General features: G+C 41.4%; 10 protein-coding genes across 20 annotated transcripts; 6 read left to right on the top strand and 4 right to left on the bottom strand.

The window, feature by feature from the left end:
- Positions 1-26,260: 26,260 nt before the first annotated feature.
- Positions 26,261-116,755, top strand: ptprfa (protein tyrosine phosphatase receptor type Fa). 8 transcript variants are annotated; one of them, XM_030792061.1, is made up of 35 exons: positions 26,261-26,404; positions 27,957-28,098; positions 48,202-48,390; positions 50,347-50,355; positions 51,475-51,492; positions 54,272-54,382; positions 57,825-57,836; positions 63,380-63,649; positions 66,550-67,131; positions 67,487-67,620; positions 67,799-67,943; positions 70,160-70,465; positions 73,406-73,599; positions 79,524-79,550; positions 83,784-83,901; positions 85,913-86,494; positions 87,343-87,440; positions 88,017-88,273; positions 90,012-90,093; positions 91,429-91,644; positions 92,731-92,751; positions 94,531-94,691; positions 97,316-97,428; positions 100,530-100,627; positions 106,136-106,259; positions 106,619-106,794; positions 109,474-109,593; positions 110,080-110,234; positions 110,615-110,900; positions 112,686-112,864; positions 115,271-115,397; positions 115,598-115,723; positions 115,905-116,059; positions 116,259-116,394; positions 116,672-116,755. In XM_030792061.1, exons 1-35 carry the CDS (start codon positions 26,261-26,263, stop codon positions 116,738-116,740), a joined length of 5,682 nt encoding a protein of 1,893 aa, XP_030647921.1. In that variant the 3' UTR covers positions 116,741-116,755. The 8 variants fall into 8 exon arrangements, with proteins under 8 accessions (XP_030647921.1, XP_030647925.1, XP_030647920.1 ...); XM_030792065.1 differs by lacking the exons at positions 50,347-50,355; positions 70,160-70,465; positions 85,913-86,494; positions 92,731-92,751 and adding exons at positions 96,581-96,592; positions 99,390-99,422; XM_030792060.1 differs by lacking the exons at positions 50,347-50,355; positions 51,475-51,492; positions 57,825-57,836; positions 92,731-92,751.
- Positions 116,756-120,643: 3,888 nt separating this feature from the next.
- kdm4aa (lysine (K)-specific demethylase 4A, genome duplicate a) lies at positions 120,644-135,029 on the top strand. Its single transcript, XM_030791872.1, has 22 exons — positions 120,644-120,731; positions 122,023-122,175; positions 122,310-122,485; positions 122,744-122,858; positions 123,210-123,403; positions 123,582-123,631; positions 123,748-123,851; positions 124,026-124,163; positions 124,671-124,903; positions 125,413-125,597; positions 125,901-128,332; positions 128,446-128,542; positions 128,733-128,914; positions 129,212-129,404; positions 129,771-129,847; positions 130,237-130,292; positions 130,453-130,561; positions 131,633-131,821; positions 132,239-132,409; positions 132,709-132,828; positions 132,986-133,078; positions 133,369-135,029. Exons 2-22 carry the CDS (start codon positions 122,038-122,040, stop codon positions 133,507-133,509), a joined length of 5,193 nt encoding a protein of 1,730 aa, XP_030647732.1. The 5' UTR covers positions 120,644-120,731; positions 122,023-122,037; the 3' UTR covers positions 133,510-135,029.
- A 2,364-nt stretch (positions 135,030-137,393) lies between these two features.
- st3gal3a (ST3 beta-galactoside alpha-2,3-sialyltransferase 3a) lies at positions 137,394-164,172 on the top strand. The gene is made up of 12 exons (XM_030791452.1): positions 137,394-137,527; positions 138,624-138,772; positions 142,565-142,612; positions 144,587-144,629; positions 145,480-145,572; positions 149,284-149,378; positions 152,365-152,428; positions 152,840-152,935; positions 153,127-153,313; positions 159,109-159,255; positions 161,152-161,298; positions 163,867-164,172. Exons 2-12 carry the CDS (start codon positions 138,655-138,657, stop codon positions 163,978-163,980), a joined length of 1,152 nt encoding a protein of 383 aa, XP_030647312.1. The 5' UTR covers positions 137,394-137,527; positions 138,624-138,654; the 3' UTR covers positions 163,981-164,172.
- A 27,142-nt stretch (positions 164,173-191,314) lies between these two features.
- Positions 191,315-195,658, top strand: LOC115828032 (leucine-rich repeat-containing protein 41-like). The gene is made up of 10 exons (XM_030791944.1): positions 191,315-191,482; positions 191,571-191,657; positions 191,737-191,807; positions 192,057-192,909; positions 193,311-193,544; positions 193,911-194,060; positions 194,778-194,876; positions 194,998-195,126; positions 195,212-195,284; positions 195,410-195,658. The coding sequence occupies exons 1-10, from the start codon at positions 191,395-191,397 to the stop codon at positions 195,627-195,629; spliced, it is 2,004 nt and encodes a 667-aa protein (XP_030647804.1). The 5' UTR covers positions 191,315-191,394; the 3' UTR covers positions 195,630-195,658.
- A 686-nt stretch (positions 195,659-196,344) lies between these two features.
- On the bottom strand, positions 196,345-203,502 carry rad54l (RAD54 like). Its single transcript, XM_030791870.1, has 18 exons — positions 203,479-203,502; positions 202,211-202,294; positions 201,989-202,102; positions 201,291-201,351; positions 200,892-201,027; positions 200,656-200,725; positions 200,175-200,463; positions 199,458-199,582; positions 199,216-199,366; positions 198,977-199,103; positions 198,797-198,871; positions 198,467-198,597; positions 198,223-198,333; positions 197,784-197,907; positions 197,612-197,690; positions 197,340-197,519; positions 196,824-196,987; positions 196,345-196,546 (listed from the first exon to the last, which is right to left on the bottom strand). Exons 1-18 carry the CDS (start codon positions 203,500-203,502, stop codon positions 196,345-196,347), a joined length of 2,247 nt encoding a protein of 748 aa, XP_030647730.1.
- Positions 203,503-204,108: 606 nt separating this feature from the next.
- LOC115827977 (DNA repair and recombination protein RAD54-like) lies at positions 204,109-208,332 on the top strand. Its single transcript, XM_030791869.1, has 14 exons — positions 204,109-204,163; positions 204,427-204,562; positions 204,731-204,800; positions 204,995-205,283; positions 205,876-206,000; positions 206,091-206,241; positions 206,344-206,470; positions 206,576-206,650; positions 206,841-206,971; positions 207,097-207,207; positions 207,523-207,646; positions 207,739-207,817; positions 207,910-208,089; positions 208,234-208,332. The coding sequence occupies exons 4-14, from the start codon at positions 205,058-205,060 to the stop codon at positions 208,330-208,332; spliced, it is 1,428 nt and encodes a 475-aa protein (XP_030647729.1). The 5' UTR covers positions 204,109-204,163; positions 204,427-204,562; positions 204,731-204,800; positions 204,995-205,057.
- A 723-nt stretch (positions 208,333-209,055) lies between these two features.
- On the bottom strand, positions 209,056-213,266 carry LOC115827975 (leucine-rich repeat-containing protein 41-like). Its single transcript, XM_030791867.1, has 10 exons — positions 213,179-213,266; positions 213,004-213,090; positions 212,854-212,924; positions 211,765-212,614; positions 211,136-211,369; positions 210,633-210,782; positions 209,817-209,915; positions 209,567-209,695; positions 209,407-209,479; positions 209,056-209,284 (listed from the first exon to the last, which is right to left on the bottom strand). Exons 1-10 carry the CDS (start codon positions 213,264-213,266, stop codon positions 209,107-209,109), a joined length of 1,959 nt encoding a protein of 652 aa, XP_030647727.1. The 3' UTR covers positions 209,056-209,106.
- Positions 213,267-213,840: 574 nt separating this feature from the next.
- uqcrh (ubiquinol-cytochrome c reductase hinge protein) lies at positions 213,841-215,951 on the bottom strand. 3 transcript variants are annotated; one of them, XM_030791568.1, is made up of 4 exons: positions 215,837-215,951; positions 215,336-215,371; positions 214,998-215,159; positions 213,841-214,057 (listed from the first exon to the last, which is right to left on the bottom strand). In XM_030791568.1, exons 1-4 carry the CDS (start codon positions 215,879-215,881, stop codon positions 214,025-214,027), a joined length of 276 nt encoding a protein of 91 aa, XP_030647428.1. In that variant the 5' UTR covers positions 215,882-215,951; the 3' UTR covers positions 213,841-214,024. The 3 variants fall into 3 exon arrangements, with proteins under 3 accessions (XP_030647428.1, XP_030647429.1, XP_030647430.1); XM_030791569.1 differs by having other exon boundaries at positions 215,336-215,362; XM_030791570.1 differs by lacking the exon at positions 215,336-215,371.
- A 477-nt stretch (positions 215,952-216,428) lies between these two features.
- On the top strand, positions 216,429-224,520 carry faah (fatty acid amide hydrolase). Its single transcript, XM_030791465.1, has 15 exons — positions 216,429-216,738; positions 217,247-217,360; positions 217,718-217,858; positions 218,113-218,246; positions 218,428-218,634; positions 219,394-219,434; positions 219,579-219,703; positions 219,988-220,113; positions 220,295-220,392; positions 222,139-222,238; positions 222,356-222,399; positions 222,679-222,718; positions 222,909-223,017; positions 223,514-223,659; positions 224,182-224,520. Exons 1-15 carry the CDS (start codon positions 216,526-216,528, stop codon positions 224,308-224,310), a joined length of 1,767 nt encoding a protein of 588 aa, XP_030647325.1. The 5' UTR covers positions 216,429-216,525; the 3' UTR covers positions 224,311-224,520.
- Positions 224,521-232,153: 7,633 nt separating this feature from the next.
- dmbx1b (diencephalon/mesencephalon homeobox 1b) lies at positions 232,154-234,494 on the bottom strand. Of its 2 annotated transcripts, none has more exons than XM_030791969.1 (4): positions 234,341-234,494; positions 233,682-233,860; positions 232,880-233,255; positions 232,154-232,569 (listed from the first exon to the last, which is right to left on the bottom strand). In XM_030791969.1, the coding sequence occupies exons 1-4, from the start codon at positions 234,492-234,494 to the stop codon at positions 232,154-232,156; spliced, it is 1,125 nt and encodes a 374-aa protein (XP_030647829.1). The 2 variants fall into 2 exon arrangements, with proteins under 2 accessions (XP_030647829.1, XP_030647828.1); XM_030791968.1 differs by having other exon boundaries at positions 233,682-233,877; positions 234,343-234,494.
- Positions 234,495-262,448: the final 27,954 nt, after the last annotated feature.

Below are 262,448 nucleotides of genomic sequence, written 5' to 3'. Positions count from 1 at the left end.
TATTACGTGGAAAATCTCTGCATTGGCTCTCATTTCTGTTTTAATGAGCACCAAGGAACCAAGACACAAGACTCAGTTCTCCACGCTGTGTTTTTTTTTTTTTTTTTGTTTTGTTTTTTTTTTTTTTTATATATATTTGTCTATCTGGAGAAACCAATCTACACAGAATACACACATATGCCTCATAATGACAAGAGGATAGGAATAAAGCACTCTTATTGTCTCAGACCCATAGGGACAAGGCCACGATGAGACACATGCACGCACAGAGAAAAAAAAAAAGAAGACACTTTTAGCTTTACAGCGTGGTAGATTTGGAGAAACTTTGCTTTGATCTTGTTCTACTTTATTGTGCTTTGTTGTGTTGTTCATCTGATACTCTTTTCGTGTTATGTGACCAAAATGGCGAGATGAATTTCACAAACAGCGCTTTACATTGTCTGTATGTTTTCGACGGCCGGTAAAGTTCCATGAGTGTTTTGTTTTGTTATTTATGTTTATTATCCAAACGCCCTGTGCTTCATATCCAGGCTTTCCCATGTTGCTCTGCAGCTCTTCTGCAATGAGCTCATGTCATTAGTGTTATACGTGCAGAAAGAAAATTTCGTAATTGCCCCGAACTGATCAAATGATGAATCGTCTTGCAGCTGAAATGGAAGGGAAAAAAAAAAATTGCATTAAGGAACACGCTGATGGCGGCAATCATTAAAACGTTACCGATCAAATGTTGGATTGTTTGAGAAATTAGTCTTGAGTGTGCAGAAAACTGTCATTGCAGATATCAGATTAGTTCCTGCAGATCTGAATATTTGTATGAGCTTAATTTCGTTCTTGACACAAGTCATTTTTCTGTACGACATTAATGAAGTCATTTTTCAACATAGTTGATTAGGATGTCAATGTCAGGTTTGCGCCTCTAATCGGATGATTCATATGATTGGTGATCAGTGATGAAGTTGGTACTAAAACCACGGACTGAGAATGAGTCAGAGGTTTTGAAGGACGTTTCCAGTCTTTGTTTGAAGAGTCGCTTTTTTTTTTTTCTTTTTTTTTTTTTTTTTAAATCCTGCCTGCAAGCTACTAATGTGCAAATGAACACAGACTGGTCTGACAGCCTGCGTCGGATATCCTGAGTGCTGATTAGCTGGTGTAGTGCCAGTCACGCTCTCCTCTCACGCCTCTGCAGTCCCAATGCTGATAGATTTTTAACTTGAAAGGTGTTACCCATTTATGTGTACGTTGTGTGTGTGTGTGTGTGTGTGTGTGTGTGTGTGTGTGTGTGTGTGTCTGTATGTAAATCTATGCTCTCCCATGGAGAAGAGAACATAGAGGAGAAGAGAGAGCTGGAGAGAATTTTCTGGTTGTTTGTTTGTTGGAGGTTACTTATAGTCTGGGAGTGTTTTAGCTTTTTAGTTGTAGATAAAGCTTGTCTGTATGAAATTGTGTGTGTGCGTGTGCGTGTGCGTGTGCGTGTGCGTGCGCGTGTCTGTTGGGGGGGTCAAAAGGAGAGAACACATAGAATGTGAGACAGAAGCTAATGGAAAGCAGACCAGAGTATGAGTGGTTATAATGAATTCAAACCACACCGGTTAAACCTCAGTGTACTGAGATTGTTATAAAATCTACTATGAAAGGAATAACGCAAACCTTAGGACTTTTTCAATTGCAAAATGTTCTCAGTGAAAAATGGACAACAGAATACATCTTGATTGTCCTTGCTCTTAGTCCTAATTTGTCCTCTTGACTCAGTATCTATTCATTCATTTTATTTTTGTATGTAAAACAGCCCTCCCCAATCAATGACTTTCATTCGCTTACTGAAATAAAAGGCTACATTAAGTGCCGGCACTGTCCTTGACAGTATTGTGGGTATTCAGAGACATTAGTTTGAAATCTCAGAGCTGTCAGTAGGATAAGCCTGTAACTGCTGTGCTGTACTTACTTGGTCCAGTTCCACCAATTTTATCTATCTGGACTTTGGCCTCTGGCCGGGGCCCTCTGTCTCTCTTTCTCTCTCTCTCTCTTTTCTGCACTAATAAAGCCTGGTTCTGTGCAGTACACTAAGTCAGGAGGATTACTGATGGACTGGGGTCAGTAAGAAAGCTTTTACACCAGGACTGGCTGAGAGACTCATCAGTGACGCTTTGAATCACTCTTCAGTCAAAGGATCGATTAGGTCCAACCTCCCTCTCCTTCGCAATCCCCCATTGCACTAATCCACCTGCTGGACAATCGAGTGGACCTGCGCTCCAGCTGAGTGGATGACGTACTCAGGCAGCGGGAAAAACTCCCAGTCCTTGTGGTTTTAATGGGAAATCATGTGATTGGCTGCTCCTTTTGGCATGCTTCCAAAGGTCTGAAACAGCATTAGTACTAGGTGTGGAAGATTGTAAGCAAGGAGCCTACACATATGTTTGTTTGCCGGCTAAAATCTTTTTGTAAGCTGCTTTGGATAAGAATATCTACTAAATGAGGAAATACATTCAAACTCACATTCAAATGACCCCTTCTTGTTTTCAGGTATCCTAACCCCAGCAAGATCTTTCCAGAACATTATCTGACTTTTTGTTGTTCTTGTGAAAAGAGTTTGGTCATGTCATATAAAACAGCACATTAAAAAAGCGAAATAAATATCAGTTTAATATTCCCTCCACATCGAAACTGAACGCATGGCTGGCATAGAATCACCATTACAAAAGAACAACCTGTCAAAAGTCAGTGTGTGCATTAGCATTGTCTTTTCTTTGATGAAAAAAATGTAATTATTCAAATTGTCAGTGAAGGTCTGGTATTTATGGAGACATTTTGTTCTGGGGAGAAAGAGAGATAGAGAGTAAGGGATGCCATTGGCTCTGATCGCAGTAGCATGCCGTTGTCTTCAAAGCACAGTTCTTGGAGTTTCTCGTGTTGTCAGAAGCGAGTCTCTGATACGGCCAGTCTTTAAGGGACCCGGCAGTAATTAATTGTGATTGTGAGGCAAAGTGCTTTCCAGAATGAGAGATACCTGGTAGGCATGATTGACTCTGAAAATATAACTGTAGCAAAGTATCAGAGTGAGAAGGTCATTTCTCTGCCCCATCGTACTTGCATTTAAATAGCTGATACATTACCCCCAATAACGCTGTCTCGCTCTAACACAGCTAACCAAAAGGGAGAAAGAAGGGGAAAGTAAGAGAGAGAGAGAGAGATTGAGAGAAAAATAGAGAGAGAGATGGTCTCTCTATTTCTTCTCTGAAAGTCCCTCAGAGCCCCTGCTCTGCGTTGCTCCCTCCTGTAACAGAGAGGTCAAATTATAAGTGTACACCTCCTAGGGGTGTCACCAGGACCCTGACCACATTGTTACAAATGATCTAATTTAGTGCTCCTGCAGCTCGTAAAAGCGATTCCCCTCAACCTCTCTCCCCTCTGGGGTGCGTCTCCTCTCCTCCACCCACGGAGGAAACATCGTGTAATAACACAACACGACTCAATAGGAGAACACTCATGTAAAATGGAGCTGTCAGCACAAGCTGGAAGTGTAATGCAATGTAGCTGCTAAGGCATAAGATTTATTAACGGAAGGTGAGCCTGTTGTTGAGGTGCTGGGTAAGTTTTGCTCTAGGCATTTTGCTGTTCGGCGGTGTGAGAGAACTCTGGAAAGGTTGGGGTGCGTGCGTTGATTGGGGAAGGGGTATGGGTGGGGTGGGATGTTTGAACGACGGACACAGTTGCCCATAGCAACAGAAGCTTAGAGAAGCTGCTATCACTCCTCTTCATGTTTACTGACAGCTCTAATATTGATATGCCACTCTCCCTCTTTTTCTGCTCCTTTCTCTCTCTCTCTCTCTCTCTCTCTCTCTCTCTCTCTCGGTCTGATTGAGTGAGGCCCTGTGGAGCATCCGATCCAGATCACTCCCTAAACAAAAGCACTGATTGATTGGCAGGGCTGCCACTGAAAAGCTCTCCAAATGTCTGCATACATGTGTGTGTGTGTATGTGTATGTGTATGTGTGCACATGCATATGAGTGTGTGTGTGTGTGTGTGTGTGTGTGTCATAGCTGTCTCTGTACAGATTGGCAGGCTGGAGTTTTGTGTCACAGGGGCTTTGTGGGATTGTCTAATGGACAGATAGGTCGAGGGTCCGGGTCTTAATGGAGTAAGAGACTCGATTCTGGCTGGAGATGTGACATACCTGGACCTATAATGCAGTCCATTACAGCATAACCCTTGGCCCTGTCTACTCTCGGTACTGTGTAATTTCATATGAAAAGCTCTCCAAAGTCTGCTTAGTAGAAACCTATCACGCACAGTTTGGGCCATGGAAGCATTTACATATTAAGACTAAAACATATACTGTTTTGTGCTTATATGTGTGTTTCCTCTTACCCCTAAATATTTTTCTCTATTGCCAATGATGCAGTCCCTGTAGAGATAATCCATAGTAGTATGGAGGTAAATGATGTTGATCTTGTTTGACATATTTATCCTGTGAAAAAAAAACCCCATCACAACCTTGTGGCGGTTGATCCTCAGTAAAAACATATAGAGGCTGATACTGTAGATTGGCATTTTAATTTCTCAAACACTGATCGTTGACTCTAACTCAATCAGAGTGTCACATCAGATCTGTGAATGCAAAGAAAATGTGATTAAGATCCAAGGGCTATCAGAAGTGCTGTCATTATGATGAAATACTTCTGCCACTCAGTAATTGATATAATGACCCTTACGTTTAAGAAAAAAAGACCATTAATGATTGATAGTGACTATTTATTCCTTTGCTTATTAATTTATTTTTAGTTCATTTTTCTGTTTTATTACTGAATTTTTGGACTGTGTTGCCATCCTCCTCCCTGGTCTTACTCAAACGTCAACACTTGGATATGAGGCCTAAGTGATTATTTCCCCTGTTTCCTACTGGTTGTAATTTTGCATCATTGTCATCTTGTATTCAAAATAAATTTCAGTAAAAAAAAAAAAAAAGAATCGGGTGTGTCACAAAGGTCAGTGGAACTGTGAGTGAGAAAACATAACCCTAGGACCATTTTGGATTCATGTCCAGTTCAAAGACATAACAGTTGTGAGAACCACCTGGGATTTGACCCCACAACATTCTGATCAATTACTCATCTGCCAAGCCTCCAGGCTATGAAACTAGTATTTAAAGGGGATGTACAGATGCTGTAGCTTTTTCAGCTTGGTTTAACGTTGAATGGCAGCGTGGCATGGTTCATTATTACATTGTAATTTTTAGTACCTGGAGATGTCATTTTGAATGTGGTTTTTTTTTTGAGTAGAATCAATTCACTGCCGGTCTCACACTTGACACATTCTCTGTGCATTCGTCTTGATTTTTACACCGAGAAAAGAGTGGAATTTCCAATCTTCTGCCAATATTTCATACTGCAGCTAATATCATAAATGGACATGGATAGTTGGTGTCTGATTTGTGGACCTTAACAGGAGAAATCAGTTTGACTCAGTGCAGTTATCCCCAGAGATGATTATAAATCTAGTTGTTGCATGTAATTTATGCTGCTTCTGGAATTTTGGAGCATCCAACTGTAGTAGAGCTATGTGAACTGGCAACACTTCATCATACCACATTTTCTATGCAGCTTTGACAGGGATGTAGGAAACGACAGGTCACACTCGACGAATCATTTACTCATTATTGTGTATCATGTCGTATATCAGTCTTAACTCCACCGCCTATTGAGCCCACCAGACAAGTTTATGAGGGCTTTTGATACATTTGTATTTGGGCAATAAAACTCCCAGGCAGTCCAATGGGAAACTGTCATGGGAATTTTCAAGAGCTGGTGTGAATTGTCAGTGGTCTTGTTGGAAGAGCCATTCAGATCAAATGAATATACAAAGCTGTTACTTCACTTTCCAGTGAGATTTTTTTTGTGTGTGTAGACCATAGATGGTAATAAAGGTTACCATCAAACCTTAGTATCTCAGTTCTTGAGGCCTTAGCTTTTCTGACTCTGGGATAAAGATTTTTTTTTTCTGATAGCTTTTTCCCCCCTTGTCTGAGTAAGGAAACTACAGTGCAGGATGACTAAGAGTTGTAGAAGTTTCATTTGATTAGTGAAGCCTTTTCGTCTGAAACCCAGTGCTATTTTGGATGAGCTTCAACAACCGACTCTTAAGTCGGAGGATTTCCTGAAATGTACTCTGTACTTGTGTTGAATTTGTCTTTTTTCTTTTCTTTTCTTTTTTTTTTTTTTTTTGCTTTCCTCACACCTAATGTATATCCTCTCTAACCTTGTTTTATTCTGCCTTCCCTGATCAGTTCTTCAACACTTTCAATTTCTATTTTGGTTCTTAAAAAAAGAATGATTGTGATTTTTTTTTACATACATACACAATGTTCCTCTTTTATGGTGGAAATATACTGCATTCAAATGACAGCTGCTGAAAACTAAACCCTGCTGAAATTCTTGTGGGTGAAAAAGTACTGATATTTCTACATTCAAACCAGGCCACACCGTAAGCTAACCAGTGAGACAACAGTTGCTGAAGTTTTGTTGATGAGCCTAATTAAACAAATATTCACACTTTAAATTGAGTATCCAGTCTGGTTTAAACAGAGTTTATTAATAACATATTCTTTCCCTGGCTTTCCAGAGGGCAGATTACAATGTGACTAGAGCGTGCTTGGAGCTTTGCCCAAACCACACTCACAGTCCTACTCCTCTGTGCTTGCATGTCATCTGAGGGAGTTTCAAGTATAGCTGCAGGAATACCATTGTGTTTACTGTACCTCCCAAAGCAATATTTCACATTCTTGTGTATCCCCTGAGTGTGACTCCTGTCCGCTTATTAACATGCGGACGAGGTGAAAACACTGTTAAAGGAAATGCTAATCCGTTTTGGCACCTCTCAGCTGGGTGTCAAGAGAGCATGGCATCAAAAAGCGCAAAGCATTTGACCATAACAGAACCGATAACATAGCACCGCTGGAAGGCGGCGTGATGGGAACACCTGTAAATTGTAATGCCACCCCACTCTGCTCTCTGCTGGTGATCTCTCTTCACTTTCTCCCATTCTTATTTAGTGTCATTCTGTCCTGCTTGGTTCCCCTCACCTTACCCTCTCTTATTAGTGTAATTGCACCATTAACTTAAGTGTTGATACTTTGCACAGGGGGCAAAGTTATTTCGTAAATCTTTTATGGCAAGTCTGCAGCAAAGAATTACAATAACAGATCTCGAGAGGGCTTGTCCTCTTTCTCCCATAATGCTTTTAGGTCGCTTTTGGTGCCTCCCTCGGCCGTTTATCGTCTTCTACGATAATTAGCTACGGAAATGAGGAAGTGCTCAAGTGAGCTTCATAAGCATACATCCCCAAAGAATCTCAGCAGTGCACCAACATACCTCAAAGGCTTTCTTTCTTCACCAAAAGATTCGAAGATACACTTAGATTTGAGCGTCTAACTTCATGTGTGGTTGCAATCGTTGTTTAATTTTCACTAGTCGGTTCAAATAAATCGGTCTGAATGTTGCTGTCCATCTGACAGTCATAGACATGCAGCTTTTAGCTCTTAGTTAGAAGTCAGAGCACTAAAAACAGACACCGTGTCAGTTTCTTTCACTGAATAACAATTGCTTTATGGGCCATAGACTTCCTTTCAAACCTCTTTTCTAGATGTGGACAAAGGCTAAAGGAGGATGACCTGGTTGAAAACAACCCATTGTAGTTCCTCTTTAGGTGTTGTTTCCTGCATGCCTTTTTTTTTTTGCTTAGTGTAGACTACTTTATATATGGGTGGGATTATAAAGCTTGTTCAGGAACAAATAAATTTACAATGATTTATAACTGAGATTCTACACATGAGTGGCAAATATTAGTTAGTATAAATCTTTTACAGAAAAAATCTATACTTTTTTTTCTGAATCTAAACTCTGCTATAAAAGTGTCAGGACGGGAATACGCAAATATTTCATGTGAAATTTATACAACTACAGTGAATGAAGCCTTTTTGTGAACAGTTTAATCTGTCCTCCCAGGAAAGAGTTCCTCTTTTACTACTTTCTGCATGCTTGAGATGTTGGAGGGAAAGGTGACACCAGCTGTGCTCCGAAACATGCTTTTTGCTCTCATGAGCTGAGAGACGACTGACTGACAGACACCATCCACGCATGTTAACACCGTCTGCTATGGGCTGCATACGTTCATGCCACAGCCGTCGAAATGGAAAACAAACAGAAAACACAAATTCCATGAGGATCTTCACTGAAAGACATTTCTAGCTGACTAAGGATTTAGCTGGTCCTAGCCTGTCAACCGCCTCTTTGTGGAATTTAAGTGGTGGGGTGCACTCCGGAGAACACATTACAGGATTATTCTAGAACATTTAAAAAAAAAAAAAAAACTGATGGGGACGGCATAGCCTGAGTCTTGTGGAAATAGCCACAGCTCACCACTTTGGAAGCTTAAGCAGCTGAACGGTCTTCGTTGAGGAGGAGAAGTTTCGTAGTTTCTTTAACGATGCTTCAGGCTTCTCTGTTCTTTGATAGTCCCGTCATGTCGATGTTAGGGGATTTCTTTCCATGTAGGCCTCCTACGTCTCATTGTTCTGCGATGGAGGGCGTTATTGAGTAGGGAAGCTGGGAAAATAGATAAATAACGGTGGATGGCACCCCTGGGACGTAACTTTTTCCTCTAGGATGAAAAGTTAAATCAAATCTGACATTCTATGGAGATCATTTTTCTATACTCTTCCAATACTAGATAAAGGTTTCAATCAATTTACTTTAAATATTTTATTCGGTTTGCCCATTGTCAGGGATTTGAACAAAGGGAATGAAAAATAACAGTAGTCCATAAAACAATATTGACAGGGTTAAAGAAACTCGACACTGAAAAAGAATTGTACTGGCTATAGAAAATGTGAGTATGTAATGAATTTGTGAAAAGGTTCTGAACAGCATCCGAGCTAGTGCTGACACGTGTGTATCCAATAAAAGCAATACGGCAGGTCTGGACCCCTTTGTCTTAATGCTCAAATAGTATTGCCCTTCTAAATACAATTGACGTATCCTTTCAAAATATGACCTACATTGCACAGCTTTGCAAAGTGCTACAAAAAAAAAAAAAAAACAGTTAAATCAGGAAATTTTATAATCAATTTCCCTTTTCAGGATTATGTAGGATTATACATCAATCGCCCCTTATTAAAACAATTGGTTGGCTTAATGTTTTATTGACTTAGAGAGTCGAAGCTGCAGGACTAGGAAGGTGGATGAAGATGAGTGTGTGTGTGTGTGTACGGTGTGTGTTTGCTGGGAAGGGAAACTATCATTTCTCTGAGAGCCTTTCATAATCCAACGACATATTAGCAGGGGATTACGGGCCATTCATCAGAAGAATACAGGTCATTCTCACAGACAACTGTCTGGTACAATGAAGGTAAATCCCTGTGACCTCATATTGACCTCTATTTTCAATCACATTTTGTCATAGACAGAAAACTATTCAATTTTTCCCATGTGTAACATTGAGGAACGGCTTCATCTGTTGACTGTGATCCTGATTTTGAACAAACATTTTCTGTAAACATGAATTTAATCTTGTTTATCGTGAAAGCCTTAGCGTAGTCCTCCCTGGAACGGGGATTTGTTGACGTCCTTTTTAGGAGGAGGGATACGTCTGAGTACAACACAGTTGTACCGTATTGTCGCTGATCATTTAAAGCTTTATGTGGAGAATGCACTGCTTTCGAGTAAAAGGTAGTTTTTATAACCGGATGAGCAAAGGATTTTCACTGATCATGAATATTCATGAAGTTCTCAGTGGCCAGCTGTGTATTGCTGTCTCTCTCTCTCTCTTCTTTAAGGTTAGGCAGTGCAACATAGTGTAGCCACTGCTCTTGGTCTCCAACCCTCTTGGAATGACATTGTTGAACTCAATAAGGCTATGGGGTTTTTCTTGTCATTTTTTCTCAAAACAACACCCTCAAAAGCTCACAAAACACCTTACATATATTATCCCTGCCCTCTCTGCCAGCTTTTAGGAATTCATCTTAATGTCAGAAATTTGTCAGATGTAAGGATTTTTGTGGTATTTTTTGTTTTGATGTAAAGTACATGTTATAAAATGTTGTGTTTGTTTAATATTGCATCAAAGAACATAGGTTATATAATTAGTCCCTCAGTGGATCTGGCATAGACTCCCTCTCTTTTCCTCATTACAGTTAACTGTCCTCACATATTCCCTTTGTTGTTAGTGTTTCTTCTCTTCAGATGAATGACTTGAAAGAATCTCTAAGCTAAGCATCCTCTCCATATATTGTACTGCTGCTGCCTTAATTACAGCCACCCAGGCAATGCTACTGATGATCTGATTCCTGCCTTTTAAAAATTCTGATTTCTGCCTTTCATAATTCCGATTTCTACCTTTTATATGTGTAGGCAGTCATTCCCTCTCGAGGCGGAAGCTGAAAGCCTTTTACTCTAAAACATCATAAACACACCTGATTCAGCTGTTCTATATTCTGAGGATTGCCAGATTGCCTGAATAATAGATTCAGATGTGTTATACTACTACTTGAATCATCTCTTATAGGTATGAAGCTCCCACACTTAGTGTTTCCTTTTCTGACCTTAGAGAACCTCACACAGTATGGTCGTCCTATACCTGGAACGTATCAGCTGAGGAAAACTGGGCAAATGATCAATATTATCTGGTCCCGAGCCGCAGGTTCCTGTAGTAATAAGAGAACTGCCCTCTGGGAGTTGTAATCCCAGCACATGGTCGTGTTGTTATGCCCAAGGGCAGACTAGACTGAGAGGTAGCAGTGTGGGTTTTAGCAGCTTTCTAGTCTCTAAGTGCTCTCCTCACACAGGTCCATCTCCTCAAATGGCGGATGACAGTCAGTTGACAGATGCCTGTGTTGGCAAAGTATGATTAATTAGATGCGGTTGTGTTTAGGCATTTATGCGACGAGCAATCTCGGCTAATAGGTATGAGAGTCATCTTAATCATCAGTGCTGGGCCTGTGTTTCTTCTTTAATGATTTGACAGTCTGGACCGATCTCTTGGCATACTTTACCACACCAACTATTAGCACATCAGAGTCCCTAGAGACGTAGAGCCACCTTGAACGTCTGTTGACTGTCTGGCTTCTCAGGAATTAGAGGTGATGTGAAAGGGCATTAACTTATTGAGACATCCCTTAGGGACACCTGATGTGTGTCACATTATGTTTCATTTTTATTCAACAAAGCACTTTAGTTAATCAATTCAGTGACATCATGTAGGCATGCGATCACCCTGAACAGTGACTAAGTTGTACAATGATGTAATGCTCTGGAAAATTTTTTGGGTAAATATTTGAGGTAAATATTTATTCTGATGTTATTCTCATGTCTCTTCTCTCTCTCTCTCTCTCTTGTGTTTTTCAGGTGTCACTCAATGATAGCGTGACCTCATAGTCATTGAGCAGGAGCGCTGATAACCAAGGAGACCAACGCCAAACATGGTGCCACATTGTAAACCGATGGCTCCTCTAAACAGTGTAGCATTACTATTAATGCTTTTCTGCCTCCCCGTGCCATCCCACGCAGACAGTAAGTATTGAGCTTCAAAAAACCAAAGCTTCCATCCACGATTTGAAAAACAGTGACTTCCGTCTCTAATGACACCAGGAATGCATCATATCAACTCTTTAAGTACATCCCACGAGCACAAAACACAATAATTATTCCAAGTATCAGTAAATCTCTCACTGTCTCACTATCACATCTCTCACAGGGTCAGAACACACTCCTCCACAAAGCTAATTATGAGTAGTAGCCTGCCACAAAATATGTCAAATAACAGTTGTTTGGTTATTTCTGTGTTTACGTTGCAATCAGAAAGAAGATGTGATCTGTCTTGTGCGTTTTAATTTTAAAATGATCCAGTTTGTGTGTTTTCAACTTTCCAAACACCAGCGAACATTTGCTAACTTTGACCACAGAATCATGAAAGAATTACCTATACCACGTGTATACTAAATTAATATAGAACCTCTGTGACCTTGAATGGACTCTAGTCTCTGTTGACTTGTACCACAAAGATTCACTGATGGTAACTGGCATGAGAGGCAGTATTTGGCAAACATACTGGCTAAAAGTAATTGAATAAAGAGGTCCTCAGTAGTTCTTGTTATTGCTATGTTGCTAGGTCAGTTAACATCAACTGCTGGTCGACTTAAAAACCACTTCTGGGAACAGTAACTGGGCCAGCTAGCTGTACAAGCCACATGCTTCCATTAGTCATATAAAATTAGTGCTATCTCTAAAATTAGCATGTCGTAGGCTCTGTGTGAATTCTTGCATTACATATTGTTTACTACTGAATAATGGAAGTGTATAGTGTTTGCATACTGAATAGAAAATAGCATCCCACTTAAGCAGAGGTGACCAACACTGCATAGAGGTGCTAGGGCTATTGACACATAGGTATCACATGTCTCCTCAGAAAAACAGCAGCTGGTAAAGTGTGCTAACAAACACAAATCTTTTCTTTTTTTCCCAAATGGATGTTCTGTTTAAGGCAACAGCTCTCATATGAGACAGATTTATTATCTTTTCCCCTGCAGATAAAAAACATTTGAAGTGTAACTCAAACATTCATGGACCACAAATAAGTCATTGAAGTCAGGCTTGTAATAGTGAGTGAGATGATTCAAGTGCATGTTAAAGGCAGAGTGTTAGACGCTGAATTATATTAACGAGTTATATGTTCTCAGGGCTTTACTATGCTGGCTGCATTTACTGCTACTGGCAGAGCAGTCATTACTCAGGGTTGCCCAACAGAGACTGGTGCCTTGCTGTAATGAGCGTGACATGCTTAACATAAAATTGAGTGGGATTTTTCTTTTTTAATAGAGAAAGTTAATAATTCGTAAAATTCAAGCGCTGCTTGTGTTAATTTAGCTTATTTGTTTATATGGTTTATTTGTTTATTTATTTGCTTATTCAGATGGAAGGTTGTCCGTTTCAGACCCGTTGACTCAAACAGTCATGATGAGAAATCTGCATTACTAAAACTGATCTGTTAAAATTGTACATCAAAAACGGTAACAAAAAAAAATGTGTACTGTAAACCCAGAAAGAAAAAAGGATAAGAAAGAAAAACACATGCTGAAATAAGATTGCAGTTTCTTGAAAAGTAAAAGCCATTTTCCCCCTGAATTTGTCCAACTTCTTTTTAAAATCAAATTCAGAGCACACTGTTTAACTCCCATAGCTCTTCACTAAACCCGGGGCCAGTGAACTTAGAGTGTGGAGTGTCTATGCAGCAGGTAAATAATTACCGAAAATTGCCTATTTCTTTATGGGAGACAATAAAGCTTATCACTTAAATGATTTACTCAGCTCATTCTAACATAGGTCAGGACTTACAATGGATTACAGTGGGAATACAATGCACAATGGACTGTATCTATTTGCTAAAGCTCCATTAAGCATGTTGTATAAAAAAGACATTTGTGGCTTTAGGGCTATGCTGTGCTATAATGAGTAAGAGGTGGGAAAAGGGGGAAAAGTGGTGTTTGCTGTTGATTGTGTTGTTGTGTTGACACTGTGTGTTGGCTGTATGCGGTCTCTGTAAACAATCACATCGTAACTTTGCGCTTCCCGCCCTCTTTTCTTTTTATTTCTTCCTCTCTTTCTTTATGTGTGAATAAGTGTGTGTGTGTGCGTGTGTGTGCATGCCAGCGTGGCTGTTTTTGTTCATTAGAAGCTCTGTACACCACAACAGTCAAACACTGGCCGGCCAGTGCCACTCTCAGAAGTGAGAGACAGTGCTTTTCATTTCTAACAAGACAACAAAACAGGTCCCTAAGGAAATAGCAGTACTGACACAATTCTCTCTCTTTCTCTCTCGCTCTCTTCCTCTCTCTCATAGATTTAAATCATTAGATTTTGTAACTCAGCAAACGCTAGCCATTGGTTAACTCAACAAGCTTTCGCCACTGGTTACCACTGAACATGCTGCAGTCAGATACAGAGATTTGCTTATATGTGAGAACAGAGAAGGTATTTGTGACTCTTTTTTTTTTTCAAACTCCCCTCTTCTTAGGGGCAAAGACTTATGAATGCAGTGCTTGGTCTCTGCAAACAGAAGGGTGTGAAAAGGCTTTGGGCTTGAATCTTTTTCCAACACTGTATCCCCTCAAGATGTATTCTGTGTCACCGTCCCCAAAGTGTGAATCTCTGTGAATTTTTCCTCCTCTTTTTCTTTTTCCCCTCTATCCTGACTCTGCAGTCAAATAGTATGAAGTCTGTACTGGTGGTTCCCTGGGGTTGCATTTGCATGATGATCTCAAAAAAAAAAAAAAATTCTCTATCTCTCTCTCTCTCCCTCTCTCTCCTTTTCTTTCCTTTCAAGTTGGCTCTCAGACTTGCGTAGGAGGCGATTTCCAGTGTTACAAACACCAAGCGAAAAGGAACAATATATTATTTATAAGAGCAAATATGACCGCTGGCATTCCTTAAACATGTGGTCCTTCCAGACAGCGCCTGCGCTTATCAGCCTTTCCCACGTGCTGATAGATACATTGCTGTATCTATTTTTTTATTTTTTTTTCCTTTCCAAGCTGGAGGAAGAGAGTGTTTGGGGATTAAACCAAGCACTGCTGCTCCTGCCCATAGTCAAGGGCTTTGCAAGGATTTTTTTGGCCTCGCTGCACTGCGTCTGCGGCAAGTTGAGACCAAGCTTATTGTGCTGAAGCTGGTGCAAATCCAGAAGTATCTAATTAGAGAAGTGATCTCACAACCTCTTCTCTCCTCCTTCTACTTCTCTTCTTCTGCTAATCCACCAATGCTTCCCTTCCTTTCCTATCCTGAAGTGCACAAAGAGCGTTCCCTCCCAGCGAGCGGTGGACCGCAGGATGTATTGTGGAAGGTGGTCCGTTCTCACTCCTGCGTGAGCTGTCTCGAGTGCTGCTCACTCATGCTCCATCTAAGCAGCACATGACCCTGCTAAGAGCTCTGAGACCCAGAACATTCCACCAGCTGTGGACAAGGTCACATCCTTGCCTTGAGGGGCGATTCATAGTAATAAAGACAGCCATCCGCTACGTAGGCTCTTCTTCCGTTCGCCGTTTTAGGGATGACTGATTGATTATTTTAAATCCTATGCCATTTGATTATGAAGCTCTTTGTTTGATCAAACGGATTTGTATTGATGCACTGGTCCAAGGGGTTAAATGTGTTATGGTTACAAAGTTAGAGAGAGCTAATGAGGTTTTTGAGACATCATTCATTCACTAAAGCATGAAGAAGCGCGTGTGGAGGAAACGCATTCCGTGATTAGTGCTTGAGGGTTGGATATTTGATTGTGGTGAGGTGTCTACAGAGTATCGACGTGGATTCTAAGGGACACAGATGTGAACTGATTGTCTTAATGAAATGCAGTTGTGTGGTTTGCGGTGAAAGGCAGACATTGACGGGGCATGTTGTCTTAAAATTACAGCTGACAAGCTAGTGCTGGCATAATTCCTCAATGCTTTATTTAAGTCCTCTTGACAAAAAAGAAATAAACAAACACATAAATAAATAAATAAATAAATAAATAAATAAATAAATAAATAACGGTGACGGAAATCGAGATTTGTCGAGGTGAAACACATGTTAGCCATCCAAAACAACATCAAATGCCACAACAAAAACATTATTCCTCTCAAAGGTAAACTCAACCTGCGATTTGTTTCTGGTATAAATGTAAATATTTTACGAATTTGTAAATATGTAACAAAATTGTACATGTGCTTGGCTGTTGTCACAGATATGGCTAATATAGCTGTTCCATTGTTTCCTGTTTTACAGCCTGCCAATTTGTATGTTACCCAGTACACTTTGTGAATATGTGCAACTTAACATCGAGTGGATCTTCATGTTACTAATAAATGCTTGTTTTTAACAAGTTCTGTTAGCTTGAACTGAATCTCTTGTGATATATATTTTATGGCAATTTTGACACTGCTGCTAGCAGAAGCTAGATTAGGCCCATGTCTGCAGAGGTTTTGAAATATTTTTCATGTTCTGTATTCCACATATTTGATATTATTCAGACTTAATAAAGAGCGTGGAGATTCTACGTGGATTCAAGACACATGTATTTTGGTAGTAAATTTCTCAGGAGATTCTAATGGACCCTCAGGAGTTTTCAGATCAGTAACAGAACCACTGGTCCACTTGGGGATTCTTCTACTGCATCACCGTGCACCTCTTGTCGTGATTCAGTTCCGTCTGGATCACTGGCCAGGTCTGAGATGCTTTGATTCGTTTAAAGAGAGAAATAATGAAAGCATATTGATTAGCAAGTCATAGTTTACATGTTGTTTGGCTCCTAGAATCTGAAGGTAACACAGCTGTTTTAGTATCATGCTCTGTATTGTCCAGAGTCTATTGATGCTCAGGCGCAGAGAGAGAGAGAAAGAAAGAGAGATATGGAGAGATTCGCCGAAGGGCGAGAAGTGGATGGGGTGAGAAATAGAGTCCCTTCTGCTTTGTTTGTGTTTAGAACCAAATTAGCATTTCAGAGTTTTGTGTTTAGAGGCATTAGCATATCTGAGGCTTTTAGAGCAAGGAAGAGATTTTCATTTCATGAACAACATTTGAATGTGCTAATGCAATGCATTGGATGAATATCCTCTGTTACGCAGGTAAGTCATTTAACTGTCTAATTATCTTTGAAAAACAGTTGCCTGCTACCAAGCAAATGGTGTGACATTCCTTTAAGCTAAGTTTTTTAATTTAAGAGGTTATGTCAGTGCAAGAATCATAGCACTTGCATCGCACATACAAATGCATGGCCACACAAACATACATACAAACACAGACACACACACGTACACAAACACACACACACACACATACACACACACACACACACACACACACATACTCACGTGTAGGTACCAGTGCCAAAGCACAGGAGAAATGGGAATGACAGACAGAATCCAATAGAGAGTATATGCTATATACATACATACATACTGTATATATACATACATACATGTGTAGGTGCGTGTGTGCATGTGCAAAAATATGAGAGAGTATTGTTTATGAAACACAAGTAGGCTGCACCCTCTAGACGGCCACTCCCTGGTCACCCATTGACTTTGCCTCCCTGTGGTTGTGTATGAATCAGCCTTGCCTGCCATAGCTAAGGGCTTGGTTGTGTCCCTTCTACTGATTCCACTGAGACGTAGAGGAGCATACCTGCTGATCCCTGCCTCCTGTGTGCTGTCAGGCACCTCACACAGGAAAACTTCCAGAGATGGCAGCTTTTTTACGGATTAGAGAGCTCAGGTCTGTGCTCAGAAACCAAATGAGCCTCTCTCTCTTTTTTTTTCCCTTCGCTGTCTTTCTCTTTCATTCTCTCTCTCTCTGACTCTCTCTTCTTTGTCCCTTTCTTTCTCTCTCTCTCTCTCTCTCTCTCTCTCTCTCTCTCTTCCCTTTGGCACTGTCCCCCAGATAGTCACCTACACACCATGACAATCTTAAGACACACTCGTAGGGTTATTCAGTCACATCACACACACACACACACACACACACACACACACACATACAGACACAAGCACATCAGAGCCAGTGATTGAGAGAGAGGGTGCCTTTTCCAGCAGAATGTACATCTGGTAATTATTTGTGGCAGATTTGGTCGTGCAGAATGGCAGGGCTTGACAGAACAAGCCTGAAAGACTTCAGACAGTTTCACCCACAGTGCCTTGGATTTACAGTAATGTCCAGAATAGAGTGTGGCCAGTCCTGTGTGCTGTGCTCTTGTACTTATATCTGAATTCATAGATTAAAAGAGGATGGACAATTTGACAATTTACTAAATTGGTAGCACATTTTTACCAAACTTATTACGTCATGTACCCTACTTTGGTCTTAAGTAGCTTTGGAAAAGAATATACTTTTTCTGCTTTTTCTCAAGCAGTTGTACAAAACATTCATAGCTCTAATAATATATATGCTTTTCTGTATTTCTGTCACTGACTAATAAATTGTTCTACTTTACGCAACTGGTGAAATTGATATCTTTTTTATTATTTTTTTTTAAATGGACCTGTACAAAACATGAATGAGCATACTTAATAAAGGCTCATTGTGGTTGTCTGCGTAATTATGAGTAGGACAGTGACTGTGTGTGTATATATGTATATATATATATATATATGCGTGTGTGTATGTGAACATTTTGTTTTCATCTGACTTAATACATATGCCACAATGGCTTTTACCTGAACTGACAGGGAAGAAGAGCCATGCTTGTGTGTCTGTGTGTGTGTGTGAACGTACAGATATGCATGAGCGAGCTAGTTGAGACTCGTTTGCTAAACAGAAATTTTCCAAATAGAGGAAGATATTCTCTGTTTGAAGCTGTTTTTGCCATTTGTCATTGCAAGGTGGCTTTTCAACAATGATCCATTTTGACTTGTGTGGCATTTGCACTAACTGGCTGTCTGCCTGGGTGTCATTAAATCCTATTTATTCCAGCATGGAGGAGGTTTTAGGAAAATTCGATGGGGCAGAATGAGATTGAGAGTGTGGTAACAGCTAAACGTGTGCCGTCTTGGGGTCTAGAGGGTTGGCAGAGAGGGTTTTAGAGTCGGAGGTGACCTGATCCTAACATAGAGGTGACACTTCTGTCCCAACAAGTCAACTCATTTTCCACCGGGTATGTGATGATGTTCATGATTTGTGTGTGTGTGTGTGTGTGTGTGTGTGTGTGTGTGTGTGTGTGTGTGTGTGTGTATGTGTGCATACGTGTGTGTGTATGTGTGTATATGTGTATGTGTGTGTGTATATGTGTATGCGTGTGTGTGTGTGTGTGTGCGTGCGTGTGTGTGTGTGTGTGTGTGTGTGTGTGAGTACAAGGGTACGTGCACACATGCATGTGTGTGCTTGGATGTATACATGTGTGTTTGATGCTTCGGGCGCGCTGGTGCGTGGAAGTGTGTCTTGGCATATCAATAAATGTCAAGGTAACGTGTGTGCAGTAAGGTCTGTTTGTAAGTCCCCTGTGACAGACCAGTCCATTAATGGAGTCTCACAGTCCGTCAGGGCCCACTCAATGTTCCACTCTTTTATAACACAACCCTGGATGCTGAGAGTTTCCAAGCATGCTACGGTTATAGGAGACATTTATAGTCTAAATGCTAAAGCCTGTTTTTTTTGTGACCGTACTCCTCTTTTGGGAAAAGCTAGAGAAGAAAATGGTCAGTGAGAGAGAGGAAGAGAGAATGTGACTTGGATTCTCTGTCTTGCAAGTTTGCGATGGGAGAAGTCCTGAGACATATGCGAAGGGACGGGAGGTTTTTTGAGGGTTTGTCCGAACGGTATGGCTCGTCAGTAAATCACTTTGGAGCAATATGACAGCTCTTTTAGTTTGCTTGTGTCCCTAGGCATTTTCTCCGCATATCAGCTGCTTATGCAACACCAATGTACTGTACTTTTTCCTTGTCTGCAGACATTAAGGAGCACTTAAAATTCCTCCTAGACAAGTGCATCTGCATCTCAACTTCTGTGTGTGCGTGCGTGTGTGTGTGTGTGTGTGTGTGTGTGTGTGCGCGTACGTGTGCGCACATGCAATCGCGCAATCATGCATGTGTGTATCCATTTATGATCCTCTATGTGCAATTACCCTGTCATTAAAATATGCAGTCAGTATAAATCATGAGTCGCAGACAAGTGGATCCATGTGTTATCCACAAAGATAACATCCATAACTCAAGACCAGTGTAGTAATATTATACTAAATACTTCTAAACGTAAGTCACTTATTTTATATAATAACTTTTAGCCCCTTTGTGAGAAAGCCCTTTTTTTTCCCCCCTGCTCGCCAAGCATCATCTGACTCGTTTAGTGAACAATCTCTCCAGTGATCCGTAAGAATCCCTGCAAAGTCTCTGGATTGAACGTCAACAAGACGGTAAATGTTACATAAGTGTCGTTTCATAGAGGGAGCGAGAGCCAGAGAGAGAAAGAGAGAGCATCAGAGATTGTGGAAATATAGGCTCAACGATGCCATTTTCCCGTATATTTAGATTGGACCGTTAGCGAAATGCACTTTACGGTGGGAAATAAGGGGGAAGGCTGTTCCACTGAGGCTTCATCACAGACTTGCTGTCTCTCATGAATTGTGCAGCAGGGCGGTCACTAAATGAGAAAATACGTTTCACCATAACACTGCTGTGGTATGTAGAGTGGTCGGTAGACTGCCTTTCTCACAGCAACTTTCACGTTGCATCACAACACTTCGAGTTATTTAATTGAGTTTCTCGACCTGGACCGCCACTTTTGCTGTGGCACACGGTCCTCAGGATTTCATAAAGCCAGAGGTCATCATGTCTCTGGTTTAGAGGTGAACCCTGCCACATTTGTGGTCATAGTGCCAGTGCTACGGTTTGATGCGAGCTACAAACATAGCGATGACCTTGCTGTTGAAGATCGTCATAGCAACAGTCTTTAATTGCAAAGTGGTTGCAGCAGCTGCCCTCGAAAGGGCAGCACAAGCATGAATGTCGTCCTTTGGTGTTAGTGTGTGCCCTGAAATGGAAACAGATGGGTACTGTATGATTTTAGTAACAGAGATAAGTTATTTAGATGTTCAAGAAAGTCAGATAACCTTGTGTACACGCTTGTCCTTCACCGTATGTACACAGTTCTTTTTCTTTTCTTTTCTTTTCTTTTTTTTCTTCCCAGACCGACCCTCATTTCTAATGAGCGTCTGTCACAGTGAACTGATGTTTGTTTATTTCCTGTTCTCAGAATAGCAGTTGTTATTCTGAGAGCGGGAAATAAACACTACTATTGTTATCAGAATAAGACTGATAACAATAGTAGTGGAACATTTCTCAGTCAATTTTTTGAGAGAGAGTCTCTCTATATTCTCATTTGGTTTCATGAATGTGTCTTAAATGTCGTTTTCTTGTTTTCTATAGATAATATAATGAATCAAATTAACCAACAATTATCAGTTAAAATTGAAATTAGATTTACTTTTACCAAACAAAGAGTACCTCAGGTTTACTCAACAATGGAAATATTTAAATTGGAAACAAATTGAAACTGATAAACTTGGATTGTAAGTGAACTACTCATGAATTTGGTTGTATTATTTCTTTGTATAAATTTGGTTGTATTATTTCTTTGTTAATGATGCAAAACATGGTCATTTTTGCTCTGCATACAATCACAGCCGCACTGTCAGAAAAATGGTATTTTAATGGCCCAAATGAATGAAAGTGGCCATCCATTTTTAATGTGGAAAATCACTCATACCCCCAGTGCATTTGTCAGTGTTTGTTCTGAATGGTTTCGTAATAGGATTCTGTGGAACAGGGAACTGGTGACAGGCCTGTGTCCTGATTCCTAACCTCTCTGTCCTTGTCCATTCACACATGTGGGTTGTGACTACAGAGAGATGTTAGCACTTACTGGAGGATATCTTGCTTCTGTTCAGGATGCATTCAACTGAAAGCATGCCACAGTATACAGCATCTCCTTCTCTAACTCACTATCTGTCTCTTTCTTCCTGACTAACTCTTTGCCTGTAATTTCACGAAAAAACTACATAGTGTGTGTATGTGTGTGTGTGAGTGTGTGTGTGTGTGTGTGTGTCTGTGAGTGTGTGTGTGTGTGTGTGTCTGTGTTTGTGTGTGTGTGTGTGTGTGTGTGTATTTATGTGTTGAGGTGTGTGTGTACCTGCCTGTTTCACATAAATTGCTACACTTGCATTAGTGCTCTGTCTCTGTCTCTGCCCCCCCCTCTCTCTCTCCCTCTCTCTCTCTCTCTATCCATCGCTCTGTCTATCTATTTATTTATCTCTCTGGTTACTGTGATCCAGGGATGAAACCATTCCACACTGAGCACTCCGCTCTCATGTGTTCTACTGAACAGTGTCTGTGCTCTGTCTCTTTCGGCCCTGCTACAAGCAATCTGCTCTTCCTCTCATCCCCAAAATCTTTTCTTCTGTCTGGGAAATGGCAGGGCTAGCCTCTGTGAATATGTCTAACTTCACTTTTTCACTCTGTGTTTTTCTGCTGCTACATATTAATTCCCTAATCTTCAGTACATAATCAGATTATCTCTTGACTTTTGCATCCTTCTCAGGTGGAGGGTTTTGATGGGATTTGGTGTCCTTTTTTGGCACTTGGTTGCGACATCCCACATAGTCACACAGAAATACATGTGTATACTGTCCTACAGACATATGCTATCCTCATATCCCTTTTCTAGAGAAGAGAAATGGTCTTTGTCTGTCCCATAGACCTCTCACATTTTATGAAGATGCCTCCAGAATGACGTGATTGTCATGTTACATTCTATAGGAATATTGTCATCTCCAGAGACATGCAAAAAGCCATTACTGCGTGGCTCTGATCCAGTACCAGACAAAAGAGCCAGATTATGCCCAAACAGCTCTATGGCGTCTCTCACTAGAGACAGACTCCACTTACTGATCCATTGGAGAACTTTATGAAGTAGGTGAATTATGATAAAGCTTGGTTTCATCTGGTAATGATTAAATTATGACCTTCTGATAAAGTATTTATACATTAAGAAACACACACACACCCTCGTGGTCATGGGCTTTTAACGTGAGCAAATGGTTCTCCAGCCTCAGGGTCAAACATACACGCCGACTGCATGTTATAGGACTTTTACGCGAGGTGTATGATCGCCCCCCCCCCCCCCTGAAACGTATGGTTAAAGGCCCCCGAGCGGCGGCGTCAAACCATGCGGAAGTGCGTCATACATCGGGGACTCACGGTTGGAATCCTACCCGCGTCGCACATGCCGACTGTGGGAATGCAGTTTTCTGCGTTCTCTGAGGTGGGTGTGTGGCTGGAGTCACCCTCTCTCTCTCTCCCATGCAGTACTGCCCCTGAAGGTGTGGTACCTACAGATACATTCACATATGGGTTAGGGTGGGGGCAGGTCGGGGGGCTGGCCTTGTGAGAGACCATGGGAAATTGGAAATAACGAATTGGGAAAAAAATTGCATGAGGGATTATTGTCCACTGTAAGCACATATGTATATGCGGCAACGCTGTATATATGTATGCATTTGCATATTTTTACGCTTGTGTATGTGTATGTGTATATATATATATATATATATATATATATATATATATATATATATATATATATATATATATATGATATGTGTATGGGTTAAGGGTTAAGGGTTTTGGTGGGCATATGGAACATGAATCATGAATAAAACATTTTAGCAGTCAGATAGTTCAGCTAACAGCCGGACTGGGCTTTTTTATCGTGAAATGTCACTAGCTGACCAAGCAATGTCAGAGGGGTGAAGTAACTATGGATATGTTGACAGTTTGGAAAAAAATCAATAATGGGCCAAACTCCAAAGCCCCTTACACATTGTGTCTATCAGGAGAGAAGTGTGATAAGATCACTGGAAGGTTTTGCCCTAGTTTTCTTTTCTTTTTTTTTTTTTTCTTTTTTTAAATTCTGTAAGGGTCACTGAGAAGTCAGTTGTAGTTAGTAACCTAAATCTTATGCCTGTGTTATTCCAAATTACCTCTGCAGACAAGAAAACTCTTCAGTGTTGTTTTCCTGATATTGTTGGTATTGTCCAAAATTGTTTTTCTCCTACATACAGCATGATAGTACCAATATTTTACAAGTATTTCACTAATCTCTTTCATATCTCCAAAGCGAAGTAGTTGTTAGGTGATTGTAAGATCACTTTGCCAGCATAATCAGAATATCATTGTCGTCCTGAAGACATAACTACAAGTTTTCATATGAATAGCCACAATTAATACACCACATACTAACATCCTCCCACTGCCATATATTCTGCCTTCTGCCTCGTCATGTGAGGGTTTGAATCTCTTTATGAACAATAACTCATTTTCCATAACAATATAAGCTAGTTATACTGTCTCCTTTATGACATTTTATTTCGAAAAGTTAAGATGATGTGTTCATATATGTTTAATTACATGCTTGTTTTGTTTTGTTTTGTTTTGTTTTGTTTTGTTTTGTTTTGTTTTGTTTTGTTTTGTTTTGTTTTGTTTTGTTTTGTTTTGTTTCAGATGTCACTGTGTGACAGATCTCTTTAAGAGACATTGTGAATGCAATGTCCAGAGGAATAGGATGAAGAGAGAGAGAGATATGATCTCTGTGCTTTAGAGCAGGGCTTTTTTCTTTTACAGTGTCTTATTTCTCTCAGCTGTGTGGGACATGTCTCTGAGTCACGGTGGCCATTTTAAGGTTGTCATTTTGCTGTTCTAATTCAGTATTGATTTTCACCCTACATAGCTTTATCAGGCAACACAGGCACACGGCAATACTGTGACGGCCCCTATTTAGGCAGTTTCACGCAGAGACACTGTGTGTGTGTGTGGTGGTGGTGTGTGTGCATGCATACAAGTTAGTTCATACAGTTTTTTCTCTTCATGTACTCTCTAGGATGAACTAATATATTTGAGAGACCCCTTCGTGCGCATTCAGGGGACTAAAGTGACAACAAATAAATTCAGTTGTTTATTCTTGGTTTTAAGACGTTATAGAATGTTCTGAGGTACTTACCATAGTTTGAAGATTGAAACGCTGTAATGAAAGACTCCAAAATTACAAGACAGAGAGCTGTATATTTTTCAGTAAGTTGTCTTTTCTCACATAATGTGTGGAGCAGAGGTTTGTTGTGAATTATCTCAAAGCAGTGTTTCATCTGTCATTCCAGTATGTCAGTGTGTGTGTATATGTGTGTGTGTGTGTGTGTGTGTGTGTGGTGATGATGATGTATGTCTGTGTGCGGGCCTTGCTCTGAATACTTTCACAGTATACATTTAATGAGGTATTATGTGTGGAATGTGGCAACAGACCACAAAACTACATAAAGGAACAAAGAGGGTTGGCAACAGTCGACTCAGGATATTACACACATGGAGGTGTAAGGCCATCTCATCACTCAAACATGGCACTGCCATTTCTGGAACAGTCCTCAACATGTTACAGTGTCCAAAGAATACAGCAACTGAAAGGGGAAAAAGAATTATTGTCCCTGTTTCATTCTCTATTCTCTCTCTCTCTCTCTCTCTCTCTCTCTCTCTCTCTCCCCCTCTCTCTCTCTCTCTCTCTCTCTCTCTCCCCCTCTCTCTCTCTCTCTCTCTCTCTCTCTCTCTTCATTTTTCATGGTAGTCTTGCTTAAGGTTAACTTTTTATCAGAAACTCTCTTTCTCTGCTACTCTCTCTCTCTCTCTCTCTCTTTCTCTCTCTCTATCTCCCTCCTCTCTTCATTTTTCATGGTAGTCTTGTTTAAGGTTGACTTTTTACCAGAAAACTCTCTGCCACTCTCTCTCTCTCTCTCTCTCTCTCTCTCTCTCTGTCTATTCTCCTTACTTTCTCTCTCTCTTCTATCTGTTGCTCCTCCCCCAATGAAACACCCACAGAGCCCATCCAGTTTCAGGAAAACAAAACACTCCATCCCCCTGAGGGCTTCCCTTTTTGCATTATGCATCCTCAGACGGAGACGCAGGTAAACAAGCCAAGCGGAACGCATTATGATATATTTGTTCTAGCCTGCAGTGAACTGGATGGGTGCATGATTTAATTACACGTCGCCTGGCCATTCCGCTACAGTCGAGGGAGGGTGAAGGTGGATTTGTTTGGGTTGCCATGGCACCTTTGTGCTAGGCCATGTTGTTAATTGCGTTTTTGATTTTTTTTTTTTTCCTTTTATCTTTGAGATACAAGCAACATGGCCTCAAGGCAGTTCAACCTTGAGTATTTGCTGAACTGCCCATTTGTGTGAAAAGCAGTTAAGGGCTGAGACAAGTCTGAAAAATAGATATGATTTGTCTTCGACCAAATGAGGTGAAAAAATGTGGAGGGCAGTTTTGTTTAGTGTACTCTTGTAGCAGGTAGGCTGTAAGTAAGCAGTGAATTGTTTTCCCAGGAAATCAAATGTCACTCGCAGACGAGTTCTCGGAGTGACAATACAGAGTTAATTCTCTCTCCATCTCTCTGTTTCTCTCTCTCTCTCTCTCTCGCTCTCTCCCTGTCTCTCTTTGTGTGTGTTTGTGTGTGTGTGTGTGTGTTTGTGTATCTCTGTCTCTTTCTGCTCACTCTCACTCTGTTTAGCTCAATTCAGTTCAATTTGATACAATTCAATCAGTTCAGTTCCTTTCCAGTCCAAACCAGCCCAGTCTTGTTCAGTTCAATTCAGTTCAGTCTGACTCAGTCTGTTCTCTCTCTCTCTCTCTCTCTTTCTGTCTTTTCAGGCATGCCCAGTTTCATCAAGTCTCCAGATGACCAGACGGGCATTTCTGGGGGTGTGGCCTCCTTCGTGTGCCAGGCAGTGGGCGAACCGAAACCGCGCATTACCTGGATGAAGAAAGGCAAGAAAGTCAGCTCTCAGCGATTTGAGGTGCGTCCAGCCCTCCTCTCTCCACTCTCTCACTCACTCTCACTCACTCTTTCTCAAGGTCTCTCTCACTTTCTCTCACTCACTCTTTCTCAAGGTCTCTCTCTGACCTGGATGGAATGTGTGGTTCACAGTTTCACATATTTCAGTGACTGTCCATGTTGCATTACTCTTAAGTTACTTCTTTCCATTCACTCTTGACCACAAGTTTAGCACTTACTACATATAAGATATTTAAAAAAGAATCCAAATACCTCCAAGCGAGGTGTTTCTTTGACTTTTTTTAGACATGTACCAACTTATTTGAAATACAGTAAATGAATTAGTCCAACTGAGTCATGGAAAAGTACCTGAGCAGCATCCGTCCATCAATTATATCAAACCCTTTTTTACCTCAAGCTAGGCCTATCCATCGACCAAACCATTTCTCAACGCACGCTGCACTCACACCGGGTGTGTTTTCCTCGTGTTGATTGTCATAAAACTGACAGACAGCTGAGTTAGAACCTCAGCTCTCCATGTGTCTGTTTCTGCTGCATTCATCGCAGTAGGAACAGAGCATTGGCTGCCAGAGCTCGGACTCTGGCTGTAAAGGAGGTTTTGATGTGAATCCCAGCACAGGGGTAGAAGCAGAGACCTTTTTGCTCATGTCTGGTCTGATGAATAGTGAATGTCCTCCATCTGTTACCTAAAAGCCTATCATCTATGTGACGACAGTAGACTCGAACCAAGTTTGAATTACGGGACTGTGTAAGGGGTGTGTGTGTGTGCATGTGTGTGTGTGTGTAAAGAGAGACAGAGAGAGATAAGAAGGAGGAGAGAGAAATAGACAAACAGAGAGAGAGAGAGAGAGACTCCCTCTGAGAGTTGGCATTTGTGAAGATAAATGAGACCCATCTCCCACATGTTTGCATCCTCAGACTCTTTGCCACTCAGAAACATTAAATGTCAGGCTGTTTTTTAACTGGTTAATAAAGTTGACCTGTCACTGGCTGAAACTGCTCTAGCTCTAGTGTCAGTTTTGGTGGACATAACTGCCTTGTGTTGCTAGCCAGTCTTACTCAATACTGCTGATCTCAGCTTGTTTTGAGCTTAACTCTTGAATGCACACATTCAGTATAAACACTGGGCTTCATGACAGCAGTGAGAACCTCACACGCAGCCATACTTACACACGCACACACATATACACACACAAACAGACACACATGCGCGCACACACACATGCAAGCGCACACACATACACACACACGCACACTCCTTCAAAACCAGTGGAGAGCAACAGAGCTTTGCGTGTATTAGTCTCTTCATCAGTAATGAAACTGCAGCTCTCTCAATGGCAGATGTCCCAGCATGCAAAACAGTGATCAAAGCCAATCATGGCTGTAGGCTCCATTCCACGTAAAGGCAACCAATGAATGTCGGTTTGATTTGTGGTCGGACTTTTTCAGTGATGGTATTGGCGTTTGATTGGCCATGCTGGATCTCGATGCTGTTTGATCGGCTGTCTCAGACGGTAATCCTGCTCGATCCACTCTGTCTTATCTCCTGCCAGGTGATTGAGTTTGACGACGGTTCGGGATCAGTGCTGCGGATCCAGCCCCTGCGGACGCACCGAGACGAGGCCATCTACGAATGTACCGCGACCAACAGCGTGGGAGAGATCAACACCAGCGCTAAGCTAACCGTCCTGGAAGGTACATTTTCACTCACTTCTCTACCACACATACATATATGTGTTTGTTTGGGGGTTTTTTTTTCCTGGTTCTGTTGTTATTCGACTGGTCTCAGTTCAGTCCGTGTGAGTTTTGGTGGATCACACACGCAAGATTCTGGCTCACCATTCCTCTGTTCTCCCTCTCTTTTTCTTTCGTACTCTCGCCCATTATAGAGTCCATTTAGGAAAAAAAAGAAAAAAAAAAAAAAACGGGGGCTGGGATTTTTGTGTTTTGCTAGTAGCTGTTAGATGTTTTCTGAGATTAAGAGCCAGAATGTGGCTTGACACCTATTTGATTATGCTTGTCAAGCACGAATCTTCAATAATTGATTTTTACTGTTCTCTCTCTGTAGGTGGGCTTTTTTTTTTCCCCCCCCAAAAATATATTTTTCTTTTTCTTTGGCAGCTGGAAGATTAAAGTTGATGTGCAGCGGCAATTATTTCATACACGTTCAAAACTGTTACAGATTCGGACGTCTCCCTCAGAAGCATCTCCCTTTTTTCCTTTTCTCATTTATTTATTTATTTATTTATTTATTTATTGGCTGGGGAGGGTGGGGTGGGATAGTTTTTTTTTTTTTTTCCCATGTCACCCAGGAATGCATTCTCTGGAGTTGTAGATGAGAAAGGAGATAGCTGAGAAAACTTGGCTCTGGAAACATAGCTTGAGGCTGTCACGCGAGGGAACAGCAATTCATTCTTTCTCTCTCTCTCTCTCTCTCTCTCTCTCTCTCAGATCTACAGAGTTTTGTGTACGATGTGTGTTCTCGTGCTTAGATAATTGTCGTCACTCCTGTTTGATGAGCAGGAATTCGATTGCAGTCAGAACTGGCCGGCTGTATTTGTGTCCATGCAAAGAGTCCTTTGTTAAAAAGGCCTGCAAACAACAAACATATTTTGTTTTCAATTTGTAAATCAGTTTTTTAAAATTTGAGTTACTTTTTTTTTTTTTTATCTTACCAGGCAAGTCCATTTGAAACATTCTCCCATTTTCTGTTTGATGGAGAAGTTTACTTTTTGTTACATTTTTTAGTTGTTAATATTATCATCCGCTAGTTTTTTAACTGTCTCCATTTCTATGTCTCTCGCCAATCTCTAAATTATTCAGTAGGCCTATCTTATTATTATTATTTTTTTAACTTTCCAGGGAGCGAATAGCACCAGCCATCAGAACAGAGACATAAAAAATTCTACCTGCATATGAAACCAAGAGAGTATATGTAGTTATATCTATGGTCTAGGCCTGAGATCTGTAGGACCAATGTTCTGCAGTCATAGCAGTCAGCCTGAGAGAAGCACCGTAGAATTACATCAGTGTGAGTCATAGTGAGAGACACAGAACGGAGGCATGCTCTAGCCAGTTGATATCTTTTTTTTACTACCCTTTGAATAATGCAGTATCTCGCATATTTTTGGCACCATCTCATTGAATCAGTAATTCTCATTGATTGTTCTGTTTTGCATAAAGCCATATCAATGTGTCTGATATGAGAACAGAAGATTGATACTCTTATCGCACAACTGACCCCCCCCCCCAACCATTTCACTGTCTCTCAAACTGAGGTGAAAGGAAATGCTTGTAGTTAGGTTAGCCAAATGTTCAAAAATGGTACTGCTGAATTATTTAAATTAGATGTTTCTGCCATTTTCTTTGCCCTCAAAAACAATAACATGGATTAGACTCCAGTCACTAGAGGTGTTCCGCATGGAGCTGCATTAGTCGACTGTTTTTCTTCATTTATCTTCTTCCTCTAAGACAGAGACTGGGCTGCTGGGACCTGATGTTTCACAGCTAAGTAGATTTTACACCCAATCTCGCGTAAGCTCAAACCAAACTCTCCATTTCTCCCCTCTCCCTCTCTTTCCATAGCTGTGTTCATCATATTAAAACCTGGATGACTCAAAATGTCCTCAAACTGAACCTACAGTAAAACTGAAATCGGTCTTTTTCGAGTTATTCATCTGCTCTGTCTATGTTAGTTTCAGTCTCTCGTTAGATGGTTTTTCTGTTTCTCCCGACGCACAAGCGTAGAGTCTTGACTGTCATTTGAGACTGCACTCTCTCTGTTGATGTTGCAAACATCACAAAAGAAAAAGAAAAAAAAACTTGCTTAATACTATCTCTGTAGCTTTGCCAAACTCAGAGCTTTGCTTAGATACTCAAAAACACAGAAATTCATGTATGATGGGATATGCTATTTTTTTTTTTTTTTTAATCTTAACGGGATTATTATTTTAACTCCACTCTCACTGGTATCCCCAGCAGAGCACTTTACAAGCTTCAGCAAATAGTTCAACTCGCAAGTCTGCTGTCTTACACAAAACATTATGAACTGAGTCTAATTTATGACTTATTCTCTGTGAGTCTGAGAAAAGTCATATGAGGTAAAAGTCTGAGTTGAGCCCCCTAAGCAGTTGAATATAGTCATATAGTTATAAGTCCCCGTCTCAGAAAGAACACCAAGCCCCACTCTTGAAGCGCCACTGTATACCAATCAAATATCATATTCAATTCACGAAACCTCCTCTTGACATATAACGCCATCAGCGGCCTCCCCACTGATCCTCTCAAGAACACACTTCATCCCTCATACAATGCTCATCTTCAGCTCATCTTTTTTCATTTCTCCATGTTGCTCCTATTTATCTGGTAACTAGGCTATTTATATGCTGCGTATTTTCTTACATCCTTATTCTGTGTTAATGCCATCTTGTCCCTTGAGATAGTGGACACAATGAGTTACAGTTTACACACATGCACATGCATGCGCACACGCACACACACACACACACACACACACACACACACACGTGCACATGAACGCGCGCACACACACACACGCACACACACACACACACACAGGGAGAGAGAGAGAGCAGATATATCACCTTGTCTGTGTGTTATGGAAGCAGGTGCAGGCTAGAACTTGTGGAATATGTCGGTACTGATACTACATGCTGATAAGCTTCGGTTTGAATTCTACTGCCAAGTTCTGTTCCTCAGCACAGAGCACACCTCTACTGAGTTTATCCACCGGCATCTCTGGCTGCTACCCAGGCCTCCTTTACTCAATACCCCTCAGATATCTCTTTGTTTAAAGTATGTTTTTTAGCCACTGCTTTGTTGTTTTGACACCAGCAGAAATTTATGGGGAAAAGCTCACCAGAAGCTAATACAAAACAATTCCACAATCCAGCAATGCACTTCGTCCAGTAATACATCTGTAATGATCAGAGATGATCTGTATTACAGCTGGTATGTTGATGATAATGGTAATGTTGGACTGACGCTAACTCATAATCTGCCATTTATGAGAATTAAGCCCAAAATAATGTGTGTGTAGCCTCTCTCTCTCTCTCCCTCCCTCCCTCTTTCTCTATGTGTGTGTGTGTGTGTGTGTGTGTGTGTGTGTGTGTGTGTGATGGTACTGATAGTGGTGATAACAGGCAGCCATCAGAGAGCTGTTTTCTACACTGGTTTTTATGTTTATTCTTCTCTCTTCTCTCTACTGAATGGAAAGATCAGCCCTTTTTGTATTATCAAAACTGTCACAAAACTGTAGTTTGGTAATGCCATTTCCCTGAATACCTTCCATCTCTCATATTCAGCCTTGAAGATTATACTTCTATTTATCTACCTAGCACTGTGCAGTCAGAGTAAAAACACGCATAGAAGTTGAAACTCTTCACACTGGGATGTTGTAGGTGACAGTAAACAGACAAATGAGACCTTGGATAGGATATAGTGTGTATAATGACATCAGTATGCAGTTGTCCAACCAGTACACAACCTAACTGACACCAAACATCAGAAAATGTCAGCAATCACACCATGGTACATAGGGCCTATTTGTGTAATTGCATTGCACAGGTGGGAGAAATAAGTAGGAGTTAGGGAAAAAGAACACAAAGTCTGTGGAAAATGACAAACATACATTATGTAGTGAGTCAGAGGGTTTGAACCAGCCTTCACATTGTCATTAAAGAATTCTAATACATAAATGAATACAAGGTGAGGATCTTGGCTCGCTTTACTAGTACGGAGCAGTGAATCTCTCTCTCTCTTCTGCTCTCTCTCTCTCTCTCTCTCTCTGTGGCTCTCTCCTTCTCTCTTTCCTTCTCTCTTTCTCTCTCTCTCCACCAACCTCTCCTTCTCATTCTCTCTTCCTCTCTCTCTCTCTCTCTCTCTCTCTCTCTCCATCTTTCTCTCCCCATCTCTCTCTCTCTCTTCCCCCCCCCCACCTCTCTGTCTGTCTGTCTGTCTCTCTCTCTCTCTCTCTCTCTTTCTGTTGCTCACACACATGCACCAAACTTGAACCCAGTCGCTGATCCATGTCAGAGGGTTTAATTTGTGTGTGTGTTGGCAGAGCTCTTGGCACCCTGCTGCGTGGAGAAGAGTGGCAGAGGAAAGAGGTTAGGAAAATAGCAATTATTCAACTAAGAGTCTGCAGGGCACTGTCATAGCCTTACCCAATTACTCCCCTAATCTGCCTGGTCAGAAACACACTCCTCCCAACTACAAACCTACCCCACGGTCTCCAGGGTGGCCCTGCCCTATCTGTCTGTCCGTGAAACATGCCGCATCTAGTTCGCTTCCATTTGGATGGCGCGCGAGGTAGCAGCCCAAAATACTTGCTGTCATTTCTACTCTATGTATGGATTTATCATTTAAAGTGCAGGAATGCAGACGCAAAAAAAAAAAAAAAAAGGAATTTAGAAAGGGTAACAGCTACGGAGAGAAAGGGTTAGAAACGAAGGTTTGGGATGAAGAGAGGGGCAGGAGAGAGCGAGGGAGGAATCAAGGTAAAGAGGAAAGGACAAAAGAATCACAAGAGGAAGAGAGAAAAGAAAAATAATGGGGTTGGAATGAGAGAGAGCGAGAAAGAGAGACCACAGAAGAGGGAGAGAGAGACCAAAGAAGAAGGAGAGAGAAAGAGAGGGGGGGGGGGGGACAGGCCCAGAGGGCAGTGTTGCCTTGGCTATAATAAATGACTGTGGCATAATTAAATATGAATGATGGGAAGTGTTGAGCAGGTGCGTCATTGCTTCGTGGAGCACATTTACGACAGTCAGAACATCACGTGGACTCCACAGTGAACCATCACAGTGACTGTCACGCCAAAAGAGCGCCCCTCCTCCCTCCAGCGGGTGAGAGCGTCAGCACTTCTCAGACACAGAAATGCACACACACGGGAAAGTATCCAGGGAGCACTTCACTCGGAATAAAGTTGGCCCGCTCGTACATGCGAAAGCGCTAAGCATCTAACTTATTAATTTTGATGAAGCTACAGAATTCAGCGCCATTTTAGTGAACTGCAGCATGCAAATATTTGGAGAGAGGTGAGAGAAAGAGAGAGAGACGGAGAGAGAAAGTCAAAGAAAGAGAAAGGAGGGGGGGGGGCGAGTGGAAAGAGGGATGCTCAGAAGATCAGAACCATGGATAAGGAGGACGTGCCGAAACCAGCAGAGCTTAAAAGAGGGGGTGGGGGGGGGGGTTCCTCTCATAGATACCCATAAAAGCAAAACTGTGATGAAGGGGTGGAGTGTTCATGACTTGTCTGGACATGCTGATACCCAGAACACACACACACACACACACACACACACACACATACACATGCAAACACACACACACACACACACACACACACATCGATCTAAACTCAATTCAGCGTGTACGTCGTCTTCTGCTGTAGATTTAAGAAAATGCTGTGAAAGTTCTGACGGATCTGATATTGTCTAAAATAACTAGATATTTCACTTTAGAGGGTCATGCTTTGTTCTAATTTGCATTAATGAGCACGGTCTCTGTTGAAAAAGGACAGGAATTGTCTTAATTAGAAGTTGTCTTGGAGTCTGAGGATGTAGACAGGTCCTACAGGAATATTCTCTGTTGACTTAAGAGTCTTTAAAAAAAAAACAAAACTCTTTAATCCATTTCTTGCCTACTCATTGTCCTTATAATAATTCACCACCCTGGAACTAAATTTACCTCAGAACAATCACAACTGGATTCCTTTATTTGCTGAACATGCGGTTATGGCACAAATTTATAGAGACTCTTCAGTTAATTGATTTCATTATCAAAATGATGGGTAACAGAATGGAAGGAATTTACTCAGTGTTTCAAAATGCTCCTTTTAAATATTGAATTCGATGCATTTTTATGGCTCTAATGAACATATCAGGCTTTTGGAGATAATAAACCATTTTAATGAGACTCGTCCTTTGCTTGGAGAATCCATATAAATGCAATCTTTCTTTCTTTTTTTTTTATTGCTTTGACACTTTGAAATAACGTTGTCAGGGTTCAGATCTCTTGGTGCATTAAAGCAAGCTGACTTTTAAAATGCAAGCATCCAAAAGCCGAAATGCATTTTCAGCGTTGAGTAGAATCGACCAGATGAAAATATTCCAACCGCTTTCCTGCTCTCATTTTTACCGCTCTCAGTCTGAAATACAGCCCTCCTTAACCGAAGTACACCATCAATTGTATGAATTCAGACAAGGTACTGGGAGATGTAGATGTACTGGAAACTAGATCTAAGTGAATATCACCGAACCTAAATTCATTCTTCTCTCAGCTCTGACTTTTGGATGCATGTTTCTTTAATAGGACATGGAATAGTGCATAATTATGTTAATGTGTGGGGTTAGGAATGTTCCCCTGCTAGCTGGACTCAAACCGGGACCGTGAAGGAACACACCGACACTAGTGAGAGCACAGAAGGTTTTAATGTAGTGTGCAAAGGGAGATTCCCATGGTTCAACACAGTGCAGCCAGTCCAGCAGAGTCTGCCACAGACGACTCTCCAAGCAACTTTTTGAGCACAGCTTTTTAAATATGTAGCAGATAAGAAACATGATGCAGTGTGACAGTACAAAAGATTATTTAACTTCTTGTCCTGACAACCATTCTGTCAACGAAGTATAATATATACAGAACCCATGAGTCACGCACTCTGAGGGATTCATATGTAAGTTGTGTGTTTACAGTATACCTGGAATGACTGATATGTGTGTCACATAAGGGACCAAATATACAGAGAGAGAGAGTGAATGGGTATGTAAGTGTGAGAGCAAATGTATGTGTGTGTGTGTGTGTGTGTGTGTGTGTGTGTGTGTGTGTGCGTGCGCTCCTTGAGATGGGAGTATATATGATTTCCAAGCTGAATAGAGCAGAGTAAGGTATTTGTTAAACTAGGCATAATAGCAAAATAACAAAATAAAAAAATCTATATCGAGAAACATTCCAGTTTTATCAGGATGTGAGTGGAGACAGTGCTGGCAAACTGAGTGGGCCATTAAATGTATTGAAAATCATGCCAGTGGTTTTATAAATCTGGTCCAAATGATCCAAACCAGTGTCATAATACAGTAAAACAGTCTGTCTTACTGACTAATACAGCAGGTTTCCTCTTAGCCTTTTCCCCTCTAATTTCAAAATGGGGAAGAATTCTGTACGACTGCTCTTTTCTTTTAATTTACTGCTGTACGACTAAAAATAGCTGCATTCGTTTAATTTCCTTCAAAGTGCAGAGAGTATGACTAATACCAGAGAAAGAGCTGTCTTGTAACCAAAGGTAATTTTCTCACACATGTATTCAGTGACATAGGATCCCTGAAATCCTTCATAATCTGGAGACAGAGACTCTGCCTAATGCTTCAGGCCAAGGTCAGTTATGTCTGCTATGCCAGTCTGGCTTAAACGTTTTGAATTAAAGAGGGTGGGGGGTGGGTGGGACGGGGGGCAGTTACAGACACAGTCACATGCGCATGCAAAATTATGACAAAAAATTACATGATAATTGATCAGGCCCTTTAAATACTTTCACCAGTAATTGACAATTATACTACTTCTGCTTGTTGTGGACTGAATAATATTTCATATTCAGATGGACAGATAGATAGATAGATAGATAGATAGATAGATAGATAGATAGATAGATAGATAGACAGACAGACAGATAGACAGATAATACATAATTACATAAATATTAGAAACACTTAATGTGAAATATTTCATACAGTGCTGTCTTATATTTCCTGCTGTCCTTTATAAATGAGAAGATACTAGCCACACTTTATGAACTCTGTCCTCGTCAAGCTAACCCTCTGCTGTAATAATAACTTTTACATTTGTACCTCAACACAAAATTCATCAGTTCAGGACATGGCGTTACGTAAATGTTTCTTTGAATATTTCAGCAGTGCGTTATGCAGGGACAGCTTAACAAAACAAGCATAAGAAATATGAGAGTTAATATTTTCCCTAATAATTGCTAACTGTATGTTTCATTACAGGCTCTAGGTTTTCTAAGACGCCGGCCTTACTTCTTTTGTTGCTTTTTTTTTTTGCCCATGAAAACTTTGTTAGATCATTCTTCTTTTTTTAAAGTCATATTCAGTCATTTTTATTTCATTCATTTCATCCTCTTCTGCCTTTTGTTGTTACTGAATGCTGCTGGCATGAAGAAAAGTTTAAAGGAAAGAAAACTTCAAAGAATGTGTGATGTAAAAGAAAAGAGGCATACTCCAAACTGTAAGGTCTGATTCTGCTGCTAGCTAGCTTCCTCATCCACCGTTAGCCGTAGCAACAGAAATCTCCACCTGTAAGGCAACAGGAGGAGAGTCAAATGGATAATCCACCCTGCAGGAAGTTGGACTGGTCTGGCATAAAGCTATCAAGTGATTCTAGTGCTTAACTGTTCAATTGTGGTACTAAATATTTTTTAGTCAGACTACTCCACGATATTCCACTTCCCCTTGGAAGGATTTTAGTGCCCTATATTACGTACAAATTGCTGAAAAGTCATGAAACCATTGTAAATTTCTTTACACCCAAGCAACTTTGAGTAAACAGTTTTTTTTTTTTTCTATTTTTTCATGCAAAAAAAAAAAAAAAGCTTGCCGAACTAAATTTAATTGAGCTTGCTTGAGAATGAAAACAAACACTGAATTGGGAGACACTGAATTTTTGAAGTGAAACACATTTGACTCAAAGACTTACATTAGCATCTTTATGTGTCAGCTCTATAAACTGCTGTAGAGGAAGTTGTGAAACACAGGGAATGTAACTGAGTCGATGTGTGAGAGTTTTAAGGACAGTAATGCCAGAGGCTAACCGTAAATGCTACATGTGTGTTTCCCACCCACATGTCAGTCTGCATGGAGCCACTGTGGGAGACCTGGGTCAGAGGCCACTGACACGATTTGGCAAACGTGTCATGAGCTGCTCTTCACGCACCTGTTAATGTCAGAGCAGGAGTACATCACAAAGGTGTGAAAGATATTCTGTGTGTGTGTGTGTGCGTGTGTGTGTTTGTGTGTATGTGTGTGCATGAGTGTGTCTTTTTGACTCTGTGTCTCTGTGTGTGAGTGTACGTTAGAGAGAGAGAGAGAAGAGAAGAGAACTATAAAAGTCAAAACATGACCTGTCTATTTTAAAACAGCACATTGCTTTGGGGTGAATTTGCCTTGCTTGTATGCATGTATACATTAGTGTCAGTATCTCCTTACAGTTCTTGTTTGTTGAAAACCTGCATTGTGAGGTCTTACAAGTCAGTTCCACTGGCATCCAGAAGCTTGGAATGCGTGCTGGTTTAATGAGGGGAGAATGAGTGACCTAAGCTTGCTCATGTAATCACGTCCTGCTTCGTCTGAGGCGTCGGGTTTCCCAGCCAAGAGAGTGATATTTTCTTACAGGAGAGATTGCATAAACATCATCATCACACAAAAGTACTGGAGTTCTCCTTCACACGCACAGTGTGGATGGAATTCTATCTGCTGCCTTTCAAATTCCACAGCATGTTTCTCTCTCTCTCTTTCTCTCTCTCTCTTTCTCACGTCGTGATTGTGTCCTCCACCAGATTAACCTGGGAGAGTGAAATGGAGGGAAAGATAGCAGGCCCTAAGACCGAAATGAGGGAGGTAGGGTGAAAGTGAGAGACAATGAGGACAGCTCTGAGTGAATGTGGACCAGCTCGGCTTTGTTATGTAAAAAGAGAAAGAAAAGACAGAGCGCTGCGCTTTCGTGCGTTCACGGTACCTGCTGTTCCACTCTTCCCTTTTCTTTCTTTCTTCTCTCTCAATTCCTCTGAAAGAGAGAGAGAGAGAGAGAGGCCCCCACTAATGGGTCTTATCATAAGATGCCATCAACCCCACAAAGAAAAGAATGGCATGGGGTAGAGGAGAGAGATTATGCAAGACAGTATGGAGAGTTGATAAAGTTCATTGGATTTTGGAATCACATCATGGAAAGAAAAACAGTTGTTGCTCTGTGTGCAATGTGTTACACTTCTCATGAATAAGGAAATTCTGTGTTTATGAATAATGTAGATATCAGAATCAAACTGACACATTGCTTCCAAGAATGTTCAAATGCTCCTAAAGAGCTTTGTTTGTTTAGTCAGAATAGGCCTTTGGATGTGATATTTGTTTGTAAACAGGGTAATACCCATAATAATGCATGTATACTGCTCTAACAGTGCTCTAACAGTGAGGCTGTTTGGCTGTGACAGACGCGAATGCCACCCTTTCTCCCTCTCTCTCTCTCTCTCTCTCTCTCTCTCTCTCTCTTTCTCTCACTCTCTCTCTCTTTCTCTCTCTCTCTCTCTCTCTCACTCATAGCCTGAGGGCAAAACAGAGAGAACACACGTTCACACAGACACACATGCGCGTGCACGCGCGCGCACACACACACACACACACACCTAAAGGAATACTGTGTACAAGCATGCACACAAATACACACACAAACACACTCGTGCACCCACACACACGCACCCTTGACATCGTTACACCCCATTTAAGTGAGTGCTTCCGCTCATTAATAATTCATGTTACATAACACATCAAGCATGAGAGAAAAAAGCATCACTTTTGACAAAATATTTTACTTTTGTCAGGATTCTGGAATCGCTGTTTTACAACATTTATGCTACTGAGAAAATGCCAAAACACTGACATCAGGGTCGTGAGTCAATACAAAGGGTAGGGTTGTTTTGACCTTATGTTACCAGACCAGCATTTTGTTTTCTACACAGGAGAATGATGTTTTGTTTTTTGTTTTTTTTGTTTTGATTTGTTTTGTTTTGTTTTGTTTTGTCATGTCAATGCAGCTGTGACTTGCTAAGGGTCAGTGTGATGGAGTGTTTGTATGCTTCCTAGTGTACAGACGTGTTTTACGGTTATAATATTAGAGGAGAGGAAGGATCTGCCCCCCCCCCCCCCTCACCCCCCACCCTCTCTCCCCTCGCCATGGAAACGAACGTTCTGTATAATTATCCTCATCCATCACCAACACATGAAGCACACAGACAGGCCAACAGCCACCGTCTTCTCAATACACACACACACACACACACACACACACACACATAGCTGAGATGGACTCTCTCTCCCTCTATCAGGGCAGTCTACCGGGACTGTAAGTTAATGGGGTTGACTGGACCCTCGGTAACCTGTATTAGTCCCTGAGTGCCTATTTTGCCTTATATAAACAAAACACAGCAAACATGTGTTAAATTATCTCCAATACTGAATAAACATGTGATCCACTTCATGGTGGTAATGATATGCATCATCTGTACCTGTGGACATATTATATGCTGCTCTGTGTGTGTGTGTGTGTGTGTGTGTGTGTGGTGTGTGTGTGTGGTGTGCGTGTGTGCGTGTATGAGTATGTGTGTGAGTATGCATGACAAATGGCAGTCTGGTTGATTTGGAGAATGGAAACACAGACCTGCATAGCTTGATTAAGAACTTATTGGATGTGCCAGGATCCCCTCTCTGGTAATTAGCAAGCAGGAGGAACACACACACACACACACACACGCACGCACACGCGCACACAACCTTGTCTATCCAACTTCCAAATCCACTGCCTAGTACACGACTTTACCAATCAGTTAGAGACATTTTTCAGCATTAGTGTGCATAGGCTCAAAACGCTTAAGCTCACCAGATCTATAATACTAGATTTTTTCCTTTGTGGTGTCAGGTCTCTCTTCATTCTGTACCATAACTGGATTAAAACTTGTTAAACATGTCAGCCACACACAGAAAAGAGTGACAGATTACACTGTTGTAAGGTGTGTAATGCACCGTTGAGAGGAGATGTCTTACTCAGCGTTTTAAAAAATAAAGAAGAAACAAGGCAATTTCACTTACTACACAGTACTACCTGCAATGGATTAAAATATGGCATGATGAAAGTCAAAAAATGCAGATCAGAATAAGTTGGGAATAAATAGAGTTTACTGGTAGTTTTATGTCTTGTAGGGATGACTGTATTTGTATAGAGTTGTGTGAGAATGTATGTATTTGTGTGTCTTGGTGTGTATGTGTATGTGTTTTTCCTCTGTAAACCTTTTCTCTGTGTGTGTGTGTGTGCGTGTGTGTGTGTGGAGGTGTGTGGGGGGGTATGTTTCTTAACTTTTCAGTCACTTTTTTAGGCACTTCTGTTTTGAAGGGATTCCAGGCAGAGTCCAACTTTCAGAAGCTGGAATTTATCTCACATTAAACAGGCTTCAGACACACATACACACACGGCGTGCACACACACACACACACACACACACGGCACACACACACACACAAAACCCCACGGGATTGCTGAGGTCTGATAAAGAAGTAATTAAAACTGCTGGATTTTCTTTTTGTAAAAATAATTTATTTTCCAAATTTCCCCTTTCCTCCATGCAGTACTCCTGTGACATTGAGAAGTTTGTATTCATTAAGTATTTCTGTCTTTGTGTTCTGGAAACTTCCTTTTTTGCATATAGCATTTTTTAAGTTTACGTAGATTTCCCCAGACAGTTTTCGGAGCATGAGAACTAAAAGAGTGCAGAGACTCCTAAGATTTTCAAGAAGGTAGCAACTATAACCCAAGGACTTTTGAAGTCTGGGGGAATGATGTTTACCACACTCAAACTCGGCTTTACTGTATCAGCCCCGACCTGACCTCATAGCAACCGCATGACTCATGGACACCAGGACATGTATGAGTTTCAGAACAACAGTGTGACAGGTCATCACGATCCAGGTCCCATCACTTACACGTTACAAACTACACCTCTGATCTAACTAGACCTACAAATCACAGACCACTTTTGGCTGTGATCGGTGCCTTCACCTGTACACATTGTAAATGGAGCCCACAGATTCATCTGGTTTCAGGGAAACTCAACATCTCCTTGTAAGATTCCATTGCTTCTTTTATGATATCATTACCACATCCTTCGTTTTATTTTAATGACAGAATAGAGAACTACAGGGGCTCTCTGCTAAACTTATTCTCTATGCCCTAACGAACACAGACAAGTCTTTACCAGTCTTCAGCATCCATCCATCCCAAATGTACTGGGGCAAATGCAAAGAAATCCGACTCTCTGAGGAAAAAAAAACATGGGTTATAAAAAAATATAGTTTATTTTAGTGATCAGTTCTGTCCTGGTCATCTGTCTCCTAAGAGAAATACATTTATGTGCTTGTTTTTAATTTCATAAATGCTGTAGATTTTTTAGATTGAGATATTTCATGCAGAATAGCACCCATTTTCTCTTTTATACTTACAGGCATCGGTTTTTCAGAGAGGATTAAGACTAGGTTCTGAAACTGGATCATCTCTATTAAAAATTCAAAATAATTCAGGACCAATCTAAATTCTTGTCCAGGAATCCCATCCATATAACTTGATTAACGTTAGCTTGTGCAAAGCAAACTAGCAACCTTCAGTCATTGGCCAATGTATTTTTAATGCACCTATCATTTGGGTTATTAGTCTCCACATGTAAATGATGTTAACATATGGAAATGGTGCTAGTAATTCTGTCACAGCTGAAAAGTACAGCAATATTAAAGCTGAGTAATGATTCAAAAATGAAAACTTGAGTTCATACAGTCCTGCAAGTAAACTGACATTTCCTGCATCATTCTCATCTGTGACATAATGCGACAGAACACGAACTCACAGAGACTCACAGAGACTCACAGAGTCACAAATAGACAATGCGAATGAAAGCGTGTTCACTAAGCGTCGCCTCTAAAGCTTTAAACGCTAGCCGAAAAGCAAACCCTACTGACTTCTGGGAGACCTACAGGGAGACTTCTTCAAAGCATCGAGTTCAAACGGCAGCCATTAAAGGCTCATTAGCAACTGAGATGCTGTGTGGGAATGAGTGTGTGTGTGTGTGTGTGTGTGTGTGTGTGTATGTGTGTTTGTTTATGTGTGAGAAATAGAGACAGGGAGAGAGAAATTAACTATGCAAATAAATTCCTCCAACAAATGATCTTGGTTTAAAAAAAAAAAAAAAACCCAAAGAAACATGAAGGTTGAGAACATGGTTGCGACTGGAGCTTTGACGGGCGTGATTTTTTCGGTGAGGAGAGGGGGTCATCTCGACCTCTGCCTTCACTTTCTCTTCAACACGTGGTCATTATGATTGCCCAAGCTATATTCCCCTTTGCAATGCCCCCAATTACTGAGATCCCATTAGACACGCTGTGTCATGTCTCTTCTCCGTAAAAATTCACTCCTAAGAGTTCCGCTTCGAGCCAAAGACACACTAACACAAATACAAGTTGGCCTGACCCGCACTGTCTGATGTCTGGTAACATGTATATTGATCTTGCCCACGCCACTTATTACTTCGAAACTGTCTGAATCCATGTTTTTTCCTGGTGGTATGATGTTGTGTAGTGTCAGTTGATTGTTCATTGTTGCAAAACATCAGTGGAAAAATTGAATGGCAAGCTGTTTAAAAAAAGACAAGTGACCTTGCTAATCGGAGAAAAAAACAGAAAGAGAGAGACACACACAAAGAGAGAGGGAAAGAGAGAAGAATTCAGTAATCTGTCTATCCTTAGGACTTAAAAATGGCTTTATCAAAGAGTATCTTGCAGAATGTGAGAGATAATCAATGTGACTGACAGAATCGTTGTGTTGAACAAGTGTTACTGTATTCCCACACTTCGCCCGAGGTTTAGGACCACTATGTGGTCCATGCTCTTTTCAGTCTGTCTCTATTTTCTCCAAGTCTGTCCTAGACTATTATAGAAAGGTGTGAGCTACGGTGGGCTCCTCTCACTTTAATTGGTGACCCTGCTGTTTGCATTTTTCTCTCACTCTCTGGAAAAGTATTTTAGAGAAGTTCTTTGCCTGAGCTGAGGGGTTTTTTTTCGTGGCGGCTCTTTTGTCTCATCCGCGTGGACACTTTTCTCCTCGCCCGCGCCGCACAGACTCCTCGATGCAAAGCACAGCTGTAACTTCTTTTAATTTGGTATAGAAGATCTTATTAAGACCAAACTATTTCCCCAGCAGGAGTTTTGGCATCTTCTTGATTAAAGAAAAGCGGAGGGGGTTCCGGGTACGTGTGCGCGGCTGAAGGCGTAAAAAAAACGTATCCAGAGGAAAAAAAAGAGAAAAAAAACAAAGTGAGATAGAGAGACTGAGAGAGGAAAAAGAGAGTTCTTCTTGAAGTGATCACTTTGCTATGGTGCCTAAGCATTTTGCTTTCTCCTGTACTGCCAGTGGAAATGGAAGACGAGACCTTTGGCAGTAATTAAAATAGCGGCAGCCCGAGGCAGAGGATGAGTCCTGCTGTACTGAAGCCAACAGTAAAGCCGGGCTTTCGTGTGAGGTGATACAAGGGATGACCTGACTGGGAAAGCAGTCAGAGAACCTGGATTCTCCTGTGAGATGGCACACAGGTGACCTGACTGGAAATGCCTCATTTAGTGTCAGTGTAAATACCATTACACAGGGTCCAGGAGGGGGTACACGCTGTTCCACCAGAGAAATAGGTCCAATCTATCTCGAATGTGCATGCCCACGCTGAACAACATTTCCTACATTTAACAAACATGAATGGTGAAAGCTAGTTTCAGTAATAACTTTTTTAACGAGATTTTGCGTATATAGATCAGGGTAAGATGTACTGTTTGTTGATTAAGATGTCTACATGACAGGGCTTTCAGGCTACCCTGTAGGGCTCTCTTTAAAGAAACCTAAAGCATTGGAGCAAAAGAACTGCAGATACACTTACTCCCAGGCACAACCATTTCAAATTTACGTTTTTAGGATCCTTTCCACAGGTGTGCATTAATATAAGGCATAGTATACCTGAGAAAAAAAAAAATGGTCGAAATATTTCTGTTTACGAGCTTTGTTTTCACGTATCGTTTTGTAACTGAGCTGCCACTTTCTTTTAACAGTGAGTAACTAATAAAGAGGTAATCCCAGCCTTGAAAAGTAGCATGAGAATTTCCCTGTCATTTAAACCATCAGCATCTTTTCATGTTCTAGGTATTTGCTTTCAGACAAAAATCCTGTGGGAAAATCCTGCATTGTAATTGATAGCCTCCTGGAACCCTTAGGACCACCTGTCAACTCCATATGCTATGGAAAGTTTAGATGTGTGAATTTTGCAAGGAGCGAGTACCTTGGCCCCTCTCAGAAGATTGAAGAGTACCAGAATGCTTTTAAAACAACTCCTTGAGTCTCTTCCCAAATGGAAAATAACCTTGATGCTCCTAACAATAGACACTGTTACTGCTTTAAAGCGTCTCAGCAGAAACCTTGTTAGCTTGTATGAATCCACCTTTTCTATTTGATTCGCCTGTCTGGCTGTTCATGTCCAGCGACAACAATAAGAAGGGACATGCCCAAGCCTGTTAAATTGCTTGGAACATGTTTTCAAAGATTTTTTTGGAATTAGCATTAAACTAGATTTTAATCTGTGAGTCCTCGGGACGCGTGTCATCAACTTTCATGTCTAAATTTTTATCCTCGAACTTCAAGTCTAATGAGCCAGGCGCCGGGCTACCCGGCTAACACCCCCCCCCCCCCCACCACCACCACCTCCAAACTGGTTTTCTGTCTCTGCCGATTATGTTTCACTGTGCTCTCACAAGTCTCGTGTTGAGTTCTAGTAGGAATATTCGACTAAGGCTTTGCCAAACACCTTGTGACAAAACAATAGAGTCACTGTGGGGATCTCCCTCATGTTCACTGAGCTTCAAGATGCGACACTGAGGTCACAGACAGAATGAGAATGAAGACTGTGTTTTCTTCATTATATGTAAGGTAGGGCAAGAGATGCTGCCTTGAGTGGTCAAAAGTTGAGGGAGAAATTCTTGTAATCAAATTGAAGACCGGTCCAAGAGAGGCAGTTGAACTCTACCACAAGGCCAGACGACTGGAATTTTAACACTCGTATCCAAAGGTTTCAGGTTGCAATGCTTTATTCAGTTGTTTTTTTGTTGTTGTTTTTTTCGCCGGTTTCTGTGACAACAGGCTACCATAAGGCAAATTAATAGGAGAAGTCAGGAGGCGACGTGTTGGTACACCGTCATTTCTGATGCGAATTCCTCTCGACTGACCGCCTGTCAGCTTTGTTACAATGCCAGTGCTCTTTGTGTGAAGGGATTAGACGTGTGGGAAGTGTAATCCCCAGTGTCAGAAATTCCATTTAGAGTTAGGCAAAAAAAAAACAAAAAAAAAAACGGGTGGATTCCTCTTTTGTTTTCCTCTGAAGGTACCATAATTGACAAGTACATTTAAAGCTAGCTATTACAGGAGCAAGCTGTTACCTCAGATCTGTAGCACATAGATCCAGTGACAAGGGGCAAATAAAACCACATATGGGTAAAACTGTCATTACTCCTTTGTTGTTAAATATGCTACTAATGCAATCATTGTCATTTAGCCTTCACGGTGCTACCCGAGACTAGATGGGGGATATTGGATTTCATAGCAGACTGGGGAGTTCTTTTCTTCTTTTTTTTTCTTTTTCTTTTTCTTTTTTTTTTTTCTCTCCTAGAATTCCCCCCCAAGTGGTATGACATGTTTTCTTCTTCTTTGGGCTGCCTCTGAAAGCCCCTAGGGAAAGTGATACTTAGCTGCCTCATTGCATGAGTGTTACGCAGCCTGGGAGACTCTTCTTTGCAGGTAAAATGAAAAGGAGGTGTTTTTGTCTGATTTCTTTTTCTTCACACAAACTCCTTTCAAGGTTTTTTTTTTTATTTTTTTTTACTTTTTTTTTTTTAACGCACTCCCATTTAAACCTCAGGGCCTGCTGTTAAAAGAGCCGGAGAGGCTTTGCTGGAAATATTGCAGTTTTGTGTTGCACTTTGGAATATCGAATGGCATAAGTGGCTTTAAACATAAGCACCTATTTTGATTCTTCATTTCAAAATGAAAATGATTTGAAGCATTGACGGTATGATACACGATGAGGTGTGAACTGTGCTTAGAAGACTCCAGTTACTCAAAATCATCCAAACTGCCTCCCAACAATAACTCCTAACAGAGGTTGTTAAAATTTTTCACAGAAATCGGGTTTTCTGTTTTCTCAGTGTGTAACTCACAGTATAGCAAATCTCTCAGTTTTGTTTTGTTTTGTTTTTTTACCGCCTTGTCTGGTACTATGAAGGTTTAGTCCTTGTAGCCTTTATAAGAACTTTCCTAAAATGTGTGGAGTTGAGTCATCCAGCAGCAGGGTTAGTATGCTCTGTTGTTGTTGTTTGGGTGTGTTCTCAGTGGATGCCATTACCAAATCTCAGCCTTGTCTTCTCCAAGCACAAAGACCTTAGCTACCTCTTCACGGGTCTTCCCTCCACACAAAAGCCTTCCACCATAACAGCTCGAAACAACAACAAAAGGAGAACTGTACACACTGTTCCTGCATGATGAGAATCTCCATACCAGTCTTTTCAGACATTCCAGTGTTTTCCATTGAGAGACTGACCTGACCCGCTCTGCAATGCCACAACCCCCCCCCCCCCCCCCCCCCCCCCCGACACACACACACACACGCTGCCACCCCTTTGTGAAAGCCGAGTCTAAACTCTTCAGTGCAGGGTTTCCCAACTCTTGGCTATACTGTTGAGAGTATTTTAGTCATTGTGTGTCTGACTGTAGAACACGTACCACTGAACAGAAGGTACAAATGGATTGAATACTGGTTCTGATGTACAGAAGCATGTCAGTCTGTAGGTCCTCACAGAAAATGACTGTAGGAAACAATCAGCTGTGAAGAGTTTCAACCCCTGAAACAGGAAGATATAGTTAATGCTTATGTTGATCCTCTGAGGCTGAAAGTTTGCTACTAATTTACCATGCCTATTTAAGAGATCTTTATCTTTATTATTTATTTTTTACAATCCTTAATTTGGTATGCATTCAATAGATTCTCCCTCTGTTTGTGTACAGTGAAAGACAGATAATATGTCTCACCTTGCTACACTCCCTGCTTTTCTCATTGACTAGGCTTGACCACTGCCCAACTCCTAACAGAAACTCAGGTCCACTTCTGAGTACCACAGTGATGAGGCCTCACTCTTTTCAATAGACTGGGAGTGAGTTCAAGAAAGGAAAGCTCTTTCCATCTGATCAGTTCCTGCAGCAGTTGTCTTTACTTTTTCTTTCTTCTCATGTGCTGTATGTCTGATCTCTTAGAGTGGTTTTCGATCTGTACAGCCTGAGTAATACTGTTACCGAGAAAGAGAGAGAGAGAGAGAGAGAAAGAGAGAGAGAGAGAGAGAAAGAGAGAGAGAGAGAAAGAGACAGAGGGGGAGAAGGAGAGAGAGAAAGAGCATGAAATGGAATTCTTTAGTGTTGGATTTATTATGTTTCATTCTTAATTTGGAATGGGCTGGTATTTGACCACACTTAGCCTTTCAGATTATGTGAGCAGGAGAAAGGTTTCTGGCTGTATCAGAGGCCCAATATAGCAGGAGTGAAATCGACCGGTCTCACCCTCGCGCCTGCCACACATCCGTGACGAGGAACACCGTGGACGGATTAGTCATGCTTTAGCATTGGTGATATTTACACTAGCACAGGATTTCACACAGTTAAAAGCGGACCACCCCTCGGTCTTAAGACGTGCAGCTTTGGGCACGAATAATCAAATCACACAGGCGAGACCTTGAGGATGGTCTCACATGTCAAGATTTGCGATTGGAGTGTGGTTCTCGTGAAAGCCTTCATCACGTATCTTATTCTCTGTTTAATCTACTCTGATGTGTATGTGAATTTTCCAATGTATTTCTCTTGTCTTTTTTTTTTTTTTTTTTCCAGAGGACCAGCTTCCACATGGGTTCCCCAGTATAGACATGGGTCCACAGCTGAAGGTGGTGGAACGGACCCGAACAGCGACCATGCTTTGCGCCGCCAGTGGGAACCCCGACCCAGAAATCTTCTGGTTCAAAGACTTTCTGCCCGTTGACATCAACAGCAGCAATGGCCGCATTAAACAGCTACGATCAGGTACATGAGTCCACCCCTTAACACTCACAAATCTCTGAATGAAAGGTACCTTAGTATCTACAGACAACTGCTTTTTTCTGAGAACATCTGAGAACAACACGGAGGATAACTGACAGTCCTGTTATTTTTTCAAGTGTATCGTAGGGAGTGAAACAGGCGGGTAAGGATGCGATATAAAATCAAATTTTTGCCTCTCATTTTATAGGCCATTAAATGATAAAAATATAAAAAATAAGCCTATGCATGTTCTATTTTTAACTCTGAGCATTGCTCGTTTTCTGATAGAGCTCCCCTCACAAATACAGAGGGTTTCGTTTTAAGGGAGCGTAGTGAATACAGAGAACCAGGCCCATCAGCGGAAGGGAAGTCAAGCGGAAAGAAAGAGAGAGATAGTGAGAGAACCCCTGAGCCTGAGATCTGTAGTTTAGGAGACGTCACAAATACACGAGCTGCTCGGCCCTTCGTCCATAAACACAATCTGCTTTTTCATTTATAGAAATAAGTTTTGAAACCTGAACCTAGAGGAAATCTCAATGTGACGCATTTGTAAATGGATCGATAGTCCACATGGCTCTCCACTGGACGGATGTATTTCAGCCATCACCACGGAATTACCATTCTCATGTGGCTTGTTCTTACTCTAATTTGGAGAAGGAGCAGGAGAGAGAGCACGAGAGAGAGCACGAGAGAGAGAGGACAGTCATTCTTTGGATAAGTCAGGGCTTGACATTTACTCCAAAGGTTTCTCCCATTTATAACCAAGCCCCTAGGTAAAGACAGACACGCTTGCTATGGTGACACATGACAGCAGAGCAATTTGTTTCAATTAGGTCCATATCCCCATGTCAGTTCTTCGTTCTTCCTTGTTATCAAGCCCAAAATGAACACATTCCTATTTAAACAATTCATCTCTGAAATGTAAACCGAATGGATTTCCTTTCATCGCTGGACGTTTATGTAAATGATTTGTTTTGATATAATCCATTATTCCATTCTGATATGAGGGGAATTGCTTTTAAATAAGCAATACGAGTCAAGCACCGTCATTCTATCAAGAAATGCTAATAGAAACTATTTTCAATTTATGACCTCTGCACTCCCAGCACAAAGTGACAGAAAGAAAAAAAAAAGAAGAAAAAAAAATATAGTTCTAAATCCTTTGCACACAGCGTGACCTAATCCACCCTAGAACATGTCATTGCGGTACTGTAATTACTGTCAGGCCAGTCAAACCAGGGATTCATCATTGGCCATCGTTGTTCATCGATCAGCCGTGCGTTTTTAATGCGGGCCACATGATAAGCAAACAGAGACGATTCACACCAGGATCTGATAAGCAGGTTGGGAGTTGGAGGGGGAGCGGATTAATGTCTCTAGCAGTGGCTTAATCCTTCAGCCTCTTTCTGGGAAACTCAGCCAGACAAACCGAACACTACATGAAATGAGTTGAGTAACATCTAGAGCCAAGAAACTCAAGCTAACGCCCTCCGGCCATTTTGTACATCAGCAAGGAGCTATTAGTGTCCAAGGCTGTAGTCTCTCAACTCTCCACGGCACACGAGCCGAAAAATAGGTTCAGCGTTATGCTCTACGCAAGTCAGATGATTAAAATTTTGTGTAATGCCCAAAGAGGACACATAAAAACCAAATTGATTTATTCAAGAGAAATTTTTCATTTATCTCATGGCTACCATTATAGATAGTTTTACCTTTAACTATCTGTACACAGAATAAAGGTCAGGAAAAACTTCTCAAATTTATCGCTGTTGGAGAAGTGAGCAGTAACACCGTTTGGGGAAAAAGAAAAAAATAAACAGATGGTTTTTGGGGGAAAATAACTCACCTCAGGTCATGGTGAAAACATAGTAAAAAAAAAAAAAAATCATTACTATTTTTCACGATGACTACGCTACACTGCAGACCTACTCAAAAGACTTCGAGACCGACCCTGAACAGAGAGCTCCGGTGAAACGTGGAAGGTAGTCTGTCTCTCTTTGCAGGGAAGAGTCATCATTTTCTGGGTGGTCTCAGTGTAACTCAGGCCCTCTGTAAAGCTGCTGATGCCCTAATGAACCAGGCCACACAGCTTCCCAAAGGTTTCCTCCCAGCTCTCAGACCTCACCTTAATATCTGCTTCTCCTGGTTTTTTTTTTTCTACAGTGACTAATGGTTGGATCATTATCCAGATCTTTGTCATCTGCATAATATCCAACAGAATGCACTGTATGTAACCTATGACTCAGTGTTCCCCAAAAATCCCTCTCTACTAACAGCCAGGAAAGCATTTTTGTCCGAGTACAAGGAAAATGTTTTGAACTTTATGAGTTCTGTTCAGTTTTTTTTTTTTTTAAAGATGATTTTAACATGGAGCCTGTTTTTTTTTCCCTGATGAGAGCACATCCACTAATGGATGGTCTAACAAGTCAGGAATTTTTTTTTTCACTTCAAATTTGCCCGTTAGATCTGAACAATACAGTGCAGCTCTCCAAATTTGCCCTTGTCAGAGTTGAGGAGTGTTAGATTTCTTTGTATTGCATCAGTTTTTGTTTTTTTTTTTCATTCTGAATGTGTTAGAAAGTTAGAGAACATAGTAGAGCAGTGGAGAGTGGATGTCTAATGAATGATATACAGAATATTAGCCTACAGGGAGAAGAAAGAAGCAGCCACATATGATAGCCAGTAATATATGCCAGACAAGCACTAAGAAACTCAGCTCATCTCTGGTGGATATAGCCACGTACAGGCAGAGCCCTAGTCCAGCTGTCCTGTAGTCACTAATAATGCCAGCTACTTGTCCAAAGTTGCCTTCCTTTTATTTTATTTCATTTTATTTTTGTCAGCAGTCGGACACTGTGTTGTTTATTATTTAATTTACAGAGTACCCCTTCTGATCTGAGTAAAGTGCACAATGACACTTCTCAAAACAAAATTCCTTCCTTCTGTTGTTTCTTTCTTTCTTTCTTTCTTTCTTTCTTTCTCTCTTTCTTTCTTTCTTTCTTTCTCTTTTTCTCTCTTTTTCCAGCTCTTAGACCTTGGTACTAATGCTTCTCTTTAATTTTATTTGCATTCAAATTACCTCACCAGGTGGTACACCAATCAGAGGTAAGAATGCTGAGGCGAGAAAATGTCCAGTTATGTCATCCCTCTATCCCTTCTCCTTTCACCTCACAATGTCCCCATTGCCTCTCTCTCTCTCTCTCTCTCTCTCTCTCTCTCTGTCATCTCTGACTGATATCTTTTCAACTTCAATGCATGATCGTCTGTCAGTCTGTCTCATTTTCCCACTTTCAAAACTGATTAAACATGACAATGAAAAATCAAAATCAATCAATAAATCCCTTTTAAACCACACTGAGTAGTTAAAAAAAAAAAAGAAGATAAACAACATGACATATGGTCAATATGCGATTTGGTCTACATGCAATCTTTAAAAAAAAAAAAAAAGAGGATTAAATGAGACTTGAGAATTTTTAAAAAGATAAATGGAAAGCAGAATTGAATCTTTGAAGCTGGGTAGTGTTGCTTTCTATGGTTTATTTTAGGGATGTCTATTGCTATGGAAACATTTTGTTCAATGTGAAAAGACCTTTGCATTTGCCTTTGAAGATTGACAGGCAGTGTGATAAGAGACAGTGAGGTGTCGTATGAAGAGTGACCTCTGTCACAGCTCAGAAAGTCGATTCCGCAGAAAAAGAGAAAGATCATCTTCGTAATTTGGATCAATAAAAGATCTTGAGGTTGTAAAAATTGTTTAAAAAGAACTTAACCAAGCTCTAAAATGCAAAAAAAAAAAAAAAAAAGTAATTCTTTGGACAGAGGTTAAGCAGCTTCTCATACAATGAAGCGTCAGAGAAACTGAATATGGGCAGAAGAAAATTGTTACTTTTCCCAAGATCACAGAGAATGTTTAAGTTAGGTGTCCAATCAAAAAGACACCAGAGAAAAAAAAAAAAAGACGTGAAACACAAAAATGATTCCATGAATTTAAGCTCGCCAAGAGACAACCCTGAGAATCTCCTCATCCCCTCCCGGAAAACAGTGCCGGAGCGTAGCATTGTGTGGGGCAGTGGATATTCATGTGCAAGCCTGAAGGGATGAAAACTGAAACTGAGGGAAAGGGCTTAATATGGGTCACCTGTTCAAATTCTGACATACTGACTGCTGCTAATATTAAAAGACATATACACATATGATGGGAAAGAAGCTCACCTGTGGTTGTGTGTGTGCGTGTGTGCGTGTGTGCGTGCGTGCGTGCGTGCGTGTGTGTGTGTATGTGTGTGGTGTCCGACTATGCGTGTAGTAATATGTGTCTGTATAATTGACACATGGGGATTTACTGATGCAGGTTAAAGCACTTTCCCTAGCATCCCATGCACCCATGGTCTTTTAATTCTATGTTCGATTAACCAGCACTGTACATTCTATTAAGCCACATTTCATAATGCATTTCAGGAATAATTCTGAAATATATTTCAACATCTTTTGATATTTTTTTTTTAAATAAGTGCTTTCACAGCTCACAAAATGCATGAAATGTCATATTAAGGAGGCTATCATATTACAATAACACTTTTTTTGTTGTTGTTAATGTTAACTTGCTACCCTTCTGTTCAAAATTTGGTGTCCATGGTTTATTCGATTCTGTGATCACATCGTTTAGAGAAAAAATAAAAAGGTCTTTCAAATGAACCAGCTGAAGAATCAGGTAAGGGATGGTTTGGACTGGACAAGCCTGGCGGCCTGGTTCTGCCATGTCTGTTCGTTTAGTCCAAACATATTTGTTATGCTCGTCCATTCAAAAAAACGTTTTTTTTTGTTTGTTTGTTTGTTTCTGACCCCACGCCAAGGCCCAATAATGTAAACGATCAATGTTTGGGAAAAATCTCAAAGTCCCAAGGAGTGTTGAAAACCATCAGCGCTGAAGAATGAAGGAATTGATTAGTTATCTGTGAATGATTGATTTGTGAGTCTGTGGCTTTAGAGAAGACAATGACTCGGGTCATGACACCTGTAGAAGACTTATTGAAACGTCAGGTTTATTGACCTGTCAGTCTGGCCTTGTTTATGGGTCACATTCCCCACTAATGGAACACAAAATGACTTTAAGGGACTTAAAAGGTCCCTGACCATTGAAAAACCATTTGCGTGTCTTCAGCGGTTTGGACAGAAATCCACAATCTGATGTTCTGTTATGACTGTGATTATTGAGAATGACACAGAGATTTTAAACCTATTACAAGACAAAACCCAGGCCTCTAACCCTGTCTCAGATACTAGTAAATGATCCAGTTATGAACTTTGAATAGACCTGTTGACAGCCCCAATACTGAACTGTTTTAAAAATATTAGCACATCTAAAGCCAAGAGCAGATATGATGTAGCTGTTTCAGATTTTGCATTTAAACCCTGTTTCTCTATCTGCTACTTTTTGCCAAGGATAGGAGTAGTTTCAGCTGGTGCTAATTTGCTTTTGGAGATGAGACACATGTTTGAATTTGCCATTAGATTTTGCAATATCAGCAAAAAGCATTAAAATACATCATTTTACTGTTGCAGTATGTGCATCTGCAGACAGCGGTGTGTGTGGGTGTGTGTGTGTGTGTGTGTGTGCGTGTGTGGCCTATTTGGTGTTCGCCTTTAATTTTCTTTTCTGTTGACACTCTTGATCTTGTTTTGGCTGAAGATCAAGTCAGGGCTCGTAAGTCAGTCGAGGTACTGCTTTTACTGCTGTCTGAGGCCATGCAGTTTGGTGTGGGGTTAGGCGTGTATGTTTGTGTGTGTTTGCGTGTGTTTGCGTGTGTGTGTGTGTGTGTGTGTGTGTGTGTGTGTGTGTGTGTGCGCGCGCGCCTTACATGTCTGACGGAACGTCCTCTGTCTCCAGGTGCACTGCAGATAGAGAACAGCGAGGAATCGGATCAGGGGAAGTACGAGTGTGTGGCGGTGAATAGCGCGGGCACACGCTACTCCGCACCAGCAAACCTCTACGTGCGAGGTAAGCTCTCCACTGCCGAACCTGCTCACTGCTGGGCACCTCCGTGCAAGAGCGTGGGGGAGGTGGATGCATTGCTATCATCCTTCATTGTTCTCCTTTCAAATTTAAGTCCTGCCCACAGCTAGTGTTCCAGTCAAGACAAGATCTTGACAACTGTTTGTCAACAGTATTCAACATCGAATGATTCACACAGTTTGTTTGGGTTCTGTGTTCCAAAAATGATTTTTTTTTTTTTTTTTTTTTTTATGGATTTATGGTTTTGTTTGTGTATATTTTGTCTCTTCTTCATTTGTTTGTCGAGATTGCTTCATAAACTAGATTTAGAGGCGAATTCTTTTCAGATATAATAAATAGTTTATATGACTTCCCCTGCCCTTTTTGAAATACACATATTGTCAACAGAGGTTAAACCAAGGTCAGTTTATGTGCCACACCGTCTAGGTTATATTGAGGGAGCAGGCAACAAGTGGAGGCTTGTGGGTAAAAGGAAGGAGACACCTGGACTACTGGTGTCTTTAAAAGGGGAGCGGAGAAAACACCACCCCCAAGCACAAAACACACACACACACACACACACAAAGAGAGAGAAAGGTTAGGGGCTTTTAGAGCACACACCATTTCTTCCTCTAATAAAGCCATCAGTTTTGTTTCGTTAGGGAGGTCCAGACCTGACTTAGCTACTGACTCTTTGTCAGAGTTCTTAAAGGCAACCTTTGGCATATTTTCCTTTGACTAGAATGATTAACACAGATGGTTCCTTGACAACGAAATGTTAAATATAAAGTAAACAACAAAGCCTTTGAGTGTATCATAAATAACAAACAAAGTCTGACATTAATATAATTCAAAGTTGTGGAGCAAGAAGACGTACCTTTTGATTTAGTTTTGATTTATGGATTTGGCTATAAGGCAGGAATTATAAAATCATTTTCCTGTTCGTTTTCCATCACTGTCCTGTTCAGCCTTGAGTGGGCCCATGTGCAAGTGTGTGAGGCGTAAGGAGGAGGTTGTTTTGTGTGTATGTATGTGTGTGTGTGTGTGTGTGTGTGTGTGTGTGTGTGTGAGAGAGAGAGAGAGAGAGAGAGATACCCATGTCCAATGGAAAAAAACTGCACACAGTTTTTGTTGTCTAAAGCATTTAAAGCAACAGCAGAGGTTGCAGGCAGGCACGTGTGGTACCTAGGCTGTGGTGTATATATATATGTGTATGTGTGTTGGTGCGTTTGTGTGTGTGTGTGTGTGTGTGTGTGTGTGTGGTGTAAAAACAAGAGAAAATCTCAGAGAAAGGCCAGTCTTCTCTCATAAATTGGCCTCACCTCCAACCATGACTCATTGTCTGATAAAGGCATCTTCGGAAAAACTCATATAAAAGAAGATACGTATGAAAAATCACATCCGTTCAATCCTCACCAGAGTCTCTCTTCCCCTTTGATCTGAGCTCAGACCACACACACACACACACACACACACACACACACCTACACTCTCACAAAATCTCCACAATCAGAATCTTGCATTTGATGAATGACATTTAATATATATGTATGAGTGCTTGTAATCAGCCTCTCTAACTTTTGTTTGTGAAAGGTGTGTGTGTGTGTGTGTGTGTGTGTGTGTGTGTGTGTGTGTGCACGCACGCACGTGCACTTGGTGTGCTCTTTCACATAGCGTGTGAGGAGCTTTTTAGATACAGCTGATTGTTGAAGGAAGAAATTCTCTTTTTCTTTTTGTTTTTCAAAATAAAATTGTTCCTCGTCTTTTTAACCGATGTCATTACCCATTTGTACACAATATTACCGATAAACATCATGCCTCAGCCTTCGCAACCGAGTTGGTGGTACCAACTTTTATGAGACTTTCTGTGATCTTCTAGAGTTTCTGTTGAATGCTTGTTTGAACTAACCTTTAATTTTCCTACAGGAATATGGAACTTATTTCATTTTATATGTTCTAACCTACAAAAGGTCTCTTCTGGTCATTGTTTGTGGGCTTTGGGTGTGTGTGTGTGTGTGTGTTTGTGGGGGGGGGGGTGTAATCTTCTCTCCACTGTGGAATTTGTGTCTCTTTTCTTTTTTTGGTCTTTATTTTGAACATGTGTTTTGGTGTCATCTCAACATTTATTTTAAGGGTGTATACGTGTGGATGCGTGTATTTTGTTGCACTGATTCTGTGGTCACTGGAGAATTAGTCATATACACAGACTGTATATGGGAGTGTTCATTCCGCAAATGCTTATCCTGGTTTCAAAAAGAAGTCAGTCATTCTCACATGCTCTGTATTTTTTCGTGTGCTTTATTGCTTTATCATAAGGTGACCCACAAGGACTATTCTTGGGGGCTCAGTTACAATGATTATGTTAATGTTCTGTCATTTTGTTTGTGTGTGTGTGTGTGTGTGTGTGTGTGTGTGTGTGTGTGTGTGTGTGTGTGTGTGCATATGTGTAATTGTTTGTGTGTCCTCATGTGTACGTCTGTGTTTGTGTGTGTGTGTACGTGTGTGTGCACGCGTGTGTCTGTGTGTATGTGTGAACACACATGTGTACCTGTCTCTGAGGGAGGAAGAGATAATGATTCAGTGAAAAAGTGAGAGAGAAAAGGAAAGCGAGGGGAGACATAAAGAGGTTATGCGTACCTATATGTTGTCAAATGATTTCGTATGCATGAGCGCGAGGGGCACGCGTATGTCTCGCATAGCGCGTTAGCATATAGCGGAGCACAAAATGTCCAGCGTCAAAACCGTCCTTCATTTGGTTTACACCCATCGCGAAGGGTCGAAAAACCAGTCTAGTGTGTGATGCAACGACAATAACTTATTCAGAGGCCGCACAGCTATTTGTATTCAGATCCCTCTCTCTCTCTCTCTCTCTCTCCCTGCCCTCTAAAGGATTCAACGGACAGAATAAATGTGTCCATCCAACCTGCTGGACACTGCTTCCTTTGTGTGTTTAATGAAGTTCATTTGCCAGCGGGCCCCCAGTCGCTTGTGCCATCTTATTTCTCCAGCCACGGCTCATGTGTCTGAGAAGCTTATGGGCTGAAGAGAAGTGTGTTAGCGAGGGAATGGGTTTCTGTGTGTTTGTGCTTGTGGATGTATGTACTGTCTTATTCAAGAGAGTGAGTGCTCTGTGGGTGTTTTGTGTGTGTGTGTGTGTGTCTGTGTGTGTGTGTGTTTTGTGCGTGCATTTTGTATGATTTTTTTTTTTTTGTATTTTCACATGCGTATCGATGCTCAATGTCATTGTTGTCTACATGTTGTCTTCGTCATTCTCTCTTTTATGGATAAGCAGAATATTTGCCTGTTTTACTCTCTCTGTTTCTCCTTGTTTTCTTCCTCCTCCCTTTTTTTCTTCTGTTGTATTGTTTTCTCTCCTTTGTCTTTTCTTACCTCCCTCCATCACCATTGCACTCTGCCATCCAAAATCAATCCACTCTTCATCTCTCAGACCAGCGGGAAGGTGCGTTCTTTTCTCTCTCTCCCTCTCTCTCTCTCTCTCTCTCTCTCTCTCTCTTTTTCTCTTTATCGTCCCACGCGGAGGGCCAGTGGACCAGAGCTGTGACCACGCCCTCGGCCCCGCCCCAAAACCAGAATCTGTCTCTCAGAGGCTCCATGCATAGAAGAATTTTCTAAAACTGCAGTCCCTAACCCACCCACCACTTACCCTCATGGCTGTACTGCTTGCCTGTGAAACCCCAATCACTGTCGCATTCTTTAAGAATGACTCTCTCTCTGCATGTGTGACCTGTAGCCAGATTAGTCATCTTACTTATTTCATTTTTTTAAGCGTTGCATGTCTAATGCTTTGTCAATTGCATCTCATTTTTTTTTTGCCCGAACCTTTGTTCGTCTTCAATTTTGGGGTTGGGGTTTTTGATTTTCATTTCATGGTTCTTATGTTTTAGATGCTCCAAGCTAAATTCCTTATTGTTGTCTGTCTCCCGAAAACATCTGTTTAGTACAGACGTGCCTCAGGAGATGGAAATTAGATGGTTTAATTGTTTTTTATCTCCGTTGCTTGTTTTGTGGAGTTATTGCATCAGGGGTCCCAAAAAAAAAAAACATAACCTCATAGAAAGCAAGTTTGTGTGGTGTCACACTTTATGAGGGGCTGGGAAGGAGAAGACATGGCTTTTGAATGTATTGTAGCAGCATCAGCAGAGTGTTTTTATATTGTAGAGTCCAGCATTAGCCTTAAGAATCAGTCCTGTTTACATTTGAGTTCAAATTTCATTAAGTATTCCCCCCACCCTCGTGCGCTTAGCCTGTTTAGGAAGGGGGGGGGGGCGGGGGCAGGGGGGTGTCTTATCCTGGTTAGCAGCAGAAAAGCCCTTGGCATTTTTGAGTATTTAAGCTAGCTAAAGCAGCTTTGATTGTTTATTTTGGAATCAAGCTCTCACTGTTGGCTTCAGATTTAGGCCCGTGAACAATAGAAGCCAAGGACGGAACGGACTAGCATGAAAAAAAAAAAAGGCTTTTTTCAAATGTTGTTTTGTTTGTTTATAGAACTTTGTTAGTTTTCCATAGTCCCCTCTTAGCGGTAAATGGTTGAGGAAACTCCTACTTGTGAAAGGGATTTGGTATTCGTTTAATTAAGCCAGAACTGAAACCAACCTCTCAAAGAGGAAACTGCTGTTTAAATAAGAATGGTGCTACTTCTGTTTTTATTATTATTATCATTATTATTATTATTATTATTAACTTGAGGAAGAAAATAATTTGTTCATTTGGTTAGCTAATAATTCAGTTTAGTAAAGAAAGAAAGAAAGATAGTCTATGATTATTCCTTGTTCGCTCTCATTAACTGCATACCTGAAGGTTTGTAGACTATACTGAGAAACGCATTCAGTAAAGTCAGTCTACTCTGGTTTCCCTTTCAAGATGTCATTGGTCTAAGCTGTTGCTATCCTCATACACAATGTTGTATGTGTATATGTTGCGGTTCAAGGCTGTTAATAGCTTATTGTCTTCAGCAAAACATTGCATGTGTGAGATGTACAGTAAACTGTATATCAACTGTCGTGTTTACGAAAGCATCCATCTCATTGGCTGCTTGTAAAATGGCTTCTGTGTGCTCTTTTGTTAAACGGTTTTTACCTGCTTTTCGGTTGACTAGTGCTTAAAGGTTCCTTGTTTGTTTATCTTGGGGGAGTTCATTATAGACCAGCAGTCCAGCTTTTATGAAGAGTCATGGGTAAACAGAGCAGGAGACGCTCCTTGCTCTGGTGGCAGCATTGAGTCTAGTTTTGTTCAGCTGGTGTGGATTCACTTTTTGATCAATGCTAGTTTTAGAGAGAACACCAATGGAATACTTTCAGTTGTATCGATCAGATAAAAATTACATTCTCTGGACTGCTTTGTAAATTAATGGAGGGTTTCTCTTTTGTTCTTTCTTTCTTTCTTTCTTTCTTTCTTTCTGGTTGTTTTAGTCCATCGGGTGGGGTCACACAAGCATGCTCTCCTGACTTCAGTTCCTGTGGCTGCTTGCTTGTCTGTTGATGCTTGTCTTGTGTCTGTGGGGTTGCATGAATGGCTTAAGGTTGTCTGTGCTTCCAATGCACCCCTCTCTCTCTGTCTCCTGCCTTCCTTCCCTGTCACAGACCTTGTCACCCCCCCCCAAATCTTCTCCCCACTTACCCCTTGGCCACTTCTCCCACAGCATGCCAGTAAGGCCAAAATTACTATATGCCTGTGTTTTACCAGCCAGTCTCACAATTATGTTTCCAACACACCCAGATTGCTTCCAGTGAGATCAGTGATTGAAATCAGTGTCCTAACTAATGGGGATCTTACTGCTTTACGTTTCATAGATCTATACTCACCATTAACCAGTTAGCAGATAACTCCACCTCAATGTACATTTTTCTGATAAAAACAAATCCATCCTGCTGTGACCATTCTCCATGTTCATGAGAAATATCATCCTCTTTATGTACACAGTGACTAACTCACACGCTGGTGTCTCCTGCACTGTTGGGCACGTTCAATTTCCCGCCGATTTACTAAATCTAACACACTTACTTGTGTTCTGTGAGTCTTTGATGCCAGATGCCACCTCCTGATTTAAGAGTAGAAAGACAGAGAATCTATAAACCTCAGTGTTCATTTGACTTGAGTCGAATAATGCAACATCAACGAGAAATGTGCATTCACATGCACAGACACACATAGATGCAGACAGTTCAGTGTCTGAATTTTTATAAGAATAGTCATCTTCAGGGAGTTTGCAGTATTGCAATATAAGTCATGGTATATTTGAAGTATAAGTCATGGAGCTTTACTCCAGGTAAAACTCTAAAATTAGGTACCATTCTGCAAAAAAAAAAAAGAAAACGAAAAAAAAAAGATTAGATTCACATGGTTATGAGCTCAGCAGAAGTCTACATATAAGCAAGTAGTGGCTAAATTTTGTTACCAAGTAAAATTAAATTCCAGTTTTCCCTCTATTAATGCAAATGTCCTTTATTTCTATTACTGTGCAGCCAGGTGCTGTAGATAAAGTCCCTTGCTTAGCCCTGACTGGGCCTTATCTAATGATTTTCTTTCTCTCTTTCTTTTTTTTTTTCTGCGGGTGACTCTACCCGGAGGAGAAGGAGGGAGAGGCCGGCAGCTCTCATATCTCATCTCGTATTCAAGTCACATAAATACTGAGAAATAACATTTTGGTTCTCTGCCTGTTTCCAAACCCAAGCCTGACAAAATGATATAGATGTTAGTCAACTTTCACTGAGGTGGCCGTGTAAATGAACATTTTTTTAGCCTTTTTTAGCCACACCCTCCTCCTATGGTAAGCTAAAAAAAAAAAAAAATAATAATAATAACAATGAAAGTCATTTTAATAGCTTTGGCTATTAAGAGACGTGATTTAAATGTTTCATATTAAAATGCACTTAGGTCTGCAGCACATCCCCCAAATGAAATCGCCTGTATCTGAGTCTCGAGCATTTCTCCATGCTGAGACAGTTGAGAAAAGAGCTGGTATTTATAGCTCTTTCTCTCGCTCTCTTTAGGCGCTATCAGACTGCTGCTTACTGATGATTAAGAATCACAGCTCTGCCTGTGAAGGAGTCATTTTGCAGTGGAATAATGCAAGTGCTGCAGACCATCTCTGTGTGTCAAGAAATCAATAAGCAAACAGAAAATGAAGGTCTGGCTCTAGCTGTTTACACATATAAACCATTTGGGGTCCACAGTCACACAAAAGTGTCATAATTAATGTTTAACTCCTAGAAAATCTACTAAACTATGATCTATAACAAAACATATATCTGTAGAATGAAACATATAAACTTCCAACCATGGTGTTGTTTCATTTAAGTTTCATTCAGGTGTTGTCCCAATGGTTTTGTGAGGCAGATGCAACACTGGGTCAAGTTTTGAGGTCACTTCCTGTATACCTGATTGGACAGCACTCTGTGATATCACACTTGTTTTTGAGTCTGTCTCCTTGGAGCCCAGGACAACCAGCAGTATATTTTCATCTCACTTATGCTCTCTGTACATAAGACATCCTGCTTCTGTGCAGAGCATGGCTTAGGCACTGCTAGCCAAAAATCTCAGTGTTTCAGTATTCTTGACTACTGTTACATTCAAAGATTCTGACACTTATTTTTAATGGTCGTCTTTTTTCCCCATTTATGAAAAAATGCAGTTAGCTACAATGATACTAATTCATATTCTTCCCCTGCCACACACACACACACACACAAACAAAAACTTAGTGATTCAAAGGCACACTCTGTGCTTTGAGAATCCTCCATTTAATTGGCTGCCACAAAAAAAAAAAAGAAAAGAAAAGAAAAGAAAAGAAAAAAAAACGTTCCTCTCAAACAACAAGTGAGAAGAATGAAGAAAGTTTCGGATGAGATCCAGACATCATACCTGTAACACACAAAAAGACACTCAGAATGAGCACAACCGTAGCCCAGTTCTGTCAGCCACTGGGTACCTGACTGCAAAAGGATTTTGTTTTGCCCGTCACTGTCTTAAGGCTCAGAAATGATGCAGGGAGAAGAAAAAATAGAAGCTTCTAATCTAAAAAAGGGTGTCCTGTGAATAAGCTCCTAGCGGGAGAGTAATGACTGAATATGTTGGGAGACTGCACTTTGTGCTTAAATTGCTCTTTAGGATTCTCACTTCTCACTTCTTGAGCATCTTTGGATAAGGGAAGGGGGGAGGGGGGGTTGGGTTGGTGACTGTAGTGTGAACCATGTATATTTAATGCAAAGAGAGTACCAAGGCTTTCATTTGAGTATAATGTGGAAAACTTGGCAGCACTTTAGATGAATAGCAATAGGGTGAGTCCACTGGACTGCAGACACAAAGTCAAATGTTCTAGGAGTTACCGCAAAGAGCTACTTTAATGCTTCACAAAGCCAAATATTAAATCCTCCAAACTGAAAGAAGAGTTGGAGATTAATGCACACTTTATAAATGTTACAATACGTTGTAAAAACCTTGAAAATGTTACATTGACTTTTGTGTTCTTTTTATTTGGTGACTGTGTTTATCAAAAGGCTTAATATCCCTTTAAAGATTCAAAGAAATGTTAGAATTGAGGAGCAACAGGTCAGTACAATATTAGAGTTGGTAAATGTACACCCTGTGAGAGAAAGTTCATAAAGCGACTTGGTACTGAAAGCTGCAGTGCCAAATCTAATTCCATCCAAGATATAGGAACTGGAGGCAAAAATAAAGATGCACTGACTTTCTGTCTTATCATTTTCAATGTGCAACACAGGTCATCCAGGCTTTTTGGTATGCTCTTGTGTGGCCTAAAAAAAGAAAAGAAAAAAAAAAGAAAAGAAAAGAAAAAAAAAACACCCAGAAGGCTGGTGATTGGTCGATGAGAGGTTCCTGGATATAGTAGTGTACAGCCAGAGCCATGCCTTACTGGCCTATATTGTGGTTGTTTTCCTTGTCCTTTTCAGTCTCTACAGTGTCTCAATAATCTCCTTAGTACAATTGTGCCATGTCTCTACAACATTTGCTCTCGCCCCGCAGTCCGGCGTGTTCCACCTCGCTTCTCCATTCCCCCAACCAATCAGGAGGTGATGCCAGGAGGCAGTGTTAACCTCACCTGCGTGGCAGTAGGTGCACCAATGCCTTATGTAAAGTGGATGGCAGGTGACGTAGAGCTTACCAAGGAGGAGGAGATGCCCATTGGCCGAAACGTGCTGGAGCTCACCAACATCCGCCAGTCAGCAAATTACACCTGCGTGGCCATGTCTTCACTTGGCATGATTGAGACCACTGCTCAGATCTCTGTCAAAGGTGAGAGGATTTGGTGTGTGTGTGTGTGTGTGTGTGTGAGATTGGTAGATTTATTTCCAAATCTTTCAGAGCTATGCACACAACACTGTCAATGACCATGTATAACTTTTACTGTATACCTCACTTGTTTTCTGTATGAACGAATTGTGTTTAACCATGCTTTCATAGTTTCTAATTGTCATATTAGCAGGCCTTATATTGGATTTTTTTTTCTAAAACAGTCTTACCATCATGATTCTGTCTGTATTAGGAAACGAAGAGCAAGAGTTATGCACAGTCTTGATGTATTCAGTCATGTTTACTCTGAGGACTAGTGAATGGTCCTCGCCATGGCTGAAAGCTTTGTCAGAGCAGCTGTTCATTCACTCCTTACAATTGTACTGAATGTAACCGTGACTAGGAATAACACAAAGTGCTGTTTTCATCAGACGCTATCCTGAGATTAGAACTGTGAAAGAAGAGGCCTGATTAAAAATGAAAAAACCTGGGTATTCCCAGTTACCACCAGATAGTGCATGTAATCACCCTCATCAAAGTTTCATCAGCTGAAATTTGATGACTAACTTTCTCCCCTCCTCCTCCTCTTCCCGGGAACAGCTGCCGCTGAGAATGTTCACCATAACCAAACATTATGGCAACAGTCTAATCACTGCTTTTAACTTTGCGGCTGAAATTAAACTCTGGTTAGAAATATGTCGGTTAACTCAATTTGAGCTTGTAAATATAATGCACGGGTATGTCACAAATGTGTTAACTCAAGAGAGAGTTTTATATACACAGTTCAGCATACCCTGTTCTATAAAAGGAATGTACGATTAGGTTAAAATTAGGTTATATAAATATATTCCATCCCATCATTCTCCATGGAATTTTTTTACTACCGACTGAAACACCGCAGATCTGAGGTATTTGAATATCAACTTTACAGATCTCTTTTCCTCACAAGGATAATCACATGGATCTCCTTTAAGTGGAGTCTTATTAATTAGGAATTTAAAATGAAGCTTTTATTATGATTTTTAGATTATTTCTTGAGAGGTAAAACATGTTGCATTGCGCTCACAGAAAAATGATACAGAAAATGTCCTTTTTATATACCAAGACATTCTGAAAGACAATAATGCTATGCCATTACAGTTCTGTGCGGTAATGTAATGTTGGTTAGCATACTTCTAATCCATTATGCATACCCTGGTATGAAGAACGTCTCTCTCTGTTTCTCAGCTCCACCTTCATACGTTTTAGTGTTAGATTCACTTACAGCTTAGGGAAATGGGACGAGTCTCAGATTCCATGGATACACCAGATGTTTTTTGTTTTTTTTTCTACAGCAGATGTTGGGCTTTAAGTTCCATATGGTGAATCTATGGCCATCGCGTCGTGTTCCTACCGAACCGGCGACCAAGCTTTTTTTTTTTTTTTTCCCAGTCTTTCCCATTCTGTTTTCCTGCTCCCTGTGCCACCTTCAGTCGGATTATGACGAGCGCGTGACAGGAAAAGTCATTTAGAGTCATTTCCTGGTGCAATTTGATTACAAGGGAGGCACTTTTCCATTTGGTTGTGAAAATAGAGAGACCTGAGAGTAACAGACCATTAAAGCTGGGCACAGTGGTGATAATGGAAATGTTTACCGCGCGAGACATACGTTTTAAAGAAATCTTTCCGCTTTCTGCTAGCTTCATAAAATTCAAGGCTCTGTCATTTACTTCGTCTTTTCAAACCAGAGTCTCTCACGCTGCTCTTGTACCTGCTCTCAAAGGTAACCATATATGTCAAAAAAGATGACGGTAAAACGCCGAGTTAAGTGCTGTGACGTGACATAAAAGCCACATTACGTTAGAGGGCAAATTATAGTCGGTGAAATAGCCAGTGTGAAAGTAGGTAAAAAGTGTTTCTCCAAAAACTACCTTGTAAGCTGCCAAAGCAATGTGATAAATGATGATATCTGTGCTTTTTAGCTGTTTTTTAAAAAAAGCACATCATTCTTGTCTTTCTAAAATAGGTATCGGGGTAAAATCTTACTCATTGTATGCATCCTCATATGTTTCTGTTTCGTACTAAGTGGATTTTAATACTTGCTTCAAGAAAAGTCGAGACCAGTTTTGTTGCCTAAATGCTATTCTGGATTTGATCTTTGACCTTTCTGACAATGACACAGAAAGTAGTTTTTGATATTGCAGTTATGAAGGAGAAATATTTATGTGCCCGTACGGTAAGATTGAATACATGTCAGTCAGTAATATTCTGCTGGCTTAGTCTTCTGACTTTTTGGCACAGGGAGAGAAACTTAAAAGGCCGTGAAGCTAAGATATAAGACACACTTAAAGGCTTAGATGGAAATAGCTATATTTAATTCAGTGACTCTGTAATTGACTGAAATGGCTCATTGACAGTATTCAGGTGGTAAAATGATATAACTCTTTCACTGTCATTGGGGTTTTTATGCTTTTAAAAGTGTATTTAAATGAGTAGAAAATTAAATATAATTTGGATTGGGCATTTCCTCAGGAATTAGGTTGTTAGAATCCTGTACCTGCTGAACCTCTTTCTTTCTGCTGAGCTGCTTGGGTTGTGATGAAATCATTTTAAGTGGAAAACCTAATTGATGGAAAGAAAAAAAAAATTAAACAAGAACCATTAAAAACCACCGCATAGATTTGTGGTGAATCTTTAATTTAGGACAGAGAAAGAAACAGGATGGGTTAAAGTTCGGGGTTTTTGTGTTAAACCTTTTGGCCAGTTTGCCCACAGAACAACTTTGATTCCATAAAATATTAATGTTATACTGAAAGAATAATGACCTTGTACTCAAGAACTCAGGAGAAGTCAGTCATCGTCTCAGTGGTGGTACAGCTGTGGACATCTGTGTGCACACTTTTGCGTTTATGTGTTTTTTTCAGCCCTACCTCGGCCTCCCACTTCTCTCATTGTCACCGAGACAACCGCCACCAGTGTCACTCTCACGTGGGACTCAGGGAACCCTGAACCCGTGTCTTACTACGTCATCCAGTACCGGTCCAAAGTCAGCGAGAACGGTTTTCAGGAGGTCGACGGAGTGGCTTCTACACGCTACAGTATCGGCGGGCTGAGTCCCTACTCAGAATATGAGTTCAGGGTCATAGCCGTAAACAACATCGGACGCGGGCCTTCCAGCAGCACCGTAGTGACCCGAACGAGTGAACAGGCGCCCTCTTCGCCGCCTCTGCAGGTCCAGGCCCGGATGCTAAGTGCCACCACCATGCTGGTCCAGTGGGAACCGCCGGAGGAGCCCAATGGGCAGATCAGAGGGTACCGTGTCTACTACAGCCCCAATTTGGAAGCTCCCCTCAGCACGTGGAGTAAACACAATACGGACGACAGCAGGCTGACCACCATCTCCGGACTGGTGCCAGATATAACCTACAGCCTACGTGTGCTGGGCTTTACTTCAGTGGGTGATGGACCACCTTCTGACGTGCTGCAGGTCAAGACCCAGCAAGGAGGTGTGTGTGTGTGTGTGTGTGCCTGTCTGTCTGTCTTTCTGTCTGTCTGACTGTCTATGTGTCAGAGTCTCAGTTGTGGAGTGTGTGTGTGTGTGTGTGTGTGTGTGTTGTGTCTGTCTGTCTGTCTGCCTGTCTGTTTATATGTAGTAAAACACAAACAGAAGAGGAGAAAAACTCCATTTCAGTTCACTATCTCATAAGTATGCCCACCTACACATGATGAGAATAAATCCTTTCAGATGTGTCCTTTTCAAAACTGAGAGCTCATCAGCACTCCAGTCAGCCTAATGCCTTTAGACAGCATTTCTCAGATGAGAAGCATGAAGTAAGACAGGATTGTGTATCTGTCTGTCAGTCCCTGCCCAGCCCACCAGCTTTGAGGCAGAAGCTGAGCTGGATACGAGGATAATGCTGACCTGGCTGTGGCCCGTTCAAGACCAGATCACCAAATATGAACTCACCTACTGGGAGGTCGAGACTGGCCAGGAGGTAAAATGCAATAACAGTTTCACTATGCAATTATAAGGGAAAATATTGGAAATTTACGTTGTTTATTGGGTTACGCTGTGCATTGTTCATAATGAATAAATGTATTTTAACAACATTGTGTGTGTGTGTGTGTGTGTGTGTGTGTGTGTGTGTGTGTGTGTGTGTGTCTCCATGACAGCACCATGTCTCTTTTAACCCTGCCGGTTCCTATGCTGTTGAGGGCCTGAAGCCAGACACACTCTACAGGTTTTCCTTGGCTGCTCGTTCAGAGATGGGTCTTGGTGTCTACACTCAACCCATTGAAGCCAGGACTGCCCAGTCCAGTGAGTACTGCCTCTGCTGTCCCTTTAAATCTAATCCAAAGTCCCTTAATCACATAGCAGGAACCGCAAGAGCTCCTCCAGATAAATGATTCCAGAAGGTTCTTCCTCCTAAAATGCAATCAGTTTTGAAGTGTCTTTAGTGTCATTTTGGAACGTGGATGTCTTGGGCTGCTGCATTTGTATAGAAAAGGTATGTGTTCTGTCTTCAGTTCCTTTTACACTGGTTATTTTTTCTCTAATTACTTTATTGTTCAAGCATCCACCCATTGATTTCACGACTGCAAGATGTGAAACCCTCTGTTTACCGAGGCAAGCGGTGCGGATAGTAATCTTTAAATCTTTTCCGAGGATTTTTTCTTAAAAAAGGGCCAAACTTTTAAATATTTTAAATGTCCCCTTAAACTTATTCCACACACACACACACACACAGACACAGAGAGAGAGAGAGAGCTGACTTGACTTTCTTAATGACCCTGCAGTGTTTATCGATTCTTAGACTTCTCCTGTCGTCACGCTGACGCAGACGGCTCTATGTAATCTCTCTCCTGATCTCCTACAGTCTCTGGGCCCTCAGACGCTGTTTTTGTCTGTGCATCCGTCACTCACTCGGAGGTGCTGAATCAAGACCTGAAATATTTATGATGGCTCCCGAAAGAAATCTCTCCTTATTCAAAGCTATTTGTTATGGTTGTCAGCTGTAAAGAGCCATAGTGAAACCAGGGTTTAGTTCCCATAGGAACGGTGGCCTCTAAAAACCCCTTTCTCCCCACGATTCCGTCCTCTTAACTCACAGACTACCCGGAGACTGAGTCGCGCTCCCCTGAGAGAGCCTCGATTGTCGTAGTTCTCTTAGCTGTTTTGTCGGCTTGCCTATTTTTCTCTTTCTCTTTTCTTTGTCTTTCTTTCCCTCCTCTCATACCACACATTACCATACCTCATCTCAGTTCTCTCTGTTTCACTCTGTTCACCCTGTTAGTCTCTCTCTCTCTCTCTCTCTCTCTCTCTCTCTCTCCTCTTTCACGTCTGTCACTCACTCATCTCATCTCTCTGTGCCTTAGATGACCTCACTGTCTTTCTCTTGCTCTCTTTCTCTCTGTGTTTCAATCTTTCACTTTGACACACACCATCTCTCTTTGTCATCCACTTCACTGTCAGCCATCCCCCGTATTTGCATGGGTCTCACTCTTCTTTACCCTGCATCTGATAGCCTTTATCTGTTTCTCAAATTGTCGACTCTCCACTTTTCAATCTTATTCCTTCTCTGTCTTTTTCTCTTATCAGTTTTCCTTTGCTATTCTCTGCTTTTTAGAGTAGGCTACCAACACACACACACACACACCTGATGGAAGCTGCCTCAAGGAAAAACTTTACTTTGCCAGTGTCAGTGTACATAAACCACACCAACAGACGATTAGGTAGTTGCTGCCAAGATATTAGACAAGGTTAGTTATTACAGAAATGTTCCAAAGATGTTCCAAAAAGATTTCATTTTTAAACAGTCATGCGGTAAGTTTTGTATTTAATATGATAGGAAAGCGCTGTACTGTTTACAATAAACACAGACATTATGATTGTTCCACATTTGTTCCTTCCCAAGTCCGTACCATGCTGTGTTTGTTACAGAAAATGCCTTTTTGATGTTTTTTCCTTATTTGTTTGCCTTCTTTTCCTTTTCTAAAGACATCATTTGCATGTTTTTGTTTTTAACTCTGGACTAGGAAGAATGGTTAGAAAGAGGATAAAATTCTGTATAATTTTGTATAAACTCACTTTGGGAGTACAGTAATCACAAAGATACATTGTTTTGAACAAAAGGGAGAAAAGCATCGAATGAATCGCATTTTGTTACACACAGACCCTGCTGATGTCAAAACACAAAACTCAACCATTCATCTCAGCTAAATTTTCATCACATTAACATTTTTCAGAATGAACTGCATAATTTCTCTCTAAAGTGTGTATGCATTCATTAGCATATTGAACTTCAAATATTCTGTGAAAGGCACAAACAAAATATACTGTTCATTTTTGTCATTATTTTATTATTCTTACATCATGTATTCTACTACACTTTCAAGATCAGAAGAAGTACTAACAGTAGTATTAATTTTAGGGTGCTATAAGCCCAGTAATAGTAACAATCAAAGTTCCCCTAGTCTGGCGAACTCATCCATCATTCATTCTTGCCTGACTCCTCCCCCTGCCTGTGCCTCCAGCCCCCTCCGCCCCCCCACAGAAAGTGCAACTGCTCAGCCTCACCTCCACCACCATCAAGGTGAGTTGGGTGGCGCCACCCGCCAGCAGTCGTCATGGCAACATCGTGTCCTACACCGTGGCCTACCAGGCCGTGGCAGGAGAGGACTTACAACGACATGAAATCAGCAGTATTGGTGCTGACCAGTCCAGCTTAGTTCTGGAGGGTCTGGAGAAGTGGACTGAGTACCAGGTGTGGGTGAGGGCTCACACGGATGTGGGGCCCGGCCCAGAGAGCAGCGCGAGACGGATCAGAACCAAAGAGGACGGTATGTCCAAATGGGTAGTGGTCCGGCAGATCTGATCCAGTCTTCCCAGCTTTCTAAGCTTCCTGACACTAACCTTCTCAGATGCCTTGCCCTGTTTCCTCTCCTGATGCTGCTTGTTCCTAACAAACAGCCTGGGTCAATCATTATCTCTCTCTCTCTCTTTCTCTCTCTCTCTCTCTCTCTCTCTCTCTCTCACTCTCTTTCTATCTCTTACGATCTCTGTCAGTGGTCTATCTGCCTGCTGTTCTCTCAGCATGATGTGGTCTGTCTGACTGACCGGGCGACTGGAGGTGTCCGTTTAGGTGCTTGAGTGAATCTTTGACAGGCAGTGTGTCCTGATAACGGCACAAACTTCTTTCACTCTACTGAGCCTGCTCAATTACTGACACTCTCTCTCTCTCTCTCTCTCTCTCTCACACACACACACACACACACACACACACACACACACACACAGAGGCCTCACAAGGTAGAGGAGTTAGAATCTAAAGCCTTATAAGGACACTTGCTGAGTGGGAGTGGTGACACATCTGTCTGAGAGGAGCGGGCTGATGTCCTGAAGTGCCGATGAAAATGGAAGTGTGATGGGATAAGTGTTGGAGCATTTTCCGGAAGGGGCTTATGTACACAGCGGTATGATGTGGTGAACCCATTCCAGCTGATAATAACTGTTCTTCACTATCAGCTTAACAGTAATCTGCTCTGCCTTACTGTGGAGTGATTTTTGTAGAGGAGACACCCCCCAACCATGACTGCCAACCTATGAAATATAGCATCATTCAACAGACTTCCCCTCATTTACATCACAGTTCTAGCGTTGTTTGAGTTGAACTGATATCTCTCCTAGTTAACTGTGACACAGGTATTTTTGCTTCTGCCTCTTGGATGCATTTGATAGATGTGTGTGGCTTCCTCTTCTACTTCTCTACATCCTTTTGGGGAGGGGGGCAACTAGAGCCTATCCCAGCGCACATTGGGCGATAGGCGAGGTTCTCTGTATGGAGAAGAATGAAATGAGTTTTTGAAGCCTTGGAAAGGTCACCAAATGTAGATACTCACTACCATTTAGAGAGCTGTCTTGCTGATATCCTCTATTTTCCCTCACTATAAATTACACAAAAAAACATGTCTTGTACTAAGAAGTCTGTATCCAGTTTAGCCTTTGGGTTCTAAAGCTTTCCCTGAGTTCATTGTTCATTCATACATTCATTACAGCTTGATTTTGTGTTATGCGACTCCAAGCCTTAAGTTTGTGATTATGGCCTGAGATACTTACTTTTAATATGAACTATGAAGTTACTAAAACATGAAGCCAAGATGTTAGCCTTAAATTATTGAAACTTGGCATCTTGGCTCGACAGATTGCCTTCTCCCTTACCACCACATGCTGAACAAGGAAGACTTTAAAAGAGCAGACATTTCCCTCCCAGACCTCCCAGACTTCTCACCTAGACCTTGATCACATTAATTCCTGATCACGACCAAACAACACGTCGACTGGGAGCACAGTGGCCATCAAGCCGTCTGACTGTGGGGAAAACGCTTGGACCTTCACCGAACTGCACATTGAATGCTGAAAGAATTGAGAAAAGGCCCCGAAAATCTGGTTTGCAAACCCCTCTTCGTTAACTTCACTGCGGTTTCCATGGAGACCCCAGAGGAGAGAGAGGCCGTTACTGTAGGGCTGGACAGCTGGAGGGGATGAGGAATGGGAGTATATGGGGAGGGGAGAAGGACAGGGGCTGATTGAGAAAAAAAAAGAGGTCCTCAGTAGTTTTAACTCAACCCTTTAACCCTTTACGTAAATGACAGGAAATCAATCCGTCAGAGACAACGAAAAAACCTTGGACGCATTAACCGCGGAAGCGCTCCCTCATGGTATCGTCACAAGTGTAATGCAATGGAGCGGTTGTTTAGGCGATTCACTGCAGTGTACGTAAACACTGCTTTCTGTCTTCTATTCCTCAATGTGGCCAAGAGTTTGCATTTATCTGTTTTCCACAAAGGCCGTATCGACTTTCTTCCGCTGAAGGTCAAGGCCGGATTCCAGAGGCAAGTGGATTTATAGAGTTAAACAATTCCAATTAAGGAAGGCACATATTGCTGATGCGCAGCATTTGAACCTACATAGATCTTTGACTTTAGCGTTTGGTGTAACATCTGGGGACTGTTCTAACACTCTGCTATCAAACTATTAATCTCCTAATGGCAAGCTTTTTAACCTTTTTCATTTCCTTCCTCCAGTCTCATTTTCCCTCTTTACTTTCCTGCCTTTCCGTTCCTGCCGACTGGCATTAACACTCATGCTTATTCTTTTTTTTTTTTTTTTATCAATATCAAATTTGTATTCATCTGGAAATTCCTTAGGGAGCTGAGCAAGCATTACAGACAGTGTGTGTGTGTGTGTGTGTGTGTGTGTGTGTGGAGCCTGTCTCCAAAACACTGCTGGGAAGCATTATGCATGGGAAGCCAAGCCTGCACCCAGTGTCCTCACAGGAACACACGTGAATCCTAATGGTGTTTGGGCTCCACCAATGTGGATTGCAGCCGTACACACACTCATGACTTTCCAGGCCAGACAGAGCAGGAAGGATACATGCCACCAATATAGCTCAGGCTTGTTTGGACCAGGCTCGGTGTCATCCCCAATTTCTTACTCTATTCACACTATGTGTGTGTGTGTGTGTGTGTGTGTGTGTGTGTGTGTGAGAGACAGAGAGAGAGAGAAAGAGAGAAAGAAAGAAAGAGCGTAGATAGATAGATAGATAGAGAGAGAGAGAGAGATAGATCCATGTGCTTGGAAAGTGCTTTGTCATGTACATTTATACAAAAACCCCTGGATTCCACAGTGTTTCAATGACTCGAAACCAACGAAACATCTTTGAACCAAAGTGTTCTCACGTTACCTGACGCTCCATCTCTCTCATTTGTTCTCCATAGTGCCGGGTGCCCCTCCAAGGAAGGTGGAGGCAGAGGCGGTGAACTCCACCGCCCTGCGGGTGTCATGGAAACCTCCACTGGCAGTGAAGCAACACGGTCAGGTCCGCGGATACCAGGTGGTGTACTCACGACTGGAGAACGGCGAACCCCGAGGACAGCCCGTTATTTTGGATGTAGCTCTACCTGAGGCCCAGGTACACTGAACGCATCTCATTACGCCCTCAATTAAAAAAACGATCTCTCTGCAGCTCTGCTTCAGCTTCTCTATTAGATGTTCCTAATTACATGCTTCAGTATATTTGTTAGCGGTGTTAATGATGAGAGCAAACAAACAAAGCCAACCCTGGAGTTACACACTGTAAAAGCTTTTGTCAATGAGCATACTCAGTCTAAAAGTGTGAACATGCTGTGCGTGGCAGAGTTAAGCGTATCTAAATCTAAAACACTGAAAACTGAATTCGTTCATTGTACTATGAAAAGCGTTATGCAAACACTGTCAAACGAACGTTGTTTGTTGAATTCGTGTTAAGATTTCAGAGACTCAGAGTTGAGTTGGGTTAGTAATGAAGTCATGAGTTGCTACATTTCGAAGTAAACAAATTAGATTTTACTGTGAAGGAGGATGAGCTCACTGCCTCATTATTTGTGTCCTATCTAATCAGATTACAGAAATATTCTTTTGAAAAACCCAAAGAAACGTAAACAACAACAACAACTTAAACCGAAGCATTAATCCTTGCCAGGCATGCAGGTGTGAGTGTGTTGTGAAACGGTTAGGGGAAATAAGGGGAGATTTGGGAGTCGGGAAGGGGATGAGAGGGGAGCTGTTATCCAAGCATTAGCTTGCAGGAGCATGGTACAGCACTCCAATCCTCCTTAAGGTATCTGTGCTCATCTCGACATGTTCACTCGTGACAGCCTCCCGAGAACGAGGGTCGCAGCGGTCTTCAGGGCATACACAACACAGAGATGTCACTGGACTTGGAAAACAAACCGGGGACCTGAACACACACACAATCGAAAAAAAAATCCCCCAAAAACAAAAAAGTAACAGCCACATTGGACGTATGACACATATAAATATATGCATTTTAGGATAGATGGGAGTATAACCTTGTGGATTTTTTTTAGGGGTTTCTGTCTTTTTTGAACTTTTCTCCTCTTACCACTCCCTGCTTTCCCATGTTTGTTTGCGTACACTGGTCGGCTTTCAGTTTGCCTTCAGTAATGGGTGCTTCTGCTTGTCACAACATCTCTGTTTTCTTGAAAGGTTGTTTTTATCATGTTCAGCGCTTGCACATGTCCTGTTCTTTTCAGATCATTTTTCTTTTTCTTTTTTTTTTTGTCTCTCTCCAGTAGATAAATCTCTCACTTTTCCTTAACAAGGAAAATTCCTTTCTTATCTGTACATTTGAGAAGTCTTTGGGTAAGACTTCTCCAACTTCCAAACAAAGGTTTTTCTAACCCTGATATACGCCGCTTGTCTTTCAGAAAAGCGTTCTTGGGTCCTCGTCTGGGCGGTTCTTTCGCTGTCGTCACGGTGTATTTGCCGGAAACGTAACCACTCACAAGCCGAGCGAGCCCGAACGTGTCAAAGCTTAAAACGAGAATCACAGTGGTCCTCCACATTCTGATTGGTCTATCTCTGCAGTCAATCATAACAACATCTGAACACGTTCTTTTTTTGTGCTCCCGACAGAGTTTCTTGTTTTTTGGGGGGGGGCTTTTCAGTCGTTTCCTAATGTGTCTAGTAACTGTAGTTACCAAGAGTTCTGTGGCTTTCCGTATTGGAATCGATTAAATGCTGGCGGTTTCCACAGTCCTTGGATCAAAATGCCAACGGGACTGCATTCTGCTGTCTCCAAATTCAGAGAGAGAGAGAGAGAGATTATTTGTGATTATCAAGGCTACTGCTGTTATAGCAGTAGTTATTAATATTTATCAGCAGTTATGCGCACTCACTGCCTTACGGTCTCGTGTTGCAAGTATGTCCGGCTCTGTCTGACTACGTTCGGTGCTTTTAGAATGAGATCAAGTTGTACCCGACTTTCTCGAGCCCGTACCGGATGTTTATCGCAAGGTCCGTGTGATGAATTTGATTTCTCTCTCCCGTCAGCCAGTGAATCATTTTGAGTGGACCACTTCTGCCTGCCTCAGAGTCCAGGTAGCCGCAGGCAGGCTCAAACACCGGTACAGACAGCGTTCATGTTTATGGTCCACTCATCCTTGTCTGGCAGATGAAAAAGCGACACTCTTCCGCAGTCCCTGATGAAATCCTGGGCCAAAATCATCCAGAAATTGTATACCATTTTTCTTTCTTTTTACGGAACCAAGGACAAGCGCCCAAAGCCCTAAATTATGTGTCATGTATTCTTTTTAGTTAAGTTTTAAAATATGGTAAATTACTCCACCTAAGGAACTATTTTGTCTGAATGTTTAACATTACCCTGTAATAGCAAGGTTCTCTTTCTCTGGTAAGTCTGATCACTAAAGTTTTACTGACAATGACAGTCGCAATGATCAGGGGCAGTGGTTTGAAACCATAAAACCTTAATTACCATTTTATTTCCTCATTGTGTTTTACAAGGATTTAAATGCACCTGAGTTTGTCTCTCTCACCCCCACCCCCACCCCCCCCAAAAAACTGCCCCCACCCCATCTCACCCCACCCCACCACACACTCTCCCTCTAAAGTTGGAGATTTGTTTTCATTTCCTTGGGGGATTGTGTGAAACCCCTATGTGAGGGTTTTGGAAGCATAAAGTTGGTCTCATCAGATAAGGCATCGCTGTCAAATACTGATCTATGTCTCACCCAGGTCACTTAGTGGGAGGGAGAGATAGGAAGAGTGAGATAAAGAGAGAGTTAGAGACAAACAGAGGGTCTCGGCGTAGGTGGAGAGGAGCGATTTGCAGTAAACAAGGACAACCTTGGAACACAGAGGCCATACAATAGATTTTATTTTGCTCTTAACTGTAGAACAGGGTAAACTGCACAGGCTTTTGGCAGGGCTTCAGTCAATGTGTGAGTGTGCATCTGTTGTGTGTGTATGTGTGTGTGTATATGTGTGCATGTGTGTGTGTGTGTGTGTGTATGTGTGTGTGTGTGTGTGTATGTGTGTGTGAGAGAGAGAGATTTTCTGTGTTTTCCCTTCCTTCGCTTACCGCAGTCTTTTGAATTCTAGTGTCTCACCTTCTCCATTTTAACAGGCAGTCTAAATATAATAAGTGAAGGTCACTCGATTTCAGGATTAGAATTCTCCAGAAACTTTTTACAACATTTTAGCTCATTACTCCATCTTTCACACTACTTTCCTTTCCTTCCTTTTGTTTTCCTTACACGTTTTCAGATGCACCCATTTAGAATACGATGAGACACATCATCCAAGTTCCTCCTGAAGTGTTACTTTATCTCAGCAGAGAAACTGAGATATTTTAAAACAAAGCATATTTTTATCTGTAAAATATAATGTTTAGACAAGGAAATAAGTAGTCTGACAACTTCAAGATATGAAAGAGAGAGAGAGAGAGAGAGACAGAAAGAAAGAAAGAGAAAGAGAGCGAGAGTGGATGTGTCACTTACAGCTTCAGTCAAGTTAATGAAGAATTTTCAAAACAAATTAAAGCGCTCAGCTTACAGAAAACTGCTCTTTATATGTCCTGAAAAATATGACAGTTACACTGTGAAAGTAGTTAGATGGTTTGCTTCATTATGTTGTCCTCTGTTCCTGGCAATGACAGCATAATCTTGCATAACATTCAGTGACGACATCTAATGGAGTTGTTTTTTTTTCCATGACATGTTGACTTCTCTCAATGCTCAGATATTCAACTTCGGAAAAAGACCAATACAACACTCTCTCTCTTTCCCTCGTTTACTCCGCCATACACACATACACACAAACACAGAGACAAAACCAAAGCCAAAGAGATACAGACTCTAACAGAGGAGGGAAAAGCATGAGCAGATTCCTCCAGGATCCCTTCAGCAGACCAACCAAAGGGTTGGATTCATTGGACTGGGGAGCTTCTGACACACTTTAATATTGGGGTTTTAGGGGGGCCACAGAACTCTCACCTAACACACAAGAGCCTCCAGGGGCCACTGAGCCATCAGCTAAAGCAGTGTTTCTCAATCCTGCTCCTGAGGGACCCCTGCTCTGCCTATGTTCTATCTATCCTTGCTCAGAATACACCTGATTAGTATGATTAACATGCTCATTATTAAATCAAGTGTGCTCAGCCAATCAAAAGTGCTACTGATGAGTTCAGCCAGGTAGGTAGTGCAGGGAAAGATGGAAAACGTGCAGAGCAGGGGTCCCCCAGGAGCAGGATTGAAAAACACTGAGCTAAAGAAAGAGGAGACAGCTCTGACGGACAGATTCTCTTAGGACAAAGGACTTCCAGGTTCAAAGATAGGGTTCACCTAGAGTTCACCCCCCCTCCACCACAACCACACACACACACACACAGTCGCTGAAATTTTGATTAGTCCCATGTTGAAGAGTAAGAACTCAGTGCATCTATAAAACATTTTGCTGTAAGAGTCGTTTTTACTGTCCTTAGTACTGAAGATGATGTATCTCCGTGTGATTTGGTGGCCAACTCTCTCCGTCATTACGAAAGAGCTGATTCCTCTACCTAAGCTTTCAGCTTTTCACCTTGTTTATGACAGAGATGTTTTTTCGCGAAGACGCTGAGGACCTGCAGTCTCTTTGTCTTCCATTTGCTGTTTGTCAGCAAGGTCGTGGAGTGGAATACAAATGCCCACGACGTCTCCGAATCCATTTTGCCTTGACAGCACCTACGTGTCAAGGGTGTAAGCGAACGCTCTCTTCATCGAATCTCTATTGGCATTATTTAAAAGAGAAATGACGCTCCTCGTCTAAGGGGCATGATTGGTGTAAATGGGAGGCTATACGTGGGATGCGGATACGTCTTAAAAAGGGGAGCGGGATCTGGGAAACTGGAGAGTCAGGGGACTGGGAATAAGTATTGAGGAGGAGAAAAATGTAATCCCTGAGCTAGTTTGCTGAATAAGCACCAAGGCTCTAACCTCTGAAGGTGAAATATAATCTGTTCTCACTGGCAGACACGTAACAGCTGCGCTGAAAGAAGGCTAAATCATCAAACTCTGTGCGTGTGTGTTTGTGTATGTGTGTGTGTGTGTGTGTGTGTGACATAATCTATCTGTTTCGTCATTTTTTTCCTGTCTTCCAATCTGTCCCCTTTGTCACACACACAGACACACATATACACACATTCACATCTTCGTAATGGTATAAAGACGGCAGCCAAACAAACTGAACAAACTAATATGCTGTAATACGTTCAAATTCCTCTCATCTCTGGTGAAGATCGACTTGGGGCTTGCAAACATGACAGAAACAGAGAAACATACAAATAATATGGCAGTGGGTAGCATCATCCACAGCTAAACACGTAAGCAGACTGTTAAAGCGTCTGCCAAACATCACTCAATGGAATAATAGATTTATCATTTGGCAGATGAAGGTTTTTGTTTTTTTTTCATATGTCTCCATACAGCAGAATAGTGGATAATTTATTGGATGTTGTGAGATTTGGTTTTTGGTTGTCCTGACCAATTTCCTCTTTCAAGATTAAGGCGACCAACACAACATGAGTGGGTCTTCTCCCTTTGAAAACCGTGGAGTGTTTTAGCATTTTTAACGTCTGCTGGCCCAGCAGGTGTCCTTCTCTTCAAAAACCTGCCAATCTTCTTTCTTTCATGTGTCTGTTCCCTTCAGATCTGAACACAACCACAGCACTTGACCCTAGAGCTCAGGTCAAATGATGAGTCTGTCATATTTCTTTCTTCTTGGCTGTAAAGGTTTGCCTTAAGACAAAGAAAACTGATCTTTAATTGGTGCTCTGGCAAAAACTTGAGCCCTTAGCTAGTCACTTGAGCCCTTAGCTAGTCACGTTTACAATGGTTAACTGTCTCACTTCACAACCATACATTCTGACCTTGCTCCAGAAATTTCTGTTTGCTGCTCTGTTTGAAAACTGAAAAAAAAAAATTCAACAGTAACTTTTTCTTTTTCTTTTTTAATGAGCTGGTTGTGACTGTGTATTCATCTTGTGTCTGTCTCTGTTAGTGGGAGTCTGAGGAGGCAGCGGACTATGTGAGTAGATGAAGTGTGTGCTGGGTGATTCTTGGCCTTGGGCAGACTGCAGGGCCATATGGGAGAGTTTTACGTGTGTTAATGTGTGTTCACTCTAATTTCAGCATGGGAACTAACACAGACACAGCTCTTTTTAAGTCTTTGCCTGTTATTCCTCTTCTCTTCTCTTCTTCTCTTCTCTTCTCTTCTCTTCTCTTCTCTTCTCTTCTCTTCTCTTCTCCTCTTCTCTTCTCTTCTCTCCTCTCCTCTTCTCTTCTCTTCTCTTCTCTTCTCTTCTCTTCTCTTCTCTTCTCTTCTCCTCTCCTCTCTTCTCCTCTCCTCTCCTCTCTTCTCTTCTCTTCTCTTCTCTTCTCTTCTCTTCTCTTCTCTTCTCTTCTCTTCTCCTCTCTTCTCTTCTCTTCTCTCTCTGTCTCTCTCTCTTTCTTTCTTTCTCTCTCTCTCTCTCTTTATTTGCATCATTTTTTTCTCTCTTTCTGTCATTTGAGTCTTTTACCAAACACATGTTTTTTATTTGTTTCTTTTGCCCTCTTTTTCAAATTCTTTCAACACTGTGTGTTTCACAATGTTGCAAAGACTTTAAAGTGATGTAATAAACTGCAGTTACCATCCAAAGTTTAAAACGCCACAGTCAATATCAAAGGCTCGAAACAGACGTGGCAGTCATAATAACAACTGAACACGTGTGTATTTGTAAGTGTCGGCATGCCTTTGCGCGTGGTATTGCGCGTGTACGAGTGAACAGAAGTGTTTGATGTCATTACAACTCGTTTTCTCTCTGCCTCTGTGTTGCCACATATATGATCACACACACACACACACACGCACACGCACCCACAACACACTTCATGCCTCCTGCGCTACTACAGGGTCCTAAACCTTATTGCCTGTGTAGTGAGTGGGTGGAGCAAAGAGGTGAGGTAAGGTGGTGCTGGTGGGCTGAGACAGGCAGGGATTTTAGTGGTAATGTGTAGGTTTTGCAGAAGTCAAAGTCAAAGGCCATTTAATAAGAGAAATTGAGCTTTCTGGCAGAGCAGATAGGAAACAAGATGGGTGATATTACCCATTGGGATGAGGGTCAACCAATAAAGAGCAGAGGAGAGACCCAAGACTCTCTGAGTCCCAAATGCTTTTTTTTTTATTCATAGTGTTCAAGAAACATCATCATCTTTCTTTCTTTCTTTCTTTCTTTCTTTCTTTCTTTCTTTCTTTCTTTCTTTCTTTCTGTCTTTCTTTCTTTTTCTTCAGTCTTGCTTTTCATTTTGTCACACACACACACACACACACACACACACACCACTGATAGGCAGAGGAGAAAGGATTTACATTTTCATTCAGTTATTCCCTTTCTCTGACGCATTACTGGTGAAGTGAGTCGATTGTTTGGGCATGGAGGTTGGGCGAGGGTAGGGGTTGCTAAGCAGTTGAATGTACTCAGGGTTTTGGATTGTGTTTGTGTGCATGTGTGTGTGTGTGTGTGTGTGTGTGTGTGTGTGTGTGTGTGTGTGTGTGTGTGTGTGTGCGCGTGCACTGGGGTCAAGAGAGGCCATGAAGCAAAGAAGCCAAGAGAAGAGTATGAATGTGTGTGAAGTCAGTGCAACATGGCTGTGTGTGTATGTGTGTGTCTGTCTGTCTGTCTGTCTGTCTTTCAGCAGTACAGTGTCTTCATCTTGTGTGTCTGCCATTGTCTGTTGGGTGTTTTAGTGTTGCTTCTGAGACACTCAGGGGCAGATTCTGCCTTGCATTCTCTAACTTCTCTGCTATTTTAAGTTAAAATCAATCAAATCCTATTTACATTAAGGCTCCTCTATGAAATGATAATGTCTCCTGCATTAAGAACGGTATTGTAAAGTAAGGCAGAGCAGGTAAAAAGTTGATCTGATTGACGAAAGCACCAGTTTCTCTATCTCAGACAGGAAATGACAACCCCAGACAATCGTGTCTGACTAAAAAGCCCATCCTACATTCAGCAACAAGGTCTAGCTTTTTTGAATATATTTTTGGAAACACAGAGCTCTCTTCTCTCTCTCTCTCTCTCTCTCTCTCTCACTCTCTCTCTCTCTCTCTCTCCTCTTTTTATTCAAACTAACTTTTTTTCACTCTCTCCTCAGCATACTGAAAACTTGTCAGCTTTATTCCAAGGTTACAGAGCTGGGGGATCTCAGCTGTTCAGAGAGATTACTCTGACTGTAATTGCAGTGCTGGATCTTAATGGGTCTTTCTTATGCTTGTGTTGTAACATTCCTTGTTTGACACCTACACCAATATTTAAAAGTCTAACTATAAAAAGGTTGGAACTTGCCCCCCATCTCTCTCTCTTTCTTCCTTCCTTTCTTATTGCAGTGTGGTTGTTAATGATTCGTGACAGGCTAGTGGTTCCTAACAGATCTAAGTCCACTTGTCTCACTACAGATTAAGAGATTCCAGATATAAGGGGCCTCCCAACATGGTGGTCTATGTAAACCAAACATTACAGGTTACCGTGCGTCGACAGTCTGTCCTATTCAAAGGTGCAAAGATCAATACATTTCATGATACATTTCTTTTTCTTTTCTTTTTTTTTTTTTCTTTTTTTGCATTTCATCACAAATCGTTTTATTACATACCCTGCCCCTTTATCACAACCCCCTTGGTGAGAAACATCTGAAAACAGGCCCACATTGGCCATTCAGCATGATTAGGCAGCCATGCTTTAATTAGCAAAGCACAGGCTTTTCCCCTATAATACCATGCAATAAAGATGTGAAAGAGCAGCCATGAAATGGTAATTAAAAGTGTGTTCAGACTCCCACAAGCTGAAATGGCTCATACAGTCGTACTCATTTGCATGCTAGTGGCTTGTCTGATTCTGTAAGTTCTACAGCCACGGGCGCATATGTGATGGAGTGGACAAATGAGGTTCTCCCTCCCTCTCTCTCTCTCTCTCTCTCTCTCTCTCTTTCTCTCTCTCTCAGAGAGGCTATGACTGTGGTCATATCCAGCAGAAGTCCATTCTACTACCCCCATCTGTCATGCTCCAGATGTGAGAGAGGGAGAGACAGAGAGAGGGAAAGAGAAAATTGCCATAAACCATATGACTGCCTAAGGGAAAAGTCTCTCTCTCTCTCTCTCTCTCTCTCTCTCTCTCTCTCTCTTTCTCTCTCAGCCTCTTTATTAAAAAGATTACAATAAATTATTATTATCAATAATTATAATAATAATAATAATAATAATGACGACAACAACAACAACAACAACAATAATAATAATAATAATAATAATAATAATAATAATAATAATAATAATAACAACATGTTTATGTTCTCCAATAAACAGATAAGTTCATAGCCCCTAAAATGATGACATCATGTAGTCCGGAAAATGTAGGTACAGGTACTTCCTTTCCGCATGGAAAAAAACAGATAAGGTGTATCTTGTCTCATCCTTTCTCTCTATTTTGAAACGTTGTTTATGACATTAAAGTCTTCTCAAGCCTGAGGGAGTGATTCTGACTGTTTGCGAGTGTTTATGTGTGGGTGTTGTGGTGACTGGCTGAGTGGCTGTGTACTCAGCTGGCTAGGTGGGTTTTGATGTATGTACTCGGCGTGACTTGTACATGTTTTAACATGTCTGTCTTATCTGCACACATGAAAACACGTGTATGCTTCCAGGAGTTTACTTATAGCAACAGTAAACTGTTTTTCTACCTGTCTGGACTTACCTTGAAACTCAGTGAACATCTGTCAATTAAATAACAATAATTTGATGCCAATAACAACACATCTGCTATGCCATGACCCAAACCTGTAAGATAACCATCTCATAGGTATAAAAAAAAAGGTAAAAATGTGTTGTTGTTGGAGTTGGTAAGGTTTAACTTGAATGAGAAAACGTTGTTTACAGGTATGTCAGACCCCATGCTGTTTGTACCAGACTCAAAAGTTTTGATTTTGTTCCAAGCAGACACAAACGCACAGCTGTCTGTCATTCAAAGTCACACATCTTTACTCTCTGAATGACAAACTCTTCTGATGTGTTATTTTTAGAGAGGGTTTTTGTTGTTGTTGTTGTTGTTTCTCTTTTTGCCTTTTGCTTGCTAACGTCACTCTTTCCAAGAAACACTGAGGGAAAGAATTTGTCTTGGCTGAAATGCCTGAAGAGTGTTTTGAAGGGTTGTAGTCACACACACACACACACACACACACACGCACGCACACACACACTGACGAGATCTATTTTCTCTCTCCCTCTCCTCAGGAGGCCATTATAACGGGGCTACAGGCTGAGACCACGTATTCTGTCACTGTAGCAGCTTACACCACCAAAGGAGATGGAGCTCGAAGCAAAGCCAAAGTAGTGACCACCACAGGAGCAGGTGTGTGATTGTTTGTGTGTGTGTGTGTGTGTGGGTGTGTGTGTGTGTGTATGTGTGTATGCTGGAAGACAATGCAGGAGTTTGAATACATTACAATGTAGTTTTATGAGGTAAGAATGGTTCCTTACATGCTAAAGTGGGGCTGTTACCACAGATGCTAAATAAATCGTAGTGTCAACCGCAAACTAACCTCACTGACACTACAATACTCAATATTTTACTTATGTTTGTAACAGTATTCTGAAAACTTGAGTATTGCTATGATATAAACATAAGTGCTGTATTGCTGGAAGAATAATAGTAAAGAGGCATTGAAATAGTGGTCGTTGTCATAGCTCCTGTGCTCTGATAATAGTATAGCTTGATAACATACCGATAGCATTAGTGGTAGTAGTCTGGTAAGTAGCCATGGTTACAGCAGTGATGTTTATTCATAGGTATCAACAGACGTACATGCTGAAGAATCAGAAGTAACAACTCATTAAGCCATAAATACATTATAACATTTTACAGTCATGCATAAATGTTTATTAGCTGCACAAAAACATAGTTTGCATACACTCAGTGACCAGAAAAATAGAAACCTCTGTTCAGTGCCGTGTTGGACCCCCGTGGCCCAGCTAATAGCTGCCAAATATTGTTGCAGTGATTAAACAATGGTCCTGGTGTTAAGGCTGACCATACAGATATCAGTGCTTCACACAGCTGCCCAGAGAAGATAGATGGATGGATACTCCATTTAAGATGCAGCGTGAGAGTTAATACCAAAGGTGTTCAATGGGATTGATACCAGGGTATTGTGGTGGCTAGATCATTAACTTCATTTCACCTGAATGTTCTTTGAACCATTCCTGGACGATTCATGCACGAAACAGTGAGCTTAATCTTGCTGAAAGCACCCATCTCCTCAGGGGTACATGGTGACCATGAATGGATCAACATGAACTGCTACAACGTTGAGCCATACCCTGTTATCAAGGTTTGATCTACAGGTATTAATGGACCCAGTGGATACCAGTGTACGTTCCCCCAAATGATTACACCTCCCCCATGGGCCAGTGCGGTTGGAGTCATGCATGAGGGGTCCATCGCCCCATGTTGTTTACTCCACTCCCTGAATCTACCATCATAGTGGTGTGGTTTTTGAACCGGGATTCATCAGACCACACAATCTTTTTTCCAGTCATCGACAGTCCAGTGCTCATGTTTCTTAGCCCACTGCAAACACCTCCAGTGGATTACTGTGGACAAGAGGGGTACCCTGCATGGATGTCTTTTGTCATACCCCATACAGGCAAGAGTCCAACACATGACGTGTTCCAAAATCGGTTGTTCCAGCTCACAATCGTACTGTGACGCTAACTGTCGTACTGCGTGCGGGCGGTTTCCCGTTATGGACCCTCGCTACCCAGCATCCCCCACATTCATCCACCGACGGCTGCATCCACCATATAGCAAATGTTTTGTCTTGTGCTCTGGTTCATTCATTGCACGCCGTTGAGACTGCTGCTTTGAAAAAGCCAAGAAACTCTCTGGTCTTGGTGCCTCTCAAACCCGCCCTCCTGGCTCCCACAATCATGCCTTTTTTCGGAATCTGTCAGGTCACGCTTTAAGCCCATTCTCAGTAATCTGTTCACGTGCAAAGCGAGGGTGGAAATGGAGCTGCTTTTGCATGCACCTGTTTATGTACTTACACATATGGAAATTGCAAGGCAAGGCCACCTTTTTCTTGCAGAGGCAGGTTATGTGTTATTCTGGTCACTGAGTATACGCTCCCCATACTGACTCAGCTGAGAATAAAAGATTATTATTATCAGAGGCTTTATTGTATCATAATTTATAGATTAATGACTTATTATGAAAGCTAGCTAAAGTAAAGTGTTTTACGACAGATTCATGAGGCAACATACCTACAGTTTTCATAATGAGCATAATGGCTTGCCACCTGCATACACACACAGACACACACACACACACGTACTCTCTCTTTCTTTCCCTTTTCTTTCCTTAGTCCCAGGCAAGCCCACTATGATCATCAGCATCACCATGAGCAACACAGCTCTCATACAATGGCAACCGCCCAAAGAGATGGTGGGAGAGCTTATCGGTTTCCGACTACAGTACAAACGTGAGGAGGAGGAATCGTTCACCACCCGTGACTTTAAGAAGACCGACGGCCACTTCACCGTCACTGGGCTGCACAAGGGCGCCACCTACGTCTTCAAACTCTGCGCCAAGAACCGTGCAGGCCATGGGGAGCAATACGTCAAAGAGATCACCACTCCGGATGACGTGCCCAGCAGCTACCCGCAAAATCTTAGCGTGGTTGGTTTAACGACCACCACCACAAAACTGGCCTGGGAACCTCCGCCGTTGGCAGAGAGAAACGGGAAGATAGTGCGATACGAGGTGGTGTACAGAGACATTAACAGTCAGCAGAATCAAACCAACAGCACGACCGACACCGAGATGACGATTCAAGGCCTAAAACCAGACACGACCTATGACATCCGAATCAGAGCGTTCAGCAGTAAAGGAGGTGGCCCTCTTAGCCCCAGCATTCAGAGCAGAACTATGTCTACCTCTATGCCTGGTAATTGTGTACATACACAGTCACAAATAAACACACACACACATATATACGCACACACACATAAATACGCACACACACAGGCGTACCCACAAGCTTACAGACTCTCCTCACACTTTCAATGCATCATGTTTTGTTGTTCGAATAAATCCATTCCTACATACTGGGAATACACAATCATAAACAATTCACTTGCCAACCCTAGGATTTTGAAACACATAGACTCGCACATAAACACACACACAGAGCAGATGGTTGAGGGAAAGAGCAGATGCATGGTTTGTGGAGGCTGGTGCTAACTGGACCACAGTGGTAAAACTAGCATAACTGATGCACAGCAACACACACACTTAGACCTACACACACTGAGAATTTTACAATCCTCCTGTACAAGCTTGAATTAGACACACCCAAAAGAATCACAACCAACTTATCCATGCTGAAATTAAGTGCAGGCACAAACACAGAAGTCTCCTCCACACTTACATTAGCACAGCTGCTTAGCAGAAATGAGGAAATCTTCTCACACAGTATGTTTTGAATCAAAGTGTCAAGCATCCAACTGAATGACCACTTGTCATTCCACCAAGTCAAATTTCTTCAATCACCAGGGTTTTTGTTTTTTGTATTTTTTTTTTCTTCTTTTTTTTAATTGACAGGTTTTTACATTAACTCATTTCTGAGGTTTTTTTTTTTTTTTACTTTTGAAGTATCTTATAAGCTCCTTGTTGCTGTAGGCTTTTGCTGACACTTGGTCATAAGCACAAAGTCATGCAAATACACCAGCAGCTGTCAGAAGAATGTTAGCGCTCGACACATTACCTAGTCATGTGCCCATTTGTTTCTCGCAGAGTTCACCAAAAACTTTGGTGTGAAAGCTGTGATGAAAACGTCCGTCCTGCTCACATGGGAAGTGCCGGAAACCTACAAGTCTCACGTGCCTTTTAAGGTAAGAAAGCTCTGAGTTATAGGATACAGTGTATTAGACCATGGAGACTTAGGTTTACACAAACAGAGGCTGAACCTGAGACAAACTGTAATAGTGCATGAAATGTTGGGATACAGTAAGTGAAATACAGGTAGACATTGTTTAATAGCAAGATAGGGTTTGTGACACAAAGAGACCATATGTGGGTCGGTTTGTAAAAAACAGGAAGATAACATGGGAGAAATAGCGAGAACACTTGCTAAACAGAGAAGGAAGAATTTGCTGCGTCCCTGTTACTGCAGCTGACTGAGGGTTTATTTAGAGTCTCATTGTAAAACATAAAACATAAAGTCTTTTGCATGAAAAAACCTTTAGATGTTTTTTTTTTGTTTCTTTGTTTTTAACGGTGTCTGTCCATTGGAAAGGACATAACCAAACTTTGAATGGACTTATTTGTTCAGAGTAATTGAATTTGCAGTAACAAATTTGATGGTATGATAATCTTAGTAACTGTATCCATTCTAGCATGTGTGTTCACAGTCTGTAGATTTGTTCTCAGTCTAAGCTTGTGTAAACCTGGATGCCCCCTGCTGGCAGATCCTGTACAACCAGCAAAGTGTGGTGGTCCCAGGGGATTTGAAGAGGAAGCTGATTACTGGTCTGCAGCCAGATACGGACTACTCCTTCGTTCTGATGAGTCGCGGAAACAGCGCTGGCGGACTCCAGCAACAGGTTTCTATCCGGACCGCTCCGGACCTCCTTACAACTAAGCCAGCGCAACACAGCCATGACCCAGAGGAGGGAGGCAAACTCACCATTGCCCTGCCCAAGCTCAAGACAACTTCAGCAATCAGGTCAGTGAAAGTGTTGTACAAAGAGGAGCGAATGAGGGATAAAGATTTCAGTGATGTCACAGGGAAATGACACATACACGGAAAACAAGAGAACGTTTAGTTTCGTACCGAGCCAGCAGATTCTCAATGCTCAATCCGGAGCTTGCTTTGTTGAGTTATTTATACATGTCTGACACCAGATTAGCATCCACACTAATATCATCTCACTTTTACTCTTTCTGGAACATTCCTATGGTATACTCTTATCATTGCCGAGCTAGCACTGTTGTTTTGGAAAACAACCATTGTCTACTACCATCATCAGTGTTACGTCTAGACTAATAGTCACCCCAGTCTGCACTTCACATAGAGAGAGAGAGAGAAAGCAGAGGAGGGAAATGCCTGTGTTTTTAGATATTGTGCTTTTGGGAAAGTGCCAATGAGTGCAAATGCCCCCCTGCTGCTCTCGAACTTGCACAAAAAAACAAAGCCTAGAGGGGTATGCGGATACCAGAGAGGATTTTTACAGTGACGTTGCAGTGCCAAAGTCTCTAAGCCAAGAATGAGGCAGCACCGGAATTCCAATTAACCTATTGCCTTCAACCCGATAGCATAAATCTATAGCCCAGACCAGGGTGTGAGCGCAAATGCCATCTGGAACCAAAAACACATTCTCTTTTCCCTTTTGCCTGCCAGGCAGACCTTATAACTACCTTGTTATTCTCTCATTGCCTTGCCAGCCAAGAACATTAGAGATATCGACTTGAGCGTGCATCCGTCAATCAGGATCCCTCGATCAGTCATACCCCTTATTACAGTCATCGGACGTACACACCAGCTAAACCACTCAAAAATGAGAGGAGGGGAAGACATGTAGAGGGAGAGAGAGAGAGAGAGAGAGAGAGAGAGAGAGAGAGGATGAGTCACTGACTTAATTGTGTTTCAAGTGTTTCTTTCAAGACATTATGTACACCAAAGCCAAGAGGCCGAAGAAGAAGAAGGGAAAAAAAGATCTTTGAGAGCAATCAGTGTCTTAATGTTCAAAAACATCTCTTCAGCACAATCACTGATGGAGGACGTGCAAATGCAACACAAGTCAAACTCATATTTATCTCAAGGGGAAATGTGTGTGTGTGTGTGTTTGTGTGAGTTTGAAGGTTATAGCTCAGTATTAGGGATTGCTCTTTGTTTGATGGAAGCATTTCTTCCTAGTTTCCCAACAAGACTCAACTGTTAAAGAAGAACACCATTGTAAATGACAATTTGGTGGAGAGCAGTTTTGAAATCCAGAGCTAGAGAAAGCACCTAACATAGGCCATTAGAGGCTCTTTACCCGTTCTCATAGCCTATACATTCATACTTCAACATTCACCCTGTTTCTTCATAAAAACTCAAATATCATACCCTTACTTCCAAATCCCCAATAGTTATCGAGTCACGTGGTTATTACACTGCTATTACTATGTTACACAGTACTATGCATTTTTCAAGCTTTGTAATCTAAGCAATTGACTTATAGCAATATACATTACCTACTAATTGCAAATGATTACACAGTACCAGTGCAGTGTCACTTCAAAATGTATTACCAATTAATCAAACAAAGTGTGAACTCACACTTTTCGTTCATCCATCATCTGTCATTCCTGATGTGATTCCTATAGTCCCTGTCAGATTGCGTTTGACATGAATGGCTGTGTGTTTGTCATGGCTGTTATCATTGTCAAGACAAATGTTTGACTGATCTTTCTCTTTGTAGATGGTACTACATAGTTGTGGTTCCTCTGACTCCAGCTACACGGCAGCGCTGGGGAAGCCCAGAAGACATGGACCTGGATGAGGTGTGTGTGTGTGTGTGTATGTGTATCTGTGTATGTGTGCTTGTCTGTAACGTGAAGGGGTAGAGTCCCAGTGCATGTGTATGTGTACGTGTATATGTGTGTGTGTGTGTGCGCCTATAAAATGTGAAATCAGCTCTAAATGAATATTAGTGCTCTTTCGTGGATATGGATATTAATATGGAGGCTCTGAAGTCAACAGTTATTCAAATTTACCAGTATAGAGTTGTTCTGGGTACCTTAAACCGCTGCTCTTAGCACTTTTCTTCTACTGTCTTATTAATACAGACCTTTTGGGCACCAACACACTCTTGCTTTCCCTTTGTCATGACTTAGCTTTCTTTCAATGTTCCTGCCGTTTGCAAAATGAAAAATAGTGGGAAGAATTAAAAAAAAAAAAAAAAGCCTAGCCTTACTGAATATCAAAAAAGCATCTGTGCTTATAAAATAAACATGCCCAGATCCAGAAGAGGTTTTGAGACGGCACGGGTTGCGTTCTCTTTTTTAAACATTCTCGTTCCTAACAGTGGGAATCACACAGTCAATCTGCTGCACTGTCAGGATAAAAATTGGAGTCCTTCTCTCTCTTTCTCTCTCTCTCTCTCTCTGTCTCTCTCTGTCTCTCTCTCACTCTCTCTCTATCTTTCTTCCTTTCTCTATTTCTTCCTAGCTGGGGTTTGTTGTTTTGGATGCAGGCAAATGAATAGAGAATTGCTTGAGGGACTCCGGGGCTGCATTTGCTGTTTATTACAGCATAGTTATTATTGTTGTTCCATGTGCTTCTTTTCTCTCTCTCTCTCTCTCTCTCTCTCTCTCTCTCTCTCTCCCTCTTTCTCTCTGATCTTACCACAGACCATTGGCATATTGGATTCACTCAGATTTAATCCCAATTCACCCACTTTGATTGTGTCTAGATTTGTGGGGGATTTTTTTTCACAAAGATTGCGTTTATGCGCTGTGCCACTCCTGCTGACTGTCTACATGGTGCGAATGGATATAGGGAGATAGAGACAAAAGAGGGGGAGGGTCATTCTTTGTAAGAAATATTTATGGTAGGCAGAGACTCAGCTAACTGTCTGGCCAGAGACTCTATAAATTTGTGACACTTCTGACCCGTTCACCACACTTTCAAAGCCCATCTGTGACCTACTGACCTTCGTTGATCACCTTAGAAATGATGAACAGCACGCTGCTCAAACTATCAGACCAAGTGGACCCGGAAGAATGCGTGTGTGTGTGTGTGTGTGTGTGTGTGCGCGTGCACGCGCGCGTGTGTGTGTGTTTGTGTGTGTGTGTCTGTGTGTGTGTATTAATATATCTTCATGTTCCTGTTTCCAGCTGCTTGAATCCAGTGCAGAGGTGAACATGAGGAAGAGGAGAAGGAGGGAACTTCAGGCCTACCCAAAGCCATACATCGCAGCCAAGCTGGACTCTTTACCTGAAACATTCACCCTGGGAGATGAACGCACCTACAATGGCTTCTACAACAAACCCCTGCCCGGAGAACAACAATACATCACTTTTATCCTGGCAGCTCTGAAGGACCATGACTCAGTGAGTTAGCAAATGCACATTTACATTACGTATGTGTGTGTGTGTTTGTGTGCATGTGTATGTGAGTCATGCCTCAGAAATCTGCTCAGGACTCCCATACACCACAACCATGACATACACACACACACACACATACACACACATTTCTAATCTTAGTAATCAATACAATGTAGCACAGAGCACTGGAAGAAAATGAGAAGAGGAGAGGTGAGGAGAGGAGAACAGTGGAGATAAATGGAGGAGAACAGAAAAAAGGAAAAAAAAGAGAAAGAAAGCAGAGGGATGTAGAAAAGGACACAGTGGTTCTCTGTGACTCCCTCATGACTGGTAAACAAACTGGGGACTGTGAAATTGGATAAAAGAACTCGCCTCTATGAGTAGCAGGACCATTTAAAGCAAAGAAGGACGAGAAGAGGGGGGGGGGATAAAAGGAATAATGAAAGAAAGTGAGATATAAATAAGTGAAGTCACGATTGCTTAAACACTCTCCCTCTGTCTCTCCCTCTCTCTCCCACCCCCCCCCCTTCCTCTCTTTCTGTCTCTGTCTCTCTCAAAGTTGCATTTGTAAATTGCCTGGCTGCAGTGAAGGAAAGAGCATTATTCACTCTGTTGGACGTGTTTCCCATCAGATAGTGCTACTCAAATTGATCACTCCCCCCCCACCCCCTCTGAGAATATCTAAGTGCACCTTTTTCTTTTGTGTTTTTCTGACTGTGGTGTCAAAGAGGGATGACTGCCGCCATTTCTCAAAATAACTTAAAGTCTGCGTGTCACTGTTCTGTTTTCCTGTCTGAATCAAAAAGTTCAAGAGAAAAAAAGGAAAAGAGAACAAGACAGAGAGACCAAGAAGGAGAGAAAAGAGACGCAGAAAGGGACAGAATTAGGAGGTGGGTGGAGGAGGGTGGGAGACAAAATGATCCGAAGGTATTGACCTCTCAACTCCGCTATGTGCCTCATGAAAACTGGATAAGAGAATCTCCCTGCCGAGAATCCTCCACATTAAATTACCCCAGAGACTAATGTTAGCCCAGCGTTAGCTTGGCCTTAGCGTTAGCCGTACATCTGGAGCTGCACATCTATTTTTAGTCTGGCGCTAATAGAGTGAAAGTTCCATGGGCTGTCAGGGCTAACACAAAGTGAGGGCTTTGCACAGTCACTTTAAGTGAATTACATCCAGCAAATTGATCCATTTAACTTTATTATATGACACGCTCGTTGGGGCTACGCGCATGCCCTGCTCCACAAACAACTTCATCAAGGTGAAAATGAGAGATCTGTTTTTCGACCACTGTAAAATTCCAGTCACCTTCTGGATAAATTTATAATGGAATGTCTGTTTTTGTAATGGCTTTTTAATAACCTGTACTAACTAATGAATGAATAGACACAGTGGAGAATACTGCAGTGCTTAAAGAAGACGTTAAGAGAATGGTAAGGGTGGAGCAGAAAGGGTAAAAACATACAGTATATCCTGTAGATAAAGCTGACAGAACTGTTTCAATTGGATAAAATACCACTTGTGTCCCCAAGACACTCAACACCACAAGGGTACGCTCTAAGAATGTCTCATCAAATCAATAACCTTTCATAGCATTTAACGTTCTTAGAACGTTCTGCGAATGTTTGAGTGTTTTTAGAAGCTCAGAAACACCTGGACAAAATTTTGCTCCTGAAATATTGTCCCATTACTTTAACTGTGTTTTGAGAACACAGAAATAGCCTAAAACAATTAAACTCTTATGACAGTGCTCTAGAACAGTTAGAACTCTATCCAGAGAATCATAAAAGAGAGAGAGAGAGAGACAGGGACAGAGTCACGGGTCATGTTTGAGTGGGTGATTCTTTTTTTCTCTGTGCTAACAGTATCGAGGGACTTTGTGCCCTGGGGAGGTGGCACTCAACAAAGTAAATATTAATGGTACCTGAGCTCTTTGTCAACCTCTCTTGCAGAATGACCCTCAACAGCCATACAATCAAAACCTCTTTTTGAAAACCCTCGCCCCCTTACTGAGCGCATAGTATGTGCTGTTTCTACATTCCCTTTAAACTGGGAATATATCTGCTCTCTTCTACAAAGCTATCCAGCGCTTTTCATTTTTTTGAATGGAATGAGCCATTTTCTGGTTCTGGGTTCTATACCAGGTTTTCTGAGGGTTCTGGAAAAATCCATAAGACACGGTAAAACTTTTTAGCAATTCGGAAATGTGTCTACAAAGACCAACAATATGTGTCCTCTGTACGCTCATTCCTCAACACATGCTTTCCCTTCTTTTCGTCTCTCTCTTTTTCTTACTACCTCTGCTGTGTTCACTCGTTCGTCGGCTAAGATGTGTTGCTAAAGCGATTAGGCTCCAAGTTAGTGGCAGAGGGCTTGTGGATGTGGCCGCTTTGAAGATTTGCCAAAGCTTTTCCACCCTACAGAGGCTTCACTATAATTGGTTCGGGCTTGTACCGAATCATTTCTGGGAGGAAATCTGATTGACTTGTACAGAAACCTATGACAAGAGGTCTCCACACATGTCTCACCTTCGTGTCAGCTTCATTTTGGAAGTCTGATTGTAGATCAGGAGACCTGAGAGGAATTAAATGTAATCCATTGAGCTCTAAATGCAAATGCCTTTTCTATGGAGAGTGAGAAGTGAATTTGCCACACAAACATATTAACATATTTCAGAAACAGGGTTACCTGAGGAAAAGAAGGTTATTATGGGTTTGGAGACACTAGAAAAAACCAATATGCATATATTTTGAATATGTGTTATACACAGAAACAAAGTTTGATTTCATTTAAGTTGTTGTAGCTGTTCCTCAATGCTGATTCTAAAGGTATGCATTCTCTCTCTCTCTCTCTCGTTGTTCTGTTGCTTGGTTCTATCTGCTCTGTAGAAGACATTTGTGGCGAGTCCATATTCAGACCCAATGACAGTGAAACTGCACAGTGGGATGTCCAGGCATCCAGAGGACCCAGAGATGCTCTGGGTGATGGGGCCCGTCCTTGCTGTCATCCTCATCATCATCACAGTCATTGCTATCCTGCTATTTAAGAGGTAAGGCATCCATAAGCTTTTTTTAAATTTTTTTTTATTTTAAGGAAGAATTACTATGTGTTATTGTGACAACAATGTTGTTTAGCTATATTTCCTCTTTTTCACAAGGGTCATTTGTTTGAACAAGTTTTTTTTTTTAATTTTCTTGTTGCAATCACTGTTTTTGACACTAAAGCAAACAGACAACATAGCTGGCAGTTCAGAATCTGGATTCTTGTGTGCATATATTATTTAGGCAATTAAAACTGACGAATTCCTAAAAGATGAAATTTGAGTGCAACAACAAATTCAACGTATTTCCAGAAACGATTTTCAAACGTACCGGACAGTTTCTTTAAGCAAAATTCGCTTTCCAAGATGCACAAACTGTGTTCAGTTTAATGGTATGGAAAAGGTCCGTTAAAGCAAAGGGAGTAACCTTTTGTTCTCCCTGGTGCATCTTAATTATAGAAGAGCTAACTATGCTTGTGTACAGAACATCTTTCCCTCAAGTGCCTTAGTGCTTTAGTGTCAAGAATTGAGTTCTATCCAAGATAAAACAGCTCCCTCTCTCCCTGCTCTCGGGTAAAAATAGCCAGGCTTTCTCTCAGCAGTATGTGGATGGTCCCAGTCCCTCAACCAGACACATACAAAAATGCTGACTCATTCTGACATGACAAAAAAACATCTAATGTAGAATTTGCCGGAAGAAAGAGAGGAAAACGAAGCTAGAACTAAACTAAGCCTTTTTCCTCAGAGGTGGATTATACGTTGTCCTAAAATACACCACACTCAAAGTGAAGATTGTCCATTCAAAGCACAATTTAATTTATGGTTAGACTTACTCTTTAAGTCTATCCCATCTCCTCAGTCTAGAATTGCATAAAGGAAGCGTTTCTTACGAGAAACAGTCTGAAAATCCCAAAGATGTGTAAACCAGAGAGGTCCATGGAGAAGTCCTCTGGTCATCAACTTTTATAATAATGTCAATCCCATCTCCGCTGTTACCAACTGTCTTGTCTGTTTGTACTCAGTGTTTTATCATTTTTCTTACTGGAGGTTTTACTTATCGTTTCAGTGACCTTTGCAGCAGTATATAGTGGCTCCTTTGGGCTAAGTCTGAGTTAACACAAATCCAAACAGATTCAAACCACCAGACATAAAATCTCTCCCCAAGACCATCCCCAGAGTGTCAAGTGTTTGCCGTGTTTAAATTATTTTGTCTTCTCCTTTGACGTTGGAGAGAAAGCTGAAGTACCTTTTTTTCTGTCTATTTCATTTTTGCTAGAAGTGTCTGTATATAATATCTACATGGCAAATTTTATTATCTGTCATTTGCTGTTCCAGTTTCTCTCTAGTTGTTCCATTTACAGGATTCTCAGATATGAAAGCCAGACAGTTAAAATTAACATGCATATGAAATAACCATACATTTCCCTTCAATCTCTCACCACAGTATGAATAAACCACATCTTCCTTGCATCTTAAGAGAAAATGCTTTATGAAGAAAAAAAAATGCTGTTGAAAAATATTGTTTGGGATTATTATGCAAGTAGGAATATAAATTCACAGCGTGCAGAGGCAGAATGCATTTCTCAAATGTCAGTGCCTCACATCTGAAAAAAAAAGATGAAAAGTTGAAAAAATGTGACAAATAGGGTGGTGGAGAGGAGAGGAGAGGAGAGGAGAGGAGAGGAGAGGAGAGGAGAGGAGAGGAACAGAGCAGAGTTGGTCAGTCAGGTGCCATTATTGTTCTTCATACTGAGCTCAAACAGAGATGCTGTGTGGCATCTCACCAGACTGTACTTTTCAAAATCTCTCTTTCTCTCTGACTTTTGTCTTCTTTTTTGTTTGTTTGTTTGTTTGTTTTCTACCCTTCGCATTCTCATTACTTTCTTTATTGGACACAGCAAACAGGAGAGGTGGGTGCTCTTTCTGTTTTTTTTTCCACAGTGTTTTCCCCCGGCTTTGCTCACAGACTTGTCTTTCATGCCCTTCAGTCTAGTCTCTTCCTTTTCTTATTTACTCTTCCTCAACTCCGCTAATGTAAAGACTTCGAAAGAGTAATACAATCAGTTATTTTAGTTTTTGTGCTGTCTAGACCATGTCATCACCCTTCACAGGGAGTGTGTTGGATTGACTTGCTGCGTGTGAGTGAGGTTGTATTTAAATTCTGTTTGGTATATAGACAGTTCATTAGCAAAATTGTGTGAAACATATGAAACTTAACCTTGGCCTCAACACTGTGATTTTAGCATGTTAGCGTAATGCTTCTGTTGGTGTGTGTCATGTTGTAGTTGTATGACAGCTGCAGAAGAGTGTGTCTGTAATTAGTCTGCATATCTGTCAGCTGCCTGACGAGTTAATTGCACAGTCTGTTTGTTTTCACACACCCTTGTGGTGGAAATTAGAGGTTTAAATGAGCGCAACCCAAAACTGGGCCACCTCACACTCTTAACAGCTGTGCGTGTACTGAAGGAGCCATTTCACATGTAAACAGTTCCACCTGCTGTGTGTGTGTGTGTGTGTGTGTGTGTGTGTGTGTGTGTGTATCTGTGTGTTTGTGTGTCTGTCTGTCTGTCTGGTTGTCTTTATGATTACATGTATGCATTAGTGCTCACACGTCTGGTTTCTCTGCTCTCCAGGAAACGCACATCTCCTTCAGTGAAAGACGAACACTCAGCAGGAGTGAAGGACTCTCTGCTGGCGCACTCCTGTGATCCTGTGGAGATGAGGAGACTCAACTATCAAACACAAGGTACACACACACACACACAGACACACACAAGCATATCTCCTCACGACGGTGATGGGCTCAGGGAGTGACTGATTCACCATAACTTGATTGTTGACTGCCAGTACTCAGACATAAAGAGCAGGACCTCTGGTACACTCTTCTGAGTGATGATTCTATGGTCTTTACTCTTCCAATCAAAAAGCAACATATGTATGATGTCATCATCAACACTGTATCCAAAGGGACTGAATTCAGCTTTTGACTGAATCTTCTCTAGATAGCCTTCAACATATAGTCTGAGTATCTCTAAGTGTCTGTCTGTCTGCTGCTATTACACAGTCTCTAGAAGCTAGACCTTCATCCAGCTTCGTCTATAGCATGAAGATCAGCCCAGTTGTCTAACAAACTTCTGGAAAGTTCTCACAGTTTTCATTCTTAGCCTCCGCCCTCTCAGAGAACTACCAAAACTGTGGGAAGTAAATCATGGAGCTCCTGTTTACGAACACTAGCTCTTAGCTTCCACTTTTAAGACTATTTGTATACACACTGCTGTAGCTAAAGTACTGGATATCCGTCCAATGCAAGGTAGCTGCAGTGTCTCCTAATGAGATAAAATGTGAAGTCATTTGTCTGTGTGGTTGAGACTCCTGAGTGCTGAGTCAATGGATAAAATGGTTACTGAAGAAAAAAGTAATAGACTGAGTCTGCCAAATATTAAAGATGACCTCTAATTAACCAGAGGGCAGTCAGTGGAGTAAGAGTGATTGGTGCCTGGACTAATTTCATTGCTACATTTTTAGAATGATAATCAGATTAAATAGCATATTTTCAGAGCAGCACTACGTAGTAACAACTATGAGAGAGACAAGACAACTTGTATAGACTATAAAACAGTCTCTCAAGATGATTTTCTGTTACTGTTGTTTCAAAAGTCTTGACCCTTCCTTGTTAAGAAAAAAAAAAAAAAAAAAGCAGATTGCAAAGCTCAGCATAAATTGCAGTTGTATAATTCAGAATTCAACGCAGCAGATTCATTTTAAAGGTGGAAGGGAGTCCATGGCTAGCCTTCATACATGGAAATAGGGCATTAGTCACCCCTCTCTTCAAGGTGAAGAATATTGAGAAGGAATTTGCCCATGTCATCTGCGGAGACATTTTCTTTCTATGTGCTGCTCAGACATAACTAACTAATTAAAGAAATTCATCCTGAAGAGTCCAAACTTTGAACTTGACAGAGAAATTAAATGGAATGACTCACTGGAGAGGCAGTCTTAATCTTTTTTTCCTCTCATTTCCCCTTGATATTTTCATCTCTCTCTCCCTCTCTCTCCCTCTCTCTCTCTCTCTCTCTGTCCCTCCCTCTCTTCCCCCTATCTCGCTCCATGGGAGTATGTATGGATGAGAAACCCTCTCTCTCTCTCACTCTTTCTCTCCCCTCTCACTCCCTCTTTCTCTTTTTTTTCTGAGATCTCCCTCCTCCTTACTCTCTCATCTGACTCTAAATTTAAATTTTTTGTTTCTCCAAATAGTGGCATACAACAAGACAGGAGTGACAGAAACAAGCATTTCGGCTTGTATAATGTCCCTTTAGAATTAAATATGAAACATTCTATCCTCAAAGCAAAAAAGCTTTCAAGAAAGAGTTCATAAAGAACGGTGGATAGGAAGGCTCACTCTGTTGATGTGAACTCGAAGGAAATCTGACATGTAAGTTCACCTGTTAGCTACATGGTTAGATGCACTGTTCTATGATCACTGTGGTAGAAATAATAACTGCAGATTGGCTTTATTTTTATATTCCGGTCCCTTAGTTCTCCTATTTTATTGTTGGTTCCCTTTTTACCGAGCCTGCCCCTATCTCTCTCTCCCTCTCTCTCTCTCCCTCTCTGTCTCTCTGTCTCTCTTTCCCTCTCACTGTACTCGGAGGTCTGCTTTGGGTAACTGATGAATGTATCCATTCTGACCCCATCTTTTCTCCACAGGTTCCAGTATTCCCAGTCGTCCAAACACTCCAAGTTAGTGTCTGCACCTCCTGTGTGTTTTCATTTGGCGTTTTCCTGTCTGTTTTCTTCCCTCTCTCTTTAATTATCCCCCTGTTTCTCATCCTCCTCAGCTCATTCCACAGCAGATCTCTCCCTTAACTGCAAAGTGACACTGTTGGCATGGACATAAAATACACAGGAGTTTTTGTCTATTCTCAGATGTCAAAATTTGTAGTTCGTCTAAAAATATATTGTAAAGTTTCTCAAATTTAGGTGAGGGATCCTGATTATTTTATTTCAAACAAAATCCTGCTGTGTACCATACTAAATTGCTTGTATGGCGGTAATTCATAAAAAAAAATATGAATTATTTGGTCCTAGACATCTAAAGGATGTCGACATGGTGCCTTTTTTATGAAGCTACACAATGCTCAACCATTGACCCTTCCCTCTATCACAGCTGCCCAATGTGTCATCCAGGCCACGCCCACTTCACACTAGTGGCACTCTATTTGCTCTGCCCGTCATGGCCCACTTCCTCTCTACAGGCTTATGGGGGGAAGAACTTTGAGCAGAGCTCTGTGATTGGTTGCATTAATGGGAGTGGGAGGAGGGTGACATGAACTGACCTGTAGGGTATGAGCTAATTAATACAGTAACCAATTGTTTAGACTCAGTGTGGATGTATGCATTTTATGCATAGTGCAGGCCTTTCCCTCCCATTCTCTCCTGTTAGTGTTCAAGATCCCAACCAACCAATGGGCATGTCCATTCAGCTGCTCACATTACTCTCACCAGTGTGGCCACGTAGCATGATGTTTTAAACTCTCAAACTTTGCCCTCTCTCTCTCTCTCTCTCTTTCTCTCTGTCTCTGTCTCTCTCTTTTTCTCTCTCTCTCTCTCTCTCTTCCTCTGTCTCTCTCTCTTTCTTTATGTACGCCTATGTATCTCTCTCTACTCCGTCAGCTTGTTGCAGCCTCACCACACACATGCATCACTCACCTGGTTGCACCATCTTTTTGAATGTGCTTGTATGCACATGTGTGTGCAGTTTTCGCTATCGGGCCACCTAACTGAAAGCATTTCGAGATTTGGCCGAAAGAGACGTATGGTAACCTCTCCTCTTCCTGTCATTCACAGGGATGAGAGAGCATCCGCCAATCTCCGTCAGTGAGCTGGCAGACCATATTGAGCGTCTGAAGGCAAACGACGGGCTACGCTTCTCACAGGAATATGAGGTACCGTTCTTCAAGAAACTTGAAACTAACAATCAGTCAGCTAAGGCACTGGCACCTGGTCTAATTAACGTTCACACTGTGTTTATGATACGCAGTCAGTCAGTCAGACTGCAGGTTTTTGTGGTCAAACGTTTAGTTGGTCTTTTATCTGTGCCAACCTCTGCGAGTCACCGATTCAGAAAGAATAAAGTCCTACTTCCTAAACATGCCTGTTACACACTGTTTCCTAGGTAGACATCAGTCTATAATTAAAAGCTTATTAGAAACCAGTAGGCCTTGAGCATGCTTGGATAGGCTCATTCTGTTTACTATTGCAGTTGTGCTCCTTATCCCTCATTCAGTTAAACCAGTGAGCTTGATTGGAATTGTCGTTCTGTTCTGCTCCATTTTTCTCTTTTTTCCACCCTTATTTTTGGGAGCAGGGGGTTTCTGCATGTGGTGCTGAATAGTCGTACCCTCTGATGAGGTGATGCGTAAGGTTGACGTGAGGCTCCTGTTAATACTCCACCAAAAGAATATCATTCCACTGCATTTACCTCACTGTAAAATTCAGTGAGGGATTACTGCTTGTTGATGTCCTACAAAGGAGGGTAATTTGCATTTAAAGTGCTGAATTTCAGCAAGGATAAACTAGGACAGATGGATTCTGTGTTTACTAAGGGGGAGGGAGGGGAAGAGAGGAGATACATCCATTATAAAACAGCTTTTCCAACAACTTCTGGCTTTCTGTGTTTTTTTTTCTTTTTTTCTACTGACCGTGCTTGTTGCTGATTCCAGCAGAGGAGCTGTACTCTGAACTCACTATGACCTGACGTTCAGAGACAATGTTCAAAACAATATTTTAGTGTCCCCAGCATTTTGCACGTAACCAAGAGAAGGTAATGGGGATTTGAATTAATACTTGCAATGAAAGCTGTCTTTTTCTGTTTGACAGTCGTCAAAGAGCTTGTTTGATAATGTCTGTAGCTCAAATGTGCTCACTCAGTGCTGACTCATTTTGTAATTACTATAATAAACTGCCCTGGTACCCGAATATTTATGTGGTAATAATGCAGCTGAAGGAATAATTCAGTTTGAAAAAGTCTGTTTTTATCCCTCCAATCCCTAATGCTTTTATCAACGCAGATCTTATGAATTTTTCAATAACAGAGAAATTTAAGAGGAAAGAGCGAATGCCGTGGAGCCCTTCTAATACATACCATGTAAAACTTCAGTTCCTCAAACTGCATAAAAGCACACACACATACACACACACACACACACACACACACACACACATACACACACACACACACACACACATACACATACACACACACACATACACATACACATACACACACACACACACACACACATGCACAAACTCTTGCCTCATCAGATCAGCCAATTCACAGTGCGTCAGAGCTTGAAATTAAAGGTTTATTATGGCTCCATTAAAAGTTGTGCAGTGCGAGATTAGCATGGCTTGTTAGATCTCTGGCTCTGATATATAAGCGAGGCAGCGATTGGTGTTTACTCCGCGTGGCACACGTGACAGGGCTCTTATCACTGCTTAAATTATCACAACCTTAATATAGTCGCTGCCACTCCCCGAGCAGAAGCCACTGAATTAAATGCCCTTAATTGAATACGAGAAAAAGAACTCGGGATGATAACCGAGCAATAAAAGAAGAAATTCACAGTGAATTTAGCCGAAGTAAATAATGAGCGTGAGAAAGTAAAATTGAAGTAAATAGGAAAATAGAGAAATGAGAGCTACCCCCCCCCCCTCCCCTTTTCTCTGTCACTTTCTCTCTCGCTTTCTCTCTCTTTCTTTTTCTGCAATGCCCCCCTCCCACCCCTCTCTCTCTCTCTCTCTCTCTCAGTCTAATACTTGCATGGTTCTCTGTTTGAATAATGAAAGAGTTTTCCACAGTGTGCCAAACTCTTGGGATTTGTAAATGGGGATATAACACTTTTAGTTAAGCACAGAGTTCGTCTCAAGCCTCAGTGGTGACTAGTTCAGTCTTTCTTTACCTCAGTCACCACTTTCAATTATAGCATTTCCCATAAGTGCAAATTAGATGAGTTTATTTAAAGGAGTTTCAGGAAACTAACTGCATAGGTGAACATGTATTAGGCCACTTAATTGTGATTATGATTTGAATAGCTCTCACTCAAGATGCGTATGAGAGACAGTCACAGCAACACAGATTAATGAATTATTTAACATCATCAAAATATTGACTGTTACCGTAGTTACTGCAGACTTGTTATCAGACACAGTGTTAGTCATCTGTTGTGTGAAACTGACTTGGACAAGTTCTGACCCTGCAGCCTATGGGGGTTTGAGTGTTAGGGGGGGGTGATGAGACTCTTGCTGATGCACACAGAGCAGTGAGACCATATGCTCAGGGAACAGAGGAGACAGCCAGAGATGACAAATTTAGGACTGGGACTCACAAACAATGCATCTTTACAGGCTGATTGCTAATGAAGCACACGGGGATGACAAGAAGTGTTAATCAGGCATTTTGGCAGATGAAGGAATATCCTAATATGCTTCACCTGATAAAGCTGTCATGTTGGGAGAAGAAGCGTTCTGAAAAGGCACAGAATCGTTTGGGGCGATGCGGAATGACTAGCGATTTAGCGTTGCTCAGGCAAAAACACTCACGTGGTCGTGTCCCTCGCCTAAGCAAAGACAGGTGCCATAAATAACAGCCTGTGTAGGCTCACCAGGGATGGGAATCAACGCAGGCTCATTGTGGAGTCTGTCACTACCTCGCTCGCTCACACGAGTCTTTGGGAGAAAAACAGTAAACAGCAGCTTTGAGTCCTCCTTCTCTCTCTCTCTCTCTCTGTCTCTCTCTCTCTCATTCTTGCTCTTTTTGCACAATCTGTCAGCTACCACTGATATGCCCATTCATCTCATGACAGCGGGTGACTGAGTCAGGGTCTATGTTCCAGTTGTGTGTGTGTATCTGTTTGTGTGTGTGTGTGTGTGTGTCTGTCTGAGAAAGAGAGTCTGTGTAGGCCTACACGTGTGTCCGGGTTTCTGCTCTCTGGTTGAGCATTATGTAGCTTCATAAAAAAGGCTGTGGTTCTATGTATATTCGCAAAAACATACAAGTTCAAAGGGCTATGGAACTGAACATGTTTCGTGACAATGCAGAACAGTTTACTTTAGTTATCTCTTCTCTCAGATTGCAAGTAAAACAGGTCCATAAATTTATATGCTGCACCAGGAGCAATGATTTTTTTTTTTTCGAATTATAAGCCAAAAAGAAATGAAAACTGAAGAGCCTCTGAGTAAACCAAATGTTATCGGCACCATACCGGTAAGGATAATGCAAATCAAAACACAGAGAAAGTTTCTGAAAAATGTGTGCGGATGCAAACAGGATTGTTGGCGTGACTAGCTCAGCACTCTGTATGAAATTTGACTTTAGTATCTCAGGAACACAGAGTCAGGCGTGACGTTGTAAAAGCGGAATTTTCGATTCTTCGTCAGTTTGGGGCCGTCAGTGTGTTTCGCCGTAAGCAGTAGAATGGTGGCATGTGAGGTGAATGACACACCCGTCATAAAACTTACACTAGTGGTAACTGATTTGTTGTGTAAATTTTTGGGTGTGTGACATAGGGGGTTTTACTTAACATGCTGTTAAATAAGATTTGCAATGTTCCATGTTTAAAGAGCAGTCTTGTTATCGTGACAGACGGGCGGCCTTATGCTAGCTGGTTCTGTGGGAGAGGAAGCTAGACGGATCAGGGAAGCAGTCTTTTTCAGTCTTTGAAATAATGAAATATTCTTTGTAGCACCCTTTTTTTTTGTAAGTCACTGTAGGAGTGAGTGGTAGACTAGACTACACAAAATAATGCAGTGTTGAGTTTTCTCAAATGGTGTCTCAGATTCATAAAATGACTCCTTCAGATGAAATACGTTTGGGGCAGTGGCGGCTGGCGGCTGAAGCCCCCCCCCCCCCCCCCCCCCCCCCCCCCCCGGCAATTAACATGCTTCCTCCTCTTTGAAAAAGGGGAGAGGTGGTATAAGAAATAGGAAGACATTGTACAGCCTAAATGTCAACGTCAAAGGACAACCACATACAAATAAAAAAGAGGCGTTAAAACTAATGTGTACCACATATATATCAGAGAGCTAAACAGATTATTTGGTTGAGAAAGCAAGATCTGTTTAGTTGAAAACCCACTCACCATGTCAAGGTACAGGCCTCAAGCGGGGTGTTCGTAAGACAGGACAAGACAGAAAACAAGGTTAATGGGAAAAAAAAAAAACATATTCCTTTTTTAAAAAGTTTGCATTTTGTCAAACAAATCACTGACAAAGACATACAAATGTCAAACATACAAACATACAAACAAGAGACCACCACACACAGCACTGCTAGCAAGCTAACAATAACCTTCTTAGCTTGCACTAGCTCTTGCAGACCAAATTAAGTTTGGAAATACGCAGTAAATAAACAATAATCCTAAACAAGATTTCTTTAACTAGACTGGCAGAAAACTATACAGCCTATGAAATGTAGGTTAAACAAATTATGTATGTTGTGTTGTGTTTATTGCCCTCTTTATGAAGTTACCACAGCCCTCCCCAGTCACCACTTTCAAGGTCAATTCAATGAATGCTTCACCTGATCGAACAAGTGAAAATGATGACTGATTAACGAAGGCAGTGATTGTTCAGAGAGTTTTGTGTCAGTCGTATTCAAGCCGAGACTGTGCATCACTGTAGCCTATTACATTAGGTAACTTCTGCTTCAGGGGTTGGACTTATTGTCATAGGAGTCCGTTTAACTGCAGAGGGGAGACAATCCACGGGTAGGTGATCTAGAATTACATTGGAGGTAATTACATTGGAGGCAATGGACAAAAATATCTATGGTGGTGAATTTATGGAAGTTCATCTTGTCACCTGGGCTGAGGGTGGTGCTGTTTCACAGATTGTAATACTAGTAAGTAGTTGAATCCAGGAAAACGACCTCATGTCTGTGGCAGGATAACGACCTCATTTTAATGTTTCAAAAGAAGAAAACCATGATTGCTGTAGGGGGTTTTTTTGTAACTTTTTTCAACACTGTTTCATCTGTAGTCTTAGAGAAGCCTCCACTGGTTTGGTTTGGGACCTATCAACGTATGTGTGTGTGTGTGTGTGTGTGTGTTTATCCCATATCTGTGGTGGGCATTTGCATTTGAGCAGTGTGTGTGGGTGTGTGTGTGTTGCATTGAGGTGTGTGTGTGAGCTCACAGATAATGTTAAATCAGCAGTTATAACAGGAAGGTCAATAGTAAATTCCAGTTGATTGCATGGCATTATTGAACTGGACAAGGGCCTTTGTCAAGTGCCAGAGATCGATGGGGAGCTCAGCCATCACAAACAAGCAAACAAACATAGCACGACCCTGAGTCCACACACTAAACTATGTATTAAGGTGGAAAGGCTATGATTTTTTCTCCTCACTATTCTCTCTCTCTCTCTCTCTCTCTCTCTCTCTCTCCCTTTAGTCTATCGATCCTGGTCAACAGTTCACCTGGGAACATTCTAACCTGGAGGTCAATAAGCCAAAGAACCGCTATGCAAACGTGATTGCATATGACCACTCCAGAGTCATTTTAGCCTCTGTTGATGGTAAGTATCACAACTCTCAAAGTAAGACTTAACAAACAACACCTCTACTCACCTAGAGTTTGTAGGTAGTTCATTGCGTAGTCTCTTTACATATTTAGCTCCTAATACCTACTAGTTAAGTTAATACCTAACTTTCATAGTTTCATCAAAAAGATATTCCAGCATACAGTGAGAATGACTGTATCTATGCTTTCCTGAACTTTACAAGGGGCATGCAAACACACAGTTATAAAACCGCATGGGATGATACTTTGATACTCTGATACATTTTTAAGAAATGGAAAATATGAAATATATGATGATATGAATAGGTCTCTCTTGTTACTTCACTGTTATTGTTTGTGAATTCTGTGCTTTAGGTGTACCAGGCAGTGACTACATTAATGCAAACTACATTGACGGCTACCGTAAGCAGAACGCCTATATAGCCACACAGGGCCCCTTGCCTGAGACACTTAGTGACTTCTGGAGGATGGTGTGGGAACAGAGAACGAGCACCATCGTAATGATGACACGCCTAGAGGAGAAATCCAGAGTGAGTATACACGCATACGCAGAACACACACGCTCTCTCGCACAAAAACACCTTCAAGCACAAACACACCTACTCTCTCTCTCTCTCTCTCTCTCTCTCTCTCTCTCTCCCCCCCCCCTCTGTCACACACACACGTACCCATACACACACAGAAAAAAAAAAACATAAACACATTTTCACACACACACACACACACACACACAGATACAACCACATTGTCATGCATACACACACCTACCCTATCCATCTCACACACACAGTTTAATGCGCACGCTTACCCACTCTCTCTCTCATACGCTTATCTCCTCAGGCACACATAAATAAACATGTACACATAAACGCTCTCACTCACCCTGGCTCATTTACACTTTCAGATGTGTGCTTGAAAAGTTGCTAAGCACATGCTCTGGTGTAGCGACACATAGAAAGGACATACGAGGTGGTAAAGAAAGAAAAAAAAGAGAGAAAGAAAGAAAGAAAAGAGAGAAAGAGAAGGAAAGAGATGGTGATATGCTTTTTCTTGAACACTATGAATAATAATAATAAAAAAAAAAGCATTTGGGACTCAGAGAGTCTTGGGTCTCTCCTCTGCTCTTTATTGGTTGACCCTCATCCCAATGGGTAATATCACCCATCTTGTTTCCTATCTGCTCTGCCAGAAAGCTCAATTTCTCTTATTAAATGGCCTTTGACTTTGACTTCTGCAAAACCTACACATTACCACTAAAATCCCTGCCTGTCTCAGCCCACCAGCACCACCTTACCTCACCTCTTTGCTCCACCCACTCACTACACAGGAAATAAGGTTTAGGACCCTGTAGTAGCGCAGGAGGCATGAAGTGTGTGTATCTGTGTATGAATGCATGTATATGAATATGTGTATATGTAGCTACAGAGAGCGAGAGGGCATGTGGTGCGTGTCACACCCCTGCCATGTGACCAGCTGTCCACCCTGAGAGTGAACAAACCCCTCCTTAGCCACAGTATATAATCAGGGATGCTAATATACGTTTATATTTACTCTTTATTCGAGTGTCTTAATGTATGTTAATAAAAGCTTAGCAGTAAGCAAATATACGCGATCTATGAGGCAAAGGTCAACACACAAGGCCACTCTCTCACACACTTTATGTGGCTCTCCAAACTCATAAATATATAAGGTGAGTTTCATCTCCTGGAGCGAGAATCACATTAGAGTCATGTTTATGTAAAAGAATTCTCCCTGACGGCATGCAGAAATGCACACTGCATTTATATTCAGATATTCAGTAAATGGTCTAAATCAACAAAAAATGAAGAACATAGTTTCACATGCTTGACAGGAGAAGCGGTAACTGTAGGAGCAGTAGGATAAGTGGTTTCAGAGTAATCTGTATAAGAATGTGTGTGTGTACGTGCGTGTGTGTGTGTGTGTGTGTGTGTGTGTGTGCGCGTGTGCGCATATGCACGTATGTGTGTGTGTTTGTGCACACGTATGTGCGCACGCAAGTTAAACTGAATGAAGCTTGTGGATGAAGTTTCTGGAGAATAAAAGTACATGGATTTGTGTGTGTGTGTGTGTGTGTGTGTGTGTGTGTGTGTGTGTGTGTGTGTGTGTGTTTGTGTGTGTACGTGCACCAGATGAATGCAGGTGTGCACTTTGTCCTCTGCCCTGGTAGCATTTAGTTGTGTTACTAAGAGAGATTCCTGTATGCTGGCCAGATAGCAGGTCCAGGTGGCCACCCTGCTGTCCACCGCAAACACTGATGCCCTTGAGTGTGTGTGTGTGTGTGTGTGTATGAGTGTCTGTATGTGTGCATGTGTGTGTCCATGTGCTTTGGAGTATAACTGAGACACATTTCTAAGATGCCAGAGATTAGGCAGGGCCTATGGACATGTCCCCTAAATGGGTTTGTGATTGTGTAGCGTGATGTCCCCATCTGTCTAGCTCTTGCCAGGGACCTTCAGCCTGAAACACAGACACACACACGCATACACACACGCCCGCCGACACGTACGCACACCCGCGGGCCGGACTTCAGTGCCAGCTGGCATGCAGGACCCCCCCCCCGCCCGACTCGCCGGGGCACATGTGAAGAAGCAGTGGCGTGTGAGAACCAATCTGTCCTCTTTCCCCTGGAAGGCTCCGCTCACCTCTAACCCTGACTCCATCACCCTAACCCCCAACCCAAGCCCCTTAAATCTAACCCCACAACGTGAAAACATGACCGTTAACAGTCCAGCTCCAAATTTAATACGTAAGGGTTACTTTTAATTTAAAGTCAGTCTTGCACTTGTTCTTCTTCAGATAGCAAAAATGTATTTTACTTTTGCCTTGTACCTCTAATTCAGCATTTTAATTCAGTTTTTAATAGGATATATTTGTCTGAATTTGGCTGGTTCTGCTTCTCCATTCATTTCAATATTTTCAATACTCCCACTGCGTATACCACTGAACTGACCAATGTTAGCTGGTATACATCTTAGACATACAACTATGCTTTTCAGAATTATCTGGGGTGATCTCCTGCGCTAGAAGTATGTGAAAAATTGTGTAAACATTTGAATGTTTGCTGGAGCGTTTTCATACAAGCGGCCTCTCATTGTATCTTGTGACCTACCTGACTTCTTGTTCTCACCTTGACTCTTAACTCTGTGTGTGTGTGTGTGTGTGTGTGTGTGTGCGTGTCTCGCCTGCAGGTAAAGTGTGACCAGTACTGGCCCAGTCGAGGCACAGAGACCTACGGTATGATACAGGTCTCCATGCTGGACACGGTGGAGCTGGCCACGTACAGTGTACGCACATTCGCTCTGTATAAGGTAAGAATCCCATTATTGGCCTTCTAGAGCACTGAACACGAATGACAAAAACCAAGCACAGAAACATGTCATAACTATGAGTGAGCATGGCTCATATAATAGTAAGTAACTTTTACTAACTATTACTAACCCTATGTCAGGGGTCTCAAACCCCGGTCCTGGAGGGCCGGGGTCATGCCGATTTTTGTTTTCACCTCTTAGTTACCTGTTGATTTTCACCTTGAAAACAGGTGTGGACACTCTTCAGCCAATCAGAGATTCTATTTAGTTGATCTACAAGAAATACAGCAGGACCCCGGCCCTCCAGGACCGGAGTTTGAGACCCCTGCCCTGTGTGATAGTGACTAATTAGCCGTCTGTGTCTGGTCATGACTGACAGTTGTTGATTGACATCGAGTGACTAGTAGTGATTGTGAATGACTATGAGAGATGTCAGTTTACTGGGAGTGTTGTGCTGATGTTTTGGCCTCCTCTCTGTTGGAACAGAACGGCTCCAGTGAAAAGCGTGAGGTCAGACAGTTCCAGTTCATGGCGTGGCCTGACCACGGAGTCCCTGAGTATCCCACACCTATCCTGGCCTTCCTTCGCAGGGTCAAAGCCTGCAATCCACCCGACGCTGGGCCTATGGTAGTTCACTGCAGGTAATATGCATCTTTCTTTTCAAATAAGGATTGTGTGTGTGTGTGTGTGTGTGTGTGTGTGTGTGTGTGTGCGCATGTGTGCATGTGTGTGTGTGTTTGGGAGGGACCAGTATTTGGAGGCTTAATGCTTCTCTGTCTAGTAGTGCCTTTATTATCATGTGCCCTTGGTACTAAAGTATGTGAGTGTGTGTCTGTGTGTGTGTGTGTGTGTGTGTGTGTGTGTGTGTGTGTGTGTGTGTGTGTGTGAGTGTGTGTCTGTGTGAGTGTGTGTGTGTGTGTGTGTGTACGCGCGCGCGTGTGTGTGTGTGCTTGTGTGTTTGGGAGATGAGAAAACCTCTGGTATTAATTACGGATCTAAACGGCGGTGTCTCTCCCGGCAGTGCTGGCGTGGGTCGAACGGGCTGCTTCATCGTAATTGACGCCATGCTCGAACGCATGAAGCACGAGAAATCGGTGGATATCTATGGTCACGTGACCTGCATGCGAGCCCAGCGTAACTACATGGTGCAGACTGAGGACCAATACATCTTCATCCACGAGGCTCTGCTAGAGGCAGTGACCTGCGGTAACACAGAGGTCCCCGCCCGCAACCTCTACGCTCACATCCAGAAACTCAGCCAGGTGCCCCCAGGAGAGACCGTCACCTCCATGGAACTTGAGTTTAAGGTGAGACACACTGATAGGAACCAAATGGTAGAAACTGACAAAGTGTTGTGCTTCGCTCAGCAAAACATTACAGTTTGGAGAACCTGCCCAAATAAGTGTATTGCTAGTCAGTCGTAGATAGTAAAGATGTTGTATCTCCCCTTCAATGCTGAGTAGCTCTCTCATGGTCGTGCTAGTCCTTACTGCTGGAGTGCAGCACTCTCATACACAGACAACTGAGTGCTATGATGAATTGGGATGTTCTTTGGAAGCTGAGAGGTTGTATTGCCATGAACTCTGTTGAGAGGAGAGTCAATGCTGGGAGTAGAAGAGTCAGTGCTGAGTGTAGGGGAGACAGCGCTGAGTGTAGAGGAGTCAGTGCTAAGTGTAGAGGAGTCAATGCTGGGAGTAGAGGAGTCAGTGCTGGGAGTAGAAGAGTCAGTGCTGGGAGTAGAGGAGTCAGTGGGAAATCAAAGAAAATGAGTGGTACAGAGAGATGACACTGGGGCAGAGGTGGGCAAATCCGGTCCTGGAGGGCCAGTGTCCTGCCGGTTTTTGTTTTCACCTCTTAGTTACCTGTTGATTTTCACCTTGAAAACAGTTGTGCACGCTTTTCAGCCAATCACAGATTGTATTTAGTTAGTTGACAAGAAAAATAGCAGGACCATGGCCCTCCAGGACCGGATTTGCCCACACCTGTGTCGGGGGGGTGGTAACCACTGAGATGAAATGAATTTTTTAGGAGCATCATTGTGTCTCATTGGCTTACCAGACCCACCAGAGGTGTGAAAGAGACAGTGAGAGAGAGAGAGAGAGAGAGAGAGAGACAGAGAGAGAGAAGAAAAAGAGACAAAGATCAGCAGAGAGAGAGAGAGAGAGAGGAAGAAAAGGACACAAAGATCAGCAAAGGAACACAGAAGAGAGAAAGGATATGATAAAAAAATGAGTCAGGTAGGAGGGTGAATATGGAGATGCACTGAGTTGAGAGTGATTGAGAGAGTACGTGGAGAGCACTTCGCTGAACTGACTGCTGATGAAAACCCCATCGAGTGCAAGCTTTACCACTGTAACCCGGGAAACAGGCTGTGCTATACCACTCCATTGCCAGCACTACTTCAACCTACCCCAGTGGTTTTCCTGAGGGAAAAAAACGCAAATTTTGCAGTTCAATTTAGTTCTACTGGCACAGTAATTGTAAATTTGAAAGCAGCATCTGCAATATACTGTGATAATGCAGGTTTCATTTTGCTCAGAATCCCAAAACTGACAGTTCTCTTCATTCGTAGCCCGCAAAAAAAAAAAATCACATTGGGGCTCGTCAGCGAAGTAAAGCAAGGTAGCACCTCCAGGGAAAAGGGCTCCATAGTGTCTGCTTTGTTTTTCATATTGCATCACCTGAATGTGTAAATTTCAGTATGCAAGCATGTCCTAGTTGTGTGAGAGCTTTTGTACCGATTCCCTCATGCCTCCATGTGATATAGCAGTTTTAGAGCAGAGGCGTGAGGGTTCCATTTGAAGTTTGAGAACAAAGGCATCCGACTCGTGGATGTTATTTATCCGGCATCTGTATGAGCTGTAGCCCCATTGTCACTAAGCCTCCACACACATCCTACCACAGAGAAGAGATTGACTCTATTTGCACTTTAAAAAGTCCAGCACAGTTCTTATGGAGAAGGCAGATGGCTTGGATAAACATTAGAGCTAGTCCTTTTTCTGTGTGGACAGCGTTTGAAAAAACATAAAAAAAAATGTGCGGGATCCCTCTATTTGACCATGCTTTTTTTTTTTTTGGCTATATCTCCACAGAAACTGGCCAACTCCAAAGCACATACCTCACGATTCATCAGTGCCAACCTGCCGTGCAACAAGTTCAAGAACCGACTGGTGAACATTATGCCGTTTGAGTCAACCCGCGTGTGCCTGCAGCCAATCAGAGGAGTGGAGGGGTCGGACTACATCAACGCCAGCTTCATTGATGGATACAGGTGAGAGAGAGAAACAGAGAGAGAGGGAGAGGGAGACACAGAGAGAGAGAGAGAGAGAGAGAGAGAGGGAGAGAGAGAGAGAGAGGCGGTCTCACGTAACTGAAAACTATCTTCTTACAGTAAGGCACAAGTGACAGGCTAGTCAGGAGAACAGAATGAGAGTGACAGACTCCAAAGAAAAAACATTAACAGAGTGTACAGACATTTAAAAAAAAAAAAAGAGAGGGTCTTCTCAAATTGAAGCAGAGTGGGACTCCCGGGCTTTGCAGCTATTCCTTTGATGCGCTCGCTGAAAGGGAACCTTGGCTTCCCTGGAGCTGACAGCTGAGAATCATGGGTCCGGCTGGTTCACCGGTGTCTCCCAGCCTCTTATCCTATTGTGCTGGCAGTTGTCAGGACAAATTGGTCTTATTGGCAGGGCTGTCCATAAGCCCTCCACTGTCTGTCGCTGCTGAATAAATGACTGGTTTCGCTGCAAGCGAGACCTGACAGTTGACAAACAGACCTCCACAGGGAAATAAAATGATTACCTATCACAATGACTTTGTTACCCACAATCCTTCTCGACCCTGTCGGAACCACGCCGGGACCAGGAGAATACAGAAGGACCTGGGCAGTAGCAGAGGTGTCGATGAAATGATTACCCGTCACAAAGACCCGCAATTCCTCTCGACCCCATTGGAGTCGCACCATGACAGTGAAAAAGAAGGAGAAGGCAGGGGTTCCAGAGGAGGAAGCCAGAGAAATAGTAGCGCAACATCTGGACGATGAAAAAACTATTCATTTCTCTGAATTCAGTGCCATATTAACATCCATAAAAGTCCTTAAGTGTCTTCTCCTGCTGCCATTATACAGCCAGACATAAGTCTGCTTCAACGGCTATCTCCAGCATGGAGAAACATTGAAAACAGTGTCTAGACTTGATTGAGAGCTTACCGTTCTTTCATTATAATGATAGAGGAGAAGGCTTTTGGGAGTGTTGGCAAGTGGGGTGGTTTCTGTGAGCCAGACACTGCTATTGTCCCTTATCAAATTAACAGCCAATCAGAGAAGTCCCTGAGAGGCCCCTCCTCTATTGAAGTGTAAACAGCATAATTGGCTGTAATCCCCGTAATGAATAACGGTGTGAAAGAGGGAGTCTCTCTCTCTCTCTCTCTCTCTCTCTCTCACTTTCTCTCTTTCTCTCTCAATCTCTCTCTCACTCTTACACACACTCTCTCTCTCTTGATGAGTTTGTGTGGGGGAGCTTTAATTTGCTGCCTGTTGCATAATGAAGCCCTCAGGGCAGGCCCACCTGAGAGAGAGAGAGAGAGAGAGAGAGAGAGAGAAAACAGAAAGAGAAAGAGAGGAAAGAACAGAGAAGATAGAGGAAAAGATGTTGGTTCTGTTATTTCTCATCTCCACCCTAGCTCTCGCTGCAGTAATTAAAGTGTCTGTTCCAAGTGTTTTCTGGCAGACAGGAAACAGGAGAGTATAGTTCCAGCCTCAGCATGTGTGGTTTTGTCCAGTTCTTGTCATGACATTTTAGGGGAAAAGAAAGGATGATGAGGGTGATGAAGAAGATGGATTAGGGCTCCTCTCTTGCTCTCGTTCAGATGTCCCCAAAGCATCTCATATTATAGTGAAAGCCTGGCCTCATCCATCAGCTAACTGTTGCATCTACCTAGGGAATGCACTGCAGACACTTAACACACAAATGCTTGCCAAGTGTCCATTAGCCCTCACTCTACTCCCCCAAAACTTGACTCTGACTTCATAAAAACAGATTAAATGTCTCTGCTCAGTGTAATTGTAGCTTTTTGTATATCTGCAGTGATAATGGTTTCAATGCTGGAAGAAAGGAGAGGCATTGCTTGTTTTTCCACACGTATAGAGATAACAGAGGACTCACCACCACTGCCCCTCACTCATTGTGTGCTCCTTTTTACCTCAGTTACACTTTCCTATGGTTGTGTCTCATCTTTCTCTCTCTCTTTTATCCCTCTCTTTTTCATCTATAGCTCTCTCTGTCTCTCTCTCTCTTTCTCTCTGTCTGTCTTTTTATTTCTCTCTTGCTCTCTCTCTCTCTCTCTATCTGTATCTCGAATAGTTCTCTATAGCACAGATAGTCTGTAATCAGAAACAGATTTCTCACAACATGCACATATTTGTTTCTCTGTTTGTATGTACAAGCATGTGGGTGTGTTTGCCTGTGTGCATGCATGCTTATGCATGTGTACACACAAGGATCTTAAGAGAAAGGCGTCCGTATTTGTCAGTGCGATGTTACACTGCCCTCCAGTGTTAGTCCATTGAAACTATGCCGCACGTACGCAGAGGAGCACGCACGAGAGTTTGTGTTTTATGTGGATTTCTGTGGATGTGCATGTACATTTACTGAGTTAAATGTATTGTGTGCTTCCTCAGACAACAGAAAGCCTATATGGCTACGCAGGGACCCCTGGTTGAGACCACAGAGGACTTCTGGAGGATGCTGTGGGAACATAACTCTACTATTGTAGTGATGCTGACCAAACTCAGAGAGATGGGCCGAGTGAGTTACACACACACACACACACACACACACACACACATGCATGTGCATATACAAATGCACACACACAGGCACACCTACACACACACACACACACACACACACACACACACACACACACACACACAAAACAGATAAATAACAAAACTACCATTAAGATATCTGTGAGAACTCCATTGCTGTGTATTTGTGCCATACAGGAGAAGTGCCATCAGTACTGGCCAGCTGAGCGTTCTGCACGTTATCAGTACTTTGTTGTGGATCCCATGGCCGAGTACAACATGCCTCAGTATATTCTCAGAGAATTCAAAGTCACTGATGCCAGGGTAAGCTTCCGTCATCTGTCAATGCCAGCTGTAATAATATGCATTAGCTAGCAGCACATAATGCAGTTTTTTTGCTGTCTCTCTCAAACTGTGGTATGAAATTGCTACTGTATAAAATAGAAATATACATCAAATATATCATTTAAGCACATTTAAGCACAGAAACAAACTGTCATTATAGGATGGCCAATCCAGGACTATTCGGCAGTTCCAATTCACTGATTGGCCAGAGCAAGGGGTGCCAAAGACAGGAGAGGGCTTCATCGATTTCATTGGCCAAGTGCACAAAACCAAGGAACAATTTGGACAAGACGGACCAATAACTGTTCACTGCAGGTGAGAGATAAGGAGGAATATTATGGGTATGGCTGTATATTTGTGTGTGTGTGTGTGTGTGTGTGTGTCTGTGTGTGTGTGTGTGTGTGTGTGTGTCAGAGCGAGAGAGAGAGAGAGAGTGTGCGTGTGTGTATTTTTGTAATTTGTTTGGCGTTTGTGGGTGGTTGTGTGCTGAATCAGCCTCTCTGTCCCGCTGCAGTGCTGGTGTGGGTCGGACAGGGGTCTTCATTACCCTGAGTATAGTGCTGGAGAGGATGAGGTATGAGGGAGTGGTTGATCTGTTTCAAACTGTCAAGACGCTTCGCACACAGAGACCTGCTATGGTGCAGACAGAGGTAAATACAAAGACTGACAGTCCATGTGGCTGACCTAATTATCACACCCAATAATGAACAGCTGGACCAGAATAGACTGCAGAGCAGATGACCATAAACCACAGAATAACAAATCCACAGGCCTTGACAGGCTGTGAATATGAAGCTAATTTCAGCTCCGTTTCAATTCCTCTGCATTCTTTTCCTTTTCCAGTCCTTTGACACTATACACCCATTGGTCTGAGGGTATTAATTGTAGATGTGTGTCTGTTTGTTTTTTGTCAATGTGTGTTTTCAGGACCAGTACCAGTTGTGTTACAGGGCAGCTCTGGAGTACCTGGGCAGCTTTGATCACTATGCAACGTAACCATTACTAGAAAGCATCAAAGGAACCCCCACCCCACCGCCCCCCCCCATTAAGGAGAGACCGCCAGTTCTTTCTGAGCCATACTCACCAAGCTGATGCCAGAGGAGGAAAGAGGGAAAGAAAAAGAGATGGAGTGGGGAAGAGATGAACAGATTCAGGTGGATAAACTCCACTGGAGCAGAACCCCTGCACTGGCATAATCCACTCATTACTAACCCTCTTAAACACCCCCCCCCCCAAACAAACAACCTTAAAAAAAAAAAAAAGAAAACGACATGAAAAAGCTCCATGTTGGTGTTCCTACCACACAGCATCCTCCTATGTATGCGTCCTACTGAGAGCATGTGTTATCCATCTGTTTTCTGTCAATACCATTTTATAACCGCTATCATCATTTTTATTATCATTATGCCATTATTATTATTATTATACATTCTCTTATGTATGATTTTTTTTTTAGCATTTACACTGGTTATTGTTTGTCTGAGGGGTTTATTTTTCCCTTGTAATTCATGTATGTTTTGTATGACATTTACAGTTATTTTTAGCATGGGGGACATGTATTTTAGCATGCCCCAAATTAATATTAGAAACCACATATTCCAAGCTGCTTATAATTTTCTTACTTTTATCATTATTATGATATTTTAATGATTCTGGTTATCTACTCTTAATTCAGCGGGAAAGGGGAAAACAACTTTTATAAACCTTTTCACCTCCTGATTCTTTATAGAACGATTATATATGTAAAAGAGCTCAAGTGTATTCACCACTTACCAGAGTTATAGAACTTATTAAAGTTATTGTTATAAAAGCTGAATAGACAAGAAATGAAACTGGAGTTGCTATAACATGTACAGACTCTGGCTCTCATCTCGATTGCTGCAACGTATGAACGACCCCAAGCCTGAACAGAAGACCTATGGACAAGGTGAACATGCACACACAAGACGTGCTTTTTTTTTAGGTGTCCTGTGATGACAGAGCCTTTGTTCACTCTGCGCGTGTGTAGACCGGTCAAAGCTCGAACCCAACCAGGATGACAACAGAGCACAGAAACAAGCTGAAAGGCTGACATAGGCACAGCGATCAACTTCCCAACCGAGTGAACCGCAAACGTTTATCTTTCCAAAATTATCAAATGACCGATCTTTCTGCTGCCTTGGCTCTTTCATGGGAACGTTTTAAATGAACATATGATTCACTGAACAGTTGGAAACAGTGGGACACATCCCCTCAAATGAAGTCATTGTCTTTCAGCTGTCAATATGTGGTATGTTAAAAAGTAACTGCCATTTCTTCATATGTCGCTATGGCACAAATCGACACTGTCCTCTACCATAAACAAGCCACATCAAAACGGACAGAGGATCTCTGCGTTATAATCAAGCGTTCCTTTTGCCAGATCCCAAATGGCAAAGTGAGGTGAGTTAGCTATGTGGGACCAGACAGGCAATTCATTTCACTTTGTGTTCGCATAGTGCCGTACAGAGAAGGTTCAACCTGTTGTATATGCGGTTTGTTTTCTATTTGTTAATAAAAAAAAAGGAGAGAGAGAGAGAGAGAGCGAAAGAGAGAGCAAGAAAAATGTTGCAAAAAAGAAAAAAAAACTTGATGTTAATAAAGTTGAATAATTGGGTTTTGTACATTGTCTTCTGTTTGTAAATTGTTGTTTGCTGAAGCCTTTGGCCTTGGCATGGAGAACAGATGGTGAATGTCCCTCTAGCACCAGTGTCCTTGCCAGCCCCCATAATTCTCTTCTTCTGTCACTAATCAAGCAGGGCACAGCTTGAGGGGACACAACTGGAACAGATCAGTTTGCTGGCTAAAATATTTTGACTTGTGACTGGTACATTGCTAGCACTGCCTATAGTAATACAAATTAGTGATCATTACTAGCACTAATTGCCTTGTAATGATAAGCTAATTACTTAGTTTAACCATGACAACATGAATATAGTTTGTTTTGTAAATTGTAATTAGTTTATTGCTGCATTTTAAAATTTTTATAAGAAGCCAGAGAAATAGACCTCTTTAAATATCATTTTGATGATTTGCTCCTTCTGAACAATGAATGATTTAGAAATAGATTGCATTTACTTAGTTACGAGTTTCTGAAAATCAGCAGACAAATCATTCAAGTTCCAAATCTTTGCCTCACGACAAAGATTAAATTCAATGATTTAGGAAGAGTGCAATGTCTATGCAGACTGAATATGCCAAAGGGGGGTTCTCTATGCACTTTGTTACTCCTTGGGCTGTAGTGCAGTTAGATGATGTCACTGACACAACAATACACAGTATTGTGATGGTAAACACCGCATACAATGAAAAATACAGCAGTCTCCAGTTAACCTGAAGTTGCACAGTGTTACATGGCGTATTTTTACACCAAGCTGACTACCCTAACAAGATTAATAAATAGTTTGCATGTTTTGACAGACTCAGGATCTGCTGGAAGCATTAATTCAATTTGAGTTATTATTAAACGCCCATGGGCCCTTTAATATGGCCATATGTTGCAACATATATTCTACTAAACAATCAGGTTTTTGGGGTAATTTGGTAACTCTGTTATAACAAGAGCAGACCTCAAAAGACAAATGTCTTAAGAGGACATTTAAATCGGGTATATAGGTGTATATACAGCGGAGATATATATGCCCGTAACTGTGTTTACTTAACACAATAATTCTGAAAGAAACAGCCAACAGTGGTGCATGCTGGGAAAAGTCCCACTCTCCCCCTGTGCTGCTGAAAAGTTTCATGTCACCAAATTTTACATAAAAATGTTATCTGATTTTTTTTTTTTTTTTTTTAACAAAAAATCATCAAAGTTTGTGCTGTACCATACGGACATGACATGTGCTACTGTATTTACTTAACCCCAGAGAGTGTATGTCAGTATAACATGAGCCACAAGTTGAGAACTACAAGACAACACAAGGGCAACAGTACATCATCTTGTTCTGAAACACAAGATGATGTACTGTTAGGAGAGGTTCTGCAGTGCCTGACTCATTTTCGGGATAAGAAAAAAATCTTTTTCTGAGATACAGCTTTCATATGGCACCCTTCAACATCACAGCAGAAATGCCATTCACACAAGTATATGTTTCAGTTTAAAGAGAATGATAGGTGACAGATCTCTTTTGACTGGATGAGAAGCTGAAGTTTCTATCAAAAACCACTGCTATATGTATTGTATTACCCTTTCACAACTTGCGCCCCCCGCCCCGCCCCCACGACCAGCGTTAACACTTAAATATTTAGATTTAAATTTCACACCATACTTTCTTACATATTTAAGTTGCAGGAAATAATGAGTCAAAATATTAGCAATAATAATCGGAGATAATTTGATGATTCCTTCCGAGTAGGCCGAATCAGTGGTCGTAGAGATGTTTAAATATATACCATTTTAATGTACACGGCATAAACTACAACACGTGAGGAAGTTGTTATGACTCGTCACGCGATAAACAAAGAAACTGAGCCCAAAACAGTGAACGTGTACTACAATTAAGTTGTCACAGTTGTCTACCGCAGCCACAGTCTAGACTTATAATTAGAATATTACCGTAATAAATCGAATGTGTCAGTAAGTTCATTGTATGGGGCGTGGTTAATAAGAAACAGACTGTATTCATGAAACAAGAGCGTTGCGCGCACTTGCGAAATTCATATGATTTATAAGTCATTACCAATACAGCAAAACACTGGATATGTGATACAGATCAACCTACTCTAATAAGTACAAGCGCAAACAAGTAAAGTCTGTGTGACTTGAACACAGCAAAACAATTTGATTAGCCAGAACTTTAAAAGGAAACGCCTTCTTCCATCTTTGTAAACAATCGCACACTGGGCATGCGCATCCGTGTGACAATAATGGAGGACAATCTTTTCTTCCCGTGGTGAATTCTGAAATAACTGAATTATTTCGTTGAGGATTGTAGCAAATCAATCTGCAGTTGATAGGCCAAGACACGTGAGTCAAACAGCACAATATTTTTCAAAAGCGTTGACGTATTCGTCTGCACAATTTGTAAAAATTGCTAACTAGTTTGCTAGTTTGAAGCTAGCAAGCTAACCTAGTTAACCTAACATAGGTTAGGAAAGCTACCCTAGATATCGAGATATGCTAGCCAGCTAGCCCTACTTTCTTTAACTAATGTTAGATTGAACAAACTAGGGTGATGATGTCAGTAAAAACTATAAGTGCATTTTCAGATCTCATATTCGGTCCTGTGTGTTGCAGCATGTTTATGGTGTCTTTGCAAAAAAATGCATTTAAGCTAAACATTCAAAAACTAGACACGAAGATAGCTGGCAAGCTAGCGTGCTTGCTATTTATTTTCCGGGAGTTAAGCTGTAGTGGGCCCTATTTTGAAGAGCACTGAGTCGCACCAATCATCACTGTACAATTGAACTTCCCTGGACAGTTGTCCAATTGAATATGCTGAAGTGGGAGGGGTTTACGGCATATAGCATTAGCGTGCTAATATCCCTGTGCCGTATGACTTTGGAGTAGTAAGCAGACAGTAAACAAATACCCAGCTGCACGAATTTACTATAAAAGTAGATAAAAACTTTATCGTGACAGATGACTAGTCTTGGCAGTCATTTTGAGTTATACTACCAATTAGGGCAGATCCCTTACCACTCGGTGCATTTCTTATATTGTTAGCGGACTATGCGACGTAATGCTGTTTACGGTAGCTTATTGCCCTTATTGCCTTTAATACTAACATGTCAGTTTGGTGGTCAGTATGTACGTTAGATGACGTGCAAATCCAGAACAATGTAACTGAAAGCCGATTTTAGTATGCTAAAGTGAGTGCGTTGTAAACGTAAATATTTACAACGTGAAACGCTTTATTTCTTTTGGACAGTAGGTGGCGACAGCTCGAAAGCAAACGTTGCATTAGGATGATTTTGTCCATACAGTATATGTTATTCAATTGACTCTCCTTTCATTTTTGGAGTAAACAAATGGTTGAACCACGGAATGAGTACCTGAACACCAAGCACTGAAAGGCAGTCAGTGTCACAATTAATACAGTTTTAAGCTGGCAATCATTATTTTTAAATTGCAGGATATGGTATGCCTGTGTGCAATACTTAATCCCCGCAAATTTGTTTAACATAATGTTAGTATTTGTACATTTATTCAGACATTTCAGATTTTGTTTTTCTTATCTAGGCACACTTCAGTATTTTGACCATGTAGAGACACATAATCTCTATATCTACTTCTAAAATTGCTATTGTGCATCCAGGCTCACTGTGATAGGATGGCTTCAGACACTGTATCCCAGCCACCTTGGTCCAGGATCATGACCTTCCACCCCTCTAGGGAAGAGTTTAAAGATTTCAGCCGTTATATTGCATACATGGAGTCACAGGGGGCCCATAGAGCTGGCATGGCCAAGGTTAGTCTTTCATCGTTGAAATCAACTAAACTATCAGTATCTTCAGATCTGTGGCCGCCTAATTTCTGTTCTTCTTCATATAGTTGTCTCGGTACAGTCACACATGTTAGAGGAGGTTGTGTTGTGTGTCCCAGGTTGTGCCTCCCAAGGACTGGAAGCCTAGGCGCACATATGATGACATCGATGACCTGGTAATTCCTGCCCCCATACAGCAGGTAGTGACTGGCCAATCAGGACTCTTTACCCAGTACAATATCCAGAAGAAACCAATGACTGTCCGCGAATTCCGCAAAACTGCCAACACTGACAGGTCATTTTCATTTTCTAGTGATGTTCAGTTTCAGTCTCGGATGTCTTTCGACAAGATTTCAGTGACAAAGTTATAATTATCAAATATTTGTATTGCATACCATTATTAACAGTTATTAGGCTAATGTAGTTGTCTGATGTAGTGTCTGGTTATTGCATGGTGCAAATGCAGCAGGTTAAGGTTGTCAGTCCTTTATTATATTGTAATATTGTTGTTGTCACACTTAGTTCATCTCCTTCTTACTTTCTGATATTGTAGATTCTGCAATCCCAGATATGTCGATTTTGATGAGTTGGAGAGAAAGTACTGGAAGAATCTTACTTTCAACCCTCCTCTGTACGGAGCAGATGTTAATGGAACTCTTTATGATCCAGTGAGTGATCCTTTGCTTACAGATGCTCAAAAATTGCCTCTCTTACCTCTCTCTCTCTCTCTCTCGTTTCTTGAATTTTTGTTTGTTTTTGTTTTGTTTCATTTTGTTACTGTGGGACTTGTTTTGTTACTTTGGGACTTCACACTTGATATTCTACATATATCATAGTTACTTTGTCATAATCGCAACTGCTGCTTAAGATGATATGCCACAAAACCAAGTAGCACTTTACAAAAGAAAGTACATCATATACTAAGCATAACAGGTTATAAGAAATGTAATATGCAGTGGGAGTGGAACATGGGTACTCCTCTGTGATAAAACTCTGTGTGTTGCCTGTTTTTTTCACAGGATGTGACTGAGTGGAATATAGGGCATCTAAACACCATTTTGGACACGGTGGAGAGAGACAGTGGCATTAAGATCAAAGGGGTGAACACACCTTACCTGTACTTTGGCATGTGGAAGAGCACTTTTGCTTGGCACACAGAGGACATGGATCTCTACAGCATTAACTACTTACACTTTGGGGAGCCCAAGTCCTGGTACAGTCATCTGTTATATTATGTAAAACCACCAAATGTAATTGGACAGAGATAGTCGTTTTCCATTAATGTGATGAGTACAATTTTAGACAAAATACAGCGAAAAATTATTGGAAAATAATCTTTGGAATCATTTTTGCGGCCGGTGGTGTAACTTCTTCTTTTGCTGTGTCTTTAGGTATTGTGTTCCTCCAGAGCATGGAAAAAGATTAGAACGCCTTGCAAAAGGTTGGGGGTTAACCGAGCGTTCCTCTTTGTATTTAACGCTATGAACATTTTATAAGAAGTCGGCTCTACTTCAAATCTTTATCTGACTGCAGGCTGACTGATCTTGTTTCCTGCAGGTTTCTTCCCAGGAAGTGCCCAAAGTTGCGAAGCCTTTCTACGACACAAAATGACCTTAATCTCACCCTCTATCTTGAGGAAATATGGTATCCCTTTTGAGAAGGTCAGTATCAGACTTGAGTCTCGATGAAGTAATGCTTCCTCGTCCTGTTATGTTTGTTTGATCCATTAATGTCAGAAAACTTGTTCGTGACCCGGACATATCAATTCTCAGATTTTGCTGTGAGGTGGTAACAGCTGTATTTTTTTTTTTCTCTCTCTCTTCTTGCTTCATAAGGTCACACAAGAGGCTGGCCAGTTCATCGTGACTTTCCCATATGGCTATCATGCTGGCTTCAACCATGGCTTTAACTGTGCCGAGTCCACCAACTTTGCCATGCAGCGTTGGATTGATTATGGCAAGCAGGCAACTTTAGTAAGGACTGACAGATGGCTTTCATTTAAACCAATTGGATTGAGAATTTCTGTCATTGACACTCGAAGGTAGACATTTACATTCCAGGAAGGTATTCCACAAAGTCGGATTTATCCGCGTGCCAGATAACGTGAGCCAAAAGTCAAAGCTGTCCAATTGGAGAACAACTAAGAAGCATTCCTACTGAATAGTATGACCTTTGGCTCATGTTAGTAGGCTAGCTAAGAAATCTTATTTTCTGGAACACGCTGTCTGTGATGGGTACACCGACACTGATGTTTAGAAACATATATCCAATGTCATTTCATATTGGGTATTCTGCACCATTGTCTAGTTAAGATCACAGTAGAATACATGGAAAAACAGATTTGTATTTGTTCTTGTTCAGAGTTGTCATTTCCAACAGCCTAGTTGTAACTGCTTTTTATATTTGGTCCTACATAAACACTTTGTTTTAGCAGCGAGTCATAAACATACACACTCATTGTCATTGTCCTGTCGTTTCAGTGTTCCTGTCGAAAGGACATGGTGAAGATCTCCATGGACGTGTTTGTGAGGAAGTTCCAGCCTGATCGCTATAAGCTATGGAAGGCAGGGAAAGACACGACGCCGATTGACCACTCGAAACCCACCCCTGAGGCCGCGGAGTACCTCCAGGATGGTACACCACTTCCTGAGAGAGCAGATCTGAGCGAGGCCAGTGCCACAGAAACTTCAAGCACCGCTGTGGAGGAGAAGAGGTCAGTTCCTTCTTTCAGCATAAGGCTCATAACTATATCGAAAAAAAAAGTAAGAAAAATGATGTCATTTCATGGCTCATTTAAGGTATTTTACCTTGTCGTTAAGTATATGTAGCCTGCCTGTGTCAATAGTAACAGCATTTTATGCACATGTTTAATAGCATGGGTCGACATATCATAAAGTTTGAATATGAAAGGTTCTATTATTGTGTTGTTGTGCTATTGTTCAGCGTAAAAATATGCTTTATACCAAACAATTTTTACACTATATAGAAATACGTAATGATGTACTGATGTCAGTTGAGTGTTTTTATATATATAATTTTTTTTTTCTCCTTGAAAAGCAAGAACCTGCCAGATCTCTCTGCTTTTTCACCACTCATTATGAGAGAGTAACGGGCATGCTGATGCTGGTTTTGATAGATCTGGTTTTGTAGACAGCTGCCTTGCAGTTTGATCTCGTTTGATGTTGTGATTACTCCACTCTCACTGATCCATGTATGAAACAGCGGCAGCAGTGGGGGCAGCCCCGGTCAGAAAGTCGGGGAGAAGAGGGAGAGAGACTGCATGGAGGGAGAAAAGAAGAAGAATGAAGAGAAGGGTAGTGATCCTGAAGAAGTGGAACAGAAGAAACCCAGGCTGTCCGAGCCGGGATCTGAACTGTCAACGCACAAATCTGGCCTAACTGAAGCAGGTACTGAAGCAACTACTCAGTTCTCAGAGATGGGGTTTCACAACAGATGTTTTGGTTTATCTGGTATTAGCAGAAGATAACATTCTGACGGAGATAAGTATGGTTATGGTGTAGCCTGTTTGTAGTTCATTATTTGAATTCACAATAGTTTTACATTACTAGGTAATGAGTTTTGTTTAGCAGCTTTTATGTTAAAGTAAGTGACACTGAAATTCTCTCCTCCCTATATCTCAAAAAGAACGTTTCGCCCTCTGCTTTTGGTCGAAATTAATACATTTTCTGTCGGAACATGTGTCCTTTCAGAAATAAAACAGCCTGAAGAGGAGCATATGGAGGAAGAGGCCCCTTTGTGCAAAGAGGCAAAGCAGCAAGTCTCTACAGAGTCAAAGCCTCCATCTGCAGAGTCACAGCCTCCATCTGCAGAGTCACAGCCTCCATCTACAGAGTCAAAGCCTCCATCTACAGAGTCACAGCCTCCATCTACAGAGCAAAAGCCTCCATCTACAGTGTCACAGCCTCCATCTACAGAGCAAAAGCCTCCATCTACAGAGTCACAGCCTCCATCTACAGAGTCACAGCCTCCATCTACAGAGTCACAGCCTCCATCTACAGAGTCAAAGCCTCCATCTACAGAGCAAAAGCCTCCATCTACAGAGCAAAAGCCTCCATCTACAGAGTCACAGCCTCCATCTACAGAGTCACAGCCTCCATCTACAGAGTCACAGCCTCCATCTACAGAGCAAAATCAGTCCCCTAGTGACACCACCTGTTCTCAGAAGCCTCAGGATGTCGTGACTTCCACAGAGTTCAATGCCATCGTTTCTTCACCTCTGCCTAATGCCGTCAGTTCTGCTAAAGCCAGTGGCATTACTTCTCCACCTAAGCCCATCACCTTGTCCTCTAAGGCCAACAACATCAGTTCCCCAGCTAAGCCTATTATCACCACAGGTCCAACCAGCGACACCGTCTCTCCTCCTAAGGCCAGTCACACCACTTTGCAGGCCTGTAATATTATACCTCTATCACAGCCCAGTGACATTGCTTCTTCTTCAAAGAACAGTGACATTACTCTTGCCTCTAAGCCCAGTGACATCACTCTTGCTTCTAAGCCCAATGACATCACTCCTGCTTCTACACATAGTGATGTCACCTCTGCTTCTAAACCCAGTGACATCACTCCTGTCTCTAAACATAATGATATCACCTCTACTTCTAAACCCAGTGAAATCATTGTTTCTACGCCTAGTGACATCACTCTTGCCTCAAAGTCTAGTGACTTCACTCCTGCTTTTATGCACAGTGACATCACTTTTGCTTCTAAACCCTATGACATTACTCCTCCCTCAAAGCACAGTAACATCACCTCTGCTTTAAAGCATAGTGACATCACTCCTGCTTCAGAGCACGGTGATATCACCTCTATCTCAGAGCAGAGTGACCTCACTCCCACTTTAAAGAACAGTGACATCAGTCCTGCTTCAGATCACACTGACATAATTCCTGCTTTAAAGTGCAGTGATCTCACTCTTTCATCTAAACCTCATGACATCACTCCTGCTTCTGAGCCTAATGGCATCACTTTTGCTTCTAAGCCCAGTGACATCAATTCTGTTTCAAATCTCAGTGATATTACTCCTGCTTCTAAGCACAGTGACATCACTCCTGCCTCTAAGCACAGTGACATCACTTCTGCCACTAAGCACAGTGACATCACTCCTGCCTCTAAGCACAGTGACATCACTCCTGCCTCTAAGCACAGTGACATCACTCCTGCCTCTAAGCACAGTGACATCACTCCTGCCTCTAAGCACAGTGACATCACTCCTGCCTCTAAGCACAGTGACATCACTCCTGCCTCTAAGCACAGTGACATCACTCCTGACTCTAAGCACAGTGACATCACTCCTGCTTCTAAGCACAGTGACATCACTCCTGCCTCTAACCACAGTGATACTACTGCTCTTCTGAAGCCAAATGACATCATTCCCCTACCTATGGCCATTGACATCACTCCTCCACCTATGGCTAGTGATGTCACATCTCCACTTACAGCCAGCAACATCTCTCCTCCATCTATAGCCAGTGGCATCCCTGTTCCACCTAAAGCTACTGACATCACTGCTTCTTTAAAGCCAAGTGAGGTCACCTCTGCACCTAAACTCATTGACGTCATTTCTCCAGTGAAGTTCAGTGATAGCACAGCTTCATTGAATTCCAGTTACATCACTGCACCGTCTCCAGCCACCTCTCCATCGAATCTCAGTGTGGCATCGTCTCCTCATGCAAACAATGTGAAAGCTTCACCTAAGTCCAGTTCTGTCAAATCTCCACCCAAGCCAAGTGATGTCAGATGTCCACCCCAAACCACCTCTTTTCCCAAACCCACTCCTATAACTCCACCTAAGAGCAGTGAGATCACTTCTACACCCAAGCCCAATAATCTCAAGACTCTGTCTAAGACAAATAACAGCACCTCTCCACCCAAACTGAATGACATCATGTCCACACCTAAGCCATGTAAGCCACAGCCAAGCCCAGTCAATGCAGGACCCAGTGAAAATAGCAAACAGCCTGCAAGCTCCAGTCCCGTCCATCGGATCTTCCAGAGAACCTTAAGCCCGGCAGAGGTGCTCCATGTCCACAGCTATGCCAAGGGGGACTACAGTGAGGTCGAACCCCCCAGCAAGGAGGAGAGCAATAGTGACTCAGACTCTGAGAGCCAACCACAGAGAAAGGTCAGAACGAGGCAGAGAATCCAAACCAAACGCATACTGTATGCACAATCACTCGAATACTGCTCTCATATACCAGATGGTTTGATGTTATTTAAGAAAGTTTGTTTCTCCAGCAGGGGGCAGAAGAGAGCAGAGAGGAGCCTCATCAGAACAAACTCACCAAGCTCCCTAGACACCATCCTCTGATGAAAGACAGCATGAGTGACGAGGGTGAGAGAAGGAGATTTTGATTGGCCAGACAGTTCCATGAAAAGTCCTACTTGTGAATGCAGTAACAAGGAGCAACATTCACATATTTGGAAAATTGTTTGTGGAAACAGTTAACATTATTAACATACATTGCTAATGTTATTGGGTGATCCGTGTGTGTGTTTGCACATGGCGTCTGTGTGTATGACAGAGCTCCATGAGCAGGCAGCCGTAGAAGAAGATGGTCTAGAAGCAGAGCCCTGGGCAAAACCTCTGTCTCAGCTGTGGCAGAACAGGCCTTACAACCCTGAGCGGGAGAAGGAATACAACAGAGAGATGGGTTTACAGCCGCCCTACTGTGCCGTCTGCATGCTCTTCCAGACACATCAGCGAGTATGTCGTCCCGCTCCTCAGCTCTGTATCACGGAGGCTTTGTTTTGTTTGCATGAGTTGTACGTTCATGTCTGACATGGGGACAGGTGCGGTTTTACCTATGCTTTTCTCAAAGTATTAATCCTTCAATCCGGTCTTCAAATGAATGAGTGGTTTTTTTTAGCGCCTGTGGCGTCTCAGAATCTCGGTGCTTAGATCAGTCTCTTACGCGGACCACAGCCTTATTCTAAACTTCTGGAAGACACGTTCTGTTTCCCTGTCGTAAGCGTCACCGGGTGTCGTCTGTCGTTTGTCTAGTCTGAGTGTTCCGAACCCGGTCCTCCGGTGCGGTCGGGTTGGCAGATGCGGTCCAAGCCGCTGATTCCGGAGATGTGTTTCAGCACCACCACAGAGGAGACCGCGGAGGTCCAGCCGAACACGCCGTACCTTGAGGAGGACGGCACCAGCCTCCTCCTCAGTTGCACCCAGTGCTGCGTCCGTGTGCATGCGAGTGAGTGACACACCAGTGTGAATGAACGTAGTAGGATTGTATCGTATTAAAGCCACGTTACTTAAGCATGAATGTAGACTGGCATACACACCAGTGATGTATTGTATCACTATATCCTTAATTTAATCTTACACTGGTCAGCCAAGGAGCTTAGTTGTAGTGTATAGTTCATTTTGCTTACCTCACCAGTCAGCTCTGAAAACAACCTCAAACTGCCAACCTCAGGGCCAGGGGGAGGGGGGGTGGGGTCCAAATGTTCTGTCAAGTGAGCTTAAGAACAGATAACCCAGTCACATATTTGAGGGAAGTGTAGTTGCCTGTTGGATGTTGTGCATTTGTAACTATGTGCGGGATGTGCCGTTCTAGGCTGTTACGGTGTGGACCCAAAGAAGGTGACCAAGGACTGGAAATGTGCGCGCTGCAAAGCGAACGCTATGACGGAGGTGAGAGTTTCCTCACTAGCTGAAGTTTGCCGCTTTGTGTGATGAAATAGATTCCTGAGATATGCGCAGGTTGTCTGTAGATGTCTTGTTGATAATGGGCTCGGTAGGGAAGGGTGTGTATTCTTCAGCTTCCTGCTTAGTCGATCAGAGACTCCGTCGTTGAAGGATGTGGGCTTAGCGTGCAGATTTAAAGTCATTCCAGTCATATAACAGTGACTGTTATACAACAGCACCTGTGCATGTAGCTTTTAGTCATTTTTAATCAGTGAGCCCATTACTGGTTTTCAAACTGTCTTGTGAGGTATCAGTCTCTCTCAGTCCCAGAAAGGCTATGTGTGAAACCTGTTCCTAATTCTGAGAGCTTTTGTGGTTTTGATTTCTATCCTTAGAGTTGCTGCTTGTGTTTGCTTCGAGGAGGGGCGTTGCACAGAGCCAATAACGACAAGTATGTTCATAACTTTCCCATGACAGAATCTTCCATATGTAGTAAAACTAATTATAGTGCATATTCTGCAGCAAGGGCCTTACTCTGCATATGTGTGTGTGTGTGTGTGTGTGTTCGTGTCTGTCTGTGTGTCTGTTTCTCTGCGTGTGTGTGTGTGCAGGTGGGTACACGTCCTGTGTGCAATAGCAATATTAGAGGCACGATTTGTGAACATCAGAGATCGTTGTCCTGTGGATCTCAGTGGCATACCTTTACAGAGATTCAAGTTGGTAAGATTATGTATCCTGTTTTTTTGGGGGGGTTTTTTTGGTACCTGTTTTTCTTTTCTTTTCTCTTTTTTTTTTTTCTCTCTTCTCTAAACTAGGTTTATAATGAACTCAAACTTCCTGTCAGAAGTGGCATTACTGCTAAAATTTACGTCAGAGTAAATCAGTCATCCAATATCTCAGTCTAACTCTAAAGAAAAATGGTTTTTGCAGTCCTGTGCATGCTAACCATGATTTTAATCAATGATCATCCTTTACAAAAGATGATTCATAGCCAAATCAAGTGTCATAAGAAATCAAATCCCAGTATAGTTGTATGATGTGTGGTCTTTGCAGTTGTTTTTTTTTTTATCATCTGCCCCTACAAAACACATGTAAAATACATCATACATGGTTTGTCCATAGTGTCCGGATATGAGTGTTTAGTTGCAGGAAGGAACAGGCGCTGATGTAATGTCTAAAGTGACTAAAAGGCATTGAATCAAGGTCTGGAATGCTTTCCCTTCCTCTTCCTGGAAATGTTTAGGATACTACCCAGCTTTGATCAAGAATGACTTGTGTGAAATGCTACAAATATTCATTTATTCATTTTTTTTTTTTTTTTAATTTGGCGTATTTTTCTTATTTATCCTGTTCAGTCAGAAAAATACCCACGTGAGAAACTATGACCCCGTTTTTTTAAGTCTTGTATTTTTCTCTGGTTTGAGGTCCCTTTAAGGGTGGCAGTAGTCGATATATGTCCCAGTGGTTATACATAGGCTCTTTACATAAAACTGGCTGCCTCAGCAGTTTCCTTAAATAAATCATATCCTGTTTTTGTGCTCATGCCCACAACCGTTCTCCCTTAAGCGCTTCCTTCCTTGCAGATAGGGGCCACATTTGTTAATAAAAAACAACAAAAAAAAACCCGCAGGAAAGTGAACACTGTCTTAGAATTCAAAAGTTCTTCTGGTTTCTTACGATGTGTTGTATGTTGTATGCACACATTTGTTCTCAGAGCACGCTGACCATTGTTATGCTGTCATTTTGGGTTTTATTTGTGTGTGTGTGTGTTTTTTGTTTTTTTTTCAACAGAAATGTTACTACTGTAAAAAACGGATGAAGAAGACCTCGGGGTGCTGTGTGCAGTGTTCCCACGGGCGTTGTCCCACTTCCTATCACCCCACTTGTGCTCAGGCCGCTGGAGTGCTCATGCACCCAGATGATTGGCCGTTTGTTGTGTATGTCACCTGCTGCAGACACAAAGGCCCCATCCAGTCCGAGGTACACGACAAATGAAAATAAAATACAGAACTGAAACTAATGCACAAAAAGGGAAAACTTGAAAGGATTCCGACTCAGAACTACGCAAAACCGTACAAACAGTCCAGTCTAAACCAGCTAAACATGTTGAAAAAACACAATGAAGTGAAAAACCAAAAGAACACAAACTGCTCTACTGCAATAAAAAAAAAAAAGACAAACAAAAAAAACCCCCAAACATATCTGAGTTATGAAAACAACAGATATTTGATACTGTTTAGCAAAGAATGGTTAGGTGTCTTTTTGTTTAGTCTCCTTTTCAAACGGATTTTTTTTTTCTTGTGTTGACAGCACTGAGCAGACAAATAAATCCTGTAATCTAATAAGTGCATGAATGGAGCTCTTCAGGGTAAATGTGATGTTTGTCTTGACTCTTAGCGTAATAAATCAGCCATGAGAGAGCTGACGGTTGGACAGAAAGTCATCTGCAAACACAAAAACGGCCGTTACTACCAGTGCGACATAGTGCAGCTTTCGAAGGAGACGTTTTACGAGGTCAACTTTGATGACGGCTCCTTCAGTGACAACCTCTTCCCCGAGGACATCGTGGTAAGAAAAGCCGTTGAAAACGGCAGGGGGGTTCGATTGATAACTTGTAGTATGTCCCACGTCATATGTGCTTGAATGTTTTTATGTGTTTATAGTCTGGTTCGTACACATCTTAGAGTCATAAGACAATTTCTAACTGAATTGTAAAAAAAAAAACAAACAAAAAAAAAAACAGGTATTGACCAGCTGGCCAATGCAAGTTGCCTCAGAAAGTCAGCCCCCCTAGTTTACATATCAAGGGTGTGCAGCATTTGCTTGACATTTCGCACTCATTTTTCACCTCCTGTGGTTTCTCTCAGAGTCGGGACTGCGCCCAGCTTGGCCCTCCTTCACAGGGTGAGGTTGTTCAGGTACGATGGACAGATGGTCTGGTCTACGGGGCCACGTTTGTGGCTGCTCACGTCATCCAGATGTATCAGGTAAAGCTCTTATCACGAACGGATGTGATTAGGATCAGCATAAATTTTAAAATGAACCAAATTACATGCTGGTGTTTGTTCCGGGATCTCTTACCAGTTTTATTATTTTATCTGTCTGTCTCTCTGGGCTAATCCGAATCCGCCGCTCTGTCTTTAGGTGGAGTTTGAAGACGGATCCCAGCTCACAGCGAAGAGAGACGATGTCTACACTCTGGACGAGGACCTGCCAAAGAGAGTAAAGTCCAGATTGGTGGGTTAACCACTGAGCTAGTACGGCTGAAATAGAATGCCCACATAAATCCATTTAAAGCCATTTGTGCCTAATAAGTCAAACTGCAACCAAGCTCTGTTCTTCTGAAACCTGAATTTACTCCTGAATTTCATGTTATTACTTGTAATAAAATCAGTATTGTTTACAAAACAATTTTTATAAAATAAGTACTGTTTGCAAAACAATTTTGTATATGTGTGTATATGTGTGTGTGTGTGTGTGTTTGTTTGTGCTTGTTTGTATGCTGACACGATGTTCCTTCTGTCCAGTCCAAAGCGTCGGACATGCGTTTTGACGGGATTTTTGCAGACAAGAAGGTCATCCAGGACACCAAGAGGCAGCGAGTGATCAATTCTCGGTACAGAGGAGACTATATTGAACCAGTCATCTACAGAGCCATCATGGAGTAGGCAGCCAAAAACAAGCGGCTGTTTCTTCTCAAAACACCAGCACTGATCCGACGGACTCTCACCCACACACGTACACCAATCTAATCTCATCAAAAGAGAGCGAGATGCTTGGATGAACTTAATCTCTCTGAACTTAATGTCTCTCTCTCTCTCATTCTTTCTATCTCTTTCTGTTTTCTGAAAGAAGCATTCATTTGGTGCTCCATTTCCTTATCTGATTTCATTCACCCGTGCAATTTATTGCCATACTGTCTACTGTCCCTGCGATCTGTTCAGCAGTATGCAGGAAATGTGACATGATCTAATTTTATCCCTAAAAGTAAACAGGCCCCAAAAAATTATGCCACTGGCAGATAGCCCGTAGCCTCGGAGGATATAAACTATTTTAAACCCGCAAAAGGAAACTTTAAAGAAAACTTGTCCTATATAGAAAAAGCCTGTATAGAACTAGGCCACTGAGGCCTTTTATAACAGTGCCCCTTCATTTATTGAACATGTAAACCTGTTTTGTTTTTTTTTTCCAATAGGCCTTTTACAGTTTTCAGTCAGTTTTGAATTAATTTATATTCCATATATTCAGGGTGCTATTTCTGCCCAGACATTCTCTTCAAAGAGGAGGTGTTTTTGTCACTCTGAGCTTCCTCTGTATAGTTCAGAAAAACATTGCACAATTGCATTCCTGAATATTGTACATTTGTAGGAACATAATGAATTTATCTTTAAATTTTTAGATTTTTGTTTGTTTGTTTTGTTGTTGTTTTTTTTTTTTTTTTTACCAGCCTATTTATTCTGTGGTGCTTTCTAAAAGTAACCCTCGCAATATAATTGTTGAGTTACAGTGCTTTGAAAGTTTCGGACTGACGTCTGTTCTGGGAAGATCATAAAAACAGAGCCCATACTGAAATGCCACGGATCTCCCCCTATTCACTCCACCGAGTTTCACGTTTTTGTTCATCAAATCTGTGCTTTATAACTTCTATTCAAGTCCTTTTTTCCTTTTTTTTTTTTTAACAACAGCTCACCAGCTGCTGTAGCAACGTCACTAGAGCCCAGTGTTTTCAGTATGCTATTTTTGCACTTCTGAGCTGTACTTTCTAATTGATTTTCACTTCAAAAAAACTTACAGTCAGCCAAGTATAAAAAAAGAAAAAGAAAGAAAAAAAAAATCTAAAAAGGTGCACTTATGGAAGGTAAGGGCGCCTTATATCAGCCCATCATTTGCCTATTAAGTAATGTTTAGCCTGTGTTCAGTAGGTCCATAGAACATGTGACAGCCTTAGGAGTTGCTATGAATTTCAAACCCATGCTTGTTGTCATTCGCAAGAAGGGGACTATATCACCACTCAGAAAGACAATTACTTATAAATAGAAATGTTTTCTATTATTAAAAAAAGCCTATTTTATTGCTTTGTTTTATAATACATGTTTAATGTTCATATACTGTGAGATAGAATTGTATGTAGTTAATTTAAAGATGTTAAGCTGTCGACTTGTTTTTTGGGTTTTTTTTTTTTCGCTGGATGTTGTCAGCAGCTTTCTGTTTCCAGCTTTGTAAAGATGTGGACCCTTATCTTTGGCTGTCCCTCACGAATGCAGGGCTCCAAGAAGATCATTTATGGATTTAGTAAACATGATCAGTATGTCAGTAAAAGATTTGGGCCAAACATTTCCACTCGAGTTCATGTGATTTATTTTCCCCCCTGCAAGCCTGCCACAGCTGTTTCCTCTTTCTTTACAAGTTCAAAACAGTGAACTCTACTGCACACATTTAATCAAATATAACCTACACACATCTTTTTATGCAAGTTCTTCTTCATTATTCATCGTTATATTTTTATCAGTGATGTAAACGTTATGGACTATTGAACAACTGGCAAGAAAACTGAAAACAAGAACAGAAAAAATGGCTCTAATCTGTGTCATTTGGAGTTCCCTTTTCAGACCGAGTTTATGTTCCGTGTTTATGTTCCTGCTCTGTCGCTGACCTGTAACAATAAGAATGACTTGTATTTCAGGGAGAAAAACAACCACACTAAAAGAAGGGTTTTTTTTGGGGATAGATAAAGAGATTTATAGTTGTTAATTTATATAGATTTTTGAGAGTATCATTCATTGGTGTTACCTTAAGAGTCTTTAGTGTCCCACTGTGGTACAAATGGGGCCATATGCCATGTAAACTCTAAGATTTTATTTCAGAACTTGCAAATTTACTGTGTAAGTGGATGCATGTAGATGTCTCTTCTGTTCCCTCACTGGCATTTAACACAAAGTAAAATAAAAAAGAAGAAGAAGAAGGAATCTATGATAGCTTATCTGTGGCTTTGAGCCTTTATCTGTATGTAAACATGCAGATCTTTTAGTATGAAACAGACTGAGATGCATTCAAAGGGTTGTAATATGCCGAGTGTAAAAACAGAAACTGGAAAGGTGAGTTACTGACACAAAACAAAATCTTTGGCAGTGTACACAACACAAATGCAGTGTTCAGCCATGAACACCTTTGGTTTATAGTATCTGTTCAGATTTTCCAGGAAGAAAAAAAAAGGAAGGAAACGCAACCACAAAAAGCTTGACCACGATAGAAAAACATTATAACATTATAGTCCGCAAATGCATCAAACTTTTGTGGCACACATCAGATAAGACAACCTGTGGCTTACTCTTCACGGGTCTGCCGAAAAGGATCGAAAGTTCTCAGGGCTTTGAAGAACCTGTCAAATGAGTATTTTACAAAAATATTTCTAAGGATAATAGCGCACAAATATAACCACAGCACTGCCAGTGCAGGCAATGAGTTCACGAAGACAGACGAATTCGAAACTGAAAAAGTTTGTCTCTCCAGCGCTTTTCAAACAGTTACATTCATGCACATCTTCCTTCTTCCTGACTCCTTGGTGCCCCCCGAAAAACCCTGCTTCACCCCCGACTCCAAAGCAATATGGGAAATGTAGGAAATACTGACAATGAACCATCATTTCTTACACTAAGTATTCATTGCAACACCATGTGGACACACAGCAACAAAAGATCATTATACCAGCCCCTGTTCTACAAAAAATAAATAAATAAAAAGAAGGGTATTTGTTAAATCCATGGATTGAACGGACATGCAGCAGCAACCAAACTATTTATTCTGCAATTCTGAGGAAATCTGTGAGTGAGATACCTGTTCTGGTAGCATCTGAGCATCTAAGTCAAATTTGTTCGACTGACATGTCTTTGTGTGATAGGTCTTTTACTGTGTATTTTCTGTCCACAAACTGAGCCCGTATTGACTCCATTTTTACATTTAAACGCGTTTAAATGGAGAGCTGCCAGGTGAAGGTGTGCATTTTGCAATGTCCTCTTCAGCACAGTAACTGTCCTCAAGTTAGAATTAGCGCAGTTTAAACCTGAAAGTTTGACAGATCGCATTCCCTGGCTTGTTGTTTGACCGTATTTTCCCCACCGATTTCATGGAATGCCAAGGAAAATAAACTGGTGTTAAAAAAACGCAACGCACGGAGTGCTTCACCACATAAATATACAGGTTATACGGGGACCAATTCAACACTACGCGTTGTCTTTGGTATTACCGTAGACAATCATAGACTTAAAGAAATGGAAAAGTTAAGACGGAAAACTGCTGAGAAATAACCATTAGTTGTCTCTCCAAGCAACAGTGAATTTCAATACAGCAATTTTAGGCAAAATGTAACGGGGATGCACTCACTTCGATGTTTCCAAAAAAAAAAAAAAAGTTTGGGAGGACCAATTGACTCATACTGCACCGGTACTATTTCTAAGCTCTGTTGGTGTTGATCTGTCGTCACTCAAGAAGCTAGCGGTCTGTCAACTTAGCAAGCTAGTGGCAAATTAGACCCGTTCAAAATGCAGATCTTGGTTGTAATGAACTACTCAGCTATGAAAACTAGATAGCACTATGTTTATCTTTTTGTCGAACGTGATACCCTGTAATTATGTATTTTTAAAATTCCTTCTGCATCTTTTTGGAAGGAACGCCACCACACAGAACACGGTAAGGTTTAATGGGAAGGCTCATGGTTACGACTGCAGGAACGCTAGCTAGCTACTAAGCTAACATTGAGTAGATATATTACTAATGTAACATGGATTTTAATTGTTGATGAAATGATCGATCTTGCCTTATTAGTGTATTATATTTTACATAGTCGATTTGACATCCGCTTTTCTCTGGTCCAGAGTGTCTGCAAGTATAGGTATGAAGGATTAAACTGACGTAAGGTTAGGTTGGAAAAAAAAATATATAACGGACGAATTTAAACTCTCCCTTAGCTCAGGGTAACTAACGGTACGGTATCCGAGTGTAGCTCCAAACAGCTAGGAAAGGTAGGACTGGACATGGTCCATATTCAAATTCGCCACATTTCTTTACCTTGTTATTTTAACACCGCAGGCACGTTTTTGCCTATTGTGTATGCATTTACCCGGCTGTGTTTTATTTTCTCATATCAAATGCAGACGAATATTTGCCATTTAACCCACTTCGTGTCGGCTAATATAGCTCAATTCTTCAAAAAACATTTTGTTGGAAGATTGTCTATCATTTGGTCATCATAAATAAGTGATAATTATTTTGTGTTTTTATTGGCCCATCGCCCTGGGAAAGAGCTTAATGGTACAAGCCATTAAAATGTAACCGGAAAGGCCCGTGCATCTCAAATGTTAACAATTATTTAACCCACTTTGGTAGCCCACTGCCCCCAAACCATAACATTTTTCGAGTTTAACCGGGCCTCATTTGTCAAATTTTATTTTAATCCGTTGGTAGTCGTTTATGGTGTCATTACAAGCAGATGCAATTACAAGCGTGCATGGACTAAAAAATGAACTACGTGAAGTCAGCTCTCACGCACCAGTTAAGATGCTAGATCCACACCACAGCTTCTCGGTTAGAATTCTACACTTTATCAGCATGTTAAACTCTTGTCAGTAGTCCTCATCTTTCCTCATCTAATTCTGCTACAAACTTCACACAAACTTCATTCTGCTACAGAACACCATAAGTATTCAACGTGGGCTTTAGTTTGTTTTAACTTAATGGTGATTCTGTCTCGGGTTAACTATAACCCTGAGTCACTGTGTTTTGTCAGGTAATTCTGTTCTGCTGATACCATGTAAGAAATGAGCAGGATGAAGCCGACACGTAGCCTGATGCTGGTGGTTTGTCCCATGCTTGTCCTGGGTTTCCTGTTCTACTCCTCTGGGAGGCTGAAACTACGAACATGGGGCCAGAAGTCACGTGAGTATCACTAGTCTTTTTGTCGTTTGACAGCACATTGGCCCGTTTGGCTGCTTCTCCTCGAGGATTTCATTGCAGGAAACTGTTTACACAGTCAGTCCAACAACTCTGTGACAGGAAGTTTCAATTCTGGCAAACAAGAGAAAATGAGCTATGTGATTTGTGGTTGTAAGAGCACTGTTGGCTGTTGTTGATTTTTCCTTCCTAAATGATAAAACAAGTTTCTCTGAAACTGAATATCGTGTGATTCTTATTCCAGGTAATTTTACCTGTATTTTTACTCCGGTGGTTGAACTGTGTCTATCTTCGATTCATTCAGCTTATTCACTGGTGGGTCGTCTATTAAGGAAGATGCTGCACGTGTGCACCCTTTCAGAGGACAGGAGCATGATTATGTGGATGGCAATAAGGCCAATGTGGTTGTCTCCACCACAGTTGACTCAAAAGTTAACCGCAGCACAGGTGTTACTTCAGTGTTAACCGAAACGGTGAAGTGGTGTTGTGGATGACCAGAGGAGGGAGCCAGTAGACCAGCAGATAGAATGGGATGTTTGTTGCGGTATACCGGTGGTCTCCAAGGGTGTATGAGTCTAAGCTCTTCCTTAATGGATGAATTAGTAGGCATATTACAAGTGAATGTGTCCAACATAGAGTTAGACTGAAATGAAAGGCCATGCCATTGCAAAGTTCCAGACACCCTCTTTTGCCAGTCTCATGTCCTTCTTTAAATGTCACTGAATGTTTTTATTCCTCAAATGCTCATTAAGTTAATCAATGTTAAATCCTCCCTTAAAACAAACACTATCAGGTTCTAGCTGGGGCACAGTAAACCAGCTCAGAAAAGCAGTATGTTTGACCTGCGAGTGCAACCATAATGTTTTGCACTAAACAATAAGGTTTGCTGCGATCATAACAGAGGCTGTGTGTTCACAGGAAAACAAGCCTTTTCAGGTTATCAGCAGTGTCTGAAACCTCCAGGAGCATTCTATATTCCATCAACATGATGGAACATTCAAGTTCAGAAGGGAACAATACCCTCTTTACTTCCTTAAATTTGCTTAGAACCTTGTAGAATTGTGTTACTTGTTGTGCCTTCTTACAAACAGGAGATATTGCTGTCATTTTGTTTCTAGTCAGTAGCTCGTACTCTTATGTGTATTTCCATTTTCATCTGTTTCTCAAACTTTAAATTTCTGCTGTTGAAAATCTTAACGAATTTATTAAGATATCTTGTCGGGGCGCCTGTTCTTCCGTGACTCCTGCCCCTTGCCAGTTTTGGATGATCTGAAATGATCTGAAACAGGTGTTGCCTCTCTGCTCTTCTGTCTGGCATTTTGAGTGGATCTGACCTAACCTTTTGCGCAAAAGGAATTTTCATTACAGAAGTGTTTGCAGGAATATTTGGTACTCTTGTACTTTGCAAGACAAATTCCTCAGAGAATGGAGCTGAATTTATAACTGTTTGTTTTGGCCGTGTATTTTGGGTCTCAGATCACTTTATCTGATTCTCAGCCCTTAAAATCTAATTCGCAAAATGCCATGAGCTTGAAAGATGACTGACAGGTATAACAGATGATTTAGTGTTAATAGCTCAAAGCAAAGTTTCACTTCTGATTTTAATACGTAATTTCACGATGTTAATATTAACTGCGGAGTTTTATTTATTCTCTCTCCTTGTTCTCTCTCAACCGCACGTCAAGTGTTTTTCAAATTAAAATGGTGTATTTCAAAGGAGAAAGGATTCAGGTACCTCGGGCATATCAGCATTTGTTAGCAATTTGACTGAACTGTTTTGTTGGCAGACACACAGAGTCAGTGGCCTGAGGGGCAGCCTCTTGTCTGCCAGCCAGTTGTTACCATGATATTAAAATCAACCATTACTTCAATTTCACACAAACAGAGTACAGCCTAGTGCGTTAAACTTTTTTTTTTTTTTTTTTTCCCCCATAATCTGAAAGCCTCATAGGCGACTCGATTGAAAAATGTTGTAACAGTATTTGAAAGCCACAGAATACTGACACTTCAGTTCCCAGTCTGATTATTCTGCAATGCACCTTAACCTCTTTGCGTTGGAGTGGACGTGGGACTTTTCTGTTTGTGGGGTTTTTTTGGGGTGCGTCATATCAAATGGTCCTTATCCAGATACCGTAGGCTTGTTTTACAAGCTGCCAAGTGCTTTTCCAAGGACAATTACTCTGTCAGGTCAAAGGTGTGTGTGTGTGTGTGTGTGTGTTTTCTAATTCTTTCCTTTTATGCGTTGGGATTTAGTGTGGATTTTTTTTTTATCTATGACCTATATGCATAAAAGTGTTTCATTAAGAGCTTAGACATATTTCAATACTTTGTGTCAAATTTTGGTCATACTAGATGTATTTGGCACTCAGTCCGGCTACAGCATAGCTGGCCTGTACGATGCTGAAGTGCAGATCATAATTTGCTATGTAAACTGAAATACATTGGCTGTGCTACGAGCCTATTTAGAATAGGCTAGTCTACCATTAATGCTGGTGAACAGACATGTCCAGAAGTATTCTTCCCTGAAAATGTGAGGTACTGTGATGTTTCTCCAGCTTTTTGCTCATTTATAATACTCCCATAAATGGACAAAAATAAGCAGCTTGCCAAGGGCTTGAACAGACAACTGGGAAATGCCAGTTATCTGCAAAATCCAGCTTTTGAAGCAGTGTATCAAATGACTAATCTCTCTTTAATAAACATTAAGCACCTATCTGTTCCTGCCTCAGATAGCATGTGTGCTTACAGGCGTTGATCCGGTCCAGTTGGAAAATGGAGCTGTAATCTCCAGCGAGCCTGTTTTAATAAAATATCTCTAGGATATATCATATGACATGTATCGCTTGCTGGTGCAGTGAGTGAGATGGGCAGTTTTCATTCATTCATTCATTCATTTTCTGAGCCGCTTATCCTAATTAGGGTCACGGGGTGCTGGAGCCTATCCCAGCGCTCATTGGGCGAAAGGCAGGCAAACACGCTGGACAGGTCGCCAGTCCATCACAGGGCAGAAACACAGAAAAACACACTCACGCACACATTCACGCCTAGGGGCAGTTTAGTGTCTCCAATTCACCTGATCTGCATATCTTCGGACTGTGGGAGGAAACCGGAGCTCCCAGAGTAAACCCATGCAGACATGGGGAGAACATGCAAACCCCACACAGAAAGGACCCTGGCTTCCCGGTCAGGAATCAAACCTGGGACCTTCTTGCTGTGAGGCAACAGCGCTACCCACTGCGCCACCGTGCACCCGAGGTGGACAGTTTTGGGGGGGGGGGGGGAAATGAACAGGCATTCACAAAGGCCTTTGCACCTCGAAGGCACAAGGCTGCAAGTAGTTATCAGTTTAATCATTTCATTTATGCAGTTTACACTTGCCTTGTGACTAGTGCTGCATTTCCCAGTCTGAAGAAAATAAGTGCACAGGTGTCATTTTATTCAGTGTAGAACAAATTATACATGTGTTGTGCATTACATACACACATACTGGTCCTTTTGACTCTACATTTAAGTGGTCCATACACCAAATGTTGGCCCTAGACCACTGAACCTGTAGTTTGTTCAGCAGTGCTTCTATTAGGATAGTTCTTGCATTTTGTTAAGAATGATTCTAACATTATTTTAAAAACTTTCCTGAAACCAGTCTGTACATTAAGGATCACGTTGCGCTTTGGCATCTTTCTGAACTTGGGGTCTTGTGGCTCGTATCACCCACTCACTGACACAGACCTGCTGACCTGCTGCTTTTGGGCCTTTACTGTTACTCTTGTGTTTCAGAATCAGAAGTGGATAGCTTATTCAGCGCGGGACGATATTTAGCCTCAGGTATAGGTTTGCCGTGTATCTGTATCTGTCATGTTGGGAGGTGATCATCAGCTTTCGCTAACTGAATCATACGGAAAACCAAATCAGATATTAGACAGACAGGTGCAGCACTTTCTAAACCACCTCCCAACATCTCTTCTACAATGCAAACTTTGATTCTCTACTGCCAATACAGCTACAAAGACTGAAAATGTGCTTCTGTTTGCACAAGCAAATCAACTAATGTAAATAACTGATAAAGCTATATGTATAACCTAAGCTTTATACAGTACACTTAGACAGTATCAGCTTTATGTGGATTGATAGCCTCCTCCTTGTGCCTGAAAGTGTTTAACTGAATTGTGAAGTCATCCTAGGCTTTTTATGCTGTGTTTGTATAGCAGTTGTGTATTCGAGTATTCTTGAATGTATCCGTGAACAGGAGCACAGTGTTCTTTGTAAGACCGTTAGGTCTTCTTGCATCCTTGCTAACACACCCTTGCAGTCACATGACTGCTGCACAGCAAACATCCGCAGGCTGCAATAACTCACCGACACATAACCCCAAGTCTCGCTTCCTTTTCCATCGGAGCAGAATTACATTTTCTTCGCCTACGCCATGCTACTATCTCTCCCCACTCTTTCTGTTTGACAGTTTCCCCTCTCTCTCTCTCCCTCTCTCTCTCTCTCTCTCTCTCTCTCTCTCTCTCTCTCTCTCTCTCTCTCTCTCTCTTTTCTCTTTTCTCTTTTCTCTTTTTTTCTGTTTCTCTTACAAGATTATGATATGATTAGGAATCTGTCTCTTTCTCTTTACTTTGAGACCGCTGGACAGAGTAAACTGAGGGTGTGTTTGTTGCTCAAAACATTTAGGATGGACAGATGCTTTGGATTTGAGCTGCATTGCATGCTTATGTAGGCTAAAGAAAGACAAAACAATTTGTCCTATTTATTGCTTAATTTTATTTTTATTCATGGCTTATATTTTCTGTTCCAGAGGACTCTTTAATCCAACTAAATAATGTGTTGCGTGTGACGCTTTGCAGGGTTTGATTTTTGGCAAAAAAAATGCATTTGCTTTGTTCTTGCATGATCAAAGTAAGAGAAGACATTGCAGAAAGCTGGACATGTTAATGGACCATGTAATTTTCCATCAACTTTGAAAGATCAGAGTGCTGCAGAGTGCGATGATTATTTGTGTCCAGTTACCTGCATCTCCCATCAGCAGAAGATTTTTGACCAGTGCCTTAAGTTTCCTATTGAGAACATCTGCTACTCTAATAGGTCAAATTCATCAAGTCAAGCATTGGATAGATATTTCTGTTTGTTCATTTAGAATAACAGACAGTAACCTTTGTGACATTTGGCTAGTATCATGTTCCACTGGTTAGTTCTCATAGAGTAGAAAGAACTCTCCAGAAGACTTGATGTCCTAATTGAATCCTGTTATTTAGGACTGTCTTTTCCAACCACATTCATGCTTCATTTGTTAGTTAATTTTTTTTGCTTGCGAGCAATTTTTCCATGACTAACTTCATTAAAAAAATCCAAACTTCTCCAATGCTTCTGTGTATTTTTTGCTAAAACAGAAGTATAACGTTGATTTTAGAAGTGTTAAGAGGTTAAATAATAGCTTCTGTGTGCTGTAGCTCTCATTGCAATTTTTAGTATCCTTTCGCACGTCAGCATCATGCTAGATTTAAAAGACTGTCTGGCTGTCTTGCTTAAAGTTTGTATGCTGAGTTCTGCACTAACCTAACTGTCAGCAATGCTTAAGATTCAACCGCAATGAAGACCCCTCCGACTTATCGTTCTAGGCCGTGACGGCTATTGTGTCACATCTAACTGTGTGTGTGTAATTTCACTGCAGGATTGTTTCTATTTGAATACCTAATCATCAAAGCTCTTAAAATAACAAATATGCCCATATGAAAATGTTCTTGTTCATCGGTGAATGGAGCCTCCCTGTTATTCATAACTCATGTCTTTTCTCTTCAGTGTATGACAAACAGGGATTCCTGCATAAGCTGGATGGCAAACTGTAAGTACTGCTTTGTCTTTGTGTTTTGTGTGTGTGTGTGTGTGTGTGTGTGTGTTATGTAACTGTCATTTGAAGCTCTGTCAGACTGTTCCGTACACCATTCCACTGTTCCTGTCTCTTGATTATCCCGCAATCTGTTTATTTGCCTAGCGCAGGGTTGAATAGGTGATGACTGGCAGGGGTTTAAAGGAGCTGTTTGCAAAGGGTGATTGATCAAGGCTCGAGCGGCAGTCGGGACACTGAACTGACTGTTCTCTTCAGAGTTACACCGCAGACGCTCGATTAAGGAGCAGCTGACGCCCAATGCCACTCCGTCCCGTCTCCCCCCTAATGATTTTACAACGTCTGCTTGATCATTTTAGTGAAGAAGGTGGGGGGGGGGGAATTAGAATCACCGCGTATAAATCCTCAGAAGACGTTTCCAACTACTTCCACCTGTGTAAATTCAGCAATCAACAAGTTATAAGAGAGCCTATGTAAAATAAACACAGTACGACTGATACTGCTGAACGTTTTGTGTAAGGTTTTTGTTGAATGTGACTTGTCATGAGTTGGACCCTCTCGGCAGTGGGGACACATTACGGCTGGTGCTTCATAAACTCTTCCAAAAGACCACACAGCTCTCTGACACGGGCGCTCAAATGGGACCGGGGAATGGAATGATACATTTAGGGGGTTGCTTGCTTAGATTTTCCAGGAATTTGGACTTGCTGTAAAATTTGCTGCTTTCCTAAAATACTGATACTATCTTTGCTGATACCATGGCCTGATGTCTCTGTCTCTCTCTCTCTCTCTCTCTCTCTCTCTCTCTCTCTCTCTCCCTTTTCTTCTCTCTCTTTCTTCTCCACAGTCCAGTCGAGCTAATGTATAAGTATGGAAATCTCAGTAGAGGTGCCTGTAAACCTGATTTTGCAGCTGCCAAGATGACCTCCATCTACCCAAAGTGAGAATCTGTTATTTCCCATAACTCTTTCAGTTTCGGTGGGCTTCATCATTGCCAGAGACTGTTGGCTGTCGTACACCAACAGGTGTTAGTATGCATATCTGTTTTATTCAGGACGCACACATACACACATACAGATACACACGTGTATTCGGAGCCAGTGTGCTTTCCAGAGTCGGCTCTGGTTGTGACCTCATTTTCATGAGCTGGATCAACAAGCTCTTGTGTGTGGTGTTTGATTAACTAAGTGTGGTTAACCTATCCTGAGGGGACATGTGACTGTCCTTACCATCACCTGACCCAGATCTTTACCAGGGGTCACACGCCTGAGAACACCATGGTGAACAGCCCTGTGAACTGCCTGATCCTTTACTGACTTGCTTTATCTTGACTGTCAGCGTTGACACTTCTCTGTTGTTCCCAGCAACTAGATTGTACAGAGAATGTTTTTTTTATTTTGTATCAATTCACCTCAAAGCTGAATGGTAACTTCAAAGGCTCTCAAAATTAATCTTTTACTGTCTTACATTGAAACTGTATGTAGAAGAAGCTTTCTCTTTTTAGGGCATCAATTATGACAATGCAAATGACAAAGCTTGTTTGTTTTCCTGTACAAATACCAGCCTCCTTTAACTGCCATCTATTTGTCATTCTGTGGTAGTCATACTTGGCCTGTGATTACATGAAAGGGCTCTTGTAAGTTTGTCTTTAACCCGTTACTCAATCGGAAATCCCCTTGCGTGTAAATCTCATAGCCGTACGGCAGAGAAACTCAGAGTGGCGTGAATGAGGAGAGATCCAGTTTCTGCTGTTGAATAATTTAGACTTTGCGAAGGTTTCACAGAGGAAATGAGTGTGCATCCTTGTATGTTTTCTTAGTGCACGCTAAAAAAAGGAGGCTGCAGCTGATGCAGGGCCCCTGTGGGACAGGAGCGCCTCTCAAATGGCTTGTACCATCTTTTTAAGGTCCACTCAGCTCCTGGACCGTCCCAGTGCGTGAGAGAGAGCCCAAGGCATAATCGACTTGTTTGGTCTCATTACATATTGAAGGCACGCAAGGCTAAATCCACCAGGATACTGAAACATCCTCAGAACTGTTGCCCCAGGGCCAGTACAACTGTCAGGGTACCTTAAAAATAGTTTGTTTTTGGGTTTTTTTTTCTGATCAGGTACTTTAACTTATTGTTGATCAAGCACAGCTAAAGTTTGGTCCTAGACTGTTGTTTCCTGAATTCGAATTGCTTTAGAGTTGATTAGTTGCAGGCCCTGGCAGTTGCAGAGTCTCGGAGGCCATTGAGACTCACCCAAATACCTGCTCTGGTTAATTGTTTTTCAGACTAATCCAACTTCTGCTGATTAACAGCAGTTAGATCCAGCCAAATCTGACCTAATTTGCCACTAATTACATGATATTAGAAATGAGGAGAAGCAGGTTGTTGCTGGACTATATTCAAGGGTTTTTTTTGCTTTTTTTTTTTTAAAGTTGTGTTGTTTTGAAAGTTTGGCTGAATGTGTTTGCTATAGAGGAAAGGGTGAGCTTCGGTCTTTATGAAAACCATTTGGATGTCAAAGTATGATCAAATTCTCCCCTAGTTGTTCAAGTAAAGAGAAAATTGATACAGCTATATCATATATGTATATATATATATATATATGTATTTTGTATATATGTGTCAGTCAAGATTGTCCATACAGTTGAACACCAAATCTATTAGAGAACAATGATGTTAACGAAACCTCTTTGTATTTATCATGACATGGTGGTAAATAAGTGGATCCCTTAGGTTGTCCAAGTTTTGTTTGTAGTCCAAGAGGCCTGATGTCGGTGTACTAGTGATGTCTCCTAATTCCCCAAAAGCCAGTGAGGCATGTCCTACTGTTACAGTGCAATGATGAATGGTCCTTATCTCCTTATGCTTGACTTATGAAGAAGGGTAGGAAAGCATTTGATCTCTTCATTAGAGACTTTCCCTTTGCATGTGTGTCCCTATTTGTAGTGAGGGTTATTAGCGTGATTTTTTCTGGATTTTATATTTTGTTTAAAACGGATAGCACAGTTTGTGTAGAACTTCCTTTACATGTTGATTTTTAGGGTTAACAAAACACCATTTAGAGCTATAATGGTGCCGGTGTTCAACATCCTGGGCTTGTTACATGTGAAACCATCCAAATGTATCTTTTGAGGAAGTTGAGACTATAGTTAGTCTGTTATTAGTCTGAACATTGGAGTGATGCTTTGTTCTTTGATTCTCAAAGGATCTCTTGAAAAGTTTGAGAGGAATGACTGAAGGGATCCTGCTAGATTGGCAGCAGATCAAAAACAACTTCGCCACCATTCTTGTTTCTCAGTATGGCCACAGTTTAGGGCCTTGTAGCTGTATGTCTCAAAGGTAATGCCTTTAAGTGGAGACAGATGTGGGCATTAAATAGACCATTACATGTTAAATGTTTGTTGAGACACTAAACCTACAAAACTTAGTTAGCCGTATAATTTGCATCATACACGCATTATTGAACATGCCCCGAAAGTGCTCTAACCAAATCTGACTTCAGATGTAATCCGGGCATACTGGAAAAACAAGCATGAATTTTCCAATAAGCTCTGAATGCATATGCAGGAGAAGGGTTATTGATGAATGAATATAAATAGTTATTCATGTTTTGAGTTTTTTATTACTCAGCTGTTTTTTCTTTTCTTTTTCTTTTTTTTTTAGGATGCTGATTAGTCTGTGTTATATTAAATAACTTTTTAATTTAAGAGGGCTCTGTCGGAGCTCTGGTGGCTATTTGCATCGACACTGTAGTATATTTATTGCTTAGTGCTTGCAGTGTGTGTTTGCAATATAATGTACATGGCCTCTGGTCCCGTGGCTAAAACCAGTTGTCATGCTCATTCATGCTGAAGGGCCAAAGATGGACAACAGTGCCCCAGTCTGGTACTTTGTATGGTGTTCACGGGGGAACGTGATATGTATTCCTCCACAGAGCTCAGTAATGCACCTGCATAGCTGGAAGAAGTGAGACAAAATGCATCTGGACAGCCAAAAAATTAGTTCATTTCAAATAGGTGTAGGATGATCTTTTGGTAACATGAGTTTGGTTATTTACTGTAAATATCAGCTCAGTGGGATTTTTTTTTTTTTCGTTAAAAACACTGAACTCTTCATAGAGAACTTTCAAAAGATTTTACTCTGGTAAATGCACTCTTGTAAGACAAAAAGACATTTTTTTAATGGTCTAGCTAACTGATAATAGAGCAGCTCTTGAGGACATTTAAAAAAAAAAAAAATGAAATGTACGCTCATGGAACATTCATATAATAGAGCATTAGCTCTAAGCCTGCTTATATATTCATATTCAATATATCCTCATCTTCTGAAATACCCTCAGAGCATGGTTTGTGATTGACCACAGGCCTTTGGTGTGAGGTTTAGGTCATTATGGAGCTTAACGTTCGTCCTTACCCCCATGTTTCATCTTTTGGTTGTAGGCAAGGTCAGTTCAGGCATGAACCTCCCTTCTGATAAAAATACCGACAACCAGTGGATTACCTGTAATACAAACCATATAATCCCCTCAAATATTCAGCCCTTTATCGATACATCTCACATTCTCCCATGAGGGCTGAAGGATTTGGTGTGATTCCTACTCATGGGCAGGTACTTGTGACTAGTTTTAACTTGTGGTCTATTTTTTTCTCCTCCTCTAAAGGTTTGTGAAACCAGCCCCCATGTTCCTGGATCTGAATTTTAGACGCCTGTCAAAGATCAGCAATTACTTACCTCCCTTTGGATTCAAAACTCAAGGTAGGAATCAGTCGTCTACTTGCACAAGCAACTGTTAGCATTTGGTTTCACTTCAGAATTTGGTCATTTCAAAGAACAGACTTCAGCCGTCACTGCTACCCTTCATTTACATCTAAAGACCATGAGATCGATTGGGCAGCCAACCCAAATAAAATGTTATCGCGAGCAAGGCTTAGATCCCTGAGTGAACAGCGTATCTTCATCAGGTTAATCACAATCATCTTATTTCACCATGTTGCACAGTCAGCAGGCTGCCAGAGCACAAACCTCACTCCAGTTACTCCAGAAGAAAACTTTTTAAAACAGCAAAGAAAATTCAGTCTGGATTGGACTCTGTGGTCCATATTAATGTATTCCTTGTTCAATACTTTACTTTTATAATTAGTAGAGTTCTTTGCAATGTATTCATACTTTCTACTGTTTGTGCTCAGCCACCAGAACTGTAGATAGGCATAGTTAAATTCTAAAGGATTTACACACCCTGTTTGCTTACTTCAGTTGCACCTGGGTACATAAATAAATCTTACTGAAGTTGGTAAAATGGTTTTTTAGGCACACATTCATTAATGCCGACATTTTTGTGCGTTTGCCAAATTTCACAAAACAATCGAACGCAGAGCTGCAGAACCGATGTCAGGCCGACCCCTTTGGTGCTTTGGAATTTGCAATAAAAGAAGGAGTGCCATGCTAGGCTGTGGAACTGCTGCTGTAAACAGTCTGGTTCTTAACAGACTATTTTTAAGGCAGTGTCATCCCAGTGCCGCACAGTGACCAGATCTCCTTAAAACAATATATCTGTCTTCAGGATGATTTCCTTGGCCTCTTTGTAACCTGGAATTTATGTTCAAGTAAGCATTAGACACAACAACATTCGCCGGTTGTTAAATCAGCCAGCGTTCTTTGTTTCCATGTGCACATAGCACAAGAAGATATATTTCTCATAGGGATGGGAAAGAAAGTAGTAGTAGTAAAACATACGATTGTGTTTCCATTTGCTAAAGGCATGATGTATGTATTTGTGCCAAACCGTTCAGTACATATGAGAACCAAAAAAATTAATCTGGTCAAAGGTTAATACTGTGTATAAGACTACGGACCTATTGTCATCAATTGAGTCCAGCAAAACACTGATTGCATTGTTGTTCCAATTCTTTCAACCGTTAAAAAACAAGTATGTGTTCTCTATTTCACAAGCACAGGCAGTGTTGTTCAAATAACAATTACAAATTGTACTTAGATTTTCTGCTCCACCTAAAAAAATTTTAAGCGTGACTAAAGAAAGTACTAAAATGTGACTTTTGTGTAATGTTTCACACTTATAACAAGGTAAAAACTCCCCTTATTATCACCTAGTCAATTTATGAAACACAAATTTATATTAAAAAAATGAACTTCCTGAGTTACCAGTTTTGGAACACATGTATTTTGCTGACATAAAGCAGCTAAAGCTATAGTTATCAGAAAGGGCATGTGTTGGGGGTTTTCCCGTGACGACACCCCCTCACCCGCCCAGCCCCATTTAACACTGTACAGCAACAATCGTTTACATCCTGTATTTATGCATCCTGCCCCTTTTGCATGTTAGTCAGTTCATGTCCTTCACACCCCAGGTTCATACTGAAGGGTTTGCTTTGTTTTAAATACCTTCAGGAGCACTTGGGTGACATGTTTATGTATCCTGTTAAATTAATGCAGCTCACTCTGTGTTTTAAAACCCAACATGGAGGTGTGATTTGCCTCTGCTAATCAGCAAGGTATGTCCAAACCTCTTGTGGTCATAGCTGATTCTTGATGTGTGACGTGAGATCGTCACTGGGCATTTTAGAGAGCATGGCCTTTTAGGGCAACTCTGGAAAGTTCACGAAAGGCCTAAGCTAATGGGCTGTGATGTCACCGGACGTGTGGATATGAGATCACCGACTGCTCTGGGACTCCTTCATCGCCTGACTACTTGCTTGTTGATTTTGATACCACGCCCATCAAAATGTTATGCGCTGATTTAACATGTCTTAATGTGGTTTGGCAGACACAGAGACAAATCCTGTAACTTCCTTTTTTGCTTGATTAAAGTGTCAGTTTGCATATGTGAAATCAGTAAGTATATAAATCATAAGTGGACCACGGTGTGACACGTCACTCATTCCTATTTACCTCATAGCTTGGGAACAGATGTCCAGGACAGAATGGAACCGTTAGCACTTCCTTGAGTCTTCCTTATTGGCTTTGTCTGAGGTTTTTCTAAATCTGTATGCTTTTATAGTGTTTTGTATGCACAGTTGGTTCTGATGTACAGTAGCATCTCCACCTCATCTCAAGATTTGTTAAAGCCCAAGTTAACACTTGGTCGCTTGTATATTAACAAGAATCGTCGTGCTTACAGTCTTTAATTTCATGCCATTATTTCCCATTAAATCTTGTTTTCATCATCTTCTGTTGGATATCATACAGAGCTCCCGTCGCGCTTATTAGGCCAAGAAGATTGTGTCCCAGTCGGGCAATAAGCTTTCGTGTCTCCCTAAAAATAACATGCTGATGAGGATGAAGAGAGATGTAAACAGCAAGGGCCTAGCCATTTGCCGAGTCTCAGAGAAGTCTTTGGAAACGTCCCTCATGGAAGAAGGTTCCATTGTGAGCCGACCAAGGCCCTGTTATATCGTCATTCCCACAGGGCAGAGGATTGCCCGTGGCAGCCAGAGAATGCGCTTGTTTAGACATACCTTTCCTCTGTCTGGGGGGATTTCTCTCTGTACGACTAGCCTGCGTTAAGTCCAGGAAGATGCCAAAGTTCTGCGCTTTCCACATTGGCAGGCCATTCCAAAGAGTTGTATCCCCTTGTCTTAGGCCACCCAGGTTCTGGCTCAGTCTCTGAAGCATTCATCACTCTCTCTGTTTTCCAATCATGTGAATCTGACCATGGTGGTGGATTTAGGGGGTCTTCACGCTCATCAGTTTCTAATCAGTTCCTTTTTCTCTCTCCTGATTACAGAAAACATTATTGAATCTCTTTTAATTGTAACAAAGAGCTATGGCCTTGGCCCAGAGCTGGACAGGTACGTGAGCCATCTATCACACACACGCACACCCCTTGCCTCTGAACCCCAACAAAACTACACTGCAACAGGTTAAGGCTTTTGTTGTCTTGTGATTGTGCTTTGCTGACTCATGCTAGGAGGTTTGCATGTAAGAAGATGAGGCAGATATGTGGCAGTAAATTACTAGTCAGCGATGAACCGAAACGTGGGATTGATAGGGGACCATCAGGGGATGAACCTGAAAACTTGCGGTTTATTTTATTTAAGCCTGACCTCAATCTTGGAAGGGTTTTTGCTTTTTAAAGGAAGCTCATTTATTAGTAAAATTAGTGGAAAAGTAGACATCCAGTGAGATCATTACTGTAGAGGTTATTTAGGGACAATTTACTAATGTGTAGTACTTTTTTTTTTTTTTTTTTTTTTTGACAGTTTGAGTTGCAAAAAGTGCATTATCATTGGAAATGGAGGCATTTTATTCAACAAGTCCCTGGGCTCCAGGATTGATGAGTATGACGTGGTTGTAAGGTTAGTACTTGCCATGGCCCCCATTGGTCATGTCACGCAGTGTTTGTGTCATTTTCATAAACTCCACAAATGTTTTACACCGTGTCCTGCTTCGTCAACAATAAAAAAAAAAAAAAAAAAAAAAAGAATCTTCTAGTAGCTTTCAGCAGGTTTACGTGGGGTTAAGTTCTCCTACTTGTTGAACCCTGCAGGTTAAACGAAGCTCCAGTGAGGGGATTTGAGAAAGACGTCGGGTCAAAGACCACCATGCGCATCACATATCCTGAAGGGGCCATCCAGAATCCCGAGCTTTACGAGAAGAGCTCACTCTTCGTCCTCTCCGCCTTCAAACCGCTGGATTTCAAATGGCTACGACATGTGATCCTCAAAGAGAAGCTGGTAAGGCCGCGTCACTTCACCAATAGGGGGCGATGGGACGCAGGTGCTGAGTGATGATGTTTGTAAACAGGAACATCATATGCTTGTGGGAGTTTTTCCCTATTTGGAATCCTTTCAGGGTTTTTTTTTTTCTTTTCTCGTTGTACTTTTACAGTATTATCTAACCACCCACTACGTTTCCTCCTAGGTACCTGAGCATTTTTCTTTTTGACATGTACAGTGGCTGCTAGGGAGGGTTCACATTTTGTGAAAATGTTTCTTTGTCTCCTGTCATTATCCGTGAAATGCTGGCTGATGAATTTGTGTGTGTTCAAACTTTCAGGACAAGTGTTAGCACGCGGATGATAACATAATCAATGATTCGTCACTCTAGTGTAGCAAAGCTGTCTCAAGGTTGTCTTAACTCCAACTTTCCCAGTATTTGTAATTCTTCTTTTTGTGCTCACTTACAAAAAGAAAAAAATTGCTATGTCCACCCACCTTTTCTTTTAAAACAGCTATTTCTTATTACATTTATGGTCTTACTGTATGCTTTTTGCTTTGCTGCCATGCAGATTAATTCCATAGACTCGTATGATTTTTAAAGGCATTGTGGAGTCACTAGAAAGAAAGCTCTCTTTCTCTGTGCTGTAATGAAGATGTCTGGCCTTTTGGTTGTCTTAAAGGGGGTTCCTTTTGTCTCAAGGGTAGTGTAGTATTCCCATAGATGAATGACAACTACTTAGCGATCTTCTTAATTGTCAGGTCTGTAAGGGTGAATAGTTGGCTTATCTCCTGAAAGGATAGTCTGGGAGTTTAGTGAAGCAGCTCTCTCTCTCTCTCACACACTCTTTCTCACTCTGCATTATCTTAGAATGATAATGAGAACGCTCAGTTGCACACCTGGCTTTGGCATTCTCCGTTCCATGAGTCCGAGCTCTCCCAGTTGGAAAGCTGACACTGTTGCTGTGGCACACTCAGATGGAAGGGTATCGCTGCATTATCTGGGGAGTCAGGATGCTACACTGTAACCAACCTTTGTTCTTTAGCTGACCCTGAAAAACCAGTGAAATAACTTAACACTAAACAGTAGTTGAGTTACAGCTCGGATGAATTTCGACCAAAGGACAATCCCGAACTTTAGAAATACACACGAACTTGCCTTTTTTTAAAAGGCTCCTTAAAGCACTAATCTTCCCATGCTAAAATACATTTAAATCAAAAATGAGTAGAATCTGTCTCCTTCGTCACATGAATGATTACTGGAGTTCACCGCAGGCTATGCATGCTACCATTCAGTTTTAGATGTGGTCACAATTCTGTCCTTAAATGTAGGCAACTGCCAGATTTAGTTCAAAAGAAACACATCTCTCATGTCCATATCATCCATTATGGTTTCAAGTGCCAGTGTGAGATCCATTAAGGAGTCCTTCCCTCTGTTCAGCCACTAAAACCCACTGTGTGCTCCCTGAGGGAATGCCATACAACATCCGTTCGCAGTGTTTTACTTCAAAGTGGATCTTTTGCTTCCCTCTACATCTTTGAAAAGATGGATCAGTTGAGTGAGTCTGAGTCGTCAATCAAGGTATTATAGGAAGTGCTTTGTATCCTGGGTACCTTTTCCCATCAACCAAACAGGAAACATAAGATACAGTGCTGACTTGTAGCAAGCCTTATACTCAGTTCAGTGTATTGAACAAAAATCCCTCTTCAAAATGTCTGCGATTGTACCCAAATGGTAAAAGCTTTCTCAAACTTTTAGAGTTTTGAGAGAACTCAATCTTTGCTTTGAGCAGAACTCAGTATCTATCAGCCAGCATACCCAAAGGCCGGACTAAATTGTGTGTCATCATATCTGAATTTCTGGCTAAGCAGTTTTGAAAGACCGGGGTTTTTTTGGGGGGGGGGGGGGTTTTCTCACTTTTGTGTTATATTCAGCCTCGTCTCCTCGTTCAGTATCCTTTGTAAATGGTAAGTAGGCCGTCTCTGATAAATCATCTGAGATCAGATACAGTGTATTTAATGACTTGCTCATTTCTGCTGTTCTGGAGAGAGCTGCTGCTTATCTGGAGTCAGTCTTGCATTTATTTCCCTTTCTTGTCTTTGAAAAAGGCTTCAAACACAGGGCTACAAAACTCCTGCACGGTAAAGTAAGCACAAACAGGTGGCCCAAACATACAGCGCAGTGAAGGAGCCCCATGCTCTTTGCGTTGTTTGTTTAGTTTGATGTACCTCACTGCTGTGGGGCAGTGTATGTTAGACCTTTTGTAGGTCTTGGCGGAGAGTGGATGCTGTTGTTCTTCTTTGACTGTCAGCCGGGCACAAAGGCTATAGTATTACCATAGACGTCCAGGACATAAGAGTCTGGGATCACCTGGCCTTACAGGCGTATCGACGGCCCAGAGGTGGTCCCCAGCTCAGCTTTCACACAGTGATAGTTCAGTGAGTAGCCAGTCAAGGATGACTGCCATGCAAGTATTCCGCTCAGCTTTTCTTTTTTTTTTGGTCACCGCTTTGGATGTCTTGTCAGTCCAGTTTCATCATATTTGTAGGGCACTTTTTCCGCTCGCGTTAAACGTGCCTCCTGAACATTCATCCAGTGCTTTTTGAACCTTTGTCTTACGCTTCAAATGAGTATTCATATTCAGAAAACCAATTTTCCATGTTTTATTATCCATCTTGTTCTCAGTGTTCTTCCACATTGTTTAACAGGCCTGATAGGTAGTTTTAAAAAGCCATTTCTTGTTCGTAAGACTGGCCACACTCTTCCAGAATGTTCCCAAGCTACTTCCTTCACTATGATGTGTGTGTTCTTTGGACAGTCATGTGAATTAACCCCTACGCTACATCATCATCTAGAAGCTCAGACACAGAGGCGGGGGGAGGGCTGAGTGTCAAAGATCTAGAGGTCATCCCTCAAGTCACACCACAAACTGAGACAATTGTCACTAGTTCTGAATGGGTGAATGTATCCGTGAACTCAGGACAGATGCTGTAGAGATAACAGCTAATGCTGTGATCTCCAGAACCACAGACTGAGTGAAACTATTGTTCAGTCTCAACACAAATTACACTCATGTCTTACTCACTAAGTGGGAAAAGTGGGCCCACACTGCTCTAAGCGCCCCAAGGTCATTCTCACTACAGAGACTTGTGGTAAATGTCAGAAATTCTTTTCAACCAAAGCAAGTTGGTTAAAGCGTCCTCATACGGAGTGGACGTGTCCTCATACGGAGGCTTTTTTGTCTGGGAGTAGGTCACTGACCTGTCCGATTTCCCATCCTGTGTCACCCTGCTCTCTGCCAAAGCTGTCTGGACTGACCAGACCTGAACCCAAGGGGTGTAAGAGTTGAATGAAAGAGCTTTCCACGATTCATAAGGAAACGGCGCTGAAGATATGAGCACAAGTGCATTTCAGTTAAATAATGGAACACTTTAGCTCCCCCACATACTGGAGCTCGAGCTACACATTGTGAGAATGATCACACTTGTTTTGCCGCCCATACTGATTGGGCTTCTACTTTGCTCTAGAAGCAGATGTGTGTGATAGGTGTAGACCTGTCACACGTTTTTGACCACACCTCCAATTAGTCTTGTAAACACACTACTTTAGCTACATTTTATCAGTATAGTTATGTGCTATGTATCTCAGGTTTGACACTGTGGCAGGAGTAAACTATACCAAGTGTGGAGATGCTATGTAATGGAAATCATCATTTTCAGACTTTCTTTTGAAGTGAGGTTTATATGACCAGTCATCATTTGTCTAGGATCTGCTTATCGTGGAGCCTTCAGAACAGAATACGAAATTCCATACGTGCTCTGGTGTTGATCAGGAGATTCTTCGAACATCACAGGGCACTCAAAGAACCTTTTGCGTTTTCCGAATCTGCGCCAGACATTCCACTGATGTCTCGAACTTCCTAAGAATAGCTCTCGGAATACTTGGAGGGTCACGGTCAATATTGTGTATTCTGAAAGGCGCTTTAAGTTCCATAGTGTTTTCAGTGACATCATCGTCCCATTGTCCTCAGCTTCCTTCTGTTTTCCAGGCCTGGAACCGAGCTGAAGGGATCCTTTCACATGGGACAGTGATAAACGTGCATTTATTCAAGTGGCAAAGCCTTTGGCGCACGGCCATGCCATTGCCGTATAGTCCATCCATACCATGTTGTGCCTACGGGACTATTTAAAGCATATCTGACACAGGTATCCCAGTAACCACTCTTGACGAACCAGTCTGGAATGCATGGGCAACCACTCCTAATTACTTTAATGGCCTCTGGGTATATTGATATAGGGTCTTCCTTTTCTGCCTCGGCTTTGTTTGCACTTCTTGTTTTTCAGCAGCTTTTTAAAACGCTCCAGCCTCTCTTCTCCATGCTGCTGCGTAGGTATTGCTTTCATCTGGCCACTCTAGCTCTGTCACATTTTCCATCCTCAGACTCGCCCATTTTTATGTCCTGTTTCTCTCTCTCTCTCTCTCTCTCTCTCTCTCCCTCCCTCTGTCTCACTCAGTTACACACACGCGCACACACAAATACGAACCCATTCAAAGCTTCATCTTTGGCTCTCATGCCTGTGGATGCTTCATCAACAGACACACCCACTCCTCCCCATTCCTGCTTCTCCCACTCCTAAGGCGCTGATTTTCCTGATGACGCTTCTTTTTCCCTCAGTTACTGTGCTTCCACGCCTTCACGCCTTGTCATCCGACAGTTTACTCATCCAAAGAAAGTTTTGTAAACTAACTTAGTTTTTTTTTGTTTGTTTTTTTTTTTGTTTTTTTTTTCCTCCAGACTTTGAGGTGATGATATGCTTATGAACTCAGAGTGCAGGCCATATGTCACTGGCATGTGGTAGTTTGTATTTGAGCATTTACATGTGGTTCTTATATCCTCTGTTTGTTTGCACTTTATCACCTCGTTAGGATATGAAAACCACACGCTCAGGTTGTCTGTGTGAAACTTCTTGTTTACGAAGACTTCAGCATATTCTCTTAATTTTGAAATTGTCCCTCCCTAGAAAACAAATCAAGTGGTTTGTGCAGGATGTGCAATTACACTCTATTTATTTGTAGTGTGGAGCTAACCATTGCTCAGAGAATCTGTTGGCAATTGGAGGAAGAGGCGAGATAAATTTCCATTAGCGTCTGACGCTCTTCCAAAGGGGTTTTTCATTCTGCTTCTAGAATTTACTTCATTTAAACAAAAGCCCAACTAATACTGTTAAGGTCTACTAACACAAGCATAAATCTGCCTCTGGATCTGGCTTGAATGTCTGAACCGCTCAAAGCGAGCTGAAATGGTAATGCAGGTTTTTACTGTTATTATTAGCTTGCAGTTGCCAGCATTAGAACAACTTAAAGCATGGTGGAAGTCCAGTTCTGTATCCTGTGAGAGAGCAGTTAGAAAGGCCTAAGGTTAAGAAAAAGTCTGGAGTCACATTTGGACCCTTCTTGGCTTGCCCTCCGGCATGTTGCCAAAACTAGCCAGAGCTCTACTCTGTCTCATGCTGTGTTTTCTACCTTTTATTTTGAATATCAAAAGCAACACTGGCTTATTTAGACAGGTGATTATCGTTGCAGTGGTTTGACTGGCCTCGCTGTGGAGTATCAGCATCACTTAGGCTTTTCTCAGAGGTAGACTGGCTCCTAAACGCGCAGCAATTAAGGCTTGCAAAATCAGCCTTGGTTTCTGGATCTTCCAGCATTGGTAATGTCTGTAATTCACATTTATTATGAAGGAAAAGACAGTTCTGGGTACACTGTCACTGATTTTGTCTCTTTTTTTTGTTTTTCGTGTTTTTTGTTTCAGCGTGGTACAGAAGGCTTCTGGAAGTCAGTGGCCCGTTACGTGCCAAGAGAACCAAGCGACATGCGAATCCTTAACCCATACTTCATCCAGGAAGCTGCCTTCAAGTTTATTGGTCTGCCACACAACAACGGCCTCATGGGAAAAGGGGTGAGAATACAACGTGACACATCACTTAGTGGAATTCTCCATCATTCTTATCTCATTGAAGGGAGCTTGATCACGTTATATGAAAGCTCGGGGGGGGGGGGGGGGGGCACTTGGGGCACCCGGGTGGCGCAGCCGAGAAGAGGCAAACTCACCACCGCGGATACATGGCTTCCTGTCCCGCTAGCGACGCTTTGATTTGGCGTGTTCATTCTTGACATCCACAAGAACATAATTGGCAGAGTTCACAGGTGGAATGTTGGCAGGGCATCGTCTCCTTGCTACTGCAACAGTGACTCCCACTGGTTGGTTATAGCTCTAGATTAGCGGTGGACGGATCTTGGGTACATAGCGTGAACCTCCAGGTTTGTTACTGCCTCCCCCCAAAAAAAAGTCCTCAGTCTGGTGAAAAGAAGTGTTCAGTGATTCCACGTGTATCAGAGAAGACATGTGGTCGTCCATGGCTAGTGAGGGGGCCTTGCAAGCGACGGAATAGAAACATGGGAATTGGGCACTAGTAAACAGACAAAACAAAGCTTTCTTTTGCTTTGTATCACATCCACATTTAGAGAGATTGTTGAGGAAGAATATGGCTAATTCAAAATAGGTCATCGGGTTGAGGGTGGTTGGGGGTAGTCAATTATCAGTGCATTGCTCACTTACAGTCTTTTGGTCTTTATCCAACTTTTTCCATTATTATGACTAAAACAAGCTCAGAGTGTCAGACTCAAAACAATATATAAGAAGTAACAATCGTAATTTAAAACGTATAAATTACCCCGTTGATTCTGGTAGGGTACAGTGAAGATGCAGTCAGGGGTCATTTTTAATTATATCTCCAAAACCCATTTTTGCTCTTTTCCTTGTCCTATTTTAACATACATTACACCAATCCTGTAGGCTGTATAGGAGTGTTTACTATACATTGATTTTGGTTAAGAGTTGGATTAATGGGAGGAATGGTCTGTACAGAGTAAACTATAAAATGCCTAAAAAATAAGCAAAATTTGAACTGAAACTTGAATGGAACTTCAGAGGTATTTCACATTTTTCAACAGTAATATTCTCTCAGACGAGGCATAGTAAGCATATCTTGAGCCTTCGTGTTAATGAGCACACTGTAAGGATTGTGACATATGATTGTGATATATGCATAAAATAACTGCAGTGTCGTGAGAGAAACATGGTACTTTTCAGAAGCGCATTTCTTCACAGACACATTTCTGTGAAACTCATTTAGATTTAAATAGCCTACACTTTTGTAATAATAAACCCCCCTCCACAGATATTTTCTTTGTGTTGCATTTTGGAAAAAAAAAAAAGACATCCTGAAATTTTTTTGGTAATTTTCACATAGAATGACATTTTTGTTCAATATTCTGTCCCTGTGGAGAACAGAAAATCGTTGGTCACAAGCCTAAGATGCAGTTCAGTTTGTGTTTTATCAGCTAGAGTGCAGAGAGACCTGTGAGCTGGATGAGTGGTGTCACAGGGAGTTTCGTGGCGATAAACCTTTCAGCAGTCACCTCCCAGCACTGTGTGTGTGTGATAATGCTTGTGTTTGTGTGTGAATGTAGGTACACCTTCACCACAGCAAATAAACCTTCACACAGTGAGCTGATAAAGCCAGTCACTGCTGACATGTAGCTATCTCCACAGGGGAGTGATTTTTGTCCCTCTCTTATGTGTAACCAATGTTAACAAGGACTTCTGTTTGCTATCAGTGGGTTCAAAGACTCTTGAGCAGATAAACAAGTTGCTTCTCCTTAACTTTATATCCATGAATAAGTCTTAGACATGAATGTTCCACTGTGTTCTCCCTTTTTTGCTCCTAGATTTTGTTTGATTTTCAGCTCAACAGCAGTGACCAATTGTTGTTGTTTGTCTCATCTGTTTCAGAATATTCCCACCCTTGGGACCGTCGCCATAACAATGGCCCTTCACAATTGTGACGAGGTGGCAGTAGCTGGGTTCGGCTACGACATGAACACCCCCCATGCCCCTTTGCACTACTATGAGAAGGTCAGGATGTCTGCCATCAAAGAGGTATCGCTGACGCACACCATCCTCCTCACGCCTGCTCCATCCACATACTCACCTCCGCCACACCATTGCATAGAACATAGAGCTATTCAATAATGCAGCCAACCCGGTACGACATTTGGAAAAAAGATTCTGTTAACTTCTTCACCAAGAAGATTGAAAGAGAATGAAAAGTCGTTGTGTGCCATGATTGTAGAGCGAGGAGCTAATATCTGATGAAATGAGATTCCAACCCCAATATCCACTCAGTCGGTATTTGATTACTCAAATACTCAAATATCCCTTTTGGCTCCTGAGTGGGATAGAAGCAGCGATGCTGTTCCCGCTCTCCTTATCGTGTAACAGAATGTCACTTGAATTTATTGAGACGCACAGGGGAGATTCAGGCTCAGAGCAAAAGAAACTGTCTGTACCCTCTGTCCTAATGAAAACCTGAACATTTGAGAAGCTTGACACCTTACTAGACCAAAAGAAACTGAGCCAGGCTTCTTCTGTGCCTTATTTGCAGTCACAGTCATGTCACATGGTTCACTTGAGTCAGGCTTTTCCTTTTCCTTCTTCCACCAGTAGGGAATCCCAAAGCCAACGTGAAGAGTCATTGGCTCACGCTGGTCAAATGACTACACAAAGGCTGCTCTGCGATCTTTTCCAGGAACACCTTTCCCCTCTAAGGCTCATGAGCCACTGCCAACTGTGTGCGCTGTCTGTCTCCTTGTGCTTTCTAGAGACTTTTCTAAGTGTTTAGATTTTCCCAGAGCAGACGTTTACACTGACCTTTTTCCACATCAATCGCTCTCTGTCGAAGTTCTGTTGGCGATAGCGCCGCGCATCTCCTCGTTTAGAGGAGTGGCGTGTGTCGGACAGGAGTGCGCCCTTGACTCGAGGAAAGAAGGTTTTGGAGATAAGATACGCGCAGAACGGGCGAAACCTCGGCGTTTAAGTACACAACTTGTAATCAATCTTTCTGGATAGATGCTGCTTATATACACAGCATTTAATCAATCTGTGTAGACACACGACAGGACCCGAGTGCCTTTTTCCTGCGTGATACGCAATCCTTCCTCCTCTTCGCCCCCTCCTTCTGAGACTCCTCTCCTCCTTGTGTTTCAGTTCACCGCCGCGTTAGTCGCTTTGCTCCCCAGGCCTTCCGACCTTTAGCCATGTATTATTGAGAGCTACTTATTGTTTCCCCAGGTAACCAGAACATGCTATTCAACCCAGACCTCCCACCAGCCCGCTTATCTTATGGCTTTGAGGATGAGGACTCCCACTATCCCACTGCTGGCTGAAGGATCTTCCCTCTTGGTTCTGCTACAACAGGGAACAGTCAGATGGCTTTAAATGTTTTAGTCGTGACAGTAATGAGGAAATAAAGTATTGATGACCTTTCTGTTCCACCTCCACCTCCTCCTCCTCCTCCTGCCCACGCTCCTCTTGTTTAGTTTTGCCCAGTTGGTCAGTGCGCTCGGGACTGTTTACAAGTCGTCCGTGTTTCACATTCACAAGTTGTTGTGCTTTTATAAGCCATGATCTCAGCATGAAACTGTCTCATTAGGATGTTTTGTAAGACATAAATTGCTACAAAATCAAGCGACTCTGTTAAACCCGAATAAGTATACAGCACTTTTTTTTTTTTTTTTTTTTGCCTGGGGGATGCATGCAGTTGGTGAACCAATATTATCGCCCTTGTTTAGAATGAAATCCGAGCGGATTTTATGAATGAAGGATCCGCGCACTCGTGGTATTTCTGTCATGTTCTCCAGATCCTCAGATCATGTTCATATTTGTGTTCGCTCTCTGTTTGTCGGACCTTCCCCTGAGAAGCCCCGCGTTATCTTCGATTTATTTATTTATGTGCGTACGTGGAGGTGCATCGGTCCCGTCGCTGAACGCTGTATCTCGTGTTCTGTCGTTCAGTCTTTAAAAGGAAAGGCAGATGTTATGGAGTGAAAGGATTACTCAAGAGGCTGAGAGGAATGTTTGCATTAGACACCGCTGTTTTTGACCTCTGCTCTATATTGCTCATCAGCGAGGATAAGCTCAATCGTGCTGCAGCTCCTGCCGTCTCTGTGTGCCTGGCCATGCCCACACAAAGCACGTTACATTCAAAGACTCACACACACACGCCTTACTCTATGGTCTTACATTCTCATTCTGACATGCACAGTTACTGCACTGGCACTGACAGGATACCAGGGAGTGACTCATTCTCCACCTTTCAAGCCGTAAGGAAGCTCTCCCTTTTATTAGTGCATTGCCGGAATACAGGAAGTTTGTCTCTTATTCTCGATTTCAAAGCCTACTCCATACATGAGAGCACTTATATTGACAATGCAGAAGCTCTGGTCTCCAATAACATATTTGCTTTTGGTCGTCCATTCAAGTCATCATTGTCTCACTTGCTTTTTTGTGTGTGTGTGTGTGTGTGTGTGTGTGTGTGTGTGTGTTATTCCTCAGTCGCAAACATCTGTATCATCAAAAGCCACAGGTAACAATACTGTTGCTATCAGCTTTTACACCTGACATCTAAATATTTACGTGTCTTTGTGTTTCTCTCTCTTTCACTTTCAGTCATGGACACACAACATATCTAAAGAGAAGGAGTTCCTTCGCAAACTGGTGAAAGCAGGAGTCATTGAGGACCTGACCAATGGCATCGCAGACCAACAACCAAACAAACAATGAAGATATGAAAGAAAAGCATAGGGATGGAAATCAGTGAGAGGGATCTCTCCACCTTTCCTCTGGATGCTGTTACCCACTGCTGTGTTGATGGTCACGTTTTCCCTCTAGTATATAGCAGTGTTGCCTTCTGGACAATTGGGAACCGGATGGTTGATTTTAAGGATTCTCTATCATTTTTAAATGCTCTTGGCAGTGGCAGGGTAGAAATCCAGACGGAACCCGGTAAGAAAACAGAGTACAGAAGCAGCTCAGATAGTGCCAAACATACCTCGGGAAGGTGTTGCACCTCCATATCTCCTCGAATGTATTCAGCATTCAAAGACAGTATTTTCTTTTTCTTTTCTTTATTTATTTATTTTTTTTTTTTCTTAAATTATAGCTGCACCGTTGCAGGAAACAGTCCGTCCGGCCGCGGCGCCTTCTGCTCTCCTCCCGCCGCAGAGCTGAGCAGTTGCAGCCGTTTCCAAACTCCTCACGTCCTCTTGCACGTTTTAATCGGTTTTTAAAGATCTGGACACTTGGATGATGCTTTTTTTTTTTTTTTTTCCTTTTTTTTTTTCCTTCTGTTCTGTTTTGTTGTTGCTGTTCATTATTTCTACTCGTAGCGGAGATGGAGGGAAGGAGTGTCTTGAGAACGTCTTTTTGTTGTTGTTGTTGTTGTTGTTTGTTTGTTTGTTTTTCGTGAGAGGAAGTGTAGGAGCTCATGCCTGGATGGGCCGATGAGTCGAAAGCCGTTTGCACCGTGTGTCAGGAGTTCTCAGCAGAGAGCTTGGGATTGTTTGTGCTGTCCACCTCACTGCTCTGTGTAGTCATTCACCTGGATTTTGATCCAGATCAAATCCAAAGGCTTTTAATCTCAGGCTTTTCACAGTGACACCGCACAGACGATTGTTCGCCCTCTCTCTCTCTCTCCAAATTCTCGCCGAGTCCTGTCTCTTTTGTGAGCAGGACTGTAGCAGGGTTTTCTTCCCTTACAGTTGATGCTGGGTGGCTAAAGCCATTGTTTCCTCCAAGAGCCACTTGCACCAGCTCAAGAATCAGTAGTATTTGTCTCATATTTTATGCATAATATGTTTCAGTGTTTGACAAATGAAGAAGAGGAAAAAAAAAAAAGATGATTAAAATAAAATTGTATTTGTTAACTTGGTCTCTTTTCATTGGCTGAAAAGAATCCATCAAACCCCTTGTTTGCCTTCTGGCGCGTTCTGACTACTGCTGATGTGTTTCATTGTCAACCAAACTGACAGAAATTAGGTTTTCTGCAGGTGCTGTAGTTTTTTGTTTGTTTGTTTGTTTGTTTTCTAGGTGAATGCAGTTGTTGTTTTTTTTTTTTGCTTTTTTTTTGCCTGTGCACTGATTTGTCCAGATCTGTCTCGTTTTCGGTTCTTACCTCTCGTATTATACCCTGGATTTATTTCAGTTCATTTTGACTGTCTGATTCCAAAAACTGCGCCCAAGTTGTGAAACAAAAGTCTTGGCTCTGTTTTAAGTTCTGCCATGATAACAGGAAGATTTCATGTTCAGTGCATGTAGATATATTTACTGCCTGTGATCATCTATCCATATCCACATCAGTGGAAGATAAAAGAAATTCATTAAAGGTTTTCTAAAATCTGGATGCCTTAGCGTACAGAGCTATATTTTGGGAGTATGTACACCTGTCATTGCTAGCATTGAATGCTATTGACAGTAACCTTAAAATGTGGGCCTGTGATAGAGGCTGCAACATAATATCTAATTAGGTCAACGGTCTGCCTGTTTACTGGTTATAACAAAAAATACATTCATATTATGAAAGAGTTTTGCATGTAAATTAATGTATTTGAGCAAGTAAACATTTAGTTTGAAGGAACTGAACTAGATCCTATATAAGCTCCTGCAGCCTGCATATACCTGCCTGTTCACATATTAGAATGTTCAGGTTTGAATTTTAATCACAAATTCCCCCACCTGGTAAGTCTTCAGTTTTGTTCTTTTACAAGAACCATCAACAAACAGTGAGTGTTTACATGGGAACGCAAAGTAAACACTTGGGCTGTGTTTATGGTGACTCATCGTCATGTGGTGAGAACTGGCCCGGTAAAGGTTAGGGAGAGTCACAAGGACATTGGTTCTGTTGGTGATAGATGTCGGTGTAGGCTTAGCGTTTTTAAATATCCTTTCTAGCCTTGAGAGTTGCACCAGATCTCGACCCATCATCAGTCGATGGCCCAGACCCAGCTGTGGAAACAGACATTTGAATAAGACTCAACTTCCAAGAAGCTCCCTTCACTTCTTGGGATAAGAGCGGAAGTTCTTCAATTAGCCCACTTAATTTATTATTACTCCCCCATAAACTCTAGAAAGATATAGTTAAGTACTGCACACCTCATGTAATTGTTTATTCCGTGCAATTTGCTTCTAATGTATAGCCTTGTGGAAAGCCTGGAAATTTAAAATTCTCCAGAATAAGTTGGTTAAATGTTGGGATTTTCATTAGATGACAAGTTAATCTTTGGAAAAAAAAAACAGCTTGAGGCATTCAATATTATTCCCATTCATCTCCTGTAGGAAAATGTATCTAATCACGTGTGTCCGTTTATCACCCTGTAAATCCATCTGCGCTGGTCCATTAGTTTCATCATAGGATTGGACTCAAATATCCCTGTTTGTTTGCCTGTGTTTTAATCCCAAAATCAAGATTTTTTTTTTAACCCTCAGTCTTGTGGTGGATTACCATGCCACACTTTAAACTTCGATGATTTCAGACCTGACATTGCATATTATTTTTTGTATTTCCCATAAATGTGTTTAATTAATCCCACACCACAGGTATTTGTTTTGTTGATGGCATGTGAGATCAAGCGCGATTGTAACATTACCGCCCTCATCTCATTTCATGCATTCAAGGTTCAACATGGTAACTAGCCACAAGTCCTCCAGGAGTACAAAGGCATGCAACATACGTGCCCTCTGCTTAATTTGTAATGTTTACCTGGCAGACAGAAGGATTTAAAGGATTTGTCAAATTACTTCCCAAGCATACCCTCAGAGATGCCAGGATAATCTCCGTATTTACCGTCAAATCATTGACCAGTTTCATGAATGCGATATATTTATATAAATTGCGCTCATCACCCCAATAGAACTTGGAACATTCGGTGAAACAACAAAACAAAGGCTATTCAGTATGTAACCACTAAATCAACATAGCAGGCAGCCAAGCAGAACTAGCCTTGTCATCCATTGGTTTCAGATGGCAGCCAAGCCCTACTCATTGTATGGCCTGAGCTCCAAAACGTATAAATGGACTTCCAGTACAGTCTGCAGTAAATAGCAAACAGATTTAGAAAGTAGTGTGAGATCACGGACAGTTGAGCTATGGACACAACAGGCAGGTGGCTCCTATTTAAAGAGGATCCTTGACCTGGGCATGTTGTGAGGTTTTGAGGCTGCTTTAGGGTGTGGAGGGAGGAAGGGAGATGGGTCGGGGGTAAGGGGGGGGGGGCACTGACAGGTGGTCTGCTCTATGTAGGTGGGCTGTAGGAGACAACAGAGAGATGGAAGGACTCACAAAGATGACTTTCACATTGCATCAGACATCAGCCAGAGCCAGCCCTGGTATCAGTTTATTAAGCATGGTTTTGTTTCGCTCTCTCTCTCTCTTTTTTTTTTTTTTTTTCACACTCTTCATTTCTATGAAATTATACAGCTTACTCCACAACAGAGAAGGAATTTTTTTTTTTCATTTCTGTTATATTCATTTTTGGCCTGAGGTATCAGCCGGCTAGCGCGTTTCCAGGTCTCAGAGTTTTAACAGCTGAGCGGCGCGTCTGTGCAGTTTCACCCACTGGTCCTCTTATACTTTCTGACAGTGCATGTGTGCTTGAACACCACTGCCCTCAGCACACTCCCCTATAAAACCCTACCACAAACCAGAGGCGTAGAATCCCAGGCCGATGGCAAACATCCCTGCAGGACTCCGAGATCCTCAATCGTGTAGTAGGCGTGGTTGAATGGAGGTGTGGATCCTGAAAAAGGCAATGATTGGTCTTTTCAAGTTTTATACTGGCATAATAGAACGGGAGCACATCTTACTAATATTCTTACATTAGTAAGAATATGTATTATCTGTTTCTAAGGTAAAGACTGCTAGGTGGAGTGCTTGTAGAAAATGCAGGCGTTTATTAAAACAACAGCTTTGTGTAAAGCCTTGATGTTGATGGGATTAATAAATGCAGGAAGACTTTCTCATTTTTGAATGTAGCCTTCAATACAGAGGAAGTGACCTCATGACTTCCCCTCATTACTGCCTTATAGGGCTATTCTTTCTCCATGTAAACTCCATGACACACTGTGTTATGTGTTATCTGTGAGTCTCACATTCTGTTAGCTGCGTGTTTTTTTTTTTTTTTTGGTTGTTTTTTATTTTGCCCAGGTAACCCAAGGATAACGCCCAGAAGTCCAGCTGTGATGTCATCCAATTCCACAGCTGTAGTTTTGCAAAATGTGTGAGAATAAGGTGTGGTCCTCTGAACGCTGGTTGGATGTACCTTCACTCTTCACACAGATAAAAAAAGCAGTTCTCCCTTAATGCTCATGTCCCAAGTGTGCTGCAGTTCTTCCAACGGGATAAGTGATATTCATATTACGACTGATGGTCGAAATAAATAGTTAAAATTAGCTCAAACATTCACACACATTTGTTGAAATGAAGATCTTGTCCTGAAGTTTCTTGCTGCATTTCCTTTGTTTTACTACATGTAAGCTGCATGTTTACTACACTGAAAAGCATCCTTGCTATAGCCTCATGCATTCCCCTGTCAAATGCTCTAAATATAAGTTCAAGCACTCTTTGCTATATTATGTTAGTTTACATTCTGTTCTTGGCAGGCCCACAAACCTTCCAATTGAGATGTCCATGGTATGGTGATTTACAGCTTGTTTGCAAAGAAGCTGTACATTTTTGCAATAGTGTTTAGAGCAACTGGCAGGTCTCCAACAAAACCTAAATACGCTGAGGTGACATGGACAGAATGGTCTCAGTAGTGAACACCAAACCTTTACACACGGTTTTGTTCAATCGGACCGCGTGTCACGGTTGTGTCACGACCCACTGCGCAGAACTGTTTATGGGTGATCATATAATGAACATATATCTCTGACAAGCCCGTTAACTAAAATACTGTAATGTATTATTTAAAAGAAATGTAATCATTCCGTGAACTGCAGCTCTCACAATTGAATTGAAGCTTATGCAGCATGACACAGCATTACTTACTTGTGCTCTTGCTTTAGACCTCAGGTAAACAGCAGGGAATACAGTACAATAGATTTCTATGTAAGGGACTCCGAATTGACAAACAGCATTAACAGACACAAAACCGAGTGAGAATACCACTCGTTACGAACGCTTAAGGCGAAAGCTTGGCTCAAGCTAAAAAAAAAAAAAAAAGTCTATGTATTTCTCCTGAAGTTCTTGCTTGAACACATTGCTCTCTCTACAATGTTCTCAAAATCTCTGTGCTGGAAAATGTGTTTTCATTGTAGCGCCAGTAAATGAACTGAATGGTTTAGTGTCAAGTGTTCAGTGGACTGCAGTCCAGTTACGCTACTACAGGTGAAAAGGCTGTACCCATCCCTCACTCTCCTTTCATCTCCCCTTCTTCCATCTTGCTCTATCCCTTGTACTTAAAAATGTCTGTTGCGGGGTCAAATTGTCATGATGAATGTTTAGTACCGAAAAAAAACTACCTTATATGTCTGGGCAGGAACCGAGTGGTCAGGCCGTACCTAACAAAGCAATGCCAAATGCGGGTGGAATCCAGTGCCAACATTGCCCTCACCGCAGGAGTCTAATGTGGGAGCCTGTAGGGGAGGAAGACACTGACCACTGACCACCCAGACAGTGAGTGTCCACTGACCACGTCCTACCAGTCCTCAGCTAGTGCTATGCAACCGGAGGCCAAGAGGTCAGCTTTGATTAATGTGGTCACCGTGTGGCCAAAAGGTGAGCCGCAGTTCTTTAGTGGCATTGTTCCCAAAATCTCACCACGGTTCATCCATTGTGAAAAGTCTAAATCTGCCATTATGAACACAGACTTTTCTGGAATGGCTGGACACACAAGTTGAGCACCCCGGGAGACGTGACCTCAGGACAAGATCTAGTGTTAGGGTCAGAGACACGAGATGCATTTTACTTTTATGACTTTTTAGTAGATTGAAGGATGAAACTACTCTGTTTCTTGAGACTTAAACGTCCCTCAGTGCTGACAGCCAAGCGAGGAGTTTTCAGCTTGTCGATGAGACTGTTGATGTTTCTTTACATAGACACAACATACAAGTTATTTTTCTCGTTGAACAGTACGGTGTTTTGTCTGAGTAAATTGTTCTCATACTAAATCACTACGGATAAGCTTATGAAAATGACCAACCGTTGCTGATTTTCCTTCAATGGGCTAGATGAAATTCATACTTAATTGTCTTGGTTTGCCATAATCATTCATGATGGATGGATAAGGTTAGTCTTTGGAACACAATGTACAAATAATGTGCTTATATGTGAATAAATAAATAAAATCAACATCTGCAATCTGGTTGCTCCATGCTCTAGCTAATGACATGTTTGCATGCAGACTGTACTTTTCTTCTTTTTTAAAGATTGTACACATGCTACACAGATTGTGTTTCCTGCAAACTGTCCATTATTAGAGTCATAGAGCACTTTGTTATTTCAGCTGAATAATAAATTCCTGAAAATATATCACTCTGACAGAGGCCAATTGGAGTTTAAATAGGTACTGAAACAAAGTCATATCGGTCTTCAATTCATTTTGAAAAGTTGAGCCTTCGTTATTTAAAAAGCGAAAAGTTAATAATGTCCGTGGGGCTCCGTAGGGAAAGAGAGACAAATTTATTGGCAGAACTTGAGTAGCAGCACAAGCTTGTGTGTGAGACTGCTCAGACAGTGTGTTAACAGAAGGAAGAGGACAGGGCTTTAGGGCTGCTTGTCAGGAAGGAGAGATGGAAGTGTGTGTGTGTGTGTGTGTGTGTGTATATGTATCTGTTTGAAGGGGTTTAAGGGTTGTGGCTGGACAGTAAGCAGATAGGCTTATACTTGTTTTTGTTTTGTTTTTTCCAGCGTAGAGAGTGTGTATGTTTGTGTGTGAGAAAGAGAGAGAGAGAGAGAGAGAGAGAGAGGGTTATAGTCATTAGTCAGTTGATGGCAGTGTAATATCAATATGTTTTATTAGAGAGAGAGAGAGCTGAACGTGTGTCTCGAGCATAGTAGTTTTGTCTCAGCTGAGCTTGGCCCATTACATCAGGCTGACCAACCAACAATTTAAAGCCATTCAATCAAAACTAATCTAATCAAATTCATCAAAACAGTATTCTCTTAAAAATGTCAGAAATCTAAACCAGTAACTTGGGGATCTCCGTCATGAATAAATGGTAAGCATGACTCTCTATGGTCTTGCCACCACATTGGTCACACACCACCACACAGACCCTCACACCGGATAACGGGTCCAGTCAAGAGCATGAGTAGGGGGTCAAGTCCCAATAGCGCCCAGTGAGGCATTCCTGTCCTTAAAAGGAACTGTAGCCCTCTGAGATTTTGAAATCTACTCTTTGGCAGAGAGTTTCAGATGGCATGGTTTTGTGCACTCGAGCAGAGATTCACAATCTTCGAGAAGTGGGACCCAAGCTGGCCCGGCTTAGACAAGTTTGATCCACTGCCAATCTTGATAAGTCACCGTGCCAGAGATAACCCTTGAGGGATTGTGGGAAATTTAGAAATATTACAATTTCATTCTGTCAATTCTGACTGGAATTGTTTGTTTACTTCTTGTACAGTCTATCACTTCACATCTTGTGTTAATATCTCGTGATTGGAATTAAATATAAATCTATTGTTTGACGTAATAACAGATATGAGAGTGTTGACTGTGCTAGAGAGTCAAACTAAGCTACTACTTTTGCTGACTAATTGTGCTGGTATTTGACCTTGAATTCACTGCTTAAGTGTTTTACAGGCAAACTTATCTCTTAGTGCCCGTTTTTTCTCCTCGATGGGTTACAAACGTAATACTTTTCTCTCTCACACTCATTTCCTATCTGTAAAAGTAGGAACAGTAGCATTTTTACACCTGAATTGGGTTGCTTGCATCTGTTCTATTGTGTCTATTCAATATTTACATTAGACTATTATTAGCCTATGATGCAATACGTACCATCGATTGGCAAATTCATCGCAGATAATCTGTTGTTAATGAGAGTATTTTTTATCATGAGTTGCTTGATCGATTTCACATTTTCTCTGTGCGTAACTGCACAGTTTTACAGTGTGCTCTTACTATGCGCAACATTAAAAAAAATGTCTATGGCAAAAAAAAAAGACGTTCGAGATTAACCAACAATTTACCTGTAAGACTGGATACCTAAAATAGCTTTTTGCCCTGCATTCATGTAAGACAAAGACAAGAGGACCGAACAAACACTCAGTTACTGGCCCTTTTGTGGGCCATAGCAATTATCATGGAACAGTAGCAACCTGTTCATACTCTGTGTGGGATCATGTGACAGACGTTGGAATTTGACACCTCAGGGTTTAAAAACTCACATCTGTATATCGTACTTGATTTGGCATAATAGCTCCGGTTTTCAGCTACGCGAGGGAGGTCCTGCTCTGAGGAATTATTTGCTTGCCGAAAACTACCTGGAAGAGAGTCTAGCCACTATTTGAGAGACGCATATCTCTTACCGCGTCTTCTTCACTGTGGCAAGACCACTGGCGGACGGAATTAGGGCTACGCAAGTCAATCGAACCAGTTACCAAGTTTTTAAATAGAGAGTTCGCATGTCTTTTGACTGAGGCTTGGAGTGTAAAACTATGCCACTTCACTCTAGGGTAGAATCAAGACGAAACCTGCAAAGGAATATTGTGCCATCTCAGTTGGACTGTTTTCACTTATCAATTCCCTCATAACGGCTTTCTTACACCCACGTCCATGGTCGGAGAGGTCTTCCAAGTAAGAAAAGGTACCATCGATGTTAAATGTGCATGTCTGGAACTCTTATTTCAAACGTGATTTTGTTTCCGTATGCAGAGAAAAGTTTAATCAGTTGGTTTATAAAATTATCGCTCATCATTGAACTATTGCTATGGATGTGATAAAGTTAGTTTAATTTCAAAACGGTCTTTAAGCTGTAGCAGTCTATTATTATTATTATTATTATTATTATTATTATTTTTAATATTATTATTATTCTTAGTAGTGGTAGTAGTAGTAGTGTTCGATGATAATAATAATAGTAATATTAATAATAATAATAGTAATAATAATAATAATAATAATATGCTCTTTAAATTAAGGCACTTTTCAGTAAAAGTAATTAGTCTTTACACTTTTAGCTTAGATGTGAAAAGGAATACTTAGCTTTTATCGTAGACAATACTCATGGTGATTTCAAATCTGTAAAACAGGTTCAGTTATGATGTGCTTTCATTTTGACATGTTCGTTGAACTTTTCTATTTGGTAATAGCCTACTTCTTATTCAGAGGAGACAGTTTTTCATCTCGCTTTCAACTTGCTTGTTGGCTTTGCGCCACCTTGGAAATTATGCAATATGGTCGTCAGTGCCTGTCTATCATTTTCCATGAGCGGTAGATTTTAGGCAACGCACTATAGATCTCAATCAACAGAGAATTACAAACCGCACGCTCGTGTGCAGTCATCTGTGTTTCGCGCCAAACGATCGCCACTTGCTCCTGCACTTAAGTTGAACACCCAGTGTCCCGTCCATACAGCACTTGGTCAGTGTGGATAAATTGTCTTTGAGCATTCTCCCTGTGCGATAAAATGACCAAGAGATTCCCAAGGAGGGCGACAAAACACTTGTTACAAATGTATTACAAAGTAGGCTGTAATTACAAGATTGCGCAAAAATGGCACAGAATTGACCATAAATTGTGTTAAATAATACCGCACAACAATCTTGCTGAATGATGCTATTTGGTGACTAAGTAACTACAGCCGATAAAATCGAGATTTTTTTCTTGACTATTCAAGACTCAGAAATCCCTCTCTTTCAGCAATGTAAAATATGCAAATTCTTTCCCTACTCCACTCAAATATTATAAGGAACATCTGATCATGGAACAGATGTCTGTGCTATGAAGGAGGAGTTAAATCTGGATAGAGTTAGAGCACGTAGTCCAGAACCTGTTTCTCTCACTCTCTAAAAGAAATGTTGTCGTCCCTAATTTAGGTCAAGTCGCACAGTGAAGTCTTATATGAAATGATCAAAGTCTTAATCAGGGCCCGGACTGACGCATACAAATATTACTGTTGCAAGAGCACGTAGATGAACGCTCTGAAAGGTCATTTTTCATATGTTTCGGGCTTCGGGCACGGAGCCTGTCCAGGTGCGGACAGTGACTCGTTTATCTTCACCTACTTGAAGCTGGAACAAATCTCCGTCACACCATTAAAATCAACGCCCCGCTCCGCCCTTTCTTTTTCAAGTGTCCTTCTCGGGCATTTGATTGGAATGTGCTGAGACGGTTGAATAGACCCCCTTGCCTGCTACCATATGTGGCAGCGCGCATTTGATCCACATTATGGACAATTGTATCATTATTAGACTGCAAATCTGTCTGTCCAGATGACAAGCTTTTTGTAATGGTGTGGTCATTCACAGCTACTTTAAAAGACTGTACTGTGTGTGAACCCAGGTGGAGCAAAATGAATAGCTGTGGTGCTCTGTCCAAGTTGGTTAGCTGAGAAGATTAGCTAAACCATGTGTCATCTACTTGGCTTCTTATGATAGTGGTAAAAATAGCATGCAAATATGGATTGGAATACTTCTCACATAGTAAAACAAAGTCCTTGCTAAATCAATCCAGGAGGGCTATTGTTTGCACAGGCTTGTGTTTCAACCTCGTTAATTCATTGAGTCATTCATGGGTTTGACTGGCATCGGAACACTCACCTGATTTTCCTGGCTTTGGCATTGAAGTAATTGAAAGGTTAAACCAAATGCTCGCATTCTCATTGGCCTTTTCTGGAAGAAGTCTGGAAAGCTTTAGATCAGTTAACATAGAGACTTTGTTAGAGCCAAAGGCAAACCTTGAACACTTAGTCACAACCTTAACCTTTTGATTTGTCATCGCTGACGTGGCATTTCTGTGGTGTAATATTGACAAGTAAAGCAGGCCAATACACACAGACGTCTTTTAGATCAAACTATTCCGTGGGAGGCTTTGGTGGACATATTATATCAATGTACAGCGTAGTAGAACAATTTATGAATGTGGAAACACTGTTTAGTCTTCTAAGTTGATGACACTGTGCGTAATTTCCTTATTTAATGCCACCTTGGCAGTCGTATCTCTCACTGTATTAGTTTTTATGGCTTGTTTGACAGGGAGGGAGTGAGAGAACCTTCCCACTCATTTTAAAGGCTTATGATCAGGTCATTCTGCCCTGAGGAGTCATGAGCAAGGATCAAATCTGCACTCTGCCTGCTTCAGGTCTGGTGTGAAGTGACATTTATCTGACACAGTGTTGCTTTTAAGGTCTCTGGTCAATTTCTCTCTCAGTACGCAAGAGAACCTGTCACCCATTTACCCTACAGTTACTATTTAGCTTTCAGCACATGGGAGTCTGTCTGGCTGCCTGGTTTGTGATAATTACCAAAAAAAAAACCCCTTTCATTTTGTTATGTCTTTGCTGAAATGGACTTAAATATACTTAACTTATACTCTAATACAGGATGTTACATCTCATATTGGCATTTGAATCTGTTTGAACATGAACTGACAGTGGAAATTTAAGCAAAGAAGATAGGTGTTTCATAAATCTGAGAAGGTTCTTGTGTTGCTCTTCCAGATAGCAGAATGGTCTATTCATTTTTTGTAATGTCATTTAAACTGACCTTGCATCTTTCTCCATGTACATTAAATACCCATTTCTCAGGGCACGGGGGCACAGCGAAGGAACGAGAGAGAGAGAGAGAGAGAGAGCCGTTAGTCACTTGGTGGCAGTGTAATAGCGATATGTTTTATTACCAACGAGCCTAATGAGGGGCCTGGCTTTGACCTAATGAGAAACACCTTACAGTGCCCAGATAGGTCAGGTCAACAAAGAGTGCAATTTTTGAGAGTTGACACACAAAACCACAGCATCCAATCAAAATGCATGTTGAAAAATGGTGTTGTCAAAAGACAGTGTCTCCCAATTCATTCCTTTGGTACCCCTTATTGTGTGTGTGTGTGTGTGTGTGTGTGTGTGTGTGAAAAAAGGTTGAGAACCCTGCCTTTATAAGTAGGGTTGGTGTAAATCTTTGGCTAAAGGCCTTTTCTTGAAGTTTGGTGCAGCAAATTTATAATATACGAAAAGAAATTGACCTATAACAATGATATTGTTGATACAGAAATGAGGAATTTTAACAACAGTACAACTTTTCAAAAAAGAAAAATGATACATACATTACATAAAGTGATGCATTTATAAATGCACTTTCATAATATGGAACGTGAAATCCAGTGAAAAGTAAAAATGAGGCAGGAGGCTGCGTAATACTGAGCAGTAGTCGGCCGTACGTATCATGTTACGGTGCGTTGCAGTTCATTGAGTTCTTGAGCGGGAACATGTGGCCGGTGTAACTTCATTAATGGCGGTTCCACAGAAATCGTTTTGGTCAGGGAAGATTTTGTAATTTTTTTTTGTTCAGAATTCTCATTTGTTATGTGCCGGTGGCCATGACGGGGAGGGGTCGAGGGTGCAGTTCAGTCACTGTGAATGCAGTTTGGTCTCAGAATTACAAACACAACACTGGGGAATGCGTTTTTAATGGCATCAGTATAAACAGACCTAACCTCTCCCAGAATGTATGAGTAACACACATCTCCACCAATTCAAACCCTCTTCTAGTCTTTTTTTTTTTAATATGATTACAACTGTTCCCAGATCAGAATTAAGGAGCAGGAGACGAGCTTCTCACACCTTTGATATGATAGTCTGGTAGGATCATCCAATTCACTCCACATGCTTTCCTGTTATATGGTAAAAGGTTGTTGACTGATGCCTACATGTTGTCCAGCAGTGGAGAATTACTGGCTTCATTAATCTTCGTACGCTGACTGGATGACAATGACTATGAGAGTCTAAGGTAACAGAAGATGCCTTTGGTGATTTGAAAAAAAAAAAAAAGAAAGAAAAAGAAAGAGAAAAATCTTGCTTCATGCTACAGCGCTTTTCGGAAACCCACTCAGGGTTTGTTTGTGTTAGCGGAGGTCTGAGAAGCTGAGAGTGTGTATTCTGGAGGAGTGTGGACGTTCTGTGACTTGTCCATTCAGAGAGACTAGACTACAGCTGGATGTCTGCTCCTTACCAGTTGCGCTCTTACAGACATTTCATGCTGTGAAACGCAAACAGACATCTCCTCATTCGGGGGAAAAAAAAAAAAGCCAAATCAAGGGGCTCAAAATTGGGAAACGTTGAATTTTTTGGGTCTACATCAGAGCTCAAAGGACATAAAAAGCATACACATCACTAAACATCCCTTTTTTCTATGACCGTCTATTATCTGGCTCTGTAGTTTTGGTGATGGAGGAGCGACTTAATGAAAATGAAGTTAAAGTTCAGTTTTCTTTCCCTCTTTCTAAGGAGCATGGACGTAATTGGGTGTTTATGTGGGCTCCCGGGGTTCAGATGACACTGCAGTAATGAAAGCCATCTGTTGGTAAATAAACAGAGCGTGCACTGAGAACAGTTGCATGCAGCGTCCACACGCAGATCAGACAGCGTCTGACACATAGTTTTGTCTGAATAAACGCAAGGAGTTTGGATCTGCTTTTGATCCTGGATTAGATTCTAACATGGGGAGAAACAATAACATGTGCTTAGTTTCCAAGTAATAATGACAGATGGTAGTTGTGATCATTTTGAAGAAGAGACTGATACACTTCTTGAGGGAACTTACAGTTTTGTAGTTCTGCAGCACATAGCTCCATTCACTGAAGTTTTGGATTTGCTTAAGAATTCTGTATATGCCAAACTGTCTCATTAAATATTCATATCATAAAGTCGTGAGAGTCTGCTATTTCACTTTCACTATTTTCACAAGAAAATCTGAATATCTGAAGTTCTTTATGTACTTTATGTAAATTTGTTTAAAGCTGTTTATAATGCATAACCTTACACTGCACTGAAAATGAGATTAGATAACATATAATCTCTATTGATATAGGCTTTACTCAGGTTGCATAAGACTAGGTGGAGGCAGTTGTAATTTTGATTTATTTATTTTATATTATGTCAACACGTGACCATCTGTGAGACAGTAAATTCACAGTAGACGGGGGTAAGCAGAAAGCAGAGAAAGCAACAACATTCATAAAGACACAAACACAGGCTGAACTTTGTCTGTACATTCTTTCCTTGTATAATATATATTCAAAGCAATCCATAGTCATATTTTTATAGTTACACTGTGTTCTTACCCATGTTTCAAACAATTAATACAAGAGTTCAAAGTGCAGGATGTCGCAGGAAGAAGGCAGGGCAGAAAAACCTCCTCTTAATCTCCATCCCTACACTCACTATGACTGAACCTTCTTTCCCTCCTTAATCTTATTGTCCCATATTTATTTACTTTATACTCGAGGAGCACTGTTTGCGATGCAGCTCCACAAAAATAGACTTGAAGTGTGTTTTTGTAAAGCATTTGTCATAGAAGGACCAGAGATACGAGTGTGTGTAAATGGTATGAACACGCTGAAGAGCAGTTTACATTCTCCTCTGTAGTTCCGCCCCATTGTTCCGCTGACAGCTTGATTGACAGAGCTTCATTATGTGGTGTGTGCTGCAGCTTTATAAGTGTACCTCAAGCAAAACCAAACAACTCAGTCTTCAGTCTGAATTAGTGAAAGGCATCATAATTAGTGAAAGGCATTACCTCTCTAGATGTTGTTTTCCAGTTTACTGCTCTTTCTGCAAATGAAGACAGAATATTAATTAGAGGATCCCTTGCTTTATTCATTTATTTATTTGTACTTTTGAAGTTTGATGGACAGGTGACAGAAGCCAAGCTTCTTTTCTAGCTCGGTCAGTAGAACCATACTATTCAGGATCCTGTCTGGACGAGAGAGCGCTCTGACACATGCCCTTACACTGCAGCTATCAAGGATTGTACCGCTAATTGCCTGCAGGGAAAACAATGTCAGCCCTCTCTTGTAAACTGAGCCCTTGCTTAATTACTCACCTATCAAGAGTGAACCGCTTATCATTATTTAACACACACTTTGATGAGCCGATATAATAGAACTAGCATTGGTCGTTAAGAGCTGCAAGGCGATTTGACACACAAGAAGAACAAGACCGTAAGATACCGCCAGTAGGTACTTTCACAAAACAAACACGCATCCAATGAAGGTATCAGGGCTGAGATTGTGAAATGTGTGTTTGTGAAACTGGCAGTGTGTGCTACCCGCATCTTACTTTCTATACCAACTTATTTGCGATAAGAAAAAAAAAAAAAAAAGCTTACATGGTGGAAATGCATGTCACATGATCTAATCTAAGAGCAAATAGTTATGGCTATGTAAGATATGCAAACGCTGTTGGATAAATCAGCTCATGCTTGAGTGTTCTTGGCTTGAAGTCAAATTTCTCATTGTTTGTACACATTTGATTTTCCTGCAGTTGTAAAAGAGTAAACAGTTATGCAGGCTGCAACGAAACAGCACAAATACAAGTCTGGGATGAGCCACTGGAATCTTTCAAGAGGAATTTATTTGACTCAAATGTAACTAAAATGAATAAGATATTTTCTTTTTCTTTTGTTTTATTTGACGCTCCTATATATAGATGCTGCAATAGATTTGTCAATATCTTCCATTAATTCTCTTGTTTAAATTTTTTTTGGATGATGGGACTTTATGAGATACAATCTTTCCTTCTCAGCCAGACCAAGAGACTGAATTGCCTTCCATATAAAGATGCAGATGAAAAGACCATCCACACAAAGGATATGTAGACATTAGAGGCTTTATGTTTAGATAAATCTGTTTTTATTGCGGGGGAATTACATTCTATCCTGTGGTTGTAAAAAAAGGCTCCTTTGGGGTCAAATATGGATCTCTTCCTGCATGAATGAACATGTGTGTTGCATCACACTTTGTTTGTCTAGTTTGTCCTCCCATTTCAAATTTATAGGGGTTTATTGTAGGTCAAAACTTTACAGTTTAAATTCTTACCTATGGAAGGGCCTTGCGATACATGTCCAGCGTTTAAGAGTACGGTAAAGCTGAGACGAAGCTTTCGTTTCAGCTGGAGGAATCCGGACGGATGCCTCGGGTCGGCGCTCCCTGTCCCCCCTCTAATGAAATGCCATCTGAGCTCCCCGGCTACAGCACAATGAGCCGGTTGATAACGCAATGAGAACAGAGGTCTACCTGGAAACACTTAACTCAAGACCCATAGCTTCATTACTTTTAAAACTGTACAGGGGTCAGTAGAGCTTGGTGACCTTTGTTATGATCACCGTTATGTCTTTGTGTGGATGTGTGTGTGTGTGTGTGTGTGTGGGTGGGGGTATTGTGTTTTGTTGTGTTGTGAATTTGTGAGAGGAGTAGAGGGTAACGTGTCTGGTAACTGTTCCCCTGTGTGTTTCAATAGTTAAATGATATACATTCATCTAAATATACATCTAGCTATGTGCACACAAACACATACATTTATACATACATACATATCCGACTGAGAAAGAACACATTTGATAGTTAAGGAGAAATAAAGCATAAAGGACCATTCTTGCTGGTAAAAAGCCTTATGATGCCTTTCATTATGTCTTAAACATGCATGCTTCAAGTCATATGTTTTTAATAACTTTGCCATTTAATGTTATTGTAGCTCTATTCATTCATTATTACGTATTACCATCCATTTCATCCTGTTCATCTATTTTTACACATTAACACTCTTTAGCTCTACATCTCAAACCCTAAGTCCCATATTACAGTTGTTTTCTGTTGTTTTCATCTCCATTCGTAGTAGTAAGTGGTTGTAATAACCATATGCGTGTCCCAATTTCAACGATTAAAACAGGGTATTGATCACGCGCATGCCTTTTTGCAGCCGCCGCTTGTTTTGTAATGTGATACGAGGCCTCTCTCCTAACCTTTGCACTACTCCTTTTGAGCGCAAGCCAAACTGTTGGAGGTAGTGTGTCAGGATTCTGATTACTCTCTTGGCAAGGGTCAGGATATTTATAGCAACTCAAGGCAGTATAAGAGATATTTAAAGCTTGAGATACAAATCATTATCTCACAGTTGATTCATATTGCTATTTATAACTTAATCATCTTAGGTCCAGACAATTAATTGTTTTACTGTTTTCGCCTTTCAAGCTCACGTATATTGTATTTATTTTTATTCTTAGTCAAGCCTCCCCTTCTTTAATGACACTGTAAAACAATAATTTCAAATATAACATGAGTTCACTGAAGAGCGTTTTACACGTAGAGAGATTAAAGATTAAACTGTTCCTAAAGGAAATTCTCTTGAAAGAAGACAGAGGCTGTAGTTAATCAGAACGAAGCAGAACTGTGCCCTTAAAACCTTCAAACTGGGCTCCAGCAACATGTCATCTCTAGCAAGGCACTCCTTTCGTTTCTGTCTGTGGGAATCTTCCTCCCTGCCTCACAGAGAACACACACATCGCTCGTTTGAAAATCACAAGAGTGAATCGCCAAACCTTTCAGCCTCTGGGAGACTTTGACGTTTTTGGAGGGGAAACAGGATGCAATTTTATCGGTCCTGGAAAAAAAAAAGAAAAAAAGTAAAAGCTCAATCAGTTTTAATTTGGTTTTACAGGCCCTGCTGTGCCTGCGAAGATTCATCTCAAATGCACCATCAATCAGAGATTAAGCACACAAATCGGTTTTCAAAAGCCATCGTATCCCGCACAAACATGACGGGGCAGTATACAGTAAACACACAGGTGATGTTGTTCCTGGAAGTGCAGGGTGTGACTTTTGAATGGTTTTGAACTCTTACACCTATACCATTCCTTGGCTGTACCTATTATCTGCCCCGCTCTTTTTCCCTAACCTCACAGTACTTATTAGACATGGTTTAGACATGGGGAATTTCCAAAGTAAACAATCAAGGTACAGAAGTGAAATCGAAGTTGACCTGAAGTTGTCGGTTGTCAGGTTCTGTCTGTTTTTGCATAATGTACGCTGGCGGGTATTTATCTGTTTTTAAACATATGGGTAGAAATAAAACAAGAAAGAGCACTTTTGAAAGATGGCGGTAGCTCAGTTACAGAATGATGTCTAAACATGTTGGGACTCTCTATATAATTTTTTTTATATATATATATATGTTATCCAGTTTTCTCATATGTACCATGGTTTTCTCCAAACTTCTCCAAAATACTCTAAAAATGGTATTGTCTTGGGGAATATCTTATGATCTATTTTGAAAAAAAAAAATAGGTATTTCTGTACTATAAACCTTCCAAACTATTTCTTTTAGCTGCATGCCTGTGTAGTTAGGGCTGAGAAAACTGCTTCTGGATCAGTTAACATGATGCTGTGATTGCTTTGTCTCATCAGCACCAACATTCAGACCAAGCAATGGAGTAATGATGTGTTATTGAACATTCTCTCCTCTGTTCTCCTAGATGACAAAAGGTGGAGGAGGGAGGGCATTTCCATGGCAACTCCTGCCCGTTATCACTTAAGGGACTGGAAGGTGAGGGTTTTTTGTTTGTTTGTTTGTTTATTTCATTTGTTTTTTTGCCTTTGCTACTACATGCAACATTATAAACTCGTACATAAAACCCAACTTCCTGTTTGTGTTCAAATATTATATATTCTCCGTTTTGGTATTCGCGTTGCAATAGCGATAAAGAGCCAGCATCCCCGTTTTAGCGTCAGTTGAGCTATTTCTGTCACACTGTAGTGAATTTCCTCTCCTCGGCCGACCAGATCGTGTGCTTTTCTTCCTTCCTGTCTTAATGACACTCCGCAGACGCTGATTCAATAAGCGCCCGTAAAATATTCACTCGCCTTGGGCCCGCACAGGTGTTTGGTGTCAATTAAGTAATTAAAGGGGTAGAGGTGTTGGCTGTGGAGACGGGGACAAGAGGCGCTGGCCCCGTTGGGGGAGACGCAGGGAAGGGGGGCGGTGTATCCATGTCACAAGAACGACTGGGACAGTAAGGATCGGTTTACTCAGGGTCTGAGGTATTATGTAACACGCGACGAGTCAAATTGTAAAGCAAGGACGGACATGCTGCTACAGGACACCTTGTTTAGTAGAGGTTTAAAGGGTTTTCATCAGCCGTTTCATAGCCTTTTTGCTTTTCACTGTGGTTCGCCTCATAGTTTTCTTTTTTGTGTCAGTCAAAAGGCCAGTGGCATTAAGTTTCATCTGTACACAAAAACATATATTAACCCTTTTTTGAATTTTGGTATGACTTCGGTGAAAGCTTGTCATTATCATGTGTCTTTACCTGCCGTGAGCATTTTATACTTTCTTACAAGCTTTTATAATGTCTCCAAATGAGCAAACAATATGTCATTAATTCCAAAAGGAAATTTTATTCAAAAGCGTCCAGTCAGTCACTGCCGCCGCTTGTTTTAAATGAGTTATTACCAGTTTCACTGTCTTTGGAGCTGTTGTTATTTTTCACAGACGTTTTTGGAAATTCAGGGTTATAGCACTTGGGACATTCTTTTGCAACACATTCCAACTGTTTGTGTGTATTTCCCGTGATTCTGACTGTCTGGATGCCTGTTGCGTCTGGAAATAGTTGTTACTGTAGTCAGTGCGGTAAGCACTGATACAGTGCCTTGTTTTGAATGAACATTCTTCGTTCATTTATATGTTTATGTCTCTGTGACGTGTTGTGGTCAGAGCACTGTACTGTAGTGTATGCGAAACCTGTTGGTTTGCATCATGTATTTTGTCTCAGCAGGTGATCATTTGGTGGGTTGTTTGTCTGATGAGCCTGGTGCATGCGGGCAGAGTCACAGAGGACATGCAGGAACCAGGCACTGCTGCAGCACTGAGAACTTCAGCAGGGAGGACCCAGCATGTTCCTTACTATCCACAACTCTCCCAGCAAGAGGGAGAGAGTGATTCTTCATGGACTGGACTTCCAGGTCATTACTTCATTACACAACGTGATGTGTTTGTTGACAACTACAGTGCAGTTAGTCTATACTCTTAAAAGAACCAATAGCTGAAATCTCTTGTGTTAACTGCTTATAGCAGGAGCATTTTGCATCATTAGTACCATAAGGTTATGTGAAACGCCACTATTTTGTTGGGTTTCCAGAGGGAATGCAACTGTCAAAATCAGGTGTGTTGTGACATGATTTATAAACGAACTGACCTTCAGTGAAGGGGAATCACAGGTCATTTTTATGGAACCGTCCCGTCTGTATGAGCTAAACTTAACTGTCAATACTTCAACTTAAAGTAATTTAATTTCATGCATTTATCATATGTTTTCTTTCTGGATAAAAAAAGCCAAGTGTTGTTCCAAGTCCTCAAGAGTCTGAAATAAATGGAAATCCACAGAGAATTGCATTGCTTGCCTTTATGAGAGCAGGGTTACAGTAATCAAATATATTTGGGATAATCACCCCACCTCTCTGAACAAAATAATTCATAAATCAATGTGAGGGCCCTGATTTGTTGCAGCCATAAAGCACAGGCCGTCTGTCACTACCAGCAAAAATAACTATTGGACATGGGCCAAGCAGTTTCTTGTCAAGAGTACGGCCTTGACCAATAAAGCAAGTCCTCCCACAATTGACAGGCATGGAAGTAATCATCAGATGTGATTTTCTCTCATGCTCATGGTCGTAATGTTTGAGCAGGGTCTTTTAAAACATCTGTTCAGATGCCAAGAGCTAGAGGTCTGTGAATCGCTGTAAGCTAACAGTGTGGGAGAGCATCCATAGATGTTGAATTCTGTTAGTCAGATAACGTAAGGTAGAAGGTTATGGGAAAAAGAGTTCTTTTTCCACAACTGCCGCATCCCATTACAGTACTGTGCATGACATTTATGTGGAGTGTAATATGCATGTTTGTGTTTGCGTGTGTGTGTGTGTGTGTGTGTGTGTGTGTGTAACAAGAGAAATAACTTCAAGTCAACCTAACCAGAATGTTCAATTGCTTTTCATGGGATTGCCTTTTTATACGCAAATGACAGCATTTATGACTGACATGCACTTGGCTCTGTGTTTAATTTTTATCGGTTTTGGAGATCTTTCTCATGAAAATTGTTCATATTTTTGAATGGGTTATGAAAATCTGTCCATTTGCTGTGTATTAATTAGCAATCGTCTAAACATGGACAGTTTTTGTTGGCTTTAGGTAATAAACATTGTAATGGTTTACAGAGGTCTTTTCAAAATGTTCCTTTTCAACGTCTTTTCTTCAAAGATATTCTACAATAATAAAATGGCATAGACCAGAAATCCTAGAGACAGGTTCTAACACACCAAATTGCTCTCTTGATGGCATTTTACCCCAACCAATTATCTCACTTTTTGCCCGGGGAACATTTTTATTCATATGTCTGTTTTTTGCATGATTGTAGAGTTTTAAATGTGTCAACAAACAGGAGGACGTGATGTAGCATGCTGACAGGGATTTGCTGGGCAAAATGAGTTATATGGTAGTTGGTCCTACACAATGACAGCTGATAATGTAAGGAATTTTACCAGCATTGGCTGCACCCGCGTCTGTTCTAAATGGTCTAACACGTCATGTTTCTCCAACTGGTGTTGAGGTGTGAACTCAAATGTAGCTTACAACTGGACAAAGACCATGAACATTTTCATAGCATTAAAAATTGCAGTGTACTTAGCATGTATACTTCGCAAGAGTCACTTGAATTACCTTGGTGTTTATGTGGAGTAGTATAATTCTAAGGTAATGTAACTGATGTTTTTAATTGAACTGAGGTATCCAGAAATAATCCTCTTCAGTACCGACTTTGTTGTTCTCTCCTTATTCCAGAAGACCCAATGCTGTTAGAAGAGGGTGAGTGGTATCAGAGAAGGTGGCAGCGTTCTGCCCCGGAGGAGTCTAATCCTAAGAAGTCCCGCAAGAACCGGAAGAAGAACCGGAACAGCCAGGACTGCCGGATGGAGAGGAAGCAGATCCGGGTCCGAGATCTGGGGCTCGGATATGACTCTGATGAAATTGTAGTCTTTAAATATTGCGTGGGGACGTGCATGAGCTCACGGAAGAACTACGACCTTGCACTGAAGTTCCTCACGGCCAATGGAAGCATCGAGGGACGCAAGGTAAGCACCAACCCTTGCTGCCGGCCCACACGGTTTGAAGCCATTACCTTCATGGACACCCAGGCAGAGTGGAAAACCGTCAAATGGCTCTCGGCAGCAAACTGCAGTTGTGTTGGATGATGGGGAGGGCTGTGTAAACACATAAGAATGGAGAAGAAAAACATGACCTCCTGAATGGAAGATGGAAAGAAGATCAATCCTCCAGAAAAGCACAGAGTTAGGAGCCTCTGTCAGGCAGGTACAGCGGTACAGTAAGAAGCTGCTTCCTTTAAGCTCTGGGCTTACCCAGTCCTGAGCAACAGTAAGGAGAGATACGGTCCTTTGGTTGCCTTGGAGACACACACAACTGTTATTAAGCCCTTTTGATGTGCAAAGGTATTTTAATCTTCAGCCTGATTATGTCCAGGCTGAAAACTCTCTGACCAAGACACACCCACCTGTGTGGGTAAAAGAAGTCTACATTGGATATCACATCTATTTATTTTCATAGAGGATTCGCTTAAAAACAGTGACTACAAGGATGATCTTTGTGCATCTTTTGTGGACAGTTTTCACTGCAATTGTATAAATCAAAACTTACTGGGAACTGGCATTTTCTTGCCTTACCCCTACATCAAGAGTATATACGGGACATGGAGAGGACATCCGATCTGTAGACCAAAAGACTTTGGGGAAATATGGTGAAACTGTTTTGGAGATCGTGTTGTATCTGACAGTCTATAACATGTTTTTGTTTGTTGTTTTTGTTTTTTTTTAACTCAGTGGCAGCTTATCATTTACATCACCATTCATGATTTCAAACACAAAGCCAAGAAAAGTCTCTCTGCACTCCTGCCTTTACATGTTGACAATGATGAATGCTCTCTGTATAGGGATGAAGGAGGTTCAGAAGCCAGTGGAATGGCTCACGGTGTTCTACCAGGCTCTTTTAAGTTACCAGCTTCTAAGACGCTGTAAACGTCTGTCTTCAGAATGTTGAATATCTGCATTTCTGTCCTCTGCTCCTCTGCTGAGTTCTCCTCCTTTACCGAGAGGCATGCATGTAAGGTCATAGTACTTCTCCCAGTTCAAAACTAGGTTTAGATTCAAACGACCAGTTGTATTGCCGTTTAAAAAAAAAAAAGAAGAAAAAAAGGCAAGGTTTGTTTGTGTGTACTGTGTTGCATGACAGGAAAATGTGCTTGTTCTTTGGCTATATGTGGTCACAACAAGACCCTGTACTGTTTTACAGTGGTTTGTGGAGTTACCACGACGTAACCACTGGTTGGAGGGTGGGGGGTGTGGGGGGGGGGTGCAAATAAGATTTACAGAGCTCTCTGATTCAAAACATAATTGACCTCGGTTTGGATAATGAAGTATTATGAGAAAAAAAAAAAAATATGAAGCAGCAGCCCAGATTTGACGACAGATTTGAACCCAGCAAGGGTGAGTTTCAGTTCTTGGCACGTGCGGTTTACATCTCTACAAACAATGTGTTGGAGGATGCCATGGCAAGGTCATAAATGGCCCTCCCATCTCTCAGGCTGTCAGCATTTTAACAGGTGGGTTGGGAGTTGATAGTGGGGTAGAGTTATAGTGACAGACTGAGTCAGGTGCATTCTGTACTGAAATGAAACAGAATCTGTGAATTTGCATGAACTTTTTTTCCTATAGACACAGAAGTAGGCATAGTAGCAGCAATAGTAGTAGTAATTGTAGAAATTCATAGCAAACTCACCAATAAAGGAATTTTGTACAGCAGAATAAAAAAAGTGGGACCTAAAGTTTGGACTGATGCTGGAGTGTCTCCAGAACATTCTGAAATTCTTAAAATAATAAAGGACACGGAAAGAGAACAATAACATTCAAGTGATAAAAAGATACCAAACATTTGCTTTGTTTACTTAGATTCAGTGGGCCTTTATCTCTGTTTTCCATTGCTGAGAGGATTAATAACCTAGTTACAACAAAACATCATACTGTTTCTCTTTATCTCAGACAATATACAATTTAATAACGTTGTTTATTAGTTCATCTCTTCACCTTTTAGTGTGATGTCTATTGTGTAATTTGTCTTTTCTCAGGAGACATACTGACCTCATGTTTTTTTTTCTTCTTCTTCTCTGATTTCCCTCTCTTTGAACTGGTAAAAACAAGTTCATCTTAACTGACGATTTGTTGGATTACATATTACCTTATACTGTTATTAAGCCATGTTTGTGGACTGGCCCTGCTTATTAATGCGAGGAAGTGTGCCAGGCTTAGGAATTCCTGTTCAGCTCTGGTGCTTTTGATTTACAGTGGAAGAAAGATACTGTTGAGTGAGTCTGTTCTTTCTATCTCTTCTCACCCTCATGAACGGTGTACGTTTCTCTCTTATTTCAGTAAGTCTGCCTTCATGGCATGACTCCCGTTGGATGCTATGCATCAATTTTCTTATTTGCAATAAGGCAAGTATTTATTACTTCTAAGTTATTTATTTATTATCATTTTGTATCATACATGTTCACGTTATCAGATGTTTATTATTATTATTTATGGGGTGGCCATGCATCATAAATTTTCTATTGTGGTTTTCTATCAGATGCTGCCTAACTATACCATGATTTCAGACACATTCAGAAGGCATTTCCCAATGTGTATGATACCTGCAGGTGTACATGTAATAAAGCTTGGCAGAAATATGACCTGACTAGGCCTCTCTCTCGTTCATCCACTGTGCCAAACGCACAGTGCCAAGAGAGCCGTCACTGTGCCTGTCCACCATGGACTCTGTCAGCATGGACCAAACACCTCCTTTACTTCTGAGGTGTAGCTTCCAGTTACTGTAGGCTATTGAGTATTCTCTCTCACTGGTCCAAGGAGTTTATCCATTGAAATTTCAGCTCTGGTATTCTGTGCAGTTACATTATTATTATTATTATTATTATTATTATTATTATTATTATTATTATTATTGTTGTTGTTGTTGTTCTTGTTGTAGTTGTTTTCTTGTTGTTGTCTTTGTTTTATTTTTATTATTATTATTATTATTATTATTATTATTATTATTATTATTGTTGTTATTATTATTATTACTGATGTCACCATCAACTGTTGTAAAAGGTCTTTTGAACTCTATTTTTGTATGTTTCTTCTCAAACAGAATAAAATTTTAGAAAAAATACAGCTGTTTCATGCTGTTCTTCTAGCAACAGAAACTGACTGAAATACAATGTCATTTCAAACATTACGACATTTATTATTTAGCTACATTTATTTAACATTTATTATTTTGTGCTCTGTGTTTGTGTGTGTGTGTCGCACAGTAAATGGAATTTTAAGAAACTGAAACTGGGTTCGCACATTTCACTGTAATTTTTTTCCCCACAAAACACACACATTTGTCGCCTGTGCAAACCAACACCACAAGCCAGGAGTCATACTGAGTGCACCATGTCATAGGAGTGCCGTGCAGCTTTTGCAAAGCCCGATAACTTTTTTCCCTCTGTTTACGGTTCAGTAACTTGCAGCGAGGAGCTCAACACTGTTTATACAAACCACACACAGCTGATCTGTGCTTTGACAGGATCTGCAGCTTTTTTTGCCTTCAGCCAAAGCATCCACAGTTTAAAGAACTGCATTGTTGGGGAAGGCTTGCATAAAAAGGCAGGAGCCTAAACTGAAGGGAGGAAAAATGGGCGTTTACTATTATGTTTAGACCAAGGGCACCTTTTTTTTTAATCATTTTTGTGATATGTGAGTAGAGGAGGAAGAAGAAGACAAAAAAGAAGAACAGCAATACCAGCAACAACAACAACAACAACAATAATAATAATAATAATTATAATAATAATAATAAAATTAAACCAAAACTTTAACATGGAGGAACTGTAGGAAACATAGCTAAGAGGGTTATCTAATCATACTCAGTTTCAAGCTGACACTGAGCTTGACCTACAGGGTACAACACAACGTTACACCCTTTATCGTTGGACGCCCTCTGTTGCTCAAAGAAAGAACATTCAATAATAAGTTGTTCGACCTAATGCAATTTGAGGAGAAATAAAGTTGGGTAATAGCCTCGGCATGAATTCAATTTTAGATTATTTTACAACTCGACAAATTCAATTATGGAGAATCCACATCCTTTGCTCTTTCCTAACTGGTGAAAAACCGAACAGATTATTTTGAAACGCGTTTGGACTGTTGAACCTCAACGGCTACCGTTCATTTGCGTATTCTACGCGCGGGTTATTTAACAAACATAAATATACTATTTTGGCACCTTATCGCGTCGCATTATACGAATATTTTGATTTCCTCCACGGTTGCTGCATTGCACGTCATCGTTTTCTCAAATGTAGTCCATCCAATTCTCTACACCTCTACCGGATATCCTTGTGATAATACAACATAAAAACAAGTTCAAAGACAACTGTTGTTCTGCAAAATGTTGTTCGTTGACTGAATTGTGTCTTCTGTAACTGTTGTGGATCGTTCATGTAAATTGTGAATAAAGTGACATTTTGAATGATGTCCAAACTGTTCTCTCGTCATTGATGCTTTTATTGAACTGTTAACCACATGATCAGATTTGCAGACTGAGGGATACAGGAAACAGAGGGTGTATCACATTTGGTAGATGTGAAATAACAGGAAATATTTGAGGACTGTATTTTTTTTATGAGCAAATACTATTTGTACCACAAGAACAAATCTAAGGGTTCCTATTTAGCATTACTAGCTTATTTCAAAAGACGTTTTTTTTTAAATATTAGCTGACGTTGCAAATAAGACTTACATTTAAAGGCAATTAAATACTCCCACTTCATTTTTAAATGCGTATTTTTGCTGCATGACAAATTTTTCTTTTTTAACTGACTTTTACTTTGGTGCATATTTGTAAGCGGAAGTTGTTTTCTGGTAGTTCCGCTACAGGGGAAATTGAAAGTTTATGTAGTGAACACTATCACAGTAAGTGTTTAAAACATTAAACAACACGGTGACTCTTTGTAAAATTATGAAGCTTGCCCGCGCAGAATTTGGCACGCGTGTAGATATCTATGTAAACGGAAATCGGTAGTAACACTTGTATAGGCTGTCTCTCCAGTTTGTCACGGCCGAATTGGAGATGGATACGAGCCGCATTCCAACTTTGGTGCAAATGTGCATCAAATATGTTTCTGAACATATGGATGCACTTGAGAGTCAGGCCTGTGGTAAGATGTTCAATTCTTGGTCTTCGTAATTTTTTCGGGGCGGAGATATTTTCTTTGAATAACCATTTCTCTATGCTGTTTGATCTAGACTTGCCAGCTTCTCTTCTCAAAGACATTCTGCCTCTTCTGAACATTTTTTATCTGGACAGAATTGAAAGCGTCGCTCAGCATAAAGGTAAGTACCTCGCCGAATCAGTTCCTTTGTAATAAGTTGAAAAGTGAGGCTAATGCTGACAATTTAAATGCAATTTTAGGAATCTGCACTTCATCTGTTTGGGCTGCGATATTTAGAGATTTGGATCAGACTTGGCGTTGCAGATCAAAGGTATCCCATGATTGTTGATAATAATTTTGCGATCGTTGCTGTCGACTTCATTATTATTATTATTATTATTATTATTATTATTATTATTATTATTAAGTTTCATTAAGCGGGGTCGAGAAGTCGTTCTTACTTGTAAACTAACTGACGACGAGTAGCGCGTCCATATTATTCAAACTATTAGTCTGAAGTGTGGATATACAGCGCTCTTATATGTTTTGATTACTGCTCGCTATTCTCCTGTCTGTTCAGCCTGATCAGGACTGGAAGCAGAAATGCTTGGAAAGGCTCTTCCACACGGTCATGTTCACGTATGGGAGACAAGGGAAAAGCTATCTCTCAAACCTGAGCGATCGTTCTATTCTTCTCATGACTGCCAAGTATGTCCAGACATTTTCTCTCATGGGAGCGAGTAGAAATGTCTGCAGACTGGCTTCTCAGGAGATGCAGCCAGTTCTGAGCGTTTTGGAGAAAGGGGTAAAGTGTCTTAAACTGCAGGATGGCGTCCCCCTGCTTAAACAAGGCCGGACGCACATGATCTATGTCGTACATCGTCTCGTGGACCATGGCTCTGTGAGAGAGGTTGTCCTGAGGAGGTGTCCCGATCCCTTTCTGCTTACTTGGATCACTCCAAGGTGTGGAGGACCTCAGAACGCTGAGCTATCAGATCCACTGTTCCAGATGCACTCTAGTTCAGGAGAGGGTCGATGTCTTTCTTTGGCGGAATGGAGTTCCAGTGCTCAGAGTTGTCTGGCGTCTGAGTCCCACAGCTCGGAACACGGGTTCTCAGACTTCAGACTGTGTTTCATGAACGAGGAGAAGCCGTCAACTCCGTACAAACGACGACGGATAAGTCTGACCTCTATGACGGAAGGGTCAGACGCGGAAAATCCATCTTCTTCCTTCGGCACTCCAGCCTGGCAACGCAGAGGCGACAGGTGCCGGTGTAATCAGCTTGCACCGTCGTGTAGTCCTGCTTCACAATGCCCTAAGGGACAGATCCACTCTCTGGACTTTGAGGTGTCCAAATGTGAAATTCTTCACTCGGTTTCACGTTTCCTGCCTCTGTGGGTGTGCCTTCATTCCCTCAATCTGCATAGTGATTGTAAGTGCCCACTAAAAACAGTAATTAAAAATGGAACATTTCTGTTGTTGTTGTGGCCGGTGAAATGCATTTCGGACAGTTCGATTTCCCAAGAATTTAGATTAGTTTTGCTAGTATTAGAGAGAATGGTATTAAAGACTAGGAAGTAAATGACTGTTATATGTTTCAGGTTACTGGAATTAATAGCTCATTTTACTTGTTAAAAAAAAAAAAAAAAAAAACTTGAGAAAATATTGCCCCTCCCCAAACAGAGCGAATATCAAGTAACACAACTTTAACATTTCCAATCAAGTAAAATAATAGATCAAATGAATGGGAGAAGGTACATCAAGAAAGAAGACAGCACAGGGCATGTGTGAAGGTGTCTGGTATCAAATGAATCTTTGCGGATGTCTTTTCAGGGCTCATTAAAGATAACGAGATGATGGTGCTGATTGACTCTCTGAGACAACTATTTCGTAACCCCAGCTGCTCCCTCACTGATTTAAGTGTCAGCCCCATATCCGAACATCTCCCCGTTGTCCTCTTGATGAATGCCTGTCCCACATTGAGATGCCTTTCTCTGGAGATCTGCCCCCCAGTTCAGGACACTAAAATCAGATGGAAACCTGGTCCAAAGGCACCTACTGACACATGTGTGTATTGCTTTCTCTATATGTTTAGTATAATGCCTTACTTTAACCTCAAAAGCTGTACAGTTCTCCAAAATACACATTGGAATCTGTGCCATATTGTCTAAACATGGCTTTTTCATAGTGCTTTTTCATAGCGCTAATCGACCAGTAGCCGTTTTCATAGTTTTCACATGCTTTGGTCTTTGGTATCAGTATTAAAATATTTATTGATTTGAATAGATTTTACAGGTTTATTTATTCCGATCAAAAAATTAGACAATAAACATGGACTAAGAGAAATTCTCCATAAAAGGAGTCCACACAATTGAATTCAGTTCTGTTAATAAATCATTTTTAAGGAGCGCTGTTTTTCTCATTATCTTACAGTGTTTTCACTGGAGAGGTTGTCTGTAAAATCTGGCAGCGTACCACTGAATTTGGACAGCTTCCTGGCGGTGCTGAAAAGGTCTCCAAAACTCTCCTCTCTTCACTTGACGGGGATCCAGCAAGCAAGTCTGTTACTCCTCACACTGTCAGGTAACTAAGACACGACACAAGCACCGCTTGATTAGAAACCTGCTCTGCCATAAGATGTTAATGTGTGTAGTCTTTAAATGAATGGACGTCTGTCAAGCTGCGTGTGTTTAAACATCTGTTCTGATTCTGCCAGATTATTTGGGTCTGTTAAGAAAACTTGTAAAATGCTAAAAAGTTTGGGTTGGAGTCAGAGTGCAAATGTGGACTTGATTTCTAAAAGCAATGGCATGTAAGCCAAATCCTGTTTAAGACTGCAACTGTTAAAGCACGCTATTTGCAATTTGTTGTAAATGTGAGTGTAAGAGCCATTTCAGACAATAGAAATGAATTTACTATGCAGTTACCAATTTTCGTTGGATTTCAGTATTTAGGCGTACCTTTGAAAAGGAGTAATTGGAAAATTGTAAGGAAATAGTTTATGTTCATATTGTGAATTTGAACAGTTTCCTGTAATGGTTTTGTAAGAATAACATCAGTATACATGAGCAGCCATTCCTCTTGGGGGTTTTTTGTCCGTAAGAAACTGTTGGATATAGAGAGCAAATAAGTCTTTTGACCATCATGTCACATCACGTTCTGTTTTATTTTGATGTATATGATTAGTCATGAAATAAGAAAACCTAGACAAGAGAACCAGAGGGATCTTTGTGTCACGTCAGTGATGTGCATAAAACAGTTAGCGTTGCACTCACGGTGAGTTCTTTTGTTTTTTAACAGAGTCAAATCGTCTTCTGAAAGTGCTCAAGTTAGAAGACACTAACTTGGCTGACTGTCAACAAGAGATTTGTAATCTTCTTCAGCGCTCCATGCTTGAAGGTAACGGCATACGTTACATGTAATCTAAATGTATTGTGGTAACTTGTTCTCAAAGAAAGTTATCAGTGTGTATGTGACAGCAACAAAATGAGCAGATGTCTCTGCCCGTGTTTAATCACAGAGCTGTCGTTGAGAGACTGCCGGCTTCTCGACAAATGTGCTGAAAAAGAAGGTTTTCTCAAGCCGTTTGTGTCTGCACTGAAAGGGCTTCCCTTTCTACAGTCTCTGTCATTATCACAGAATAGAATAGGTAAGATTTTTATTTATAATTAAAATGTAAGTTCTGAAAATATATTCACATTGCAAAGTGTATTGATTTGCCTTCTCTATGTCAGCCAAGCATGTTATCGAGTTAGCTGAACTGTTCACCGGAAACTCCCCCAGTAACATAACAAAACTGGACCTCAGGTAATTTATAACTGTTTTGATGTACATTCTTCATGTTTCATCATTTTGACTGATTTTGTATGAAAATGATTTTGATGATGTTGGAGAGAGTAAGAACGTGACTGTTCTTGTGGTCTTCTGTACAGCTCAAACTTCATTCTCCCAGCTGATCTTCTGGAGTTTGGAAAATTGATCGAAACCTGTCGCCCGTCACGTCGGCTCAGTTTGGATCTGCGCTTAAACCCGCTCGATCGGGACCCAGAGGTCAAAGGACGAGCCCTGAGAAAGCTTCTCCCCTACTGTAATATCTTATCTGACAACTGGGACTCCAAATCCACCATGGCTGACCATGTCAGTGTCATGTGACCAGCCCTCTCACTGAAACAGGACTTACAGACATAGACTGCAGCTGCAAATGGAACATTTTCTAGAACTCATCAGTTTTTCTTACAAAGGAATTTCAAGTTGTTATACTCTTAAACAAGCTTTTGCTTGTTGAAAATAACAGAAGACTTTCTACAAAGGCTTTTTAATGAAGGCAAACGATGAAAATAAAGTGACTTATTATTATATTTACACTGTAAATAAAATGAAGACAACATAAAAGGAAAGCGTAGCATTTTAGACAGTCTGAAGCCTCATTATCTTGAAATGCTGAGAGTTAGATGTTCCTAACTCTTCACTTACTCTGATTATACTGTGCACACTTCTTTATTTTTTTTTTATCCATTCTTTTTGTTACTTTTGTTTTGCTTCAAAAAGCATAAAGGCCTTGCTTTGGCATTTTCAGTCAAAAACAAAACACCACTCTCTCACTATCCTTAATGAAGCGGTTATCCTGAGTTCCCAGTTGGTCTTCATTGGTTTCAAAGCACCTCAAATTCCTGAATTATCACAAACACAAAACGATAGTGGACCACCTCAGTCCATTGGAGCAGCGGCGTTCTGAATTTTAGAGGTTTTCAGTTAACCTTTTACAGACCACCAGTTCCTGACTCGTGAACCAGCTCAGAGCCAGTGAAAGTCTCCCAGCAGATCTCACAAACCCCTAAACTCGAGCAAATTTCTGGAGGCCCGGCTCTCAGACCACCCCTCTCTGGTCTTCATGGGAACGCTGGTGGAAGACAAATGAAACGGCAGCATCCCAGGACGACACCAGAACCGGGTCTTTCAGTCCTCTCTTATCAGAGCAGTGATGCCAGTTGGACAGGTCGCTGGTGCAGTCGGAATCTTCCGGAGGTGGACGCACCTGACGGCCGTTGACGCAACGCCGGCAACGAAACCTACGGCGTGATGGAGCAGAGGACGTTTATTATCACCGGATTCAACATCCGGAAACCAGATATACACAGTGGTTATAGAGTCCCAGTTCATTTTGTTCCAACGCTGACCTAACCTAACTTACCCCGTTTGTGAAGGATTAATCATGAGCGCTGAATCAGCGGTTTTAGGGTTTATCTTTAAACAAGAATCAACTGCTGCTCTCAAATGAGCGCCGCCAACACATTAGAAGAAAAGACAATTCAGCGACCAACAGGCCTTGTGTTCTGGTTGGCGTACCTGTCGTGTGTGTCGCTGACTGTCTCTTGGTTGAGAGAGAAGAGCTCTCGTAATTCTCCCAGGGAGAAATGTCTCTCCACATCCTGCTCCTCATCCACCACACAGCTGCTCAGGGCTTTCTTATGGGCTTGTCTCTGCAGTATCTTCTCTTCAATGGTGCCCGTCTGCAGATAACACAAAACATGACATCCAGGGCATGGTACTTCATTATATTTTACAAAACCAGACAAATTATTAAACCTCTGGACTGGCCAGATAACTCTGGTTATCACAACAGGTCTTTAATTACTCAATAGTAATACAATATATTGATACTGCTGCGTAATAATGCATTAGTGGAAGGTTGTGCTGATTTAAGACCTCCAGGTTTGTTTGCCCATATTAAATATTGATATTTCCCCCATGTTGACACAACCAAAGCTATACTCATCTAAAATTACATTTATATTATAATCTAAAATCACGACTTTTGAAGATCAGTGTCTGCGGAGCACAACAGGGGAAGGTTTTGCTCACCGAAAGCAGTCTGTAAATGTAGCAGGTTTTCTTCTGTCCATCTCTCCATACGCGAGCCATCGCCTGTTCGTCATTGGCTGGGTTCCAGTCGGGATCAAACATCACCAGACGATTTGCCCCAATGAGGTTCAGACCGCATCCCCCGGCCTTACTGCTCAGCATGAAAATAAACTCCGGATTCTGAGAAAGTGAGGGAGACCGTAACGTGAGTTTCTCAGAAGACAATCATACGACACCTCGCACGCTTGGCAGATGTTACAGAGAGCACTTACGGAGGGGCTGTTAAACCTCTCGACGATCTTGGCTCTTTTCTTGATGGACATTGTTCCGTCAAGACGAACGTAGAGATACCTATTTAAGAGCAAACAGACTGTCACAGGCAAGCAAATAAACGGAGCTCCTGAACGACATGGTTTACTTTCTACCCGAACAATATCGTCTTACCGCCGAGCTCGACATAATTTCTCAAAGAGATCCAGTGTCTGTGTGTAGTTAGAGACCAGCACAACTTTGTCGCTAGTTGTACTTCGGGTCATGGCCAGAATGTAGTCCAGAACCAGCATTTTGCCTAAAAGCACAATTCTATGTCACCATCAATGTTTTTAAAATATTGAAAAATATAGAAAAGTAGAATATTGCTGGAGATGTGCTAATAATAAACTCCTTAAAATAATATAAACTCAGGGCTAGTAATAAGCTCCATGATACATTCCATACAAAATGCTTCCCTTTAAGATGTCAGGCAGTTTATAGTTTCATAACCATTTGTTATTTCAGAATAAGTCTTAGTTACAAAGTTCATGAAACGCCAATTTTGGACGGCGAGGGAGCCAAGTGAAAATTTGGGAGTGCGGCGCATTGTAAAATGCGAGGCCAGTCTGACCTGAGAGCTGAGGCTCCACTGCTTTAGAGGAGTAGCCTGGAGGGAACAGGTCCAAAGCCCCCTCAAAGCCCTCCTCTCCCGCCACACACTTGTCATAGATGAGAGATGGATCTGTCGGAAATGAAAAATACCAATCATAGTCATTCCCGAAAGCATGTGTGTCGTGGTGTGTGAGTGTGTGTCGTGGTGTGTGTGTGTGTGTCGTGGTGTGTGTGTGTGTGTGCGTGTGAAGCTGCAGACTCACGGTTGCAGAGCTTTTTAAGGGAGGTGATGGATGAGAGAGAAGACACGCTGATTTTGCCCTGTTGGAGACTCTCCACTGGCTTCGCCTGCTTCAGGAACAGTTTATACAACTCTTCCTGGAGAGGAGTCAGTCTGCAGGAGGCACATGGGTACATTTCAACAACAACAACAGCTTTAGTCAGGAGACACAGACATATCTCTGCTTGTTAAAGAGGTCTTCAGTCTAAACCCATATGGTTTCAAAACTAAATCTCACACATTTCTGAAAGGTAGAGGGGAAGTGGCGTGAGAACAGATAGCACAAGTTGTTAATAACCAGGGAGTAACCGACCTGCAACACACCACCTGCTCGATCTTCACAGGCAGGTACTTAGAGAGAATGTCTGAGGTCCTTCTGATTAAGCACCTGGGAAAAGTCAATGAAAGTATATTATATGAGGGGATTTGAAAGCTGTGGTAATTAGTTAGTTAGCTGACTGACGGGAAGGAGGACATGGTATGTGAAAAGCACCTGTTGACAATGCTGATGAGCTCTTTGAGTTTCTCCTCTCCTGCGAGCCTGTCTTTGTCGCTGGCGTCAGCATCACGGCCCTTTAGAATGGGAACCTCAAACTTCCTCTTGAACTCCTGTGCTGTACCTGAGAAAGAGAGAGAGAGAGAGAGAGAGAGAGAATTATAGGGACTGAGAGAGAACACAACCATACTATCATAAGGGACAGGTTTAAGCACAGCTAAATGGCAAATGCTTACCGAGGATCCCAGAGTTTACAAAGTGAACCAGGCTGAAATATTCTAGTAAGTCATTCTGAATGGGTGTGCCTGATATGAGCACTCTTCTCTGGGCATTCATGGTGTTCAGTGCCTGATAAGTCTGGTTATCAGAGTTTTTCAACCTGTGACCCTAAATAAAGCACACAGAAAAACACAGGCTTGTAATCTAAAATTTACGTTCAGTAGTATTTGTAGGCGTACTGGTAAGATGACTGTCGTACCTCATCACAGATGACTAGTCCGACTTTTCCCCTGTGCAGAACCTGAGCGTGGAGCCGGAATGTTTCATATGATATGATCAAGATCGGTGTGGGCACCCTCAAACCATTCTGGGAAATGAAGTTCACTAGAGGAGCAGAAATAATCCATTTCAAACTAATATCCTTAAATTCAGACACTGCCAACATAGCTCGACCATGTACCCATAACTTCCCCCTCGTTTAAGACAGTACAGTTCTCAGATTAGGGAGGTCCTTAGACCCTCTAGGAGATGGACAGAAAATGTAATGCATGTAATACAATAACAGTACTCTACCACGGAAATATTTCACAAATCAAGAGGCTCAGTTAAATCAACTATTCAGAGGCCCATCTGAATTGGGCGCCCAGGTCCAGTCCTGGAGAGCTGAAGTTCTGTTGTTTTTGTTCTTGCCTCATTATTAGAGTTTGTTTTTTTTTTCCTGCCAAACATATGTGTACCTTCCCAAGCCAATCAGAGACCAGCAGGACTGGAACATTCTACCTATTGTATAATGTACCCCTAATCACTCCCCTACCAGACAATCCTGATTTCACATCACTTTCTATAATGGAATTAGACTGAGAAGTCTTACTTAATCAGTAACCTTAAAATCTGAACAAAACAAAAGCATGACTTTCATATCCACAGGTATCTATTAGAGTAAAAAAAAGAAACCAGACCTTCAGAAAAACATTACCTAGTTTTCGATCAATCTCTTCCTTTGAGCCTCCATCGATCGCGACAGGTAAAACGCGTCCCCCAAGCCATTTGCCGACCTCATTGTACCAGTTGCGCACCAGGCTGGACGGCGAGACCACTATAACCTTGTCGATCTCTGGCTTAGCGTCAGGGCTCTGACGCAGAAGTGTCCACATAAGTGTGATGCACTGTAAGGTCTTTCCCAAACCCATCTCGTCTGCCATGATGCAGCCGTATGACCCAGGGATTCGTCTCCCCGTCACGCAGTCCCACAGGAACTTCACCCCCTGTGACACACGGAGACATCAAACATAAACCATCCAACTCACCACAATGAAAGGCAAGAGCTGATCAAACCAAAAAAAACCCCACATTCAGAAGCAGAGGTGAGAATGGATAGAATAATACCCCAAACCCATTCAACATCCACATTCAGTAGGGTGGATGAACAGAAGTATCTCCATTTCAGGAGAACTTGCCTCTCTTTGATGAGGTCGCAGGACTTTACTGAGCACCGGGTCCACAACTACATGCACTGGCTGTTTATCCCTGTGGAAAAGATGTGCATTTGTAAAGGAATTCACCTCAGAACTACACTGTGTACACAGCTGCAAATGTATAAACACAGCTTTGATCTGAACGGTGTTAAGAAATACACTGTAAATGATTTATTGTATATTACTGTTTTTTTTTTTAATGACTTATTTTAGCTTACTTATCTATTTTGAGGCTGTCGTGGGCACTGAGGACAGGCGGTTCATAAAGCACCAGAGCTCCCTCCTCAAACGGGTCGTGCAGAGCTCTCCTTACCCCAGCTCGCTTCAGCCCCAGCGCCCGGATACCCAGAGAGCCTGCAGAGAGAAAACACACCACTCAGTGTATTCCTCAGTCATAGAAAACCACACTGTCTGACAGTTCTTGTTTGAAATGCAGACATCTAGACTTAAATCTGACGACTGAAGACCCATGCTTTGAAAATCATGATGGGAAACACACAGAGGAAACACACAGTCAGAGGAAACGTAACCTCCACTCAGTGCTCTACTCTTAAGGTGATCAATACTGAGGTGCCAAATGGGCACAGAATGTAATACATCTCTAAAAATGTAATTACCTGTGTAGTTAGGAATGGGAACTTTGAATGGCCTGGAGAGAATGCTGCGTATAAAGGCTTCCTGTGTGGAAAAAATTGACACATGGATCAAGCAAAAAAAAAAAACCCCACAAAAAAACCCAGTATATATATATATATATATATATACATATATATAAAATATTACACTACACACACACACACATATATATGTATTAAAAAACAACAACAACAACAATAACAAAACACGCTACCATACATGCATTGCTTCATAGATGTGTTTTTTTCTGACCTTGTCTACAGTAATTTGCTTTTCACTCAACTTCCCCAAATACCTACAAATAGTCTATAACTTGAAAACATGCTACTGGAAGGGTATTGACACAAAGACAGAGCACATTAAAGCTGTCTGAGTTTCACTGTACTGGCCACTGACTGAGACAGATTCTAAATCTCTCTCTCAATTTCCCCGACTGCCTCGTTTTATATATTCCTAATTTTCCGAATGTTCTCAAGTACTTTTATTCACTGTTCTATGTTGAACTACCTTTTAGCTGCATTTCATGCGTGAAAAATGTAAGTTCAAGTTTATTCTTTCAAAAAAAAAAGAAAAAATTGAAAATTAAAATATCAAATGCAAAATTCTTAAAGACAAAAGGTGATGAGCATTTCTTTAAAAGCATTTTGACCACAGATGCCTGTGTACCTGAGCAACTTACGTGTTCACTGCTGTCAACACACACAGGTCGGTTGCTTAGCTGCGTCAGGGGTTTCCTGTAGGGAGAGATGTAGTTTTCTCGACACTGTTTCTCCCCCTTTCTCCGCTTTTTCGTCTGTAATACCAAGTAAAATGAAATTCATACACACTTCTAAATAAGCAACTTTTTTTTTTGGCAGGCTGAATATGTTTCAATCTTTCAGCAAACGTCAATAACACTTACAGTTTCCGGATCCCAGTCTTCATCCTCAGATGAGTCAATCCCTTGTTTTCTCTTAGCAACTTGGCTTGGAGCTAAACTTCTTCTCTGTGAGAATTAAATTAATTCACAGTACACCATTTTTAAGAAGTGCAGCACCACTGTTTAATATCAAACTTAAACTATAACTCTAAAACGAAGAAGGTTTACAGTTTCCCGCTGTCACTGTATCGCAAGTAACTATCAAGAAAAGCAGAATTCTCACCATTTCCGACAGATGTGTAGGACGCAGTCAGACGTGATTTAAAACAAAAAGAAAACGGGTGTCGCTGAGTGGATCTGGTGAAATCGTTTAGTGGTCGGCTGAATCGTTTTGCTACTATTAACGTTGTGAACTAATGTTAGCAAACGGATCTTATGGTAAATATTGGCTTGCCAACCATCATAGTTATTCTCACAGCGAAGCCAATACAATCGTAACCCAAGTGCCCAAAGAAAACGATGACGTGCAATGCAGCAACCGTGGAGGAAATCAAAATATTCGTATAATGCGACGCGATAAGGTGCCAAAATAGTGTATTTATGTTTGTTAAATAACCCGCGCGCAGAATACGCAAATGAACGGTAGCCGTTGAGGTTCAATAGTCCAAACGCGTTTCAAAATATTCTGTTCGGTTTTTCACCAGTTAGAAAAGAGCAAAGGATGTGGATTCTCCATAATTGAATTTGTCCAGTTGTAAAATAATCTAAAATTGAATTCATGCCGAGGCTATTACCTAACTTTATTTCTCCTCAAATTGCATTAGGTCGAACAACTTATTATTGAATGTTCTTTCTTTGAGCAACAGAGGGCGTCCAACGATAAAGGGTGTAACGTTGTGTTGTACCCTGTAGGTCAAGCTCAGTGTCAGCTTGAAACTGAGTATGATTAGATAACCCTCTTAGCTATGTTTCCTACAATTCCTCCATGTTAAAGTTTTGGTTTAATTTTATTATTATTATTATAATTATTATTATTATATTTATTATTATTATTGCTGTTGTTGTTGTTGCTGTTGTTGCTGGTATTGCTGTTCTTCTTTTTTGTCTTCTTCTTCCTCCTCTACTCACACATCACAAAAATGATTAAAAAAAAGGTGCCCTTGGTCTAAACATAATAGTAATTACGGGTAGATTGCCGTCTCACAGACATGTCATTCATCAGCCATAGCCACATACTTTTGAATAAAGGAATCAAAACTCTAATAGCGCCCTGAATGGTACATTCAGACATTAGATAAGGATACACTTACAGGTGTTCGTGGGCTTAACGCCATCGCAAGACAGAATGGGCCTGTGATACACCTAGATTTATTTAACGTCTCTTTAAGGGATGGTATGCGGATGGTTATGTGCGCTTACCATCAGTAGTATGTCATGGCAATTTGATTATGTGCTTCTTAATGCCGATGTCATTTTGTTTACTTAGGAAGAAGAGGAGGAGGAGGAAGAGGAAGACATGGTGGTACGTTAACATCATTCATTTTCATCTTTTTACGTGTGGCAGAGATGCAAGGTTGTAGCATTAAAATTTAGTGTGTGCAAAACAGAAAATAAGTGTTTTAAGTAACATGTATTACACGTTGCAACACCCAGTTATGTGAATGACTGTAATGTGTTGATTTGTAGGTATTTGGGGAAGTTGAGTGAAAAGCAAATTACTGTAGACAAGGTCAGAAAAAAACACATCTATGAAGCAATGCATGTATGGTAGCGTGTTTTGTTATTGTTGTTGTTGTTGTTGTTTTTTAATATATATATATATGTATGTGTGTGTGGTGTAATATTTTATATATATGCATATATATATATACTGGGTTTTTTTGTGTTTTTTTTTTTTTTTTTGCTTGATCCATGTGTCAATTTTTTCCACACAGGAAGCCTTTATACGCAGCATTCTCTCCAGGCCATTCAAAGTTCCCATTCCTAACTACACAGGTAATTACATTTTTAGAGATGTATTACATTCTGTGCCCATTTGGCACCTCAGTATTGATCACCTTAAGAGTAGAGCACTGAGTGGAGGTTACGTTTCCTCTGACTGTGTGTTTCCTCTGTGTGTTTCCCATCATGATTTTCAAAGCATGGGTCTTCAGTCGTCAGGTTTAAGTCTAGATGTCTGCATTTCAAACAAGAACTGTCAGACAGTGTGGTTTTCTATGACTGAGGAATACACTGAGTGGCGTGTTTTCTCTCTGCAGGCTCTCTGGGTATCCGGGCGCTGGGGCTGAAGCGAGCTGGGGTAAGGAGAGCTCTGCACGACCCGTTTGAGGAGGGAGCTCTGGTGCTTTATGAACCGCCTGCCCTCAGTGCCCACGACAGCCTCAAAATAGATAAGTAAGCTAAAATAAGTCATTAAAAAAAAAAAAACAGTAATATACAATAAATCATTTACAGTGTATTTCTTAACACCGTTCAGATCAAAGCTGTGTTTGTACATTTGCAGCTGTGTACACAGTGTAGTTCTGAGGTGAATTCCTTTACAGATGCACATCTTTTCCACAGGGATAAACAGCCAGTGCATGTAGTTGTGGACCCGGTGCTCAGTAAAGTCCTGCGACCTCATCAAAGAGAGGCAAGTTCTCCTGAAATGGAGATACTTCTGTTCATCCACCCTACTGAATGTGGATGTTGAATGGGTTTGGGGTATTATTTATATCCATTCTCACCTCTGCTTCTGAATGTGGGGAGTTTTTTTGGTTTGATCAGCTCTTGCCTTTCATTGTGGTGAGTTGGATGGTTTATGTTTGATGTCTCCGTGTGTCACAGGGGGTGAAGTTCCTGTGGGACTGCGTGACGGGGAGACGAATCCCTGGGTCATACGGCTGCATCATGGCAGATGAGATGGGTCTGGGAAAGACCTTACAGTGCATCACACTTATGTGGACACTTCTGCGTCAGAGCCCTGACGCTAAGCCAGAGATTGACAAGGTTATAGTGGTCTCTCCGTCCAGCCTGGTGCGCAACTGGTACAATGAGGTCGGCAAATGGCTCGAGGAACGCGTTTTACCTGTCGCGATCGATGGAGGCTCAAAGGAAGAGATTGATCGAAAACTAGGTAATGTTTTTCTGAAGGTCTGGTTTCTTTTTTTTACTCTAATAGATACCTGTGGATATGAAAGTCATGCTTTTGTTTTGTTCAGATTTTAAGGTTACTGATTAAGTAAGACTTCTCAGTCTAATTCCATTATAGAAAGTGATGTGAAATCAGGATTGTCTGGTAGGGGAGTGATTAGGGGTACATTATACAATAGGTAGAATGTTCCAGTCCTGCTGGTCTCTGATTGGCTTGGGAAGGTACACATATGTTTGGCAGGTAAAAAAAAACAAACTCTAATAATGAGGCAAGAACAAAAACAACAGAACTTCAGCTCTCCAGGACTGGACCTGGGCACCCAATTCAGATGGGCCTCTGAATAGTTGATTTAACTGAGCCTCTTGATTTGTGAAATTTTTCCGTGGTAGAGTACTGTTATTGTATTACATGCATTACATTTTCTGTCCATCTCCTAGAGGGTCTAAGGACCTCCCTAATCTGAGAACTGTACTGTCTTAAACGAGGGAGAAGTTATGGGTACATGGTCGAGCTATGTTGGCAGTGTCTGAATTTAAGGATATTAGTTTGAAATGGATTATTTCTGCTCCTCTAGTGAACTTCATTTCCCAGAATGGTTTGAGGGTGCCCACACCGATCTTGATCATATCATATGAAACATTCCGGCTGCACGCTCAGGTTCTGCACAGGGGAAAAGTCGGACTAGTCATCTGTGATGAGGTACGACAGTCGTCTTACCAGTACGCCTACAAATACTACTGAACGTAAATTTTAAATTACAAGCCTGTGTTTTCTATGTGCATTATTTAGGGTCACAGGTTGAAAAACTCTGATAACCAGACTTATCAGGCACTGAACACCATGAATGCCCAGAGAAGAGTGCTCATATCAGGCACACCCATTCAGAATGACTTACTAGAATATTTCAGCCTGGTTCACTTTGTAAACTCTGGGATCCTCGGTAAGCATTTGCCATTTAGCTGTGCTTAAACCTGTCCCTTATGATAGTATGGTTGTGTTCTCTCTCAGTCCCTATAATTCTCTCTCTCTCTCTCTTTCTCAGGTACAGCACAGGAGTTCAAGAGGAAGTTTGAGGTTCCCATTCTAAAGGGCCGTGATGCTGACGCCAGCGACAAAGACAGGCTCGCAGGAGAGGAGAAACTCAAAGAGCTCATCAGCATTGTCAACAGGTGCTTTTCACATACCATGTCCTCCTTCCCGTCAGTCAGCTAACTAACTAATTACCACATCTTTCAAATCCCCTCATATAATATACTTTCATTGACTTTTCCCAGATGTTTAATCAGAAGGACCTCAGACATTCTCTCTAAGTACCTGCCTGTGAAGATCGAGCAGGTGGTGTGTTGCAGGTCGGTTACTCCCTGGTTATTAACAACTTGTGCTATCTGTTCTCACGCCACTTCCCCTCTACCTTTCAGAAATTTAGTTTTGAAACCATATGGGTTTAGACTGAAGACCTCTTTAACAAGCAGAGATATGTCTGTGTCTCCTGACTAAAGCTGTTGTTGTTGTTGAAATGTACCCATGTGCCTCCTGCAGACTGACTCCTCTCCAGGAAGAGTTGTATAAACTGTTCCTGAAGCAGGCGAAGCCAGTGGAGAGTCTCCAACAGGGCAAAATCAGCGTGTCTTCTCTCTCATCCATCACCTCCCTTAAAAAGCTCTGCAACCGTGAGTCTGCAGCTTCACACACACACACACACACACACACACACACACACCACGACATACACTCACACACCATGACACACATGCTTTCAGGAATGACTATGATTGGTATTTTTCATTTCCGACAGATCCGTCTCTCATCTATGACAAGTGTGTGGCGGGAGAGGAGGGCTTTGAGGGGGCTTTGGACCTGTTCCCTCCAGGCTACTCCTCTAAAGCAGTGGAGCCTCAGCTCTCAGGTCAGACTGGCCTCGCATTTTACAATGCGCCGCACTCCCAAATTTTCACTTGGCTCCCTCGCCGTCCAAAATTGGCGTTTCATGAACTTTGTAACTAAGAGTTATTCTGAAATAACAAATGGTTATGAAACTATAAACTGCCTGACATCTTAAAGGGAAGCATTTTGTATGGAATGTATCATGGAGCTTATTACTAGCCCTGAGTTTATATTATTTTAAGGAGTTTATTATTAGCACATCTCCAGCAATATTCTACTTTTCTATATTTTTCAATATTTTGAAAACATTGATAGTGACATAGAATTGTGCTTTTAGGCAAAATGCTGGTTCTGGACTACATTCTGGCCATGACCCGAAGTACAACTAGCGACAAAGTTGTGCTGGTCTCTAACTACACACAGATACTGGATCTCTTTGAGAAATTATGTCGAGCTCGGCGGTAAGACGATATTGTTCAGTAGAAAGTAAACCATGTCGTTCAGGAGCTCCGTTTATTTGCTTGCCTGTGACAGTCTGTTTGCTCTTAAATAGGTATCTCTACGTTCGTCTTGACGGAACAATGTCCATCAAGAAAAGAGCCAAGATCGTCGAGAGGTTTAACAGCCCCTCCGTAAGTGCTCTCTGTAACATCTGCCAAGCGTGCGAGGTGTCGTATGATTGTCTTCTGAGAAACTCACGTTACGGTCTCCCTCACTTTCTCAGAATCCTGAGTTTATTTTCATGCTGAGCAGTAAGGCCGGGGGATGCGGTCTGAACCTCATTGGGGCAAATCGTCTGGTGATGTTTGATCCCGACTGGAACCCAGCCAATGATGAACAGGCGATGGCTCGCGTATGGAGAGACGGACAGAAGAAAACCTGCTACATTTACAGACTGCTTTCGGTGAGGAAAACCTTCCCCTGTTGTACTCCGCAGACACTGATCTTCAAAAGTCGTGATTTTAGATTATAATATAAATGTAATTTTAGATGAGTATAGCTTTGGTTGTGTCAACATGGGGGAAATATCAATATTTAATTTGATAAGAGAGGACTGAAAGACCCGGTTCTGGTGTCGTCCTGGGATGCTGCCGTTTCATTTGTCTTCCACCAGCGTTCCCATGAAGACCAGAGAGGGGTGGTCTGAGAAGCCAGGCCTCCAGAAATTTGCTCGAGTTTAGGGGTTTGTGAGATCTGCTGGGAGACTTTCACTGGCTCTGAGCTGGTTCACGAGTCAGGAACTGGTGGTCTGTAAAAGGTTAACTGAAAACCTCTAAAATTCAGAACGCCGCTGCTCCAATGGACTGAGGTGGTCCACTATCGTTTTGTGTTTGTGATAATTCAGGAATTTGAGGTGCTTTGAAACCAATGAAGACCAACTGGGAACTCAGAATAACCGCTTCATTAAGGATGGTGAGAGAGTGGTGTTTTGTTTTTGACTGAAAATGCCAAAGCAAGGCCTTTATGCTTTTTGAAGCAAAACAAAAGTAACAAAAAGAATGGATAAAAAAAAAAATAAAGAAGTGTGCACAGTATAATCAGAGTAAGTGAAGAGTTAGGAACATCTTACTCTCAGCATTTCAAGATAATGATGCTTCAGACTGTCTAAAATGCTACGCTTTCCTTTTATGTTATCTTCATTTTATTTACAGTGTAAATATAATAATAAGTCACTTTATTTTCATCGTTTGCCTTCATTAAAAAGCCTTTGTAGAAAGTCTTCTGTTATTTTCAACAAGCAAAAGCGTTTTTTTTTTTTTTTTTTAAGAGTATAACAAAACTTGAAATTCCTTTGTAAGAAAAACTGATGAGTTCTAGAAAATGTTCCATTTGCAGCTGCAGTCTATGTCTGTAAGTCCTGTTTCAGTGAGAGGGCTGGTCACATGACACTGACATGGTCAGCCATGGTGGATTTGGAGTCTCAGTTGTCAGATATGATATTACAGTAGGGGAGAAGCTTTCTCAGGGCTTGTCCTTTGACCCCTGGGTCCCGATCGAGCGGGTTTAAGCGCAGATCCAAACTGAGCCGACGTGACGGGCGACAGGTTTCGATCAGTTTTCCAAACTCCAGAAGATCAGCTGGGAGAATGAAGTTTGAGCTGTACAGAAGACCACAAGAACAGACTAATGTATCACATGCTCTTTCTCTCGCTCCAAAAAAATCATTTTCATACAAAATCAATCGAAATGAAGAATGTACATCAAAACAGTTATAAATTACCTGAGGTCCAGTTTTGTTATGTTACTGGGGGAGTTTCCGGTGAACAGTTCAGCTAACTCGATAACATGCTTGGCTGACAGATGGAGAAGGCAAATCAATACACTTTGCAATGTGAATATATTTTCAGAACTGACATTTCAATTATAAATAAAAATCTTACCTATTCTATTCTGTGATAATGACAGAGACCGTAGAAAGGGAAGCCCTTTCAGTGCAGACACAAACGGCTTGAGAAAACCTTCTTTTTCAGCACATTTGTCGAGAAGCCGGCAGTCTCTCAACGACAGCTCTGTGATTAAACACGGGCAGAGACATCTGCTCATTTTGTTGCTGTCACATACACACTGATAACTTTCTTTGAGAACAAGTTACCACAATACATTTAGATTACATGTAACGTATGCCGTTACCTTCAAGCATGGAGCGCTGAAGAAGATTACAAATCTCTTGTTGACAGTCAGCCAAGTTAGTGTCTTCTAACTTGAGCACTTTCAGAAGACGATTTGACTCTGTTAAAACACAAAAGAACTCACCGTGAGTGCAACGCTAACTGTTTTACGCACATCACTGATGCGACACAAAGATCCCTCTGGTTCTCTTGTCTGAGTTTTCTTATTTCATGACTAATCATATACATCAAAATAAAACACAACGTGATGTGACATGATGGTCAAAAGACTTATTTGCTCTCTATATCCAACAGTTTCTTACGGACAAAAAAACCCCAAGAGGAATGGCTGCTCATGTATACTGATGTTATTCTTACAAAACCATTACAGGAAACTGTTAAAATTCACAATATGAACATAAACTATTTCCTTACAATTTTCCAGTTACTCCTTTTCAAAGGTACGCCTAAATACTGAATTACAACGAAAATTAGTAACTGCATAGTAAATTCATTTCTATTGTCTGAAATGGCTCTTACACTCACATTTACAACAAATTGCAAATAGCGTGCTTTAACAGTTGCAGTCTTAAACAGGATTTGGCTTACATGCCATTGCTTTTAGAAATCAAGTCCACATTTGCACTCCGACTCCAACCCAAACTTTTTAGCATTTTACTAGTTTTCTTAACAGACCCAAATAATCTGCCAGAATCAAAACAGATGTTTAAACACACGCAGCTTGACAGACGTCCATTCATTTAAAGACTACACACATTAACATCTTATGGCAGAGCAGGTTTCTAATCAAGCGGTGCGTATGTCGTGTCTTAGTTACCTGACAGTGTGAGGAGTAACAGACTTGCTTGGTGGATCCCTGTCAAGTGAAGAGAGGAGAGTTTTGGAGACCTTTTCAGCACCGCCAGGAAGCTGTGCAAATCCAGTGGAAAACTGCCAGATTTTACAGACAACCTCTCCAGTGAAAACACTGTAAGATAATGAGAAAAACAGCGCTCCTTAAAAATGATTTATTAATAGAACTGAATTCAATTGTGTGGACTCCTTTTATGGAGAATTTCTCTTAGTTCATGTTTATTGTCTAATTTTTTGATCGGAATAAATAAACCTGTACAATCTATTCAAATCAATAAATATTTTAATACTGATACCAAAGACCAAAGCATGTGAAAACTATGAAAACGGCTACTGGTCGATTAGTGCTATGAAAGAGACATGTTTAGACAATATGGCACAGATTCCAATGTGTATTTTGGAGAACTGTACAGCTTTTGAGGTTAAAGTAAGGCATTATACTAAACATGTAGAGAAAGCAATACACACATGTGTCAGTAGGTGCCTTTGGACCAGGTTTCCATCTGATTTTAGTGTCCTGAACTGGGAGGCAGATCTTCAGAGAAAGGCATCTCAGTGTGGGACAGGCATTCATCAAGAGGACAACGGGGGAATGTTCGGATATGGGGCTGACACTTAAATCAGTGAGGGAGCAGCTGGGGTTACGAAATAGTTGTCTCAGAGAGTCAATCAGCACCATCATCTCGTTATCTTTAATGAGCCCTGAAAAGACATCCGCAAAGATTCATTTGATACCAGACACCTTCACACATGCCCTGTGCTGTCTTCTTTCTTGATGTACCTTCTCCCATTCATTTGATCTATTATTTTACTTGACTGGAAATGTTAAAGTTGTGTTACCTGATATTTGCTCTGTTTGGGGAGGGGCAATATTTTCTCATGTTTTGCTTTTTTTTAACAAGGAAAATGAGCTATTAATTCCAGTAACCTGAAACATATAACAGTCATTTACTTCCTAGTCTTTAATACCATTCTCTCTAATACTAGCAAAACTAATCTAAATTCTTGGAAAATCGAACTGTCCAAAATGCATTTCACTGGTCACAACAACAACAGAAATGTTCCATTTTTAATTACTGTTTTTAGTGGGCACTTACAATCAATATGCAGATTGAGGGAACGAAGGCACACCCACAGAGGCAGGAAACGTGAAACCGAGTGAAGAATTTCACATTTGGACACCTCAAAGTCCAGAGAGTGGATCTGTCCCTTAGGGCATTGTGAAGCAGGACTACACCACGGCGCAAGCTGATTACACCGGCACCTGTCGCCTCTGCGTTGCCAGGCTGGAGTGCCGAAGGAAGAAGATGGATTTTCCGCGTCTGACCCTTCCGTCATAGAGGTCAGACTTATCCATCGTTGTTTGTACGTTGACGGCTTCTCCTCGTTCATGAAACACAGTCTGAAGTCTGAGAACCCGTGTTCCGAGCTGTGGGACTCAGACGCCAGACAACTCTGAGCACTGGAACTCCATTCCGCCAAAGAAAGACATCGACCCTCTCCTGAACTAGAGTGCATCTGGAACAGTGGATCTGATAGCTCAGCGTTCTGAGGTCCTCCACACCTTGGAGTGATCCAAGTAAGCAGAAAGGGATCGGGACAACTCCTCAGGACAACTTCTCTCACAGAGCCATGGTCCAGGAGACGATGGACGACATAGATCATGTGCGTCCGGCCTTGTTTAAGCAGGGGGACGGCATCCTGCAGTTGAAGACACTTTACCCCTTTCTCCAAAACGCTCAGAACTGGCTGCATCTCCTGAGAAGCCAGTCTGCAGACATTTCTACTCGCTCCCATGAGAGAAAGTGTCTGGACATACTTGACAGTCATGAGAAGAATAGAATGTTCGCTCAGGTTTGAGAGATAGCTTTTCCCGTGTCTCCAATACGTGAACATGACCGTGTGGAAGAGCCTTTCCAAGCATTTCTGCTTCCAGTCCTGATCAGGCTGAACAGACAGGAGAATAGCGAGCAGTAAACAAAACATATAAGAGCGCTGTATATCCACACTTCAAACTAATAGTTTGAATGATATGGACGCACTACTCGTCGTCAATTAGTTTACAAGTAAGAACGACTTCTCGACCCCGCTTAATGAAACTTAATAATAATAATAATAATAATAATAACAATAATAATGAAGTCGACAGCAAGGATCGAAAATTATTATCAACAATCATGGAATACCTTTGATCTGCAATGCCAAATGGGATCCAAATCTCTAAATATCGCAGCCCAAACAGATGAAGTGCAGATTCCTAAAATTGCATTTAAATCGTCAGCATTAGCCTCACTTTTCAACTTATTACAAAGGAACTGATTCGGCGAGGTACTTACCTTTATGCTGAGCGACGCTTTCAATTCTGTCCAGATAAAAAATGTTCAGAAAAGGGAGAATGTCTTTGAGAAGAGAAGCCGGCAAGTCTAGATCAAACAGCGTAGAGAAATGGTTATTTAAAGAAAATATCTCCGCCCCGAAAAAATTACGAAGACCAAGAATTGAACATCTTACCACAGGCCTGACTCTCAAGTGCATCCATATGTTCAGAAACATATTTGATGCACATTTGCACCAAAGTTGGAATGCGGCTCATATCCATCTCCAATTCGGCCGTGACAAACTGGAGAGACAGCCTATACAAGTGTTACTACCGATTTCCGTTTACATAGATATCTACACGCGTGCCAAATTCTGCTTCATAATTTTACAAAGAGTCACCGTGTTGTTTAATGTTTTAAACACTTACTGTGATAGTGTTCACTACATAAACTTTCAATTTCCCCTGTAGCGGAACTACCAGAAAACAACTTCCGCTTATAAATATGCACCAAAGTAAAAGTCAGTTAAAAAAGAAAAATTTGTCATGCAGCAAAAATACGCATTTAAAAATGAAGTGGGAGTATTTAATTGCCTTTAAATGTAAGTCTTATTTGCAACGTCAGCTAATATTTAAAAAAATCGTCTTTTGAAATAAGCTAGTAATGCTAAATAGGAACCCTTAGATTTGTTCTTGTGGTACAAATAGTATTTGCTCATAAAAAAAATACAGTCCTCAAATATTTCCTGTTATTTCACATCTAACAAATGTGATACACCCTCTGTTTCCTGTATTCCTAAGTCTGCAAATCTGATCATGTAGTTAACAGTTCAATAAAAGCATCAATGACGAGAGAACAGTTTGGACATCATTCAAAATGTCACTTTATTCACAATTTACATGAACGATCCACAACAGTTACAGAAGACACAATTCAGTCAACGAACAACATTTTGCAGAACAACAGTTGTCTTTGAACTTGTTTTTATGTTGTATTATCACAAGGATATCTGGTAGAGGTGTAGAGAATTGGATGGACTTCATTTGACTGAATGAAACACTTTGTGGGCCACCTGTTAAAAAAAAAACAACAACAACAACAAAAAAACATAAGACTGTGATGAAAATGACAATGACACAGTGTCACTAAAATCCTCCTTAAACCAGAGCCTCAAGATCACAGACATTCAAAACATTTTATAGACTAGATACTTGCTGTGCAGGCCATAGACTGTGTTCCCTTTAACAATGTTGCATATCTCTCAGATCCAGCACTTAATAATCAACAACAACATAACAGGGTACAGGTCTCTGAATACAGAGGAAAAATACATCTTCATAGATTAGATTTTGCTTCATTTTTGTACTGACAGTTAGTCTTAGTACATCATCTGTGGTTTAATGTTGTGGTCCATGAGTGTTCCACACACTCTTAGTAACACGGTCTCATTTTAGAATTCCAACAGAAAGAGCTAAGGCAAAAGTCCTTTTGCCTCTAGGATTGCAATCACTGCTGTATTACAAGATGATGACATCTGTAGAAGTACTTTAGACCCATAACTGATGGCCAGGAAGAGGAAAAGAGCCCTCCAGCTGCCTTTTTTAGTTCAGTGCCAACCCCAGTGCCAGGACTTGAATGACCCATTCCAACATTCCCACGTCTTCACTGCCTTGCCAAGGTGACAGTGCCCCCTCTCTCCCTCCAATATACACACACACACACACACACACACAAGACAAAGTCCAAACCAAGATCACGCTCCTTTTCCTTAATATATGGAATCTACCACTTTTATACTTATTTCATTCTGACCATTACCATCATTAAAGCACACTGGAAAACAATACACACACTGGCAATAATGACAGACTTGGTAGGGAGCCTATCTATGGGGAGAACCTGGAAACTAGCACACTTCCCTGGTATTCTACACTTGGCTTAAGGCAAAGAGTTTAAGATTAGGGTCTGAGCTGGACCTAGTCCAGCCACACCCCCTGGTCCAGTTGACTTACACAGTGGTCTCGAGCATGCAGAAAGTCAAAGAGCTCTTCAGTACAGTCCTCAGTGGATTCTGAGCGTGAGCCCACCCTTGTCTCACACGCTTCCAAGCGTTCACGCGTGTGGACGCAGTGCTCTGTCTCCTCACATTTCTGCCTGATAGTCTCTAAGGGATCCTACATGGCAAAAACACACAGAACACATTACAGTCATTCACATAACTGGGTGTTGCAACGTGTAATACATGTTACTTAAAACACTTATTTTCTGTTTTGCACATACTGAATTTTAATATTACAACCTTGCATCTCTGCCACACGTGAAAAGATGAAAATGAATGATGTTAACGTACCACCATGTCTTCCTCTTCCTCCTCCTCCTCTTCTTCCTAAGTAAACAAAATGACATCGGCATTAAGAAGCACATAATCAAATTGCCATGACACACTACTGATGGTAAGCGCACATAACCGTCCGCATACCATCCCTTAAAGAGACGTTAAATAAATCTAGGTGTATCACAGGCCCATTCTGTCTTGCGATGGCGTTAAGCCCGCGAACACCTGTAAATGTATCCTCATCTAATGTATGAATGTACCATTCAGGGCGCTATTAGAGTTTTGATTCCTTTATTCAAAAGTACGTGGCTATGGCCGATGTTCAATTTACATGAACGACGTGTCTGTGAGACGGCAATCTACCCGTAATAACAGAAACTGTCAGTCAGATAACCGGAGTACGTGACTCCTCATGACGAGCAAATCATTGAATCTAAACCAAAACGCCTCCCTCTTGAAGATAAAACTCTTATTTGTCGTCTTATATGCTTCCGAATGTTTAGAATGTTACTGTACCTCTTCTGGGTCGCCGTTCAAAATCATTTTCTCCTCAAAAACCATGTTTTCGGCTGAAATGTCCTGATCTGACCCTTCGTGAAGCTTCGTCTGCGGTGCCCGAGGACGCCGTGACACTTACCGGAAACCTAAAAACTTCACGTGAAGTAAAGACAATCGAGTTGAGAGATGTGGCTCAATAGCAACTTCCTTGTTGCCGCTAGGGTTTATGTATTCCTTGATTTTTTGAGTGGGTAATTGAACGTCTCGTGTCACACATATGATAATTGATGCTATTTTGATATTTTTGTATCACTGGTAGAGGGTGGTTGTGGTGTTATGGTATGGAAATAACAAAGACTAAACTGCTTCTGCTTCTCCATCTGACCATCTTGCTGGCATTAAGAGCTTTGGCAATACTTCACAATTTATTATACGTGTCTGCTCCCTGCTGTCCTGGAGTATTAACTGCACGTATCATGCACCCACGCACACTGCGTTAGAAAACGTCACAACGCTTCAACTTCCTCTCTCTGTGTTACTTATTATTCCCCTACCTGTAAGGGAGTAGTGGCATGGAAACACCGGTAACAGTTTTCAGAGTACATAAATATTCTGTATCTAGGAGTCTTATTTTCTCGTCTTCCAACAAAGCGGTCTTCCTAACATATTCATCTGAGGTAAATTCGCGAGAAACTGACTGAAGAGCAATGGAGAGGACAAATTTGAAACAGTTTATTTTAGACGCAAATCCAAACTGGACATCACTGGTGACGGCAGCAATATGCGGTGCAAGTGCAGTAGTTCTCTCGCTGAAATGGATTGGCCATCAACGGATTCAAAAGAAAATGTTAAAAGCAAGAGACAAACGAGATGCAGCACTTCACCAAGCGGAGCAAGCAGTTCTTCAGTTTAAAAAATTGGTACATACCCCGTGCACAAATACTGTAACACCCCGACAATTACTGTCGAGCTACTCTCTGCTGTGTGATTAATCGATTCTATATGGCTAAACAATGTGCAATTCATATTTGTCAGTTATGAAAGGATGTTTAGTCCTATTAGAATATAAAAGTTTCAAAAACACGACTATGCTTCATTTGGTATTTCAAAAATGAAACGTAAATTGTAAATTCTTGTATGTCCGTTTGACACACACGAGTGCGCGCTTTGTGAAGAGCGAGGTGGACCTCTAGATACAAAACAAAAGGTGGATAAATAAGTGGAACTGATACGGGAAGAGCAATTTAGCGACACACATATGCGCGCACGTGTGTGTGTGTGTGTGTGTGTAATGTATTGGTTAGTAGTGGTACACAATTGCACAGACATACGCTGTAATCTTATGTGTTGCATTGGTCATAGAATTCGAGATACAGTTTTCCAGACTTATTCGTAACATTGCCCCTTCCTCTCCTTTTTTTAAACCAGAATCCAGGGTTGGAGACCACACCCATCACCACTCTCTCGCTGAACGAGTTGACCAAAAGGTTGAGTGACGGATCTCTGAGGCCGGATTCTGTGTTGTATGCTTATTTGGAGAAGGTTATGTCCACAATGTTGTACGATGTCTCTGCACAATGTGTGATGTGCAACTTTGTAAAATATCATTTTGTAGCTTTTTTTCATGCTTCTTGCTTTTTTTGCATTTGTGTTTAGCAACAGTATATGAACATTGACCTTAACTTACCCGAGTTGTGTAATGTTTTCTGCAAACCATTAACTCCATATAGGTGAACTGTGAGACCTCTGAAACGGTACAGGTGTTAATGTTTTGCTGGCCACTCTAGTGGGAATATTGCAAACCATTGTCATTTTCTGAAGCCATTAAGGTTATTCTCTAAGAATCTCTGAGTTTGAAACTAGAGTGACGATGCTAATTTCAAACATTGTTCCCCACAGACTTTGGAAGTGAACAAGAAACTAAATTGTTGTACAGAAATTCTGATGGAATGCCAAGAGCAGTTGGCAGACACAGAAGCACACAGAGACAAACTGTTGTACGGAGTGCCTGTTAGCATTAAAGAAAACCTGGACTACAAGGTATTGCTGAACTGAAACATAGAACAGTATTGCAGCATGTTTAAAACACATTTTCTTCGGGTCTAAGACTCAGATACTGAAGAAATTGCTAGTCTGTCTTTTTGGAATATTCTTTTAATAATGACTACTTTCTGTTCAAAGTGAAATAGCTCACAAATAATGGACAAGAACTACATTTAATCATATTCGGTGAAATGCTGTTATGTCTGTTTGTGTGTGCGCGCGTGTCTGTGTGTGTGCGTGTGTGTGTGAAGGGTCATGATTCGTCCTGTGGGGTGCTGTGTAAGTTGGAGGAGCCGGCACTGATGGATAGTGTGGTAGTTACAGTACTGAAGAGACAGGGTGCCATCCCTTTTGTCAAAACCAACGTACCACAAGGACTTCTCAAGTAAACATTCATTCTCAGAAGACGCTACACATGTTTTGATCAAATACGTTGACTTGTTTAGACGTTGCATTTACCTCATGAAGTCAAATGTTTCACACTTTTCAGAAGATCACAGATCTTGTGTTTTAGTCAGTATTAGATTTAGTCAATTATAATTATTTCTTATTTGATTTTCATGTAGTTATGATTGCAGCAACCCCATATTTGGGCAGACTCTAAATCCACATAACCCGAAGAAGACGTCTGGGGGTTCGTCCGGGGGAGAGGGAGCTCTGATTGGTGGAGGGGGTTCCATCCTCGGCCTGGGGACAGACATTGGTGGCAGCATTCGTATTCCTTCCTCATTCTGTGGAATATGTGGATTCAAACCAACATCTGGTAGGATCAGGTGGGTGTTTTTTGTTTCCCAGTTGGTCCGATAACTTGAGAACTTGGTTGTTGGACAACGTCTAGAGTTACAGACTTAATTACTCGGTTTAGGGTGTGTCGTCCACAGTTACGTACAGAATTTGCACTGATTTTCTTTCCTCTTGTAGATACAGGTACAGATAAGAGTGCACAAATAATAGAAATAGAACCATAGTAACTGGCCACCTGTCTGGGTTTGATAGAATGGCAAAACGAGCCTTCAGGTCTAGTCACAGGATGTAACAGTTAAACATCTGCTTCTCTCTCTCTTTTTTTATCTCTCAAGTACAACATGGTGCTATCTTAACTTGCCCTCCCTTTACTCTTCCCCGAGGATTTTAATCCTTAAGTCTCTTTGTAGCAACTTGTCGCTTAGAAGTGTCCTTGGTTTGTGTGCTGTGACTTTCCTGTGGTTTTGTAGTTGTATCTGACTAAAATAATGCAGTTAGTCAAAGTGAAAACATCTTTGCTGGAACAAGCTGTTCTTTGCAGCCAAAGAGCATATTAAAGGTAACTTTTATGAATATTAAGGCCATAATCAAATGATGATTACATATATATTAACCCGTATGTGAGATTAGGGAACAGACTAATAGATTAGAGAATCTGATACAGATAATTCACATCTGTTTAATGATGTGTCTTCTCCCAGGTCTGTTTAGTCTTCTAGAAGTTACTGATTGTTTTGGGTGATTGATTATTGGTGCTTCAGGTGTGTTTGTTTGCTTTGTTTGTTTAGTTTACGTGGTGCCAGATCTTGCGCCCCGGGACAGAAGTCAGGTAAGGGAGATTGTATTTTAGGAAAAAAAAATCTTTTTAAAAGGAACACACACTTCCTAAAAAGTCCTTAGATGTCATATAACCGATCACCCCAGTGAGAGCGCGCGTGCTAACGCACAGAGCCGTGTTGTTGTTTCATGACAGTCTGTTCGTCTCTGGGGCCCATGGCGAGAGATGTGGACAGCCTGGCTCTTTGCATGAGGGCGCTTCTCTGTGAAGACATGTTTTCGCTGGATCCCACGGTGCCCCCAGTACCATTTAACCAGCAGGTCTGCTCAGAATCATCCATCTACCCCTCTAGTATTTTTGTACTTTAACCAAAAATCCACCTGGAGTAAAGCTTCTCAGCAGCTTCAGACCAGGTTCTGTTCCTTTACGTTTGGTCTCGCCATTTTGGAGTATGCTTAAAGAATTTTACCCCCCACCCCCACCCACCCGACTCATTTTGTCGTCAGAGACAGGGAGACGTTAGCATTCAGTTGGGATTTCTTGTTTTTCAGGTCACGTTTCCTTCTGCTGAGTTTCACACTCTTCGTTTCCACTGTTTAACCAGGTGTACCAGAGTTCGGAGCGCCTGAGAATTGGTTACTATGAGAACGATGGTTACCTTCAGCCCTCACCTAGCATGGCCCGGGCCCTGCGGGAGACCAAGGCCCTCTTGGAGAGGGCGGGGCACACGGTACAGCGCAATCCCTCTACGACTCTTGCACGCTCGTTATTTTCACTTCGGAAAGGTTCAGAAAGATGTTAACGGAATGCCCCGAATGAGCTCTGTTCATATTTTATGATCGTATGCGTAAGCCTCCATGCTGTTTGAAAGTAATATTATTATCTGTTATGTTTGCCTTTCTGTCCTGCAGCTGGTACCATTCAAACCTCCTCAGCTGTTTACGGTCATGCATGAGCTCGTAGTGAAGGGTTTGCTCGCTGATGGAGCCTCTACACTTCTCAGCCACCTGTTAGTGAGACACGACGCTGCTTTATCGCTGCATTTCAGCGGCTCTAATCTCTCATCGTTAACGCCGTCATGCCGTTTTCCCCGTCTCTCCGCCACTAACACGTCCACTCTACCACTAACATATCTAGTCCGCCACTAACACGTCCACTCTACCACTAACACGTCCACTCCACCACTAACACGTCCACTCCACCACTAACACCACTCCACCACTAACACCACTCCACCACTAACACCACTCTACCACTAACACATCCACTCTACCACTAACACGTCCACTCCACCACTAACATATCTAGTCCGCCACTAACACGTCCACTCTACCACTAACACCACTCTACCACTAACACGTCCACTCCACCACTAACACCACTCTACCACTAACACATCCACTCTACCACTAACACCACTCTACCACTAACACGTCCACTCTACCACTAACACCACTCTACCACTAACACATCCACTCTACCACTAACACGTCCACTCCACCACTAACACATCCGCGTCGGCTCGATCAGAGGCATTTCCAAATCTTTCCTTGTTATTGTGCAATGTTCCTGTCACTCCATGAAATTTCAGCATCAGAAAACAGTCGTTTCATGGTTACTCTGTTGTCACCTTCCCACTGTCGCTCGGTTTCCAGTATTTCGCCATTGGTCTGTTGCCATTTTCCTCCCTTTCATTATTTCACTAGCTCTCCATTAGAGGCATTTCACTATCACTTTGTTTCCTATTCATTATCTCCTCGTTAGCTTTTCATTAGCCTTTCGTTAGCATTTTCATTCATTAGCTTTTCACTATTCGCTATTTCACTTCTCACTGTAATTCACAATTACTCCATGACTGTCGCTTTATCGCCGATCTGCCACTCTCACTCTGACAGTTTTTGTACTCTTGATTTATTATTACTCTTTTACTGCACTACTATCACTGTTCTTTATTGATCTGGTATCTCCAGTCTTTTACTCCGACTTCATAACTTAGTCATAAATGTTTTACTTTCATTGTTAATACCATGTCAGTACCTGACTGGTGGATTCCAGTGTGGTAGGGGCAAGTAACACAGGATTAAAGTAACCTTGTAGAGTAGGCTATTGGTTGAGCAAAGTGCGCTATGTATTAACAATTTGCCTGTGGTATGTGTTAATGACATGTGTATAAAGTACCAAGCCCAATGTGGGCTGTGTTTATGTACAAATGAAATAATATAAAATGTAAATCTCAATCTTTTCCAATTGAAGAACTAAAAAAATGTTAACACGTTAGTGTTTTGGGTTTTTTTTTAAGTTTGAACCATTACTCACTTATTGTGAATCCGTTGGGTTTACTCACCAAGACTGAAGGTTTGGAGAGGACAGTGGTCTTTATCAGGGGTGTCAAAATCAGGTCTTGGAGGGCCAGGATCCTGCTGATTTTTAGTTACCTGTTGGTTTTCACCATGAAAACAGGTGTGCACACTCTTCAGCCAATCAGAGATTGTATTTAGTTGGTTGACAAGAAAAACAGCAGGACCGTGGCCCTCCAGGACTGGATTTTGACACCCATGGTCTTTTATCCTATTTTTTTTTTCTCCTTTTTTTTTCTCTTGACAAAACAATAACACCAGAGGAACATGGCCACTCTGTGATAAGATAGTAATTTTCTACTTTAACGATGTCCTAAAGTTAAAAATGTGTGAGACATTCCAATGTCACATGTGCTGTTGTTTGTCTTTTTTTGTTTGTTTGTTTGTTTGTTTTTTAGTAAAGGAGGTCCCGTTGACCCCTGTCTGCGACCACAGACTGTTCCATACAGTCTACCCACATTCATCAAGAAGATTCTCAATGTTCTTCTCAAGCCTGTGGTAAGTTCATCGTATTCTCATTCACTTTTCTTTAAAGATTACAGAACCACACAGGAAGAACAACGAGAGAAGTCATTAAAACAAAAAAAAATAACCCCCCCCTGTTTTTCCTCTCAGTTTCCACGTATGGCTGCCTCGATGAAAGCGCTGTGCGGAGTGGGGTAAGAGCGTCTCCTGCTTATCAGCTTCTCCTTAACGCAACAGATAAGAACTTGACCTTAAAAACACTCTAGTCCAAACAACACAAATAAGTGTCATGACATTTAAAAAAAAAAAGGTTGTTGTTTTTCTCCTAAGAGAAAAACTGAAAACTCAATAAAACGTCCATAATCTGTCCTTGTTGGTATTAAGATGAAATTGTTAGAACAGACATGCATATGCTAACACAAGCCTCCAGTATGCCGTACATCTATTCACTGTATTCTTTTATGCTCTGAAAGTTCTGTTTCAGAACTGTGGAGACAGACTAAAGATACAGAGGTACTGGCCAACCAGACTTGTTTTTTTTTAAGTCTTCAATGCAGTATATTAAAGATATTGCTGGATGTGTTTATTAGTACAAGTTTGTTTTAGATAATAATAACCTTACTTTTGTGATGCTATTTTTTTTCATTGTTGCCGCTGTAGTGAAAGCTGATGCACTGACAGGTTTTGTGTTGTATGTCTGTAGGAGTATATTCATAATTTGATTGCTGAATGGAGGAAGTTGGAGCTAGATGTTCTGCTCTGTCCTATGCTGGGACCAGCCTACAATTTTTCCTACTGTGGGAAACTCACCAGTTCAGTACCTTTTTCCATTACTCTGTTTGCCAACTGTCATCTCTATGTGAGCATAAGGCAGAGGGGAAAATATGATTCCTCATCTATGACAAAACAATATACAGCCTTGTGTTCATTAAGCGATCGTGGAACCTGAGGGAAGAGCCATTGGCATTCTCCCCTGTTCTGAAAGATAATCTCTCATGTCTCCGTTTGATCGCTATGCGTTGGTTTGCACTTTGTCCATGTTGCTGTAGTCATTGACTTTTTCAAAGCCTGAAAATGCCTTTGACCTGTTACAGACCCAGTTTCCAGGCACACTTTTCAAAAGGAACGTTATCTGAAAATACACCCCAGTTTGAGCCAAAGGGCAATAATTGTCATTTGCCTAGGTGTAGGCGGGGTTTCTGCCTCTTTGTCATATGACTTTGTTCATGATTCTTCCATGTTATCTTTTACAGCAAGAATGCCTTTGCATCTCAAAACTCACCTTTGTTTCTTTGTGGTGGTTCGTAGGTGCGCTCAGCTACACGATTTTTTACAACCTGCTTAACTTCCCTGCTGGAGTTGTGCCTGTATCCGTGGTAACAGAGGAAGATGAGGCTGAACTGACTCAGTACAGGGGCAACTTTGGAGACGTTTGGGACAAACTCTTTCCTCAGGTTTGCTTAGTTACATCAGCGTTTTGATTCTCAGGGTACGAGGGCTAAACCAAATAATGACCATTATAAAAAAGGTCTCGTGTTTTTAAAGATACGAAATTACAGTTGATAGGGATTCTTCATGTTTTATATTAATTTCAATTAAGAACTACCAGTGTGTCACGATGCACTTGTCAGTAGCCTTTTGCTGGTATAATTTTAATGCCGATGCCCGTGCTGAGTTTGTGTTTGGATTATTTTCTGTCTGATCTGTTCAGATTAAACGTACCCTCACAACAAGAAGCCCTGAGAAGGAGCGTGCTGAAAAAGAAAAATACAGTTTTGGTGTCAGTAAACAATGCTAGTCAAGAAGAACATTATTAAAACTCAGCGTTATTCATTGCAGGATAATATCACAATTTTTAAGAGTGTATTTCTCTGTAAGACCATGAGAGGGCAGCCTCTCACAAGGCCTTTTATTTCTCTCAAAACTGACAGGTGGAACTGTGTGTGTGTGTGTGTGTGTGTGTGTGTGTGTTTCAGGCTGTGCGGGACAGTGTAGGTATGCCAGTGGCTGTCCAGTGTGTGTCGCTACCCTGGCAGGATGAGTTGTGTCTACGTTTAATGAGAGAGGTGGAACAGCTAACCAGGGACCAGCGAAACACGCAATAATACAATGAATACTAAATTAACCTTTGACCTTATATCTAACCCACACTCATAAGATGATTGTATCATTTACACAAATCATTGTCACCTAAATGTTTAGGTTAAAAGAAATATTTCTATTCTAGTTAAATGATTAATAATTGAATGAAGTTTGTTTCCTGTTAAATACAGCTGATATCCCGACTGTAAAATACAGTGATTCGAGTCCTTTAACATTTCTTGTTTGGTCAGACTGTTTTGTTTTGCTTGTTCAGAAATCATTTTGACATTTCTCTTGTGACTGAATTAGCAAAGGTTTACTGTTTACTGGTTATTTAGAGGTTTACAGATTATTTAGAGGACCAGTGGTCTCATCACTGCCATTAGACAAGAGCTGCCATGGTTATCACACTGTGGATAATGGGAACTGAAGACTGTTCTCTGCAACTGATCACGGAGGACGTGGAAAATGCTAGAGGAAAACCTATGTCGCTGTTTTTCTTTCTTTTTTTTGTTTTTGTTTTTTTTTTTTTTTCATTTTAGTGCTCCAGACGAGCGGAGGTCATTTTCTGTACCCCTGTGTCGTGTGCAATCAGTGTGTCATGCTCTTGAGTGTGTGAGAGAAAACATTTAGAAATGTTATTGCTTTATTTAATGACTCAGAACCACCTGCACTGGTGAGATCAGGTTGCACATAGCGCTGTTTTCTCGTTCCCTTGGCATATTGTAAATGTGTGCCTCTAGTGAGTTTTACATAAATTTACATGTTCTTTTTGATTCCTCCAGCATGGGAGCCCATTAGGGAAAATGTTTGCTTTGTCTTCTCTTCTGTGCCGTTTTTTTTTTTTCTTTTTTCCCTGTTGCTGCTCCATAATAACAATCTTGATGTCAAATCGTGCGTGTGAAAGTAGATGCGTGCTTAGAACCACTACGACTGGTTTTGGCTTTGATGGGCGGTCTGGTCCAGCAAGACCTCACACATCTCATGAGGATTTATACAGTGCATTGTTAGACCTGCTTAAAATAACTTCTAATGGCCTCACACCAGATAACAGCATTCACACTGGCTTTAACTCAGGACTGGAGATATTTGGAAATTAAGTACAGTTATTTGAGAAAAGAGCAATGTGTCTAGAGCTGTCTTTTTTTCTTTTTTTTTTGTCAGTTTGTCCACTGTCTGGGTAAAGACAGTTCAGAACGTGGCAGAACCTGAAGCAGCTCATGGCTTGAACTTTTTGTCACTTCAGCTCATTTCAAAGTGCTCTCCCTCTTGTTTTCGCTGAATTGTGTGTTTCTGAGAAAGTGAGACCACAGACTGTTCTCAAAGCTCAGTCAGCATATCCACCTGCTGCATCAACAGAAAGCACCACACACGCACACACACACACAAAAAACCCCCAGGCAACACAAATGAGAAATCGTATTTGTAGACTCAGTGACACCTGGAGCACCAACAAGGAACATTTCAGACACAGCAGCTCTGGAAACCACTTGAACATGTTTCCTTCTAGGTTACCACCGCCTGCTTACGAGAGGATATCCCTCCTACAAGCACTACTCACCCATGAACGCACACACACTCACACACTTTGTGTCATTTTAGAGTGTGTGGAAAGTGAGTGCTCTAATGTTGCTGGTGGAAATGAAGGCAATACCATTTGCCGCAACAGGGGCTCCAGTCTTTGTGATGATAAAAGGGACATTTGCACCTAGTGCATCCTCACAGACTCTTTCTGGAGGACATCAGGAGATGAGATGTGGGCAGCTTTGGTGAATTCGGTCCATTTCACACCTGCAATTATTGTGAGATGAAGAGGCTTCAAACGATGGGTTCGGAAGGAGGGACGAGTCTTCGAAATCGGAGATTAAGCGAGAGTGGATAGAGGTGTACACGCAAACACACGTACGAGGTGCTTTTATCAGGCAGCGTAGGCCTAAACATCAGACAGGATGTGCTCCGGAATATGAAAAGTGTGCCCGGCAGTTTCTGTATGGCGGGATTAGCTGATAATGATGATCTGGAAGATTCTGTGACTCAACAATTCAGTGATCCTGGTTTTGGCTGCTTTGTGGCTTCTTTATCCCCACAAATGAAAAGCGTACCCTCGGGACAAAGCGCTACCCCCCCCCCACACACACCCCCCCCGCACACACACTCCCCCAACACGCTTCTCCCTCCGTTTTTTTTTTTTATTTCGAGTCCTTTATTGCGAGCTTCATCCCTCTCGTCTCAACACGTCACAGCCTCTCCATTACGTATCTGCAGTGTCTGAGATTTCTTTTCTCTCCTGCGGGCAGCTCACTCGCCCTGTAGCCCTCATAGCCAAATTGGTTTACATTGGTGTGATAAATGCACTGCAAATGCGCTTAAGTGCGTGCGGTTAAAAAAAAAAAATATGCAGACATTGCGTGTCAGGATTATAGCTCAAGTCAGAGTGTGAAAGGAGAGCGTTTCAGCCCCACAAAGCCGAAGAGTCGCGGAAGAGCCCGGAGACAGAGTCCGTCTCATCCACTTGTGGAGAAAGAGGAGAGAGGGAGAGAGAGAGAGGGAGAGAGAGAGAGTGAGAAGGATTTAACTCTGGACTGTCAGTCAGGAATTCCAGGACTTATATAACTTTGTCGGCAACAATCAAACTCCTGCAGTGTTGTGGAAATGTTCTTTTGCGTAGGTGAGCAGATTTAGGTACTTAGGTGGTCAGAGAGAAAGAGAGAGAGAGAGAGAGAGAGCGCTCTCTAGAAAGCTGCGCCATAAACTCAGTACACGTGATGTGAGATCTTCCAACTGCTTCCTCTAACTATCCGTCGCGTAAGACGGTGTTGAATGACGGAGAGGGCTTAAGTCCCTGCTGATCTGATTGCTCCTTTTGTTTCAGCTCTCTAACTAGTTACATGGACAGCGTATCTGGTTTACACACTTCTTCACAGTGCAGAGATGCTGTCCTACGTCGATTATGTATAGCTGGAAATACAGGAGACCTGATTAAATGCGTGGGCCTTGCCGACGCGCAGAGATGAGGGGGAAAATGAAACAAATTGTGCTTGTCTCCAAGGATATCATGTGTTCTGATGACTAAAAAAAAAAAAGGAAAAAAAAAGCAAGGCTCATGGTGTAGAATAACTTAACAGTGGGCCTTAAACATATAATAGGTCATGCCTGCTGCTGAATGCAGAGTGTGAACTTAGAATATGGATGTTTAGCCTTTATAAACGTGGGAAAAAAATAGGAAAAAATGTTACATACATTAGATTTTGTTTTCACTTTACATTAGCTTATCTTTGGAAAATCTTTGGATGGTTTTTTGTGCTTCTCAGTACACATTTCATGATTTTGAGAGAGAGAGAGAAAAAGACAAGACATTTGAACATCTGAAACTTACCCACGCATTTTCTAGAATAATCCATTGATACAAGGAGAGAGAGAGGTATGCATTTGTAGTACACATACACTGCAGAGTATACATTATATAGAGTATACACTGAGAATTGCCCCTTAATTTGTGAGTTTTCTCAATATGCACATAATGTCACACTAAGTGTCAAACTTAGTTTTTTGTAAACTATGTGTTTTTTTTGTGTAACAGAAAACTCCTGGAAAGCCAGTGCTCCCAGTTGGTGGGTGTCTCTTCAGATTTGTTTGTCAATTTCCCAGGAAACTTGTTGGGCATACAACTTCCTTTCCCTTCCTGGCAGAAACAAGGGGATGTGGAGTCAAGCATTAGTTGACTCCTTTCATAGTTACTCATCACAAATTTTAGATCTGTTTCCAAGGAAGAGAGGGGGCAGTGAGTTAATCCTCACTTTGCTTGGTGAAATCAGAACTTTGGTTTCGTTCATATTTCATTTTGGAGGCAACCTCGAAGTTACCTTCAAAATTAAATTTGATGGAACCATTTGCCTTCAAAGTGGAAAAATCTAGAAGCCAAAAAACTGCCTCAACAAAACCAGAAAAACCAGCTCTTTGTAACCCACATCAAAACAAAAAAAAAAAAAACACTATCGCTGTCGCCGTATACAAGTCAGTGTCTCCTCTCCTCTGGTTACTTTCTCACTCTTCAGTGTCTCTTTGGTAAATTACTCTAAGAGATGTTGTGTGAGATTGGATTTAAGATCAACAGTGACAGCATTGTGGTCACTCACACACCACCTTTGACCTAGCTGGACGTATAAAAATGACAACTGCCTCTCAGGTTCCCCTCCTGACCAACCCAATGCAGCTTCAACAAGCCGAGAAACAAAAAAACATCACCCACCATTCAATCATGCTCCCCCCCCCCCCCCCCCCCCACCCACCCTCTTTATATGGTGCCATTAAAGGTTTCAGCTGTGCGGCAAAGGAGGGCTGTCACCGTGGAAACCTTAGCTCATTGATGAAGTGACAGCTAGTGCCAGAATATGATCCTAATCCTGTTCTCAGCATTCTCTTAGCCCGCTGCCATCGCAGTTCCTGCACACATTCAGTGAGCTGTCAGTTTGGTAAATCCCTTTAATAGCGTACAGCCCAGATACACATCAAAGAGCTCCCAAGGACCTGCGGCAGCTTAACTCCACACACACACACACACACACGCATACACACAGACACACGCACATACATACACACACACACACACATACACAGAGTCTTACACACAACATTCACACAGAGGTACACATCAACACTGCTATATAAACACCCAGGACATATGTTTATATACACACACTGAATATCAGGTACGTTTTCAGTGACTTATTTATATTGCCAGGAATGTATTTTCTATTTTTTGGTCGTATGCCTTTTATCATTCTATATGGTGTAGAATACCTCTGTACTATGTCAATTAAGATTTAAGAGAAGAATGCTGTCTAAATTTGTATTTGTAAAGTAGGTGGAAACAGAGAGAGAGAGAGAGAGAGAGAGAAATAAAGAGAGATTTGGTGTAACAGGTGTCTGAACTATGGTGACTGTGAGCACCCTTTCAACTGAATTTTATCTCCCTCCATTCTTCCCTAACTTAATCCATCAATCACCCAGTGCAAAAAGTAATCTTCTTATGGCAGACGCCTCTGCTCCGTTTCAGTGCAGTCAAACTCTGGAGAGGGGAAGACACAGATGGTACCAGAGGCTATGACCCGCTCATCTCTGTCGCATCACTCGGGATTAGTTACTATGTAACTATAGTCACTAACAAGTTTGTGGGGAGTGTTTGTGCATAACCGTTAACAGGAGGGTCATTTTGTAGAGAATGTATGGTGTGTGGGCAGTGACTCTGTGTTTGGTGGAGGGTCTCTTTGGATTGTATAACTGAGGGAGGGGCAGCGTGGGCAGTGAAGAGGGCAAAAGGTGGAGATGGAAAAACTCCACTCGTTTGTTATAGTGCGAAAAAGAATACAGGGTATTACCGTGCGCAGCACCGTTTTTACCACAGGATTATCATTTCATTTTTAATACGTATAGATGAAGTGTCTGGTTACGTTACCCTGCGTCGCCGGGCAGAGTGGTTTAAAAGGACATTATGTGAGAGGAGAGGAATTTGCATCATCAGCAACATAATTTATCTTTCCCCTTAAATTTATCAGTCTTATAGACATGAAGCAGTCAGCAGGGTCTAGGTCTGCTCCTGGGAATTCACTCCTGATAAGGCTGTGTATGGCTTCTTTCAGAACTCACATATTGTTCTCTTGTGTTTAAAAGTTTATGGAAATTTGGCGTGCATACGATATGACATTTTGTACATACATATTGTATAAAAATATATTTCAATATCTTAAAACATTACACTAAATGATGTATAATATCTGTGGTGCTGATGTACAACATTAAATCAACTATTATGAAGTATTTTGAATGTGACTGAACTATAGTTGTGTAATATGATTTAAAGCAGCATTTGTAAAAGTCACGTATGATTTGGAAGGGAGAGATCTTAGTTCTTCGCTTGCATTACGGTAGCTTCAAGTTTCACAACTGGATTCTTTACAAGAGATTATCTATGGAGAGAATAATGTGGTGAAAACTTGAGAAAGATAATAAGGTCTGTGTTCATCTCCCATTTCAAGTGGACAAATGACAGTGTATCTGTGGAGAAGTCTGAGATCACATTATGACTAATTTGTAATGAAATGACACTTTATTATAAAAAAAAATAGATGCTTCATGCCCAATTTTTAAAGCAGATGTCCTAACTATCAACACATTATGACTAATCAATCTTGAATATTTGTTTATTAGAATAGTTTCTGAACCTTTCTAGGAATTTAGGGGATGTTAGAAGCCTAAACCCTGTTAGTGAATTCAGTTAGAGAGGTCATGTATACTGAATTTATGTATATTGAGTTCACTCATATGTCACTACATAATAGGCAATGTGTCATCCAGTTCTCGTTTTAGGTTACTAAATCGCTACCTGTGCAATCTTTGTCTATGATGTATGTCAGAGAGAGAGAGAGAGAGAGAGAGAGAGAGAGAGTGTGTGACTCTGTGTGTGTGTGTGTGTGTGTGTATGCTTGTGCAAGCATGAGCCTGTGCATGGCTTCCAACTGATAAAGTCTTTGCCCTTGATGTGCAATCAGACATAGCGTACCTTACACTGTATCTGCTGTCTACTGTTCCCTCTGAGCTCCACAGTTTTCCAAAAACACTCAGAGCCAATCCCTCTATCACATTGTCTCATGACTACCCCTCAGGAGCCAGAGTCTGACTCAGTGAGACTCTAGATCCAGTACAAGTCTGTACTGTGCCCAGAGTCAACATTACCAATATCACATCATCATTTTTACCATGTCCTGTTTGTCACATTTTAAATAACTTGACCAGAAACTGACTAGGTTGAGTTTTGCATGAGCCAGGCAAATAATGCTAAGATAATACCAACACCAAAGGCCTAGTGTGTATTAATCCTATGTATTAATCCTATGTTAGAAGCTGCATGGTGGGCCATCAGGACTATTTAGAGTCACTCATTGAACAGCAGAGTGTACAAATATACTCTCAACCCTGAAAACGTGCAAGAGAGCCGTGATTTAGACCACATACAGGGCACCGATACTGAAAAAATGTCTGATTCCCACAAATGTTAAGATCCTTTTGGGACTCAAATGTCAGATGCTGATTTCATCACAAAGTAGGAATCACATCTCTGACTCCTGAGAGTGCAGTCAGAGTTCAGTTCTTTCAGCTATCAAAGGCACTTACACGTTTGATTTTTCATTTCCTTCATTTACTCAAGTCGTTACATCATTATTATCCATGGGTGTGGTTTATTCCCTTTGCATTTAATAGATAAATTACTCACATTTATTTAAATGGTTCAGAAATATTTGACAAAGTACATAAAATGATTTCCACAATCTCAGGTCAAGTGTTTCCATGTTGAGAAAAGTACCTTAATCGTATAAATTCTCTCAGTGCTAACTTCCTACAGCTGTGTCCATGCTCCTGCTCAAAACATTCACAAAGTGAAGAGAAAAAAATACCTTGAATATTCTTTTTAAAGTTTTTTTTTTTGCACAAAAAACATGATTTTGACTCACTAATAAAGATAATCTGAACAAACAGAAAGGTGTATTTACAAAGCGGAGCAAATCTTTGACAATTTGAAATGGTCTTGAAGTCTCAAATTTTATTTGAGAGGATGTAGACGTAGAGGAATAAAGCCTCTATTGTGTTATTTGTTCTAACACCAGGATGGATAGCAGACTCTGAAGCCATTCCTCTATTTAGGCATGATGGGAAAGATCTCTAGCTCCTGAATGAGGTCAGCAGTCTTTAAATCAACTGCATATGGAGCAAAACCATATCCTGGACTCATGAGGCTGACCTGAGATCAGTCATCAAGCTTTAATTTCCAATATTGAACCCATGCATTATGATGCTCCAGCTGACTTTGGATCAGTTTGGTAGACTGTCCAGGCCCAGAGATGCAGCATGCTGCTTTGCGCGAAGACGCAAGTTCTCGATGCTGGTGGTCTTGCTGTTAAGGCTTGGTAGAGTGCCTGTGGCCTGGAGGAGTGGACTAGTCCATACTTGCTGAGCCTGTGACAGGGATTGGTAATAAGACTGGCAAGGTATGGAACCCAGAGGAGCTGCCATATTCACATTCATGCCCAAATATGGCAATGAGGACGGAGTACCCATGTCGAAGGATGGATAATGAACCAGGTTACTGGTGGCGGCCATGTGTTGGCGGAACTGCTCCTGTAGCCGGAAGAGGCTAAGTGGGGAGGAGGCATAGGAGTTACTCTGAGGGATCCCACTTGTGACGCCGCTGGAAGAAGGGAGCACAGTAGTGCTGAGCGGAGGAGAATCTGGAAAGAAAGGGAGAGAGAGAGAGAGAGAGAGAGAGAGGGATTTAAGGGTAGGGTCAGAGGATGAAATATAAGAGGAACACTGAAATGAAAGCATGATTTACTTAACAGGTTAGAAATGTCTATAATCTTCCAAACAATGTAGTATTAACATTAAACTTTTCATGGTGTCCTTCATATAAATGACCACCAGAACAGAAGCTTTTGTTGGGATTTAAACCCAAAGTCTTCATTTTAAAACAGATTTTTGAAAAGTGTGTGCTGCCACATTTGACTGGCAAGCATCTTGATTTTTTTTAGAATTCCTAACCTGATTTGGGACTGAGATGTTGTGATGGTGATTCATTTCCAGGCGTGGAGATGGCTTCACCATTCGCCTCCTCTCTGAAGTTTTGCGGATCGTCCTCTCGGTCTGAGATGTCCTCTGCCGCGGATTCCGCTCCAGAATGTTCCGGCGAGGTAACGTTCACTTCTATGCTCAGCTCTGCTGCTACCGGTCTCGCTGGTTGCTCCGTGTCAGTGGTCAAGGCAGGGCTTTGACCTTCACTCTCCACATTGGGAGGTGCCTCACACTTCCCCTCCTCTTTTGACTCCTCGGTCACGGCTTCCTTCTGTTTCAGGAGCTGCTCCTTCTGCAGACTGCGCTGCTTCTTACGGAACTTGGCACGACGGTTCTTGAACCACACCTGATGGAAGAGATACATATTGCATCATCCAATGGGCAAAGGTTTGTACGTGGCCATTCCTGGTCAAGCCTGGGAGCCATATCCTTCATGAGAGGGTATTGTGTCAATCTAAGGATTTTCTTTAAACCTTGCCCTTACGTCATGTAATTGCTCTGAACCACAACTACAGGCTAAAATAGGCAGTTCTCCAAAACAGCAGCTGGCTCACACGGTCACTCCTGGGATATAAGTTCTTTAAATTTGTATTAAATACGAGAACTGCATATGCTACCATTGCTTAAAAGTGTACTGCACCAAATCATAGCTAACTATGGCAGAATATCCAACAACCAGTTTATGAGATGTCAGTGGGAGGTGGAAACGTATTAAACAGAGGGGGTGTCAAAAACAAGACTGAATCTTTGTCGAGGACAGGTGTTTATATACCTGCACACGGGCCTCTGGCAGGTTGGTACACATGGCAAGGCGCTCACGCATCACCACGTCGGGATAGTGTGTTTTCTGGAATGTTTTCTCCAGCGCCTCCAACTGCTGAGCAGTGAAAGCTGTGCGACTGCGCCGCTGCTTTCTGTGCTGGGAGCCATAGCGGGCCTCAAGGATGATGTCTTGAAATGTGCAACCGTTGAAAGAGAAGACACATTGCCACTTTAAATGAGAGAGCTGTCACTACATATAATTGATTTGTCTAATTATATATGTACATGCTGAAAAATGGGTATGGTAAGATTTTATAAAACGGAGAAAATAATTCTAACATCACAAATTCAAAAGCCAAATAAATCTCTTGAAATTTATATATTTTTTATTTTAGAAATTGGGATAAATTTCAATAAGAATAGAAATAATATATAAATGTGTACTTTCTGAATCAAGTCCCTTAATTCATTCATTTTCCGTAAAACTTTCCAGGACCCCTCATTGTAAATCTCATCGTCATGAAATCATCATAGCAGAACCAGGCAAAAATTACTAAAAATTGGAATGTGGTTCTTAAAAGTTAATCCAAGACTTAATTGAGCCACATCAAATATTTTGTGACTGTCTAACCTGAGACCATTTAGAGGGACGTGTGCACTGATTCTTACCAGCCAGTCTCTCAGCAAGGGTGAGCGCATGCACCGATGGCCGGTAGTCCGGCGCGTGCTGCGCCTGCTGCGCTGCCTGCTGGTGCAAGTTGTACATAGCGCTGAGTGAGTTCATCGCGTGTAAAGAGTAACCGTTAACCCCGTAATGCTGCATGACCACCTGTCTCTGGAACAAAAGATAATGAGATAAAAATTTTAGAATTCAACAAGCGTAGGAGCCTTTTGATGGGATATTTTGATATATTGATAGACGCATTAAAAAAATCCCAAAAACCTAAATGCAACTTCGGATGTGCTCACAATTTGAGATGTAACAAACACAATTTTAGGTCAACAGAAGTTAGTTGCTTTGGGGGTATTCGTTAATTATATACGTGAAACTGTACCGTAAACTAGGTAGGAAACACACATTTAATAGCGTTGTCCTTCGTAACTCGATGGCATGAAAAAATCATTTTTGGGTGCATTTTGTCGACAGCATTTGATATAAAAACAAAAGTCCTTTGCGCATTTCCCACACTTTACCAAAAGCTCGTTTCTGGAGATATGGCTTTTCATTATCAATTTACAAGCTGTGCATTCATTTTAGCTTTGTTATAAATTATCTTAAAAGCATTATGACAACAGACTCCAAATTCATTTGTCGTTATAATTTTTGTTGTTGTTAGAGAAGTTTCACCGGCATATACTGACAAAAAGGCATTTTGCTGTTAACTCGTTGATCTTAAGAGATTAGCCAACCCATTCATTATTAAAGAATTCCTCAGGAACCGATCGCAAATAATAAGATAATGACAATTTTCAGTAACATTGGGTATGTCCTTTTTATAGAATGGCAAAAATGTTGCGCCCTTTCTTGAATGATAGCCACAGCATCCTTGAATGACTCTGTTATCGATATCATGTAGCACCTTTTTTAGTATTTAGTCTGAAGTATGCAAACAATTACTACAAAAAAGTATATTTTTGGTGTTACTGGTTTCATTACGATGACACACAGGTGAACCTTTTATGCAAGCTCACTTTTAATCGGGTGAATGAATAGTGGGCTGTGTAACTATTTACTTGTGTTTTAATAAATACAAATATGTAGTATAGGAAATTATTTTCTACCCTTCTTGTTTAATAACTGGGTCATGCGTTCAGCCAGGTCACCAAACCGAAAGCCTAACAGCTCAGGAATATAATTATGTGATTTTGTGGATTTAAATGATTCTTTTTAAAAGGTTAGCCTACGGGTATGATTTATGATCTCCATAGTATGCCAGATATTAAGAAAGAAAAATTACAACAACAGTCATAATCGTAGCCATCGTCACTATGGTGAGCATCAACACAAGAGCTCGTGAACCAAATACACACGTTATCTATAATGTTTTAATTGCTCAAACGGCATTATTATTATTATTGTTATTATTATTATTATTATCATTATTATTATTATTATTATTATTATTATTATTATTATATCTTCTCTTTATGCTCACATAATAGAATATTTAAAGGAAGAGTATGTCTCCCCAAATAATTCCTCATATATGATCAACTATAGTATAATATTACAGGCACAGTTAGCATGATAAGGCAGATGCATTTTCCATATTAGTCGGAGAGCCTGCTGCGGGGTCGTGTGCCTGTCCGCGTGAATGCCCGAATCTGATCATGTTATCTGTTCACATAAAAAGAGGTGTTTCGCTAAACGTTTATCTTGCCCCGAGCGGTCTTAGTAGAATCATACCCGTTTCTCGCAATCTTTCAGGGGCCCAGCTTCGTTGCCGTGGGGCATGTGTTGTCGGAGATTTATGAGAACTCCACAGTGAAGTGGGCATGGGGACTCCCAGTTGGCTCTGCGTCTAATGCGAGTGCAAATAGGTTGTAACAACAAGGCTATTAATTTATCATCAGAATGACATGGATTAAAGGTAGCGCTCATAGTGTGTGTCTGTGTATATTTTGTGTGTTCGTTTGCTTTTCCTGACTTCAGACAGCCAGTACAAGCCATTAGTTAAGCATTGTAAGCATTGTATTTGCAGATTATTCATGATGAAAGTTTTCTCTAGAATTTACATCAACAAACTTGATGAAGTTCGCTAAAAGGTTTCCAGAGATACGTTCTTTTCAGAGCTTATAATTAGATCCTCTGGCATGTGTGTAACACACGTTTAGCGGTGAGAATGATGACAATCTATCGTGTATATCTTTAAATTCAACCCGTTGGGATAATATTAGTTCTCTAAGGCCTTTGTCCCGAGGCTTGTCTGTGCGCGCCTGTGTCATGTGGTCCTTTACAACGAACTAGGTCTCATTACAATACGAGACAGAAATGGGATATTAAATTTTGTTGTCTTTGTCATAGCTGCTGTTTCTGCGTTTTTTTCGTCTGTTTTCACTTGGAACGATTTACCATAATTAGGCCCGTACCTATGCAATTTTGGAACTAATGGATAGTGGTTATTCCCACGCAATTAAAACACACAAAATTACATCACTACACAACATCACACAATAGTAACTAGAAGCTACATTTAAGCTGTAAACTATTTTCTGAACGGGGTTACAGCACACAACATACGTAGAAAGTTAGTTTGGAAGTGAAAGTGTGATACGATTCGTTCAGATTTTTTAGGACCTTTAAAATACACCGACACAGAAATAAGATTATTAACTCTTGTTTTGTAGGAATACTGGCACCTAAGAGAAAAAATCTGGTAACTACAAACTCAAAAGAATTGAGTTTGATCAATGTATCGAAGGATTTTTTGTATTTCTCCTCTAAAAAGTTCTTACCTCATCCAGACTCTCTCGCTTACGTACGTTTATGTCCACAATCGACAGCTGAGATGTGCAGCCCAAAATATTATTTTCAGTTACTGATCCTCAGTGACACATCGTCATAACGCTGAATATGTCAAAATTCCTCCAAGTTAAGTTGCCTCGTCCAATCATTCGCTCCTTCACTTCTCCGCACCGCAGAATGTCGCTTTCTCTCGCACTCCTCGCTAGCTGAGGAACATTTCAAGCTGCCATCCATTGGAACAATGAGGAGGGATTTAAAGGAGAACGATATGAGGTCACTCCTGCATCCAAGTGGTCCTTTGCAACGCCAATCAGACCTGACTTTTTACCTACGCTGCAACCCTCATAACAGGTTGTGATACTCATTGAACAGGGTTCAGAATCATTTTCTGAAGATGATGCTGTGATTTAGCCTAAAAAAAAATCCCATAAAGACTTAAATTGTTTGTTAAATGCAAATGTGGTTTAAAGTATGCATCATTCAGTATAGGACATCATAGACGCCCTTTATTTATAAGAAATATTATTGCCAAATGTAAACAAGCTTAGAAAGCACGTAATTAAAGGTAGGCTAGTTTATGGTCGTATAGCCTATGCCAACACTTATTTTCATGTAATGCCTGAAAGAAATCCATACAGTATCAGATTAACATATCTGTGAAATGTTTCATTTATCTTATAGGTATCAAAGCCAGGAATATCCCTATATGTACAGACTTTCGGAAACTGCGGGACACTCTTTGATAAATATCTTTAGAACTCAAGAGCCTACCAAGAACAATGTGTATTGAGTCCACTCGCATTTGTTCTGCAAGTCTTATGGGTCTGAGGTGAGTAATGCATCTCATGAACGTTGTGAGAGAGAAATCAAACCTGATTGCTATGGCCATGGAGAGGCAGAAGATGGGGTCTACTATCATCATTGCAGCTGTTCCACAAACGTTTTCCCCCATTCTACAAATAGGTCAGAATTAATCCAGCCATTGTCCGAGACTTTTCAGGGGCCCCGCGTATCCAATCACTACTGACCTTTTTTTCCTTGAAAGTGACCATGAGGGGAGCAAACATCCCATTTTGGTTGTAGGTCACCAAGACAGCTGTAGTCTCTCCTTTATCCCCAGCAGTTATTTCAAAATGTGGTTTCTTCTCATCTTCCAAAAGTTCAGCTCAGACTCAAGAATTCAGGCAAGACTCTTGACAGTTCCATGAAAGTTCTTTGACAAGGAGTTCATATTCTGTTAACTACCGAATACACAACCATTAGCCATTGCCACAATGAGAGACATAACACAGTGTAGGTTAGGTCTCAACACCTTGAAACCAGTAATACTTGACCCCTTTCTCTGGATTTGAAAGGTCATTTACCCTGACAAAGTTCCAGACAATTGCTTGGAGTGGACATTACTGGCCATCAAAGAAAACCATCTCTGAGGCAATATTAGTGCTAAAACAGGTCTGCAGACACTTTGTCAGAGCACAGTGGAAGATGGGACTCTCTGAATGCTCTTACAATGCATTTAACTTGTCTTTGCAAAGTAGACTTGGGCACGGATCAAACCATGGTCTAATGAACAAAGTTTTTCTTCCCGTCCTGACTACACTTGCTGCCTATATTCATTTACTCCCAGTTATTTTTTCCTAATTCCACTGATTTTGTTTCATGCCTTCCCTTCCAACATGAGTAACAGTCTCTTTTTCTTTCATTTTAGGCACCTTTATAACCTTCCTTTCTTCACTTCCCCTGCTTGTCCATGGATATTTTTATTGCTGGTGCCAATTTTCTGTAATGCCTAGTTCTGTGCTTGTTATGACCATAAAATATAAGATACTGAAGTTGTTTGTCATGTATCTTTTGGTATCTCATGAGACCTGGGGCAAAACATTAGACCTTGTGAGACCTTAAGCATAGTTCTCTGAATAAAATTCCATTTTACTGAACAATATTTAGACTCTCAGATAAAGTGGGTAAAACAAAACAAACAAACAAACAAACAAACAAACAAAAAAGACTAAAAAGTGGGACATGGCTAAAAATGAGTCATTGAATCATAAAATCATGTGCATTATAATTAAATGACCGTTTGCACAGTGCTTTCTGAACAAGGAAGATGCTACTTTTTGTGAGGTTAAGTTTGTTTTACAATGTCATCATTGAAAAGAAAGATATTTGTTGGCAGGGGACTTGTCTTGTCATGTCATTCCCGTTACTCTAAAATCTTTTATCCATGAGCCACGCCCCCTTCTGAGACCAATCAAAACCATTGTTACATGTGGAAAAGGTGTTATAGGGTAGTTCCAGAACAGTTTCACTGATTGGCTGTGATAATGTACTTTTTCAAAATCCCGCATCACCTGAAGTCGGTCTTCCGTCAGTCCTATCAACTATGTACTACAATACGCTTTAGATTTCGATCAACTGCTTCACGTTTGTTGACGGAAACGTCTACGATATGCAGGAAGGTATCCATAGATACCCCCCCCCCCCCCCCATGTCTCACAAATTATGACATAAAGTCAGCAACATGGCTGTATGAAACTATACAACGGCTGTGGAATAATTTAGAAGTAAAATGCACTCCTTTTTCGACTTTGTTGAGCCATTTGCACGTGAGACCAGGGTGAAGGCACTAAAGACAGATCAGTAATAGATGGCAGGCTGCTGCCTTTACCATCTCACCCGGCCCAAAGGATTTAGGGTTGGGATTGGGGAGACAAGACGCCATTTCAGCCTAAAAACTGTCTTAAAATGACGGGTGGTAAGAGGATTAAAACAATAATGCCCTTCTCTTCTTCCACGTTTTTAGAAAAGATTTCTTCTCCCGGAGAAAAACCGTTTAGGCAGGAATTAAGGGTAACGAAATATAGCCTTTTAATGTAAAGCTTGCATATTCTTTTGAAATTCTGCAAGAAACGACGATGGAGGGTAGAAATTCTAAACTTTTGTCATCGTTGGTCACAGAATTTCGCTCAAAAAAAAAAAAAAAAAAGGAAAAAAAAATTCAACATAGTTCCGACTATCTATGAACTAGGAACAAATGCAGATAGGCTATATCAGTCAAATTGGACAAGTCGATGACAGTTGTTAAACAAGTGTTGCTATATTGTTTTCATAATTGAGGTAATAAAGTTAATGCCTTGTATACTCATTTTTTTAACTAAACAAATTGTGGCTCCAAAATAATGACAGGCTAAATGTTTAACCCATAGGCTGTGTTCAGTGGAAACAATTGCAATTCTCTTTTTTTATTTTCCTTCTCCTGTTATAACAGATTATAAATATATTCGGAATATTATTATTATTATTATTTTTATTATTATTATTATTATTATTATTATTAATGATAATAATGATACTAATAATAATAATAATAATAATAGTAATGTTGTTGTTGTTATTTTTGTTGTTGTTGTTGTTGTTGTTGTTGCTGGTGATGGTGGTTCTGCTGGATTAATAATTGATAATTATGCTTCATATGTGACCGAACAACTTTTTGTTTTATTTCTAAAGTTCTTTCCCGCTCCTTTCTTTTATATATTAATAATGAAGAAAAATTTCCGCGCATTAGGGTCGGAGAGAAAAACCGGATTAACTTGGAAATAAGAAGTTAAATGGGAGGTAAATCTGTGCAGTGTCTCTTTGTAGAAACCGTTTCTAAAGCAATTACAGCGAGAGGGAAGTTCTGTTAGCCGTCTCTACCTTAAATCAGCTTTCTCCAGACCCATAATGTGGTCTAATGTCCAGCGCGTCTGAAGGGTTTCTAAAGCTACCACAGGTCTTCAGTGGCACTGTGTTCAACACTGCCTGTGAGGTTATCTGCTTCAGCATTTCCGTCAACTTTGTGCACTTTTCTGGAGTGAACTATAACGGTCGTCTGCGTGTGAAGAGATTTAACGCGGTCGTGCGTTGTTCTCCGCGCTCATTCTCCCGCGTTGGCTCTGATCATACGCCATCATTCAAAGCCTCTTTGGAGTTAAAACCCCCTTCAGATATGACGCACTCCGAAGCTAGCCATATAGAACAAAACTTTATCCCGTCATACCGCTGTGTAGCCAGCGCTATCTGGCAAATATTGCGAGCTTACTTACTGATGTACTTAACCAACAAGCCCATCGATATAGCCTACGTGACGTTTACTTGCCTCTACTTATTCCTCAAGCGGAACCATCTGAGATTTCTCATTCCTAAACTCAAAGAATCTCCATGAAATGCGCAAATTATGATTCCACACTGGCTTATCAACTTAGCGCAACTTAATGAATACATTTCTTATGGCTTTAGTGAACGAGCGTCAAGTCAAGGGTGTGAGGGTACATGCTCATTTAGGGGAAATTAATCATTTTGATGTATGGTTTAAAAGTGACTGCTACCTGGGGACTCATGTGACAAGAATAACAAAGCAGCTTGCCAGGAGCAATCCTTTGGACACGTTATTAACCGTGCTTTCGTTTTTCGTACCTCAGAAAAAAAATCACAAGATTTAGACTAAAGAGACCGATCTACTTCAAAATCACTATGAATTGTTATAGCACGATTCTGCAATAAATATACCTTTCTACGAAACAATTACGTTTTATTTACATGTTGAATTACCAGATAAATACACAGCCATTAGAGAGCCTCTTAAAGTAAATTGGAACCAGGAGGTTGACACATTGGAGCTGGCAGTTGTAGTTTGTCCTCTCTTCTCTGAGCCTGTCTTAGGGCATCTCCTTCAGACTGCCAACCAGCACAAGGAGATCCATTGTCCTAACTTAATCCCAGGGCTACACATCACCAGAAACACTGGGGAACAAAAGCCCCATCACACCAATACTTTATGGGGGTAAATCTCACCTAATCCCTCGCTTTACCTAAACAAAAGGGGGGGAAAACAAGAGAGTAAAAAGAAATTGTGTGGACACAGGGCAGGACCTGGAGCAAAGATCCAAAGAAATCATTTTACCAGAGAACCTAACTGCTTCTGACAGCCTTTCAACATTCCCAAAGTAAATCTGAGTAAAGGAAAAAAAAAAACCCTCAATACCCCAAGTAAGAGTGTTTTAAAAGAACATATCTTATAAACATGCTCTTTTATAAATATATTTTGTAAATGTGAATATTTCAAAGTCAAAAAATGTGCTCATGTGAATACGCGTATGTTTGTTTGTGCATGTGTATTGTTTTAAGGACAGTTCTAAAGGGACTATGCAATGTATGACAAATCATTTTGTACTAAGAAGTCTAACAGTTTAAAGCTATTTCACTGAGCCGCATTACTAGCATTGCATCAGGTGGATAAATCTACAGCACCTGTTTCATGTCAGCACACAAATTTCTGTTCTCTAAATCTTTCCTCTGTCGTCACTTGTCTTCACACTCCAAATCTCTGCTTCAGTAGCCACAAATGAATATATGAATTAAGGCCTCCATTTTCTGCCATAGTCTAAATGTCCAACTGGAGAGCCATTCTAGACCTGGACCCTCTCTTCATGAGGAGATTGAATGTAAGTCATTGCTGTCTGACTCAGACTTTGTAATGGTCCTCAGGAGAGTGTACATACTCAATCACACACCCACTCACACACACACACACACACACACACACACACACACACACACACACACACGTCTGGTTGGATGCCTCAAGCCATTTGTAAGTAGCAAGAAGAGACAGAACAATTTTACATTCAAATACTGCTAATTCTTTGCCCGAGCATCAAATTATCTTTGACTAATTACGAAATTCCGTTGAGAATGATCTCTTGTTGAATAATTTCATTTGTACATGCTGCTCATGTTTAAGTGTTTTTTTTATAGACTCGACATCAAAATGTAACAGAATTTATGTAACAGATGACGCAGCGGAATTTTTCCGCTGTGTAAGGAAATGGATCAGTTGCCCAGTATACTCTCTGCCGCTGGGTGGCAGGGAATGCTGTGAGGTAATTAGCAGATAATGGGCCATGGAAAACTCATCAGGGATTGAGTGATTAGCTATTCATTATAGAGGTTTATGACATGGGAGGAGGGAGGAGGAAGCATCACATGGCTGCTGGATTTGTCTTGGGTAATTAAACAAGTAACCAGCTGAGACGGAGCTTGTTGAGGACAACCGCTGGCACGGTGACCGCTGACACTGGATATAATTCGTAACATGGTCATTTTCATGTTATCATTGTTTATACATATGGATCTCGTCTGTGACTTTTTTCCCATGCAGTACTTACAAAGATTTTAGTCGATGCCACTACATCATCTGCCATTTAAAATAAGGTCCCCCGGAGAGCAATAATGTATATTTTACCCTAAGTAAACCTGGACATAAGCATTGTTTATTTATTTAGTCCATTACTCGTGAAGGAATTAATCTGTTTAATGGCTTAATCAATTAATTTGAGTCAAGTGTTAAGCCAAAGAGAGGCCGCACACTTCTGATTTAGAGAGAGTGTTGTCCCAGTCCACAGAAGTAAGAAGTTTACTAATGGGGAAAAGTTAAATGAAGATCTTGTCTAAATACTCAGTGACTGAGGATATACAATAGAATAAATCTGAGTGAATAATCCGAGTAATCTGAAAACCTTTGAAACCTTAATTTTATTCTGTTAATCTGTGAGTTTATCAGTTTATTCATTGACTCTACATCCTAGACATAACTGATCAACAGTGTAATTCTTTCCTCTGGCATGAAACTGAGGATCAACAGGCTTCTGTATGGTCCCGTTCACCCTACATTAGACCTAACAATGCTTGTGATCATGTGACCAGGAGGGGCTCTTTTGTCGCTATTCCCTTAATAACTCTTTGTGCCTTGTTTAATGAAAAGCTGTTTATGATTTTGGCTCTCTTTGGCACTGACCCGCCAACTGATCAACCACAGCCATCCAGGAAAACACACACACACACACACACACACACACTTACAAACACACAAAAACTCACACACATTCTAATGTCGTTAGCTCACTGGCAGGTAGGGACAAAGTAACAGTGAGAGAATGACAGAATAACTTGTCGCATGTACAAGCACAAACACACGGACACAGAGGGGCAAAAATAACAATGCTGGAACCACAGGAAATGCTGTTTGAAATATGTATTCATAATGAAATGAGCAATAAGATGTTATATTACAGTGTACCTCTGTCCTCAAGGCTGCAGACTGAAAAGGCAATGTAAAGAGCTTGGACTGACCTGTCAAGTGGATGCTTGAGACTTAAGAACAAACACACACACACACACACACACGTATGTACACATAGACACACACACCCACACACGTACGCACACACGCGCACGCGCACACACGTACACCTACACACACACAAATGCGCCCACATTCTCATTCACACACTTTTTGTACTTTCCCTCTCTTTCTGTCTTGCTAACCGCCCCCCCCCCCCCCGCCCCCCCTGCCGCCCCCTCCCTGTCCACTTAATGACTGGGTAATCCCTGCAGCAAACTGAAGCAGGAGGGTGCCAGCGGGAGGCCTGTTGATGGATATGTTTGCCTACTTATCTTTTCTTAATGATCAATTGATCAGCTGCCCTAATACTTCTGCTCTGACTTGCCTTTTTGGTTTGCCGTTGGAAAGGCACACTGCGTGGTTATAGGTCCGATGCAGCAAAATACACTTGAAAGGCAATAGATTTTCTTTGATTTGGTATGATTTTTATGAGTCCAGCTCAAATCCGTTAACACAACATCCACAAGGCCAGACGTATCATACGGAGGTCAGAGGTTATGAACATAATTACTGCCTACATCTCCCAGAGGTTTTGAGGATTAAGTCATAGTGCCTCTAAAAGAGCTCATGGGGACACACATGTCTCCCTGTCTTTGATTCATGAGTGGAAGCCCCAGGCTCAGATCAGATATATCCAGTCAATATGCATATGAATAGACTCAACATGTCACTCTAACAGAGATGGGGATGGAGGGGGGGGGGGGGGATGATGGGGTGAAGAGTGGGCAGGAAAGTAAACCTTATTCATATTAATACATATTCATTTCTCTTGCTGTCATAGTGATGTTTAAGAAGCTAAAGTGCATGTGTGGATGTGTGTGCATGCGTGTGTGTGTGTGTGTGTGTGTGTGTGTGTGTGTGAGACAAGAGCTTTTGGTTAGTGTGTGTGTATATATGTGTGTGTGTGTGGGGGGGGGATGTGTTTGTGTGTGAATGTGTGTGTGTGTGTGTGTGTGTAAGGGAGAGACTGACGTTACTATGTAACATGGGAGTGTGAAAGGGGCTCAGAGCCAGCTGGAATACACAGAGAGATGGTCTCTGGAGAGCAGCTTGTTCTGACTGTCATCATCAATCAGCTGGACTAAACTGTTTAACAAAAACAGACAATTATACGGTCTTGACCACACCCCTTTCTCTGTGTCGAAAGCAATTATGGCATTTTAAGCCTCTCATGTGAAGATGTCAATCAAATTGGTAACAAGACACTTCCTCCCTTTCATTAAATGTCTCTCGCACAGTGAAAACAGAGTACCACGATTAAATTTATGAATATCACATGTTTTCATTTTTATTTATTTTATTCATATTAGTTTTTTTTTTATTTTATCGCGAGGAATTACATTAATACTGAGTGATTATTACAGTGATTATTTAGCAGAATTAGAATTTAGCTGTGATGGTATGCTGTTGTACTGATTACTGAATTATCACAGCTCTATTACTGATTTTAGACAGCACTAAATCTCTGAAGATACAGCCTTACCACCAATGCTACAGTTTAGTGATGCCATATCGCACATTTACCAGACCCTAACCGTAGGAAATTTATTTATACAATTATTAGGTTAAATAATTAATTTGGAGGTGTGAAACGGATAGAATGTCTGCTGAAGTGATTAGTTACTCTGGAATGTGTCTGGAATCTATTTGTGCTTGAAGAAAAAATACCCAGAATGCCTCAGGTGGATGTAATGGGTGTATATAGCTGGATCTATGATATTGATCAGGGTGTTTTTATTTGGCTGGGCAATCCATCATACATACAGTGCCTGAATGGGGCTAATTTATATATCCTGAAAAGCACAATCAAAGATGAATGAGGAGGAACATAACTGCACTGTAATTGAACAACTGTGAGTAATGGTGCACTGTGTTGATATGTTGTACCTAAGTTAAGGTTTAAGCTCGGAGAGTGTACTCCGTATGGGGTGAGTTTTTCAAAAGCAATGTGGAGCCAATCACTCCTGAGATACAGATTTAGATTTAAGAGTTACCTAAAAGTTTCATAGTTACAATTAACTTCTGACATAAACCATGTTCATAATTACAGTCATCAAACTGGTTTAACATCTAAATGGTTTCAGTAATCTATACTTATTGCACCGCAGTGTTTACTAAAGACTCTAATGGAGGATACATGGCCAAATACTTGTTCTTTTTTAGACAAGCTTCAGAGCTGACTACAGTAAGATCATTGACCTTTTAAAGACAGTCTTCAGTTTTGTAATTAAGCTTTGACATTTACAGTCTTTGTAGATGAATCACAGCCTTGGATGGGAATGATTCATATCTTATCAGAAAAGAGTCAAACAACCATAATCTTCAAATCTTTCAATTAATTCTGATATATACTGTATAGCACAGAGCACAAGGTTGAGTTCTAGGGCTGAAATAGGAGAGATGGGGAAAGGAAGAGAGAGTGAGAGAGAGAGAGAGAGAGAGAGAGAGAGTGAGTGAGACAGAGAGAGAGAGAGAGAGAGAGAGAGAGAGAGAGAGAGAAATCAGTGCAGTAAATATATGTATAAATTTATATAAATGTTTCCATTTGAAAAAGCCACTTAAGCGCAGCAGCCCTTTTAAATAAGGCCAGGAATAATCTGTTCCCTCGGCTGTGTGAAGATCCCGCGGGGATTTGCAGAAACATTCTTGGGTGACACAGATCTACATAATCATTTTAAGTTTCTACCCATTCCATCCCAGGATTCTCCTGCTGTCACTTTAGATACTGTTAAAACTGATTTTGGGCTCCGTAATCTCTCCGTAGTTCTTCCACTCGAAAAAATCTCTAATATCATAAGGAGATTATTTCATTTATAATTGATTGAGTGTATTTGCTAGAGTGCCACTTCAAAGTTGCTGAATTAAAGATGCGTCTAAGAAGCCTTCTACGCGACGAGGACGGGGTGAGAGTGGTGAGTGGGTACATGGCTCAATGCGAGGAGAAAAATCGGAGCTGGGGATAGACTCAGTTATGAAGATACTGGGGTAAATAGGCATTTACAGACAGTGTCCAGTCTGGGAAAGAAGAGAGATGATGATAAAAGACAGATAGAGTTAGAGATGTTTCTTATGCATATTCTATTCTGAATAGTGGATCTTAAGAACGTTTGAACTTTCAAGGGTTACTTGGCCTAGTCATTCTTGGACACAAGCAAAAGATATCCTGAAGACACAAACCGGTATGGAGTTGCAATTTGACGCGATTCTTCTTAAGTAACTCTGCACTGAGTGAATTAATCAAGTGTTTGTTAATTAACTGGAGCTAGCACTGGACAAGAATAACAACAACATCGGAAATGTAGACCAGTTTGAGAACAAGGGTGGGCGAAAACATTACATATCGTATTTGATGGCTGAATCAGCAATTCTGTGTAAAGCAGTAGCAACGGAGAAGCACCTTTCACCATATTGCAGGATTGGCACTCTCCAAAAAAACAGGGGTGAAAAAGCACCTATCAAAGCTTCCCCTCTACAGGTTTTACCGCACTTCTAACAGTGTCCCTGCTGATGGCCAACACCTCTGAGAGCCACTGGCTTTTGGGGGTCTTGATTTAAAAAAAAAAAAAAAAACAGCAAACAGGGGAGAAGAGATTCCAGAAATGGAATCCTGAAATAGGAGAATTCCAGAATTTCAAAGATCTCCTCTGGGGAAATGAGTTTTGACAGGGTGGAGGATGCCCCTCCCCCTTCTCACCTCCCGTGCAATGGCATTACCCCCTCCTCACAGCCACGGCCAATCGGATCCTAATCCTCTTAACGCCGGGCCTTATTAGCCACTCATCTAAATGACATGAAAGGCACCGGCAGGAGAAAAAGCCAATTATTCCCCCCCAAAATAAAGTCCTGGCCCTTTCACTATACAGTACTTTGTATTTCACATTCCATTATGTGACAAGTGTATCTAAGTCCGCTTGGGGCTTGAGAAAAATGCGTCTGAGATCCCCTCAGGCGGAAGATGTTAAAGAGCCTCCACGTACTCATACACACTCACACACTCACACACAAACACTCACACAGACACATATAAACATACACACACTCATTCACATATGCATGCACAGACACATACAGTCACACACACATGCATACACACACAAACACTCACACCGACACATGCACATACACATATGCTCATTCACACATGCACGCACACACACACACACACATACACACACACACACGCGCGCGCGCACACACACACACACACACACACGCACACACACACACACGACTAAATTGAATCTTAATAACCATGAGTTTGGGAGGGCTCTGAGGTCATGATTTATTCAACTTCATCTGTGTCAGAATCTGCCACTCCTCTTCCTCTGGTGTTAATTCAATTAATCCCACCATTATTTCTCATTTAGAGAAAGAGCATGTAATTAAACATCAATTAAACTCATAAAGCCTAAGTAGTCATAATGCATTCAACCAAAAATATCAACGGAAGTCAATAGATTTTGATTTTCTTAAAGGCTTTCAGAATTCTTAAGGAAAGCAAGCAAGTATTCCAGAAGCAGCATTCTCTTCAATTTTCCCAAGAATCCATGATTATTAATACATGTAGGGGTAGACTCTCAGAAATGTATGCACATAACATTGTTTTTTCTAATTATTCAAGGCACTGCTGTCACTGCTGTCACCATTCAGTGCCTCTTGGAGAAAGACAGGTATCCACAAAATGACTTGTCCCTTTCTGACCCCAACCCTGGACTGAGTCTTAAGCAGTCTGTAGGTATTTTGGTGGAGTTCAGTGAGAAAAGGGGTATATGGAGTCAGCAGTGAGTGTTTTAACACTCAGACAGGACCAGAGCCAAGTGCCCAACCAACCACGCTGAGTCAGACTTGACTCCTGTCTGCTCACTTCCAGTTATGAGGTCATATCAATCTCTGGAGGTTTGTTTGATTCTGATAGCAGAACTTTGTACCAAGGATAATATTTCAGTATTGCAATGTGATTTCTTTCTGTCTTTTTTTATTGGTTTCTAGCTGCTTTCTTTTGCATTTCGCACATTATCCATCGAAGAACAAATAAGAAATATCTGTTGTTCATGCTGAAAATAAAAAAATCGTGTTTAGTGTTTATCCACACATAAGTGAGAGTGTGGTAATAATGACTTTAACAGGATACAGAACACCGCATCTTCGACCGTAACCCAAAGTCCCAAGTCTACGAGCTTTCGCTCTGTCATGTTAGTCCAGCTTCAGAAATACTTTTCACCTCCACTCGAGATCTTGTGCACTACCTCATCCTTTGATGTCAAACACCGATCACAAAACTCTCTGCACCACATTTGCAGTCCCTTTCGAACAGACTCTCAAGTGAAGAGGAACAAAATTTCACACTGTAAAGCAGTGACTTTGGTCACAGCGATCCAACAAGACTAAACCTAACAGTAAATATAAATTGAGTTGAAAATAAATTACCTGAGGGGGACATAATAATGTCAAAGCGTTTAGTCAATTTTGGCACCCAACAACGACAAAAAAAAAATACATTCAGAATTTTATAACTGTGCTTTAAAACTGCAGAAGAAGTGCATACCTCGCTAAAGATATTGACTTTACGGATGATTCCATCGGATTTGAAAATGAATGTGGAACAGTTGTCGGGAGTCTTTGTCGGGGCTAATAGGTTTTGTTTTAAATTCCTCATATACTTCTTCTCTCTTCTAAGCCAGTGCAGGGACTGCATTATCGCAGGCATGTCAGAATATAACACCTCCACTAAAAATGCCTTCAGTAGGCCTTCCTCCTGACCCCAACTCTGAGCTCAGCACTGCTGGCCTCCACCCGAGTACACACACACACACACTCGCACACACGCATGCACGGAGGCACAGACACACACACACACACACACAGACACACACACATACACATACGCACGCATACATTCATGCGTGCACACACACATCACAACTTACAAAATTATAATGTCTTTTTGAGCACTCCTAAAAACAACAATGCTGAATTGGAAGCATTAAAATATGTGAGATAGACTTAACTATGTAACTGAAACAGTTACATACTTCACCTCTATCTTTTACCAGACTGAAAGACTCCATATTACGGAAACAAACAGACGACTTGTTTGGACTGCCTGTGTCTTGTTTGGTGGTGGCTGTTACCCACTTGGGTTCCTTTCTAAGGGAATTTTTTGTGAAGGGTTTGAGTTGTGGAGCGAATTCTCTCCGTGTTTGTTTTGGGAATGCTCCTCTGACACGGCGCTAAAGGAACGTGTCTGAACGGGACGCTCCGAGAGCGTCTGGGCTCAAAGTGGCGTCACCTCTTGCCCCTCAGGAATCTCTGCTTCTGTAATCTTTCTCGCCTCCCCCTTAATAGAACAGACTGAAGATTTTCGCACGAGTCCGTCAGTGCTAATATTTACCTCAGCGTTTCAGACACAGTGAGACAGAGTCGTGTAGCGTCTTTGAATCTGTCAGCTCTGTCCGTGTCCAACGGGCCCTTCCGGAACAGCATTGACAAATAACTTACGGTTTGGACTTGGTCTTCATTTCATTTTTTTCGTTCTGGTGTTGCCCGACCCTTTCTGTTTTTAAAGGGTTTCGGGAAAATTTCACCGTTTATGTTTGGTTGTTTGCAATCCGTTGAACTGCTGTCTAATGGCAATGAATGATCTATGAACTATAACCTTCAATCAGTCACTACACTACACGACACTACGCTGTCAGCACTAAGATGTTAAAAGTCCATTTTATACCTTCTAAAAATATTTAATTTATTTACATTTTTATTTCATATCTCTCTGGCCAGCACACACATACAGAAGCAGGAGAGAGGACTGTGTGTCAGGATGCTATGGAGACTGGCCCCTGGAAGCTTTAGCACTGGTGTGAGTATCATTTATTTTTCTACAGTCGTAAGGATGCCTCTGCCCTTATGTATCAGATTTTCCAATTTCCACCAGGCTGCAGCGTGCGGATGAAGATACTCGGTTCAGAGCTCCTCCTCCTCCTCGGCTTCACGACCTGCCAGAAGTCTCGGGGAGGGTGTTTAAAAAAAAAAAAAAAGGAGATTAAGTTCTCCTCTCAAGAGCAAAGCTCCTTAAAGGAGGTACCTTTGTGTCTTGTAGTCTCTTGGTCAGTAACTGTGTGTGCTGGGGGCCCTCCTCCTTCACATAAATCCAAGAACGGCAGGGGGAGTGATTTGTGTGAGCGTGTGTGTGTGTGTGTGTGTGTGTGTACGCATGTGTGCGTGTGTGTGTGTGTGTGTGTGTGTGTGTGGGGGTGCATGCATGTGTGTGTGCGTGTGTGTGTGTGTGTACGCATGTGTGCATGTGTGTGTGTGTGTGGGGTAAATGCATGTGTGTGTGCGTGTGTGCGTGTGCATGAGTCTGTGTATGTGTGTGTGAGTGTCTGTGTCTGTGGGAGGAAGGGTGGGGTGCATGCATGTGTGTGTGTGTGTGTGTGTGTACGCATGTGTGCGTGCGTGTGTGTGTGTGTGTGTGTATGTGTGTGTGTGTGTGTGTGTGTGTGTGTGTGTGTGTGTGTGTGCGTGTGTGTGTGGGGTGTATGCATGTGTGTGTGCGCGTGTGTGCGTTTGCATGCGTGTGTGAGTGTGTGTGTCTGTGGGAGGAAGGGTGGGCTGGGAAAGTTGGTTGGCTGCCTGCTAAATTACTCTTGGATCACCTCCATTCCATCTCTACTCACACCTTACATAAAGATACATCAGAAATTGCTTCAAAAAGTACATGAGGTCTTTCACCATTACCATTGCCTTCACAAAATGTATTTGTGATTCTCTCAGAATCCCATCCTCCCCTAAAGTTGTTTGAGTTTGTATAAATAGTAATGTGTGTACATGAACACGTTTGTGTAAATTGATATATGTGTGTAAACTGAGGTGTGTGTGTGTGTGTGTGTGTGTGTGTGTGTGTGTGTGTGTGTGTGGTGAGAACCAGGCCCTACACTTGGTTGATTAGTGTGAGGTGCTTCCGAGCGGGATGAGAGAACATTAGTGCTCTGTTTGACTCTGTGATCCCTTGAAAAGCTAAGTGTGGTCTCATCTGTCCCTTAGCAAACGCTGTACAAATTCCCTTCTGGATGCTTGGCATTCTGGTGGGCCCTTTCTCAGGCTCAATACCAGGACGTGTGTTCAGAAACAGAGAGGATGTCGACCATGACTAGCACATTTATTTCATAATGAATACTTTTCTCACCAAACTTGATGACAAGCTTCTAAGACAACTGGATGAAAAATGGAAAAACACAAAAGAAAGACAGTTAAACGGATAGACAGACCAGTACTACATTTTAATCGGAAAGTGGTAATAGGAGATGCAATGGTTCTGCCATAAGGCTAATGACGTCCTTACTGGAACCTTTTTCGCAGTGTGGATGACAGAATAAGGTTGGACTTTATGAATGTTTGGGCAGTGTTTCCAATGTCTGAAGTGCACGAAACACTCTGATATAATCAAGGCATTAAAAATGAAAAAAAAAAAAACACATTATACCTGACTTTAGCTGACAGACACCAATGAATAAATGAATGAATAAAAAAAAAAATTAATTTGGCTCGGAGGCTGAGTTGCGTAAGGTTTATCTGGTCTATTCACGGTTCTTTTCCCAGGAGAGTGGGTAATTGCTCGCGTTTCAACACTGTCATGGCCTGCCAATACTTGTAATGGCTCCTAATTCCACATTAATTCAGTCCAAATGAACTGTCAGGGGGAGATTGATCTGCTGAAACAGCTGTCTTAATGTGGGTTGTCAGGACAGTGGGCCATTGGGCAGGGACATTTACTAACTCAGCGCTTAGCCTCAGGGTCATCAACTGAAGAGTGGAGACAGACCTGACCAAGACAACAGCTTATATCAGACATGCCGGCCATACAAGATAACAAAAAACCCCTCCAATTATGAAAACCAGAACATGAGAGTGCGTGTGGGGTACAGGGTACGGGAGCCGCATTAAAAAAAAAAAAAACTAGCTATAAGCCGTGGCGAAGAAATGGAGAATTAGTTGTAATTTCCTCATCCCTAAATAAGTGATTCTTGTCCGAGAGTGGCAGAGTAAGGGCCCTCCCTTTTAATCAAGTGCATTCTCATTCAGAATTATACTCTTGTATTTCAAAGGTTCTTTCAGATGAAACCAGCAATTTTTGGCACCCTATTGTTTGACAGTAAAAGTGGTAAGCTAATAACTACAGGAGGGGGATTAAAAAGACAGCTTTGATAGAGTCGTTTCATCACCCTTCACCTAAATCCAATCCTTCTCAACGAGACAACATTAACAGTCCAGAGAGACAGCGCACTATGACAACAGTAATAGAATCCTAACAACTCATTCCAAATTTTATGCAACACAGAGGTCAATACATTCAGCAAGGTTTTTTTTCCCTCATGGGCTACTTTAAGACCTGTCTGATATATGCTGACTGATAGAAGCTGTGCTATTTAAGGAATTATTATGACCTCCATGATATGTTAACCCCCCCCCCCCACCCCACCCCCAGTAGTGACAAATGCTGCAGTTTCTTGACAAATGGACTGAGAGTGCACATGGTACACTGAGACATTCCCTACATGTATGAAAATGCTTGTTCGTAATGCTTTCATATTTTTAAAACTTATTACAGATTTAAACCGGTTTTACAGCTTTGTTATAAGGCAGCTCACCAAGAGGGCTGGTGTGATTGTATTGTACGTTACAGTCAACTATATATTTTGTATTTTGCTAGAACATTCTTCACATTTAAACAATAGTGGTTATTAATTGTGTCCCTCAAATGTGTGAAGAAGTCACGTGAAAAATGATAAAATTAATAGATTTGTCACCGCGAATAGAATACCTCAGGGGTCATACAAGCCACATCCTTTCCAGCGAAACTTCTGATGATGTTACTCAATGGCTGAGTCACTTACTCCTTCAAAAAATTTCACAACTAATATTTCAAAAATTTCACAACTAATATTTCACTACTACACAAAAGATTGAAATAACAATTCCTCTGATTCATTTTACCTACAACTCATAGTGGGCACTGACAAATCTTTTTCAAAATAATTTCCACATCAGTACTTTTGCCCTAAATTGCATTTTGCACGTTCAGGACCAGTGCACTTCGATTTGTCTCATACACTTCCATTTAACACAATATGACAAGACACTCCACAATATAATCATCAATACTGCATCAAAACTTAGCAACAGTTTCCATAGTGACGGTCTGTGCGAGATGGTATTAGTGAGCTTTGGTGTTTGCTTGTCTGCAGTGCAGGCTAGAGCTCACGCACAGGGCCAGGCATCTCACTGGGGGACGGCAGGTGACCACAAACACTGGTGACTTCTGTTTGATCAACTCAAATACTGGGGCTTCTGGCACATGCGGTCTGGTTAATGAGACTCTGCAGGAAGGAGGTTTGTCGTTAAGTTACGCCCCACCTGGAAGCTGCAGGCAACTGGATGAGTCCCAGCGGCAGGCCCCCGTCCCCAGCCCCAAATATCTCCTTCCCTCCACCGGCTGGATGGCATGATACACTCATCCCCTCAGCAGAGCGACTAAAACATCCCTCCATGCTCCCATCTTCCCCTCCGCATCCCCTGATTAAAGAGGACCGTCGCTTCTCTCCCCGTCAATTTCTCTCTGAAAATGGTGTTAAGAGTTTGTCAAAACAAGGTTAATTTGAGACTTCTGTATCTGTAACTTTTTGAGCAGCGAAATAGTTTAAAACTACGAGTGTCACATTTTTTTTTGGTTATATCTTCATAAAACTTTTCCTGGAGGATAACGCAAAGTTTGGTCCAGTTTGTTTCTCTAAGCTGACCTGATGGGCATCTAAAATATTTCAAAATTAAAAATGGTTAAGTTTGTCACTTTAAATGGTTCCATTTTTCAATTCTGTTTTTTGTGCTCTGAATCTCTCTTCGAGTTCTATCTCTATTAAATGTCACGTGCACCACTGTGTTTGAATTTGAGCTGAACCTCCTTGGAAAAGAAAACAAATTGGCTATGGGAAAATGGGTCATATCCAAACATTATAAAACAAGAATTTAGACAATGAGTTTTCTCATATCATCTTGCAGGAATATGCGAGGCTACAATCTCAGCCTCAACTTTCCTATCTTGCCTCAGCAGTCTCCTTCCTTACTGGCTGAGGTAGAACTAGGCCACACTAAAGAAGGAAAGACACAATTTAGTGGTGTCCTGTTGTTTGAAAAGGGGAACCCATCTAATCTCTCTTTATCCACTCACGGCACTGGGTTTAAAAATTCTCAGCAATCTCGATTCTCAGACCCCGTCTTGATTTCGCGAATATGTGTATGTGTATGTGTGTGTGTGTGTGTGTGTGTGTGTGTGTGTGTGTGTGTGTGTGTGCGCGAAAGAGAAAGAGGAGGCGCAAGACTGGCAAGGGCTAGTGTTGGGGGGTTGCAGTTTGTTTGTGCTGTCCTTTAGAAAAAGAGCTTATGGGTTCAGCAGAAGAAACGCGGGGAGCTAATGTGAAGATTTGGGGCTTTCTTCCAGGCTTGGCCTCATCTAAGCTCTGTTTGCTTGAGCCGGTTGTGGGGTCCTGCTCACACTAAACCTAGATTAATATTCCTCCATATCCAGCCAGCCCAGACACCAACGCACGCCCCCCTTAACGCCCCTTCCCACAATACCACACACACCCCCGCCCCACTCAACACTCCTCCGCACCTCTGTTGGCCATAATCGTCTCCGTTTCCTAATCCCTGTCTGCTTCCTCTCATCTGGTTTCTTTATCTGGGCTAAGTAAGCACCTTTCTGGACGGTTATTTTCATGTGGTGTAACCGCAGGAGGAGCGTAAATATGTTTCTGCCCCTGTTCCCGTCGGGATCACTGACTTCCTCGTGCTATCACTATCTGAGTGACAGCCAGGCCTCCGGATCTTTCTTTGATGGAGTTCACAGCCTAGGAGAATATGTACCTTTCTTTTCTCGGGTTTTATATGTTAACATGCTGACAAATAAAAGATGACAAGACCAGTCATTTATCAGACCACGGAGTCGCAATGCGTAGAACTAAAAGTGGCCTTTTATTTGTCTGTCAATTTCATTGCTCTTTCAGTTGATCTAATTCCAATAAACATGAAATAAATATTTCAATTATGTTTCATCATAAACATTCCAGCAACGCTACAGTACACGTTCATTTTAAAACAAACAAACAAACAAACAAACAAACAAACAAACAATATCACACCAATTTTGCTCCAAGCAGAGGTGATTAGACAGCTGTTGGACATCTGAGGTTTTTTACAGTCATACATAGACCAGGCAAACCAGAACTGTTGGTTTAATGCTGATATGGATTCGTGCTCCACAGCCAGTCTGCAAAGCAGGCAAACTGAGGAGAGTGGCACTTCACCACACTTTACTGCGGTTGCTTTACCACCGTCTCCATAGCCAGCTACCTGATTTGAGTCCAAAGCCTCTTCTTTTCTTCCCATTGTTTTCTGTTTTGTTCTCTCACCCTCTTTTCTCTTCCCCGGGTTAAGTCGCCAAGATAAAAAAAAAAACACACAAAAAACACACAAACGTATTTAGAGTAGAGAGAGAGAGAGAGAGAGAGAGAGAAAGAGGATGAGTTTAGTGTGCTAAAGAGGCAATCTAAACCTTTAAACCCATTAGCTAAGTGTCCATTATCTTTCCATATGCTTTTGTTGTTTAATCAGCTTTGTATCTCTCCAAATCCAGGATTGAGATAACAAACAAATGGATCTCCTCAAAATGCCTGAGGAAAAAAAGTCTTTCTCCTGGCAGAGGGAGCTGTAAGATGCGGGAACTGTTAAAGGCCCCAAAATAGATGCACAAATGATGTCCAGCTATGGATGAAACTCACTCATCTAGCAGCTTCTGGTCTGTCATTGCCTCTTTTCTAGTCTCAGGGCTATATAACTGGGCAGGTTTTGCAGAACAGAACTGAAGGTTGTTCACCGTTTTGCACTCATGTGCCTCAATTTCTGTTTGGCTTCTACCCCTCCCAACCCCTCCCCCTCCACCCCTCCCCCCCCCAAAAAGGAAAAAAAAAGGGGAAAAAAAGGAAAAAAAAAAAAAAGAAAATGCAAAGAAGGATTGGAGATTACCGTTTTGCATTCCGAGCTGCCGAAAAACTCCAGGCTTGGAAGTCTTTGTACGATGAATGGACTTTCCTCTGAAACCGGTGCACAATGGCGGTCATTCTTATCAGATTTACTGTGGAGAGTTTGGAGCCGTTTTGTGTCTTTCTTGCTTGAAGTCAAAAAGGGGAACAATCACAGTTCAGTCAGACCACGTCCATTTAGATGCATATACAGAATGCCAACAGTCAAGATGATGGGTCTAATCAGAAGAAGCTTGTATCAATGGATTTTTCTAAGGGAGTTTTCCTGCTTCTGCGGCAAGCTATTAATCGTACCAAAAATACAGCCCCAAAAAACCCAATATAGCCTCCGTGGAGTTCAGGTTCTCTTTCTTAACTGTCTTTTTGAAAGCTTTTTTTTTTTTTTTTAAAAAAAAAGATAAATATGTTTTTTTGAAAGCTTTTTTGAGTTGAAAGCTTTTCAACTCAAATTTCATTTGAAAATATATCAAATTTGGCCCCAAAAATAACAAGAACATCTTTAAAATGTGTTGTTGATGAGCACCCAAAGCAGAAAGACTGCCTCTCTCTCTTTCTTTCTTTCTCTCTCTCTCTCTCTCTCACGCTCTCTCCGTCTCAACAATGACATTTTCTGCACCACCCTAATGGAGGATATTTGGGGAAATAGCTGTCATTAATAACTGATTCCCCCCTTGTCTCACCCTTGTAGTGCGGTTCATAAGCGATGCCGTGCACATCCCAAGCAGCTCCTCCGTCCCGCGTCATACAATCACCCCTTTAACTGCTCAAACAAATAGTGAGACCTCGAAAGTCACATCAAATCAAAACTGTCACAGGTGATTGAGTTCAGTCATCAGCACAGCACACACAAACACACACACACACACCGCTACCTGTCACAGGAGAGAGAGAGAGGGAGGAAGAGAGAGAGAGAGAGAGAGAGAGAGAGAGGAGAGAAGAGAGAGAGTCTCTGTTCTGGGCCCTCATCAACAGCAGAGAGGAGAGGGAGAAGGGAGAAAGATGCGGGAATCACTATTTCAGCCTGTAATAGACTCCCCGTAATGTATAAACACATTTTTTTTTCTCCTCTAGTCATTTTCAAGTTGGGGATGGAAAATGAAGTACTCTTCCTCTAGTTTCGGTCTCTCTCTTGGGTCTGCGCTTTGTAAGGATGGAATATTGGCGTGTATGAAGTAATAATTGTGAAAATAATGGAGAGCAGCTCATTTTAACCCTCTATTTAGGTTTGAACGCTTTTGTTACAAAAACACTAGATGTTTTTATAGTTTGAAAATTCACCTTCACACAACCTTGAATTTACCCCAAAAATATTGCTTAATACAACAGCTATGTTTTGGCTACCTTAAGAGTACTCAGCTTTGAGCAGCTTTGAGAATTTTTCATTTGGCCTGTCAAACAAAAAATACGTGTGATAACATCTGAGCATTTTACAAAAAATGTATATTAATAATATTAATATATAGGTCAGAAGTACTAACAAACACATAGCCATTTTTTCTTGTTTGATTCTCAAGAGTCTGTTAACTTCACACATAGGACAGCAACTGCAAACTAAATAGCTCATTATATTCACTGAATCATACTAAAACCTTTTAGATAAGTCAATAAGACTTCCAAGGCCAATAAGACTTCCAAGGCATAGATTCCAGTTCAGTTAGGGACTGCTGAGTGAGAGAGGAATGAGAAATGACAGTAAAGGTGAGCTGTGGAGTCATGTGCCTTAGAAGGCTAAGACAGAAGTCAAGACCTGGGGAATGCTGAAATACACAAGCACCCCCCCCCCCCCAGGTTTGACTGCAGCCAGGACAATGACGGTTTCATGCACCTGTTCAAACTCTTCAGACCGGGTCGGTTTGTAGTGTATTATGGGGTTTCCCCAAAAGAGGGACAGCAGTCTAGACACATTTTTTTACAAAAAAAAAGAAAGAAAGAGAGAAAGAAAGAAAACCCAAGGAAAAAACTGCTGCTGCTGTTTTTTATTTTGAAGAACAGACATATTTTATAGTGCATTATGTATATTAATGTACATTAACATACAGCTTCTGTAAAAATGTAAGGAAACGTGATAATACAATAAATGATACTTTATATACATATGATCATATATTAACAGATCCCTGACTGTCATTCCATTTCTCAGTATTATCAATTCATTCAATGTACTGAGGGCAAATCATAGAGAAATAGACTCTAGCATGCCCTTGGGAAGGACAGGGCAGAGAAGAGCAAGAGAGAGAGAGAGAGAGAGAGAGAGAGAGAGATGTGCAGAGGGACATTAGCCAGGGCGCCAGAGGAGTGGGGGGAGATATTGTCAGACGCTGATGTAAATTGGAGAATGACATAGTCAACAGACACGGATGACTGGTTACAAGTGGCGTCGCTTTGGGGTCTGTGACACTGATAAATGGATCGTTTTTGGAGGACTTAATCGGAGGAAATGAGGTTCCGTCGGCAGGGCGAAACATCTCCCCGCTCTGACGGCCGCGATGAGAAAACTGATTGCCTCCTCCCTTTTCGCTGTCTTCTGCATCGCCTCCTTCTGTTGTTTTGATGTTTACCTTCTCCCTTCATCAAAGGAATGGAAGAGGTAATGATGAAAATAAGATTTATCAAACAGAAAGAACAAGCCGAGGAGATGTTTGATTGTAAACATCACTCAAACACATCATCAGTCCTCTAAATAAACCCACAGACACACATAGAAACATCATAGACGTATGTATGGCCTTATAATGAGAAACTGGCCACCAGACAAAAAACCATTTAGCTCTATAGTTAACTTTCACAGATGTATGAATATTCCCCTCACAATTCAATCTTTCAAAACAGTATACAGACCAGCCCGAATAATAAACTTGCTTGCCAATAATGTCTTGTTGCCTTTGCAAAATGTAGCTTAAATCTAAAAACTAATATGTACAAAACAAATCAGTGTAACATAACATTGGTCTTTTATGACGATTAGTCTATTGAAAAACATCTAACACTCTTGAGACTGAATACACAATCAAATTAACAACTAATTCAGTGAAAACAGTCAACTCCATCAAAAGTGAATTCTCATCTGATTCTGAAGTCATTTTTCATCCGATAAATTCTGGATCAGCAAATACTGAATGAAAGATTCATTGTTTTCCCCCAACTCCCCATGAGTAATTATTGTTTAAAACAATTCAATGTAAACTGTAATTCCATCAGTGATTAGGGAATACTTACCATTTGAAAACATAGGTTGTAAGTGATTGTGAAGGATCCGTATCGTGACTAGCACTGTGGAATCACTCACCTCACCAGTGACCCCCATATAAGTGTGAATATAAAGTAAAAATGGGAACTTGTGTGAAGGTAGAGACAGTGTATCTATATGCAACAAAGATTTTTTGCATTTTGATTACAGTTACACATATCTATTGTGACTGGTCCCAATTTACATAATGCAGATTAAATGATACAGACTTCAGCTCACAGACTGATCTGTTTGCAGTCATGAATTGCAGTGGGCTGATGTTTGTCTGTTGTCTGTATGTGTATGCATGCGTCTGTGTGCATACATGCATGTATGTGTATGTGCGTGTGTGTGTGTGTGAGTGTGAGTGTGAGGGTGTGGGGAGGGGGGGGGAGGTGTTGATGATTGTCTTCAGTGTTGATCAGTAAGTATCAAAACCTCTAAATTCTAAGGTGTTAAATACTTATGTGGTCAGGTTATCAGAAGAACCCTCTAACTACAATACAGATTGCTAACAGGAAAAGTTGAGGTTTTATGACCTTGCAGCAAAAAAGGAGAACATTGTTGTAATGAGGTATTATGTTTTTCTGCCCTAAGGGCTGTGTGTCAGTTGGGTAGGGACTCTATCTAGGTCCAATATCGCAGAGACAGTAAAACACTCAGTGAGACATACAGCTGCTAAGCCTCCAGAGACACACCTACCTCAATCAGAGAAGCCGAATACAAGAGTCTGAGAACAAGTCTGGAAATTCTAAAGCCCCCAACGCTACCTTCCATCACTCCCAGTGCCTACTGGTTTAAAAGTGTAAACTAGGCTCACAAAAGGCTGAAACAAAGGAAAGGCCTGAAGCAGGTAGTTTTAGGAGTCTCACATGGAGCATGAATCAGGCACAAGCCCATCAGATTCGACGTCGTCGCCGAAGATCAATGATAATTACCGTCTTGACACGAGTACAGTTATTACTTTACAGGATCAGGGGCTGGGAGTGTGGGAAGGCGTGAGGAGAAACTGCTAAGGGGGGGGGGGGGGAGCAGCAGGGTCCAATCAATGGCCCCTGAGTTATGGATCCCGAAGGCTTAAAATTGGCCCCTGCCACTAAACAAACCATTACGGCTAGTGTGCGACAGCTTAGATCTGGATACGGGCTCTAACAGTTGCCGCATAAGGGCCTTCACCTTTTCCCGCTTCTTTCTTTGGTGACACTGGTGATGAGTGGAAGCTGACTGCAGTGTGAGTGATGATTCTAGGACTGTGGCCTCACACACACACACACACACACACACACACACACACACACACACTGAAGGCATGTTTGCAGAATCAGAAGACTTGTAAGCATACTGACAGGTTCGCACATGCATATACAATTTTCACAGGGATGCTGGTTTGGCAGGTCTCTTCATCTCTCTTTGATTTCTAGCTCCCCCCCCCCCCCTCCCTTCTCCTGGCTGTACTTTTTTTTTTTTTTTTTTTTTTTAATCCAGTCATACCTGTAATCGCTCCCTGAGACAGAAAACTTCCGCAGAATCAATTAACCTTCCCCTCATCCTGTGCATGAAGACGATTCGCTGCGACTTGAGCTGCAAACACCTTCTATCACAAGTCATTCTGCCTCCCTAACACCCAAATTCTGTCTCCTGAGCCCGGATAGGTTTGACTCTAAGCCTCTAAAACGTTGACAACCAAAAGCGCCTTTCTCCCTCTTTCTTTTGCTCTCTCTCTCTCTCTCTCTCTCTCTCTCTCTCTCCGTCGGGCTCCCACCGCCTGCCTT

Source organism: Chanos chanos, chromosome 14, assembly GCF_902362185.1.
Source record: "Chanos chanos chromosome 14, fChaCha1.1, whole genome shotgun sequence".
In the NCBI taxonomy this organism is placed as follows: Eukaryota; Metazoa; Chordata; class Actinopteri; order Gonorynchiformes; family Chanidae; genus Chanos; species Chanos chanos.
Note: the sequence above shows the minus strand (reverse complement) of the source record. Positions and strands in the feature narration are given on the sequence as shown.

Coding starts and splice junctions, on each gene's coding strand:
- ptprfa (XM_030792061.1), top strand. CDS start 26,261: ATGCCCAGTTTCATCAAGTCTCCAGATGACCAGACGGGCATTTCTGGG. Junction 67,132..67,486: donor GGTCAAGACCCAGCAAGGAG/GTGTGTGTGTGT, acceptor TCTGTCTGTCAG/TCCCTGCCCAGCCCACCAGC. Junction 91,645..92,730: donor CTCTGAAGGACCATGACTCA/GTGAGTTAGCAA, acceptor ATCTATTTTTAG/TCTGGCGCTAATAGAGTGAA.
- uqcrh (XM_030791568.1), bottom strand. CDS start 215,881: ATGGTTTTTGAGGAGAAAATGATTTTGAACGGCGACCCAGAAGAG. Junction 215,160..215,335: donor AGGAAGAGGAAGACATGGTG/GTACGTTAACAT, acceptor TTTGCCATGTAG/GATCCCTTAGAGACTATCAG. Junction 214,058..214,997: donor TGCATGCTCGAGACCACTGT/GTAAGTCAACTG, acceptor TTTTTTTAACAG/GTGGCCCACAAAGTGTTTCA.
- LOC115827975 (XM_030791867.1), bottom strand. CDS start 213,266: ATGGATATGAGCCGCATTCCAACTTTGGTGCAAATGTGCATCAAATAT. Junction 209,696..209,816: donor TCAGCGCTCCATGCTTGAAG/GTAACGGCATAC, acceptor GTTTAATCACAG/AGCTGTCGTTGAGAGACTGC. Junction 209,480..209,566: donor ATTATCACAGAATAGAATAG/GTAAGATTTTTA, acceptor TCCATCTGTCAG/CCAAGCATGTTATCGAGTTA.
- rad54l (XM_030791870.1), bottom strand. CDS start 203,502: ATGGCGTTAAGCCCACGAACACCT. Junction 199,367..199,457: donor GACTAGTCATCTGTGATGAG/GTACGACAGTCA, acceptor TGCTTTATTTAG/GGTCACAGGTTGAAAAACTC. Junction 197,520..197,611: donor AGAGGTTTAACAGCCCCTCC/GTAAGTGCTCTC, acceptor TCACTTTCTCAG/AATCCGGAGTTTATTTTCAT.
- LOC115827977 (XM_030791869.1), top strand. CDS start 205,058: ATGGCAGATGAGATGGGTCTGGGAAAGACCTTACAGTGCATCACACTT. Junction 206,471..206,575: donor CTCATCAGCATTGTCAACAG/GTGCTTTTCACA, acceptor GACTTTTCCCAG/ATGTTTAATCAGAAGGACCT. Junction 207,647..207,738: donor AAATTATGTCGAGCTCGGCG/GTAAGACGATAT, acceptor GCTCTTAAATAG/GTATCTCTACGTTCGTCTTG.
- kdm4aa (XM_030791872.1), top strand. CDS start 122,038: ATGGCTTCAGACACTGTATCCCAGCCACCTTGGTCCAGGATCATGACC. Junction 122,859..123,209: donor ATGGAACTCTTTATGATCCA/GTGAGTGATCCT, acceptor TTTTTTTCACAG/GATGTGACTGAGTGGAATAT. Junction 131,822..132,238: donor AAGGCCCCATCCAGTCCGAG/GTACACGACAAA, acceptor CTTGACTCTTAG/CGTAATAAATCAGCCATGAG.
- LOC115828032 (XM_030791944.1), top strand. CDS start 191,395: ATGGATACGAGCCGCATTCCAACTTTGGTGCAAATGTGCATCAAATAT. Junction 193,545..193,910: donor AAAGGCACCTACTGACACAT/GTGTGTATTGCT, acceptor ATTATCTTACAG/TGTTTTCACTGGAGAGGTTG. Junction 194,061..194,777: donor GTTACTCCTCACACTGTCAG/GTAACTAAGACA, acceptor GTTTTTTAACAG/AGTCAAATCGTCTTCTGAAA.
- dmbx1b (XM_030791968.1), bottom strand. CDS start 234,494: ATGCAGCATTACGGGGTTAACGGTTACTCTTTACACGCGATGAACTCA. Junction 233,878..234,342: donor ACCCTTGCTGAGAGACTGGC/TGGTAAGAATCA, acceptor CTTCTCTTTCAA/CGGTTGCACATTTCAAGACA. Junction 232,570..232,879: donor ACATCTCAGTCCCAAATCAG/GTTAGGAATTCT, acceptor CTTTCTTTCCAG/ATTCTCCTCCGCTCAGCACT.
- st3gal3a (XM_030791452.1), top strand. CDS start 138,655: ATGAGCAGGATGAAGCCGACACGTAGCCTGATGCTGGTGGTTTGTCCC. Junction 149,379..152,364: donor CTTTGGATTCAAAACTCAAG/GTAGGAATCAGT, acceptor TCCTGATTACAG/AAAACATTATTGAATCTCTT. Junction 159,256..161,151: donor ACGGCCTCATGGGAAAAGGG/GTGAGAATACAA, acceptor CATCTGTTTCAG/AATATTCCCACCCTTGGGAC.
- faah (XM_030791465.1), top strand. CDS start 216,526: ATGGAGAGGACAAATTTGAAACAGTTTATTTTAGACGCAAATCCAAAC. Junction 222,239..222,355: donor ATGTTCTTCTCAAGCCTGTG/GTAAGTTCATCG, acceptor TTTTCCTCTCAG/TTTCCACGTATGGCTGCCTC. Junction 223,018..223,513: donor CTACTGTGGGAAACTCACCA/GTTCAGTACCTT, acceptor GGTGGTTCGTAG/GTGCGCTCAGCTACACGATT.